This window comes from Phascolarctos cinereus, unplaced genomic scaffold, assembly GCF_003287225.1.
Source record: "Phascolarctos cinereus isolate Bilbo 61053 unplaced genomic scaffold, phaCin_HiC Scaffold_726;HRSCAF=1367, whole genome shotgun sequence".
In the NCBI taxonomy this organism is placed as follows: domain Eukaryota; kingdom Metazoa; phylum Chordata; class Mammalia; order Diprotodontia; family Phascolarctidae; genus Phascolarctos; species Phascolarctos cinereus.
The window spans coordinates 172269318-172557675 of NW_027556098.1; the positions used below are offsets into that span (position 1 = coordinate 172269318).

A 288358-nucleotide genomic window follows, 5' to 3' on the forward strand; every position below is an offset into this window, starting at 1 on the left:
AGAATACCCATAGGGAAAATGGGACTGGACCAGTCATCAGCAAAGGCAATCATGAGTGATGTTTGCATTGGCATTAGATAAGTGGCAGGTTTAATTCTAGTATTCGTGTCAGGTCAAGTCTTGCAATTTGTCTTATATACACCATAAATCACAGAGAAGTAGGATGCCTCATTAGAGTGACACATCAGATTGAAATGTGCTCTACAAAGGCATCCCGAACCATGAAATTCTGATTTCCTTCTGGCATTTTCTTCTTTCTAAGATTTACAAAGAAGACTCTAATAGAAATAACATAGACTGGCTTCCCACTTTCCCCCTGTGCTGGAAAGTTTGGTAAGCCCAGGCCGTATCCCTTTACTTCCCAGGGGTTCCTGAATTTTTCTTGATTGTAAGTTTTCTCTTATAAGTCTCAGGAACATTTCTCGTCTGTAGCCTCCTTCCAAAGTACCACCCTCCCTGTTTCTCAATGATATTTAGACTGTCTGCCATTCAAAGAAATGCACATGATGAAATATCCATCCTTTAGAATGGATAATTTAGTTGGCAATAGGACAGTAGTATATAGGCTCCCCCTAGCTAGTTAGGGGGTAAGCAAGGAGTTGAGGCAGCTAGGTGGCTCAGGGGATAGAGTGTCATTCCTGGAATCAGGAAGACTCATCTTTCCGAGTTCAAATCTAGCCTCAGACACAAGCTGTGTGACCCTGGGCAAGTCACTTAACCCTGTTTGTCTCAGTTTCTTTATCTGTAAAATGAGCTGAAGAAGGAAATGGCAAACCACTCCTGTATCTCTGTCAAGAAAATCCCAAATAGGGTCACAAAGAGTTGGACATGACTGAAAATGACTGAATAACAACAAAAGGAGTTGGAGAAGTGATGGGAGTGGATACCTGTGGGCTAGACTAGCATGAGATGACATTCTAGTCTTCCAACATCAATATCACACAGTGCTTAGGAGGTCATGACATAAAACACAAAAAGCCATCCAAAAGTATAACTATGTCACATTTTCCATTCTAGCTACTTTTAAATCTGTTAAAACATAAAAAATAGATTTTCTACCTTTGCAACACACACACACATGCCTTGCGTATTGTAGGCACATAATAATGTTCATTGAGTTGAGCTTTTTCCTGTTGTTGGAACCAAATTTGTTGCTGGAATCAATTTAATGCAATTAGGCAATAACCAAATATAAATGAGATAGGAAAATTTACCTCATTGCAAAAGACCTTGTGCATTAAAAGTATGGTATTCACTGAAAAAAAAATAAGGCTCTAATATAGTTTTGTTCTTTAAGGTACTTATGTCAATACCATTTTCAGATGTATTATGTTTGGCCAGGCTTATTCATGCTCATACAAAGAATAGTAGAGTCAGCTGGCATAATGAATTGAAAGTGGGTCTCAGAGTTAAGACACACACTGTCTGTTTGACCTTGGGCAACAGTGTTCTAGATAATTCTCTAAGACTGAAAGCTGCAGAGAAATTCCTGATTTGCATTGGTGGGAGGAATTTCTTTACCAGGAATTTTTTACACAGAGCAAATCAAAAGTCTATGTGTTCAAGTGTGACCTTAGATAAGTAGCCAGACCTTTAGATTGACCTCAGTTGCTTATCTGTAAAATGAGGAGTTTGGCCTCCTAGGAATCTTCCAGCTAGCTCATACCCAATTGACTTTCTCTTTCCTCTTTGAGCTTATTAAAAATTGTAACTTTCAGAGTTCCTCTGGTTTAAAAAAAATCCATGTTTTCTTACATTATGATCATAGGAGCGTCAATGAATGATCCATTCTTTGTAGGGAAGTAGGGGCCTCAGAGGTCATCTTGTTTCTTCCCCTCATTTTACAGATGAAGAGCCAGCTGGCTTGCTTCCTTCTCTGCTGGTTAGGCAGTCCTATGCCACTTATGCTACCCTGGGGTGAAAATGCCTTAGGAATAGAAGTGACTCCAATATAGAAGGTCTGAAGAGACCTGAGTTCTAGCTTTCACTCGTGTGATTAGCTAATTATGAGACATGGGAAAAGTTTCTCAAGCCCTCTGAGCAGCATTATAGGGCTAGTAACAATAACAACTGTCTCCTGCCTAACCTCTTAGCTCTGGTATGATGATTAATATGATCTCATAATAGTGCTTTAGACATTAGGTCAAATAAACATGCCACTCATACCACACACAAACACAGTCGATTAAGGAAAAAGGACTCAAAAAGCCACCAGCTCACTGGCCTACTTCAGGGCCTCCAGGTCACATGTGACCCTCTAGGTCCTCAAGTGCAACCAAACCAGTCCGAGGGCTGCACTTGAGGACCTAGAGGGCCACATGTGGTGCAGGTTCCCTTCCCCTAAGGATTTCTAGGAAGAGACATGCGCAATGGAGGATCAACGAATGCCGATTTTACAGATTTCTGACACATCAGGGTGTCAGCTTCCATAGGGCAGTATGAAAACCAGCATCTGTGCTTGTCTGTACACTGACCTGGTAAATATTGAACAAACTCGAGGGGAGAGGGAAGCGAATGTGCCTGTGACACATTTTTAGGACTTACTTTAATCTTCATGATTAACACTTTATCACTTTTTATAAGTTTAGACAATTAACAAAACAATAAAGCACACCCTGATCTGTAGGTTTGCTGATTTCCAAACTATAAATGCTCACACTGAAAATTCTCATGAGCCAATTTGAAGTGCCTCCAGCACACCCCTGTCTGCACCTGTTCTTGGAAAAGCAGTGTCCACGTCCCACCTTCCCTCTCAACCGTGCCTCCTTGTAGAACTGACTGAACTTGACACTGCACATGAAGGCTTCTGTTGCAATTTGCTGGATTGGCAACATTGCGACTCAAAGAAAGATCTTGAACACAGTTTGGTGACACAGTTTGGTACAGTGGAAAATGTTGGACTTGCAATCAGCAGATACCTGGTTTGAATCCCTGCTTTCTAACCCTTTACCACATAACTGTATAACTACTTAAATTCTTTGAGCCTCTGTTCCCTTTTCTGAAAAGTTATTTTGATATCTGAATGGATCTGGGAAATAATAATTATCATGGGGCAACTAGGTGGTGTACTGGATAGAATGCTGGGCCTAAAGTCAAGAAGACTCATCTTCTTGAGTTAAAATCTGGCCTCAGATACGTACGAGCAGTGTGACCTTGGGCAAGTCACTTCACCCTGTTTGCCTCAGTTTCCTCATTTGTAAAATGAGCTGAAGAAGGAAATGGCAAACCACGTCTCTGCCAAGAAAACCCCAAATGGGGCACAGGGTTGGACATGACTGGAACGACTGAATAATACCTGTTATACCTAACTCACTGGTTTTTTGTGAGGATCAAATGATGTCATGTAAGTAATAAACTTAGCAACTTTTAAAGTGCTGTGTAAATGTTCGATTTTTTTTTATCATTATGGTTTTTATTCATTAAATCAACAGGCATTTATTAAAATCCCTACTATATTCCAGGTACTGTGCTAAGTCTGGGGGTTATAAAAATAAAACAGTCCCTGCTGTCAGATAGCTCGTGTTCTATTTGGGGATGAGGGGTGGGGAACAACACACGTCCGGCAAAGTAAAATACAAAATATATACAAAGTAGAAATGATGTGATTTTGGGAGGATGGCGCTAGCAATGGGGCAGGGGGGTCCACAATAGGCTTCTTGTGGAAGGGAGCCCTTGAGCTTCACTCTGAAAGACACTAGAGAATCTAGAAGGCAGAGCCAAGGAGGAAGAGATTGTATTCCACATAGGAGGATAATATGCAAAGGCATGGATTTACACCAGAGTTTCCAGAGGACCACATCCAGGTTAGTGAAGGACTTTGACTCCACAACATTTGAGAATCAATTCAGAGAAGTGTACACGTCTGTCAAGGGACAATAATAGCTGTCTCCAAGAATTTGCAAAGCTGTTACATAGACGGAGGATTAATCGGTTCTGTTGGGCCCCACAGGGCACAACTAGGAGGAGTGGGAGCAAGTTGGACTTGAGGTTTACAGTGAGAGCTATCTCAAAGCCCAATGAGCCACCTCAAGAGGTGGTGAGTTCCCCTTCACTGGAGGACCTCAAGCAGAAGCTGGACTTGTCTGGCATGCTAGCGTGAGGATTTCTTTCATGTGTGCATTAGAATAGATGACTGCTGTGGCCCCTCCCCTCTCGCAAATTCTCTGTATGAAGGATGGAAGAAAGGCAAGCCCAGGGAACTTATTTGCCCAAGATTACACAGTCAAGAAAGCTGGCAGCAGAACTGAGGTCTCCCAGCTCTTTGTATGATTTATTTTTTTTTTAAGTATACTTTGCATCCTTGCTGGAATTCAAAGGGCAAATCTTGTTAGATCAAATGTTATTATCAAAATCACTACTTTTTTTTATTTTTAGGCAATTGGGGTTAAGTGACTTGCCCAGGGTCACACAGCTACTTAGTGTCAAGTGTTTGGTCTGAGGCCAGATTTTAACTGAGGTCCTCCTGACTTCAGGGCCGGTGCTCTCTCCACTGGGCCACCTAACTGCCCTCCCATCCATTTATTTCTAAAAGTGCTTGACAAAAGCAAATCAAGAACAAAATGTTACCATTCCCTGGAGTTCATTGAAAAGAAGTTTTGCCTATAAAGAGGGAAAACAGTAAGTGAAACCTCGAAATAGTTAGAATATCTTGTTGTAAATTGTATATAAGCAGAGAAGAGTTAAAATTTTCTTAAAGAATACTTTTTTTAAAAGAAAAAGAAAAATCCTTTAGTTCTCTGTTCCCTTTAAGAAAGAGTACCAATGGTTCTATCATCTTATCAGTCAATCAATAACCAATCAATTTTTCTACTATGTGCTAGGAATTAGGGGATAGAAAGACAAAATGTAAATAGTGCCTACCCTCAGAAGGAGTTTGTGTTGGGTGTATACAAGGGATATGTGTGTGTAAAGGTGACCATATATATATATATATATATATATATATATATATATATATATGTATAGACAAAATAAGTATAAAGGTAACCTTGGGGAAGAAGGTGGTGTGTATAACAAAAGCTTTATGGATAAAGTAATGCTTGATCTGACTCTTGAAGTAAACCAGGTAAATTCTAAGAAGTGGAGGTGAAGAGGGAGATCATTCTAAGCAGGAGGAACAGCCCAGTCAGTTAATAAACATTTATTGATAGACACACTATGCGTCAGGCACTATGCTAAGCACTGAGGAGACAAAGAAAGGCAAAAGCCAGTCTGGGCTTTCAAGGAGTTCACAGTCCAGTGGGGGAGACCTCATACAAACAACTATTTACAGACAAGCTATTTCCTGGATAAGTTAGAAATAATCAGTAGAAGGAAGGCACTAGAATTAAGGAAGATCAGAAAAGGCTTCTTGTAGAGGTGGGATTTTAGCCAGAGTAAAGGGCAGGGAGATGAAGATGGAGGAATACCAGGCAGACAAGTGGGTCTGGACCTTAGAGTGTGTGGAGGAGGTGGAAACGCAGGATGGGGGCAAGCCGTGAAGACCTTTGACTATCAAAAAGAGGAGCTTATATTTAATCTTGGAGGGAATAGGGAGCCACTGGAGTTTAATGAATAAGGAGATTGATGTGGTTAGACCTCCACCTTAGGAAAATGACTTTGGCAGCTGTGTGAAAGATAGATTGGAATGAGGAAAGACTGGAGGCACATAAACTATTACCCACTGGTTATCATTTTGTCTTGCTATATAATGGGTCCACTTCCTTTTCTGGTCATTCATCTGTTTGATGAGATCCTTGATGCTGCTTTTCCTGTGTACTTCTTCCATGAGAATAGCTTGCATCCTGCTCGCTCACATCCTCCATTAACCTTGTCATTGCCTTTTGGATGACTTGTAGTTTGAATTCTTCAGAGACTAAAATAGTGTTCTTTGATTAGAAGTCATGGAGTATTATTTGGAGAATATTACAGTTAAAGAGATGCAGAGCAATTTTAATACTAGCCTAAGCAAAACACAGTTAGGAAGGTAGATGCTTCCTTGAAATAAATCAATGTCATCAAATACATGCGATTTTGGGGGGGGGCAACCCACATGACTACTGCTATCCATTTGAGAGCAATAAAGGCACCTACAGGGAAGAATTGAATTAAAGGAATCAAAAGAAGATTTTGTAGCTTTACAGGCAGAGGACTAAGGCTGAATGAGTAAGGAGTAATAGTAACGAATAAAGTGATTTCCTAGAATTAATGAATTTACAAAATGTTCTGGTGAAGCAGATCACTGTTTTCTATGAGGCCCTCCTTCCCGCTGCCACCTGGGGCCTATGTTCACAAACTCAGTAGCTACTTGAAGAGGGAATCAGATCTGGGAGGAAAGGCCTAGATTTTAGATCGTGAGATGCTGCTCGACTTTTTTGTTGGAGAAAAAGAAAAATGAAGGAACATGCCCAACCAAGGTCATTTAGCAAATTAGAGAAATTGCTGGGAGGAGAACTTGTACAATCCTGACTGATCCTCAGTCCTATTTGGGTGGCATTCACACTTAGCAGGCTCCTCTATTGCTGCCAAGATCATAGGCAGCAGAAGGATTGCCCTGGCACAATCAGCCACAAAAGGGTAAGTAACAGAAACCAACAAACAGTAGAGATGGGCTGATTCTCTTTGAGTGATCCCCTAAGTGCCTGTTCCTCACTTTGCTTTATCAGCTCTTAGAAGTTTGCTATCTCTACTCCTTCCCCCTCCATTACAGTAATACTACAGCTCAATTCACTTCTCAGGACCAGAGCTCTCTTTCCCATCCACCATCCCAAGACCCGTCCAATGAAACAGCCAAGATGGAGCAAACTAGGCGATTTGGGGATAGTCCAGTCTCAACTGGCCACATAGCTCATATGCAGCACACACATTATGCAAAGACCTTGTATTAGGGAGACTGAGAATATTTGTAGGATTGTGAAAAGAGCAGAGGATCAAGATGATTGACTTTTACTTAATTCTATATCCTTGGACCAATCCCTAAATTTCTGTGTTATTGTTCAGTCATTTTAGTCATGTCCAACTCTTCATGATCCCATTCGGGGTTTTCTTGGTAGAAATATAACCAGTAAGTGTCTGAGACCAGATTTGAACTCAGGAAGTTGAGTCTTCCTGACTCTAGGCTAAACACTCTACCCACTGCAACACCTAGCTGCCCTTTAATTTCTCTGTCTTGTTTATTACTCTGTACGATGGGAGTAGAACTATTGAATGTTAAAGTTGAAATGTCCCTTAGTTCAACAATATCTTCTTATCTTACTTAAAAGTTTCTCATGAGGATTGAATGAATTGTTTGTGAAAGTGCACTGAAAAATTAAGCATGTTACTTGAATGTAAGGTATTATTCTGGTGACATAGTGGACTGGTCTGGCTATATTATTGATAGATAGCGTAGTATGTTGTAGGAGGGTGAGGAATACTAAGGAAAGATAAAATTCAGTCTTGTTGTTCAGTTATGTCAGACTTTCCTGATCCCATTTGGGATTTTCCTGGCAAAGATACTGGATTGATTTGCCATCTCCTTCTTCAGCTCATCTTACAGATGAGGAAACTGAGGCAAACAGGGTGAAGTGACTTGCTCAGGGTGACACAGTTAGTAAATGTCTGAGATCATATTTAAACTCAGGTCTTCCTAACTCTAGCACTCTACCCTCTGAGCCACTCAGCTGCCTCCTGAGCTTAAATCTAGGTTTTTGAATGCAGGTTTTGGGCACTTCAGTAAATGCCACTGGACTGGCAGAAGGAGCTGTGGTTTAATAGAAGAACTGGGAGTGAGCAAATCTAGATTACTCTGGAATTAACTACTTGTACCATGTTGGGCAAGCTGCTTCACCTCTCAGTTGATAGTTTCCTTTCCTACAAAATGAGGAGGCAGGATTTATTTAAGATGACAATAATTCCCATAACTTCCTTTAAAAAAAAAACCCAGAACAATTGGCCTATGATTTCTTTGGTAAATGGAACTCTGGGAAAATTCCTTCTACCAATGTAGTCACCTGGTCTGCAATTTCTAATCTTAAAGTGTTGTCCGGGACACTAAGAGGTGAAGGGACTTACCCAAGGTCACACAGCTAGTATGTGTCGGAGAAGAACTTGAATCCAAGTCTTTCTGATTCCTAGGCCATCTCACAGGCTGTTTTAAAAACATTATATATTAAATTTATATGATGCTTAAAAATTTACAAAGCACTGTATACATATCATGTAAGTACCTAATTGCGTCTTGTCTTCCCCTTAGAATATGATTTCCTCGGAGGCTGGGATCCTGTTTTTGCTTCTCTTTGTTTCCACAATTTAATTATATTCCTGGCATATAGTAAGCAATTAATAAATGATTGTTGACTGACTGGATGTGATCTAATTTTCTCCTCACAACAATCTTGTGAGATCCACAATGTAAGTATTAATGTCTTTACTTCACAGATGGAGAAAGTGAGACTCAGATTTCAGAGAGTGACCAAAGCACAGACCCAGAGCTAATCACTGCATAAAACCCACGTTGGGGCCTCTGTGACCAAGGATTCAACATTCCCGCCTCTCATAGTCTAAGATTCTGACCCTGTAAAGGCCCGGAAAAAGCACCAGGCTGAGGGATTTCATGCCTCTTGCTCCCCTAATGCCTACCGAAACGAAAAAACCTCAGGACTCAAAATGAAGACCTTTCCACTCGTTGTACAAAGCACAATGTCTCCGCCCCACTTCCCCTTCGCCAAACGGGAGCTCAAAGTTAGGAGCCAAGGCAGATAGATTCCCTTAGGGGAAGTTTGGGGTTTACCTGCCTCCTCCCTCTCTTCGCCTGCTCGTCTTCTCCCTTACCCTCCCTGGGCTCCCGGCCCAGCCCGCCCCAAGTGATGCAAGGTGCCCCCCAGCCCCGCCCCGCCTTGCCCTTCCCCTTCCCCTGCCTGGCCCGCCCCGCTCCGCTCTGCAGCCCAGACAGCGTCCTGTCCCGGGGCGCGCTGGGGAGCCCTGAGAGCTTGCGGAGAGCGGCCAGGAGGGGGACCGAGGAGCCGCTGCGAGGGGCGCAGGTGAGCGACTGGGGGAGCTAAAGGAGGTGGGGAGCTAGGCAAGGGGAAATGGGGTGGGAAAGCGAGGAAAAGCTCCCCGCCTTGCAGGGAAGGTCTCCCCAAAATTCTCGGTCAGTCTCGGATTCAATTTCCTTCTGCCCGGGCTGCCAGCAGCTCCGGCTCCGGCCCCACACTTCACCTTGCCCTTCCAGCTCTGGCTCAGTCCCAGACCTGCCCGGTCTGGAGCAGAAGAGATCAGACAGGAAAGGTTGGGGGTAGGGGTGCAGGGGCGGGGTAATGGGGTTCCCAGCGGCTGGGAGCCCGCTTGCCGAAGGTAGTGAAGGACTTTGGACGCTAGACCACTGGGGGAGGTGCGCGTGTTATTGGGGCTGAGGCTCGGGCTGCCCAGTTATGGTTGGGGGCCACAGCTAAAGCAGCTCTCGCTGGCCCTGGCAGGCTGTGAATGGGTGAATGCGCTTGGTATGCACCAGTCTTCATGCAGAATCGAACTTTTGGAAAGGGATGGGCACCCTGGGGGTGGGAAGAGGGATTCACTGGCTGCGCATCTGGAGAGTAGCTGGGAGTGGAGGGGTGAGGGGAGAGGGTACAGTAAGTTACAGTGAGAGTTTCTGGAGCTCTTGCAGTGCAGGCTGTGAAATGTAAATTTGACTCTCCATGGGGTTTCACTCTGGGTGGGTCATTCACTTGCTTCTCTGTCATTTTGTTGTAGATGAAGACGGTGGGGAAGTAATTGATTACTTTCAAAATTTTAAAAAATTAAATGTGCATTTATATTATAGAACTGAATTGCCGCTGAGATTGTCTGAAATCTTAGCGGGGAAAGAGCAATAGTTTCGGGGGGATACCAGCTTTCAAATCCTGACTCTGCCATTTGCTAACGACCTGGAAAACCCTGGGCAAATCAGTTAACCTCTCTGGGCCTCAGTTTCCTCATCTGTAAAATGAGGGAGTTGGATTAAATAATCTCCATTTCAACAAGTATTTATTAAGCACTCTGCTTCCTTCTCTCCTAGCCCCAGGCCCTGGGGATAAAAAGACCAACTCTAAATCAATGGTCCTTTGATCCTAAATTCTTTGCCTGAAAATTGAAGGACTTTTTTTTTTTTTTGAGCGATGAGGTATTCTGGCAGCACCATATTCGTCAATGATCCTCCATGACAATTTTACCATCCCCACCTGGCAATCCTCATTTTTCTCAGAAAGGAAAAACCAGGTGGGTGGGTGCACTTGGCAGCTACTTTAGGAGAATAGATTTTTTTTGGGTGGGTTTGAAGCCACTTTGTAAAGCTCTGGAAGGATATTAGTTTAGATCAAGAAGATAAGTCTTGAAATCTCTACTTTTCCCCCAAAGTCCTTGACTTTGTGACTCATAGGGAATACCAGGTCATAGTATGAACCTTGAAGATAGTCTGTTTCTTAGACAAAAATCCTCTTTGCCATCCCTTTCTTTGCTTCACAATGTCATGCAAAACAAAGAGGCACTTGATACCAAGGAGTTGTTTGAAGGGATTCCATATCTGAGTAATAATATCAGGATAGAGACTCAACCTACGATTTTGTTGGGGAAATGATCTCTTTTGCCATTGCAAGTTGGCATCTTTTTGCAATTTTTAGTCTTAGAGGTTTTTAATTTGATGTCTGTGAGCTTGTTTTGAAAAAATTGATAACAGTATTTCAATATAATTGGCTTTCTTTGTAATCCTACGCATTTTTTCCATTTAAATACATTATTCTGAGAAGCTGTCAATAAGATTCATTGGATTGCCAAAAGGGTCCATGACACAAAAAAAGTGAAGAACCGTTGGCTAAGACAGTTGCCTAAGACTTAAAGGTTAAGTGACTTGCCCAGGGTCGCATAGCCAGGCAGTGTCAGAGGCAGGACTTGAACCCATGTCTTCCTAACTTCAGGGCCAACACTCTAAGCACTACTTCTTTACGACTAATGCCTCTCATCAGTTCCTTAACAAGTGTTTATTTAAGGCTTATTATGTCCCATCTCTGCCAACACTAACATCCTCACTTGATGCTTCCTTGTGGCATGGAGGTTACTGACCTTGGATTTGCCCAGACTGTGTCAGCAGAAAGCAAGCTCTGGCTGGTCCTATGAAGCTGGAAAGGCCCAGTGGTGGACTGAATATCTCTCATCTGAGGACCAGGCTGGCTAGGTTTGGAGTGACTCATTACCAGAAGGTTAGCCATGGGGCAAAGGATTATTACCTATTACCACAGCAACTTGTGAAGACTGGCTTCTAAGACAGAGGGCTTATGATATGGAGAAAATGCCCATACTCACAAAATTACTGATCCTTTCAGTTGAAGAAGGAAGTACTGTATTATACTTGGTACTATGCTAGGAATGGGGGGGAAGGGTGGTAAATGCTTCACCCCCCCCAAAAAAAAAAAGCCTAACATGATTTATCTACAAAGAATCCATAAACTGGGTTATATTTCAAGACTATGTTTCTTTTATTTTTCAAATTCTTAGTTTTTCTCAACCTGACAAAGAACAGAAGGGTTAAATAACTTCAATTTAACTAGCATTTATTAAGCATTTATTATTTGCAGGCATTTCATTAGGTTCTGGGGATACAAAGACAAAAATGAAGTCATTTCTACCTTCAGAGAACTTGTATCTTTGGGGGGATATGGGGAAAAATATGTGTATGAAAGAATAAATATTACATGCAAACAGATACATATTCTCATTCTCTCTCTCCCCACTGTCCCTATCTTTTTCTCCCTCCACATGCGCACCCCATACCCATAAATAAAAAACAAAATAATTTTTGTAGGAGGTGGGTGGGGAAGACCATTACCAACCGAGGAGGATTGCCTAAGTTCTGGATTCATTTATCTCTTTGCAAATGATTCTCAGATTACTTTATCCATCCCTAACTTCTTGAATTCCAATCCCAAATCTCCAGTTGCCTCTTGGACATCTCAAACTGGGTATCCTGTAGACATCTGACACTCAGCATATCTGAAGCTAAAGTGATCTTTCTCCTTCAAGACCTTCTCCCTTACTGTTGAGCACATTACCATCCTTCCCCCTTACCAAGGCTTGAAATTTAGATGTCATCTACAATTTCTCTCTCTCTGTCTCTGTCTCCCCCTGTCCCAATATAATCAGTTGCCAAATCCTGTTGATTTTAGGCAGTTAGGTGTTGTAGTTGGATAGAGCACCAAGCCTGGAGTGAGGAAAACTCGTCTTTCTTGAGTTCAAATCTGGCATTAGTTACTTACTAACTGTGTAACCTTGGGCAAATCACTTATCCCTGTTTGCCTCAGTTACCTCATCTGTAAAATGAACTGAAAAAGGAAATGGCAAACCTCCCTAGTATCTCTGCCAAGAAAACCCCAAATGGAGTCACAAAGAGTTATACGCCACTCAACAACAGTTGATTCTACATTCTGGGCATCTTTTTGTATACACCTCCTTCTCTCCTCTGACACTATCACTATCCTGATGCAGGCCTTTATCACCTCGTACCTGGACTATTGCAATAGCCTTCTGGTTGGTCTCAGTGCCTAGGTCTCTCCCCATTCCAGTTCATCTTCCATTCAGTTGTCAGATCTTCCTAAAGCCCAGATCTGACCATGTGATCTCCCCACCCCCAATTTCAAACAACTCTTGTGACTCCCTATCCATTCAAGATCAAATTCAAAATCTTCTCTTTAGCTTTTAAAATCCTTCATAATCTGTCTCTTTTCTCAATTTTTGGTCTTTTTAAAAATACTTATTCTTCTCCATGTACCCTGTAACCCAAAGACACTGACTTCTTTGCTGTTCTTCAGACACAAGAATAACACTCCACCTCTGGAATCCAGCAATTTTCAATGGCTGTTCTCCATGTCTGGAATGCATTCCTATTTCATTTCTATTTCCTAGCTTCTGTGGATTCCCCATCTTCCTTCAAGTAAGTTCCAGCTAAAATCTCATCTCTTACAAGAAGTCTCTCCCAATCCCATTTAATTCTAGTGCCTTCCCTTTGTAATGATCTCTACGGGGCCTAGAATCAGGAAGATCTGAGTTCAAATCTGCCCTCAGATACGTCCTAGCTGTGTGACCCTGGGCAAGTCACTTAACCATGGTTTTTCCTCAGTTTCCCCAGCTGTAAAATGTGGATAATATGTTGTAGGGTATTGTAAGAATCAAGTGAGATAATATTTGTAAAAAAGCACTTAGTGCATTGCCTTGTACAAAATAGGCTCTATATAAATGCTTCTTTCGCTTCCCCTTCCCTTCCTCTTCTCCTTTCCCTTTCCCTTTTATCTGATATGTAACTTGTTTATTTATAGTCTCCCACATTAGACTGTAAGCTTCTTGTTTCTTGTCTTTCTTTGTATCCCCAGCAGTTGGCACAATGCCTGGTACATAGCAGTTTAATAAATACTGGCTGGTTGACTGCAGGATTGCAGGTGAGAAAGGAGTATACTCCACATGAGCACAAGCACCCCATCACATGCATGAGGGTGGAGAGATAGACTAATCAAACCCACAGAGGTGGGAGATGGAATGTTTTGTGTGACGAACAGTGAAAAAGCCACTTTGGTAGAAGTGTGGAGTCCAGGATAATGTTCAGGACTTGGAACCTGGTAGATCTGGGTATGATTCTCACCTCTGATATGTGGAACATGTACCCTTGTGGGGTTGTTGTAAGGCTCAAAAGAGATCATTGTTCAGTTGTGTCTGACTCTTGGTGACCCATTTGGGGTTTTCTTGGCAAGGATGCTAGAATGGTTTGCCATTTCCTTCTCCAGTGAACTAGGCTGATAGGTCTGTGAGTGGAGAAGCAGGGGCAGATAAAAGAAATATTGTGGAGGAAGAGTCAGCAGGATTTGGCAACTGACTGGGCATGTGGCTAGGGGATAGTGAAGAATCTAGTCTAAGATGACTCTGAGGTTCCCACCTGGGTGACAGGATGAATGGCAGTGCTCTTAAAAGAAATAGGGAGGTTAGATTTAAGGGCATGAGTCCACAAAGCATTCAGTGGGGGAAATCAAGAGAACTGATGCCTAGGCTGGGCCTTATATTAATAGTTTATGTTCAATTTAGTGACAATAACAAATATTTTAAAATTCTTTCTAGTTAGAAGGCTTTGTGCTTGAAGAGGACCAAAATTACATCATGATGTCAGGGTCAATGTGCAGTGTGTTGGGCACTGAAGATTCAGAGGCATAAACTAATGCAGATCCTTCTTTTGGGTGGTAATGTTCTATTGAGAATTAGGCAAAATTTATGCTGATAAAACTAGAGTAAGGAGTAATGAGGGCAAAACAGAGAGACAAAGGGAATGATGACTTAAAAATAGTGATGATGGCCATGAAAATTTGAGGAGAGAATACTTGCTCTCTGGAGGGATCAAGGAAGGCTTTAGGGAGGATGTGGTTTCTGAACTTGGTCTTGAAGGAAGAGAAAGCATTTGAAAGGCTCAGATATGAGGAAGTGTGTTCCCAGGCATAAACTATGGCTTGTGTGAACGTGTGAGGCTGGAGACAGAATGTTGAGTTTGGGGAACCAGCCAGCAGTCCATTTGGCTAGACAGTAGAGTGTATCAAAGGGAGTGATGTGAAATAAGGCCAGAAAGGTAGGTTTCAGCCCTTTCCAGACTTTGAAGCTGCATTTGGGAGGAGAAAAAATAATCACCAGCTCCTGGCATTAAATAGGTCGTACTAAAGAATGTCTTTTCTTTTAATGTGAACCTAGGATAGGGACTGGGCTCCTAGGTTCCCTCTACCAGTTCAGGTTGGCACTTTCTATGCCTCTTATAGTCTTAGAGAATTGCCTAACACCGAGGGATTACAGGTTGAGTGACTCCCCAGGATCACATAGCCAGTGGTTGTCAGAGATGGGACTTGCTATGCAGGGTAGGGGTCAGGGATAGAATCAGAAATAAATATGATGTATAGACTAAAAAGCATCAATTAAAAAAGAAGAATAGTGTTCAGAAAGTTTCTTTCATGTAATTTCTTTCCGCTCTTTGTGTTAGAATTGATTATATCTAGCAGTTTGGTTAGCAGTGGAAAATAATGCTCTAATTTTTTTAAGTGCCCAGAAGAGAAGAGAAGGAGATTCAGAAGAAAGAAACTGAGAAGTAGAATAACTTTGTAACTTACATGCTAAATTCATCATATACTTAAAAAAAATCACTGGATGTAATGAAGATTTGCAGTTTCATGTACAATCGCCTTTTATCTGTTAGGACGTGGAAATGCTAACTTTTAGGCATGGAAATGCCCACACTTTCAGGGAAGTTTAATAGAGTCAAATTTAGTACATTCTATATTTGTTGGTGTTTGTTAAGTTCAGAATAACAAAAATTTGAAAAAGAGAAAACGGTGTCAGCAGCTGGGATGATGGCTGCTTATCCAGGAAGTCAGAGAAAGACTGGCTTTCCAATGATCTCAAGTCTTGTTTTAGCCATTCTCATTCAATGAATACTTACTTGATCATTTTTTTTTCTTTTACTAATACAGAAAGGGCTGCTATGGATATTTTGGTGCATTGGGGACCTTTCCGTTTTTCTTTCTTTTTTTAACCTCCTTGGAGTATATGCCTAGTGAGAACTGAGTCAAAGAATATGTACCTCGTAGTCACTTTTACTATAATTCCAAATTGCTTTCTAGAACAGTATCATCCATCAAGAATATTAGCTTGCCTGCCTGATGATACTGGTATAATATATTGGTAGAGGAACAGGCAACTCTTCTTGCATTTGTCCTCACTTTCCTATCCATGATTCCTGTCCATGATTCTCATCTTTTGCATTTGTTCTTTTATATTTAATGGCCACTTCTTGAGCTCCATATGTAGCCAAGATAGGATCATTAATGGCTGTATTTGTCCATCCGAGAATTTTTAAGATATTATCTCTCTGAATTCCACCTAGAATTCTCTAGCTACAAGTCATGATATCTATCAGTAGGAATAATTGGGTCCCTGAGATCCAAGTGGAACTTTATGTTGAGAAGAAGAGATACAGAGAGGAAAAGGAAATGCAGTTGCCACTGTGGGCTCTGGAACAATCACTTCTGCCTGTTGAGCATTTGAGGGACACTGAAAATAGCCACTGACTTAACTGAGAGATGAGGCAGGCTTATCTGCTGGGAATAACACTGAACTGGAGCTAGAGACCTGGGTCTGAGTCCCAGCTCTTCCACTTAAGTAGCTGTGTGACTTTGGGCAATTTATCCCACCTCTCTGGACCTCAGTTTCCTCATCTGTAAAAATGGGTGGATTGAAATAGATGACCTTTAAGCTCCCCAACAGTTTGAAATCGTAAGAGACTTTTCCTTGTACCTTCCTTCCCATTGGGTTTTTAAGAAGCTCTCTGTGCAATATGTTGATCACAGAGAATCCAGAGGATGGGTATTAAGGATAATAGCAAAATGACTTTAAGTTCTAAGGAGAATTCTAATCCCAAGTAAAGGTGTAGGAAGAAGAAATATGTTGAGAGAGGAGGTTGGGGGTGGGACTATCATGAGGGAGAAAGAGATAAGGAAATCTCAAAGCATTTATATTTTATTTTGAAATAGACAGTATTAACTTAAAAAAACTTTAAGTATCTCTGGCTTGCAAATTATATATTCTTTTCTTAAAATGCATCTTTCCTTATGCCTTGTGCTCTTAAACATCTCTTTCAAGCTTCTGTATTAAGGGAAACATCTTAGGACAAGAAATAAAAATGTGCAGATGAAATATCTGGGGAAATTCAAGATTTTCTCTCTCTCTGTTTCTTCCTCTCCTCCTCTCCTCCCCTCTCTTTCTCTCTCTGTCTTTATGTTTCTGTCTGACACTCCCCTCTCCCTCCCAGCCTCTCTCTGTCTCTGTTTCTGTCTGTCTGTCTGTCTCAGTCTTTTTCTCCATGTTTCATTTTTAGAAAAGTTCAATAAGTTTACTGTCAAGGAGAGAGACAGACCCAGAACTTTGTTAGTGGCAACTATATTATCCAAGAGAGAAAGGAAAGGATTCCTGAGAAGGGAACAGATCAGTGATAACTTGACACAGAGTAGAAAAGGCTGATTTAACAAGAACAAGCAAACCTCTTCTGAGAGAGGCTGAGCTCTCAGAATCCAGCCACCAGCTTACAGGCAGTTATTATTACCTTAACCTCAGTGACACCCCATTAAGGGCTCAGTGCTCAAGTAGATCCAGGCAACTGTCAGCAAGCACATATGCAACAACCAGGTATCCCCTGCCAAGAAGGGGAAATGAGTAGGAATTACCAACAAGAGAGAACTGGGATTCCCTTGGTAAAAGTGCCCTTCCCTGAGGGAAGAAGGATGTTTACTATAAGATCCTTCCTCCCCACCCCTTTCTCAAGTGAGCAGGGGAAGCCCTACTCAGAAGGTTGAAGATGGTATCTCCCCATAGCTTTTTATGTTAAATTAATTGCTGAATTTATGGCCACCGAAAAAGAATCAGTTAAGAGGGGGTATGTGAAAATCATAAGATCACAGATTTAGAATGGGGAGGAATCTTAAGGCCATCAAATCCAACTCCTTCGTTTTATAGATGGAGAATTTGGCCTCAGGGAGGTTAAACAATATGCCCAAGGTCACATAGGAGGTACTTAAAATCAGAGTCTGAATTTGAATCCAGACCTTCTGATTCCAAATACAGGGATCTTCTCATTGTACTGAATGGATGACCTCTGAACCTCTGAAAGTCTTTCTTATCTGACATATCCATTATTATTAGGTAGTTAAGATTCTGCCAGGCAGCTAGGTGGCACAATGGATAAAGCACTGGGTCTAGAGTCAGGAAGACATGAGTTCAAATCTAATCTCAGATACTTACTAACTGTGTGACCCTGGACAAGTTACTTAACCCTATTTGCCTCAGTTTCCTCATCTATAAAATGAACTGGAAAAGGAAATGGCAAAGTGTTCCAGTATCTCTGCCAAGAAAATCCCAAATAGGGTCACAAAGGTTGGGAATGATTGAAATGACTCATCAACAAGAAGGTTCTGCCATTGAAGGCACAGTCTGCTGAACCTGATGTTAGACAGAATATTCAATTGGGATATCCAGTTGGGAATATCCTATTGGCCCCATTACCTTTTCACATTTATAGGGAAAGGTCTTAAAATCCCTTCTTGTAGCTTAGTAATCAAAGACTCATAGACTTTTAGACCTGGAAGGAACCCTAGTAATCATTTAGCCTAAACTTCTTATTTTATAGATCAAGTACTTGGGGCTCAGAGGCAGCCTGTGGTTCCCTCTCCCCCACCAATTGTGGCAGAGGGGGAGCTTGGTACCTAGAACTGCTAAGTTCTAGCTAAGTGTTCCTGCTTTTATTCCATATTGGCCAAAAAGCTGGCTCAAATAGATGTGCCAGGTTGCCCCAATTTTGGGGGAGTCCCTGTTAGATAGTAAATTGATAGCCACATCCTTCACTAACAAGTTCAGCAGGCAGAAAAACAGAAGCTAATGTTTTTCCTAAATCTAATCATTCATCATTAAATTCTCCCTCTTTCCAAACTCTGACCTGCTTTGTATCCACCAGAACTTGACTACATCTCAAACTTCCCCACCTTTCTCCTTTACAGTATCTCTTACATCAGGGAAAAAAATGGCCCCTGCAGGATTCCTTTTTTCCATTCTTTGTGTGTAGAACCCCCTCTGTACTTGTGCTTGGTCTGAAAATGTTGTTTACCCTTCTATGTAATGTCATTTTAGGAGACGCCAACATTTGATTGCAGGAAACTGGAAAGGATTTTACAAACAGCTTACTGTGCACAAATACAGTGGGTACTTTTCTATTTCCCCTTTAATTGAATTGGCTGCAATATCATATGCAGTAAACAGAGTTTAAAAAAAAAAACAACTCTCTCCTTATCTCACCGTCTCACACAAAAGGGAGAAATAGATTGTAATAAAAAAAAAACCAAAAAGGAAAATAGAACTTTGAATCTAAAAGTTAATTAAATTTGAGGGGCTTGCAGGGACAGTTCACTTTCCTGTAATAACATGTAAGATCATAAGGTTTGTTTTCCACTTTGCAAATAGAATAATAAAAAGTAACCTGATGTGATTTCTAATAACAATAAATAATGTGTAATAAAGCTGGCCTATACAAAGACCACACCAAGTAAAACACAGATTCAATTGAGTTGAATTATTTTTTAGATTAACATGGATATTTTAAAAAGAAGGTACATATTTGAATGCATTTATTATTCTTTTTTGTTACTAGTTTGAGCCTTTTCTGAAAAGATGGCTTTAAAATAAAATGACCCCAGTTCTATCCCACTTCATGTTGTGGAATTTTGACAGGTATGAAATTGACACAGTAGCTGCTTTGCAGAGAAAATTAAAAGTAAAATAAAACAACAGGACAGAAAGTATTCCCAGAGCCTTCTGGGTAACTTAGATTTGGAGTCAGACAACATTCCCTTCCCTGTCATGTCCATGTCATGAGGCATCTGTTTGGAGGACAATACCATGCAGTCTTTGCAGCTGAGGAGTAGTAGGAATTTTAGACAAGTCATATTCAAGATGAACATGAGGATGGGTGTTTCATTACCCAAAGCAGACACAACAGATAGAGCCAGAGAAAGGAATAAACCCTGAATGGTGTGCTGAGAGCATTACCTGGGGGGAAGGAAAGAACCCAAACTACAACCTAACATTAATATATTTCAGAACAGGAAGGGAAGATTGATGATGGATTAAGAGAGAAAATTTTCCATTCGTCAAATTAAGGAGTTGGAAGAAATGGTCTTTAAGGTCCCTTCCAACTCTGAAATTCTGTGATTTTAAACTCTAAAACATAGGAAGTTGAAAGAAGTGAGCAGCATTCCAATTGGTAGCCAAAGATTTTGGACCACTATATGTCCCTGGTTAGTACTTCTTTCTGATTGTTCTTCTTTTGCTCAAGAGCTAATATAACCAGTTCCTGCCTACATTGGCAACTGACCTCTGAGGTCAGAGAGTGAAAGCACTAGAATTAAGAGGGGATGGGAAAGGCTTCCTGTAGAAGACGGAATTTTAGTTGGGACTTGTAGCCAGGAAGCCAGTAGGCAGAGATAAGGAGGAAGAACATTCCAGGCATTGAGAAAAATGCCTGGAGCTGAGAGATGGAATGTCTTGTTCAAGGAACAGCTGGGAGGCTTGTGTTACTGAATGGAAGAGTATGCTGTGGGGAGTAAGATGTGAGAAGACTGAAAGGGTGGAGGCAGGGGCTAGGTTATGAAGGGCTTTGAATACAGAGAATTTTATATTTGCTCCTGGAGGCAGCAGGGAGACCTTGGAGTTTATTGAGTAGGGAGGTGACCTGCGCTTTAGGAAAATCACTTTAGTGGCTGAATGGAGAATGCATTGGAGTGGGAAGAGAGTTGAGGCAGGCAGATTCAGCATCAGGGTATTGCAATGGTCCATGTGTGAGGTGATCAGGGCCTCCACTAGAGTGGTAGCAGTGTCAAAGGACAGAAGGAGGCATATTAGAAAGAGATCATAAAGGTGAAATCAATGGGTATTGACAACAGATTGGATATGGGGGTGCGGTTAGTGAGAGATAGTAAAGAGCTGAGGATGATACTAGGTTGTGAGCCTGAGGGTCCTGAGGGAGTACAGTGTTGCCCTCTATAATAACGAAGGTAGGAGGTGGGGAGGATTTAGGGGGAAAGGTAGTGAGTTTGGTTTTGGACATGTTGAGTTTAAGATATTTACTGGACATGCAGTTTGAGATATCTGGTTGTTGTCTTTCTTTCTAGAAGAGGACCAAAATGACATCACTATGTCAAGGTACAGTGTGTCCAACTGTGGCTGATCAGACCAATCTGAGCTGGGAAGGCTTTACCACAGGTCAGGCACAATCAGTCCATATGAACATTTGGGGTGGACATGTCTCTAACTTTGCACATCTCACATTTCTTTTGAGCTACTGAAGCTCTGCTTTGCTCATAGAGCACATTACCTTCTTTGATGCGGGCATGCCATCCTGGGTGGTCCTTTGCCAGCAAAAGGCAGTTGGAGATTAGCAGATAGGTTAGGGCAGGATAGGTAGATATGAGAATCATCAGTATAGACATGGTAATTAAATCCATGGGAACTGATGAGATCATAAGTGAAGTAGTGCAGAGGGAAAAGAGAAGTGGGTCCAGGACAGTACCCCAAGAGACACTTAGGGCTTAAGGGCATGTACTGAATGAGGATCCAGCAAAGAAGACTGAGAAGGGATGGTTAGATAGGAGGGGGAATGAAGAGATAAATAGTGTCAAAGACTGCAGAGAGGTTGAGGAGGATGAGGTTTAAGAAAAGGCCTTTTGGGGCCACCAGGTGGAGAGGTGGATAGAGCGCCGGCCCTGAAGTCAGGATGACCTGAGTTCAAATCTGGCCTCAGACCGAACACTGGGCAAGTCACTTAACCCCAATTTGCCAACCCCTCAAAAAAAAAAGTCATTGGATTTGGCCTTAAGAGATCATTGGTAACTTTGGAGAGAGAAGTTTTGGTGGAGTGATGAGGTTGGAAGCCAAATTGTAAGGGATTAAGAAGAGAGTGAGAAAATGAAGGCCCCTATTAAAGAAGACATTTTCTAGGAGTTTAGCCACAAAGGGAAGAAGAGATGCAGGATGATATTGAAGATGGAAGGTCAAGTGAGGGTTTTTTCAGGATGTGGGAGACATGGGCATGTTTTTTAAGTACAGAGGCAACCAGTAGATAGAGGTTGAAAATAAATGATAGAGGGTGACTGCAGAGGAGTCAATCTGTTGGAGGAGGTGGGATGGAATGGGATTGCTTGAACAGGTAGAGGGCTTAGCCTTGGCAAAGAGGAAGGCCACTTCATTGGGTGAGACAGAAGGTATTTGAGTAATATGAGATGAGGAAGAGGAGAGGAGAGGGAACCCAACAAATGACACAACTTTTTATCTGTAAAATATAAGGTTCTCAGCTAAGAGAATGGGGGGAGGGAGAGCCACGGGAGGTTTGTGGAGGGATGAAAAGCTTTGTAAGAGCCTCTGTGGAGAGTGGCATAGTGAGTTGATGAGGGAGGGATAAGAGAACTTTCAAGCATCGGTGAGGGCCAAGTTGAGGTACTATTACATAAATTTGTCGTGGACTGTATCAGAACAGTTGTGTGATTTTATCCAACTTTGTTCAGCAGCACATATGTAGGAGATGATGGGAGGGATCCAAAGATGAGAGGTGGCAGGGAACAATCAGAAATATAAGGGGACTCAAGAGAAGAGGACTGTGTGGAGTTGAATTGGCTTACCAAGGGGTTAAGAGGAGGAAGAGAGGAGAAGGTGATTAGTGCAGGGGAGATGGCTTGGGAGAGAATTGAGGAATCACAGGGTTGGAGGTCGTGGTGCCAATGAAGAGTAGGGTTTTGTAAGGGAAGCAGGTTATGGTTGGATAAGGGAACTTCACAAATGTTGAACACAGAGGTGGTACATTTATGGGAGATGCAAGATCAAGGGCATTTTGTGTGTGGCTGAGGTGGAGTGGAGGAGCACCTCATGGGGAGTGAGTAAGCTGAGGAACTGAGTAGTCAGGGTGTTTGAGGGAGAGTCATATCTTGAAGTGTCCTAATATGAGGGTAAGAGTAGGGAAGGAGAGAAAAATTGTGAACCATGTACCAAATTCATCAAGGAAGGAAAGGGAATGACTTGGAAGTCCATAGACAACTGCAACTAGGATTTTGATTTGGTGGTAGATATGAATAGTGTGGACCTGAAAGGAGGAGAAGTTACTGAGTGATGAAGGTGAGTAGAGAATTTGGAAGTGACAGTGTGGACTGAGTATTCTGCTTCCCCAACCTTGACCAGTGAGTCAAGAGGAATGAGTGAAGGTGCAGCCAGTATTAGAAATGGTGACTTGTAAGGCTGTGTCTGTCATTCAGGGGAGCCAGGTTTCAATAATAACTAGAAGATGAAGGAGTGGGAGAGGAAAAGATTTAGGATGAAGGGAAACTTATTGTCTATGGAACAGACATTCCAGAGGGCACAGTGGAAGGTGTTGTTTGATTAGAACTTAGGGGTAGGAGGGTTGAGGAGAATAAGAATATGGAATTAGGTCTTGGAGGATGGGAAATGGGGTTTGCATGATGAAATTAAGAAAGAAATGAGACAAGTTTCTAATACATTCACAAACATATGCTTATTTCATCTTCCTCATTCACACTATAAAACTTTAAGTAATTCATAATAAAAGCAAGTTACCACTTAAGGTCACACAGGTGTTTAGATTTGAACTCAGCTCCTCTGTCTGAATCCAGTGCTCTTTCTATTATACTAGGCTACCTGTTAATTTATGGGTTGCCTGGTGATCCCTCTAGGCCTTCCTTCAGAATAAATGTTTTAAGATGCATAAAATAAAGTGCAAAGGAAACTGATTATATTGAAATGCAGTTATCGGATTAAAACAAAACAAAACAAAAAACCCGAGGTTAAGAACTCCTATTCTAGAGGAGGCTGTCTCAGTCTTTGCCTTCTGTGTGAGAAAACTAATACCAAAACAAATCCAGAAATAAACTTCTTGTAAAAATCTACCCCAACTGTGTGTCTTAGAAGAAAATCTCTTTTTTTTTTTTTTGCTTTTTGAAGTGGTTACTTTTAGAAACCACAATTCAAAGTCATCTCTGCAGGAACAGACATGCTAAAATCAGAATGGAGTTTTGCAGTTTTCTTAAGTCCAATATAGGGCTGGAGAATGATGAATTATAGTTATTCAAATGAGAAGGAAAATCATCAAGTTTCCTGCTTTAGGGTATACATTTATGGCCAAATCTGTTGATGTTACTCAACCAGGGAGGGAGAGTTAGAGGAAAGCTTATTGGGATGTTTTGCTCCCGCCAAGTGCCAGACCTTGGACTGAGTCACAACATAACAGCTGAAAAGGACCTAGGAGGTGGTCTAGTCCTACCCCCTCATATTACAGATTTATTTCATAATTTCATCAACGAGCATTTTTAAAAGTGCCATTCTTTAAAGTGCCTGTCCAACGCACAGTGTTAGGCACTGGGAATATACATGAAGACGTTCAAATGGTTGGTCCATTTTTGCATAAACCATCTGTGAAGGAACATCCTACTAGTTGCTAGGAGGCGGGAGGGACAACATGGAAAACAAAAGCAGTCCTAACCCCAAGAAGCTTGAGTCAAATGAGGGAAACAAAGCAAAGATGCAAAAAGAACTCATAGTGAAACTTAACAAGTACCAATTAATATACAAATATATAGGAAAACTATATGACATGTTTCTGTGACATCAGAAAGAGAAATCAATATGGTGAGAGTGCTAAATTTAAATTTTAGCTCAGTTAATAAGTTACAAATTATTGGACCCTATTCTCTACCCCCACCCCATTTTAAAGGCCAAGGAGTGAGGTGTAGTTGTCTAGGCAGTTGGCATAACACTGCCACCCAAGAAGTGATTCCCCCCTCCAAAAAAAACAATAAACATGAAGTTCAGATAATGGTTAGTGACTCAACTAACCCACATAACCCTACAATTAAATTCTCAAAGTTGTTTTTCTACACAGAGAGAACTGATTATTTACAGAAGTTAATACCTAACTAGCTAATGCCTGACTAAAGCAGAGATAGCTTAAGAGATTAAGGTTTAAGACTACAGTTTGGTGCCATAGAAAGAGAACTGGGACTGAGAGTTGAGACATAGATAGGGTTGGACACTCAGTTTGCAACTGATTGGCTTTATGACTGGGCAAATCACTTAACTTTTTTGAATCTCAGATTCCTCATCTGAAGTGGCTAAGTTGTGACTTGCCTAGATCATGCGTTGTTTGAGATTTTGTAGTATGGATGAGAAAGTTAACATATGTATGTATCTTCAAAACTTATGAGTCTCTTTTCTTTCTTAACCTAGATTTGGGTTTAGGCAACTAGGGGAAGCACTGAACAGAGTTCAGGGCTTGGAGTTCAAATCCGGCCTCAGACCTTACTAGCTATGTGACCTCGGGCAAGTCACTTATCCTTTTTCAGTTTCAGTTTCATCATCTGTGGAACAAAGGGATTGGACTTAATGGCCTCAGTATCCTTTCCAGCTCTAAATATGTAATCCCGTGATGTTGTACTTTCTTAGGGAAATGAGTGACTTAGAACTCCAGCATTGCTTAAAATTTTCTGGGTCACTTTAAATTTAGAAAGAGGAATCATGAATTTAAAATGAAGCCAACTGAAAGTGAGTTTTCTAGTAAATTTTCTTGTTTCTTTTGAAGATATGGAGGTGGAAAAGCCCATTTCATTGACTAGAATTGAATGATTTATAAGTTTTAAAAAACACTATAAAAGATACTGTTCTCGTCCGTTTTGTAGGTAGCATTTGGCATTAAAACCTGTTTGAACAAAAGAGGAAACATCACTCAGATCTTGGGCTTTTCAAAACTTGTCATCACGTATCTTTAAAGGGCTCCTCAGTAATATGGATGCATTCATTTCTATCTTTATGTGTATCTTTGTGGTACCCATTATTATAGGACTATGTTATGCTAGTTAGGCAAACATGTCATTTCATTATCTGGGTTTTTATAAGCGAAGGAAATGGAGCCTCTGTGAAGTAATATCCTTGGGGTCACACAGTAAGTTTGTGGCAGGTGAGCACTAGAGCCTGTAACTCCTGAATTCTTCCTGTTAATTAATTAGCCCTCTCATTCTATTGTGTCTGCCATCTGGGAATGGCCACATAGGGAGATAAGGGCAGAGACAGGGCTTGGCGACTGAGCTACTGGTGGGCATTCTCTAGCCCTTACCATAGTGGTTATGCAGCTTTGCTTCTTGTCAGAGCACTCACTCAAGCCAGTTCTTGGAGTCAGGTGAGGAGTGGCTCATTTTTAGGGCAGAAAGGAAGCCACCAGAGTGGATGGCATGTAGCCTCTGCCTGGTACACTGTGGTGGTTATATGAATGAGTCGTTCTTTGGTGGAGGCAGCCTCGTGGTGAGGGTGGAAGGCCATGTTTGCGTGTTGAGTTTACTTCTTCAGCTACCAGTTCATACCATGATGGAATCTAGGGCAAGAGAATATATGATCTTGTGTGAGCATGGCTACTTGAAGGCATTGGATGTTTTGTTTTGTTTTAAAGCTCCTTTAGCACTTTGCTGGTGCCTGAGTGCTTGTTAGGGGCAGTTAGGTGGCACAGTGGATAGAATGCTGGGGCTGGAGTAAAAAAAGCCTTATCTTCCTGAGTTCAATCTGGCCTCAGACACTTACTGTGTGACTCTGGACAAGTCACGTCACCCTGTTTGCCTCAGTTTCCTCATCTGTTAAATGAGCTGGAGAAAGGAATGGCAAACCACTCTAGTACCTTTGCCAAGAAAATCCCAAATGGATTTTTTTTCAGACACGACTGAAAAATGACTGAACTACAAGTGCTCGTTAAGGGTATAGAATGTGACGTTCCATTGGCTGAGGCAGTCCCAGGGTCACTTGCACAGAAAATTCAATGAACATTTATTAAAGTATCAACTCTGTGTAATATACTTTGTCATCCTCTTTTTGCCATTGCCAGACCCAGAATCCATCAGCCATATGGTAAAGTTGGGAATTTGATGGATTGATGTTACTGACAATTGCGACACGTGAAAATTATTTCTTGAGAAATTTGTATTTTGCATTAACCCATAAAGCACGGGTCTGACTTTCTCACTTCTTTGCTCAAGAAGATGCTTTGCCTACCTATTGCCCTTAGGATAAAACTGTTTGCATTCTGGCTTCTATCTTTTCAGCTTTGATGTACTCTAATTTATAGACAAACTGGGCTTCCTCTGTGACATTCCTTCTATTTCTGTGCCTCAACTTTGCCTTTTCAAAACCCTAGTTTTCCTCAAAGCTCAGCTCAAGTGCTGCCTTTTACAAGAGATCTGTTCTGATTTTTCTAATTGCTAATTCCGTCCTCTCAAATTATATTTATATACTTTGGACATATTTCATATTCACTTTTTTTTTTATTAAAGTGAGGCAATTGGGGTTAAGTGACTTGCCCAGAGTCACACAGCTAGCAAGTGTTATGTGTCTGAGACCAGATTTGAACTCAGGTCCTCCTGACTCCAGGGCCAGTGCTCTATCCACTGCGCCACCCAGCTGCCCCTATATTCGCTTTTCTTTATACATGTTGCTGCTCCCCACTAAAATATAAGGTAGTTAGAAGACAGGAACTATTTGATGTTTGTTTTTATTTCCCAAGTGCCTAGGACAATGCTTTAAACATAGTAAGTGTTTAATATAGGCTTGTTGAATGAATAGGCCACCCAGAAGCTGGAGGCATAGAGGGAACCACATTATTTACAGTGAAGGAATATGACCTGTAGGGACCCAAAGATGCCTCCTTTTGATGTTATTGCAAGATCAATACGTCATGGAGTTCTCATTGCTCCACCTTAAAGCTGGCCCCTATAATAGCCTATGCATCAGAGCCAAAAGTGGATTTAGGGATTATCTGATCCAATCCTTTTATTGAAGTGGATCTATAATCTCATTCATGTGAGTACTCCCTGGAGCAGTATGGATTACAACCTATCCATGCCTTCAATTCTATGTAATACCCAACTATGTCCTACTCCCATAAATCCTCCAGAAAGGATTCACCCAATGGGCTGGAGGCCTTTCTCTGGGTTTTTTTTTTTAACATTTTGTGGGTGCCAAGGTAGCATTTGGATTGCTGTTAACCATTACTCTCACTCCATGACAGGTCTGCCTTCCCTTCTGATCATACATTTCTTGTGTAAAATCACATTTATGCTACTTCTTCCTCAAGTTAGCTCATCATTACATATATCTTTTTTTGTTTGTTTTTTGCCTTTTTGGTGAGGCAATCGGGGTTAAGTGACTTACCCAGGGTCACACAGCTAGTAAGTATCTTGTATCTGAGGCCAGATTTGAACTCAGGTCCTCCTGACTTCAAGGCTGGAGCTCTATCCACTGCACCACCCAGCTGTGCCTTCACTACATATATCTTGAATGGACACTGCTAGTGACCTCTCTCTGTTGATTATCCCCATTTTTCCCTCTATATGCCTTGTTTGTACACAGTCATTTGCATGTTGTAACCTCCATTAGAATATGAACTCCTTGCTAGCAGGGACTGTTTCTTGTCTTCCTTTGTATCATCAACACTTAGAATAGTGCTTGGCACATAGTAGGTGCTTAATAAATACTTGTTCACTGACTGAAGATAGGTGATAAGCTAGGTCCAGATTTGAACTGGGAGAAAGTTGAGTAGGATGAATTTCATCAGGGAAATAGTGCAGAAAGTTCAATGATTCTAAGCTGCTTTCTGAAACAAAACCCCATTTTAAAAAAATCTAGATAATCCTAGTAAAGGTAGGTGACTGTACATCATGAAATATCATAATCTTCAAAGAATCAAAACTGAGTGTCCCAAGAGTAGAAGCTACGTCTAGGGTGGAGTGGTTAGGGCTTTGTCCTAGGGCACCCAAAACGACCATTGTTCTTTAGGAGAACAGAAACAACGTCAGCACCTACTTATCAAGAAGCGTTGGTTGAAAGAAAGCACGAGATGTTTGCTTCCTTTCCTTCATATCATCCATGGCCTCCATGACTTCAAAAATGGATTTGAATCATTTTGTCTCACTTGCCCTGAATATGGTTTGTGCCACGTTCCTCATGGGGAAGTATTTCATTAGAGCTCTGCCCAAAAGAAATGGAGAGATACGTGGCAAGCATAAATCAGCCACAGCATATTGCCAGTGACTAGTGACATAAAAAGGTATTAGTAAGCATTCAGCGGCTAAAGAAGAGCGAGTGAGCATCTTTGGATGTACAGTCAGCTTCCATGATAGAAGGAGGATGATTACTTAGGACTTCTAGAATGTTGGAGCTAGACAGGACCTCAGAAATCATCGCATTCACCTTCTTTCCCCTCTACTCCCATTTAACAGATGAGAGAACCAAGGCCTAGAGAGGTACGTTGGGGTTGTTCTTAGTTGGTGACAGATATGGCTTCCTGGTCATATGTGTTGTTTGGGAAGTGTTTCATTAAGAAAGATGCCTCTGGGAGATCCAGTCGTGCCTCCTCTGCAATTGTCTTTATAATTCAACTCCTTAATCTTCACTTTGATTCTTGGCCTTCCAAGGAAAGCCTTCTATTTATGTTGCTTCTTGTCTCTGGGTGGTTACTTACATTTTCTTGTATTTCAAGTAATTGGTTTTAGACCTATCTTTAATATTTTGCGTCTCAAACAATGTTAATTTGCCTCTAAAGTCAACATGCTTTATTTCCCTAAATTCATGAGCAGATTTGCCAGTGGATCATTTGTATGCATTTTACATTTGTATCTTTTCTAACCAGAAACTATATGGAGTTTTTAGAAGGTTTTTCTTTTTTTCAGGTACCTGATTACCTTCTTAGCTTTATTTCACTAGATGTATTTTGAGGACTTTGAGTAAAGAGATATTTAGTAAAGTCCAATTTAAGATTCCTCTCAGCTCCAAAATGTGCAGGAAAACCCTGATCAACTTTTTGAGAAGGAGAAGCATCAATTCACAGAAGTTTAGGGAAGGGGAAGGCTGTGAATGTTATTCATTGATCAGATTGCCCAATATTTTTCCATATGCCTGAAGGGGTCCAAGCTTTTCTATGATAGCTTCTCATCTTGCTTAATCATCTTGTATCATCATTTAAGGGACTGTCTCTGAAAGACTGCTGTATGTATAAAACAGATATCAGATAATTTGACTGAAATACTTATGTCCTGTAAACTTATGATGAAGAAGAATATACCACTCTTCTTCTTCTTCTTCCTCCTCCTCTTCCTCCTCCTCCTCCTCCTCTCCTCCTTCTTCTTCTTCTTCTTCTTCTTCTTCTTCTTCTTCTCTCCTCCTCCTCCTCCTCCTCCTTCTTCATCTTCTTCTTCTTCTTCTTCTTCTTCTTCTCTCCTCCTCCTCCTCCTCCTCCTGATGCACATACCTTTGATCAGTCCTCTTGATCCCCCTCTGGATGTTAATTCTGGACTTTTATCTGCTTTGGGAGAGATTCCTGGCTTTCAGTCTTTTTTTTTTTTATAACCTTGACAACTAGAATGCAGATCCTTGGTTTCTTGTGAACCTTCAGGACACTTTCTTGGCTTCCTACTTTCTTAGGGGCAGATTTTAGACCTCTTCTGCATGTTCTTAGCTTCCATTTGTTTTAGTGACAGATTCTTGGCTCCCCTGTCCATTCCTTAGCTGCCTTCTTGGCTTCCTGTCTGCATGAGGAAAATTCTCTTGACCTTTAGCCCTCCATGGAACAGTCTTCTTGGGACCCTTCAGTCAGCTCACTTGAGCCCTATTGCAACCACCATGTTTTAGCCTGGATGTATATTCAGTAGCTTATAGAGCAAAAACTTTATCTGATAAGATAAAAATAAGCAGGCTAAACAAGATGAGAGAAGGATATAGCTTAAGGGGGTTTTACAGCTTGGTGATAGCCTTGTTGGCAAGAAGGTAAAAGCCTAGAGTCCTGTCTGTGCCCACCTTCTGCCCACATGAACATTATTATTCTATATCATTATCAGTCTTATTCCCTAGCATCCTCTTCCCTCTGGAGTACTAACTGCCTGCTAGGTGACTCTGTTCCCAAAGGTTCTGCCTTTATTGACATTCCCTGGCAGAAACACACAGAGGAAGCAGGGCAAGGGTGGGGTCCACAAGTAAAGAAGTATTTCTTAAATCCCTACTATGTGCCAGGCACTGTGCTAAGCTCTGATGATACAAAGAAAGGCGAAAACAGCCCCAGTCCTCAAGAAGCTCATGATCTAAAAGGGGAAACAACATGCAAACAACTGTGTGTAAATAAGACATATACAGGGTGAACTGGAGATGATCGATAAAGGGAAGGGACTAGCATTGAGAAGGACTTCGAAAGGCTTCTTGAAGAAGATAGGATTTTGGCTGAGACTTGAAGAAAGGAGGAATTAAGGAAGAAAGCCAAGAGGCAGATAGGGATTACTTTGCTTAGTTCTTGTCATTTAGTAATAATTCTTGTCATTGACTTCTAGACTTCACCCAAATCTTCAGGCCCTAATAATTGTGCTAAGGTTTTGCCCTATTCTATGAACCCAGCCTCCCTACTCCACTTCCTCTGTCATCACCATTACCATCACCATTATCATCATCAATATCATCAATCATCAGCAGCATTATCATCATCCTTTTTGATGTCATTTTGTTCTTAGGAACACATTGGCTGGGTGTAAGATAATAGACCCAACTCATGATGCTTCTTCTATCTGCCATATCTTTGTTTTGGCCTAATCTATGGGAAACCAGCATTGTACATGCAGTGAAATATCTGTGGTTGTGGTCACAGTATCAGCTCAGAAGTACTTTGTCCAGAAAGTCATAGTTACAGAACATCAGTAATAGCAAGGACTTTGGAGATATCTAACCTAGCTAGGTGGAACAAGAAATAGAGCCCTGGGCCTGGAATAGTCAGGAAGACCTGAGCTCAAATCCAGCCTTAGACACTTATTTGGTATATGATCCTGGACAAATCATTTATCCTCTGCCTCAGTCTTCTCAATTGTAAAATGGTGATAAAAATGGCACCCATCTCCTAGGATTGTTGTGAAGCTCAAATGAGATAATATTTATAGAACACCACCACATGTTTATGAAAGATCTTTATTTTAGCATGGTGTGGAAACAAACAGTGCCGCTAGTATGACTGGCAGCTTGGGACACAAGAGTCTTGATCTGGTAAAATTCTTCTTCTTGGAGAACAGTTCCAGTATTCTCAAAGCTCAAACCTCAGGATGAAAACATCTTCCCTGCCACTACCCTGCTGTGTGGATCAAACTAGTTTTATGTCAGTCTAATGCAGGTGTTTGTGAATGTTGATCTAAGTGGCTTGTAATCTGGAAAAGTGCTTATGTGGTGTGGTGTAGGACTTTAAAGGGTTGGCAGATACCAGATAATAAAATCCCTGACATCCCTAAACCCTGTCATGCTCAAGATCTTGGATGATAACCTGTGCTTTAAGTTGAGAAACTAGTTAGGCAAGAATGGTGTATGAGGCATAATCTGAATTTGTGCATGACCGGTATGACATTTAAATTATTCACCTTTAATTAAAGTGTCCCTTTTTTTGTTGTTGTGATGTTTCTTTGGCAAATTATGTCATGCTGATCTCATATGGTGCACCAAGATGATACTGTAATGTGGTTTAACAATAATCCTCACTATTAAGTTGTAAATTGCACATGGTACAATGTGAGATTATCAGTGCAGATATTAATAGAGAAGTTTATACCATCAGCTTAAAACATTTTCATTTTTAGGAATATGGGATCTCAGTTTTTCCTATTTAAATTCCTTGTGTTGTCATGGAAGGTTTTTTTTTTTTGCGTGTGTATTGTTCTCTTGGAAGATGATTATATGAGTTCTTGGGAAATTAGCAGTCAAGCACTTCTGAGTAAACAAAAAGGGCAGAATGAAAGTTTCATTTGCTTCAGTGATGGGCAAAAATACTTTGAAGAGGAGTCCTTTTGTCTTTCAACCACTAGTTGCTTTTCCCCCTGAAACTGACATCACCATTCAATCTTTAGCAGTGGATACTAAACTGACTTTGTAGAGCATGCTTTGATTTTGAGAGGAATTGTTTGGCTGGCTTCATGGTCGGTAACTGTAGGAAATAAACTTTTGTCTGTAGCTTGTAGGAAGATGTACATTCAGAAAAACCAGTAAGTACCTCTTTCTGCACATTCCTACTATTTCATGTACTTCCCAGAAGCCAACAGGTGGTAACAGAGGCAGCTTGATTGATTTCTGGGAGGGCAGACTCTGAGCATATTTGACTTGATATAGGTAAATGGAATCTTTGGCACTGAAATTCCATTATCTTTTGTCCTAGGATAAGAGGTGTGTGACTTGCTTATCACTTAATCCCACAAATGGCGTTAGCTGCACAGATTTTGAAGGGAATCTGATAAGTTGGGTTGGTGTGTTGTTTTGTGAATATATATGATAAAGATGGGGGATTTAAATCCTCAACTTTGCAGAGTTGGCACTGGATTTTGCTGAGCCAATGTCAGTACCTAATTAACTGTGCAAACATTCGACCTGAGATAAGATTATAACTGTTGCCTCCGGAAAAATTCTTTGAGTCAATATTTGTTTTACCTTTTTTTTTTCTGGTATTATAAAAGTGCTGTTCAACTATAGCAGATCCTATTATGAATGTTCTATTTTAGGGATTTATTTTGTTTGAACAATAGGTCCACCCTGGAGAGAGAAAGGTTATGGTAATAGCTCTTCCAAGATGTGGTTAGTGAAGAGTGCTTCTTTTGATTTTCTTCATAAATTGGTTTTTAAAAGTTTAAATCCTTCTCCTTCCCTCTGTCAACAAGTTTGTGTTCATTACCTGCCTTGTGCTCAGCACTGTGCTAGATACTATAGGGGAAGCAAAAGATCTAGAAGGGATAGTTTTTGTCCTCAAATGAGTTACTGGGGATAGTTTAACTAGGATAACAATAGAGAGAAGACAGTGTATAATTGAGTATGCAACTGTATAATATAAACTGCTGTAGGAGTTCAGAGAGAGAAATAGAAAAGCATTTGTTAAGCACCAACAATGTGTGAGGCACTGTGTTTGATGCTAGAAATACCAAGACAAAAGTGAGACAGAATGGGCAGCTAGGAGGTGCAGTGGATAGAGCACCGGCCCTGAAGTCAGGAGGACCTGAGTTCAAATCTGGCCTCAGACACATAACACTTAACTACCTGTGTGACCCTGGGCAAGTCACTTAACCCCAATTGCCTAAAGAAAAAAAAAGTTAAAAAAAAGTGAGATAGCCCCTGTCTTCAAGGAACTTACATTAGAATGGAGGAGACAATACACACACACACACACACACACGCACACACACACACACACACATGTGGGAGTGGTGAGCAAGGAAAGGAATTTTTGTCTGGTAGACTCAAGAATAGTAAATAGATGGAGGAGACAATATGACAATATGCAAACACACAGGTACATATGGGAGTAGTGGACAAGGAAGGGAGATTTTGTCTGGTAGAGGCAAGAATGGTAAATAGAACCAGAGTGCAGTTCCTTGTCACCCTTTTTCTTGAAGTAATGGTAGAACTGATCTGATTATTGTGTGTAAAGGGGGCAGGTACATGGACAGCAGTGGCAAATTGTGTGTGTGTGTGTGTGTGTGTGTGTGTGTGTGTGTGTGTATACACACACACACACATATATATGTATATACAGAGAGAGAGAGAGAGAGAGAGAGAGAGAGAGAGAGAGAGTGAGCAAGTTGTCCCAAGGTTTCCAGGGTGTATGAATCATGATCTGATAGCAGTAAGATATTGTACTTTAGGTGAATTGCTACCCATTCACTATCCAAGCAAGCTCAGCCTCAGGGGGAGGCTTCAGGCTGAGTGGATTAACTCACCTAGAGATGGAGATGTGGTGTCTGGTCCAGACAGGGCTGTTCCAGGTTGGGGGAGAAGGTGTAGTGGCAAGGCAGATGGTAAAATAAGTGAGTCCTAGCTTCATCAGAGATGTCTTTATAGAAGTGACCTGTGTACTAAAGGATCGTAAAATTATAGGACTGCAGATTTGGAGCTGGAAATAATAACCCTTAGAGATGATCATGCTAATTTAGCCCTCTCATTTTACAGATGAAGACACAGGCCCAGAGAGGTGAAATGATTTGTCCATCATCACACAGGTGGCTAGTGACCAAAGTGGGATTTAAACCCAGGTCTTTTGACTCTAAATTCAGTGTTCTTTCTGCTATACCAAATTTTATCTGATAAACAGACTTGGGCAGAAGACAGAAATAAACATTTTAGGGGATAGGAAAAAAAAGTGAATAAATGCATTTGAACCTGAGTTCAGATCTGATTTCAGGCACTTGACTAGTTGTGTGACACTAAGTCACTTAATGTTTGATTGTCTCAGTTTCTCATTTGTAAATGAGGATAGTAATACTGCCTGCCTCCCAGGATTGTTGTGGGGATAAAATAAAATAATATTTTTAAAGTGCTTTGCAAACTTCAACATTCTACATAAATGTTAGTGATGATAATGATGATGATGATGGTGATGGAACATCTTGGTCTCTGAAGAGTCAAAATTACAAGTGACCCAAAAGGCAAGGCAGAGGCAAATGGTAGCTATAAATATTATGTTACCAATGATGACTTGTCCAGAAGAAGATTGCATAATATATGTTATCCAGAAAATACATGATTGGGGGGAAAAGACTAGGCAGCTACTAATAGTAATGGAAAGTATGAATACTATACGGATATCCATGAAATATTAAAAGATCTATACTGTCCACTTCATCCTCCCATGACCTGGAAGTAATATGTGAGCCCCTAGGAACAGCTTTTTCTATAATCCCCTGAGCCCTTCCTTTCCAATCTGGGTATGATGGTTTCCATAGAGACAGATGGAGAGAAAGTAAAGGTCTGTCATCACTAGAATAGTGACCAGGAAATATACTATCAACATTCACAAATGGATCCATGGAATGAGTTTCCAAAAGCATGCTTCCCAGGTTCTGAAGGAAATCTGTAAATTTGTCAAAAAAGAAATGAGAATTGTAGATGTACTCATTTACACCAGTCTTTAAAAAGCTGTTTGGACCAAAGGAAGAAAGGACCAAAGTGATGTCTCATGCCATATGTGAGTGAGTTTGTCCAAGAAACACAGTAAAGATGAAGATTCACCAAGCAAGGTATATACATTGGTTTCCTAATCCACTGCTCCTTTCAAAAACTCACAATCAAGGTAGATGAAAGCTAAATTAAACGTCATTTATAAAGAATCATAAAATGACTTAAAAATATATAGTGAGACCTAGTAAACATTGTAAAAAAATCCTCTGTGAAATGTTTATGGGAGGATTTGGACAAGAAGCGCACAAGTCCTGGGTTTATGGACATGTTGCCATCTGCTCCCTTTGAGAGAGTGCCTACGTTATTAAGATTGTGAATCCATCACAGTAATAATTACTCTGTTATATTGAGGATGGTTACAGAAGTGAGCAGCTTGTGTCTTATGAACAGCTTCTATCAGAAAAGAAAGGGATGCCACTGGGAATGATGAACACTGAATAGCAGAAAAAATAAAATCGTATCTCAATGAACAGAAAATGACTGTTGACTTGTGATATGTCTGAATTTTGTGTGTGTCCAGTCAGATTACTGGCTGGTTAAAGCAAAAAAAATTTTCTTCTACTAAATTAAAAGAAAGGATAAAGATGAGAAAATGATACAGCATGTAAGTGCAGCAACTACAACGTGACCTATTTAAAAAGTTGAGGACTCTGAGAAATGGAAAGTGGATAAAAGTAAAGACTTTATTATCATTTCTTAGACAAGTTTAACTGCTGTCAAACAGTCACTACAATGAGGAGTACAAAAGAGTCAAGAAAGCAACGTGCTTCTTGATGAACCAAGAGGCATACAAGGGCAAAATTAGTTTAGAACATATGTTTATTTGCAAAACATTTAAAAAGTGGATGAGGGAAGATTGAAAGGTATTGCTTCATAAAACAGTGAAAAGCAGTGCAATGGTGAAGGATTCTGGGCATGAGATCCACTAAGCCAGTTAATCTCAAGAAAATTTAAAGATGAAAATGAAAGGAGGGCAACAAATAGATGTGAAGCTGCAATTTAATAGCTTGACTTCAAGGAGCTCACTTTCTAATGGGGGAAAACAACACATGCCAAGGAAGGAAAATGAAGGCGGTCAACCTGAGTCTCTCCATCAGATGGAGGTTCCAGAGTGGGAGAAAGTAACAGAAGGATAGCAGAAGAATAATCCATGATAAATGAGTGGGTTTGTAGAGCTATTAGGTTGTTCCAGGCTGAGAAGGCCACAGGTGCTAAGGGACATTCCAGGATGAGCCAGAAGTAGAGTGATATGGTTTTGAGTCCAAAGGACCCTAAGATGACATTATTTGCCAAGAAAAGGCAAATGAGAAGCTATCAATAATTAATTACCCATATGTCTACTTTATCCTCTCTGTAAAGTTTTTTTTTTATCAAAATGACTCATTTCTGTATCAAATGTATCCTTAATGAAAATATTAGAAATGAATAAGCAGGTTTTAATAGATGATTTCCCATTGCAGACCACATCTTCACGGTCACATAGTTGACTAAGGTATCGAGAATACAAGATCCTGCTGGATTTAGTGTTTATTTGTTTTTAAAAAAAGTATTTGTCTCAGCAGAGCAGAGGTCAGTCTTTAAAAGATTCTGTTCAACAGTCTTTTCTCCCATGCATGTATCAAGATCATACAAAAGTTCCCGTTAGCCACAATTATGAGGCTAACTGCTTAATGGTCTTCTATTATTAATATGGGTTAAGCTATTGTAACTGACATGCTAACCACGGGTCATGGAGAATGGCCTGTGCAAAATCCAAATGGAAGAGGCATTCCTATTAGTTATGGAGGTTGTCCAGATAATGCCATTTCTGGATGATGTCATCAAGGTGGCACTGAGCCCCATAACACTCATAACACTGAGCTTCCTTGCTAAGGATCCAGTGAGATCCTTTGCCCTTCGGAAGAGATTTCCTAGTAATTCCTGTATGATCCTAGATTCAGATTCAGAGCCAGAAATAGCTTTAGAGGCCATTTAGCACAGCCTCTTAATTTTACATGTAAGCAGCACCAAATAAAGTTTAAGTGAATTGCCCAAGGTCACACAGGTAGTAAGGAAAAATCAAGTGAATGGTGGTCTGACTGTTGATTTAGAACATCAGTACATTTATTTTGAACTGGCAGGGAGATTGACAATGAACTGAGCCCAGATGTGAATGAGAAGAAATTAGGCTGTATTACATTGGAAAGTTGCCCAGCACTTTGAATTATCCTAAGTTTCTCCTTTCCTCTAAAGCCCTCTTTTTAATAGTAGTTTTCTCCCAGGGATTCTATGTGAATGCAGATCATGGACTGCAACAACTTCAAAAGAATCAAAATTGTACATGACTCAAAGAACAGTTGAAAGATGTATGGTCAGCTGAAGCATATTGCCAGTACTGACTTTTGAGCAAAAAGTGGCATAAAAGACATCATGAAGGACATATATGATTGGAAAAGAAGATGAGTTGGGTATGTAACCATAGTAAGCTATTAAGGAAGGTTATCCCTGGTGTTACACTTGTATTCACAAACTTTTACAAGATTCAGTGGTTGCCCCCTAGAACTCTGTGACATGTTTATAAAAAATGGACAAGAATTGAACAAATTTACTCTAGACCAGGCTTAAGCTAGGCCAGTCTAGTAACTCAGGCTTGGGGTTTTAAAAATAAAATAAGGCACTTGTGCATCATTAGATGCAATTAGAACTAACTTTACTGATAAGACCTTGAAATAGTAAAGCTGCTCAAATTAAAAGGATATAAAACTACTCCCTTATTCTTTCTGCACAGCAACGGCTCAAAATAAATGAGGAAGATGTTTCCCACAAGCAAATGGTGTTCCAGTGAAACCTCTGACAAACATTCCTCCTATGCTGAACGTTTTGATACTTTAAGGAGCTTAAGTAACCAAATTCCTTTCAAAAACTAGCCTAGCCTACATGCTACTGAAGCAACTTCCTAGTTTTAAAATCTCAGGGTAGGAGATCAAGGATAGAGGGGAAGGGAAAACAAGGAGGCAAGTGTATAAGGAAAAGGAGGAAGCTAGGCCAACAGACCTTAAATTGGTACTGGGTAACAATCCCACTGGTTGCCAGGTTGCTCTTTCTCAGCAGCCCCCAGCACCCCACTCAATGTGCTAACAAAGTCAGTTTATCTCCTATCCCAAGGACATGGCTAGGTACAGTCAGTGAATCATAGAATAAGAGAACCTCAAAGTTGGAAGCTATCTCAATTAGAAAGTGTCTAGTACAACTCTTATATGAATAACAATCCCAGAGCATCATTAAAGTCATGGAGCCATCATATTATTTTTATTTTATTTTATTTTTTGAACCATCATATTATTTAAGTAAGTACTGAAGGTGGGTCTGCAATTGTTCTGAGTAGTCAGAAAACTAGTTTCAAGGTGAGAGATTACTAGCAGTAGGATTTGATACTAATTGGAGGGCCCATTTCATGCTGTTGATTGGTGGCAGAGAGACTGAAAACAAGGAAGAAAAAAGTAACTGGGGCATGGTGTGTACATAGGCGGTTGGGAGATGATGGTCCTTGGCAATGTGGAAGCAAGATTTGTTTCCAGATTGGATACAAGGCCTAGAAAATAGAAAAGAGTCAGAGGTGATCATTGTTAGTTAGGTAGCATAAGCCTCCCAAGTAACTAGAGGATTAATTATGGTGATTTTTGTTATCAAAATGGATCAGTGAACTCTTCAACAGTGCCATGTCAGAAATGAAATATGATGCTAGGAGGAAAAAACATTTTTTCCTAGACAGGAGTGAGAAAACCTGTTAGGCAAGGTTATGGTTTATGATCATCCCAATACATGCATTGCATCTTTAATTTGTAGTCAGGATAATCTGTGCCCCCAGCTGTAGCCAAATTGTCCTACCACCGTAATGCCTTTCCATGGCCGACTTAGTGACCAGTGTCCTGTAAAATGCCATGGAACATCCTAGCCACTCATTTTATGTCTTCAAAAACTAGTTAGCAACTTTGAAGAGATGTGGTTGGAGTTAAATGAGTTATACATCTATGCTGTAAGCAGGCAGGAGTAATTTCTTTGAAAGAAACTCAAGAGTTTAGGAAAAGATGATTTCTTATGTTTCCAGAATCCTTCTGATGTGATGCCTTCAGGTTCTGACTTGGTTAAAGAACCCATCTTCTGGAAATAAAGCTAAACCTGAAAATAGGGGCTCTTGTGTGTTTAAAACTTATTTTCACAGGAACTAAATTTAGCACATGACAGTTGAAAGCAGAGTAGCCCATAGCAGAACACATTATTAAAGTCTACTAAGTTTCACTAGGACTCTTTGCTTGTGTAATTCTTCAAATAGTTAGTTTAAGAGTGCTTTTTAATGTTGTTTGAAGTTCATGACTTTAAAGGGTTTTTCCCTCCCAACTCCCTGTGTTGCCAGGTAGGTTTTTTCCCCCCTTCCAATTGGTGGGTAAAGCCGATCCATGTGAAGACAGATTAGTAACTCCACTCTCGAAGACTAACTTAGCCAAAGTTAAAAATCAGCCCATTAACCTTGTATCTGCTTGTATTCAAATTCTCAATCCTGTGTGGTCCAGCATCCATCTTAATTCATTCTAATATGGGAGTTTTAACTGACAAGTTCAAAATTAATGAATTCAAACAATTCAGGTTAGTCGCACTGGTGTCTACATGGGTTTTGAGTTGTTCATCTCATCCTCATCAGACATCACTGAGAACAAAGGCAAATGCAGAATATCATGCTGTAGTTACAGAGTAACGTTGGGAAATCAGATTGCTTTAAAGACATACGTTTATGTGCTTCAGGAAAGACAAGAGGCTATTTCTGAAGGCTTAGGCAGAGACATAGAAGGGGGGAATATTGGGAGGCACGCTTCCATCAGAGTAATCTCCCCTGCTTATAGTATCTTGTGGTTTACCTAGGGACAGAAGGTTGGCAGAAATTCCCATAATGCCAGCTTCTATAGCGAAGAGTTTCTAGGGATTAATGAGGTCCTTTGTTGAATGTAGGGGAAGGACTTCACAGCAACTAATTGTTCTGTTCCTCTTTCATATGTGTGTAGACCACATGTGTGTAGTCTGCTTCTTAGACCATCACTTATCTGACTGGCTTCTGGGGCTAATCAGACCCCAGCTAGTGTTCATTTGGCCTTAAGTGTCCTTTCATGTTCTTTGATTAGAGGATGTCATGCCTAGATCCCAGGAAACACTCAGAATGTTGTAGATATTCTGTATGTATATTTATGTTTGTACATATTTGTTTGCTCATTGTCTCCTCCACCACCACCACTTATTAGATTGTGAGATCCTTGAGGGCAGGGACTGCCTTTTGCTTCTTTTTGTCTCTAGCACTTAGCATGGTACCTGGCACCTAGCAGGCTCTTCATAAATGCTTATTAACTGATTGACTAGAGGGCACCCCCTCTGATTTACTTTCCTGACTTCTGCTTGCATTGGCCTATTGGATTCCTGCAGGATAGCTGGCTGTTTCTTACATTAGATTTCTAGGGGGAACCATGAGAGGTTAGAGATAATTGTCTAGTACACAGGTAATGTTCCCCATTGATTATCCAGTTGATTACTACTGGCCAGCTAGAGTTATTAATTAGCTCTTAGTTAGAGATATGTTTTAAGGTGGGATCATAGGAAGAATTAGCACAAAACATTCCACCTAAAAGGCTGGGAACACAAATATGTAGAAAGCCCAAGGAAAAGTGGGCTGAAGCTTAAGGACCACATGTAGCAAAGGATTAACACATAGTTCCTAGTTAAAAGGAAATCCTTTCTTTCCTTTGAGGAGTCCTCATGATGTTCCCCTTAGAAAGTGTGGGAGAAAAGAGCTATTAAACTAACTACCAAACTGAAGGTCTATGGAGCCATTGTGCTGACCTCATTGCAGTATGTCTGTGAAACCTGGACAGTATACCAGCGCCAACCCAGGAAACTGAATCACTTCCACTTGAATTGTCTTAGGAAGATTCTGAAGGTCACCTGGCAAAGTAAGATGCCAGACACTGAGGTCTTTTTCTTGAGCTAAACTGCCAAGCATTCAAACTCTATTGCAAGAGCACAACTCTGATGGACTGACCATGTTGTTTGCATGCCAAATGTGTGTTTGCTTAAAAGACTATTTTATGGACAACTCACACAAGGCAAGCACTCACATGGAGGTCAGAAAAAAAACGATACAAGGATGCTCTTGAGGTCTCTTTTTAAGGACTTTGGAATCGATTGTGTGACATGGGAGACACTGGCACAGGACTGCCTAGGATGGCATGCCTGCAATTAAAGAGGGTGCTGTGTTCTATGAGCAAAGCAAATTTCAGTATGTGCACATTTAAAGACATCTCCACTCCAAATGTTCATGTGGACTACTTGTGCCTGACCTGTGGTAGAGTTGTCTAAGCTTGTATGGGTCTGATCAGCCACAGTTGGACACACTGTATCTTGATGCCAACATCGTGATGTCATTTTGGCCTTCTTCAAGAATAAAGAATAACAGCCAATTAACCAACCGACAGCTCTCTATGTGGTTATCGTTCAGTCATTTTCAGTCATGTCAACTCTTCACGACCCCATTTGGGGTTTCCTTGGCAAAGGTACTGGAGTGGTTTGCAATTTTCTTCTCTAGCTCATTTTACAGATGAGGAAACTGAGGCAAACAGGATTAAGTGACTTGCCCAGGTCCACACAGCTAGTAAGTGTCTAAGACCAAATTTGAACTCAGGTCTTCCTGTGCCACTTAGCTGCCTATGCAGCTCTCTGCTGAGCTCTAAAGGATGGGTCCTTGTAGAGTCCTAGAGCTGCTTCACATGCTCTGAAGCTTCCTTCCTTGTGGGGTGCATTGATGATAGAGTGCCAGAGAGTGTATCATTAGCTACTTCTTCTCCCCTTTTTGCTACGCTCTGGTACAGGCACAAGGAATCTGTTTGACTCCAATTTCTGTATCTCCTTATCACACACAGGCCCTGATTGTTTCAGCCAATCCCAATACATCCTGTCGTCTGGTTTCGTCCAATGGATCTTTCCCAACTTGATTAATTAGCTGGTTAGCACCCACTTTATACCTTTCAATGGCTGATGCTGTAGAGGTTTCTGGGAACTATACTTGTTTTATACTTTTTATGAATTGATTCAGTAATTCAGTTATGAAGGTATAAGTAGACCATTTTCTCAGTTACGTTAACTAGAATTGGGGGTGGGATTTATAACCTCTCTTATGCTTATTACCTGAAATGTCTTAAATATTTAAGTGTCTACAATGTACTAGGCAATATGGAGCATATAACAAGGTCCATCTTCTTCTAAACTTATACTTTAATCATAAAACAGTGTTCTTCATGTGTGAGTCATTAAATCTTAGAATTTAAGGGACCTCAGAGCTCATCTAAACTATGTCCAAACAATGAATCCCATCTACAAACACTACTGATAACCAAGTGGCCACCCCACTTCAATTTGTAGATTCCCAGTGATAGGTGGTGCAGGGGGTAGAGCGCCAGGCCTGGAATCAGGAAGACCTGAGTTCAAATGTGGCCTCAGACACTTAGTAGCTATGTGACCCTGAGCAAGTCACTTAACTTTTTTGCCTCAGTTTCCTCATTCAAGATGAGCTGGAAAAGGAAATGGCAAACCTCTCTAGCAATCTCTGCTAAGAAAACCCCAAATGGGGTCACAAAGAGTTGGATACAACTGAAAAATGACTGAAAGTGATAGGAGACATCCTGCCTGCCCCCCAAGGTAGTGCATTCCAATTTTTGAAAACTCTAATTTGTCAAGAAGGTTTTCCGTGTAATTTTCACCCAATACTTGGTGCTAGTCTTGCCCTCCAGGGCTAAGTAGAACAAATCTAATCCCTCTTTCACATAATAACCTTTCAGACATTTGAAAAGATCTGTCATGTCTCTCTCTAATCTCTCTTCTATAGGCTAAACAGCTCTAATTTCTCAACTGATCCCCATGTGGCAGGGCTGTGAGTGTCCTTGCCATCCTGGTCCCCCTCCCTTGAATGTGCCTCAATTAATCAATGCATTTTCTAAAATGTGGAGAGCGAAATTGGATACTGTAATTCCAATGTCTCTCACTGGGGCAGAATGTGATGTAATACTGCTATTCTACTTTACAAAATTTTTATTTATTTTATTTTTAATTTATGGAATCAAACAAGCATTTCCATAACAGAGTATAATAAAAAAGGGTGTTTGCATGTAAAACTGCATATCTATTATGCACAAGCTATTCCTTTTAAATATATAATAAAATTATCATGTACATCTTTTTTTTCCCCCTCTCCATCCTTCCTGCCTAGAAATGGCTACCATTAAACACAAATATGTGTATATGTAAAATAATTCTATACATACTTTTATTTGTCAGTTCTTTCTCTGGTTGCAAGTAGCATGTTCTTTCATATGTCCTTTGCATTTAATTTGGGTATTTAAATTATTCAAAATGACTCATTTGCTTCTAAAATTTTTATTTATTTTTATTTTTAATTTATTTTAATTAATTTATTTATTTTATATAATTTATTATATTTTTATTTGATGATATTTATAAAATTTAATTTAATTTATTTATTCTTATTCACTTATTCATAGGGCATAGGTTTCCTCCTCTCCTGTCCACTATTGTTGGGGTCTTAGGCTGACACACAATCTCATTCATTCCCTCAGTTTATGGAACAGTTGACCAGGATTAGGGGTGAAGTCTGTAGCTGTGAAGCTAACTGGCCCAAATGTAGGACTGAACTAGTAACTACGGTATCGCTAACATGATTAACTGAGCAGACTCAGTAATTGTCTAAAGTGAAATATACCTCAACCATACAGTACATGCCTTGGTGCACAATGGTGTTCATGCCGCTGATAGGAGGAGGCCATCAGTCAGTGGGTAGCATATGTGCAGTATAGGGAAAACAAATTGACCCTGATCCCTGAGACATAGCAGTTATTGATGATAGTGTTTGAGATGTGGGGGCACTCTTCAGGATAGAGGAAATAGGCATAAGCTATAAGAATCAGCTAAGATCCAGGGCTGAATAGCTGTCCTTACTGCCCTTAGTACATTATTTTAGAGCCTTGCTGCCCTGAGAGTATTGAATACAATTCAATAAATTTGTATTATGTATATTTATATAGTGCCAAGCACTATGCTTGATGCTGGGGAATCCAAAGATGAAAAAAAAAAGAAACATTTTACTGGGGAATGGGGACCATGTAGGCAGATAAAAAATATAATAAATATACAAATTAATTTTAGGGAGGGGGTAAAGAACACTAGCAACTGGGGGGGAGGGGATCCAGAGATCATGATCTCCCAAAGATGACTGAGAAGAAATAGTCAGATAGGAGAAGCAGGAGAGAGCAGAGTCACAAAAACCCAGAGAATCTAGGATAAGAGTAGAATCAACAGTGACAAATCCTGCAGAGAGGTCAGTAAGGTGGAGGTCTGAGAAAAGGCCATTGAATTGAGCAAGTGAGAGATGGTTGGTATCCTTGGAAAAAGCAGCTTCAGCTGAATGGTGGAATTGGAAGCAAGGGTGCAAGTGGTTGAAAAGTGAGTGGTCTCTAAAGCAAAGAGTGTAGACAGCTTTTTCTGAGTTTCAAGCAGAGAGCTGGAAGTAAATGACTGAGTAAAGTGAAGAAGGTTTTTTTTTGTTTGTTTTGTTTCTTAAGGACGAGGGGACAGACACCTGGTTGTATTTGTTGGTGGTAGGGTACCAGTCAGTAAAGAAATATTGACCATTGGGGTTGGGGTAAGGAGCAAATTCCTGGAGGAGAAGTGAGGGGGATGGGATCAAAAATACAAATAGAGGGATTGGTCTTGGCAAGGAGAAAAGCCAATTATTTCTCTAAGACTGGGGCACAAGAGAGAATGAGGTTGAAGTGATTTGAAGTGATGAATTGAAGAAGAAACTCAGGATAGGTGTTCAATTTTCTCAGTAAAATAGGAGATAAAGTCTCTTGCTGAGGGGCAGGGGAAGGTGGGTAGAGATGGTTTGAGGAGAAAACAAATTTGTAACAGATGCTAGAGGAATTACAATAGGATTAGTTGGGGAAGAATAAAAAGGAGATCTTACAGCCATGAGAACTCATATGAGGTGAGGTAATGTACATTTGTAGCTTGTAGCATGGTTGTGCAACATTCTCTGTTGACATTTAGCAGCATCTGAGTAGGAGCGAGTACAAATGGAGACTAGCCAATCGTGGTAATAATCCAGGTTTAGGATATAGAAAGGTATAAGGGTCTACAGGTTAAACGGGCAAGGGTTTAAAGAACAGAGAATAGCATAATTGAATTGGTTAACTGCAGGGTCAATATTACAAAGGGAGAAAAATGAATCAGGTACAGGGGTGATAGACTGTGAAAACAGAAGGAGTGGTGGAGTGACTGGAGGTTGGGGTGAGACACAAGGAAAGATGGAAAGACAGGAGAATTGTAGACTCGGATTGCGGAGGTAGACCCTTTGTGGGTGATTATAAGATCAAGGGTGTGACTTTTTGCGTGTGTGACTGATGTGGAGGCGTAGCCATGGCTGTTGAGGAGGTTGGGGAACTGCAAGGCCAGGGTATTTGAGGGGCCATCAGCTTGTATATTGAGGTCCTCAGGTGTAGGTTGAGATGGAGAGAAATAGAGTTAGGCAGCTATTGAGCTCCTTGGAAAAGGAGAAGGCATGACCTGGGGGCTGGTATGTAACTCCAAGATAAGCATAGGGTAGTATAGCTGGACAGAATGAAGAAAGTGATGAATGATCAGTACAGGGTCTGGAAGTGGCAATAAGGAGCAAGGAGCATGCCTGCTTCTTCTCTTGACCTTGTGCCTGAGTGTGGGAGTTGGGGTGGGAGAAGAGAGAAATTTCTAGTACTGGAAAATGTAAAGGATATGGAGTCCTCTGGGGGGTGGGGAGAGAGCACCAGATTTCCATAATTGCAAAAACACAGAAAGTATGTGAAATAATACGAAGGAAAGTTTATTAGCAATAAAGTGGAGTTCCAGAAGGCACAATGGAAAGGGATGGGACGGTGGGATAAGAACTGTGGGAGGGATGGAGCTGAAGTGAATGGAAATGATGGAGTTGGGAATGATAGCCAAGTATTAAAGTTTTCCTGTATTCAGCCTTTGACTGTGAATCACAGGGATTCAGAGAGGAAGAGGAGAATGTTTGCTAGCCATAGGACCACTAGACTGTTCCAGCCTTCCATTTCCAGTAGAGGAGGTTGCTTTGTCCCAGATGCTAGTTCAGATACTGCTTTATCGCCCCTGAGAGGGGCAGGAGCTAACTCTTATGGTCTGTGGCCTGGGTGGTCAGGTGGCATGGGCCTGATGAGCAGATGGTTTTATTCACCCTCCCATGTCACCAAAGGCAGCCCTATTCCATGACTTTCTGGAATGTTGACCAAGAGTAGATTATTGTAGTATTCAGTTCTTGAGTACCTCGCTCCACATAGCACCTGGTGTTTCCTTCGGTGTTGTGACTCAAGGAATGAATAATGTCCTTTGTAAACCTTAAAATGTTATATAAATGTGAATTATTATCATGATTGTTGTTTTTATATTTGGAAGAACTATAAATATCTCACATGAAACCAGCATTTACAAATGAGAAAAAAGGGCTTAGCAAGAAAAAGTGACATGTATCAATGTCACACAACCCGTGAGTGAGAAAGCTTGGATTTGAATCCACTGTCTTCTCCTTCCAATAGAGTGATGGGCCTGGAGTCAGGAAGACCTGAGTTCAAATCCGGCCTTAGACACTAGCTTTGTGACCCTGGGCAAGTCACTTAACCTTGTTTGCCTCAGTTTCCTCATCTGTAAAATGAGCTGGAGAAGGAAATGGCAAACCACTCCAGTGTCTTTGCCAAGGAAACCCCAAATGGGGTCATGAAGAGTTGGGGATGACTGAAAAACGGCTGAACAACAACAACAACCACAACCACAACCACAACAACAACAACCACAACAACTCCTCTTCAGAGTTATTTCTTATGGTCACTGAAGCTGTCCTGTGAAGAAAGTTGATTTATAAGCAAGTCACTTTTAAGAGCTCAGATTATACTCTTATCTTTCAGTAGAGGAAAGTCATGCTAGTGTATCCTCAGTGCATTCACTGTATACAGTTTCTTAGTAGATTCAAGACCTTGAATCCAGTGATTTGATGGGAATTTTTATTATTAATTGGTGGTATTATTAATTATGCAGTTTTTGCTGTTCTAGAAGCACAGGACTGGAAGAGACTTAAGGAGTTAAATTAACTCCTTAAGTTCAGCCTTCAGGCTCTAATCCTTTCAGAAAGGTTCACATCATCCAGAGAAAGAAAAACCATAATCTCTTCTACTTTACTATGATTAATCTCTCTACAATTTTCCCAACATTTTTTTTCACAATTTCCTGATTTTTTTTTCTTTTTAGACCAGTGGAACACGAATCAGGAGCTCTATATTCCAGTCCCAGTTCTCTTGTTAACTATCTATTGAGATTCTTGATTAGACAATATTTCTGGGGCTCAGTTTCCTCATTTGTAAAATGGTCATCATAATACCTCTTTTCCTGTGTCAAATGATGTACTTTTAAATAATAAGACAGTGAAATGGAATTAGGTCATACTGCTTCTTTATGTATTTTCAGGTTTGATTTTTGCCCTTTGGAAAATTACAGTGAGAGAGAGACCTGGAAGATTTGTTTAGAGGTCAGGCTCATTTCAAGAGTTTTGGTTTGGTTTTAAACAGCCTCAAGTTTAACTCACAGAAAACTTTGTTCAGGCCCTGGAGTCATTTATCTCTCAGCATATAGCATAAAGATTTCTGTTTTCTTTTATGATCATGGTCATGTGAGTAACAATCATCAACCTATCTAAGAGTATTCAGTCAATAAATGGATTCAGGGTACTTCTTAAAGGAGTGAGGAGGAATGTTTAAAAGATATTTTGAGAGTGAGGTAAAAGTTGACTTCAACAATAGCAACAACAAATAATAAAGCTCACAATTATAAAGTACTTTGCTTATATTAGCTCATTTGATTATCCCAAAAACCCTGTGAGGGAGGTAAGTCAAGTATAAGATGGTGATTACGATAATGACAATAGAGATAGGGACTGGAGCTGTGATTTCATTCAATAGGAAATGCCCAAATGAGGAAACTGCCTTTACCAATGTAGGTCAGGACCTTTTCTAAAATTTATTACCTCCAGCAGGGAGAGGTTAGGTGATTTGCCCATGGTCACATAGCCATCAATGACAATGGAAATATAATATAGATATAATAAATCACTTTTCATGTATATATATATATATATATATATATATATATATATATATATATGACACACATGCATACCTACACATATAGAATCTTAATTCAAGACTTGGAGTATATGGCATTCCTGAGAGATCTCATTTGATTCTCACAACAGTCTTGTGAGGTAGGAAGGACAAGTTAGAATTAGTAAATTCTAGTAAATTAGTAAATTTACTAGAATTACAGAATTAGTAAAATGCTTCATTAATAAAGAATAGCAGATTTCTATGTGTAGCTATCCTAAATTCTGGGGTCACTTTCATAAATCTCTACCATGCTTATAAATTAATGTATTCAAGTTGTAATTCAACTGGGATCTCCCAGGGCATTGCCTGCCTGCCTAAGTTGTTATTCTCATTTTATCCATGGGGAAACTGAGGCTCAAAAAATTAAGTGATTTGCTCATTGTCCTGCAGAGATTCAGTGTATGTTCTTTTGCTGTTGTTTAGTAATTCAGTCCTGTCTGATTCTTCATGACCCCATTTGGAGTTTTCTTGGCAAAGATACTAGAGTGGTTTGTTATTTATAGATGAAGAAACTGAGGCAAACAGGTTTAAGTGACTTGCCCAGGGTCACACAGCTAGTAAGTGTCTGAGGCCAGATTTGAACTTAGGTCTTCCTGACACCAGGCCTGGGGCTCTATCCACTGTGCTACCTCAATGTATGTTGAGAGCTTCCAAAAAAAAATTACTTTATTTCCAATTTGCTTCTATATTTATTTATAAAGGCTGTCTATTTTTATTTTAAAGGTCTTCTAACTTCATGTTACATATGGTGCTTTCAACGTTGTTGACATTCAAACGGTAGCCACTAATTGCCTTGAGATCTTCATATACTCTGAGCAGAATGTTTAATATTTAACACCATTTCTGAGGTTGCATGAAAAAGAAAAAGTTGTGGGCCTCTTGGTGCAGAATTAGTAAAATGCTTCATTAATAAAGAATAGCAGCTATCTGTGTGTAGCTATCCTAAATTCTGGGGTCACTTTCATAAATCTTTGCCATGCTTATAAATTAATGTATTCAAGTTGTAATTCAACTGGGATCTCTCAAAGCATTGCCTGCCTGCCTAACTTGTTTAATTTATGAATGTCTTTTCTCCCTTTATGCCAGCCCCATGGGTTTTTTGGAGGCCTAAGTTTTTTTTTTCCTTAATAATTCTCTATAATAACTTTGAAGAGGGGAAGCATCTGGTTCTGTCTTTTGAATTTTCCAAAGTTTGTGTGTTAAAAGAGAAAATGTGAGTGATGAAAAAATAGTAGATAAAGAATGCCCTAGGAGTAACAACTGGCCAGATCTACACATCATTTCTTCTATTCTTTTGATTACTGTTTTAGACAGAGTCAGTGTCAGAAAGCAAGCTGTGATCTTGATTGTAGATACATTCCTTAATGTGATAAGTGCTAGGAATGTCTATCTGAGATAGGCTTGGGGGGTTACTTAGGACTAATAGCTTTTGGACTGGCTTATAAGTGGCTTAAAACACGAGTGTTATCTCTGCTGTACTTTGAAAATATTAACTTTAGCAGCTGCTACATGTAAATAAGATTACAAGAAATAATGAACTTTGACCTTTGCCTATAATAAACGTTATCATCTATGTATCTATATGTGTGTGTGGGTACACTTGTATGTATGTAATATATACACACAAGTGTATATACGTATGCACATGTGTGCACACACACATATATTGCTTGAAGGTTTATAGAGCACTATGTAAATATTATCTCATTTTAGCCTCACTACAATCCTGTGAGCTAGATGTTATTATTATTCTCATTTTACAGATTAATGTTTAGTGCCTAGATAAACATTTCAAAACATAAAGATTGGGCATTTTTAGAAAATGAAATGGCTTCAAACTCAAGAGAACTGAGGACACTTTCAGTGGTACCAAGGGAAAAGAATGAAACCTCTCTCCTTCCAGTGAAGACAGACCAAACTGGCAAATTCTTCCCAAGGTAGTTAATAATCACCATGTAATCAGCTCACCAGAAAACCTTGTCACATGAGTCAGGCTGGATGTGGCCATAATTCAGCCCTGACTTTCTACCTCGTTGCCCATAGGAAATAAAAGATTCAGTGTGTGGAAATGTCTCGTACCTAACTGCTTGACTGCACTTAGAGGTGCCTCTGTGCAGGAATTGTTTTGTTGGTGTGCAGAACAGATGCTACCAGGTGCTAAGAAGACAGCTCTCATGGTCCAGGAGGCAGCCCGAACCTCACTTTAAAAAGACTCAGCCTTTAAAGGAATAGTGAAATCTACCTTCTGTTTGTACAGAGCTTTATAGTTATAAGGTGATTTAGAATCATAGATTTAAAGCTAGAAGACCTTACAGGGTATGAAGTGAGACCTGGAGGTTAAGTGACTTGCCCAGGGTCATACAACTAGGAAGTGTCCGAGGCAGGATTTGAACCATGGTCTTCCTGACACCAAGTCCAGCACTTTTGACCTTCACAATGACCCTATGGAGTAGGTATGGTAGATGGTAGTTTTCCTAATTTACAGAGGGGGCAGAAATAGGATAGAAATAGATGTTCAAGATATTTTGCATCTAAGTCTAGTGTGAGTCCCACCATACTATGTTTTCTTTTTTCCCCAAGTACATATAAAAACAAATTTTTAACATTCACTTAAAATTTTTTTGAGTTCCAAATTCTCTTTCTTCTTCCTTCACCCTTCCCTGCAATAGTAAGCAATTTAATACAGGCTATACATGTGCAGTCATGCAAAACATATTTCCATATTCGTCATGTTGTGAAAGAAAACACAGACCCCCCTCTTGCCCCCCAAGAAACAACAAAAAACAAACCATGAAAAAAATAAAGTGAAAAATAGTATGCTTTGATCTGCATTCAGACTCCATCAGTTCTTTCTCTGGATATGGATAGCATTTTCCATCATGGGTCCTTTGAAATCATCTTAGATCATTGTATTGCTGAGAATAGCTACGTTATTCACAGCTGATCATCACACATTATTGCTATGACTGTGTGCAATGTTCTCCCGAGTTCTATTCATTTCACTTTGCATCAGTTCATGTAAGTTTTTCTGAAATCATCCCGTTCATCATCATCTTATAGTACAATAGTATTCCATTACAATCATATACCACAACTTGTTCAGCAGTTCCCCAATTGATAAGCGTCCTCTCAATTTCCAAATCCTTGCCACCACAAAGAGAGCTTCTATAAATAATTTTTGTACAAATAGGTTCTTTTCTCTGTTTTTGGCTCTCTTTGGGATACCAACCTGGTAGTGGTATTATTGGATGAAAGAATATGCACAGTTTTCTAGCGCTTTGGATATAGCTCCAAAGTGCTCTCCAGAATATTTGGATCAGTTCATAACTCCACCAACAGTGCATTAGTATTCCAATTTCCCCCTCCAACATTAATAATTTTCCTTTTCTCCAACATCCCTTCCAACATTTATCATTTTCCTTTTCTATCAATCTGATAGGTGTGAAGTAGCTCCTCAGAGTTGTTTTAATTTGCATTTCTCTAATCAGTAGTTATTTAAAGCATTTTTTCTTGACTTTAGATGGTTTTGAATGGGCAATGACTTCTGTTCTTATAAATTTGACTCAGTTCTCTACATACTTGAGAAATGAGGTCTTTATCAGAGATACTTGCTATAAAATTTTTCACCAGTTTTCTGCTTTTCTTCTAATCTTGGTTGCATTAGTTTTGTTTGCATACAACCTTTTAAATTTGATATAATCAAAATTATCTATTTTATATCTCATAACGTTCTCTATTGTTTGGTCATAAATTCTTCCTTATACATAGATTTTTAAAAACGTTTTTTAGGCAATTAGGGTTAAGTGACTTGCCCAGAGTGACACAGCTAGTAGGTGTCAAGTGTTTGGTCTTACAGGTAAACTGTTCCACGCTCCCCTAATTTGCTCATGGTATCATCCTTTATGTCTAAATCATGCACCCATTTTGACTTTATATTGGTATACAGTCTAAGATGTCAGTCTATTATACTATGTTTTAAAAAAAACAGAAAATAAGAAAGTTTTGGTCACTGGGGTAGCCTTAAATTTGGGTGGTGTTTTTTCAAGTTTGAACCTGTAAGAGAAATGTTCAGATTCACTAAAACTTCCCACTTTCATTCAGTGTTAACATATTTCTACCTCCTTTATTTCATCCATACTTTGATTCCCTCTCCCCACAACCTTCCCTATTGTCTGTTTATGCTTATTTTTGTTTTGTTTCATCTTCCAGAGACCCTCTTGGAATTATTGAATCTACAAACCATTTCCCTGACACTTAATTAGTTACATCGCCTTTGGAGAACAATATCTACAGAGAGGTAAGGGATCCAAAATTAGAGATTATACATAAACCAGGAAAGAAGGAACCAACTTATCTGTCCTACTAGGCCTTTCTCTTGTGGTTCCCTAACTGTTTTGGGGTTTTGGCACATAATTTGCCATATCTGTCTTGTAATTGACTCTTTTAGGGATTGGTGATAATTTTTCATTGGGTAGATTGTTTACAGCAACTGAATTAAAGTTCACTTGTTCTGTTTCCTTAAGAAATGGGAAGAGGGAAGGAAGGAAGGGGGAGAGAGAGAGAGCACATAGAAATCAGGAATGATAATGGGAGGAATCTGAGTCAGCTAACTGTTTACATTTGCTGAATCTGATTATCAACAAGCTTGAGTAGGTTAATCATCAAAATATTGGCAGGTGTCTGGTAGGCGATAGTGTGGTTGCTTCTAACGATGAAACCATGACAACAGTTGGTTTTTACAACTGTGCTGTATGGGTATGTGTGTGTGTATACATACATATGTATACACACACACATTTAAAGTGGGTCAAGGTGGAGAAAAAATGGTTGTCCTCCTTTAAGAAAGAGGTTATATGCTGAGCATATTTCGTTTTTAATTAACATTTATTTTAACACTCATCCCCTACCAACTTAAAAGGAAAAAACAACAACAAAAGCCTTGTAACAAATTTGCATAGTTCAGTAAAGCAAAATCCTACATCAGTCTTGTCGAAAAATATATGCTCAGTCTGTATATTTCAGTTCATTACCTCTCTATCAAGAGGTGAATTGCATAATACCTCATTATTTCTCTGGAATGTGGGTTGGTCATTGTACTGATCAGTTCTTTAGTCTTTCAAAGTTGTCTTATCTTTACAATGTCGTTATTGTATAAATTGGTTTTCTGGTTCTACCCACTTCATTTTGGTTCGGTTCATATAAGTCCTCCTATATTTCTCTGAGCTTGTCCCCCCTCATCATTACATACAATAATATTCCATTCCATTTATATGTTATAATTGTTCAGATATTCTGCAATTCATAGGCACCTCTTAGTTTCCATTTTTTTGCTACTACAAACTAGAAATACTTTTGTACATGTGAGTCTTTTTCCTTTTTCTTTGATCTTTTTGGGGTATAATCTAGTAGAGGTGATGATGGATCAAATGATATGTACGGTTTAGTGATATTTTGAGCATAGCTCCAAATTGCTTTCCAAAATGGTTAGATCAGTTCACAACTCTACTAACGGTACACTAACGTGCCTGTTTTCTTGAAGGCCCTCCGGCCATTCTCATTTTTGCCTTTTTGTTGTCTTTGCCAATTGATAGATATGAGGTGGAACTTCATAGTTGCTTTAACTTTCATTTCTTTAGTGATGAATGATTTAGAGCATTTTTTTCATATGGTTGCTGATAGCTGGGATGCTTTCCTTTGAGAACCAACTGTCTGCTTGTATCTTTTATTGATTTATTAATTGGAAATGGCTCTTATTTTTTGTAAGTATAAATCATTACCTTATATATTATGCAAATGAGACTCTTATCAGAGAAATTTGCTGGAAGTTCTTTTTTCCGCAGTTAATTCCTTCCCCTTCTAACTTTAGCTGCATGTTTGTATGATCTTCTCATGCAGAGTTAGCAAGTTCCATTCCATTCTTCATCCTTTCTAATAGCTCAGTTCTTTCAGTCTCTCTTCTGTTTCCTCTCATCAAACTCTCAGAACGGAACCAATCTACTCCCAGATCCTCAGATTTTCTTATCTAACTTCATCAGTACCCTTTGATTACTTGGAGGTTGTAAAGAGATTTGTTTCTTCTTCCCCATTAGAATGTTAGCACTACATAATCATAAGTTTATCTTTCTAGGTTCTTCCTGGCTCTTGTGTTTCCATTTCAAAGTTCCTACTCAGTTCTGTTCTTTTCATCGGAAATGTTTGGAAGTCCTCTGTTCTACTAAAAGTCTACTTTTTTCTCCTCTGGGGAATTATAACTCAACTTGTCAGGGTGTAAGTTATTCTTGATTGTAAACTTACACCTTTTACCTTTTGGAATATTGTATTGAATCTCAACTAGAAGCTGCTAGTTCTCATGTGATCCTGATTGTAGGTTGTTAGTACTTAATGTGTTCTGGGGTTTTGCAATATATTTTTTCTTTTACTTGTGAGCTCTGGATTTCAGCTGGAACATTTCTGGCACTTACTCTTTTGGGATTTCTTTTAGCAAGTGACTGGCAGATTTTTATATCTTTATTTTGCTCTCTGCTTCTAATATATCTGGAAGGTTTTCATTTGTGAGTTCTTTTTGTTTTTAATTTTGGTTTTCAGAGAGTTATGTTTCTTAAATTATTGCTCCTTGACCTGTTTTCCAGTTCAATTATCTTTGATATCTGATATCTTAGATTTTCTTAAATTTTCTTTTTTTGTACGTGATTTTGTTGTAATATTTTTGGAGCTTTACAGAGTTGTTGATTTCTGTGTGGTCTATTATGGTTTTCAGGGAGTTCATTACTTAGTTAAGGTTTTTCTTTTTCTTACAAGGTACTTATCCTTACAGTTCTTTCCTCCAGAGATTTTCTTTCATTTTTTCAATCTCTCATTTTATTTCTCCTAAGTAGTTATGTAACATTTATGGAAAATTAGTCTTTTCCCCCTTAAACCACTGCCTCATTGTTACAGAATTACTCCTTTTTTTTTTACAAGTCTCTAGATCTATAATAATTTTTTTTTATACTGGATGATGGTTTCTTGGATTAACTCATATCTCCAACTTTAATTCCTGAATTGGGGCTTTGTATCAGATTTAGGCTCTGCCCCCTACTACACTTCTTGGTGAGGTAAGCCCTGTTTGGTCTCACTAAGGGTGCCTCCAGTCTTCTAGGTTCCTTGGCTGCCACATGGGGCGAGGGGATAAGATTATTGAGTCATCCATGATAGCAGTGCTTCTGCATAGCCTCAACACAATTCTTTTGGGAGAATGAAAATGAAGACTCCTGTGGAAAATATTCCTAACTACATATAGTCTGTGCTTAACGTGCATTGTTTTAAACCCTGTTAGTTAGTATGGTATTGTGACAGTGGGTGGGGTGGCATAGGAAAATATTTATTAACATAATCAAACTTCCCTTGTCCAACTTAGGCTTTCTGACATCTTTAATCTCTCCATCTAGTTAACCACTTAGTGTTTTACCGTCTTGGCTTGGTTAACACTGCCCAGGATAATTACCGAGAGCAGCGTAGCAGCCAAGTATAAAATCCAAGTGATGCAAACAACACCCTCGCTCCGTCTTGTGATGGCTCCTGCTCCCATCTAAGCAATGTGGGAAGACTAACCCTGGCCTGTGACTGACAGTACACAAATGACATCCCTACTAAGTATTTGTCTTCTTGTGTGATGGAGCCTGAGTGAAGTGATTTCCCTAAGCAGACTGCCAGTTCTGAATATTATACGTAATAGCATATTATACCACTTAATTTGAACTTTGGAGGTTTAGTAATGATCTCTTGAATAATGAAGGTATTAAGCAACAACTAACCAAAATGCTATAGGGTTGTTAAGGAAAGGAATTCCCAGGCTTTGGGTTTTCTCGCAGATTTCCCCAAGTATTCACAAGCTACCAGTTTTCATCTTAAGAGCCTTGTACCTTCTTGTTCAGTCGTTTCAATTGTTTTCTACTCCCCGTGACCCCATTTGGGGCTTTCTTGGCAGAGACAGTGGAGTGGTTTGCCATTTCCTTCTCCAGCTCATTGTGCAAATGGGGAAACTAAGCAAACAGGGTTAAGTGACTTGTCCAGGGTCACACAGCTGGTAAGTGTCCGAGGCCAGATTTGAACTCAGGAAGATGTGTCTTCCTGACTCCAGGCCCAGCACTCTCTCCACTGTGCCACCTAGCTTCTCCCTTGTGCATTCTAGACATTTAATAAATTTAATTGGAGATAAAAAATAATTGGGTAAAGGGAATTCCCAAAACATGAATTAAAAATGTTGGATTTTGGGAAATAAAATGACTAATATGAGGTGACATTTCTATTCCTCATTTCTATAGCCTTTTGTTTATTTTGGGTGGATTGCTAGGATGATCCCTGTGGAGTTGTGGATCCCAGTGAAGAGATCCCATAGTGTTATAGGAGGTGATGCAGTCAACAAAATGTTGCCTGCCAAAAGGGGCATCAGAAAAACCTCAACATATGTAGGGAGTCCTTCTTCCATTTGGACTTTGCACGGGACAGCCTCTGTGATAGCGGCAAACTCTGGCAAGTATATGTCAGTTTTATACCTCATCTCATATTGTTTCCAGAGGATCACTGAATGGTGTTATCTCTATGTTGTAGGAGATGTATAACATCTTAGTGTGTGCATGATGGGCAGAGTGTTTAAACTGGAGTTTTCATATATGAAGTCAACAAACAAACATGGTGGAATCTTGTGTTCTCAGCACCTTTTAGTTATAACTTAGCTCTTAGCTCTTCTTTGTCATGTGTAAGTTTCATTTCTTTTCTTTGTGAAATGATGATGAGAGTGAGGGTAACTTAGCTGGGGACCTTTTCATCTTGAGTGATTTGGATGGTGGTGGGACTTTGGTTTCTAGCAGTAGGTTCCTAAGTATTTCTACCACACTCAAATGGCCTGGGCTTTTAGCTAAAAATTGGTAAAACATAGGTTCTTTGTTTTAGTTAGTTTGGTTTTTGAGCCTGGGTCTCCCCACCTCACATAGACTGGAAGTGCAGCAGCCCACTCATGGGACTGACCCCACTGCTATTTGGTACAGAATCTTTGACCCATTTTTTCCAACCTTGGCCAATTCACCCCTTCTTAGGCAGCCAGTGACCCCCTTGCCTCTGGGGCTCACCATATTGGTACCACAATTAGTACAGACAAACAAAAAGCCTTAAGCCAGGGGTGGGAAGCCTGTGGCCTTCTAGGCCCTCAAGTGCAGCCCTTTAACTGAATCCAACTTCACAGATTTGTTCGGTAAAACTTGGGACTCAGGCAAAAGACGGCACCCAAGGACCTAGAAGGCCACATGTGGTCTTGAGGCCTCAGGTTCCCCACTCCTGCCTTAACCCTATTGCAGTTCAGAACCCTGGAGCCCAAATGAGCCAACAGTCTCAGCCTCCTCACAGTAGCAGGATAGTTGAAATAACCCACTGAAGGAAAGAAGTATGTTTTGAATGTGTTACTGAGCACAGAGTAGTCTCTAAGGTGTTAGGGTTGAAATTTGGCAAAAGAACAGTATTTGTTAGGACAATTTGGGCAGTCTCCAAATGATCAATGGGCCTCCATGAAACACGCAGGACTGAATGAAGTCAGTGTATGGTCACCTGATTTTCCTTGTTTTCTCTATTAAGGGGAATGTTCTTGAGTTTGGAAAGAACAGAGCAAAAGTGGTTGACAGAGTTAAAACCCAGTATTTGGGCTCACCTCCCCTCATTTCACACTAAAAGATTGGATCTCCTGGAAGATAACTGACTCCCTCTGATTCTAGATACTCTGTGGCTCCATAGTCTAAAAACCAGTTCACAAGCCCTCACTGATGTGGCTACCTTTCAGTAGTCAGGCGGATATAGTCCGCAGCAAACTTATTTGCTGGGAGAGCACAGTGATAGAATATCATCTCCTAAAACTTAGGGTGCAATGGAAAGAGTGCTGAGCCTAGAGGCAGTAAGACCTGAGTTCATATCCAACCTTAGTAGGTGTGTGATCCTGGCATGCCACTTTTTTGTTTGCCTCAGTTTCCTCAACTGCAAAATGGAGATAATAAAGCACCTACCTTGAAGGACTGTTGTGAGGACCAAATGAAATAGTATCTGTAAAGTGCTTAGCACAGTCCTGGCCTGTAGTAGGTGATATATAAAGTATTTATTCCTTTCCCTTCCCTTTCCTCTCCCACAAGTACACATAGCACGATGTGGGGAAGTGGTTACGAGTAGAGACATGCAGGAACAAGTAGGGAATATGTATGGCCATTCTCTACCATTGAACACTGGCAGGTGCTTGCCAATTGATACTGCCATTGCTGATGTGAGTGGAGGAAAGAAAATCCCTCCCCCTTTCATTACCCTCTGCCTGAAGTATCCCTAATATTTGATGACTAGCTCCGCTCTCTGTGAAGCTCTACTACTAGTAGGGTTGGCTCCTCCACTTTTAAATGTAGCAGGAAACTCTCCTTCCCATCCACACATGTTGGTGAGTAGGTAGAGAAAAGGATCCTGGGGCAGTCTGGTAGGAGCAACATCTGTTAGGGCCTGTGGCATTAGGCTGGACTAGTGTTTTTCTCAAAAGGCCTGGGCATCTGTCCCTGAGACTTGATTAGTTAATGAAATGAAAGATGGAGCCCTTGAACTGTCCTGGTCCTCTAGGGAGAAAGAAAGGAGAGGAAGGAAGGAAAAGAAAGGAAGACCAGTTCACAAAAAGCCATTGCCCCTTAGACTTGATAAATATCACCCATTGCCTTACTAGTCAACATACTGTTCTAATCAGAGGCATTTTTGAATGGAAATGAAAGGGGCTGCTTCTATCTGAATCTGTCTTATATTCTTGCTAAATAACTATTTCATGATACTGTTAAGTAGCTTCTTTTTATGTCAAATTTTGTTCCATCTCAAACCTGAATCAATAGCCTCGTTGGACCTAATCCAAGATTGCCTTTGCTGATCTGGAACAGAAATTCTTGACCTATTCATATGAGAATGGGCCACTCAAAATATCCTGCATCAACATTTGTCACTGTTACTAGATCCCTTCATATCTTTTAATTTCATCAAGTGGATTGGGGAATCTCAATCAGGGGACTTCTGCTGACTGTTACTGCCTTCTTGGTATCAAGATAACTGAGGAAATGGTAACAGTCACCAGGCTGAGATGAACCAAATTCCCAAGGTTCTGGGTTGCCATCAGTGATGTTGGAGAAATTGTGGAGAAGCAGAGATGTTCTGAAAGAATGCAAAGGGGTTGCAGTTTAAAAAAAAAAGAGAGATGGTAGAATATTCAAACTATAGGCCAGTGAACTTGATTTGGATTCCTGGAAAATTCTAGAATGCATTTTTTTTTGGTTTTGTGTTTTTGGCTAGGCAATGGGGTTAAGTGACTTGCCCAGGGTCACACAGCTAGTAAGTGTTATGTGTGTGAGGCCAGATTTGAACTCAGGTCCTCCTGAATCCAAGGCCAGTGCACTATCCACTGTGCTACTTAGCTGCCCCTAGAATGCATTTTAAAGGGCTGGTTAGTGAATATTGAAAAAGGCAAGTGATGGTTACTTAGAATCAGTGTGGCTTCATCAAAAATTGCTTGATGTTAGGGTAAAAAAAGCCCCCCAAACCTTTTTTATATTCTAACAATTTGAGCTGTTTTAAAGCTGTTCTAAAGTTAAATGGGCTGCCTCAGGGTAGTGGGTTTCCTCTCTGGAAGTCTTCAAGCAGAGACTGAATGGCTACTTTGGGGCAATTTGGAGGAAATGATTCCTATTCAAGGGTACAGATTGGAACAGAGAACCTTCCAAGTTCCCTTCTAGGTCTGGGAAATTGTAATCATTAAACCAAATTGACTAGAATAATCTTTTCAGAGTCTTCTAAAAGAAGATTGTGCAAGCTGCTTATTAATTGTAGAAGAATATCCTATTTCTTAATAGTGGATTTCTTAAAGGGGCCAGGGGATGTCTATAGTAAAATATTAATATCATATCTTAAGTATTTTTAAAAATGTAGCAGAAATAAAGAGAGTAACCTTAAAAATACAGGCATATAGTGTGACTGGGAATCAGAAGATCCAGGTTCCTATGCCAGATCTAACAATGGTTACTTTGTGACATTGGACAAGTGACTTCACCTCTCCACATTGCAGTTTTCTCATCTCTAAAGTGAGGGATTTAGGGCAGGTAGCTGATGCAGTAGATAGAATGTCAGGCCTGGAGTTGGGAAGTCTTATCTTCATGAGTTCAAATCCGGCCTCAGACACTGTGTGTTCCTGGGCAAGTCACTTAACCCTATTTGCATCTGTTTCTTCATCTATAAAATGAACCAGAAAAGGAAATGGCAAACTACTTCAGTTGCCAAGAAAACCCAAATGGGGTCACGAAGAATTGGATATGGATGACTGAAAAACAACTGAACAGCAACAGCAGAGTGAGGGTTAGACTAAATGATGTCTGTGGTCCGTCCCAGTCCTATGACTCATCCCCATCTGAGGTAGAAGTAGAGAATCTTCAGTTTTGCGTTTTGGGCAGTGATGTCCAGGTAGTAGTTTTCTTAATGGGTTATAAAATAAAAAAGAGTTGGAAAGGAAGAATAGAAGACTGAGGATGCCAAGTCTAAAGTGGGTTGAGGTTGGGGAATGAGTTGGATGGTGGAGGGGGTAGTGATGATGGGCAAAGCCTAAGATAAGGGACCATCCAGGATACTTCACTAAAGAGTATGTGCTCTAGGCCAGAGGAAGCTCCATCCAACTGCACAGCATTCCGGAGTGAGAAGGGACAATCCATTCCTGATTCGATGCGTCACATCTCACCAAAGCGGTTATCCAGCCTCCACTCGAAGAGAAACGAGTGGTAACCACCGCCTCTGGAGGCAGCCCAATCCACTTTTATTTGGATCTAATGAGCAGCATAATGCTGGAGTACTCTGTAAGACTAACGCTAGTCCTTGAGTGTCAGGCAGACAGTTATCTGCACAGTGCTTTTGGGGAGGGTGGCTCTTTCTGTGGGGGAAAAGGAGTAGGGTGGATGAAAATATTTTGAAGGCATACACCACCATGCAATTTCCTCATTCTTCGGGTATACATGCAAGAATGCATAGCATAGAGAGAACATGCTACATATATGTCACAGTTTTAAAAGGGAAAGTCGAGGATACCAAGCCCTCAAAATGTCACTGTCGGGTTCAGTAAGATTTTTAATAATGTTTTTTTTCCCCAAATGGAGAAATGGAAATAAAAAGAAATTAGTTGGTGATAAGAGAAAACCTCATTTCTTCAGGAATCAGAAAAGAGATGAAAAGATGGTAGCACAGCCTAAGACTGGAAGGTAAAAATAGAATTAACTAGCCAGAAGGGCTATATCTCTAGAGGCCAGGGCCTGATGCAGACTGGAGGTAAGGTTCATTTGGAATTTTACAACCTGTGGAATTGGATGCTTTAGGCTCAAGTTAAATTAATTCAGTGATGTGGAACTATGTATGTACTGTGCCTCAAATGTATCTGGTTTGTGCCTCAAAAGTTCCAGACGCTAAAGTGTTTAGCTATGTCAGCTGTTTGTGTGGCCTGGACTACTTAAGAAAAGGTTCTGTAGGGGTAGCTAGGTGGCACAGTGGATAGAGCACCGGCCCTGAAGTCAGGAGGACCAGAGTTCAAATCCAGCTCCAGAGCAAACACTTGACACCGACTAGCTGTGTGACCCTGGGCAAGTCACTTAACCCCAATTGCCTAAAAAGAAAAAGAAAAGGTTCTGTCGCAGGGTAGGGGAAGACTGAGACAACAGAGGGACAGCCTTCAATGGGAGAAAATTATGGCAGCATTTAAGGAGCAGGGAACATTGGAGAATGAGACAGGGACCCACACCCGATTTATTTTTATAGTCCATTATAATGCCTTAAGATTATTACTTAAACCCAAATGACCTTCTTCATGCATAAGTTTAAATGCCTATTGCCTCTGCTTTCATCTTTGTTGGAAATGAAGAATTACTTGCCAGCTTCTGTATAATTGGACAATGACAAATCTGTGATTTCACTGCTCTGAGTAAGGCCTTCATAGGTTATCGTGACTCCCCTCCCCACCAAAATAATCACATTCATAGCCAAATTTCTTATGATGTGCTTCTCAAAAGTAGGTAGGTCCTCAGGCCACAGAGACATAATCTATTACCAGGCCCATATTCAAAGAGGATCTGCACAATTTATATTTTTTTGGTCTAGCTTTTGAGAATCCATGGTCATCCCTAAATCACCCTGAGAATCACAGGAATAAGGCTTTGGTGGGATGTCTATATAATAGTCCAGCATACACTCTAAGACTTTCATTAAATGACCTTTAAAATGTATGTTCTATAGGCAGATTAATCTCAGGTCCTATAACTTTTTTTTTTTAATGTAGGGAAAATACAACCCTGGAAACTCTTCCAAATTCATTGTCACCCATTGACTCTTGGAGTCTTGAGCAACCAATAAATAATAATTCACAATTCGGTAATCTTTAAGGTTTACTTAAAAGTACTTTTCTTCCAACAGCCTTGTGAGGTAGGATTGTTAGTCTAAATATTATTGCTGTTATGAAGCTCAGTGAGGTTAAATAACTTATACAAGGTCACACAGTTCTGGTTTGAACCCAAGTCTTTCCTGAGGCCAAGGCCTATATGAACTTTCTACTATACCATGATGTATCACACAGATATAGCAGGAAGGGAGAAAGATTCATAGTCAGGTGTGAGAATGAAGCTATTCTTTTGACCATTTTCTATTTCATCTTTCTATTTATGCTTTTGGGTGCCATCCCTTCTTCTTTCATAACTCTTAACAACTTGTGGTCCACTATGGCACTTTGGGTCTTTTTTTTCCCCCGTGGGAGATCTTTGCGTATCTTGTGATCCTGTAGTTTATTTTTCATTTCCATGGATACCTACTTACATTGGGCTTTGTTGAACTCAATTGTTTCCTCCTTTCCACTTCTCCACTTTAGGAAGGTCACTTTGAATTCTAAGGTCGTCTCCATTCAATCAGCATCCCTTTGGTTGGTGTCATTTTACTAAACTGGCTCCCTTACCCTTCAGTGGATTCTACCACATTGAGGACTGATTGAATGCTTGTACTGTAGCAGCACCTTCATCACCCCATTTACTAAAAGAACCAGTTTTTTTTTTATTATCCTTTTGTTACTCGTGTGTTTAAATGGAGAATCAATTTGCTTCATCAGCCCAAGTGATATTTCACAAACCATTGTCAAATGATACAAAGGTGTGCAATTCAAAAGACTTCATATCTACAGAAAATATGAAAATAATTATCTGCTTAATTTAATAGTGACTTTTTTTTTTGCCCTTGAAATGTGCATATGAATGAGTAGACATAATGAATGTCGCAAAGAGCAAAGTGTGTTTTACTGCCTAACAAGGATCGGAGTGCCAGCCAGCATGTAATTTCAATACAGTAAAGCTGGGTTTTGATACAGGGAGTGAACAGGCTGTATTGTCCATAAGAAGAAATTGAATAGAGCTTTGTCACTGGACCCCAAGAATGCCAGAGAAATTATGTCATCCTTGAGAAATGTTTGCCTGTAAAGATTATAGATCCTAAATTCCCAGAGTGCTGACTGCAAAAGACTGGAGAGAGGACCAGCTTGCTAGGGTAGGATGCTCTCTTTCCCTGTGGTTAACCACTTGGGGATTATGTGCTGAGTGTGGGGCTATTACAGCCAGTGAACAATGAGTACATTTCACAATCAGGTTTAATTCTCATGAAATTGATATTTTTTGTGACTGTTCCTAGCTTTCAAAGGGATCCTTAAGAGACAGAGGGATTGTATTAACCAAATATTCCAACGTAACTTATTGGAACAGGAATGTGGTTGCTTAATCTTCTCTTCTTTTTCTGGTTTATCCTGTGGGTTTTTCTTTTTAAATATCTAAGTATTATTAGTTTCAGAGGGTCCTGGCACAGAGATCTCAGCCAGTGTAACAACAAAAAAAAAAAAAGGAAAGAAAAAAAAAAGCACTTACCTTACTTTTTAAATCATAGCAGGCAAGTGTGACCGAGTGGGTTGAGGTACATTTACCTGGCTGGAGAGATTGACATTCTGTTCACTGTGAACCAGGCATGACACTCGGTGTTCTGGCCTGGCTGGGCCTACTTCCCTAGAGGAGTGTTTACTTAAAGCACATAGTAGTTATCAGTGGTGATTTGTACAGATTTGGGTGGTCTTAATGCAAACTATTTACTCAGCCAGCTAATTATTGTTCCACGGTAAGTGGAATTTGGACTGGTTGGACTGCACTTGCATGTTCAGTGGGGGTGGGGGAGTGAAGGAACACAAAGAGATCTAGGCTTTTTTGTGACCCCTCAGGTAACCACCAGATTTTCTTCTTGTTAAGTGTACCATGCCACATTTGAAATTTTATCAGCTATTGGTTAATGACTGGGAAAATCATTTGAGATATAGAGAGCAAATTTAGCCCCTTGGGTTAAATATTGCCTTGTTTCTAATTCAGGTTATGATTTTGGATCCCGAGCTAGAGTCCTGAGCTGCAGTAATCATTACTTAATATTAATATGGAAATGAGTTTGCCCTGTTACAAGTCCCAGAATCAATCAGTAAGTAATTATGTTAATCAGTCCTAAAGATGCTATGAAAGTATGGGACTTTCTAGGTGGTAATTATACTTCCCAGAATCCCTGGGTGGTTGATTTGGAGGCAGGAGGTTGGGATGGTGAATGTTTCCTCCTTCCGTCTTGCAGGTGGCAAAACACAAACAGCAAATCACTGACAAGGATTCTTTGGTAAAAGTAGAAATGGAACCCAGAGGATCAAGTTTCTATTCTGAAGCAGGGAAAAGGATGAGCCAAGGTGAATATCTTTAAGGAGAGGATGTCAAAAAGGAAAAAGTAGCTCAATGGCTCCTCTCTTTCATTCCTTATAAGAGTAATATGTTTCCTGTGAATTTTAACAGGCCCCAAAGCCCAAAGTGTGATGGAGTAAAACTCAGGAGACCTGGCCTTTAAATCCTGAGTTTGAAACATAATAGTTATTTGGCCTTTGAAAGTCATCGAGCCTTAAAATTCTCATCTGTAAAATGGGCATAATAATATGTGTAGTGCCTAGCCTATAATTTTGTGTGAGGAAAGCACTTTGTAAATTTTAACATTTTGTATAAACGTAAGCTATCATTAACCTTTCACAGGTGTCATGGCTAAACTGGAAACAACCATAGCTATGTACCAGTTTCCATGGTGCTAGTCTTTTTCGGGGCATTCCCAGAGAGAGTTAGTTGTATGGTATTAGAGAGTTAGTAGCCCTCTAAGATAATAAGCCCATTGCTTCAACTTTTTGTGCTTTTTTTCTCAGAAAAAAGTGCCATTCAGGTATTTAGGGTCAGAATACAGGGAACCCTTTCAAGACGGAAATTATTTAAACATGAGATCCTGGAGTACGTGGCCTGTGGAGTTTAATATACTTGGTGGAATTGAAGGCATCTCTTTGACCATAGCATTGACAATTACTCCATGATTCCCAACAGGGTCATAGGTTTACATTCCAGATCTTTAAATATATATTTTTTCTTCTGGAAAAGGGGTTCCTTTTTCTAATATATATCTGGAAATATACTTGTCATACATCACTTTGTCTAACTTTTCAATTAACTATTTTGGTCTTTTGTCACTGGAATCAGTCATTCTTCACTTTATACTTGAATCATCCATCTTGCCTACTTCTTTGAGGGGTCCCCACCCCCACCCACCCCCAGCTCTGACTTAAGCCATTATCAATTAGTACTGCCATTACTTTTGGCAGATATTCTTCTTTGGCTCCACTCACCATCTCTGTGACTTTCCTAACCAAAATTCAATTGCATATGTATGTTGTCTTTCCCTTTAAAATATGTGTTCCTTGAGGGCAAGACCTATCCCACTTTTATATTTATATCACCATCAGTTAGCACATACTTAACTATGTAGTGAGGACTTAAATACTGTTGCATTCATTCGTTCATTGAGAAGAAAATCTCTTATAATAATTTTCTAAGGATCAATTTCCTTTTGGGTGGGTGGGAAGCCAGTTAATTCAAAGTAAAAGGAGTAATATCATTCAATAGAATAATTCAGCCATTCAATTTGATGATTTTTTTTTAAAGCACTGACTACATGCAAAAGCATTATAATAGGTATTGGGGAGAAGAAAAAAATGACTCATAGTCTCTGCCTTCAAAGAGTTCTCTTCTACTAAGTGGATACTGTATGTACACAGAGAGGGTAGCTAGGTGGTGTAGTGGATAAAATGCCAGACCTGGAATCAGGAAGACCTAGGTTTAAGTGTGACCTTAGCACTTAGTGGCTATGTGACCCTGGGCAAGTCACTTAACCCTGTTTGCCTCAGTTTCCTCATCTGTAAAATGAACTGGAGAAGGAATGGCAAACCATACCAGTATCTCTGCCAAGAAAACTCCAGATGGGTTCTCAAGAGATGGACACAGCTGAAAAATGACTGAAAAAATATGCACAGATAATACAAGATAAGAAGTCATAAGGTCAGAGGAGGGATCAGACAAAATGCTCAAGTAATTATTTGAGGAGGAGAGAGTACTAATATCTCAGGGACTTGGGGAAGATTTGTTTTTCAGGAGCTGGCATTTGATAGGCCTTCAAGGAAGATAATAGAAGAAAGCATAGTGCCTGGCACATAGTAGGTGTTTAATAAATGTTTGCTGATTGCCCCATTAAAAACTGAGGATGAGGATGTAACAATTCAGGCATAGAGGATAGCCAGTGCATAGATAGGAGGTGGAATGTTGTGTGTAAGGAAAAGCAAGATGGCCAGTGGGTTTGGAATGTGGAGTGGACTGTGGAGTGGAATCTGGGCCCTGGGAATGAATCCAAGAATTCCAGCATGGTTGACATTTCGGTTGGGGATATGTTGTGTTTGAACTTCCAACACAGCATCCTGCTTCTCGACTGTCTTGTTAACAGCTAGAAATGTAGATCTGGAGCTCAGAAGAGATGTCAGAGCTAGCAAAAAAGATTTTGGAGTCATCTGTAGCAAAAGAGTCATGTAATTCAATTTAGCAAATTCAATCCAATATAAGAAACAGTTCTTAAGCACCTACTGTATGCAAGGGCAGGCACAGTGGATAGAGCACTGGGTTGGGAATCAGGAAGACATCTTCCTGAGTTCAAATCTGGCCTCAGACACTAGCTGTGTGACCCAGTGCAAGTCACTTAACCTTGTTTGCCTTGGTTTCCTCATTTGTAAAATGAGCTGGAGAAGGAAATGGCAAACCACTCTAGTATCTTTGCCAAGAAAACTCCAAATGGGGTCATAAAGAGTCAGACACAACTGGAAAAAAAGAAGAAGAATGATTGTCTTCAAGAGCAGTGTGTTAGCCCCCAGGGATGAAAAATACAAAAAAAAATGCAGCAGTGTCAGTCTTGAAAGAGCTTACATTCTGTCAGGTGGGTATAGCATTTACACAGATGAGCAATTACATAATGATTTTTGGAGAGGAAGCCAGGACCATCAGGGAATGCTTTGGGAAGATGGAACAGCTGAACTGAAAGGAAGGATTCTGGAAAAATGAGATACTTAATGTCCCATGTGTCATGAGAGTACCCTTCACCTAGAGAGCACTACAATTGCTTGTGACCAGGTACCCTTCCTGAGGGAACTCCAAAGAGGTCATTGCAGGAGTAGGCTTTTTATAGTTTCAGAACACATGAGTCAACACAAAATCACATATCTTATGCTAACCAGTTTAAGGCAGGTCCCAGTGGGAATCAAGCATTGAAATGTGGCCAGTCTTGAGTAAGCATTAGTGTTTGACCAGTCACACCAGAGCAAACATGTGATGTGGGTAGAGAGACCAGCCTTGGTCAGAAGTGTGGGTTCCTCATCTGTGAGTGAAGGAAAGCAAGCAAGAGAGTTTTAGAAGGTATTGATGCAGAGACATGTTGAGAAATGGAAGAGGGCATAGTTGAGGGGAGTCCATGTAGATTGGCCAGCATCTTCTCAGTGATGTAGAAGGCTCAGAGAGTGGGGAGGGGGGAGAAGAAAAAGAATAATCATATAATGGTCACTATGGAGAATGAAATTAACAGGTTGATAGGAAGTTCCCCTTTTCCCTTTTTCTCATCTCAGTCTCCTTTCTCCTCCTCTTTCCATACTTCTCTGTAGTCATCAGGGTCATTGTTTCTCACAACACAGTCATATTCCATATTCATATACCACAATTTTTGGTACTAAAAGAATGACAAGTAGTTGAATTCTGATTTTTGGTTTTAAGAGTTTGCCTTTGTAGACTTTTTATTTAATTGTTAAATGTGATAAACTTTCCCCTCCTTACCATATCACAGATCTGAGAGATTTGCCCCACTTACTATACCCTGTAGCAAGTAAAATAATCAAACTCTGTTTCCTGCAGTTTTTTGTAGTTTTTATAGCACTAAAAATAATAATAATAATAATTAAGAGCCCAATGATCTATAGCTCCCTTCTCCCTTAAATACACTCTTGTCGATATTTTAATCTTGAGCAGGTCAGAGCTGTGTCCTCTGACAGTCAAAGCCCGTTTAGTTAAACAATAGACCCTCTTGTGGTCAGCTCTGCTGCAGCTAATAATTTACCTTGGCCTGATGTTCATTAGTAGCCGCCTTTGGCAGAGGCATATCTCTAGTGTGGTTAATTATCCAGTGGGTCAATAACAAGGTGGCATAAAGTCACCCTGTCATTCAAGGAAAGGTTTGCTTCTCCTGCAGAACCAACTCTTGATTATCCCTGGTGGAGGTGGAGCGAACAGGAAATGAATGGATAAGCAAAATCAGCTGATTATCACTAAACCTCTGGGGAACCATTAACACCTTCAATCCCTCTAACCCCTCACCTGACCCACCCAAAGGGAGGCACTAAATGGAGTAATGAAATAACTAAAAGCCCAGGAAATGGAGGAAACTGGAGGAGCAACATCGAATGACCTGGATTATCCAAAAGCCAAGTTATCCCTCCTTCATGAATTCCTAATTTCATCATTGTAGGTATCCTTCCTGCAGGTGCAGATCAAAATACACTCATAGTTTTTTGTTGTATGTGTCTATGTAACTTAGTAAATCCCCTTAGAGGTTTGACCTAATATGTTGGAGTCTTTACTTTTTTGGGGTGGGGGGGGCAGCAATAGGGGTTAAGTGACTTACCAAGGGTCACACAACTAGTAAGTGTCTGAGGTTGCATTTGAACTCAGTTCCTCCTAACTTCGAGGCTGGTGCTCTTTCTACTATGCCACCTAGCTGCCCTTCTTCTTTCACTTTTTAGGGTATGCTGGTATCTCACTGGGTCCTTCACATTCACAGAGGATCTTTAGCAGATTTTGCCTTCAATGATAGACATTGCATTAGTCTACCTTTGCTTTCTGTACTACTTTGCCCTTATCACCAACTCCTTTTATTCTGATTTGGAATGTAGCCTGTAGATGAGCATTTTTGATATGCTCTATTCATGCTCAGGCTTAGCTATTGTAGAAGACACTTTAAGTGAACCTTGTGTTTGGCGTTAGTCTGAGAGTTGATACTGCCTTGACGTAGTATGGAGTAAAGAACAGAGGAGTTGAAACAGTGGGTTATGATGAGGAATTAAGTCAAGTTTCCAGGCTGTCAGCATAACTTCATTATTTACTTAAAGATGATATTCCCAAAATGTCAACAGAGTTCAGATGCAAATGCAATAGCAGACACCTTTCCACAGTTAAAGATACATCATACATCATACGTGTTACTGCTTTTGCTCTGCGGCGCAAATATGAAGCATGCATTGACAACATTCAGGTCCAGTTTTTATGGGATTATAGTTCCATCTGTGATTCCACCATCTCAGTGTGAGCCCCTATAGCTCAAGACATGTGTGGGAGGTGACACAAAAGGTTTATGCCTTCTCCTTCTCATGAGAGAATAGAGTGAAGAAGGCTGGAGGGGAAAGAGCTACAAAGATTTGAAGGAGGATCATACTGAGAATTCTCATCTCTACCATGAAGGCCATATACAAAAGGGACTTCAGCTACCTTGGAAAGGTTTCGGTTCAAATACCCATACATGTATATTGGAGGGCGTGTGAAACTCAGTCAACATTATCGTGAGAAACAAATGAGATAATATTTGTAAAACACTTACCAGTGTCTGCTGCATAGTAGGCTTAATAAATGCTTGTTTCCTTCTCCTTATTGCCCCATGTGAAAAAGTTGATGTCCTTTTCTTTATGCTGCCCTGTGACTTCTAACAGGTGCTTTCTGATGTGGCTCTAGAGGGAATATAGGAATATATTTAGTGCCTTTTCTTTCCTATAGGCTGAAAATAAGCTGGAAGGACCCAAATGAAGAAAACATCTGTCTCTTACTAACAGCTAGTATTTATACAGTGCTTACAAAGTGTTTTACAAATAATATCTCATTGGATCCTCACAACAACTTTGACAGGTAGGAGATATCATTATCCCCATTTTACAGATGGGGAAACCGAGGCAGACAGTGGTTAAGTGTCTTGCCCAGGGCCACACAACTAGTAAGTGCAGAAGCTGGATCTGAATTCAAGTTTTCCTAACTCAAGGTCCAGTCCCCTATCCACTGGGCTACCTCACTGCCTGTTTCTTAACCCTTCACTCTCCATCTGGTCCCTTTCACCCTCTTTATTCTCTTGGTGTGTGACATATGCACGTAAGTTGTCCTAACGATTTAATTTAAAGCTATGTAGTAACTTTTTCTCCCTTCCTATAATGAGATTATAGAATTTAGAGCTAAAATGGAACCTTTTAGTGTAATTTGGTAATTAATTGTAATTCAATGTAATCTATAACTTTACAGATAAGGATACTGGTCCAGAAGAGGTTTGTTTGGGATTATATAGTTAGTAAGTAATATTTAGGATTTGAACCCCGCATCTCTGATTTCAAGTCCAGTGATCTTTCCACTTTATTGGCACATTGTAGAGACAAGAAGCTGTTATGTGCTGGATGATAATGAGATTATTTTCAGATTTTCTTATGCAAAAGGGTGCCAGATGCCATTCAGGTCCCCTATTGGCGTGGTTCTAGTTGAGAGTACAGCAGTAAAAACAGCAACGCTACCTAATGTTTATACAAAGAAAATGGTGTCATCTGATATGATCTCAGAAATCTGCTGTCACGGGCCTTTGAAGCGATTAGACCATTTCACAGAGCATTAAGCTGAACAATGTCAGTCTGTTCCTAGGTGTTCTTCAAAGTGTATTTCTACAGTGAGGCCAAAATTTAAGTTGGAGAGAAGACATACTCATTTTTCACTTGGAAGATTAGAAAGAGAACACTCTGGCTTTTCCTGGACGCCTCCTGCCCAGTTCTAGTGCCTTCCCTCTGAAATTTCCTCTCCTTTATCCTGTCTGTATCATGTCTGTTCATAGTTGTTTGTCCATTGTCTTCCCCATTAGAATGTGAGCTCCTTGAGGACAAAGATCATGTTTTTTTATTCATGTCCCCAGCAGTTAGCACAGTATCTGTAACATAGTAAGCACTTAATTGATGCTTTTTTGACTTGATTTTGAGTTTTCCTCTCCTATTGCTAATGTTGATCTTCACTTAGAAGATTCCAGATAGATTTTATATCAATTTCACTTCATACAGAACTGAAATATCAAGTTTATGAGGGTCAAAAATAAACAGAAAACAGCATGTCTTTGCTTAGGGATGCTAGGAAATACTTGTTTGTTTTGGAAGGTTTTGTAAGAAGACTCATGGAATAGGAAAGAAAGTTGAAGGCATTTGTTTTCTACTCCCAATTTTGTCATATAGCATAAATGTATAAGCTTAACTGTTTCTATGACCCTGCTTCCTTGGACTGTATAATAAGAGTATAAATTTTCTAGGAATTGACTGAAGAATAAAACCTGATCTGAACTCTAAAATTCCCTTCTCTGGTCAGAATATCTGATTTTTCTCAAGGAAATTCTTTTACATCTCATCTTTCATTCCTACTTACAGCTTGTCTTACAGGGATATGGTCCCTTGACCTCTCCTTATATTTCCAGTCTATTACTTCTCTTCTGGCTTATCTTGCCTCTCTGCCCATCCTGGACCTTATGCTTAGCCACTAATGATGTACTTGATACCAACCCCTCCCTCCACCCCCTTTATTCCTTACTCACTTGACTCTCCACCATTCCTACCTCCTTAATCCTCAGCCCTGGTAGATTGGATGATTTTTCTCGCTGTCTGCTTTCTGCTGTATCTCTACTATTGTGCTAATAAAGTTGGAGAAAGTCACAAAACCATTTTATCCTATGCTGTTTAACTTGGGTCTTTATTGCTTCTCAGAAATCCTTTTGTTAATTTCTTGTCAATTCACCCACAGCTTCAGTTCCAAACCTTTTGGACCCTCCTAAAGCTCCCTGTCCCCCCACAACTCTACCCACATCAGATAAGGACCTCCCATCTTACTTTATTGAGAAAACTGAGTCCATTAAATATAAGCTTTCCTACCTCCCTTCTCTAATTTTACATTTCTCTGACTTTACTATTTTCCCTCATTCTCTTGTGTCTTAGATGGAAGCCATCTTCTTTTCCAAAAAGGAACTCCTCTACCTTTTGACTTTGGTCCTATTTCCTCCTACCTGTTCGCAGACCTTGCTCCATGGGTACACCTTCTGTCACATTCTCAGACATACTGAGCCAGGAGGAGGATTCGTTATAGTCCTTGCCCATCACTGCCACTTGTAGAAACTTCCTCTGATACTATCATATCTCAATTTCTCCTCCTTTGTGGTTTACCCCATCTGTCTTTATTGCTCTACCATAGGGGTTCTTGACCTTCAGGAGGTCTGTGGACTTGGATGGGAAAAATATTATTTTCACTAACCACTAACTGAATTAAAAAATAGTAATTCTTAAGAGTCCATAGGCTTCACTAGACTGCCAAAGGAGTCCATGACACAAAAGAGATTAAGAATCCCTGCCCTATAGAAATCTTTCTTGCTGTTACCTGCTACCCTTCCTCTTCCATAATTTTTCTTTCTTTCTCAAGGAGTTCAGTACCTGGACCATAGTCTTCTCCAACCCAGCACTTACCCTCATACTTGAGGTCTTCATGATGTCCCCTTAACGTTTTAGTTCATCGATCTCAACCCCCATGATGTATACTTTTATTCTATGTAGAGACAGTCTCAGGTATTGTCATCTTCTCATAGCCTATAACTCTTTTATCTTTATGATCCTGAAATCTCTTCTTCTGATTACAGTTTCTTATCTTTCTATCTTTCCTTCTGTCTCATCTCTTAGATACATTCTATCTTTAGCCCGGGCTTCCAGGCATTCTGCCTGTACTTGCTGTCCTAGTGTATCAACCTTGCTTTGGCTCCACTTTGCTTCCTTGGCAATCTTGACCCTATGGTTAACCAGTAACTGGCTTCCAAGGCTTCCTTCAAGTGTCAGCACAAACCCCACCTTCTTCAAGAAGACTTTTCTGATTTCCCTTAATGCTAATGCCTTCCCTCTAAGATTATCTATATATCTTGTTTGTACAAGGTTATTTATATGTTGTCTCTTCCATTAGATTGTGAACTTCTTGAGGGCGGGGGTTGTTTTTGCCTTTCTTTTTATTGCAAGCCTGGCATATAGTAGACATTTGATAAATACTTATTGTCTTAGCTTGATTTTGCTCTGTGGTCTTTGAAGAAGTGATAGCAGTTCTTTTTGCCAAAGCCAATAATCCCTCTACTTGTGTTCTGGATGACATTTCCTCTCTTCTCCTCTAGGAACTTGATCTTTCATTTATCACCTCTAATCTTTCTCATGTACAATGAGAAGCCTTCCTTGTCTTTGGACTTATTCCCTGTTGCCTAAAATACGCTCTGTTCTCCCCCATCATAGAAAAGTCTCCATCTGACCCTGCCACTTCCTCAACTTATTGTCCTAGATTTCTTTTCCCTTCAAACCCTGGTGTGATTATGGCCTCCGTTTCCTCAACTTCCACTAATTTCTCCAATCCGTGCAACCCAAGACTGAAACTGCTATGCTCAATGCAAAATTATTAATTATCTCTTTCTTTATTTATACCTTTTGAGGCAGCTAGCAGATTGAAATGGATAGAGCATTGGACTTGGAATCACGAAGACCTGAGTTCATATCTGGCCTCAGGCACTTATTAGTTGTGTGACCCCAGACGAATCACTTAATTTTTGTCTGCCTCAGTTTCCTTAACTGTAAAATGGGGATAATAATAGCACCAACAACAGGGTTGTGAACATCAAATGAGATAATAAATGTAAGACATAGTAAGAGCTATGTAAGTGTTAGCTATTATTATTAAAATTGTAGTAGCCCTGGTCTTTCTGACTCTCATTTTTCTTTCTCCTACCTATCCTCGGTGCAGCTCTCAAAATTATCTTCCCAAAGGCGTTGAGGTCTGATCATGTCACTCTCCTGCTCGTGCATTTTCAGTGATTCCCTATTGGTTATGAGAAAAAAAGCAACCTCCTCAGATGATCATTTTAAGCTCTTCACAATTTGGCTCCTTTACTTTTCTAGAGTATACTTTCCACTCTATACTTTTCAGACATATTGGATTACTTGCTGTCCCATGAACTCTGCCTTGTATCTATTAGCCCTTTGTATACACTCTTTCCTATATCTGCGATGTGCTCCCTTCTCACTTCCCCACCTCTTGGTGTCCTTAGTTTCCATCGAGGCTTAGCTCAGGCTGCAAAACAGAAAGCCTTTACTAATCCCCCTAATTGGCAGAGTTCTCTTTCTTCTCAAAATGTCCTGTATAGTATTTACTTATATGGGCATGCGTTATATTCTCCTCTCCTGCTCCAGTAAATTATAAGATTTTTTGAAGGCAAGTTCTGTTCTTGGTTTTGCTGTTGTACCACAGTGCTTAATATGATGCCTTGTCTACAAGCCATGAAACATTAATGTTTGTTGAATTGAATTGAAATGGACTCTTCAGTCTTTCGGTATGATGTCAAAAGTATCAGCCTCTACAAGTCATTCCGCAATTGATAAATGGTCAAATGGTATGAACAGGCAGTTTTCAGATGGAGAAATTAAATCTATAGTCATATGAAAAAATGCTCTAAATCACTATTGATTAGAGAAATGCAAATCAAAACAACTCTACCATATCACACCTATCCGACTGACTAACATGACATAACAGGAAAATTGTAAATGCTGGAGAAGATGTAGGAAAATTGGAACACTAATGCATTGTTGGTGCAGTTGTGAACTGATCCAACCATTTTGGAAAGCAATTTGGAACTATGCTCAAAGGGCTATAAAAATATGCATACCCTTTGACCCAGCAATAGCACTTCTAGGACTGTATCCCAAAGAGATCATAAAATGGGAAAAGTACCTACATGTATACAGATATTTATAGCAGCTCTTTCTGTGGTGGTAAAGAATTGGAAATTAAGGGGTTGCCCATCAATTGGGTAATGGCTGAACAAGTTGTGGCATATGAATGTAATGGAATATGATTGTGCTATAAGAAATATTGAGCAAGCAGACTTCAGAAAAACCTAGAAAGACTTGTCTGGACTGATGCTGAGTGAAGGAGAACACTGTCTACAGTAATAGCCACATTGTGCAATGACTAACTTTGATAGACTTAGCTCTTCTCAGCAATGCAAGGATCTGAGACATCTCTAAAAGACTCATGATGTCAAATGCTAGCCACATCCAGAGAAAAAAACTATGGAGTCTGAATGCAGATTGAAGCATACTATTTGCTCTTTTTTTTCTTCTGTTTTGTTCTTTCTTCTTTCTTATGGTTCTTCCTATTGATTCTAATTCTTCTTTACAACATGACTAATGTGAAAATATGTTTAATAGGAATATATGTGTATAGCCTATATCTGATTGCGTGCCATCTTGGGGAGGGAGGAGGAAAAGGAGGGGGAGAAATTTTAAAACTCAAAAGCTTATGGAAGTAAATGTTGAAAACTAAAAATAAATAAATTAATTTTAAAAAAGAAAAAGAAAGTATCAGACTGTTCCTGAGTGTTTTTATTTTGTCTTTTAATTGTATCACTTTATTTAAAAAATCTCTTTATAATGAGTACTTGAACAGCATTTCTTAGATCTAAGACTTTATGGAAAAAAGTATAGGAGAAAGACTAATTTACAAAGTCAGTTCAGTTGGGTTCACTTAGAGTGACCCACATGTTCACTACCGGAATGATATGGTATGCTCACTACACAACATGTCATCACTACATAAGGAATATAGTAGGACTACCTGAACTTTTCGGTGCATATTTTTGTGCCATTGTGGGAGTGGTAGCTTCATGTTTGTTTCGCTTGCAGGATTTAAGAAGGAATGTGAGCCATCCATCTGGGCAGTCATAATTCCATCACTTTCTCTGAGGCAGTCAGATGAAGCAGAGACGAAAAAGCAGTAAATTGGAAATGGTTTAAGGCCTTTGAGGATTATACCTGAGATTAGTTTAGATCCCCAACTAGTATTAGTGATTTATAAATTAAGTCTGAAGAGAAAATTGGAGCATACAGCTAATTATTTTTTCCACCTCATGTTGCTGCCTCATGAATTCTTTAGAGGAAAACCTTGTCATTTTAAATAATGCTTTCTTCTTAAAGCCAAATGAAATTTCGTTTTGGTTTGGGTATTTTGTGCTTTGGCTTAGAATCCTTAAAAAAATGGCTTGAATTGGTTTATACGATTGTATTCAGTTATTGCTAAAAAGAGAAAAGCCTCTGGTGCAGTTTTTCTCTCATGTTTGGAAACTAAATCTCCACCCCATTGTAACTGAAAGGAGGACATTGTGCTGGGAGGCTTAACACTGAACTCATAAATGCTGCCCTTATGTTAATATGGTGCTGTCAGCAGCCTGCAAATTAGAGCTTTGGATAATGTTGAAAGCTTAAACTCTACCTTTGACACCAGAGCAGTCCATAGATTATTGTTCTGAGGGCTAATCTTTAGTGACAGATGTGGAGGGAGAACAGTTTCCTAATGTTAGTAGCAAACTCCAACCACTCTGTTGTGAGCTTCAGAGGGTTTTTTGCTTTTAGGTGTCAGACTTGTAATCATGCTAGGAGTGCCATCAGAGATGGCTGATTTGAGCCACTTCTAAAGGGTTCTTTCTGTGGACAATTTATTGAGTGAGTCATAGGGTATTTACACAGTGATGGGCAAATACACAATTACCAAAACTCAGTCTTGGAAGGGAACTCTGAGGTTGTCTTGTTAAACCTGTAGCTGACCAAGATTCCTCACACCCAACAAATGGTCATCCAGGCTCTCCTTGAAGACTTCCAGTGGGGAGGGGACCCACCACTTGTTTAGACATCCCATTTTACTTTTAAACGGCTGTAAATGGAAGAAAGTTTTTCCTTTATGAGTCTATATCTGCCCCTCCTACTTCCACCCACTGCTTCCTCTAGGGTCAAGCAAAACAAGTCTAATCTGTGTTTTGCAGATACTCCTTTATGTTATAAGACTTTGAGAATTCTTTCCTCCATGCAAAACGTTTATATTCATTCATCAGATCTTCCCCCTTATTCTTCTCTCAAGGTCTTCACGTATAGCTTGAATAGCCACTGATCAGTAATGTTGTGGAAGGGAATCTTGGTCAGGTATAGGTTGGACTGGTAAACCTCTGTGGTCCCTTCTAACTCTGAGAGTGTAGGAACCTTGGGACACAGGGATCAGTGGCATTTTTTAAATCATCTGATGCCAAGATGATTTTGTAGAAGGAGCATAAAATTGGGAGTCAGTTATGTGGTTCAGTAAATAAAGCCCTGGATTTGACTTCAGAAGACCTGAATTAGAATTTTGACTCAGCCACTTATTACCTATATAACTTTGGGAAAGTTGCTTCACTCCTATGGGACTCATTTTCCTTACCTGTAAAATAAAGGTAGATAGACTAGAAAAAGAAGTGGTATAGGTCAGACAGTAATTACATATGGAACTGGTTGAAAGGCAAGATTTTAAGGAAGTAATTTTCTTTTTTTAAAATAGATTTTATTATTATATATCATATTATTGTATTATATTATTTTGTTTTTATCATCACTTAGATTTCCCTATTTTACTCCTCTCATCCCTCTGAGAATTGTTTCTTTTACTGAAGAATTTTTTTAAGAAGAAAAAGAAGGGAGAAAATCAGCAAAAATGACCAATATTTTTGAGGAAAAAAAATGTGTTACATGTACCATTTCACATCTATTGGTCCCCACTTCCCTCACTTCTGCAGAGGAGTGAAGGGAAGTTTTTTTCCCCCCTCACTTCTCTTCTTTTGGACTAAGCTTGTTTGTATAATTTTGGAACATTTGTTTTTGTTTTTTCTTGTTGTCATTTATTTTCCCCATGTAAGTTGCTATAGTTGTACATATTGTCTTCTTGGCTCTGCTTACTTCTCTTTGCATCAGTTCACTTAATTATTCCAGGCTTCTCAGTAGTCACCATCTTCATTATTTCTTGCAACACAGTAATAGTCCATTATATTAACATACCACAATTTGTTTAACCATTTCCCAGTAAATGGGCAACAACCTTTTTCCAATTTCTTTGCTTCCACAAAAAGTGATGCTTATAAGTATTTTGGTGTGTATGGAGCCTCTCTTTCTGTCAATTACCTTTTTGGAATATTGGTCTAGCAATAGGATCCCTGGATCAAATGGTATGGATGTTTTAGTCACTTTATTTTCATAATTTCAAGTTGCTTTCCAGAATAATTGCACTAATTCATAACTCCAACAACTATACATTAACATGCCTGTCTTTGTACCACCCTTCCAACATTGCTTCTTCCTAACTTTTGTCATTTTGCCAATGTCGTGGGTGTGAGATGAAACCCTAGGGTTGTTTTGATTTTCATTTTCTTATTATTAGTGATGTAGAACATCTTTCATCTGACTGTTAATAGTTTACAGTTTTCTTTTGAGAACTATTTGTTTATATCACTCATCTGTTGGGGAATGGATTTTGGTATTACATATTTCTGTTAATTGTCTATCTTTCTTGGATACCCAAACCCTTAGCAGAGATATTTCAAATAAAGAATGTTTTTTTTTTCTAGGCATCTACCAGCTTCCCTTTCTATTCTAGATGCATTAATTTTGTTTGTGCAAAAGCTTTTCAATTTCTTATAATAAAAGTAACCTCTTTTTCCCCCCTTATCATCATTATCCCCTGTTTGGTAAAGAATTGATCTCCTACCTGTAGGTTTATAAAGTATATGATCTGTTTTTCTTCTAATTTTTAAATGGTGAGATCTTTAATATTCAGGCTGAGTATGCATTTTGAATTTCTAGTAGAGTATGGTTTAAGATGTTAGTCTAAGCCTAAATTCAGTTCTTATCAAATAGGAAGTTCTTTTCTAATTAATTTATGTTTTAGGGGTTTATTGAACTCTAGGTTTTTGAGCTCCATTATTTCTAATTCTTCCTTGCCCATTAATCTACTTTTCTTTCTTTTTTAACCAATACAAAATGGTTTTAGTAATGGCTGCTTTATAAATGCTATTTATCCTTCATTTTTACCTTTTCACTATTTCCTTTAATATTTTGTTCCTTCAAATGAATTCTGTTACTGTCTTATCTAGCTCTGTAAAATACCCCTTTGGTAGTTTGATTAGAATAGCATTAAATATATAAGTTGCCTTTGGTAGTATTGTCGTTTTTATTTTATTGGTATGGCCCAGCCATGGCCACTGAATATTCCTAAGGAGTAGTCATTTTCAATATCATCTAAGAAGGAAGTTTCTAATAGAGTGACCAGCTGATTTGAGCTTGAGCTAATGCCATTTAGCATTTTTATAAATTACTTAGATAAATGTATAGATGTCATGCTTATTGGATTTATGGATGACACAAAGCTAGGGGAAATAGCTAATACATTTGGAGGAAAGAGATATAGCTCAAGCACCAGCATCTGATTCCCCCAATGCCTTTCCTCCCAAACGACTTTGTACTTAACTACTTTGTATACATTTCTTTTTACTCATTTTATTTTTATGCTGTATATATGTATACATGTATTATGTTGTCACCTCCCCCTCCTTGAGAATTTATGCTTAATTTGAGTAGAGATTATTTTAATTGTTGTCAGTTGTTATGCCTAAGGATATGTGGGAGCCCTTTTGGGTTTCCTTGTTGTAGAGATTGATTTATGTCAGTTAAAGTTTTTTTTTTCTTTGTCTCAAGGGCTCACTAGAACCAGTGGCAAGTGAAGGCATCAATAAAACTTTAAAAAAGAAATAAAAAGGTATAGGATTGTAAATTGAGATCTGGAAGGGACCTCAGTAAATGGTCCTCTCATTTTATAGATAAGGACAATGAAAGCTATAGGGCTTAAGTGATTTGGCCGGAACCACGGGATTGGAGTTGTCTAAGGCACAGTTTGATCCTAGGTCTTCCTAACACCAAATCCAATACACGATACTGTGTAAATAACTCCATCCATCCCGTTCACTCATCAGGACAAAATATCAGGGAGGGATTCTTCCCCCTTTCTACTTGCTCTGTCACATCCCTGTAGAAGCAGAAAGGGGCCCACACTGGACTAACGGTAATTTTCTGTTTTTTATATTGTTTCATGGATTACCAGAGTCAAAGCATTCATCACCCATTGACCAACCTCATAGCAGTGATCCTCTTCACACTTAGCTTGATTGATCCTTGGAAAGCAGGAGGATTGTACTCAAAGGCTTTCACAGATGTTAGAACCTGTGTTCCATTGGCCTAGAGACTTCGAGAACTTAGGGTTATGTCTGTGCCACAAGGTGGCATCAGGATAAGACTTGAAGGAACCAGGTATGAAAGTAATATCTGTGTCCAAATTTAGAAGGATAGATACTATCATGGAGAGGCAGTCCAATGTAGTGAAGAGGCATCAAACTTGGCTGCAAATGGGAAATGTTTAACAAAATAAATACAAATATGGTACAACACAGAGAATGTTAATTTGTGATTTTCTAAGTCAATATGTGGTCTGCAGGGATCCCTTTCTATTTGGATCACTGGTATAGTTTATAGAGAGCTGACCTCAAAGATATGAAGGAACTGGGTTCAAGTCTCACTTCTAGTATCTACTGACCATGTGACGCTAGGCAAATTACTTACCCTTTCAATACATAAGGCAACTCTCTAAAACCCTTGAGTTGCCAACCTACATTGTGAACCTACATTGAGTATACCTGTGAAATCCCAGGTCCAGTCTCCTTCATTATATGTTGGTATTGTACACAGACAAATAAAAATGAATCATGGGCAGGAGGCCAAATTCCATCATTTTTCCTTCAGTAGCAGTCGTGAGGTGGTAGTATGAGGGGATGATCACAGTGAATCAGTCAGACTGAATCATAGATAAAAAGTTGAAGGGACCTTAGAAATAATCTTGTCATAATGTCACAAGGATCCTATGACTCCAAATCTGTAAGATTTAGAGCTGGAAGTACCTTATAGATGATTGAATCCAACCCCTTCATTTTACAGATGAGGAAACTGAGGCCCAGAGAGGTTAAGTGACTTGCCCAGAGTCACATAGCTAGTAAATATCTGAAGCAAGATTTGAATATGGGTCTTTCCAACTCTCAAGTCCAGCACTCTGTTCACTGCCATGCTGCTTCCATCTCATTTTATAATTATGGAAGTTGAGGCCCAGAGTTATTATATTACTTTTCCGAGGTCATACAGCTTCTAAACATTGAACCAAAATTTGAACCCTTGGTCCTGTGAAGACAGTGTTCTCATCTATTCTGCCTTTCAGAACATTTGATCATTAACTCAAACTGTCTTTTAAAAATTGTAATATATGTGTGTGTGTGTGTGTGTGTGTGTGTGTGTGTGTGTTCTACTATATCCAGTAATATATTCGAATTAATACACTATTAAAGAAAATTATCACCCACTTTGCTATAGAATGGGATTAGCAATATTTCAAGATAATAGAGATTCTGGACCAGTTGATGATTTAGATCAGGAAACTTTGCTGAAATGAATAATTTAGCAAGACATCAAGTCATCAGTTTAATTTTCAAGGATGAAAAAGTGTTTTCCCTCAAAAGGTTTTTTTGGTTTTCGCGTTGAAGTGGTGTCATACTTGTCAGCAAAACCAGGATAGAACTTCCCTTGGCAAATACAGCTTAAAGAAAACCAGAAAAACCTTACATGGGTGGAGAAACCATATTTTCCCTTGGATTTTGCCCCCTACCATTGTAACACACATTTTGTTTGCAGAGTTAACACATTAAGGATGAACCAGAATGATGGTCTTGAGGTTGAAGGATGATAAGTAGACCTCATTACATTGCTTGGCGTACAGCCCATAGAAGCGAGCAGTAACAGCCTTGATTTCATTTTAAAAGGAGTTAGAAGAATGTGAAGAAGGTCATCGCCATCAATCTGTTATTGCCCTGCTAGATAGCATCTCTTTAAGGAGACATAGGAAATGCTTTTTTTTTAATCAAATAAAAGCCCGAATGAGGGTGTTCATCTTAACAGCTTTTTAATGAAAGTGTTAGGTTTCCATAATGGAGTTCATAAGCCCTTGGATGTAAAAACTGTTTAAGAAAACGCTTTTAGCATCATTATGTTCAGCTCTGCTGGTACAGGTGATACTTTTGCCTTGTATTTCCTTCTGAAAAAGTAAGAAAGCATAAAAATAGTTGGCAATAATACTTTGTTATCACAAAACCTTCGAAATAACCACTTTACACAATATTGCTGTGATAGCAGTTCCATAGTGAGCCCATTTCATAGGTAAAGAAATGGAGACTGAGTCTGGATAGCTTGCTTGCACCTGCATATTGATTAGAGGACAAAAGTGGGGAATGTATATCTGGTATTTATATAGAGCTTTAATGTTTACAAAGCTTTGTAGATATTCTATTATGTGCTCATTGGAGAGCCTTCTTCCTAGATCTATGGCTCTGTAGTGATGTGTGCATGTGTGTGAGTGTGTATGTGTGTGTGTGCGTGCACATGTGTGTCCTCTATTTAAGTCCTATTCTGATGCCTTTTCATACAGAGGCTTCCTGAAGACTCTCCCCACAGAACACACCCCTGGCAGGTCTAAAGGTTTGGGGTGATGAATTGTACCCCTGATTAGAGGACCAGCCTAGCTAAGTTCAGGAAGGCATTTCACTTTGGTGGGAAGAGGTAGAGTAAACCACCCATAAAATCATCTCCTGAGTCATGGTGGAGATGTAGCCAGTCTGTGAAGGGGAATGCTCATACCAACAACATCATAAGCCAGAGAAGCACATGTGCATATCCACGTGCATGGATGTATTATTGTCACTCACCGTGGACACACGTATATTATTGTCAATTACAACATGACCATATGCAGGCATGCATTCTTGTTAGTTACAAAAATCGATCTTCTCTTTTACTTCTCTGTTATTGGAATTCCTAATCTATGCTCAGAGAGCCCTGAGTGGCCACTGCCTTTCTCTCTCATGAATGTTCTCTGTGATGATTACCTTCTGGACGAAGGCAAAGCCCACTTGACTGTGCTGTATGCAAGAAGAGCAGAGCAAACCCTGACCTTTGAATCAAAAGACCTGCTTTTTATTAGGTGTGTGACCATGAGCAAGTCCTGCTGAGCCCTAGTTTCTGCATCCATCAAATGGGAATACTTGAACTATATACATCATAGGTATGGTATGCTGTTTTGAGACCCACATGAGATAATGTATAGGAAAACACTTTTTAATTAATGAAATCCTGTTTAAATGAGTTTTCTCAAACTTCACTCATTATAGCTCTTAATTTTCTAGTATCTATGACCAATGTCTGACTTCATTGGATTCTATTTTCCAAGACAGGGGTCCTTCACCTGGGGTTCAAGGACCCTATAGGGTCTGTAGATAGATTTCAGGGGGTCTGGAAAAAAAGGATCAGCAAAAATTACATCTTTATTTTCACTAATATTTGGTTTTCTTTGTAATCTTACAAAGATTTATTTTATGCATTGAAAAGCATTATTTTGAAAGGGTCCATAGGATTCAGACCGCCAAAGGGGCTCATGATACAAAAAAAAGCTAAGAACCCCTTTTAAGAGATGCTGATGCCAAATAACTGACCTGTATTGAGCGCTTTAATATTTTCCAGTTACTTTATACAATTGCCTCCTTGTACTTTCATAAGTAGCTTCTTCCCCTTCTGTGCTATGAAAACAGATACATTTAGAGGGCCAGGGGACTCAGAATCTAGCAGGAACATTTTCCAGGACTGAGACCTTTTTTTTTTCCCCTAGACATGTGATTTGATAAGTGTAAGGGATTTTCCTCAGCAAGGAATTTCCTTCTGCAAATGCAGATCAGCAGCTGTTTTACAACCTGTAGTCTTCGGGAGATGAGTGACACATCAAGAGGTTAAGTGACTTACCCAGAATTAGCCAGCATGTGTCAGAATTGGAAACCCAGTTTTCCCTGATTCTGAAGATTCTCAGTGCTAAGACTGAATGCCACCAAAAGGGTTTTGGTCCCAAAGTGAGTCACCATTGTCCTCACATCTCATGTAACTAGACTGTAAGCCCCTTGAGGGTAGGGATCAATTAATTTCATATAGGACCCTGCAGATGTAGGGGAACGTTTGTGAAACTGAAGTGAATTCCTGGGCTCTGATGAAGCACTACTAAAAAGGGATTCTTGATAGTTCCCCCCAAAAAAGTAGTGCTCATAAATGGAACCTGGAAATGAAATCTGAAAAGGCTAAAAGACACTGGAGGAGCAGATGTCATCACTCCTGCTAATGAGAGAGTGCAGTCTTGGTAGACAAGGGAGGGTGAGATTGTGCCTGCTGCTAACCAAAGCATTAAGATTTGTTCTCCTAAGAGACACCCAAGAACTTGGGTTTGCTTGCAGCCCTCAGAGAATACTGTGTGGCTGTGCTCTATCCCATCATTCAGATGAGTATCACATGAACAGACCTTTGTAAAGCAAAATAGAAATTTAGGGAGTAATGGTGCACATAGATCAGAGCTATAAACTTTGAACAAACATGTAATTTGAGTGTGATTCCCCTGATCTGAGGAACTAAGGAGCTTTTGAATTCTAATCACTGGGCTGGAATGGGCTTCCCCAGAGACTGGGTGACTTTGATTTCTCTGCCTGTAAAGTAAGGATATGGTGAGAGGAAGGTCTTGGGGTCACTTGACTTGGGAGGTCTGCAAGGTAAACCATGCTTATGCAACCAAGGTTTCTCTGACAAGTATGGAAAGAAGTGAGGATGGGCTTGGTGGGAGGTAAAGGCACATGGTGGTCTGCTGGCCTAGAAATTTTCTGTGTCTCCCCGTTAGGTCCCATTGCTGTGCTTAGAAAGTGAAGCTGCTAGTGGGAATCAGCCTGGGGGGACTTCACTGTCCCCCTTCAAACTTCAGGAGGAAATCACCATGAAGTGGTGGTTTAGATCAACTTTTGGTCTCTTATGATATCCTCTTTGGATGTTTCTTCAATACTGGAGCAGTGACTCTCAATTCTTGAAGGCAGCTGGGTGGTAGAGTGAGTGGAGCTCCGGATTTGGACTTAAGAAGCCCTGAATTCGAATCCTGACTCAGACATTACTAGCTGTATGAACCGGGGCAGATCACTTACTTTCTCTCAGCCTGTTTTCTCTGTCTAACTCATAGGATTGCTGTGACAATCAAAAGAGATAACACATGTAAACATATGTAACACAGGTGAAGTGCTTTGCAGACCTTATGATGTTTGCTGTTATTAAATTTTTATAATGGAAGTGCCCACACCAATGACATCACGTATTTTTGAAGTACTGAATTATATGTACCCAGGAAATTTGTGAAGCAGGGCATACCTGAGAGGAAGGGATCAAAACTGGTGTCTCTAATTATTTAAAAACCTGTATTTAGTAGATAAGCAGATGTGGAAGCAGAATTGAACTAACTTTTGGGAAAGGTAATAATTGGCTGTGTGTATAGCTATGTGTATAGCTGGAGGACCGTTTCCTATAAGAAATCACTCCCCTATTTATGTCATCGCCTAGTAACATGAGCTCTACCTGAGTTATTGCTTTTTCCCCTTTTTCTTTTTCCTGGACCTGTGATTTATTTCATCAGTGTAAGGAGCTCCCAGTGAGGAACTTTATCTTACTAATGTAGAGCTGGACACTCTCTTACTTACAGTCTTAGAGAGATGCCTGAGTCACTGAGAAGTGACTTGCTTTGGATCTCACAAAAAAAGCCTGTGTCAGGAGTGAAATTTGAAGTCGAATTTTCCAGTTTCTGCACACAGCATTCCATCTACTATACCACATTGATACTCTTATTTAACTTAAATAAATATTTAATAGATATATGTGTTCTTGCAAACTGGCAAGAATGTGTCTTTTGCCTTCTCCCATGCAAAAAATGTGGATTCTTAACATAACACATTCTTGGGTGATACTAAGCCTTAGGCCTTATCAAATGTCATGACTGGAGAAAACTACTCTATGATCGCCAATGACACTTCAAAAAGCCTTGCACATACCATTAAACATTAGATCAATTCCTATGTCAACCATATGCAGGTGAGAAAGCCAGGGAGTGAAATAGTTAGAATTGGATGTGATGCAATTTTTCCTCCAGCAGGTGTTATAAAACCAGGTTATGAAAGCATTGGGATCACATGGTACCAGGAAAAGGCGTTTGTGTATGAATTCAGTCTCTCACTTAGGTAACATTTTATCCTTGGCAACCCTTAGGAAGACAATCCCTCATATCACCTGGAGTAGCTAAGGGTTAAACTGGACCACTACAGAATAGCAGCTTTTATTCTATGGAATCAATTTGATGCTAATGGAGGTGAGCCAATGTGTAGATAATCTCAAATGGGAGATAATGTGGAAATAATTTAGAATGGGATTGGTAAATTTTATGTAAGTGTTATGTAATTTCTTTTTCCTCTTCAGAGTTACCTTTATAATTCTCTTTGGCTTAGGGTTACATTTTAATGAGTTTGTCCTCCAGGAGTCTAGCTGCAAAGCTGTTCTTTACCTCCTTTCTCCCTGTCACTCAGATGATTGACATGAAGAAGTAACAGAAAGAAGTTCTGAGTTCCACTACATTTTACTTGATGGCAGAAAGCATGGTACTCAGATCCATATTTATAGTCACAAAGCACAGCTTCCAAGGGCACCAGGAGAAAGGTACTTGGTGATTTCTTCTAAGAAATAAGAGATAGGAGAAATAATAGACATCCAGTAAAAGGATGTATCATGGGGAGATTGTTTGTCCTGCTGACTCTTGTTTTGATGTTTTAGACACTGTGGTGGAGAAGTGAATATGTATTATGTGCTTTCTTTGAAAATCATCACTCAGTTCTTTGTATTGGAATCTTACCTGGCTCTTCCTTAATTGTAAATTACAGCTACAAAAGGAAAGTGGATGAAAGTTGCTAAACCCAACAATAGTGAAGTAAATGTTAGCTGATCTTAGGAAGTATAAATCTTTTTCCATGAAAAATTAATTTATGACTGGATGAAATAGAGTCTTTGGCTTGTTTTGATTTGGGTAAAGGGCAAATGGCATGCCTTTGTGGGCAAGCAGATTTCCACTTGAAATTGTTTAATCAGAGGAAATCTCTCAAACACAAATTAGAAATCTGTGTCGTGGGAAGAAGTTTGGTTCTTTGGAAAGCAAAAATAGCATAAATATAGAGGTTTGGGGAAAAGGTCTAAAAAAATCTAATAAATTCTCATCTCAAGTCACAGAGCAAGAGAGATGAGCTGTACCTGAGGTAAAATGCTTATGATATACAACATTTAAAATTATATCTTTTTGTTTTTGTTTTTACATCACCTGCATTCCCAGTACAGCCTTCCCCTAAGATCCACTCCATCCTTATAAGAGGGCTTCTGGACTTTTGTTGTGTCCTGGACCCTTTGGCAGTCTGGTGAAGCCTATGGATCTCATCTCAGAATAATGGTTTTAAATGAATAAAAGACTTAGGATTATGATAAAGAAAACACTGTTAAAGTAGTTATCAAAATATTTTTTTAAAAAGTTCACAGGCCCAAGTTAAAAGAACTCCTGCTCTATGACAAAGAGTGAAAAAGAGAAAAGGAGAACATTGGAACAAAATTAAGGAAATGGCAAGTCATTTCAGTATCTTTGCCAAGAAAACCCCAGGTGAGGTCACAAAGAGTCAGCCCGGACTGAAGCTACTGAGGACAAAGCAACACTTCAAAACAGGCTGACACTTTTTGTAACATTCCTCACTCACTGTCCTGCCATCTCTGCAAAGAAGGGAGGGAGGTGCCGTCTCCCTCTCCTCGTTGGGGAAGAACCTGGCCAAAAAAACAGTCTTTTTTAATGGTTTTGTTGTTCTTTCCATTTACATTGTGGTAATCGTTGTGGCTATTGGTTTCTTGATTCTGCTCGCTCCACATCTTATTGCTCCCTTTGCCTTTTTATGCCTCCCTGTGTTCATCACATTAAATTGGTTTTTTTTTAGGCAAGTAGGGTTAAGTGACTTGCCCAAGGTCACATGGCTAGTAAGTGTCAAGTGTTTGATCTGAGGCTGGATTTGAACTCAGGTCCTCCTGACTTCAGGGCCAGTGCTCTATCCACTGCACCACCTAGCTGTCCCCATCATATTAATTTCTTACAGTTAATCAGCAAGCGTTTACTAAGTTGTTACTGTGTTCTAGCTATTGTGCTAAGATCTGGGAATAGAAAGACAGGCAAATAAAGTCTCTTTTTATATGTTATATAACAGCTCATGTTATAACAAGGGAGGCAACATGTAAATACTTAGTCATATATAAAATATATAAAATATACATGAGGAACTTTCTAGAAAACTCAGCAAAAAGTGGAGGGTAGCAGCAAGCTCCTTGCACAAGAACTCATTCCCCACAATCGCCTCTTTCTTCTACTGCCCCCCCCAAATTCTAACAGGCTCCTAGTTGGTCCGCGTTAGTGTCTCTCCCAACCCCCAGACATGGGCATTCCAATGCTAGGCATTTCTCCTGAGCTTTAGAAAATGGTGAAGGAAATGACTTGCATTTTTTTGGGTAAAACACAATGCCTCCCAGAACTAAAAAAAGACATATAGAAAAATATCCTTGAAATATCACCCAGAGAAGAATCTAAATGAAGGAGAAAAGTTCAAATAGATTTCTCAAGCTTATGAAGTGCTTTCTGTGATGCAAAGAAGAGGCATTTATGACAAAGGGGAGAATAAGCCGTCAAAGAGGACAGCTTTGGTTCACCAGTGGATATCTTCACTGTTTTTTGGATGAGGTGGAAGAATGCAAAGGGAATGGAGAGGTAAAAATATTCATCAGTTGTCTGTGACCTTAGAAGATTTATACAAAGAAAACTGGCTTTGCAGAAGAATCTAATTTGTGATTTATGAAGGTTTGGGTAGTAAGAAAAGAACTGTAGAATACTGTTTCAATTGCAGAAGTACTGAAATGCAAATAAAAATTCATCAGATAGGACCATCTGTGCAAAGAGGGGAGGGGAGGTGCCTTCTCACCCTCCTCTTTGGAGATGAACATGGTCAGCAAATTCTATCAGTTTGCATGGAATGTCAATGGCATAGGAGATTGAATCAGCCCTAAAGATAGATGTAAAAGCTGCAATGGAAGGAAAGTTGTTCAAGAGTATATATTTATAAGAGTAGGAAAGAAAGATAGTCAGAAGATAACATTCCATGGTGAAGGTGACAACATCCCATGGTGAAGGTAATGGGGAGCCAGGACATGAGCAAGGAGATAATCATTGTTTATAAGAAGGATAGTGCTATATTTACACAACAGTGAAGGACCTTTTCATGGTTGAAGCATTGTGTTGCTTCCAGAACTATAGTCATTGTCATCCTGGTCAGATTGTTAAACATGGAAATATCAAATATGTGCAATGACTTTCTTTCATCAGATAAGTTATCTTTGTAGAGGAGACTGAAGAAATGGATCTTGTAGAATTGGTGAACTTTGACCTATTTCAAGAAAGAAGCTGCCATTACATTGGAGAAGCTTCTGAGGACCATGAGCATGGTATTCAGTATCAGTGGTGGTATTCAGTGTTAAACCTCTTAAAGGGGGCCAGTGAATACTCTTCACTGTGATGCTGGCTTTTTTATGCAATAGTGAATGAGTGAAGGACTACAATCATCTTAACACAAGTATGAGCTATTGTTTGTGTTGTAATATTCAACTATAGTTGTGCTTTTAAATGCTGGCTTTGCAATTTGTGATGTTCAGTTTGCAAGATAGTTTAATGTTGTTAATTATTTCCTTATGGTAAAGAAATCCCTGAGCACTTTTTTTCCCCATAACTTCTACTTGTTTTGATGTGCATATGCAGTGGCTCAGACTGAGGTTTGATTCTTGATTGACTAAATGCACACAAGCATTTATAATTGTTAAGTTCTGAAATTAAAATTTTAATTTTGCTGAATTTACCATGAGAACTTTAAAAAAAAAAGTACATGGAAAATAATTTCCATCTACTAGCACTAGCTGCTGGGAGGACTGAGAAAGGCTTCTTTGAAAACATGAGTTTAAAGCCTAGCCTTGAATGGAACCGGGGAAGCTGAGGAGGTAAGGAAGGCATGGGGGATGGTCACTGCAAAGGCAATGAGATGGAGTCCAGAGATGAGAGATGCAGGGCTAAGTGAGAAGAACACCAAGAAGGTCAATGAAGCTGGATTCATGTCAATGAACAGTAGTAAAGGGCTGGGTTATAAAGGTATCTGGTAGGATGGGGTTATCCTCAGCAGTAATAGGAAAGTTAGGAAGAGAGGAAAATTTGGGAGAAAAGATCATGAGTTTTGGACATGTTGAATTTAAAATGTCTGCAGGACATCCAGTTTGAAATGTGCAATAGGCAGCTGGAGAGGTCAGACTGAAGGTCAGGAGAGAGGTGAGGGTTGGACAGGTAGATTTATGAATCATCAAGATAGAGATGATAATTGAATTCAAATAAATAAAATGAAAGTGAATGCTTTGTCTAGGGTTGGGGATCTTAACCCTTATTTGTGTCATTTGTCTCCTCTTGGTTCAGTGCTGTTTCTACCAAATGGCATAGCTTCCCCCAGTCCCTTCCGCTGAAGTGGCCTTGGCACAGCCTGGGCACCCTGTGCCTGGTAAGCTGAGATAAGTGGACTGCTCACTTTCCCAGGTGGCCCTTGTCTCTCTTGGCCTTTATTTAAAAATATTTTGAAAGGTTCAAGAGACACAGTTTTTGGGTAATTTAATCATTTTATTAATAAGGTCAGCAGGTTATTAATAAAAGGATGGTCATTTGACCATCTCTCTTAGACAATCATGGGAGTGGACTCAAGTTTATATACCCTTCCAACAGAGGTTGATGTCAGCCCCTAGACAGAGAAAATATCTCCATACCAGACAAAAGGATCTGTTTCCACCCAAGTTTGAACAGAACACATGTGGCTTCCCCACCTTACATTAAAATTCTTAAAAGATTGGGTGGAGTCTGATCAAGATCAAGAAGAGTCAATGCAATCTCATTATGTGTAATGTCCTTCTGAAGAAAAACTAGACTTTTAAAATGAGGAATTTAGAAGGGGAGAGCCTCTGAATCTCCCCAAGATATTAGTTATTAATAATCATTTCTCACATTCCACCATTTGATTCTTGGGAAGCATGGCCTCCTCAATGAATCACTAGCTAATGTGACAAAAATTTCAAGGATTTCTAAGAGGGAAGACAATGTGAGCGGAAAAAGGGCAAAGATGGGTGGGGTGCTTTAATAAAATCAAAGAGGGGGCAGTCCCCTTTGATAACATTTTGACAAAATCTAAAAAGGTAATCCCCTTGGATAAGTAGACTTACAGATAACAAGTGTAAAGGGAAAAAGAAAACCACAAAATAACATTCATAAATGGGTCTCCCTCAAGCTCCTCTGAAAAGATCTGATGCAGTACTGTGGTGTGGTCTCAGAGCAGCTCTTCTCCAGCTCAGGTCACTTGTAGAAATTCTCTTCTTTGCTAAAAATTTCCTACAAAATTGATCTTAACACAAATTCTGAACTTACTCTGTCAATAACCAGTGCAGATAATGAAAGTTAACTCAAATCATGTCTATTACTAGAAAATCAAATTTGGAACATTTTAGACCAGGGAATTTGCACTTTTATGTCGGTCAATTGTCATGTTGATATATATAGGAAACTGGGGTACAAACAGAAAATTAGAACCCAATTTTTATACTTTACATTATTCATTCCTACTTTGCATTATTCATCCTCCCCCCATTAGGAGGATGAGATTTCACTAAGGTATGAATAACAGGACACTTTTTATAAGAAGACAGACTCTTAATATAAAAATGAATTCACTTAAAAGTTGCCAGATCAACTTCAATTATAACAAAAGGTTCAGGGATTATATATATATATAAATATATTAAGTAATCAATTTTTAAAAGGCATATCAAGTAAGTTATTATAATAAAACCATTTTCAACTTCTAGCAATGTTCAAATAACCCCTAACAAAAGTGGATGTCTCTTTAATAGTTCAATTTTTACACCTGGCATCTTATTATAGTAACTCAGATATTCTCCAATATTAGCCTATAAGATAAAGATTTAATATTGTGTTCATATCATCTGATATGGCTATAGAAATTTTCCATAAAAGAACAGGGACATCAAGGAAAGTGTTCCCTTATTTTGATGTCAATTCGAGGCAAATGTTGTGTAGATGGACAATTGCATTGAGCCAGGTAGGATATTTTCCATTCAAGAAATGTCATGTTGGGGAAATTGAGTCAGGAGTATACTACCTCAGCCCATGGCAATAGTTGTTCTCCCATCCTTTCTCATGAGAATTAATTCCACCAGCAGTTTACGCACATAAAACTCAAAGGGTTGGCTGGCATCATGGATCATTGGCTAAGTAGCATTTCTTGATGATCTTACCTGGAGTCAGACTCAGAATAATATCAGTTAATGGTCCCATAAGATCTTAAACAGCAAATTCCAATAATCAGAGCTTCAGGTGGGTTCAGTTCTCAAGGATCACATTATTATTGATTTATAATCTCACATTAGTAACAGTAAGAAATTCATCACAGAAAAGTCACATCTTGATTTAACTAGTACTTTGTTAAGTAGATGTTTTTTCATCCCTAAATTCAACATTATACAAATAATTTTGCTTTAAGATGCTTAATAAAAAGCAACAAACTTGGGATGAGATGTATAAATATAATTATATATAAATAATTATATATATAATATAATTTATATATATATAATTTATAACATAAATAAATATAATAATCCCAAATTGTGTACAGATTAGACAATTAGAAAATGTTTCATATAATAGTATATAGTAAAACATATTTAGTCATTAACCATGCTCAAGTGGACATAAACACAGGCTACTGCTCAGAGAATCCCTTTAAATAATGTAATTTTCATGCATTTCTACACATGTTCTAATTCCATATTACATAATAAACATAAGTAAAATCAGATTTCCCATTAGGGTGCCACAATATAGCTCATAAATTACTACTCTTCAGTAACATAACTGTCAGTGCTGAAATTCTGTAGCTAAAAACAAAAACAAAAGAGGCTCCTGACTTCAATCTCACAACTTAATAGATTTACATCTTTGTTTCACAAGCTTGTTTACCTTTGTCTAATCATACTCATATCATTCTAAAAGAATGAGATACTTAAGGAATTGAATCTTATACATATGACAAGTTCAAGCACTAATTTAACTCTTGCTTAGGCTGTGGAATGACAACAAATTCAGATCAAAACAGTCAAATCTTTCCCACTTACAGCTTATTACAGTAATTTAAATCCCTTAGCATTAATCTAATACCTAATATATTCAGTAGTGCAATGGCTAACTTCTACTTTGTCTACCCTGATAATAGAAATTTGCTGTGAGAGTTATAAGTAGGGACATAGTTATAACAGCATCAAAACTGGTCCTCAAGGACTACACCACTATGTGTAGCCTACAGCATACAGAATGAGATGGACTATTTCCTTGTATGGGAAAATGAATTAAGAAAAGTCCATCTTAGCCTTGTCAAGGGAATCTTCCTACTTATTTCCAGGGACAGATATGGACAGATATTTTCACTAGCCTTAGATCTCAGATGTTGCTTCCAATGAGCTGCTGACTACTGACTTCTCTGAAAGTACCCATATAAGGATGGTCCAAGGACACAGCAAACCCAAGAATGAAATTCTAAGAATACTCAGGGTCCCCCCCCCAAAAAAAAGCTATAAAGCCTCACTAATCACAGCAGATCTGGACACAATTGTTATTAATGCCATAAAATTAAAAACAACTAGCTTACAAAATAAAATTAGGCTTTCTAAAAATCACACAGTTTTTTTTTACAATTTTTTTTTGCTTAGACATTTTTTTCCTAAAAGTATTTTCCTTTTTTAAAAATAGCTTAAAATTTATCCTGATGTTAAAAGGAATAATCACTAAACTTTCATGAAGTAAATTAGTTGAAAACCTCTGAAATGACAGAAATCTCTCTTATTCAATCTTAAATCAAAGATAAATCTTTAAAATTGGAGTTTTTCAAGACGAAGTTGGTATAAATTGTCTTTAAGTATAATATATTCCCAAAGTACCATAAAACCAAAATTCTTAATCATCACGAATTCCTAAGTTCCACTGTCCTGTAGTCAAAGAAGTGTTTACAATGGGGAGTTTTTATAAGCCAAAAAGAAAAATATGCTCAATTAAATTATCCTTATCACTATAACAAGGTTTACCAGGCCTTTAAAAATTTACTCAATTTATTTTCATCCCTTAAAATATATCACTAGAAATTAAAGAAAATAGTTGCATTCTGTAATCCCACATAGATAGTGAATATGTGAGAGTTCACTTAAACCCCTAGAAAAAACATAACTCCAAATTAACTTTTATACATATACCCTTATCTAAAGGTATTTTGTATTCACCCCTTAAAGCAAAATTAATCTTTAAGAGTGGAGTTTGTTAACACTAAGTTGCTCCAAGATTTCTGTTAACACCCACAAGTATAAATAACCTTAGATGAAACTCACCCTACATTACAAGTAGGCTCCAAAATGTCACTCCCATTTTGTGCAAGGATTCCCATTTACTCAGCAGAAATTCCACAACACAGAAAACTTTTGTATAGGGTTGATAAGAATTTGTGACTAGATAGTTCCAGGAATCATCTCTAGGTTTACAAAGGAGATTTTACGAAGTCTTTTCTTTGTACAATTATTAATTTTCCTTCTTAAAATATCTGTGTTAATACTTGATTAAAACAATAATTCCAAATAATTTAGTTAACTCTCTCATAATTTTCATAATAGCCCAATAATTTTAGGTGAACTTCCTTTTAATATAGGCAAAACTTGGAAGTTTATAATTTCTTAAATTACAATACTTTAGAAAATTACAGCACATGTTCAGCAGGGCTGATACAATGATCTAACAGCTTCCTGACCCATTCTTTTTTTTTTGACAGTACAATTCTTAACCTAACAACATCTAGATTATAAGAGAAATTGCTTTTCTAACAACATAGCTGATAGAATTGTTTACCAAATTTCACAATATGAGAAAATTTAGAAGCATAACAGTACCATAAACAATATTATATATTTAAAACTTGAAACAAACCCATTACCAATCAGGTGACCTTAATTTAGTTGAATGTGCTTTCAAATTACCTTACACAGAAAATCATTCATCTCATCAACATTGGCATTATATACTGATCTCATCTAAAAATCCATATAAAGTTATCAAGTATGAAGCAATGACATCCAATTAAAGAGACAACAAAAACAATTATTTCATTCCTATAGATATTTGCCCTATGCCAAGCACTTTACAATCATATGATCCTCACAACAACCCTTGCAGGTGGGTTCTATTATTATCCCCTTACAAAACAGTAAACTGAACTTTCTTTGGGCCATACAACTAATAAATTTCTTAGTGCCAAATAACAAATATCTTTTCTTATTAGGTTGTAATTTACCATAATACTGAGAAGGAGAGAACTTTCAGACTCTATTCTATTTCCTTCTGGTCATTTTGGATTAAATCAAATCAAATCTGAATTTATACTCACTAATGGTAAGGTTTTGATTTCCAAGGCCTAATACTCTCAGTACTTTAAAAGAAAAAGATTATCCATACATTCATATATCCCCCTCCCCTTTTTAAGGGGACAGTTTCTAGCTCTGAACAACTTTTTCCTCTTCTTCCTTAAAAGAGCTAGGATTAAAAAAAAAGAAAGAGCTAGGATCCCCTGCTTCTACCTTTAAGACTTATCAAATAAAGAGCTGCACAGATAAAGAGCATTCCAAGCTCCCCATTGCAACCCTCCTGAGAATTTCAAGCTGCATAGGAAACACCAGGAAATACATATCAAGTTTTACAAACAGTTTAAATTCACACCTGTTTTTATCAGGTTAGCTTAAAATGTGCTGGGCTAAAATATCCAAAGACTCTAAGTTGGCCTGCTGCTTTTGGCCTTGGCCAAGAGACCTAAGGAATTTGATTTAATGCTGGCGGGGCGTGGCCAGTTATCCCAGGCAGAAACCTTAAGAGCTTTCAGAGTTTCTTAAGTAACTGAACAGTACAAGGGAACATTTAAGATTTTATATAATAATCACAAATCACAATAACCAATATCCATTACCATATCCAATATTTATGTAGTGTTAGATTTTAATAGGACCTTCCTACAGATTTATCCTGAAAGGTAGATACACACGATTACTCTTAGGCTATAGCTGGTTACAGACTGATTTCTAAAAACCTTTTCTGCAATTTCTAGTTCTTAATTAAAGTCAGATCACTGCATTTTAACCACCAAAGAGTTGAGGTTAGATCCTGAAATCTTAAAATACTGGCATCCTAACTCAGTCACTAATCTGCTACATATTATTTTTTTTTTGCATCAGTCTTAACAATTTAAATCCATAACCCAAAAGAATTAAAGGATTCACATTTCTAACAATCTTTCTAATAAAATAAATCAGAGATTCTCAAACTTAGTCGGCCAACTGCCCCCTTTAAAAAAAAAACAACAAAAAACTCAGTGCTCCCTTGGAAATCTAAACATTTAACTTTTTTTTAAACCTTTCACTTTTGAAAAAATTTGTGTCATTTAAAAAAATATGAATTTTAATAATTTGTCATAAATTTGTGGGGTTTTTTCCTGCGTTGAAATTTTGACGACATAATATTGCATCATGTAACCTTAAACAAGTCAAACAATCATTACACATACATATTCCTGCTAATGCATGATGGATTTCCCCACAATGCGTGACTGGCTCACCTTCCAACACTTGCTTGTTAAGACCTGTAGGCAGACTTGACCACTGATTGATTATACTTGTATTTTGTTTGTTTATTTGGAATATAAGGTAATCACTACAACTTTAACTCTATTACGCAGCAGATGAAACATGTGCAAATGGTTTTTCAAAATTTTCTTATCTTTTCTTCTTTCCTTATGCTTCCACAGCTCCTTTATTTTTATTCAATGATCCCCACTTGTACCTAAGGCTACTATTGCCTTCCTGGATCTTTCTAGCAGCCCCCCCCCCGGGTAGTATTGCCCAATTAGGGAACCTCTGTGAATAATTATCAAGTTAATGTTAGGCATTATCTTTATGTATATTACAAACCACATAACTAGGGTAACTTGGCTTAAAACCACATAGCTAATAAGTTTCCTGATGTCTGATAATAAATAATAAATCTCACTTAAAATGAGATCAGAATAAATTCAGTCACACTTGTCTGTTTTCCAAATGTTATCATAAGGACCTTAATTTATAATTTCAATTATTTAGTATTATATTTTACACAAGGGCTATTTATTCCAAGCATTTCATATAATGGGATTCACCATTTCCAGCTAATCTACTACCAACAGATTTTAAAGTGACAATATATAACAAGAGGGGCTTGAAACACGTTTTTGATTCCTCCTACCCCTCTATAACTTTGTTTATTGATTTTCAAATCAAGCTACAAAATTTTCATTCTTAATCTTTCTACTTAAAAGAGTCAAACTTCCTTATACCCTCTCAACATGCTTAAACTGGCTGAAGCTAGCACTAGGGCACCCACAGCAACTCTTTAGGGAGATAAGAGGCGTGGAGCACATGGGCTTGCTGCTGCCCCCTTGCTCTGTGCAGGATTATATCCCCCATTTGTCCCCAAACCATCTTATCTACCTTCCAGATATTCTTCTCAAGCCTTTATTTCTCTTTCCTAATCTTTCATACCTATTACTCAGGCTACCCCCACTTTCCTTTACATTTCAGCCATATCACAGACTGCACATACTGTTGTAAAACCAATGTCTTAGAACAACCCTATTTTTCCAAGCTTTGGAGTTAATATCAACCCAGGAGTTTCTCTTCATTAATCTGCATGTCACAAAATTCTGGTGTACTCTAGGAGATCAAAGAGCTCCAGATCTCTCTTTCTGCCCAAAGGAGACAGAAACCTATATTGTCTATTCCTAGTCTCAATAAAGGAAGAAGTTTGTGGGACAAATCCTTAGATGTTTTAGTGATTACAAAAACTTTTAGGAGATATGATTGGCTTGTGTTCCTGTTGAAACACAAGAATGGGGTTCTGGGTATTCCCAAACCCCATTAACAGATTACAAAAGACTTGACTGCCTAATTAACAGTTTTGCAAATTAAAAATCATACTTTCTGTCTCTTTTTCTCTTGATTTTCTTCACCTTTTAGAATCTGGAGAGATTTAATACTTAATAATTTACAAATCAAGAGAGCTGTATTTCTCTCACACCCTTCACCAACATTACTTATTAAAAAAAGCTTTTACAATGTTAATATACATTTTAAACAAATCATTGAAATCCTACAGTGATTGCATTTAAGTTTATGATATTAAAGTGATCATAGTGTCTTAAAAGACAAACTTATTTTTGCAGTTTTAAACATATTGCCTTGATGTCAGATATATGGGGGGGGCGACAGTCAAAGACAGTTCTCTAGATTTAATTTGAACATAATCTACAAACTTTAGCTTTGGGATTTAATTAAACCTAAACTCCTCCAACTTTTTGGAGTAACAAAAACTCACTTAGTTTTCCCTCATAGCTCTTACCATCTCCTGGCTGCTTGGCCTATATCTTTATCAGTATAAAGCTGCTGCTAGAGCTTCATCAAAAACAAAACAAAACAAAACAAAACTTGGTGTTTTTACTCAGAGAGAAAGATCCCTTCTCTGATTCCACCTCCCAAACTAACTCCTGGGAGAGTCTCACCCTGCTTTTTCAATTTCCACACTTAACAAGCTAACCTTAGAAAACCTTACACAAATAGACACAGAGACAAACAGAACAGAATCTTAGACCCAGAAAGTGAAAAGTTGAGATTAAAACAACTTTCTTTTCTTGCTTTATTATCTCCCTTAGTTTACTCGCTTTTTTTTTGCTTTTAGGCAATTGGGGTTAAGTGACCTGCCCAAGGTCACACAGCTAGGAAATGTCAAGTGTTTGGTCTGAGGCTGGTCCTCCTGACTTCAGGGCCGGTGCTCTATCCACTGTGCCACCTAGCTGTCCCTAGTTTACTCACTTTTACTGGACAGCAAGAATCCTTTTATCACACCTCTGCCTGAAAATGCTAAGAATAGGGCCTCTCAAGTCTTAATTTATATGTAACCCCAAAAGCTTGAAAGCAAGGATGGTAGCTTTAGAGATTCTCTCACAGAGTATTGGCTTGCTGCGTCTCCCTTTTTGAAACTCTAGTCCTGTAAGACATTCAGAATATATTGCTGGTATTTGGGGGGCTTACCAAGCAATTGGTTTCATAAGCTGAATATCTGTAATCCCCTGAATTTCCCAGGTGGCCCTTTACTGTCTACACAGGTTTGCTCTCTCTTATCCCCATATAGATTACTTCAAGGATCTTTTTCAAGGAGATACATCTACCTGACCATTGCCTCCCCGTGAGAGCTAAACTTAGAAAAAAGCTGCAGCACAAACACTAAAAACAGACATATGGACACATATATGTTTACCCAGATAAAATTTATTTGCTGTTAAAAGGGAGAATTAGATCACAGCCAGAGTCCTAACAGAGAACTCTTCTTGTGGAGAAACTCTGCACGTGGGCCCAGTGGAGGAGTGCTCCTTGTGGAGAATCTAGAGTGAAAGATTCTGATGCCTTCATGGTTAGCCATAACTCTGATGTTTAAAAAGGTTCAAGAAACATAGTTTCTGGGTAATTTGATAATTTTAGTAATAAGGCCAGCAGGTTATTAATAGAAGAATAGTCATTTGGCCATCTCTCTTAGACCAAAGACAATCATGGCAGGGGCTCACATTATATATATCCTTCCTCTAGGGGTTGATGTCACCCCTGGGTAGAGAAAAGATCTCTATACCAGACCTCTCCCAGCCTTGGACTCTCTAGACAAAAGGATCCACCTCCAACCAAGCTTGAGCAAAACAGTGGCCTTCCCCACCTTAGATTACATTCTTACAAGGTTGGGTGGAGCCTGACCAAGATCAAGGAGAGTCAATGCAATCTCATTATCAGTAATGTCCTTCTGAAGAAAATGAAGAATTTAGAAAGGGAGAGCCTCACATCTCCTCAAGATAGTGGTTATTAATAATCATTTCTCACATCTGGGTTCCTTGAAACTTAAGAGAGGTCTGTGCCTTAAGGAACCAAGAAGCCCTTATGGCTCACCTTGGTACAAAACTCTCCTTTCCCTTTTGCCCTGATCAGGAGGTCACCAGAAGAAGCAACATCCTGACAAGAATCTTGGTCCAGAAGACTTGATGCCATTCTTTTGTCTCTTTCACATTCGTCTTGCACCTCTACAGAAGTGGCAAATTTCCAGATATCGTAGGAGTGCATTGTTCTTCAACAAAGCTTTGACGTACATTTTGAAGGCAAGGAGAAGGAGGAAGGGGCTTTTGCTGGCTTTCATTTATGTCAGTGGGGTGGCTTCTGTGCTATAGTCTTGTAGCAGTATTGTAATAAGTCTTTATTTAGGCAAATGTCCATGGAATAATTAATCAACTAGAGAAGAACATTGGTCATCTATCTTAAGCATGCTGGCAGACTCCATTTTGTATGAAAAGTGTCTTGTTAGCTTCAGATCACAAAATTCTAGGGGCTTGTTCAAAAATCAATTGCTCTTGAACTCCACCTTCTCTTCCTACTCAGTTAAAAAACAAGTCAGGAGGTGAGAAGGAAGGGGTTAGGTTTTGCCTTCTTGATTTGGATTGGGAATCTGATTCAAGTGATTACAAATGTCAGAGAGAGGGAAACTGCCCAAAGCTGCTGTACAGTTTCCTTTAACTCCATCCATACTCACTGCCTGGCTCATTGCTATCCTGTTGATCATCTCCAGAGGCTGAAAGAACCCAAACAGCTGTAGATACCTGGAGAGAGCATTTATTCTAGAAGTCAGGACTTCTGGGTTCTGGTCCTGGACTTTGCCACTAAATAGTTGTGTGATGTTTTCTCACATTTTTGTTTCTCATCTTCCCCATCCATTCAATAAATTAGTTGGGCTATGTTACCTTGCAGATTCTTTCTCTCTCTAAAGTTCTGTGATTCTAAATATATCTATTCATTTGCCTTCTTAGTGAACCTAACAGAACAAGAGAAGCCAAATATAGTTTCATTTTTTTATGTCAGTGAGCAAACATTTATTAAGCATCTACCTGCCTTTTGTTGTTGTTTAGTTGCTTTCAGTCGTGTCTCACTGTACGTGATCCCATTTTGATGGGGGGGGTTTTGGCAGAGATACTGGAGTGGTTTGCCATTTCTTTCTCTAGCTCATTTTATAGATGAGGAAACTGAGGCAAACAAGTTTAAGTGACTTCCCCAGGGTCACACAGCTAGTAAGTGTCTGAGGCCAGATTTGGATTCAGGAAGATGAGTCTTCCTGACTTCAGGCCCGGCTCTGGCACTCTGTCTACTGCACCACCTAACTAGACACTGTGCTGTTGTTGTTTGTCCTTCATTCTCAAAGAGGACCCTGATATCAGGAAGGTGAGGCCATGACTTGCAAGTGACTTGGATTTAAGTGAGGGAGGGCTGTGCAAAGTCATCAGCCTCACTTTCTCCTCTGGAGCCATCTGGGTCCAGTGGCAAGATATAGATCTGGATGACTGGAGATGGCCCCCAGGCACTGTGCTAACTGCTGGGGATCTGCTAAATAATTTCTCTTTAGGGTCATTTTTAAAATTCTGGGTCAGTACCAATTTTAAGGCTTCAGCGGAGACATCTGCCAATCATGGGACCATAAATTTAAAGCTGGAAGGGACCTTAGAGGCCATTGAATCCAACCCTCTCATTTTACAGATGAGGAAAATGAAGATAAGGAAAGGCTAAGTGATTTACTTGCCCAGGGTCACACAACTACTAAGTATTTGAGGCGGGATTTGAACTCTGGTCTTCTAGATTCTAAGCTCAATGGCCTTCTGTACTATTAGAATGAATAAATACATGGTGGGGCATGAATACACACACACACACACACACACACACACACACACACACACATAATGAATAATCCTAGGCATAATGGTGTCATAGTATGAAGAGGTTGCTTCTTTACCTGTCACATGATACAGAAGTAGGGTAGGGTCAGATTATCAGCTTTAGTCCCAAGTCCCATACCTAAGAAACCCACTTAAAAATTCAATTATGCAATTAGCTTTTTTTTTTTCTTGTAGATTCCATTTTCAGCCTATGGTGACATAAAAGTCAGAGCCCTAGATTTAGATCAAGAGGGTTTGTATTCAAATTCCATTCCTGGTATTAAACTTGTGTGACTTTTTTTTGGGGGGGTGTCAGTTTATATATCTCTGGGTTTTTGTTTCTTTATTGGTTAGAAAAAATAAGGGGCCTATACTCAACTCAGTGTCCTGAAAAGATGAGAAAAGTGAATCTTATTCCCAGCTTGTCTCAGTATCTCAGTATAATAATGCTGAGAGTTGTGTCCCCAAAACTTGTGATGCAGTTTGGAGTGAGTTTTTATGATGTGATGGGCCAGTTCTTTCTCTCTAGTTCCCTAGCACTCAACCTAGATAGTTTTTCCTTTTCTTGATTTCTTAATTTGGGGATTGAAAACTTCTAGGTGCTCAGAGTAGTTTATGACTTAAAACTACATTTCAAATAAGGCCAATATATTTACTAGCTCATTAATTTTTGTTTACATCAGTCTATTTTCCAACTCCATTACAAAGATTACATAGGAAGTAAAAATAAAAGCATAGTTTAACATAGTTCTGGAGTATATGTGGGGGGAGAGAACCTTTATAGGGAAAGATCAACATTTTCAGTGTTTATAACAAGAAGAAGAACTGCATGGAAATAACTCTTTGGTTGGAAAGAAGATAGGAGTCCCTTAAAAAAAATACGTATTCAGGGATCTTAAATGTAGTATAGGATAGTGGAAGCATGAAAGTTGGAGCTAGGAAGTGTGGATTTTTGTCTTTGGTCCATCATTCATTAAGTACATGACCTGGAACTAGCACATGAGTCTCTCTGCACCTCAATTTCTTTAAGTTTAAAATGATGGGATTGGATTAGAACAGGAATTCATAATGTGTGTGGTGTGTGTGTGTGTGTGTGTGTGTGTGTGTGTGTGTGTGTGTGTGTGTATGTCCTGGACCCCTTTGGCAGTATGGTGAAGACTATGAATCCTTTCCCAGAATAATGTTTTTAACTGTATAAAGTAAAATATATAAGATTACAATAAAACTAATTATACTGAAAAACAGCTATCAAAATATTAAACAAACACATTCATTCCCACCCCAGACCCCTCTGCAGGTTAAGAATTCCTGGATTAGACAATCTCCAAGGTTGCTTTCAGCTTTAACTCAGATGATAACCATTCCAATAGGAATTCAATCACTGGTTGGCCATGTGAACAAAAAGTTCAGGGATTGACTCCAGGAATTTTCCCAGGAGCATCTCTTCCTTGCTAGGAGGAGAGTAGTCCATGCAAAGGGTTACTTGTGACCATAGTGTATCTTTTCTTTGGCTTGTGAAGAGCTACTCCAGACCTGCCCAGACAGAAAATCTTTCACTTATCCTGAAGCCTTCCATCCTCAAAATCTACTGTGTCTGTTTTAATGATATGTTGCCATGTTGATTTGTTTAGATATGCCACACTTCTGTCTGTCTTTGGCAACCATCCTGGACCAGCTTGCTTTTGTTAATCACATGGATGTAAGGTATTATGTTCCCAAGTGGATGTAGAAAAGATATTTTGATTGAAGTGCAAATCCCCAACCACATGAGCTACTTAGGTTTAACAAAGTATATTAGATCATTGCAATCCACAGTGTCATAAATCATAGGGATCATTCTGCTTGTTCCTTTTTTAAATCCTCTAGTCCCTAGCTTTTCCTAGTGGGTTGACGTTTATCAACATCTCTTTCTTGGGCTGTGACCTCAAATTGTGATCCTGAACTTGTGCCTTCTTACATTCCTTTATTTCTTCATGTTGTTGAAATTGAACATGTTTCCACTTCTGTGGGGGCTGGCTGTGTCTGTGGTGGCTGGCAGGACTGATAGACAGAAATCCTAAGCTTAGAGGTTTTGCTCTCTACAGACAGTGCTAACATAGCAGAAGATAGTCATTATCATCATCATAAGAATTAACAACAACACCAACAAATCATATTTATATAGTACTTCAAGATTAAAAAAAACCATTCCTCACAAAAGCTCTGTAAAATAGATAGGGCAGGTACTATTATTCTTATTACATGGATGAGGAAACTAAAGCTCAAAAAAGAGAAGAATTTGCCCAAAGACACACAGCTAAGAGATGTGAGAGCTGGATCTTGAACCCAGGTTTTCTGATTCAAAGACCAGTGCTGTTTCCACTATACCTAGTTCTTCTCAGAATTGTATAACCTTAGAATTGCAAAGAATCTTAGAAGTTATCTAATCTTATACCTTTTCTGATCCATGAATCTCTTCTTATGATGTCCCTGGCAAGTGATCTTCCAGCATCTGCCTAGACATATATAATGATAGAGAAATCTCTACTTAATGGAGTGGCCCATTTCCTTTTCAATTAACTCTAATTTTTAGGAAATTCTTCATCATATTGAATGGATATTTATTTCTGTATAATGTTTATCCGTTGGTTCTACCCTATAGACCCACAGAGTATAAATCTAGTCCAGTTGTTTCCAAACCTTCTTAATTTGCATAGTCCCATAACTAAAACATTTTAATAACATATTCCCCACATATATGTGGGGGGCTACATATGTTTATGTACATACATATTTGTATATGTACACAGGCATACACATATCTACATACATATATGTGCACATACATATAAACACAGGCATATGTGTACATACACAGGTATGTGCACACACATATATGTAGTACATGTATGTATGCACATACATGTGTATGTGTATAAGTGCACACACAGGTATGGCTATATACACACATTTTTGACATGTGTGTATATGTACATATATAAGTATGTTTATATGTATATGTATGCACACATATACATACATACAATGGGGATAGGGCCTAGATGTCTGATTTATAGGTATAGGGGACTCTCATTTGAGGAAATTCCCTATCAATGCATGTTAGAATCTTCTTTGAAATGTATCAGCCTTAGAAAGTTGCCTAGAGCACTGGAAGGTTAAATGACTTGTCCAGAGTCATACAGCCAATACGTATCAGAGACTGCATTTGAGTCTAAGTCTTCCTACCTTTAAGGTCATCCATCCCTTCTCTGCCAACACTGTTACTGTCACTTCTTCTCCCTCCTCTGTTAGCTTCAGTTTCCTCCTCTATAAAATGGAGATGATAATGCCTCACAGGATCATTGTGAGGATCTAATGAAATAATATTTGCAAAGCAGTTTGCAAATCCTAAAGTACTATATAAATATTAGCTATCCTTATTACTTCTATATCCCACCCATGTGCTATCATACTAATACTTACGTACATTGTAAAACTTACACAAAAAATAGAAATTAAAAGAGGAGCTAATGATAAAGTTTGGAAAATCATATTTTATTAATGATGCAGAACCTCTTTGCCTTGCTATTATTTTTAAGCATATTTTAGTGAGAGCAACATGATCTAATATACTTCCTTAGTTTTGAAAATATTGCTTCAATACTTTGGGACACAGCAATTCAAAGGTCTGGTTCTAAGTTCACTTTATTTTGATTCTTGATTTTAATGGTTGTCAAAACTGAAAAATATTCCTTACAAAGATACATAAATCCAGATGGAAGAAGTGCAGCATTAGCTGCACTTACTAAATCATGACACTAATTTTTCGATCCCATCCACCCGTTATTGTGCTGAGCCTTCCTTGTGAGCAAGCCTCAGCTAATTCTGGGATTTAGTATTCCTGACACTCTTTTTTACAGCCCCATGCCATGATTTTACATTCTCTCTGGTCTCTGCCTTTGCTTCCATATTTTGTGTATATCTTTATTAAATCTAAGTTGCTTGATGAGTTCTTTTACACTGGCATTGGCTTCTTCAGACAATTCTTCTTTTCCTCCTATTCTTTGGAATTATTTTTCTTTGCGTTTCCTGAATTTCATTTTGGAGAGCTTCACATCTCTCCTGTGTTAACTTATCCCTGTGGAAGAAAAAGTCAATACTCTGTACAAGTGGGTCAGAAACAGATTTGTTAATTATCTAAATTCAGCATCTCTGCTTAGAGGGAGAGAAATCCAAGTGGACACAGCTCCATCCTGCTTTTGAAAATGTCCTGACCTAAACCACTTCCTCCTGATAATTCATAGAGTTCAAGAACAAAACCCAGATTTTACAGAAAGATTAAACAAGGGTACAAAGTTGAGGCAGTAGTTTTGGATTCGTCAAACAGAACAATAAGTAACATTACTTGGAGAGAAAAGGAGTACTGCTTTTAATTGGATTAATCAAAGGGCCTCCTGCCTTTTGTCTAGTCACCATCCTAATTCTATCATCATAGAATTATGATTTTAGGCACTGGTTAGGCCTTTGTTAAGAGGATTTCAGACTAGGACCTTGATTAAGGCCTGATAAGGCTTATTTTATTCTGTTCGGCACAGAAGGACTTGAGACTGAAATAATTTTATTTCTAAATATTTTCCTAACAGAGGGGACTAGAGGATATAGGGGAAATAGCCGGCTTCCAAATACCCCTCTTTTCTGCCAAGGACAAATTAATCACAAACGTAATCTATGATCATTAATTACAAAATGACATTTAAAAAGAATCTTGTCCTTTAGGCTACATATGATCAGTAACTAGATATAATACTGTAGGTGGGTCATTGTAAATATGGAGCTTGCTGCATTTTGCTTTAAGACAGAAGGTGCAGAAGAACAATACGATGAAGACAAACATTATTGCAGGTTATATAACAATATACTAAATGGCATCATAGAGTTAGGGCGTTGCCTTGAATGTCACAGATTATATTGTTTGGGAAATAAAAAGCCATGCAGTAGGTAGAGACAAAAGTCCAGTGTTAAAAACCGCTTGAGTCCTTTAGTTTCTAGCCTCTCTTCTTCCCTCCTTCCCACTACCTTTCCCTTTCCCTTTCTCTCCCCTCCCCCCTCTCCCCCTCCCTCCCTGTCTCCTTCCCCCTTTCTCCCCCCTCTTCTCTCCCCATTCTCTTTCCCCCCTCCTCTCTCTCTCTCTCTCTCTCTCTCTCTCTCTCTCTCTCTCTCACCTGGATAGTTGTAAAGACCAGAAAGATCTGGAGCACTTATGAACATATTAGGCTCTTTTAGGGTCTTCAACTCCTACACATCATGGAATCCCACAGTCCCTGTGTCAAGACTCAGGCTCCCTTATCCTCAACAAGAGAAGCTCCAGCCAAAACTCTGTGACCATAGGTAACAAAGAATGCCTCATTCTTTTGGTAAACTCTCAGCACAATATCAATGAGTGAGGTCATAGCTGGTCATCAAATGGATCCTGAATTTTTGGATGTTTGGACTGTTTCAGTCTGTTGGAATATCTCATTTTCATTAATGAGTGTGGTTTTCATTTGGTCATGTAGTGCCAAAATGATATGAATCTAATCCATTGGATCCGACCTCTTTTAAAATCTGTAGTCTTTTAAAATCTGTAGTAGAAATTGAAGCCATCTATAGTCATGAAAAAATGCTCAAACTATTGATTACAGAAATCCAAATCAAAACAACTCTGAGGTACCACATCATACCTGTCAGATTGGCCAACATGACAAAACAGGAAAATGATAAATGTTGCAGTAGATGTGGGAAAATTGGAACACTAATGCATTGTTAGTGGAGTTGCGAACTGATCCAACCATTTTGGAGAGGAATTTGGATCTATGCCCAAAGGGCTATAAAGATGTACCTTTGACCCAGCAATAGAACTTCTAGGGCTGTATCCCAAAAAGATCATACAAATGGGGAAAAGGACCCACATGTGCAAAAATATTTATAGCAGCTCTTTTTGTGGTGGCAAAGAATTGGAAATTGAGAGGATGCCCATCAACTGGGGAATGGCTGAACAAGTTGTGGTATATGAATGTAAAGCAATACTATTGTGCTATAAGAAATGATGAGCAAGGAGACTTCAGAAAAACCTGGAAAGACTTGTATGAACTGATGCTGGGTGAAGTGAGCAGAACCAGGAGAACGCTGTACACAGTAACAGCCACATTGTGCGATGACTAATAATGATAGACTTAACCTTTCTCAGCAATGCAAGGATCTAAGACATCTCTAAAGGCCGCATGATGGAAAATACTATCCACATCCAAAGAAAAAACTGCGGAGTTTGAATGCAGATTGAAGCATACTATTTGCTATTTTTTTCTTCTGTTATGTTTTGTTTCCTCTTTCTGGTGGTCCCTATTGGTTCTAATTCTTACTTACAACATCACTAACATGAAAATATGTTTAATAGGAATGTATATGTATAGTGTATATCAGATTGTGTGCCATCTTGGGGAGGGAGGTGAGGAGGGAGGGGTAGAAAAATTCAAAACTCAAAAGCTTATGGAAGGGATTGTTGATAAATCAAAATAAATTAATTTTAAAAATTTGTAGTCTCAAAATCTGGAATACATGTCAGAGTATGCCTGGTTTTCCTCTCATCTACTACAAATTTTAGGAGGGCATAGTCACTTAGTCTCAAAGTTCCCATCATCTCAACTCCAACAATTTTCTAACTATTTGTGAAACTCAGATTCAGAATACAGTTCCTCCTTATTGGTTCCTCTGCCCTTTGAAGAATGAAACTGTCAGGTAGGCAAGTCAAGAAGTTACTAGCTCTCTGCATTGGGGAGAGAGCTCATGGAGATGTCCAAATAATTGATTTTTTTCCAAAACTGTTGACTGTCTTCCCTAAAGATACAGCTCTGGTACTGTATTGTACATAAAGCCTTTCCTGATCTTCAAACACTAATGCCTTCCCTTCCAAACTAACTTGTATTTAATTACTTTGAACATATTTGTATTTATTAATATTATATTTATGTTGTATTTATTTTTGTGTATATTTGTTATTTCCTCCATTAGAATGTAAGCTCATTGAAATTAGGAATGGTTTCATTCTTTGCATTTGTATCCCCAGCACTTAACACAGTTCCTGATACATAGTATGTGCTTAATAAATACTTGTTGGTTGATTGATTGATCATGGCTCTGCGCCAGGCTTACTGGATCGATCAGTTTCTTGAACTCTTTGTTTATTGCTTCTTCCTGTTTAGGTGGTCCATGGTGTTCTCTGATGACAAAATTGCCTCTGATTGCCTCATCATTGATCTTAGCTCACATGTTCCTGTGTATTATCCATGAGTGTATCTTCTTAATGTACAATAAATGTTATTCTATCTCTACTTTTGTTTTTGCCTATTCTGATTGAATTGGGTAAGGCATACCCTTCCAAAGCTTATCTTTATGTCCCTCCTTCCAAGTCTCAGCAATACCTATGATACAAGTTAGCCTTCTTGTTTTCAAACCTGCGGTTCATGTTGCTTGTTGGCTAGATTTTGAACATTTGTGTATAAGCATTTGAAGTTATCGGTTTTACCTGATTTTATCTCTTGTCTATGTCTGTGGTTTTGTCATACTGTTGTTCTTCCCACTTTCTAACTACTCTTTGTGTTATGTATCTTGATAGGTGTATACATAGACTGTTTTCTCCCTCCACCGTCCTTTCAAATTGAAGGCACTTTTGATTAGATTTATGAGTCAGCAGGCAAATATTCTTAACGGCGTATCTTAGGGGCATGATGTCCCTGACTAGCAATCTGTCATTTATAGATAGCATGATCTGGACCAGTGAAATTTGTGTTATTGAGGCTTCTGGGAGATGGCTTTATTCCACAGTTTGGGTACTTGATGCTTGAGGGAATCTGACCTCAGTGTCACTGAAGCCACTGTGGGCCTGCTAAAGGCGTCCCTAAGCCCTACCCTGAAAAGAAAAGATCTATTTTCTTAGGGGATCCTTGATATGCCCAATTATAGAGGACTGAACCAAACCCTGGGCAGCTAAGAGGGAGCCCTGGGCCAGCTTGAGACTGGATTCTAAGGACTGATCACTGCAGTGCCATGAGTCAGACCACTGGGCTTTCAACCAGTTTTTAAGGAGTAGTGTAGCTTAGAGCCATTATGTGAGTTGATAATCAGTTAGGTGCTTGAAAGCCTTTACATTTCTTTTCGTAAGAGAAGAGATTACATGTGGATACCATGATCTAAATTGTTTGAAAATAAGTGTTTAAATTCCGAAGGACTCATGAAGAAAAATGCTATCTACCTCCAGAGAGAGCACTCTGAGTGCAGATTGAAGCCTACTTTTTCACTTAATTTTTCTTGCTTTTTTTTTTTTTTGCAACATGGCTAATATGGAAATATGTTTTGCATTACTGTACTTGTATTGCTTGTCTTCTCAATGAGTAGAGGACAGTCTAAAGGGAGAGAGAGTATTAGGAGCTCAAAAAATTTTTAAATCAATGATAAATAAGGTATAATTTTTAAAAAGTCTACCTTTGCTATTGGGATTTCTAGATTTCTAGAGGCAGTTGATGATACAGTGAATAGAGAGTACTGGGCCTAGAGACAAAGACCTGAGTTCAAATCTGGCCTTGGATACTTCCTAGCTGTGTGACCTTCATAAGTCACTTAACCTCTGTTTGCCTCAGTTTCCTCTACTGTGGAGGAATGGAGATAATAATAGCACCTACCTCACAGAGTAGCTGGGAGGATCGATTGAGGTAATATTTATAAAATATTTGCTTAGCACAGCGCCTGGCACACAGTAGGTGCTATGTAAATGCTTATTTCCTTCCCTCCCCCTCCCCCCATCTCCAGGGGTGCTGAAAATAGAACAGTTCCTTGCAGCCTCCCTTTTGTAGATGTATGCATATGGAATGGCTTGACTTGTTAGTGTCAGGCTTGGAAGCTGAGAACAGAAAGTGCTCTTAGACTCCTTTAGAGCTCCTTAGAGGGGAGACTTACTGCTAATGATTCAGGACAATTTATTTTCCTCTTACAGATGTGCAGCTTGTTAACTGCACTTGGCCTTGCCCCATTAAATTAGCCTTCCATTCTCCCCAGCTTGTTGAGAGAATTGCCAGTGCTCAGCTTCATTGCTCCTTGCCAGGCTGTTTAGTAAAGAGTGCTGTGGCAGTGAACTCCAAGACAGAATGCCAGTGCTTGTAATTAAGGTCTGCCAGCAGCTTATCTGATCCTGTGTACCAAAGCTGCTGCTTTTTCATTTAGGGTAACAATACCCTTAAACCAATAGCAGTTATACATCTGAAAGCCTGCTGGGTTGGGTTTTTTTTTTTTAATTTACATTCTACACATCTCTTTCTGTGCTGAGTTGGCCAGCCAATAAAGTAACAGATCCTGCTAATGTAGGTTTCAAGGTACATATGCCTAGAAAGGAAATTTGAGATCATTTTGTCCTAAGATCATAAGAGTATTTAGAGCTAGAAGGCACCTCTATCTCATCTCTAGTCCAATCTCCTCTCATTTTACAGAAAAGGAAATAATGGCCCATACAGGCTAAGTGATTTGCCCAAGTAATAATCATCAGTTACAATTTGAACCCAGTCCTCTGGAAACCGAGGTCTACATGGGATTAAATGACGTGTAAAATCACACATCCAGTTAATGGCACATTGGGGACGAGGTCCCATGTTTTCTGAATGCAAGCTAGTGCTATTTCCAATGTATATGGACTTTTATACTGAGGGTCTTTTGATCTCATACATAAAGGTACATTTTTGGATAATTATAGTGAAATGCAAAGTATGATCAATTGGAATTCTTCAATGAGTGTATAAGTTGTTTTTTTTTTTTTTTACAGAATCCACATCATGGAATTCTACTCGTCTTTCCAGTTGTGGAGAAGTTAGCTCTGGAGCTTCCTCTCCCAGGAATCTAGAATAGTTGTAAATTGATAGAAAGTGTAGGGTAAAACTGATGTGGTTAGTTATGTTTATTTTTTTTTTTTATTTTAAGGCCATTGAAACCATACAGAGAGTTTAAAATAGACTCTCACTAACATTGTGTAGTAGTAAATGAGCCATTCCTGTAAAGGTCCTTGTGGATAGACTTCTCCCCCTCAATATCATTTAGGATAAAAATATCCTTTGTTGTAAGGGTGAACAAAATTCTATAGAGAAGTTTTTATAGTACAAGATACTATAGCTGCAGATGCTTTGTCTTAAAAAAGATATAGTATCTGAGTCTGTGGGTACAAGTTAACTGTTGAAGATTAATTACCACTACTAAAGCAGATAGCCTGGATTTATGTTGATTGGGACTGAAATGCAGTCCCTACTTGCTCTGGGGAAAGTAGTACGGCAGAGAAGGGAATTTGGTAAGGAGAGTATTCATACCAGCATGTTGTGATAAGTGATAAAACCTGGATTGAGGTTGTGGAAAGACTTCAGTGTTGAGTTAGTAGATGATGGTGACCAGTTATTTAATGAGCTGAGAAAACTGAGTTGGCTATCTCCCTCTAGTTCTTCTTTTAGAAATGCATGGTCTTTTAATTTTTTTTCTATCTTTATTCCATTGAATACTGACATTTTTAAAAAGAAAAAAAGGCACCAATTATCAGTACCCAGATTTTCTTATGCATTTATAATCATAAGAGACTATTCAGCAGGGGAAAGCAGACTAGTATTTTACCTAGAATTCTCAATCATTGGATAGTGTTCTTTTGAAATAAAACCTGTTGGAGATAGATTTGAAACAGTAGTATCTCTTGAGATTTTCCCCATCCCTTCACCTCCTGAAATATTTAGAATATGTATGGGATGGCCATGGGTTTGTGGGTAGTGTTTGCACTGACATCAGCCAGTTCTGGAAGTGGGCTCTATTATATGTGTGCCCCTTTGCTTTGCTCCCATAGTCAGCTTATTTATGGAGCCCCATTTTGGGTTCTTCTCCAGAGATCAAATTTCTTATACTTCTGAATTGAGTAACAGTATATCAGAAGGTTGTTTCCCTCCCCACCACCCCACCCCACTCCTTAATTCTAGCCCTCACTCTATGGATTATTTCCAGCATATCCTATATATATCTTAATTGTACATAGTCATCTTCATATTGTTGCCCCCATTAGACTATGAGCTCCTTGAATCAGGAACTGTCTTTTACCTTTCTCTGTATCTCCAGTCCCTAGTGCCTAGGGGGCAATTAAAAAATGTTTTTATAGAATGATTATTGAGTAGAATAGTTTTACCAGCATAATTTTCTTGAGGAAACAGGCTTTCTTATTTTGGGCTTTAGAGCCTGATTGTCTAGCATATAGTATACTTAATAAGTGTTTATTAACTTCAGTTGGTCATTCATTCACATCTTGTCATTTGAGCATACTGATCAGGTAAAAGGTGCACTTACATCTTAATTTCTTTAATTTCTTTAAACCTAAATTCTACTGACATGGTTTTTGTTGGCATTCAAGATGGGGAAATTACATGACAAAGATGGACCTTATAATAATGACATTTATCTAGTACTTTAAAATTTGCAATTTACTTTACATATGTGATCTCATTTTGGCCTCACAACAGCATAGTGAGGTATGTTTGAAAGGCATGATCATCTCTTTTTTGCAAATCAGCACAGAAGGGACAGCCAGGTGATTCAGTGGATAGAGCACTGGCCCTGAAGTCAGGAGGACCTGAGTTCAAATCCAGCCTCAGACCAAACACTTGACACTTACCAGCTATGTGACCCTGGGCAAGTCACTTAACCCCAATTGCCTTAAAAAAAAAAAGCAAATTAGCACAGAGGTCTAGAGTTCTGGCTGTGGTCACATAGTTGGTAAGTGTCAGATTTGGGATTTGAACCCTAGTCTTCCTGACCTGATGGGGCACCTAAATGGTGCAGTGGATAGAGGCTGGGCTTGGATTTAGGAAGACTCATCATTCTGAGTTCAAATGTGGCCTCAGACGCTTGTTAGCTGTGGGACCCCGGGCAAGTTGCTTAACCCTGTTTACCTTAGTTTCCTCATCAATAAAATGAGCTAGAGAAGGAAATGGCAAACCTCTCCAGTATCTCTGCCAAGAAAACCCCAAAAGAGGGTCACAAAGAGTTGGACACAACTTAAAATGACTCAACAACTTCCTGACTTGTAGTCCAACACTCTATCCATGACTGTGCCATAATGCATTTCTGACTTCACCAATGAGACAAATCAGCTGAACTCTCCATTTGTAAATCAAACACACTTATGAGCTAGATTGACTCTTAAATGCCACTAGGTTGCTGTATAATAAGTTACTGCTGTACTTGCCTGATAGAGTTAATGTAGCTTCTGGAGCTGCTTTAACTTACAGCTGGAGAGAATCTTAAGCATGGAGAGATTCTGGGGCATTAATGGTTTATTTGCTGATTAACTTTTGGAACATCACTTTCCCAGATGAGCTATCCCATTTTATGCTACTGGGCTTTATTTTCATTATTGCTGCTATCTAATAGATATTTTAATGAAAGATTTTATTGTGTTTGCAGGCCAGAACATTAAGTGAAGACTGAGTTAGGAGGAAAAAATCTGGTAGAAAACAAACACTGAGAAAGTAACAGTAAATTCTGAAACTGTTGCATGCCCAATCTGTTTTTTTTGTTTTGTTTTATTTTGTTTTGTTTGTTTGTTTTTAGCTGAGTTCACTCTGGATTCTGTAAAACAAATTTTCCCCGACAGGCTTGAGAGCTTGATGAGAAAAACTTTGTTAACAGGAATTGGAAATAAGACTGAGATAAAAATGACTGAAAGTGAATTGAGAGAGATCTCTTTATCCAGCTCCTCCTGGTCCAAAACAGAGCAACTCCAGTTATATGTGGACTGTCTCCCCCATTTGAATACGTGAGTTCTCTGACAGTAAGGGCTATTTGACTTAGTTTTTTTTTTAAAGTTTTATTGATTTTTTTTTTGTACATTGCAAACAAGTACAGATTATTCCCACTGTGAGAATTCTCTGGTAACAAAGTAAAACAACTAAGTAAAACTAATAATACAGCAACTTCACCTGAAAGTGCATAAAACATCTTACATCTGCAGTAACCCACAAACTCCCTATTTAAAAGAAATTACAGAAATCTGTTTTTCTCCCTCCTACTGACATTCTATTTTTTTTTTAAATCAAGAAAGGAAAAATAGATTTCTTATGACAAATACACATAGTCAGGGAAAACAGATTCCCTCAGTGGCCACATACAATAACATATGTTTCAATCTGCACTCTGAATCCATCCCCTCCCTGTAATGAATAGCTTGTTTCATCATTGACCTTCTGGAATCATGAACTGTATTGATCATAGTTTTTATAGCTTTCTATGTTTTTTGTTTTTGTTTTGTTTTGGTTTACAGTGTTGTTACATAAATTGCTCTCCCGATTCTGCTCATTTCATTCTTAATCAGTTTATCAAAGTACTCAAAATTGTTAATTTTTAGAATATTTTTATTTTATTCTGAATTGTTGTTCTGATTCAGCTGAGTTCACTCTGCATCAGTTGATTTAAGTCTTTCCAAGTCTTTTTGAAATCATCTATTTTCTCATTTCTTGATTCACAGTAGTTCTCCATCACATCCGTATACCACAACTTATTCAACCATTCCTCAATTCCTAGACTTCCTATTAGTTTCCAGCTGCTGTTTTTTGTCATCACAGAAAGAGCTACTCTAAATGTTTTTTGTGCCCCAAGTGCTTAGAGCAGTGCCTAGCACATACTAAGCGCTTAAGCTTTTTGATTTGATTTGATGTGAATTGGTCTTAGTCTATTGTTTTGTTCCTGTGGAAGAGTAAATCTTTTAAGTTATCAAGAATGATTATAAAATGATGGCTACTCATCTCTGAAGGAAACAGATCCACCTCATATTTTAAACCATTGAAGATAAGCAGTGGATGGTCAAGTTTTCTGACTCCTAGGGTCAGCATAAGGGAATGGAAAGAACATGGAACTGACATGGGATCAAGAGGCTTGGATTTCTAAGCCCAGGTCTATGACTTTCTGCTGTTTCTCTTTGGGCAAGTCAGTTATCCTCCTTGACTCTGTTGCCTCATCTCTAGGATCAAAATGTGGTTACTATACAATGCTTTCTCTGCCTACCCTGAGACAATCAAACAAGATTATGTGCATGAAAGCCAATCAGAGGTTAAAGAACACTTCATTTTTTCTTTTCCTTTTTTTAACATTAAATAGTATTTTTTTCTCAAATTACAGGTAAAGATAGTTTTCAACATTCATTTTTGTAAGATTTTGAGTTTCAAATTTTTCTCCCTCCCTCTTTTCTCTCCCCCCTCCTCAAGACAGCAAGCAGTCTGATATAGGTTATACATGTACAAGCATATTAAATATATTTCCACATTAGTCATATTGTGAAAAAAGAATCAGGACAACAGGGAAAAATCATGAGAAAGAAAAAACAAAAAACAACAAAAAAAGTGAAAATAGTACGTTCTATCTGCATTCAGACTCCAGTTCTCTCTCTCTGGATGTGGTCAGCATTTTCCATCATGAGTCTTTTGGAATCATCTCGGATCATTTTATTACTGAGAAGAGCTAGGTTGATCATCACACAATGTTACTGTTATTGTGTACAACGTTCTCCTGATTTTCTCACTTCACTCAGCATCAGTTCATTAAGTCTTTCCAGGTTTTTCTGAAATCCACTTGCTCATTATTTCTTACGGAACAATAGTATTCCATTACATTCATATACCACAACTTGTTCAGCCATTCCCCAAATGATGTGAATTCCCCTCAATTTCCAATTCTTGGCCACCACAAAAAGTGTTGTTATAAATATTTTTGTACATGTGGGTCCTTTCTTCTTTTTTGTGCTTTGTTTGCGATACAGACCTAATAGTGGTCTTGCTTGATCAAAGGGTATGCACAGTTTTATAGCCCTTTTGGGCATAGTTCCAAATTGCTCTCCAGAATGGCTGGATAAGTTCACAACTCCATCAACAATGCACAGTGTAAATAACACTATAAATTAGGGGGTTTTAATATTTGCTTGCACCATAGACTCCTTTGCTACTCTGGTTAAATGCATAAAATAAAATGCATGTGATCACTAAGAAATCAATTATATTGAAATACAGTTATCAAGACATTATACACACACACACATATGTATTTATGTTCACGGACCCCAGATTAAGAACCTCTTCTATAAATACATAGTGATGATGATGTTTCCTCTAAATCTGGGTAGATCATTCCTTCAGAGGGTAGGCTTTGTTTTTTTCTATTTGTAACTATTATTGGGAATATAATATGTAGGCAGCTAGGTGGGTTAGTGGATAGAATACTGGACCTGGAGTCAATAAGTCCTGAATTCCAATCTAGGCTTAGACACTAGCTAGCTTGTATATCCAGGGCAAGTCACTTGACCTAGGTCTGTCTCAGTTTCCATATCTGTAAAATGGAGATAATAATAGCACCTACCTTCTAGGGTTGTTGTGACGATAAAATTAGATAATATTTGTAAAGTGCTTTTAAACTTTAAAGTGCTATATAAATGCTAGCTGTTTTTATGTAATGATCCAGAGGCAGGTATTTGTATGCATCATGTATACTTAATTTCTGATTATATAGGATTATATAATCATCCACAGAACTTTTAAAAAAATTCTTATTCATGACTATATTTTTTGTAGTATAATTATTTCTCTTTATATCCTTGCTTTTCTCCAACCCACAGCCCCAGATACTCATTTGTAACAAAGAAAAAGCCTAGCAAAAATGACCAACTAAATACCATAAGTATTTCCATGTCTCTGCTCATCTGATTTAGAAATACAGTGGTCACTGCATTTATTCTGAATTCCAATGCCTTTTTGCGTTGTTTTTATTTACATTCTTATATCCGTTGTTGCATATGCTTCTTCTAATTCTGTTTACTACGTATCAATTCCCACAAATCTTCACGTTTCCTGTCTTGTACTAGGCTGTGATGAATGTTTCCCTCCCATCCACTTTATATTTGCATTCCTGATTTGTCATTCTGTTACATTCATATACTACAATTTGTTCAACCATTCCACGATCAAAGAGTGCCCACTTGATTCTGGTGTTTTTTACTACCCTAAAATTGCTTCTATGAATATTTTTATGCATATGAGAACTTTCTTTTTGCATTCCATTTCCTTGGGGTGAGATGAGGTCAAAAGGGATGAACCGCTCAGTAACTTTTGTCATACAATTCCAGAATGGTTGGGCCAATTCCCAGCTCTCCTAACATTGTATTAGTGATATTGGCTTCCAGCAGCCCCTTCGACGTTGACCATTTGCCTTTTTTATTATCTTTTCCCACTTCTGTATGAAGTGAAAACTCAGAGTTGTTTTACTTTACTTTTATTATTATTGATGAGTAAAATTTTTCTTATGGTGACTTACAGTTTGTATTTCTTTTGGAAATTTTGTTCATATTCTTTATGGCATTTGGACGTTTGATTTTAATTAATTAATCAAAAAGCATTTAGAGTTAGGGTTAGTACCTACAGTGTCCCAGGAACTGTGCTGGAAAACCAAAGACAAAAATGAAATATTCTCTGCCTTTAGGGAGCTTATATTCTATACAAGCAAACCACGTATATACAGAGCAAATTTCTGGTGATGAGTGGGCACTGATAGCTCAGGGAGGGCTGAGGCAGAGGCAAAAGTGAGGCGGGAATGTGCTCCAGGCATGGGAAACAGTCTCTTCAAAGGCGTGGAGCTGGGAAATGCAGTGTCATATGAGGAAAGTCTAATTGCCTGGACTGAAGAATGCATGAAAAAGAGTAATATAAAATAAAACTGGAAGTGAGGATTGGAATAAGGTTGTCAAGGACTTCACATACCAAACAGAGGCATTTATATTTGATTCTAGGGATAATAGGCAACCGCTGACATCAAGCAGGAGAGTAACACAGTCAGATCTGTGCTTTGAGCATATCATTTTGGTGGTGTCTAAATGCAGGGTTAGGATGGTTTGGAATACTGGAGTCCCAAACAAAGAAACAGAGAGCGCACGACAAGACTCCAAAGCAAGGCAGCTTTATTGATTTGGTCAGTAAATGTTTGTGAAGTGACTACTGTGTGCTAGGTGCTAGGGATACAAAAAAGGCAAAAGACAGTCCTTGTCCTCAGGGAGTTTTAAATCAAATAAAGGAGACAATAAGCAAACAAATATGCACAAACAAACTAAATATAGGATAAATAAGAATTAATTAAGAGAGAGAAGGCACTAGAATTAAGAGGGGTTGGGAAAGGCTTCCTGTAAAAGATGAAGCTTTAGCTGGGACTTAAAGGAAGCCAAGGAATCCAGTAGGTGGGGTGGGACAGCATTCCAGTCATGGGGATAATCAGAGAAAATGCTCAGAGCTGAGACATGGAGCATCTTGTTTGTGGAGTAGCATGGAGACCAGAATCACTGGACTGAAGAGTACATGGAAAGGAGTAAAGTGTAAGAAGACGAACTTGAGGGGACCAACCTAGGACATGTTGGACATTCAGGACAGATGATGGAAATCGATCTGGTCCATTGGAGCCCTGGAAAGAATGGGGCACTCTCCTCAAACCAGTAAAGTCTGGTGGTTTTATAGGGTTCTTACGTGGATCTAGGTGGACTTAGCATTGGGAGAAAGAATGAGGAGCACTCATAAGAGGTGGCCACTGGTGTTGATTCATGCTAGTGGAGGGGAGGGAAGACTCTTGGGCAGTTGGAGGGTAGTTGACATTTAAACTCCCTGCTAGAAGGAAAAGTGGCTTTGGGATATTGCCTGCTTTACTTAACACAAGGAGTTTTGAGCTTGCACAGGGTTTCTTCTTTTAGTAGATTGGGGAGGCTGCTACTGTAGTCCTTACAGTCAGTTAGATGGAGGACGGCTTGAAGAGGAGAGAGATTTGAAGCAGGGAGGCCAATTAGGTTGATTTTGCAAATCTAAGTGAAATGCGATGTGGGCCTGAACTTGTATGATGGATGAATTCAGGAGATGCTGTGGAGGTGGGATCAATAAAACTTAGCAGCAACTGATTGGATATGTGGAGTGAGAGAAGATGAAGAGACAGCAATGACTAGAAGGCTGATGACATCCTCAATGAAAAATGGGGAGTGTAGAAGAGGGGTGGCTTTGGAGGGAAGATAATGAGTTCAGTTTTTGTTGTTTTGTTAAAAGTGACTATAAGACATTTGATTTGGAATGTCTAGTAGGTAGTAACTGATGTGGGACAGTTACTTGGCAGGAAGAATAGGGATATAAAGATCTGGGAATCATTTGTATAGCATGGTAATTGAACCTATGAGAGCTGATGAAATCACCAAGAAAATATAAATTAGAAGGGGAAGGGAACCCAAGCCAGAGCCTTGGGATACACCCACAGCTCTTTCCACTCTGCCATTATATACAGGCTGAAAATTGTAAAAATGACAAACCCCAGAACTAGTCAAAGTTGGAGGAGCTGTGAGAAGATAGGCACACGAATACGTGATTGACGGAGCTGTGAATTGGTTTAACTGGCTGTGTGCTCAGGGAAAATAACAATATTTTAGCATTAGTTCAAACCAAAAATGTTTAGGATGGTGAGCTTGTTGGAGAATTTATGGAATGCTTTCCAAAGCCAAACAGGAATGATCTGGGGATTCTCTGCCCTTTGAGATAGTCTGTCCTCCTCTTTGCTCGTTGTTGTTGTTGTGTTTGTCCTTCATTCTCGAAGAAGACCATGACGTCAGGGAGGTGATGACATGACTTGCAACTGACTTTGATTTAAGTGAGGAAGAGCTGTGCAAGGTCACCAGCCTTACTTTCTCCTCCAGAGCCTTCTGGGTCCAGTGGCCAGATATTCATCAAGATGACTGGAGGTGGCCCAAGATGATAGTTGATGTGAATGATTGAAGCCTGACTCTAGCTTCATGCTTGCTTTCCTATAGAGAATGCTCTTACTGGTGATTGCTTTCTTTATCTGTAGGGGTGAATGGAAAGACTAATGTATGACCAAATGCCCTTCGTCTGGTATCTCCATAAGGAATGTTGGCTGCTTAATTTGTGCTTGTGAATTCTTCAACATCCTCTGCTGAAAGGCCTTCCAGAAGCACAAGTATTTGCCATCTTGTAAAGCTATATTATCTGGTAAGTGGACCTGAGCCCTCAGTGAAGAGAGAGAGAGAGAGAGAGAGAGAGAGAGAGAGAGAGAGAGAGAGAGAGAGAGAGAGAGAGAAATGGCAGCTTAGTAGCCCTGCTGATATGCTCTCCCTTCTTTTGGATGATTGCCACTGGGAGTTAAGAGCCAGGCTTTTCCCATGGAATGTAACTAGCCTTATTCCTGTGGGTTTTCTCTTGGGCTTATTAGCACTAGAAAGGAAGCAGCTCTCTTTCAGTCAGGTGCACACAAAGGCTGTTGTTGTCTGAGGGCAAAGCAAGGAAGGGTGACTCTGTGCTTCTGGGCTATACTAATTTTCAGACGGAGACCATCAGATGTAATCTTCTGCCTCATTAAGGTGACCCAGGGCCTACCTCTCCCTGTAACAAGAGCACTTAACAGACTCGGTGACTGCTATAAGCAGGGTAGCTGAGGAGATCAGGGGTAAGTGGGGACAAATGCCATAAAAAGTGTGTGTGAGTGTGTGTGTGTGCACGTGCACACGCGCGTGCGTGCGCATGTGCTCTTGCCCTGTTCTGTTCGAAATATAGCAGGTGGAAGAGGCAGTAATCATTTGGCAAGGTGAAACAGCAGAGATACAGATCTCCCCACAATGGAATTGCTTTTATTTCTGACTTGAACTTCAGCTACATCTTTTGAGATTATGTGGGAAATGAAATAAATCGGGTAGAATGGCACATAGATTGAAAGAACTGGGTTTATGAAGTGAGATCTCAAGACTTCAGAGATATTCCACATGAATGATGGTGAGCCCCTGTTGTTTGCTTCCAAAGAGACCAGGAAAAGATGAAATGAGCTAAGGTTGCAGCAGAAGGAATTTAGTGGACATCAAGAGGACTGCCTGCCTGTAAGTAGCCAGATATTAGAAAGAGGATCTCTGACAAAGTTGTTAACATTGTCAAATCTAGTGGGAAGAGGAGTTTGTTTGTTTAAATAGTCACTAAGCTTTTATTAAAGTATGTGAAAGGCGTGGGGCTAAGTGCTTGGGAAATACAAAGATAAAAATTAATAACCCCTGCCCTCAAAGAACTTGCATTCTGTTAGGAGAGGTAGTATTTACACATGTAAGTAAATATAAAATAGAAATCTTTTAATAGAAAACCTAAGTCACTTTCCAGCTTTAAACCTATGGCCTTATCTTCTTTTTTAAAAAGTTTTCTTGTTACCTTTGTTTCCATATTAGAGTCATTACTGGAAATATTCCTAATTCTCCCTGCAGAATGATCCCTCCTTCATAACAGTTAAGCAAACATATTCCCTACAGTGAGCACATCTGACAAACGTAGGACCCACCACATTGTACTTTACAGTAGTCTTTCTCTTTTTTGCCACCAGGAGGGAGGTGTATTTTATCATCTGATCTCTGGGAGCATTTTTTTTCCAGTTATTCAGCATTTTGTTCTTTTTGGAGTGATCTTTTTGTTTACATTGTAGTAGTCATGCATTATTTTTTGTTCCTGCTTATCTTTGCAAAAATCCATAAAAATCTCTCATATTGCTCAGAATTCCTTATAGTCATATTTTCTTATTGCAGAATATTATTCCATTAAATTCCATGACCATAGTTATCTCAGCCTTTTTCCAAATGATAGTCACTCACTTTGTTTCCAATTTTTTGCTATCATAAGGAGCACTGCTATGTATATTTTGATATTATCTATTGGGCCTTTGTTTCTTGGTGTTATGTGTAATGGGACTGATGAGTCAAAGGGTATGAATAATTTATGAATTTATGAATAATTTTCTTGTATAATTCTAAATTGACATTGAAGAGTTGGGCTGCTTCACAGCTCTAACAATGTGTTAATGTGCCTATATTGCCACAGCCCCTCCAACATTGACTGTTTGCTTTTTTTTATTATCTTTGACAGTTTTCAGGATATAAGTACTGCTGCTAATGCCTTAACTAAAAAAATCTCTTGTATTTATTTTGTATATATTTCATATATGCTTATATGGACTAGTTTCTTCCAATAGAGTACGAGCTACTTGAGGGCATAGACTATTTGGTTTTTGTCTTTATATCTCCAATGCTTAGCTTACAGTAAGCACTTAATAAAAGTTTGTTGATTGATTGATTTTGAGTTGAAATCTCAATTGCTAGAAATTGCATAGGGCAGTTAGGTGGTGCAATAGATAGAGTGCCAGGCCTGGAATCAGGAAGACTCATCTGCCTGAATTCAAGTCTGGTCTTAGACACTTTACTAGCTGTGTGACCCTGGGCAAGTCACTTAACCCTGTTGCCTCAGTTTCCTCATCTATAAAATGAGCTGGAGAAGGAAATGGCAAGCCCCTCTGGGATCTTTGCAAAGAAAGTCTCAAATGGGGTCACAAGGAGTTGGACAGGAATGAAAAATGATTGAACAACATAATTTGCATGTCATATACTATTTAAGATTTGGATTTATGTTTTTATGTGATCTTTTGCAATTTGCAATTCTTCCTTTGAAAACTTCTTCTATCCCTTTACCGTTTGTACATTGGGGAATGGTTCTGTGTCTTATATATTTCTGTCTGCTTCCTATAGATCCCTATCGATATCAGTATTTTATCAGGGATATTTGATTCAAGTATTTTTTCCCACTAGACTTTTTCTGTTCATCGCCATTGATTTTGTTTATGCAAATATGATTTTATTATATGTAATCAAAATTATTTATTTGTGTTTTATAATGACGTCTGTCCCTTGAGTAGGAATTTTTCCTGTAACCATACTTGTGAGGATAACTGACTAAGAGGGGGTGGGGGTAGTGTGTGTAGTGGTTTCAAAGCCGGGTGGGCCTGGACTTAGTTCTTCCCTCTTGCCCTTTTTGCTTAAGTGCTTGTCCTCCAGGATCTTACATATTAATGAAGGGGACAGCATGTAAATAAAAAGGTGCTGGGTGAGTACAAGATAAGTTTTATGTAGAGGTAGAAGAAAGGTAACTTTAAGGTCAGCTTAAAGAGTAAGACTCAAATAGATGAGGAGACCAGGAGAGGCCACTTGCAGTAAGTGGCACAGGGTATAAGTTACTGCACATGTGATCTGGAAGATTTGAATTCAAATCTTTACATACTTAGTACTGTGTGACCTTGGACAAGTCACTCAACCTTTTCTGGCCTCATTTCCTCATCTGAAAAATGGAGATAATGAAGAACATTCCTAACAGGGTTGTAAGAATCAAATGAGATAACCTATATAAAGCTCTTTGCAAATCTTAAAGTATTTTACAGATGATAGCTATTATTATTTTTAGAAAAATATTATCTCATTTTTGTCTCATTATGTCTATGTTGCCTCATATGATAGGATTTTGTCTAATGTTATAGACTGAGACACCAAGGGAGCAAATTATTTTTTTGAGGTCAATCATAATAAATTAGTGGTGGGACAAGAATGAAACCTAGGACTCTCTTTTCTCTAACTAAAAATCTGTTTTTTTCTCCAGAAAGAACTCTTCTCCATCTGTCCCCATCTAGGATCATTAGCCATGCATGAAGGGCTATTTTAAAGTGCAGGGATTTTGTCTTAAAAAAAAAATTCTACAGTAGATCGCTGCTTAGCCAAAATGAAAGAATAGCCATAGTCGAGGCCTCATTTTGGTGAAAGAAGCTTGACGCTGGTTTGCAGTGTAAGTGGAGAAAGCTTCCACTTGGGTCTGTTTTTAGTGACCCTGCTGCTTGTTTCCTAGCAGCTATGACATGCAGCCAGATAACTAGCCTCTTGAAAACCTTGTTGAACATTTCTGTTCATTTCACTGTGCAAATCTGTCAGCCATCGTGCTTGGTAAATAAAGGAATGTAAAGAGAGCAAGGAAAGGAATTTAGAATTTCTGCAGTTTATCAGGCCTGGGTAGATCAAGGTGGCCCAGCTAGCCATTCAGCTTTCCCGCTTGGTGTCATCAAACAGAGGTGTCAGACATGCTGCCCCAGAGACCACACCCTCATTGACTACAGTTGAACCAGATTAAAATGTAATTGGGAAATTTTTTAAAAAATACAACAAAATGTTTAATGAGCAAATTCATCTTTAGCAAATATGAAACTACCAGGGGGAGAGGGAGGGGGAAAGACAGGGAAGGAGTGGAGAGAAACATTTCTACTACATTCTAGGAAGGGGGGGTAAGGGTCCCAGGAATAGGGGAAGGGTGGGAAGAAGGGTTTTATGGGCCTGGGTGGGTGGGGACGAGGGTCAGGAGAACAAGATTGAAAAAAAAAATTTGGCCATAAAATAAAAACACATGATGTTTCTAGTAATTGGGAAATAATTAACAAAATAAAAAATACAATAAAACATACAAAACATTACTTTTCAAAATTGTCAGTGTGTGGTTCAGGGGTCCTTATGCATGGATTCATGACCTATGCTTTTATTTGAGTTTGACACCACTGTAGTGAAAGACAATTCAGAGTTAATGAATTACCAAGCATTTCTTAAGTCCTTTTCATGCACTAGGCACTGTGGTAAGCATTGGGAATACAAAGAAATGCAAAAACATAAAACCAATTCTTACCCTTAAGGATCTTACATATGAGTGGGGGTGACAGAGTGTAAATACATAGATACATATAGCATGCATGCAGAATAGAAGGGGGGTAATTTTAGGTGGGAAGGCTCCAGTAGATGGGGAGAGGGGCCAGGAAAGGCCTCTTGCAGCAGGTGGTAGTGGAGCTAAGTCTTGAAGGATGTTGAGGCAGAGGTGAGGAAGGCCAGGATTCAAGCCATGGGGGCAGCCATTCCTAAGACATTGCTACATGCAAGGCAGTAAACCATGGTCATTGGATTGTAGAATATATGGAGGAGAAAAAAAAATTTAAGAAGATTGGGAAGGTAGGAACAGGCACGGACATGAAGACCTTTAAGTGACAAATAGGATTTCACATTTGATCATAAAATTCACGGCGATTTGCTAGAGTTTATTAAGCAGGAAGGGGACATGGTTGGACCTGTACTTTAGGATATCACTTTGGCAGAAATCACTTTTGGAGGGTAGGTTGTAGTGGGAAGAGACTTGAGGTAGGGTGACCAATTAGAAGGGTATTGCAACTGTCCAGAAGAGAGGTGATGAGGGCATGAACTAGTGTGATGGCTGCGTGCATGTAGAGAGAGGGGGACACTTGGAGAGAGATTGTTAAGTTGGAAACATTGGAAAGGGCAAGATTGGACCAGTGATTAAATTGGTAGGAGGGTTTGGTAGGGGGCAAAGAGTCAAGGATTATACCAAGACTATGGACTGTCAAGACAGTGAACCCAAGCAACTAAAAGGATGATGGTACCCTCAATTATAATAGGGAAGTTTGGAGGGGGGGGCTGAAGAAAGATGATGAATTTTAGTTATGAGAATTTTGAGATTCATATGGGGCTTCCTATTAGAAATGTCCCATAGGCAGTTAGAGATGACAGATTAAAGCCCAGAAGAAGAACTAGGTCTGTATGTGTAGATCAGGGAATCATTGGCATAGAAATGATAACCTGAAAATACTAGATTTCATTAGTCAGTATTTTACTGGAAGAGTTGAAAATACCCCCTCCTCCATACCCCTTCATCCCAATAAAGAACATCCACAATGAATAAATGAAGAAGTAACCCTCCAATCATAACTTCCAGTGACCCTGCATTGCATAATTTGTGCTTCCAAACAGAAAGGTACCTCCTAAATGGATCACCAATCCTCTGTTCTTACTTCTGGTCTTCACGATCTTTATACCCAATGCTAGGACCCTGTGTTTCTTACTCTCTCCAAAGATCTAATTGTGGTTTTGTCTTTTGTGTAATAATGATCTCAATATATTCTCGCTTCCCTTTCCCCTTTCTTGTCCCCAAATAACTGCTTTCCTTTCCCAAGATAAATTGCACCCTCCAAAAAAGCATAGTTCTTTCAACGCTAATAACTGTTTCGCTTCTTCCATGGACATCTTTAAGTCCCAGGAAAGCAACAGCAACAAATTGTGTTAGTTCCATTATAATGTTCTTATATTAAGGATTGAGCAGATGCTTGAAGATGACTGCTACCATGACCTATGTTCAGTCCTTATTTTAAAATAGTTTGTGTATTGAAACACTGGTGTGTAAATGGGCCTACAAGAGGAATCAAGACCCAGAACTGAATAGGAAGACAAAATGCTAAAGTGTACTTTAGAAATGGTAGAGCTTTTAAGGTCCAAGTTGCTTAGCACAGAGAAGCATCTTTTCATTACAAATATTCTCCTGATGGTGCTAGAGGATTGAAAAACATCGAGCTTCACAATCACCAAGGAACTGAAGTTTCTGTAGTTCAAAGGGAGCTACATAGTGGGTAAAAGTAGGCTGGAGCACAGTTCAAATGATTGTGTAAAGGATATAACAATAAATGACAATAATAATAGTAAGAGTGCTTTAAAATAAATAATGCTTTAAGATTTGTAAACTGCTTTGGATATGTTATGTTATTTGATCTTTCCAACAACTTTCTAACAACTCAGGAAAGATGGATAGAGCACCGGGCTGGGAATCATCTTCTTGATTTCAAATCTGCCCTTGGACTCTTACTAGCTGTGTGACCCTGAGCAAGTCACTTAATCTGGTTTCCTCATCTGTAAAATGAGCTTGAGAAGGAAATGGCAAACCATTCCTCCAAGAAAACCCCAAATGGGGCCATGAAGAGTTGAGCATGACTGAACATGACTGAAATTATTATCCCTAGGAAACTGAGTCAAAGAGAGGTTAAATGACTTTCCCAGGTCACATAGTTAGTAAGTCTCAGAGGCGGTATTTGAACTCAGGTCCTCTTGACTCAAAGCCCAATACTATGCATTGCACTACCCCGCTCCCCCATTAAGGAAATGAATGGCCGGAAAGGGAAGTGTGTGAGCATGTCATAGAATACATGGACAGCAGAGTTCTCTGGACCCACAGTGTCACTAACTCGATAGCAGTGCGTCTAGTGCATTGGGTAACGATCCTCTGTGGAGCATCTATGAAAGAACATGGACAAAAAACAAACAGGATAAGGCTTGGTGATCTATATTGAGTGGGAATATTCCCATTGATGAGATCATAAATCATAGATCTATTGGAAAGCTCACAGGATCATGGATTTAGAACAGGAAGGCTGTAAGCTCCTTGACTGAAGGAACTGTTTACTGTTTGGCTACTAGTCTTATTCTTTCATTTTACAGATAAGGAAACCGAGGCACAACAGAGACATTGTGACTTGTCCTAGTTTATCCAGGTAGCATGTGGCAGGGATGGGTTTTGAACCAAGGACCCAGTCTGATTCCAAACTGAATTGGTTTGTTTTCTTTTCTAGCACTTAGATAGAAGAAGGAATCTAATATTAGTAAATGGAGGCGTTTGTTTTTGAATTGATTGGAGATAGTATTTCTTGTAATGCCCTTTGATGGAAAACCACAGTGTACTTCTGGCTGCTTTTGTGTGAAAACCTTAGAACCTGGAAACCAGTAGCTGATTTTCCAAAAATCAACCACATGAAACAATTCATTTGGTAGATCTGCAGATAAAAAGGTGAAAAATGGGCACTGTAATAGCCAAGTCTTTCCCATGTTGAGCTCCTTCCCAAGTCCCATTTGTTTCATGTGGTCTTTGAGACCTAACATCAGAGAGAATATCCTTTCTCTTAGAGAATCAACTTGTTCTCTCAGGCATTAGCCAGTCAAACGTGAAATGCCCTTTAATAATAAATGGTCCAGAAGCTGTTGTACCCAGAACCTACCAGGCCATCTGTCTGCTTCCTGCATGTTTAGCTTCTTAACTGCTGAGCCAAAGTACTTTCTTCATTTTGGCTCTTTACATTTAGGGTTTTCTTCTCATCAGTGAAATAGCAGCTATTTATAGTCACCTAATACCTGAAACTTCCTCACGGGTCTCAGCTTCTTCCCCACGCTCACGGCAATAAATTCTGCACAAGGATTGCCTTGTCCATTTTCCTAAAACAGTGCTTTTATACATTCACACTCCCTATGGCAGCACCTTCCAAGGTTCCACACTGGCTACAGGATAAAGCCTGATCTTCTGATCTTTCATTCAAATCCCTCCTCCCACCAATCTGTCCTGAATAAATCCTCCATTCTAATCACATACCTTTTGCTCACAGTATCTTCCCTTCCCCAGAATACTTCCTGTCCACTTAGCTTACTCCCATCCATTTTTAGGTCCAACTCAGTTCAATTCAACAAACATTTATTAGGCACCTGTTATGTCCCAGGTACTATATATACTAAGACTCCCCCAAAGAGAAAAGAAATAGTTCCCAAAATAAAGGAGCTTGAATTCTACAGTATCTTAAAGGAAGCCCTGCTTGATCACTCCTGCCTGTTGTAATTTCTACCTCCTCTGACTTTCAAAGTTGACACTTACTGGTCTTATTTCACCTGGGGGTGAGGGACAGGATTGGAGACAGTATAGGGACAGAGCCATGGGAAGAAACCAAAACTTTTATAAGGCTTTTGTGAATGTTGGGCCTCCAGGTGAAAGGTTGAGGAGTGAAATCAAAGAAGTAAGATAGTGGGTCATTAAGCTACCTAGTAAACAAAGTTTAGAATTGAAAAGACTCAGGCTGGGCTGGTGCCTATCCCTAAGGTGGATAACAATAGGTAGTAGTAGTAATAGGTTGTAAACTGAGTCTGCTATGTGAAGGAAGTTTATAAAGACAAGCTCCGTCTGGGAAACCAGGAGTACTAACCAAATGGAAGATCAAAGTGGGGATTTCTAGGGTAAGATAAATAAATAAGGTTTGACCAGAGGATGGCTAGCCTTCTTCATCTAGGGAGTGAGGGGTTCCCCATTGTCCCAAATACTTGTTAACTATGTTGTCTCATTAATCTCCTACATTGTGGACTTATTCCATTCAATTTGATGATTATCACATAAGACTTTTGGCCTTATAATTAGTTGTTTAATTATTGTTCTTATTTCCTAGGCTAGCTTTCAAGCATTTTGAAGGGAAAGACTGTATTTTCCTTATCTCTTTTCTTGGCATATAGTAGGGTTTCACACAGGTTTGTAGAGTGAATGTTGAAAATATTTAGTTAGTTAACTTTTCATATACCTTATCTCCCAAACTGGATTGTGAACACCTTGAAGACTTTTTAAGTCCTCGTATCTCCTCATAGCACCTACTGATACTTTGAACATTTTAGGTGCTAAATAAGTAATCTTTGATTGAAGCATATTTGATTGTGATATGAACAGAAGCAGGTTGTAAGAATGAAAAGAGCTTGAACAGGGCAGCACAACTATAAAATTATGGGGAAAATATATTAGTCCTTTAAAATACATTTCCATTTCCACGAGCTGGAATAAGAGTACCATGAAATTTGTGGTTTGGATGGGTACATTCTTTATACTTATTGTCCTTATAAGTCTCAAGGGAGATGTACCTAATTTTTTTTAAGGTTTTATTCATACTTTTTGATTTTAATAATTATTTTTCCTCATAGAGCCTTACCTACCCAATGAACTCTCCTTTGCAATAACAAAAAACGTTAAGTAAAATAAATGAACATAACAACCATATCTGATAGCATCTACAATATTCTGGATCCCTTAGTTACCCACCTCTTTACAGAGAGGAGGAGGGTTGTGTATTCTCATCATCTATTCTCCTGGACCAAGAATTATCATTATAATTAATCAGAGTTGAGCTGATTTTCAGCTTTCATTTACATTACTGTAGTGATTGCTTATATTGTTCTGAGTCTGATTACTCTTCACCAGTTCATACCATTTTTTCTCTGCTTCTCTGCATTCCTCATATTTGCCATTTCTTATAGTGCCTTATCACATTTGTATGCTATGCTTTGTTTAACCATTCCCTAATTGATGGCCACTCACTTTTTTCCAAATTTATTTATTTTTTGTAGCTAAAAAAAAAATCATCCCTGGATATTAATAATAGCTATTATTTATACAGTGCCTGCTATATGCCAGGCACTGTGCTAAATACTTGACAAATATTATCTTATTAGATCTTCACAACAACCCTGTGAAGTAGATGCCATTATTATCCCTATTTTACAGCTAAGGAAACTGAGGCAAACCAAGATGAGCTGATTTGCCCAGGGTCACACAGGTCTTCCTGACTCCAAAGCCCAATGCTTTATCCAGTGCACCACCTGGATCCCCTAGTGTATATGGGACCTGTCTTTTTGTTTTTGACTTCCTTGGGGCATTTGCCCAGTAGTGAGATTAAAAGGTGACATATAAATCCAATTTTTTCCCCCAGAATTTTGGATCAATCCACAGTACATCAAAACACTTTTCTTCTTATTATTCCCTCCAACATTAACTACTTTGGTCTTTGGTCATCTTTGCCAATTTGATAAGTGAGGTTGTTATGACAGAGTTGTATTAATTTTTCTTTCTCTTATTAGTGATTTTTTTCAGTTCATATCCTTTTTATGCTAAAGACATAAAATAACTTTGATATGTTCCCACATAACCAATTTAGGGGCGTAGATTTTGAGAACCTTAGGGAAACACTTCTAGAAATGTAAAAATGTGTTTTCCAAAATTATTCAAAGGAAAATTATAGAAAAGAATAAGGCAACTTCTTCACCCCCACCTTAGCATTTTGTAGACACAAAAGCCCAGTAATACCTCTCTCTGACATTTTTATTTTGATGCATGAGAGTCCAGAATGTTCATGAGATCCACTAAATGCCACCCACAGAGTTTAATTGGTTTTTAAAATTGCAATTATTCTTAATGACATTAAATGCAAAGAAATGAACAGCTGCACAAGAATTTTTAATACAGTTTTTGAAGTCACCCCCAATTCTGTTATTACTATAAATTTTCATGAGATAGCAATTTTATAGTATCTATTATTTTGCCTTCTGTAGTGGAGATCTTAAACACTAACTTGGTAAATTCTTAAATTAAAGTAGTCCTTAGGCTCTCCCATTATTGGACCAAGACTGAAAGTGCCCCAGATCTGTCTCTTAGGTTAGCACCATATGACCTAGGGCAAATTACTTTCTGAGCCTCAGTTTCCTCATTTGTATGATGTACAAATAGTATGAATTATCACTCATGTTACATACTTACTGGATGACATTGTTATGCAGATCACAGGAAATGATAGATACAAAATATTTTGGAGCCCTAAAGCTCAATATACAAATAAGTAAGACTCACACTTATTTAGCAGTTTGAAGTTCAAGAACGTTTCCCTCACAACAATCCTGTGAGATAGATGATGTCAATATTATTATCTCCCCATTACAGATGAGGAAACAGAAGCTATGAGAGGTCAAATGATTTTCCCAGCATCATCCGACAGAGAATTTCTTAGACAGGATTTGAATTCCTGGCTTCACATCTAGAGTTCTGTTTACTGTTCCATGTTTCTTCTTACAATGTAAAAGTAATTTGTTAGTGTTATTGGTTGGTCAAAAACATGCGAAGTTCAGTAGCTTTTTAGATGTAGTTCTTAAATGCTTTCTTGAATAGCTGTTCCAATTCATGGCTCCATCAGCAAATGCATTAATGTGCTTGCTTTCCTATAGTGCCTCCGTTTTGTCAATTTCTTTTTTCTTTTCTTTTTGGTCAACTTTGCCAATTTGAAAAGTATGAAGTAAAACCTCAGAGTTGCTTAAATTTTAATGATTTGGAACATTTTTTCCCCTATAGTTATTGAGAGCTTGGCTTTCTTCCTTTGAAATTGACTATTTGTATCCTTTGATCATTTATCATTTTGAGAATGGTTCTTATTCTTATACATTTGAATCTGGTCCCTATATATTTTAGAAATACTCAAAAGATGTCAAAGAAGGAGGAAAAAGAGATATATGTATATACGTGCACACATGTATATTTATACATACGCGTGTCCATACATAGACACATGCATGTATACATATGCACTTATATGTTTGTATATATGTCTATAAATTTCTATGGCTCTATATCGTTATAGAGCTGTTTTGTTTAGTCATTTTCAGTTGTGTCTGACTCTTCATGACTCAATTTGGGATTTTTTTTGACAGAACTACTGGAGTGGTTTGCCATTTTCTTCTCTAGCTCAGAAACCGAAGCAAATAGAGTTAAGTGACTTGTCCTAAGATCACACAGCTTGAGACCAGATTTGAATTCAGAAAGATGAGTCTTCCTGACTCCAGGTCTGGTACTCTATCCACTATACCATGTACCTACCACACACACACACACACACACACACACACACACGTGTATGTATAAAATATGGCAGCTCTCTTTTTGTAGTGACAAAGAACTGGAAACAGAAGGGGCGTCCATCAGTTGGGGAATGGTTGAATAACTTATGGTATATGAATATAATGGAATACTATTGTGTCATAAGAAATGATGAAAGTAACAGTTTCAGAGAAAGCTGGTGTGCTGAAATTTTATCTTGTCATGGTTCCCACGACCACCGCTACTAGTTAATATGGTAAATAAGTATGTAAGCAGCCAGTGTAAGGTAACAATAAATTAAAAAAAAGAACTAAGAGTGTAAAGAGGAACATAAAAGCCACTTGTCAAAACTGCCTCCTAAATTAATTAAGGCCACATATGCAGACTATGTACTAAGTTAAGAGAAGCTAGCTAGATCCCAGTAAAGGTCTTCTGTCTGCAATCTACAGATAAGCACCAGACATGAGTGGTAAAATTAGGGAAATATTATGTTAATGAGGCAACCCTAAGGTGGCATTGATAACTTTGAGATGACATTGATATGCTAATGAATGACTCTTAAGGTGGTACAAATAAGACTCAGGCCATTTCCCTCCTCACTAGAACTGTATAAAAATGGGACCCCCAAACCCTGCCCCTTGAGCACTTTTCCACTGCTACAGGTCCATGCTGCCTGAATGCTCCTAGCTCCAATCCACAGTTATATAAGTGATTCTCTGTTCCTTTCCCTCCTCCTCTTTTTCCCTGCTGTCCTTCTTCAACCCCCATTCCCTTGCCATCCCCACACAGTCTGCCTCTGAACTCTCTGTACCTTATGAAAGTGTGATTGATGAATTATTACCCACTTGCTTCCAGTTTGATCTTTTCTGGTGCATGTGCAAAGATCTGCGTTTGTTCACCCTGACCCAACTGGGACTCCATTATGGCCTTTTCTTTTAAGGCATAAGCTGGATATCCAGGCTTGGTAGGCATGGTGCTGAGTAGAAAGCAAGGGCTGATAAAGGAACTGGCCCTACTTTGGATAGAGACCTCCTCTGAGGTTGGGGTTAAAAGAATACCTGAGGAGATTTGGATGAGCTGCTTCTGAGAGGAAAAAAAAGTCTAATTCCTCTTCCATTTGATAAACTTTTGAAGGCAGTGTCTCCTAAGTTTACCTCCGTAGGCTAAACATCTCCTTTCAAGAAACCCTTATAGGGTATGATTTTTAAAATTCCCTCATCAGTTTACCCTCCTTTACATAATCATAGACTCTATAGAAGGAAGTTAGATTAGAGTTCATCTAGTCTAACTTTCTCATTTTACAGATGAAGAAACTGAGGCTCAGAGAGGTTAAACAAGTTGCCCAAGTTTACAGAGATAAGAGCTATCAAGGCTGAAACTCAAACCCAAGCGCTATGTTGAAGTCTTACCCTACAGAATATAGCAAGACTATGTCCCCAGAACTCAGAGCTTCTCATTAAACAACTACACAGAAAGCTATCGAATCAGAATAACTGCCCAGAATGTGCCCTTTTGGATACTAGGGCCCTCTGCTAAAAACCTGAGTCTCCTCCATCTCCTGGTCACTAATAAAGTTAATTAGCAGACATTTGTTGAGTTCCTGCTGTATCCGAGATACTATACAAGGCTGGTTCTTGCCTTGAAGAAACTTACCATCTTTTCAAAGTTCAATATAATTGAACCATATTCAGCACTGGTGATAGATAGACAGGTGAGAAAACTGAAACATAGAGTTTAAATAATTTGCCCACAGGCACACAACCATTATGTCTGAGAGAGGGTTTGAACCCAGGTCTTTCTGACTCCAAGTCTCATACTCTATCCACTGTACTACCTAGCTGTCTCTAGGAAATAGAAGAAACAGGATTTGCATTCTGGTCTTTTGGATCCCAAATCCAATGCCCTTTTATCTAAGAGAGAGACCTCTATCTATAGATATATGTATATCTGTGATATCTGATGCTATATGCATGTTATAATATGCTATTAATGCATTACTTTATTTAATATATAATATATAGATATATTTTATACAAGGCTGGTTTCTACTTACAGGCATTTCTAGTCTTGTACTATAATTCAACCCTGTTAGGCACTAATGACATAGACAGAGACAAATGTTTAACATGTGGTGCTGGTGGGATATTCAAATGTAGATCTCTAGAGAGCAATTGAAATATGAGATTAAAATTCTTCAGGAGAGTTGGGAGTAATAATAGGTATTTGAGAATCGTCTACATATTGGTCATTGCATTCATGAAAATGGACAAGCTTGCCGTTGAAAAGAATGTTAGAGAAGAGAGGAGGGCCACGTCCAGAACTTTGGAAGATACCCATATTTAAGGGTCAGGGAAAGATGAGAAATCCCAAAAGGAGTAGTCAGAGAGAGAGGAAGTGAACTGTGAGAGTGAAAAGTCTGAGAAGCCAAGGGAGCAGAGAGGGAATCAAGAAGGAAGAAGGAGTTCCAGTTATCAGATGCAGCTTGGGAGTCTAGGGAGATGAAGATTTAAGAAACGTTATTAGATTTAGTGTGGGGCGGGGGAGAGGAACTCTTTAGTGATTTTAGAAAGAGTGCTTTAGAAAAGGCGTTAGTACCTAAGCAAGGGTTTGAGCAAGTACCTGGTGAGAAGTAGAAATAGCAAGTACAGAGTACTGGTATTTGACTTATAGAGTCTCAGATTTGGAAGGAGCCTCAGAGGTCACCTAGTCTAACCCAGACCTGAATAAGAACCTGCTCGACAACATATCCCAAAACTGGTTATCCAGCTTTCTCTTGAAGGCCTCCAATGAGGGGGAACCACTACCTCCCAATGTCGTCAATTCCAGTTTTGGATAGTGCTAATTGTTAGGAAAGTTTTGCTTACATTGAGCTGATTGATATCTGCCTCTCTGCAAGCTCCATCCATCGCTCCTGGTTCTGATCTCTGGAGCCAAGGAGAACAAATCTCTACCCACTTACGTGGGACAAATATTTGAAGACAGCTCTCATTGCCTTCAAAGCCTGCTTTTTTCAAGCTCAACATTCCCCTTTCCATCAGTGTTCATTGTATGGCATGAACTTAGGGGCATTGACATATTGGTTGCTTTCCTTTGGACAGTCTATATCATATTGATGCCTTTCTTAAAATCCAGATCTGGACACAGCACTTATAAAATGATCTGACCAGGTCAGACCAAAAAGTGTGTGAGTGAGTGAGAAGAAGAGAGGGGGGAAGTGTGTGTGTGTGTGTGTGTGTGTGTGTGTGTGTGTGTGTGTGTGTGTGTAAGAGAGACAGAGATAGAGACAGAGACACACAGATACAGAAGAGAATCTATATTCTTCCTAAGGCACAAATCCAAGGTGTTAGAGAAATTCCTGAGATTCATCAAACTAGGTGACTACTAGTTTTTCTTATGATTCATGTGGACACAAATTGCACTATTAGAAGGAATACAGAAAGTATTGTTAGATAAAGTCTTGGGTGAGAAACTAGAGCACTGGGGCATAGGTGGTGCTTTCATTGCTGCTGACAATTAAAGGTAAAGGGTTCAAAATAGAAAGGCTGACTTGGAAAGTGAAGGGCCGATTAAGAAGACAATACCTAAGAATAAGATGTGGATTTTTGGATCATAGCTTAACACATAGGAATAACAGGTTCCTGGCAATCTATATAGTACCTCTAACAAGAGCTGATCAGAATGGAGCCTGTTGTTTGTTGACGTTTAGTCGCTCAGTTGTGTCCAACTCTGTGACCCCATGCATCACAGCATGCTAGGCCCTTCTCTCAAAGTCTGTGTAAGTCCCTCTTCATTTTTTCCATGAAACTCTCTATCCATCTCATCTTTTGCCATCCCCTTCTCCTTTTGCCTTCAATCTTTCCCTATATCAGGTTTTCCAGTGGGTCATGTTTTCTCATTATGTGATTAAAGCTTCAGTCAGCTTCAGTATTTGACCTTCCAGTGAATGGCCTGAATTAATTTATTTAAACATTGACCAATTTGATCTCCTTGCTGCCCAAGGGATTCTCAAAAGTCTTCTCCAGCACCACGATTTGAAAGTGTCAATTGTACAGGACTCAGCTTTCCTTAATAGTCCAACTCTTACAGTCATACACTGTTACTGGAAAAACCATAGCTTTGAGTATTCGAACTTTGCTGGCAAGGTGATGTCCCTGCTTTTTAGTAGGTTGTCCAGATTTGCCATAGCTTTCCTTCCAAGGAGCAAGCGTCTTTTATTTTCATGGCTGCAGTCACCATTTGCAGTGATTTCTGAGCCCAAGAATATAAAATCTGACACTGCTTCCATTTCTTTTCCCTCGATTTGCCAGGAAGTGATGGGACCAGTTGTGAAGATCTTTTTTTTTTCTGTAAGCTTCAAGCCAACTTTGATACTATCTGCTTTGACCCTCACCAAGAGGCTTCTTAATTCTTCTTCACTTTCTGCCACCAGAGTGGTATTATCTATATACTTGAAATTGTGGATATTTCTCCTGGCAACTTTAATTCCAGCTTTTGGTTCATCTACGTTGTTGGCATTTCGCATGATGCACTCTGCATATAAGCTAGTTGTAGTTGTCCTCCACTTTTCCCAGTAGCATATTGGACACTTTTCATTTTCCATTGTTATCTCTTTTATCATTTTAGTACTGTACACAGGGTTTTCTTGGCAAAGATATTGGAGTGGATTGCCATTTCCTTCTTAGGTGGGTCACCTTTTATTAGCACTCTCTACTAAGACCTGTCCATATTGGGTAACACTGAACATCATAGCTCATAGCTTCATTGAGCTATGCAAGTCCCTCCACCACAACAAGGTGGTGAATGTAGCCTAGAATCCTGCAAATTTAATCAGAAGGTCTTTACACTGAAAGGAAAAGGGAAAGGAGAAAACTGATTATATAGAGCCAGCCAGCAAACTACATAGCATAGTGGGTAGCTACAATAAAGGAAGAGTGGCAGTTGAAGCCTGCAGAAGATTGCAGGAGACAAAATCTAAGAAAGAAGCTAAGAGATGTGGTGCTGGAAATCTATATATAAGCATATAATGTTTGGATAGTGAGCAAGATAAACTAAAGATCCTAATGCATACATTCAAATTTGACCTCACAGGTACTACTGAGACAGTGCAATGAGTCATATGACTGGAATCTGGCTTTGGAAATAAAGATCTTTATTCAAAAGAATCAGGGTAGGTAACAGGGCTCAGAGGTAGTAGAAGTATAGCATTTTATACTATTATGTACTTGTATGGAGAAATTGAATAATAAGGAGGGAGGGGCATTTAAATAAAGATCATTGCAGTCAGAAAGATAAGGGTTTTTTTTTTGTTTGTTTTCAGTCTGTACTTTAGACCAACTGGACAGAAAGGAGATAGAAGAGGAGTTTGGGAAACAGATCACAAACCTGGTTCAGAGGTATGATACAGTAATCATGGAAGCTTCGTGGGGGCAGGGACGGTTTCACTTTTGTCTTTGTATTAGCAGTGTTTAGCATAGTGCCAGGCATGTGGTAGGCTCTTAATAAATGTTGCTTTTTACAGATGAAGAAATTGAGGTCTGCAGATGTTAAATATGCATGCTCAAGGTCTTAAGGTGTCAGAGGTACAGTTGAAACTCTGGTCCCTCATGGCAACACAGAATATTCAAAACAATGGACCTATTAGAAACTATTAATGAGACATTCAGGCTTTGAGAATCTTAACTTGAATCTTTGGAAAGGTAACAAGTAAGGCAAAGGAATAAAAGTAGTTTGGAGTAGTCAGAGAGGAAGATTTGGAAGAACCTTAGGAAATTCTCTGAGTTTGGGTAGGGCATGTTTGGCACTTGAGTATTTATGCATATGGACCAACCATGTACAATTAAGTCAGGTTAGGTCTTGTTTAGCCAGGGAGTCTAAGGTGCTAGAGATGATTGGCTGTTCACACTTTGCCTTGTCTGCAGGGTGTTTCAATATGGTCACGGAGGCGAATATCAAGGACCCACTGTGTTTTGTTTCCCTTAACTACAATCCATAAGAGAAGTTTGAGTGAATATCTGTTTGACAAGCAGCTGCATGTGAAGAATGAATTAATTCTATTCTCCCTTAAGCATTCCTTTTAAGGGTTTTCAAGTATCCCAAATCTTTTAATAATACTAACTGGTGTCAAATCTTATGGCGGAAGAGAGATGAGAACTTTTCTTTTTTTAGCTTTGGACAAATTAGAAGAATTTAGAGAAGAACCATAAAGATGATAAAGGGCCGGAGGGCTTGACTGAGAGATTTAAGCCGTTAGTTAGGCTTCAGTTGTAGGAGGGGTAAAGGGCAAAACTTTGAAAAGATTATCAACAGTGTGGAGAAGGGAAGAGGAGCTGTTTCAAAATTATCCAGAGAAGGAGGGCTAGGAACATGGGAAAGATGTTTAATGATTTTTTTTAATATTGCCTGATATATCTAAAGATATTCAGACATCTAGGTCTGTGGAGGAAAGATTGGAAGGAGTCAGTTGGAAGGGCTTGAAGGAAACTGTATTAATCTTCATGCAAATCCTATGCAACCTAGCACTAAGTGCTAGTATTGACCTATATAATTATCAAGTAATTCTAATGGGTGTGTGGGGGTGGGAGAGTGTGTGGGTGTGTATAGTGGAAGATTATTTCATTTTCTTCTATGATACATACCTAGTTCTGACAGTATACCTGCCCTCTTCCTCAGTAATACTGTAACAATATTTAGCATCTTAGATCTGAGAGGGGAACCTTATAGATAATCTAATCAAAGGCTGCTAGGTGATGCAGTGGGTAGAACATATGGCCTGGAATCAGGAAGACTCATCTTCCTGAGTTCAAATCTGATCTGAGACACTTACTAGCTATGTGACCCTAGGCAAGTCACTTAATCCTATTTGCCTCAGTTCCTCATCTGTAAAATGAGCTGGAAAAGGAAATGGCAGACCACTTTAGTATCTTTGCCAAGAAAACCCCCAAAAGAGTAGGACAGGACTGAAAAAACAACAACTGAATAATAAAATCTTACCAATTCCCTCATTTTATGCTGTAGATGATGTAACAGGTGACAGGTAACATGTTTTAGAAGATAGGCTAGCCAGGAAGACCTAGGTTCAAGTCTTATTTCTGACATCTTGGTTTTGTGACCCTGATCTGATCATGTCACCCTCTTAATGCTTCAAGTTAACTCTTTTAAGACTATAAATTGCAGAGCAGATGTTTTCCTGGATTGGTAAAGAAAGCTTCTTCCCTAGGACTCCCTAAAACCAATGACACAGGTCTGGTCAGGAAAAAAAAATGAAATCAAAGGTGTCCTTTAGTTTTCAAAGGAAAAGGAACCGGAGGGTCTTGCTTGGTTCTTTTGCTCCTTGAGAAGAAGGCCTGATGAGTCAGTGTGCCTAACCCCCATGGGAGACTAGAGTGAGATTGTAAGAAGCACTTACTGCCCTTTGAATGCTTACAGTCTATTTATAGTAATCCTATGGAGCAGTTAGACAAAATGGTACGTTATGAAGGCCTGAGTGCTTTAGTGTCCATTAAACAGAGTCTGGTTTGTCCATTTTGTTTTATTTTAGAAAACTAGAACTTTGAGAACCAGAAACTCTCCCACTTTGAGACTCAGAAACTCTCGTGTGTAAACTCTGGGTATATGTGGGGAAAGTAGGTTTCAGTGATTTTCTTCCTTTGATTCTCATTAAGATCAAATTACATTTTGGCTTGAGGCAAACATTCACTGGAAAATATGACTTTAACAACAGAGCCCACTGATTTAGTGGTATAGCACTGCAATTTCTAGCTTAAAAAATCATCCATTCCTTTCTTTCTTGCTTAGAAAACACTTTGTGCCTACCAAATCAGCAGGGGATGGAAGCTCATTCTGCCCTCTGGTAATGGGAATTGAATAAATTCAAGTACTATCTTATCTAAATGGTTTGACAAGTTCCCATTTGCCAGGCTAATTACATCAGTCTGTTCTCTCTCTCTCTGAGCTCCCTCCACCTCCCAACATTGGGGACTTGGCAGGTGTTAGCATTCCTATGCTGCTGTAATACACAGTTGAACTATGAAGTCTATTACTGTAGCCTGGGCGAAGCCAAGAGAGGGACTTATTTGCTGACCTAGGGGGTCCTCAGAGCTGTGTTGCTTCTAATAAAATAAGAGAAGTTTCCACATTTATTTCTAAGTAAATTCCTGCTAAGGAGTAACAAGGCTAGTGCAATTTTATCAAGGGAGATCCAAATAAGAGCTTGCAGCTAGAAGTGTTGGGAATTGGAGAGGAGTTTCTTCCATTATCTTTGCATGTCTCCTGTTAGATGCCCTCTCTTTTCAGCACACTACTTCAGTATTTCCACTCTCCAAATATAGAGACACCCTTTATAAACTTGGTTATCAAGGGGACTTTAATCCTTGCATATCTGAATACTTGCAATACTGAGGTAAGTAAGCATAAGAGTCTCAAGAATTGATGTATCTAAAGATACTGAGACATCTGAGTCTGTGGAGGAAATGTTGGAAGGAGTCAACTGGAGGGGTTGGAAGGAAACTGTATCAATCCTCTTGCAAAACCTCTACAACCTAGCACTTGGCTATATGTATTGACATAGAATTTGCAAGTATTCTTGAGTGAGTGAGTGTGTGTGTGTGTGTGTGTGTATGTGTGTGTGTAGTGGTGGATTGTTTAACTTTGTTCTATCATACATACCTAATTCTGACAGTATACCAGTCCTCTACCCCAGTAATACTACAACAGAGTTTATTTAGCATCTCAGATTAGAGAGATGAACTTTAGAGATCATCTAATCTAATTAAGTTTTAAGTAAAGGGAAATGAAAAAAAAAGTAACCATCTTTTTGAGAATGACTGTCTTGAAGCATCAGAGAAAATCCTGAAATGACAAACCACTTTCCACACAGTTTGTTTACCTGAACAGCAAATGTAATGTTGGGGAGGGGAGGGAAGAGGTAGGGTTAAAAACATTAAAGTGTTTGAGCCCCTGTTGGTAATGACAGTGATGAGGAAGAGAATGCAGGCATCTGACTGTGATTCATGTATCCCTATGCCTCCAGGATCAAATACAAAATCCCATGTTTGGCTTTTACAGCTCACAAAGTGGCCCCTTCTTATCTTTCTAGTCTTCTTATGTTTTACTTCTCCTCACATACTCTACAATCCAATGACCCTGGCCTTCTTGGTCCTTGCCCAAGACTCGCCCATCGGCCCTTTAACTGTACCCCATGCCTGAAATGCTGTCCCTCCTCACTTCTGTGTCCTGGCTACCCTGGCTTCCTTCAAAATGGCTCAGATCCCATTTTCTGCAGGAACTTCAAATCCATGATTAAAGAAAGGCCAGTATTTTGGAAACAGCATGGTGAAAGGGCACAGAATGGAACACTCAATTTAGAATGAGAGAATCTGGGTTCAAACACCACCTCTGCCACTTATTACCTGTGTAGCCTTGGGCAGCTCCCCTACCTTCACTAGGCTTCATTTTCCTCATCTGTAAAGATGGAGACGTTGGCCTAGATGATGTATCTGTCATCATCCCATGTGGATAAGCTGGTCTCAAGTTATTTGTTATTGTTGTTCTCCTCCTCCTTATGCTCTTTTTCCTGTTTCTCCTTTCCTTTTGTGGATTCTCAGTATAGTTTACCCAGACCAAAATTAATACTTTTTGGTGCTCTTTTTTTTTTCTTTTCCTCAACATTTTTATTTACCATTTTGAGTTCCAAATTCTATCTTTCCCTCCCTTTCCTCTTTCCCTGAGACAGTAAGCAATCAGATATAGGTTATACATGTGCAATTATGTAAAACATTTCCATATTGGTCATTTTGTACAAGAAGATTCAAATAAAAGAAAAAAATGAAAGAAGAAAAATAACATGCTTCAGTCTTTATTCAATCAATATCAGTTCTTTCTCTGGAGGCAACTAGTATACTTTATCATTAATCCTTTGGGATTGTCTTGGGTCATTGTATCACTGAGAATAGTTAATTCTTCGCTGAACAATATTGCTGTTACTGTGTGCAATGTTCTCCTGGATCTATTCACTTCACTATGCATCAGTTCATGAAAGTCTTTCCAGGTTTTTCTGAAATCATCCTACTTGTCATTTCTTATAGCATAATAATAATCCATTGCAATCATTGATGTGGTACTCTCTTTAGAGTGTAGTTTAAGATCTGAAAACTTTAAAAAATCTGAGTGATGCCTAAATCTTCTCTCTCCAGATTGGGAAGAATTCCTTCTTGTCTTTGTAAGGGAAATTTATATTATTCCTGTCCTGTTAGAGAACTAGCCACAGATTCTGGTAATGCCATACCTTTCTGGCACAGAATTATTTAAGTAATAAAGTAACTTTGGAAAGTGGAGAAGTGCCATATGATGGAAGCTTCCTCTAGTTAATAGCTAATGAGATCTTGTGGAAGTCATTAGCATCAGAACCTTGGAGCATGAGAATGAAAGCATAGTGAGTTTGACTCTACTCGAATAACCTTATTTGTATCAGTTCCCAAGAATGGTTAACTAAATTTTATCAGCCAAAGTGCTAGGAAGTTATGGTGATAATAAGTGCTCCCCAGAAGGAAATTTGCATTCAACAAAATTTTTGGAATCCTTGTGACATTTGTTTGTTGTGTCCTTGCCAGTTTGCAAACTTTCCCCGTAACAATTCCAAGAGGTAAGTTAATACATATAAATGGTTAATTCAGGTGTTACAGTACCCTTTCCTCCTGCACCAGATGTTCCAATAAAGACAGAGGTTAGAGAATAGTGAGAGGGCTGTCATACTTTAATCCTAGAAACCTCATCCTAGCCATCCTCTAGGAGCTGTGTTCTCCCATGGATGGTTATTTACATGCAGTATAGATGAAAAGTGGTAACCAGCATGCAGGTGAGTGGAATAAGTGTCTTTTGAACATTATAAATTATCTGTAAGCTGGAAAAAAAAATCAATGTCCTCCAATGGAATGATCCTTCTGCTCTCTTAATATCAATTGCAACTCTCATGGAACCCAATTATTATTGGTGGCAGGGGACAAGGACAGAAGCTTTCAATGTTCAAATGAGAGGGGCACTCAGTATTCCTTAGTGTAGGATTTGAGCCATGATCCAAGTAAAGCTGAGAAATTTTCCATCAGTGTCTACCATTTATAGTGGGGAAGCATTTAACCTAACAATTTTAGATACAAAGAGTACTCCCTTAGGTTTACTTTTCCTAAAAGCGTAGGGTAAATAATCTCAGGATCCCAGAATCGTAATAATTGGCCAGAGACCAAAAATATGTCAAAGATTTACATAATAGGCCCATCCCTTCCTGAATTGCTGCTGCCTTTTACTTAGGATTCTTGATTTTTCTTCCCTGGTCTTTGTCCCCAAGCATGGGCTATATCACAATATTTTTGACCCTCAAATCTGTATGTTAGTCTGGAATGTAATCATAAGTCCCTAGAATTGTTGAAGTCTCTTGAATATGCTGTATACGGTTTTCCTAAATCTTAATAATTATAATTGCTTCTAAAAATATGAATATTGTAGAAATATTGTAGTGAATAATAATATGGTGTAGTAGCTTTTTTCCCCTTTTATCAGGTAAGTTAATATTAAAATGGGGAGCTGTGACATTCATAATATCTGTAGGAAGTTGATTTGAATTATCAGTAGTTTGAGGCATTTACCAACTGGCTTATATACATTCTGTTCTGGTCACTTAGTAGTTGTTTGACTTTGGACAAGTCACTTAAGACTCTGTGAGCTTTAGTTTCTTCTGTGAAATGGGAATGCTATTTTTGGCTACTGTACAGGTTTGTCATGAGGATGAAATGAGATGTAAAATACTTTTCAAATCTTAAAACACTATAGAAAGGTAAATTATTATTAAGGATAGCAATTGTGTCTGTTGTCCTAGCATCTTTCTTCCATATATCTTATGGCAATTAGTACCACACTGAGCACATTAGGAGGGCTGAGTAAATATAAATACTCACTGATTGATTTGAAATTGACTCCAGTGCTAAAAACTGGAAAACTTTAGAAATGTAAGAGATAACAAAATGGGAATGCCTATTTCCTTGCTCTTGAGCATAGACATCTTCTCCTTTTAGCTCCAGATCTTAGTACTTGGTGCTTCTCATCCTGGGCTTCAACCCTAGCAGTTGGACAGATGCAGGAGAATGTTGCAATTTCCACCCAACTACCCACCCAGTTTCGAGGCTCATGTTGCAATCCAAGTCTGGTTTTTATACTTTTTGGCTGGTGTTGTTTCCAGATGTCAGGTGGAAGAGATGTACAATGTATTAAAGTTATTATTCTGCCAGGATGCCTGGTATATGTTAGTGTTATAGAAAGTTCCACCAGCAGCTTGGCATATGAAAGTCTTTGTTCCTCCTGGAAATTCACCCAAAACTTGAGGTGGAGCATCAAGACATGGAGGATGAGAACATATATGTATGCATCATGTAATACCATTCCCAACTATAGTAAACCCAGGTGTGTGTTAATAAAAGTCTTATTTATTAACTCACTGTTTCTTGGCTTCTAATATTAATGTTTCCATTGTGACTGGTTCCAGGGTTTCCATCTATTTTATGGTGTTAAATCAATTACCTTGTCCCTGTTTTATTTTTATACCAAAAGCCTTGGAACCTTCCAGTTACCTGCCTTTTGTTCTAAGGCATTTAAGTGGTTCAAGGTATGTAATTTATCTGGTTCTTACTTATCTTTCTTTAATCTTTGGTAGACTGGTTGCTTTGTTTGTGAACAAACTTCTTCACTTTCCTTGGGAGTAAGCTAACAGCTGCTCATTCTGAAGTATTGACCTGCTACTCAGAAAACACATGTTTCTTAATTGGGGTTGAGTTTTCTTGGGTAAGATTGCCAACTATCCAGTACCGACCTAGACAGATTCAACATGTCACAATAACAAAAGATTTAATGAAGCCTACTGTATGCAAGCCACTGGATATGTAAAGATAAAAAATGATATGTTCATAGCATTTATACAAATATGCAAGGAATGAGGCGGGGTGTTAAGAGTGCAAAGGAGAGAGCAAAGTATTCAAGGGGTATTTGAGAAATGAGAGAACACTTTCAGTTGGCTAGATTAGGGAAAGCCTCTGGTAGGAGACAGAAACTCAGTTGCCTTGAAGGAAAGAGAAGGATTTTAACAGGCCAGGATGGGAAAGGAACACATTTCTGGCATGAAGGATGAACTACACAGGTACATACATAAAACTAGGAGGATGTTTGTTGATCTCGGGGAACAGTAGCCCTTTTTGGCAGAAACAGAATGTCAACTCGAGAAGCATTTACTTGACTTGAACGCGTAAAGGGAAATGATATAAACTAAGTCTGACAAGGTGGCTTGAAGCCGAATCATGGAAAGGCCTTACATGACAGCCTAATCGTTTTGTATATATAAGCAAACAGGAATCAATGAATGTTTTTAAGCAAGAGAGGGGCATAGCCAGGTCTGTGTATCAGAACCTTCCAAAAATTTTGGAATGCAATGTTAGCTTCCATATTGATTTATAAAGCATTTATTAAGTATCTACTGCTTGCCAGGCACTATACTAGGTGATGGAGATACAAAAATCAAAATATTTTTTCATGAGACAGTTCCTGCTTTGAAAGAGCTTCCATTCAACTAGGAGTGGGGTTGTGGCAAGTACATAGTTAAGTAAATACAAGACATATAGAAAAGAAATATACAGTAGTTTAGCAGGGGCACTAATAACTAAGGAAATGAGGTTCTACCTGAGCTGTACCTTGAAAGAAGCCAGGGCTTCAAAAGGCAGAGGTGAAAGGAAGAGCATTTTGGAATGGGGAGCTAGACAGCATGCACAGAGTCATGGTGGACATGTACACAAATATTTATAGCAGCTCTTTCTGTGATGGCAAAGAACTGGAAATGGAGGGCATGCCTATCAACTGGGGAATTGCTGAACAAGTTGTGGGATGTGATTGTAATGGAATACTATTGTGCTGTAAGAAATGATGAGCAGGGGGACTTCAGAAAAACCTGGAAAGACTTGTATGGACTGATGCTGAATAAAGTGAGCAGAACCAGGAGAACGTTGTACACAATAACAGCCACGTTGTGGGATAACTGACTTTGATAGACTTAGCTCTTCTTAGCAATGCAAGGACTTAAGACATCTCCAAAAGTCTCATGATGGAAAATGTTATCCATATCCAGAGGAAAAACACTATGGAGTTTGACTGCAGATCAAAGCACACTATTTACTCTTTTTTTCCCTTCTGTTTTGTTTTGTTTCTTCTTTCTTGTGGTTCCTCCTATTGGTTCTAATTCTTCTTTACAACATGACTAATGTGAAAATATATTTAAAAGGAATGTATATGAAGAGCCGCTGTCAGATCGCATGCCACCATCTTGGGGAGGGAAATGTGGAGGGAGGGGGAAAAATGATAAACTCAAAAGCTTATGGAAGTGAATGTTGAAAACTAAAAATAAATTAACTAAAAGAAAAAGACAATGTCATGGTGGAGGGACATGGAGTATTGTGTACAGAGAATAGCAAGTAAGTCAGTTTGCCTTGAGTGACTGAGTCATTTTGAGTACTATAAATACCCAAATTAAAAATAGAGGACTTATGAAGAAACAATCTGCATCCAGAGAAAGAATGGATAAATAGAAGTATGCATAGAATAATTTTACATATATATGTAAACATGTATACATATACATATATATTTGTGTCTAATGGTAGTCATCTCTAGGTGGGGGAAAGAAAAAAAGGGAAAAAATTTACACAATAATTTTATTATATATTTAAAAGGAATAGCAAGTTGTATGTAATGGATTTGCTGTTTCATCTTTTTTTGTTGTACTATGTTATGGAAATGCTTGTTTTATTCCATAAATTAAAAATAAAATACATTTTAAAAATGTCATTTTGGTCAGAACATAGAGTGTGGGGGAAGTAGTAATGTGTAATCGGCCTAGAAGAGTAGACTGGAACCATTCTTTAAAGGTTTTAAATGACAGAGGAGGTTATGTTTTAGCCTAGATGTTCTAGGTTCTAAAGCAGGGGAGTGACATTATGTAGGGTATGAAGAGGTGAGAGGCACCATTTAGGAGCCTGATGTTAGCCCAGCTAACCCACATGAGCAGCTGCTCTGCCAGTGGTGATATACTTTGTCTAGAAGTTCAAGCAAAAATTAGAATATGCTAGAAGTTCTCAGAAGGCCAATGAATTTGTCTTTCTGTTAACTACTAAAAAGTGTTTAATGATGAAGTAAAATGTTAGTTTAGTCAACTGAAATATTTTCAGAATAAATAGGATGTCTACTTTAAAACGAAATTGTTGACCTTCAATGACAGGAGAAGGGAAAACATCAAGTGAGGTGCAGTTGCTAACTATATTTAGTTTGCATATGTGTTCATTATTCTGTATTTATAATGATAGGTCATATAAATTTGCAGTTTAAACTGAAAACTATTTGGTGAATCAGAATGGTGATAGACTAAGTATTTGTGAATCCCTTGAGGGTAGTGACTGTTTTATTTATTTTTGGCCTGGCCCATAGAAGGTGCGTAATGAATTCTTGTTTTAATTGAATAAATTTTTTAAAAGCTGATCCCACTCAACTGCATTCAGAGAGCATTAAATTAAAAAAGAAGATATTCATTTCTTGCACGCTGACTTCCCTTAACTGAAATGACCCTCTCCAAGGTTAGCAGTGATTTAAGTTCCAGTTCCCATGTCCTTTTGTTAGGTCTTTATCCTCCTTGGCCTCTCTGAAGGAGTTGATGCTATTGTTCATCTTCTGTCCCAGGGGACTCTTTTAATTTTAGTGAAACCTCTCTTCTGGGCAGCTAGGTGGTACAGTGGAAAGAGCATTGGCTCTGGAATCAGGAGGATCTGAGCTCCAATCTGGCCTCAGACACTTACTAGCTGCCTGACACTGGGTAAGTCAAAAACAACAAACTTCTCTTCCCTAGTTTTGATGTGACCCCTCTCCTCCTCTCATTCTCTGTCCCCTCCCCCCCACCTATCTGGCTGATCTTTAGTTTCCTTTTCTGCATAATCATTCATATCCCAATTCCTATCTCTGGGTATACACCAAGGTTCTATCCTTGGCTTTCTTTTCGCTCAGTCTCTATGTGCAATCTCATCAACTACTATGTGTTCAATTTTTGTCTCCATGCATCTGACTTCCAAGATCTAAATATCCAGCTGTAATCTTTCCTTTTAGCTCTAGTCTTATTCCGTTAATTAGACATTTTGATTATGAGACATATCCAACTTTATGTCCTGTAGATATCTCAAACTCAACATGTCTAAAATAGAATTTGTCCCCAGCTGCCTATTGGATATCTTGAACTGGATATCCCATAGATATCTTAAACTCATTATATCTTAAAATGAACTAATTCTCTTTCTCCTTAAGCCTTCTTCTCTTCCTAACTTCTCTGTTACTATCGAGGGAATCACCATGTTCTCAGTCACCCAGGCCTGCAACCTAGGTAGGTGTCACCCTGGAGGCTCCACTCTCTCACTCCCATATTCAATCTGTTACTGAGTCCTATCATTGTTACCTTTGAAACATCTCTTTTATAGTCCTTCGCTCTTCTGACACTGCTAGCACCCTGATTCTAGCCCTCCTCACTGATGCCTGTATGGTTACAATAACCTTCTATTTGGTCTTCCAGACTGAAGTTTCTCTTCTTTCCAGCCCATCCTCCACTCAGATCTTTAGAAAGATCAAAGTGATCTTTCTAAAGAGCAGGCCTGACCATGTTTCCCTACCCCCACTCCCCTATTCTATAAGCTCCAGTGGTCACCATTACATTCAGGATAAGCTATAAAATCCTATAGCATTTAAAGCCTTTTATAACCTGGCCCTTTATTACCTTTCCAGTCTTTTCAGACATTACTACTTCCATGTACTGTATCATCTAATGATACTGGCCTCCATCTCACAACTCCATGCACTTTTATCTGGTTGTCCTGCATGCCTGGAATTCTTTCTGCCTTTATCTCTTCCTCCTGCTTTCCCTGGTGTCCTTCAAGTCCCCTTCTGCAAGAAACTTTTCCTGATCCTCCTTAATGCCAGTGCCTTTTCTCTGAGATTCTTCAGTTTTGTTGTTCTTCCAATTAGACCAGGAGCTCCTAGAGGAGGAAGTATTTTTGGTTTGGTTTTGCCTTTCTTTGTGTCCTCAGCTCTTAGCATACTGCCTGGTACACAGCAGATGTTTAATAAATCTTTTTGACTTCACTTATGAGTTCACTTCCTCCCTCCCTTCTTTCTCCCCACCCCATCTCCTCTCCTTCCTAACTTCTTCTTTTCTGTCAAGAATACCACCATCCTTCCATTCAGAGTTGTCTTCAACTTCTCATGCTTTCACTAATAATAGTACTTATAATAATAATAACCATGATCATGATTTTATATAGCACTTTAAGTTCTGCAAAGTGCTGCAACAATAACAATAAAAACAGCAACCTCTGCTTTTTAAAATCTTTAGCTTCCTTCATAGGTTAGATCAAGTGCTGCCATCTAAAGGAGGTCTTGTTTGTTTTATTTCATAAATTTAAAAAAAAATTTTTTAAAGGTCCTCCCTTTAGCTGCTGTCTTCCCTGAATTTACTTTTTATTTACTTTGTATATATTTATTTTATATTTACTTAGATGCATATATGTTGTTTCCCCCAATAGAATGCAAGCTCACATCCAGAAAGGGCAGAGACTGTCTTTGTATCCCCAACACCTAGCACTATGCCTGGTACATAGTAATTGTATACTAAATATTTGTTGAATGATTGATTGGAAACCAAAATGGAGACATGGAGATACATAAAATGCTGTGTTATCAGTGAATGTTTTTGTTTCCACTTATTTTGCCAATTTGCTTTTTAAGAGATTGCAGACTGCTCATATTTGTCCATATTAGATTAGTTAGCAGTGTCTCCATTTTTTAGGTGAGGAAAATAAGTCGCAGAGGATTGGTTTTTCTGTAGTTAGGCTCTAGGTCAGTGGTTCTTAACCTTTATGTATGTGTTATGGCCCCCTTTGCTGGTTTGGTGACTTAGACTCCTCGGAGTTCTTTTAAAAATTCATAATGGAAGGAAATGCTAAATTTCAGTTAGAGGTTTGTGAAATAAAGGTATAATTTTTTTCCCATCTGTTTACAGACCCTCTGAAATCTATCCACAGACCTCTAAAGAGGATCCTAGGTTAAGAAACCCTGTGCACTTAGAAAATAGAACTTGTTGACTTTGATATGAGAATCTGATAACTCTGAGTTTATGGTTTTCCGTAAGGCAGCAGAATCATTCCACATTTTGATTATACCTTTCTGCCCTGCCCTCTGGCCCTTTGCCTTATAAGTAGACCTCCCACTTCGAATTTGAGGGACCAGGAAAGAAATACCAAGAGCAAATTATCTAATTGTGAATTGCTTAGGTAGGACCATGTCTGAGTTCCCATTCTTATTGAGCAGAGTAAATTTTTGGCACTCAAATATTTGTTAACGATAATTATCTGTCTCTAGTGCATTACAGAATTCATTAGAGTGTCTGCTCAGCTACTCTTCTCTCCCATTTAATACTGCCCTGCTGCAGACTTATTAAAAGGACTAGATCTCCTGCTCTGATTAGGCCTGAGTGCATGGAGCAGCCGATTGGGATCTCTTTATTATCAGCAGGTTTTTCCTTATGACTTGTGCCTGGATAATGGTGTCTTAACCTTAAGAGTCCTGCTTGTTAGGGGTATATTCCACCTGAAATGAGGTTTTCTTAATAAGCAAAGAGTGTGAAGATCTGGGCAATGATTCTCAAAAGAACCTTTGAGAATTTTAGGTTGTTTTCAGAAGCAAAGAGATTTCATTTCTTTTTAGCCACAATGTGATGCCTACGATGAATAAAAAATTGATATTATTCATTAGAGTTTGACTCAACCTGTGCTTTCGTTCTTCCCCTCTCCAACTGTTTCCACTACTTATCTCCCTTCCTCCCCACTCTTTTATCATCACGTAGAGTTGAACATCATCTCTTATGTACTGGAGCATTGTTTCCTAGATTCTTATAGCCAGTGTGGTAAGATGACTTAAAGTCAGCATCATAGGAAACCATGTTCTGTGAGTAGATATCCTATGGCAGTGGTAGGACCCTCTGAAATCCATCCATGATTTGCTCATTCATTTAACAAAAAATTTTAAAAACCTGCTATGTGCCAGGAATGGCTAGCAATACAAAGACAAAAATGAAACCATATAGAATATTGTTTCTTAAAAGGCAAGGACTATTTCATTTTATTTAGTAAAAGCTTTTTGATTGATTGAAAAAAATGCATGTGCATATAAGTGAGTACTAAATAATTGGGCCCAGGAGAGCAGGTACTAGCATCTGGGAAGGTTAGAAAAAGTCTTATTTTGTAAGTGATGCTCATGGGGAGCTAGGTGGTACAGTGGATAGAGTACCGGTCTGCAGTTGGAAGGACCTAAGTTCAAATCTGGCCACAGACACTTGAAACTGTGTGGCCCTGGGCAAGTCACTTAACCCCATTGCCTATTGAAAAAAGAAGGAAGTGATGTTTAAGCCAAACTCTGAAGGAAGCTTAAGGATTGTAGGAAGCAGAGATGAAGAAGAATTATATTTTAGGAATGGAGGGAGTGTAGTGGAGATGAAAGGTCAGGGACGGGGAACATATTAAGTACTTCATGGAGAGCTGTGTGTTATATGCTCAGGGCAGTAGGCTAGAATTAGATTTGGAATTATGCCCCTAAAGTCACTAACCTGTACATACCTTTTGACCCAATGATATGATTGCTACACTTATTCCCCAAAGAGATTTAAGAAAGAGAAAAAGGACCAATAAATCCAAAAACATTTATAGGAGCTCCTTTAGTAGTGGCAAAGAACTGGAAACTGGGGGTACCCATCAACTGAGGAATGACTGAACAAATGATGGTATATGAAGGTAAGAAAATGCCATTTTGATGTAAGAAATAATGAAGGGAATTTTTTTTTCAAATAATTTCATTACACATCCCTCAGAGACATTTCAGGGAATTCTTTTCAATAATGGATAAGACATTCAAACCCTCATCCAACATGAATTATGTTTAATAGTGGGGAAAGAACATCTGAGCTCCACCTGATCCTTCTCTTCCTGCCACGATAGGAATTAGTCCATATTTTACTGTGCTTTGTTTGGGGGCAAATCTTTGTAAGTTTTCCAACATTTTAATGCTTGATGCAATCAAATGATGCAAACAAAGTTTACACCAGTATAAAACAAAAACCCCTCACTATATTATTCATTTAACAAAAGTGTATTAAAAAAGTTGTATTTCCCCCCTCTACTTCTCTAGTAGTCTGAAAGTAGGGAAGGTAGAAAATGTTTTATAATACGGCATCTTATCAGTTAAAAAAACTGAAGAAGTGGTGAAAGTTTCAGAGAAACCTGAGAAGATTTATTTGAACTTGTGCAGAATGAAGTGAGCACAATCAGAAGAACAATTTATACAATGACAACAATATTGTAAAGACAAATGATTTTGAAACACTGAAGATCATCAGTGTGAAGGCCAACCACAACTCAGAGGACAGATGATGAACCACACTAACTACCCACCTCCTGAAATAGAGGTGATAGACTCAAAATGCAGAAATAAATACATATTTTTGAATGTAAAAATGTGGGAATTTGTTTTGCTTGACTGTATTTTGTTTTCTCTTTCCTTTTTTTTTTAAACAGAGGAGGTATGGGCAGTAGAGAAAATGAATTTTTGTTAATTAAAACAAAATTTTAAAAAAACAGGCTGGAAACAGATTGTGAAGGGCTTTAAATGTCAAACAGAGGATTTTGTATTTTATCCTTGAGGCAACAGGGAGTCATTAGAGTTTTTTGAGCTGAGGAGTGATATAGTCAGACAAGTGTTTTAGACATATCAATTTGGTATTTATTTGGACCATGAATTGGAGAAGGGGTAAGACATTAGGCAGAGAGACCAACAGGAGAATATTTAAATAATCCATATGAAAAGTGTAGAGGCCTCGTACTACAGCGGTGACTATGTGATTGGGGAGAAGAGGATGGTTTTTTTTTTTAGGTAATTGGGGTTAAGTGACTTGCCCAGGGTCACACAGCTAATAAGTGCCAAGTGTTTGATCTGAGGTCAGGTTTGAACTCAGGTCCTCCTGACTTCAGGGCCGGTGCTCTATCCACTGCACCACCCACCTGCCCCAAGAGGATGGTTTTAAGAGATACTATAGGTATAGAGTTAAGACTGCAAACTTGAGGGGCAAGAAGAATGATGGTACTCTTGGCAGAAATATGGAAGTTAGGAACAAGGGTGAGTTGGGGGAAAGACAATAAATTCTGTTTAGGCGTCTTGAGTTTAAGGTAACTTTAGGTTATCCAGTTGAAAGTGTCATATGCACAGTTTGTGATAGGAGAGAGAAAACAACTGGATTTATAGATATGAAAGTCATCTGCATAGAAATCATTGAACCTATGGAAGCTAATGAGATCATCAATAAAGAAGGTATTAAAAAAAAGAAGAGAAGAATGCCCAGGACAGCACTTTAGAAGATACCATGGTTAGGGAATGGAACATGGTTAATGATAGAAAATGTTAATGTAGTATAGCTGACCCAGATCAGAAGTTCTTCAGGACAGTTTTTGTGTCCACTTTAGCTTATATTATTGGGCCTTTTTAGCCTCTATTCCATTCATTTATTTCTAAACAGGACATCTATTTACTTGGAAAGACTATATTATCAGAAATCAATGCTAGTGTTCTCTAAAAATTACTTTATATTTTCTTATCTGCATATTGTTGTTCAGTTGTGTCTGACTCTTTGTAACCCCATTTGGGATTTTCTTGGCAAAGATACTGGAGTGGTTTACCATTTCCTTCTCCAGCTCATCTTGCAGATGAGGAAACTGAGGCAGACAGGGTTATGTGATTTGCCCAGAGTCACACAGCTAGTATGTGTCAGAGGCTAGATTCAAACTCAGGACTTATCTTCCTTACTCTAGGCACAGCATTCTATCCACTGTGCTGCCTAACAACATACATTTTATTTATTCTTCCTTATTCCCTCCAAGAACTTATCTTCCTTGGGAAAAGATTCTGTTTTTGTTTTTATTTTTGTAATAAATCCTTGGCATAGTGCCAGGAATATAGCATCAAGTGAAAGAATATATTTAAATTGTTTTGCAAAATGTAAAATGCTATCGAAGAGAAATATTAGCTAGTAATAGTATTAGTGGTAGTAGTCATAGTTGTAGTGGTAGTAGTATGTTGGCTTAATAAAGACTTGTTGAATGAATAAATCAGAACACATTGAAGGCTTCCTCCACATTCAAATTCAGGCGGTGCAGATAGATAATGCCTTCTGATTTTGCATCAATGCATAAAATTTTCACTTTATATACTATATGAATAGATCAGCAAGCTCAGTGAAGTTGGGGATTACATCTTATTTATCTTTTTATCCTTTACAGTGTCTTCCACAGAGTAAGCCAAAAAAAAAAAAAGGGTTGACTGATCGACTGAATGCTTTTCAGCCTTCTTTAGGTGTAACTGAACCTCTTCCTCTCCACAATCCATCCAACCTTTTAGAAACAAATAGTTAAGATTGTTTATCTGTACAGACTCCTGGTTTCCTTTATGGGGAAGCAGGATGTGCTGTGTTGCAACAGATTTTGGTAGTGTGTTTCAGGTTGCTTTCCCTACAATGTAGCATCTATCAAAGCTTGTAGATTAAACAACTTTGAGGTGTTAAGTGATTTTCCCAAAGCAAGGTGGATTGGCCTCAGATTTGCACTCTGTGAGTCAATGGAAAGAATACTACCAAGTCTGAGGATCAAGGTTTAAGAACCAGTTCTGGCATCCCCGAGCTGGATTTGGCCTGTGATGGCTGGGTATTTAACTACTCTCACCCAGTGCTACCTACTTCCCTAGGGGATTCATAAACAATAAGACTAATATTATTCCTCAGGCCTATCTCCTAACTTGTGGAGCTACTTTGTGAGGCCTCACGTTGCCCAGATTGAAAAGGCACAGTAATGATATTTTTGGTCTCCCAAGCCACTTTGTCCAATTGTGAGCAGACTCCTGATGTTTTCTCCTAGATTCTGATCTCCCACATGGTACTGTCCTGAAATAACATAGTGTATGGCCCACTGCCACATCTGCGGGGATTGATGATTGCCCAACTGGGGAGATGATGCCTGGCGCCATGAGGTCAGGCAGCTCCAGTTGAGCGTGACTCTACTTATTCCTGGCTGACTATCCCCTCTGTAGGCCAGAATGAATAAAGTGGTGGATGGTATTTTGTTTTCAACTCCCTCCTCACCCCCACCCCCACCTCCAAGACCTCACATGGTGCAAATCTCTCAGTTCTCAGCAACAGGAAATTGGTTAGGGTGACCGTATTTTTGCCCTTTCCTAAGTAGAGAGATGACTACAGTGCCCTCGTTGGCCTCAGCAATGTGGCAGTAGAGCTTGGCACTATTTCTGTGGCGTTTGGTTAGTCTTTAGCATTGAGCCAGGTCTCTGAGTTTAAAAAGCTATATTACAAAATTCATTTCAATTCAATAAAGCTTTTTTAAGGGACTACTTTGTGTGCAGCTTGTTCTTGGTGTTGTGAATACAAAGACAAACCTCCCTCCCAACCCCGTGGGGAAAAAACAAAAGCCACAACTCCCAATAAAATAATAAAGCAATAAAAATGAAGGAATAAAACAGCAATAAAAAGGAACAAAACTTTACAAGTACACAGAAAAAAGAAGAGGGGGGCAGAGAAGAGACAGGGAAAGTCAGTTAAAATTGCTACTTGTTTGTCCAAGTTTATTTATTTTTTCTTTTCTCACAGTTTGAATGATATAATTTTATTTGGGATTCCAGTTTTCATTTAGGTTTATTTGTTTCCAGGTTTTTTTGAGATTGTCATGAAGTTTATGCTAAAAATTATTTTTTAAAAAGCACATTTGTTTAAAAGCTAGTAATCTTGTACTTATTTGACACTCTTAATTTTCCAAGTGCTTTAATATTTATTATTTCATTTAATCCTTAGAACAACCCTGTAGAATAGATGGAACAAAGGTTATCAACATTTAATAGATGAGGAAACAAGTGGGTGTGCATTGGTTTAGGTCGCATAGGAACATTAAGGTCACATAGGTAATTTATGAAAGAAGCGGAACCAGAACCCAAGTCTCCTTGTTTCCCCAGCCAGGCCTGTTTCCATAAGATCACTCACTGTTGCTATAGTTAAAGAGAGATTTTCACTGTGTAGGTGACTCCAATGATACATGTTTCTGAAAATCCTATGGGCAGTGAATGATCTGTTGGAAAGGGTCACTATAATAATACCAATACTAATTATAAGTGACATAATGATTTAAGGTTTGGAAAACATTTTACACACATAATCATGTTTGATCCTCACAACAGCTGTTCCAGGTGTGTCCCAAGGATGTTATCCTTATCATACAGATGAAGAGACTGAGGCATAATTTAAGTGAATTGCCCATGGTCATACTTATTACCACCATTTTACATCTAAGAGAAGGGGAAGTGAGATCTAGGTCTCTTTTGACTCCAAGACACCCCCATCCCCTTCCATTCCTCCTGCCCCTCAGTTCAGGATCAAGTTATCATCTGTGGGGCCTTGAGGACCCTATGGGAGATTCTCATTCAACTTTGGAAGACAACAGAGAAGTTCACAGCCAAACCCTACTGGTTGAGTTAGGCTTCTTTTCCTTTGCTTAGTGAGAGGAAGGGTTTACCCTGTCAGGGGTGAAGAACGAAAATAATAATGTTCTAGTCAGCCTTTCAGATAGCCACTCATTCCTGACTTCAGGCAAGCAGACAACTGGTGTCAACCCAAGAGGAAAAAATGTTGATTTTATGTGGTTAATTGTCTATAAACTGCCCCTGGGCCAGGGTGGGTTGCCAACCTTTTTTTTTTTTATACCTTGTCTCAGTTCAGGACAATGTACATGTATTGCTCAACTCATCAAAGAAACATGCTGTATCTCACTGACATTCATGATCATGACAGCAGCTGTGAATGAAGTAGCTCGTAGCATCATTTGTACTTCCCTGATGGGCCATGAGTTTGGAAATCAGGCCAAATGGAATGAGTGTCCAGAAGCAAATCTGCTTATATCCTAGTAGTATGATGTTGGGCTGGTTTTAGAGTCTGAAAGTCTGGGTTTGAGGACTGGTGTCTACATCTACTAGCTGTGTAACCCTGTCTTTTAATCTGAAACAGCTAAGTGGACCCCTCAATTCAGGAAAAGGTGAGTTTAAATCCAGCCTCAGACACTTACTAGCTATGTTAACCTGGACAAGTCACCCAACCTCTGCCTGTGTCAGTTTCTTCATCTATAAAATGGAGACTTTATCCTCACAAGTGTTATGAGAATAAAATGAGAAAAATATTTGTAAGTGGTTTGCAAAGTACAATGTTAATTTCTCTGAGCCTTATTCTCTGTATCTGTACAATGGAAATGTTACTTTAGGCATCATTCTTAAACAGTTGTTGTAAAGAAAATTAATTTCTCAAGATTTAAAGGGCCATATAGAGATAGAGACAACCAGTCAGTAAACATTCATTGAGCTCCAACTATAATTTCATTGGTATAGGGAAATCCCTGCTGGAGAAACTCCCTTTACCAGTACAGGTTGGCACCTGTTTTTGCAACTAGAGCACCCAGAAGTAATTTGCTCAGTGTCTCAGGTGGGACTTGAACCCAGATATTCTTGGCTTTGAGACTGGTTCTTTTATCAACTCTGCCACACTGTATCTAAAACATTGCATAAATGTGATAAATGAATGCTGCCTTATCCTCATTAGGTAGTTTGGGGTAGGGTTAGACTATTGGCAGATTGATGTTGAAAAACCTGGAGCATATTTTGGTCTCAAGGTAGAAGCATCTTCTCTACTCAAACTTTTTTTTTTTTTAACACAGATCTATGACTTCATCAAGTTAGGAAGCTCCAGGTAAAGACCAATATAGATGGACAAATTCTCTGTAGCTTAGAACCCAGAGAGCTGCCTGGGACAGTGAGAGATTAAATACATTGCCCAGGGTTACACAACCTGTGTGTAGCAGAGGTGAGACCAGCTTTCTAACCCTTATACCACACTGCCTCTTCTACAGTTGGGAAGTAAGGGATTGTGGGACGGGATTTGACTTCTGTTCAGATGCCATCTGGGAATCAATCATCCTGTTTTGTCTTTTTCTTTTCTTCTTCAAACTCAATGCTGGGTTTGATTTCCTTCACCCTAAAACTACAGTCATGCCTCTTTTCCCCGTTGCCTTTTGCCTTTCCTTTTGTCCACATACCATGGCTGCTGCTTCCCTGTTAAGGAGGCCTGCTTATGCTGCAGGCACTGAGTTGCCTGAAAACTCCTTACATAGCCTTATCTCTCCATCACCAGCAGCCCCTTGCTGGAGCCTGAGCTGGAAAACAATTAGGACTACTACGAGTAGGAAGAGGCATGTTGGCTAGAAGACCAAGACTGAGTTAAGTCTGTGACTGCCACTGAACTACTGTTACTTAATTCAGCTTCCATAACTAATGGCTTCGGGTTAAGCATAGGGGTTCATGAACTTAGAAGATTTTTTTATAATTATATTACAATATAATTGGTTTCCTTGTTATTCTATTTTTTAAAAAATTATATATTAAAAACATTATTCTGAAAAAGGATCTGTAGGCTTCACCAGACAGCCAAAGGGATCCATGTTACAACAAAGGTCAGGAACCTCTGAAATAAAGGGTATTTACCTAGTGGACAGGTTTCTGATTGCTTGGAGTGAAAGCCTATTTCCCCAGATCTGTGGACAGACTGCCTCACTCTACACCAAGGAAACCCACTTAACTACCGAAATTTGTACATTCTAGCCAGGTTCAAGGCTGTGTAAGTCCTGCCCTCCTCTCTAAGCCTCTTCATGTGTATAGATTTTCTTTTCTTTTCTTTCTCTCAATTGAGACAGCCATCTATCCCCCAGCAATAGAAATTCAAACCTGACCGGCAAGTCTGAGGAGAGAGAACCAATGTTATCTCTGGTTTGAACAGGGCTTTTACTGTTCCATTGTTGCAAATGAATCATTCCCCCTTCTTTATGACAGAATAACCGAGACCCAAGAGGAGGCAGGGAGGCTTTCTTTTATTTCAGATGGCCTTTGGGTTCTTCTTTTCCTGTTATAAACTTAATTGCTTCCTATGTGTTTGTCTGGCAAATAGGGCCTTGTTACCTCCTACCTGCTTCCAGCCAAGGCCACTTCAACTTAGCTTTACAGACAGCAGGAAGATTTTGATTGATATAAAGCATTTTTGCTTTTTATCTCTGGCTTCATTAGAATCAAGTAGGTACTGAGCATGAAACTACCTGGGAGGCAGTGTGTGAAGAAGGAAGGGAGGATTGTGAGTTAAAGCTGGGCCTTTTAGGGGACTGAGGTACAACTGAACGTGCTTGGAAGTTTTCATTCATTAAATGCTGACTGGTAATAGAAAGTTATCACACCGCCCAAAAGGGTAGTGCAGATTAATGGCCTCATCCCTAGGATGGAAAATATAGGCCCATTGTCTTTGTAACCTTTTCACATTTTTAAAGGAACCAGCTCATCCTGGGCTTGTGCTTTGCATTGTGTTCCTTTTTCATGTTGATTTTATAACCAAGGCTTCAGGAAGGTAGTAATTGAGAGTTTATGAAAACCCCTCCCTGTTTTCAGACTATTGCTTAATGAAGACTAGGGTACTTTGCTCCAGGCTGTCTCTTGGCAAAGGGGATCTGAACCTGGGAATGTTTTTTAAATAATTAAAATACATATTTACTCTTAGCATTTGTTAGCATTTGATCCATTGATGTGTGGCAACTTCAGAAACTTTGTGGTCTTGAGTATCTTTGTTATTTAGGTTGCTTTTCAAATGTCTTAAAAAGAGTCATTTTTCTATAAGCTTACTAGCATCTGTAAAGAGTGGCTTCTAAAACCCCACCTCAGTCAATCAACAGCTATTCAAGTGCCTACTTCGTATTGGGGCATTGTTTTATGCACTGAGAATGCAGACAAAAACTAAAATTGTCCCTGCTTTCAAGAAGCTTACATTTGATTGGGAGCTAGAACGCATGTATATAAGAATATACAAGTTATATGAAGAGGGATAGGGACTGAACCTCTGATTTCATTAGTATAGGGAACTCCCAGAAGAAGGAAATCACTGTGTCAGTGCAGATCTGCATCTTCTCTGAAATTTAAGTATTAGAGTCACCTAGAGTACTGATAGATTAGTTAAATGACTTGCCTAAGGTCATATAAATGGTATGTGTCAAAGGTAGACTTGGGCATAGGTATTTCTGAGTGTAATTCTCTCTCTCTCTCTCTCTCTCTCTCTCTCTCTCTCTCTCTCTCACACACACACACACACACACACACACACACACACACACACACACACTGCTGAGGCAATTAGGAAAAAAATTATATTGAAGGTGATGCTTGGGATGAATTTTGAAAGAAGCTACAGATTCTAAAAGACAGAGGTATAGAGGGAGTGCATTCCAGGCATGGGGGACATCTAGTGCAAATGCATGGAGATGGGAGATATAAAGCATCACGTGAGAAGAACAGCAAGAAGGTTATTCAAGCTGGACCAGAAGTGTCAAAGTCAAGGGCAGGAACCAGATTAAAATGTAGTTGGGAAATATTTAACAAAATAAATAAAAATATAACACAACATTGATAATGTTAATTTGTGATTTTTTCAGTCAATTTGCTGCTTCCAAGGATCATTTCTATTTAAGTTTAATACCACTGAGATGGACCGTACTCCATATGAAATGGAGTAATTTCTAATAAGGCTGGCAAAGTAGGTTAGAGCTAGATTGTGAAGGGCTTTCAAACAGAGAAATTTCTGTTTGATCCTAGAGGTAATAGTTAGCCACTGGATTTTATTGAGAGGGGAGTGGCATTGTCAGATGTGGTTTGGGGAAGAGGGCAGAAATCCTCCATAGGAAGCCTTCATTGAAAGCCTAAGGTTGAAAACCTTCCCCTACAATCTAAATATGAAATTTCTCACGAGTTTCTCACTATTGTCAGTGATGCATCTAATCTTATCTATTTATCTATTAAAACATATGTTTGTCCATTCACAATTGTCACATGGCAAAGAGCAGTAGGTTTGGAGTCAAAATCTCAGCTGGATAAAATTCTCAGTCTGATGTTTACCCCCTTTGTAATCTCTCTGGGCCTTGGTCTCCTCGATTGTAAAATAAGTGACTTGAACTAGGTAATCCTAAGGTTCCTGTGTTCTTTCCATGTTCCTTTTATCATTGTCACTCTGTATAGTTGGTAGCTCCTGGAGGGTCTGGGATATTGAAAAGAATAGCAGCCATCCTGGGGAGATATTTAACATGTGAATTTTGGTGATAGTCATGTTAACTGCAACATGAATATGACTCATGGCTTTCTCTGCTTCTGTGGATGTTTGGTCCCATCAGCGTGGCTATTTCCTTCCACAGTCTCCATCCATGCCTTCTCATTCTGTGTGACTCTTTTCTGTGTCCTCCCATTAATTCTCCACAGAAAAGTCTATTGTGTAGGCTAGGACTTTTCTTCTAGGTTTTTAAATATATCCTGGCTACCACTGCAACATGAGGGCTCTTCCTCGGTTGTCCTTCACTCTTGCCCTGGTGACTGGTCAATTTCCTTTCTCATAACACATCTCTTAGACAATACCTTTCATGTTATTTCTTACACATCAGTTGCAAGTAATAATAATAATAGCATGGATTTGTATACTTTTTTGTAATTACATACTGCTTCTTATGTATTTTTCTCACTTGATCCTTATAGAGGATGTTCTGTGAGGTGGGTAGTGCAAATATAATTATCCCCATTTTTCAGATGAGACAACCGAGGCTCAGAAAGGTTAAATGATTTGTCCAGTGTCCTATAGCGAGTGAGGATTAGCGTTGGGATCTGAACCAGCTTCTTCTGATTCCTAGTCCTAGCCTCTTTCTTCCTTTGATATAGGAAAAAACTGTGCTGCATTTGAATTTCAAATGTGCGTTGCACAACTCTGTGGTCAGATACTTTCATTTAAGCTTCCTTTGTTGGCACAACAGCAACATCTCCAAACCCTGTATTTAAAGTTGTATTCAAGCCTGATGCCAACATAGTGTGTACCTTGCTTGCTAAGCCTTCCCTATAAGGCCTGTGCCTATAACAGTGTGTGTGTGTGTGGGTGTGGGTGTGTAGTATGTATAGAGGAGGGGGGGTTGTTTGACTTTTCCCAAGTGGAAAATATCAGTGAGAGTTAATGGCTTATCTGCTAAGCATGGCGGAGGGGTGGGAGTGAGGGGTGCATAGATTTGTCCAGAAAGACATTTGGTAGATCAGATAGATACTTGCCCAGCAGTGCAGGACTTGAGGTGATAGTTACCTGACTCTGAAGGAGGTCCTAAGAATGGTTCATTTTAATGCATTTAATTTAGCTAGTCTGTTAACACTTTAATTTGAGAACTTTTGGCAACACCCAGACTCCTATGATTTGTGAGATAATGAGGTGGGGTTTTTTTGTTCTCACCTACTTCCAGTATTTGCTCAGTCAGTCAGCAAGCATTTATTAAGCGCTCATAATGTGCCAGGGACTGTGCTAAGTACTGGCAATACAATGAAAAGCAAAGAGAGGCATTTTCCTGGTTGGCTACAGGGTTTAGAGCCCTTGAACAGAGGTGGATTGACATAATTTCAGAACTGTTGTTGAATTTCGAAATAGGCATTTGCTCTAGGAAGCCTGAGTTTCAGTGGCCCCAAAGTTCCATTCTGCATTGTAAGTTCTATTGTTATGCCTTCTCATTGAAGGGTACCCATTGTTACTGTGATATTTCAGGGCCATATCTGGTCTTATTCTGCCCTAGAATTTGAAGTTACAGTGGTTGACTTACACCAAGGCCCTGCCACCCGGAAGTTTAGTCTAGACATCAGACAAGGGAAATACAGATTGTTAGAAAGTCATAGTAAAATTCTGCTATAGCAGAAATTTCCATATAAATATCCAAACATTTCTTTTCAGGGACCATTTGGCTAAAGCAATATTTGACTAATAACTGAAGTACAAGGAAATAATTTGGATGGTTGCAATGGATTTTTGATGGCATTTTATTCACTAATAAAGAAGTTTAATAGGATGGGTATGTTCAATACAACAAACATTTATTAAGTGCAAGGCACTGGGCATTTATAGAAAGATGTGACAGGCCCTGCCCTCAGTAAGTTTACAAGAGAGAAATCTCATTTACATAAACAGCAATTCCAGGGAAGGTATGGTCAGGGTAGGGGAAAGTCTAGATAAAGTACAAAGAGAAATTTGAGAATAGGAGAGTCAATTTCATTTGCATGAAAAGACTTCTTGTCAGAGGTGGCACCTTGGACCTAATGGAAGGGGAAAGATTTCAGTAGATGGAGCCCAGAGGAGGAGCCCATTTCAGGCACAGATCCATTTATGTCAAAGATGAGATTAGAGTGTTAGATATGGAGAATGAAAAGAGATTACTCAGCAAAGACATCCTTAAAAAATGGATTTTGAAGTGAAAAAATCTGTGAAACAGAAATCTTTTTTACTTCTAACCTTGGTATTGATTCAGATGAAGAATGAATGATCTCAGTTCCTGTGGCCTTAACATATACCACTGTCTTTCACAATTATTATCCACACTAGTCAATAATATTTATTTACCTCATTGGGTCTAAGATACTGGATTACATAACTGACACCCAAAGTAAGTAAAAAAACAGATCAAAATTGAAAGAAGAGAACATCTTTATTCAATATTTATTGAACTCCTATGCGGCACAATACAACCTCTTGAATCAAATAGTTCTACTGTAAAATTTTCTTCTTAACTTACAAAAGTATTTGGTAGCTGGGTGGTGCGGTCAATGGTAATCTTTGGCACCTAGGTGGAGATTTGGTAGCTAGATAGAGCACCGGGCCTCGGACACTTACTAGCTATCGGACCCGAGCCAAGTCCATTAGCTTTTGCCTGTCTCCATTTCCTCATCTGTAAAATAGACATAATAATAATGGTGCTTACCTCTCATTGTCGTGAGGATAAATGAGACAATATTTATAAAGCACTTTGTAGACCTTAAAGCCCTACATAAAATGCTAGCTAATATTATTATTATTTTTAATATTCTCTCTTTTTTGTATACTTAACCTCAGACTATCTCTTTTATCACTCCATCCAAAATGTACAGCTATCTCTATCTCTTCTTTCAATTCAAAATTTCAATATAACTTTAAATATGGGGTTTGGGGATGTTAAGCTGGAAAGTAACATTGATTTATTTGTTTTTTCTTTCTGCTAGCCTGAGAAACCTGTTTCATCAGGTAATGAACAACTGTTCTCCTCCCAACCAGTAACTTCCAGAGAGAGATTACTCATCCTATCATTAAAATTCCTCCAAATCATCTCTTCCTCTTCACATTGGATTAAAGTTTATGTCTTTGACCAGTAGATAGCTACTAAAAGTCAGGATTTTGGTTTGGACATTTTTCTGTGAATATACTTTCGAAATTGCAAGTTTGCCTTCCCAGTGTAGAGGAATGTGTTATTCTGGGGACATTCCTGCTTTAAGAAGTTCAATTTCTATATGTTAAATGAGGGGATTAGGTGAGACAATCTCTAAGGTCCTTCCAGCTCTAAGCTATATATGGTCCTAATGAATAAATTTTCACCTGATATCTTTCTACATGGTATATGGATAAAAGTAAGTGAAATTGGTGAAAGAACTTCTGAATAATTAGTGTGGCATGCTGTATGGCAAAGAATACTTCCTATACTGACTGGTATTGCATTATAGGGTATAGCCATAGCTATTAAAATATATTGGGGCAGCTAAGTGATGCAGTGGATAGAAAGCTGGGCCTGGAGTTAGGAAAACTCACCTTCGTGATTTCAAATCCAGCCCCAGACACTTACTAGCTGTATGACCCTGGGCAAGTTACTTAACCGTGCTTGCCTCAGTTTCCTTATCTTATAAAATGAGCTGGAGAAGGAAATGAAAAACCACTCCAGGATCTTTGCCAAGAAAATCCTAAATAGGGTCATGAAAACTCAGACATGATTGAAAAATGACTCAATAACAACAAAAATTAAAATATATTACTGTGTCAGTGGCCCTTTACTTTTGTGTGTGGTAGATCGATCACTTAGAGCTTAAAGAAATGGTGGAGGATCTCAGGTTCAATTTGTTATGTTGCTCGTGTGGGTAAAGAACAGAGCTCATTGTATCAGATGATCACTTTGTATATGTTGTTAGGCAGAGATCCCTGACCCTTCTTGAACATCTCAATTTGTGGATTTATTGAAAGGGAGAGATGGGCTAGAGGTCAATTACTTGGTCAACAAACATTTATTAAGCGCTACTATGCGTCAGACATTGGGGCAGCTATATGGATCAGTGGAGGGAGCATGGGCTTAAAGTTAGGAAGACCTGAGTTCAAATCTGGCCTCAGACACTAGTTGTGTGAACCTGGGCAAGTCACTTAACCTGTTTGCCTTAATCCACTGGAGAATGAATTGGCAAACCACTCCAGTATCTTTGTTAAGAAAACCCCAAATGGGGTCACGAAGAGTCAGACTCGACTGAACAATTGAATGACAAATGTGCCAGACATTGTGCTAAATCCTCAGGATATAAAGAAAGGCAAAAAAAATGTAATGGGGGAGATAACATGAAATAACTAAGCACATATAAAATATACATACATATGTGTGTGCATATAGAAATGTATGTATATGCTTTTATATATTAGTATGTGTATACATACGTACATAAAGTATTTGTATACTTTTGTACTTAGTATACATACTTATTTAATGTATATATAAGTACATATAAATTATATATGTATATATATACAAATAAGTATATATGAGTATACAATTTACCAAGTATATATTCATGGATATATACTAAGTATACTTATACATACACATATATATACATAATACACACACATACATCAGAGAGAGAGAGAGAGAGAGAGAGAGAGAGAGAGAGAGAGAGAGAGAGAGAGAGAGAGAAGGTAATTTCAGAGGGGAAGGTACTAGTAGTCTGGGGGAGGGCATTTAGGGTGGGGAGCAGAGTTCAGGGTGGGGATCATGGACCAGGAACAATTTCCTCACAAAACTAGCTTCGAATTGAATCTTGAAGGAAGCCAGAGAAACCAGGAGGTAGAGGTGGATATGATAAAGATTACAGGCATGAGGGATAGCCATTGAAAAGAAATGGCTAGATAGGAGATGGAATATCATGTAAGAAATACAAGTAGGCCAGTGTGCTGGATCCTAGAGTGTGTAGAGAACTGAAAAGCTAGGAAGGCACCAGGTTATGAGGAGCTTTAAAAGTCAAAAATAGGAGTTTATGAATATAGAAATTTTCTGATATTACAGTTGCTGCTTTTCATCTTGTACTATCATAACTGGGTAAGATGTTGTGATGGCAAGTTCGGGGCTGAATTGGATATACCACTGGGCAGAACAGACATCCAAATATGTAATCATTCTGAAGGGTATCATATATTTCATCAAATGGCAAGAGATACTTAGGCTTGAGTTGAATATTTGAGAAGTTTTAATTCTAGAAAACAAGAGGAACACTTGTTGTTCTTGTTTAATTGTTCAGTTGTGTCTGACTCTTCATGATCCCATGGACCATAGCACTATCCTCTATGGTTACCATAGCATATCTATCCTCCACTGTCTCTTGAAGTCTATCCAAGTTCATGTTCATTGTTTCCGTGACACTATCTATCCATCTCATCCTCTGCCGTCCCTTTTCCTTTTGCCTTCCATCTTTTGCTACATCAGGGTCTTTTCCAATGAGTCCTGTCTTCTCATTATATGGTCAAAGTGTTTAAGCTTCAGCTTTTATCTATTTTATCTTCCGCTGAATAGCTTGAATTAATTTCTTTAAGTATTGACTAATTCGATCTCCTTGCTGTCCAAGGGGACTCTCAAAAATCTTCTCCATTACCACAATTCAAAAACATCAATTCTATAGCGCTCAGCTTTCATCATAGTCCAACTCTCACAGCCATACATTGCTACTGGAAAAACCATAGCTCTGACTATATGAACCTTTGTCAGCAAGGTGATGTCTCTGCCTTTTAGTAGGCTATTCAGATTTGCCATCTGTAGTCACCATCTGCAGTGATCTTTGAGCCCAAGATTATAAAATCTGATACTGCTTCTATTTCTTGTCCCTCTCTTTGCCAGGCAATGATGGGACCAGTTGTTAAGATCTTAGTTTTGGTTTTTTTTTTTAATGTTAAACTTCAAGCCAGCTTTTTATACTCTCCTCTTTCACCCTTATTATTTTTTCTTCACTTTCTGCCATCAGAGTGGTATCATCTGCATATCTGAAAACATTGATATTACTCCCAGCATCATTAATTCCAGCTTTTGATTCATCCACCTAGCATTTTGCATGATGCACTCTGCATATAAGTAAATAAATAAGGTGATAATATATATCCTTGTCATACTTCTTTCTTAATCTTAAACCAATCAGTTGTTCCATGTTTGATTCTAACTGTTGCTTCTTGATCCTCTTACAAGCTTACTCAGTAAGATAATCTGGTACTCCCATCTCTTTGAGGATTTGCCTCATTTTGTTGTGATCCACACAGTCAAAGGCTTTAGTGTAGTCAATGAAGCAGAAGTAGATGTTTTTCTCGAACTCTCTTGCTTTCTCCGTGATCCAGCGGATGTTGGCAATTTGGTCTCTAGTTCCTCTGCCTCTTCAAAAATCAGCTTGCACTTCTACTAATTCTTAGTTCACATATTGCTAAAACTTAGGTGGCAGAATCTTAGGCAGAGCCTTACAGGCAGTGAAATGAATGCAATTGTTCAGCAATTTGAACATTCCTTGGCATTACCCTTCTTTAGGATTGGGATGAAACTGATCTTTTCCAATCCTGTGGCCACCGTTGAGTTTTACAGATTTACTGGTATATTGAGGGCAGCACTTTAAACACATCATCTTTTAGGATTTTAAATAGCTCATCTGGAATTCCATCATCTCCACTAACCTTATTGTTAGCAATGCTTCCTAAGGCCCACTTGATTTCATTCTCCCTGATTCATAGATCAGGAATCATACCATCATGGTTATTGGTGATATTAAGATATTTCGAGTATAGTTCTTCTGCATATTCTTGTCTCTTTTTCTTAATCTATTCCACTTCTCTTATGTCTTTACCATTTTTGCCTTTTATCATGCCCATTTTTATATGAAACATTCCCTTGATATCTTTAATTTTCTCATTCTATTGTTTTCTTCTATTTCTTTGCATTGCTCAGTGAAGAAAACCTTATCTCCTTGCTATTCTCTGGAATTCTGCATTCAGGTGGGTATATTTTTCCTTTTCTCCTTTGCCTTTTACTTTCCTTCTTTCCTCAGCTATTTGTAAAGCCTCATCAGATAGCCATTTTGCTTTCTTGCTCTTCTTTTTCTTTGGAATGTTTTCTATTGCTGCCTCCTGTACAATATTACAAACCTTTATCCATAGTTCTTCAGCACTCTTATCAACCAGCTCTAATCTCTTAAATCTATTCATCCCTTACACTTCATATTCATAAACATATAACTTCTCATAAAACTTGTCACATTTGAGAAGTTTTAATTTCAGAAAGCAAGAGGAACACATAAGCCAAAATAATATAATAATGAAGTCCCTTAGTCAACTCTGTCTCTACAATGCATCCTTAACTTTCTCATTTCTGATAATCTGGTATCTTCAGTGGAAGGTTTTGGCTTAGATACAATTGTAGCACACCTTCTGAGCTATTTCTCCAACTTGGCAATAACAGTTTTGGAGGTTGGTTTCCCACAGGAGTTACTATTCTCATAGCTTCCATGGTTTCCCTGTGAGTCGACTAGCCCCCATTGGTGAGCTTACCTTTAATAATGAGTTAGTGAATATAACTGGCTCATAGGAAAGGCATTTGCTAAAATGGATATAGCAAGAACATTGTCTATAAAACATCTTTCCCTCCACCCCTACCTCTCACCTCCACTCCACCATCCTAACTGCCACATCCAGCCTGGGGCATACTCTTCCACAAATATGCACAACATTCATGGGAAGAATGAGCGCAAACTTCAGAGTACACTACTAGTGAGGCAGACATATAAAGGACATAGGGCGCTACAGCAATTCACACTGTCAGCCCCTATGCCCTTTCTTCTCTCATGGTGCTCCCATGCTGCTTTCCCCTGGGTGCAGCAGCTCTGCTGGAGCAGATTGTTTAATTGCGTTCCCTGGCTTTCCTCCTCTCTGTAACTCAGGCCTCAACTGCTAGAGCTGGTTGTCCCTTGAATTCTTACTCTGCTCTTTTCTCTGTGACCATAGATCACACTCTTGGAAGCTGCTTCTTGTGTCCGTCTTCTGGTTCTGCTGTCTTCTGCTAGGTGAGTAACTCCATTGCAAAATTCATATAACCTAGAAGGGAGGAAAGCGAGGGAAGAGAAGAGCACGCACCTCTGGTAAAGGCTCAGGGGCAACATTGAATTCTTGTGCTGAATGTTCTTTTGAACTGTCAGGCTCAGTTCTCATAAAGGCCATTGGAGAATGGCCAGTCTTTTTGCTAGCCAGTGGCCAATAGCCCTTCTAATTCTGTTGACAGAACTTCATTTTTCACAAAGGGATAACAAAGCAAGCCATTGTACCTCATGCTAATATATTGTCATCTGACTGTTAGAATTTTTAGTGTGTACATTTGTACCTCAGGAATTAGCAAATGCTATAAATCAGGGCTTGATATATTTTGTTTTTATTATCCAGATTTAAAAAAAGTGATGAAGAAAATGGGAATATTGCAGATTAAACTTAAAAAGATATCTTGTAATTTTCAGAGAGCCAGTTGTTAAATGTTAACCTAGTGCCTTTTGTTATCTATTGCCTAGTACCTATTGTTATCTGTTATTTTCTGTGATTACATCAACTGAGAGGAAGGAGAGAAGGGGATAGACCAGTTCCCCTCCACTGCACAATCATCAATATCTACTGTCTGCTTCCCTTTCTTTACACATAGGAAGATTTTTTAGGGGGTGGCTTTTTTAAAAAAATATGTTATCTGTTAAGCTGTATGTATAAAAGGGTTAGTTTTATAAGTGAGGACATGCACAAGAAATGAATAGATTTAGAAGTCCCTAGTTCTGGGTGGCCTATGTGGCAGGTTCTCTGACTAATGACAGGATCCTTCCCATGGGGAAAGGGAGTAGTCTTAGAAGACTAGATTAGTTGTGCAACAATGGTGGGAGCCTATGACCCAAATTGCTACTGAGTGCTTTGCTGTTAGTGTTGGTGGCTCTTTGTTGTGGACACAAACACGCAAGACATACTGGGGAACACTTAGTTTGTTCCCTGAGTGGAGAGAACAAGAGAACAGGAGAAAGACATAGGAGGAAAAGTTCTTGTGGAGTTCAATCCATGACGTCTTCTCTGTCTCACCATGGAAAAAGTTTTCTCCTTCTTCTTACTCATTTGTTCTGTGTTAGCAGAATTAATGTGAAGAACACCAAGAAAATCCCATCATTGCTCAGGGCTGAAGTACAATTGATTGGAAACCTCCATGTCCATGTCCTTCCAGGCCCTGTGCCTCCCACTCCTGAGACTCAGCTCTGCCGTTTTTTTTCTGAACTGATAACCATGTCCCAAAGGCAGATTTTTAGATTGCAAACTTCTCCAGGGCAAGGGGCATTTGTTCTGAGCTGCCCTGATCCAAGGGAAGGTAGTGCTATACACAGAGCGCCTGAAGAGATGCCCTTTGACTGACTTTATTTTTATGAGGTCCATGATTTCTGGATTGAAATATATGGGCAGCATGATAACAAATGCAAGGGAAACACACCAGGTCTTTAATCCTGGTCATGGCCGAGCCCACTAAGAAAGATGGTGCCTTCAACCTTAAGGCATTCTGATAGTATTTTCTCTGATTTATTTTCTTTTCACAACCAAGAAGCAAATAAAATATTTTATCACCTTTTGGGTAGACTTGGTGTCTTTTTCTTCATTTCATTGCATTCTGGGTCTATAAAAACCCCTTCCCTTTCTGTTTTCAATAATTTAAGCATAGGCATCTGCTGGCTCTTTCACATTTAAACTCAGAACTCTTTCTCATGCAAGGTATTTCAAGCTTCAGGAAAAACAGACCTTTTTTGTGTGCCGAAAATATGAACATGTCTGGGATGACATACATCAGACAGGGAGAGGCTTTGAATAATAACTATAAAAACATGTCTTTGAATGTCATCTTTGGTGAAGCAGATATTTAAGAAGATGCCAGGCATTTAGGGATTGGGGAAGAAAAGGAGAGTTACTTTTATGTATTGGTTTAAGGTGTGGGGGGGAAGGACTATTATAATAATAGCTCACATTTATATAGTCCTTTAAAATTCAGAAAGGGCTTTCCCACAACAACGCCGTGAGATAGTGCAGGTAATAATTATCCTCATTTTACAAATGAAGAAACTAAGGCCAAGAGAGGGGGGATAACAGCACAGCATCCCGTCAGTGTCAGAGCCAGAGTCCCAGGACAGACGATCTTTCCAGTTTCACGAAAATGTGCAATATGATTGCTAACAATCTATCATGAAAACAAGTTGTCTGTTGTGAGGATTCTATTTAGAAATTAATTAGAAATCCCAGTCTATGAGTTACTTGACTAATGAAGGATTCTAAGAGATGAAGGTGAGGAGTGGATCCATCTCAGTGCATGCTAGGTTCTTTTTTTTAACAGCTGGCTATAACTTGGGAGCATAACTTCACCCGTTGTTTTTGGTAGTCCTGCTTGTATAGTAAGTTATCAGTAACAATATGTTCTCGGGCTAGTCATCTTGATTGCAGCAATGACTACTTTATTGCAGATGTTAATAATAGTATAATATAGATAATAATATTAGTGATATAGGTAATAGTCAAGTTCCATTCAGAGTACTCTAGGGACATTTGAGGAAAGGGAGTGTTCTTCTACCTGGGAGAGCCACAGAAGAGTGAACCAGGAGACAGTCACACCTGATCTTCAGTCCTAAAGTGGGGGAAAGGAAATAAACATTCATGTAGTGGTTCAACAACCTTGCAAGGTAGGTGCTATTATTACCCCCATCTTAAGGTTGAGGAAACTGAGATAAATTAAGAGGTTAAATGACTTGCCCAGGGTTACAAAGCTAGTAAGTATCTGAGGTTGGATTTGAATTCAGGTCTTTGTGATTCTAAGTCCAGCACTCTATCCAGTGCTCTACCTAGTTGCTTAGCAAAATAAGGATTCTTTTCCTTAGGTAGAGATGAGTAAGGCATTCGTTTGAGATATGAGGGGAAGCCTGCGCAAATAAAAAAGAGGAAGGAGATGGCACCTAGGGTTCAAGCCAGGTCTAGTCCAGTTTGACTGAAACATAGGCAGGCAGGCAGACAACAAGCATTTATTAAACACTTGCTGCATGCCAGGCTCTGGGACATAAATACAAGCAAAAAAGAAAAACAAATGTGAAATAAAGTTGAGCAAAGTAGGTTAGAGTCAGATTGTGGAGGCCCTGAAAAGCCAAGGCTATGGTGTGTCTTTTCCTATGTGCACCAAAGGTTTTTGAGAAAGGGTCAAGTATGGTCATATTAACACATAAGGAAAATGACTTTGGTAGCTAGGAGAAAGATGGATTAAAGAAGCATGGGACCAATTTGGGGCTAATTATAATGATATAGGAGAGAAGTGACGAGGATTTGTACCAATATGGCAGCATTGTTGGTGGAGAGAAGTTCACTGTTTTTATAATAATACTATGTTCACAACTGGTCATAGCACTTCAGACTTTCTCTGACCAGACCTGATTATAGTGTGACTACTAAATCCCCCGGTCTGAATGCTACACTTTCATTAATCATTCTAGCCTAAGATGGCATGGATTTTTTTTAGTAGACACACCACTCCTTTGGTTCATATTCATTTTGTGATCAAATAATATACCCAGAGTATTTTCACCAGCTGGGTCATAGAGTCAGAACCTTATAGCTAAAAGAGATCCTAGGTGTCTTCTAATTCAACCCCCTCTTTTTATAGATGAGAAATCTCAGGCCAAGAGAAGTTAGGTGATGTGCCCGAGGTCACACGGGTAGTAAATGGAAATGTCAGGTTTTGATGCAGGTTCTCCAATTTCAAATATAGTGCTCTTTCTGTTGTTCCCCTCAGTGCAGTTGATTTGGGAGAATCAGAATGTATGACTTTAAGTCTTTGTTAAATTTAAATTTAATGGTTTTGGTCCTTTTTCCCCCAACTTACTGAGATAGCCTTAAAGATCTCTTAATCCATTTCTATCATATAGCTTTATTTCTCAAGTGACATTTGAATTTTTGGAAAAGTATACCATCTTTCTCTTTATACTAAAAAAAAAATTAGATGGGACAGGGCTAAGAGCAGATTAGTATGGTATGCCACTACAGACTTTTCTCCAGCAACATACTTTGCATATGATGGCCAACTAGCTGGAAATCCATTTTTATATACTGTCTTCCAGTCCACATTTCTCTGTTCTATCCACAAGGATTTCATGAGAAACTTAGTGAAATGCCATGCTAAAATTGGGATGTATCTTTCACATTTCTCTTATCTATCGGACTATAGGAATAGGAACTAAACCTGTGATTTCATTGCTCTAGGGAACTCCCAGATAAAGAAACTCCCTCTACCATGGCTGAGAAGTGAAATGACTTGGCCAGGGTCACATAGCCATTAGAGATAGAACTTCAAATAAGGTCTTCTTGACTTTAAGGCCAGCTCTCCAACCATTACACAATACTGTCTCATGTCAGACCATAACCCTATTTTATTATTTTTTTTCATGACCGTATTTTAAAAGTAAATGAGATTCACTGGGTATGGCTCTTTCGTATTCAACTCATCTTGACTCTTCATGAACAACTCTCAAATGCTCACAAGCCATCTATTTAGTCATCTATTCCAGAATATTTCTGGGCTTTAGTTTTCAGAATCTATTTTCGCTCCTGTTTTGAACACTGCCATTTGCCTCACCTTGAGGTGTCATGATTTCTCAGAGATGACCAGCCATAATTCTTCCATTGTGTCAGCAAGTTCTTTCAGTAGCTGGGCTATGATTCATGGCAGCCTGGAATCTGGAGCTCATTTGAAGCAGAGAGATAGGTGTTCTATTATTAACTCCTTGACTGTCTTGGGCTTCGATTAATGATGCGTCTTCTGTTTTTTTTCAGTTTGACGCCTTTTGCTCCTTCAGATTTCACTTTCCAGTCCAAGTTGCACTTTCCCTGTGCTTCCTTGAGCAATTGGGAGTAGTTATTTTCACCTGGTATCCCTCAATTCCTGCTGGTTCAGTCTGACTGGTCAGCTTCCACTGAGTGAAATCTTCTCATTCTGCCTTCTGCCTCATAGCAGGATTTTGTTTCTACACTTGGTAGTTGCTGTTTGAATGGGGGAATCACAGCACTTTCATTTCTTTTAGGAGATGCTAGAATAGGGATTCTCAGTCTGGGATCCCCAGACACCCAGGGGTTCATGGATTTCAAAGAGTACATGAACTTGAATGGGAAAAAAATACATGTTTTCATTAAATTCTGACTGAAACTGAGCATTTTTGAAAATTATGAATGTAGGCAACAAACCAGAGTAAGTGTTGGTAGTACTTGTATGACTTTGTTACCATTAGACGTCATAGATATTTTCAGATTACATTACAGTTGTTACAGATATCTTGAAGTATCATTCACGTTCATCATGATTTTGAAATTACTGTAGTTATTAGGGAGACCTGCCGCTAGATAGATATATATGTGTGTTTATCACAAATTTATTTCTAAAATGTTTTGATAACTATTTCAATATACTTTTTAATAATCTTATCTATTTCATTTTATGCATTTTAAAACATTCTTAAAAAAACAAAAAAGCAAAAAAAATTCTAAGAAGGGACCCATAGGCTTCACCAGACTTTTGAAGGGAGTCTATGACATAAAAAAGATTAAGAACTCTAACTCGAGATATTTCTTGTTAACCTGGTTGTCTTAACAGTTAACTATATAGCATTTTAAGAAAATCCCTATAAGTGGTTCTCTCACTTCTATCCCAAGAGAACAGAGTGTACTTGTATTCACAACTCGCTTAGTCAGTTACCTCTTACACCCTAATAATCCAGATGGGAGACAACATTCATAGCCTTACCAAAGGAATATCTCATACAAACATATATGTGTGTGTGTGTGTATATATATGTGTGCGTGTGTGTGTGCGTGTGTGTGTGTGTGTGTGTGTGTATAGTAGAAACCTTCCTCCCTCCCATAATACATTGATTATACCTGTCTGTTGCTGATACATTAGAGGTTAGATGATACTTTGTTAAATCTCTGGCTAAAAACTGCACCCTTCTCTTTATCCTTGCTACCTTCCTCCCTCAATCCCCCCCCCAAAAAAAAAAACCCTCCACAAAAAGCACAAAACACTTTGGGTTGAAACGTCTCATCTGTTTTCATCCTCAGTAGAATTATTTTTGAAGTTCTGAAGTGAATCAGTTCAGCTGTGTTTGTATTTTCTGGAGCATGAAAAATGGTGTTTCATTTATTAGTTGGGGAAGAGATGGGAACCAGATGCACAGCTTGGCTTTTCATATTGCAGGTGGAGTTGGCAGCACTGGCAGTTAGAGAAATGATCCCCAAGCTTGTGAGCTGAGTAAATTGGATCAGCATAACAGAGAGGGAGCAAACTTGGAATATGGCGGCACCATCTTTATGGTTACATTTCTAATTGTACTACATTTGTTGGGAAATGGCTTTTATTTTTCCATTGTTGGACTTTTTCTCTTCACTTCTTTCTTTCAAGTTCTCTGCCAGTTGGCTGATATGGGCAGGAACTCTCTAAACTGGTAGGGGTTCTGCCTTTAGTTTCATGGCAGGCAAGAGATATATTTATGACATTTAGTCACCTTGGTTTTGCATTCTTCCATCTGGCTATTTCCTGCTGTCTCCTATTCCCCTTCATTTTGTTTCTTTGAGAGCCAGAGGTGTCATTTTTTTTTTGGCCAGGAAAATACATGTAAATTATTTTTAAGTGGCAGTGAAACAACACATGAATTGCTTTTTGGCTTGAGGATGGGAGAGCTTTCAAAGTTAGCAGTAGGACACTTTCCTATGTGATGTCTAAGGGATTGGAATTGCTAATAGCTGTGAACAAATTTTGTGCCTTTTGGGTATATCATTATCCATTTGCTGCATTGAACTGCATGAGCAGGCATATTTGCAAAGCCATGTTTACAGAATTCATAGAATTTTATCCAGACCTACCATCTAAAGTAAAACTGGGTACTTCTAGTGTTCTACTCTGTCTCCCTATAGTGTGGTTATCTTTTCACAATAAAAGATAAAATTTACTTTCCAGTTAAACTCAGTAGATACTAATATCATAGGATCATACATTTAGGACCCAAAGGGACTTTAGGAGTTTAGTACAATCCCTTCATTTTATAAATGAGTAAACGGAGACCTGGAAATATGAAGTGATTTGCCCAAAGGTATTCAGGAAGTAAGTTGCAGGGATGTGAATTGAGCCCAGATTCTCTGCCCTCAAATCCAACTGTCTTTCTACTGTACTGCATTGCCTCTCCAATTACTGTCCCCATTATTACAGATGGGCAAACTGAGGCTCTTAGAAATTAATTGCCTATGGCTGTAAAGCCAACAAACATCAGAGGTGGGATTCAAACCTTGATCTTCCTGATGCCAAATCCAGGAATGTTAAATCTGTTCACTATATCACACTGTCTTACTAGGTTTCCAAGATTATGTGTCCAAAATTATTTTTTGGTCATAGCCTATCATGGGATAAACAGCTAAAGACTCAGGAACAATAAGAAATATTTTTTGGCCCCAATATAACCTGTACATTTTTAAAAAGGTTTATTGAAGCCTTTTAAATAGGTTTAATAGGAATGTATATGTATAACCTACATCAGATTGTGCACCATCTTGGGGAGGGAGATTGGGAAGGAGGGGGAGAAAAATTTAAAACTCAAATGCCTATGGAAGTGATTGTTGATAAATTAAAATAGATTAATAAAAAAAAAACACTCCATTAACTTTCTTATATGTACCACCCTATCCCCCATAGAATCAAAAATTTCAGTACTCTTCATATTCTGGAAACAAAACTTGTTTTTTTTTTTTTTTGGCAAAGCAATTGGGGGTAAGTGACTTGCCCAAGGTCACACAGCTAGTACGTGGCAAGTGTCTGAGGCCATGTTTGAACTCAAGACCTCCTGACTCCAGGGCTGGTGTTCAATCCACTGCACCACCTAACTACCCCTAAATATAATTTATTTCAAAAGTGACTTCTTATTTATCAATCTGCCATTTAATTACTTTAAAACACTCTCTTTTACTGGTCCTATCCAAAAGGTTCAAAACACTGTATTCTCTTTGTATCTCACAATTAATCAAAAGACAAATCAGTGGCACAAAGTTTGCAGGATGTAATTTAGTTGGTCTGAAAGAACAAAGGCTTAGGGTTGATTTGCATCCCATGACGTGCACAACCAGCAGTAGGTCACTTTACTCAAAAAAAAAATTTTATAACTTGGACACTTTCCTGCTTGTGCAAAGATACTGCAGAGAGGATCTTTGAAACCAGAAGAATGTTTTATGAGGTACTAGGAACCAGCGTATCTTCTTTTTCAACCTAGCAAATATTGCTTTCCTTAATACTGTTACTAGTGTGCCCTGTCAAGAAATTCATCCGTTGATAGACTTGCCTTCCTTAAATGTGCTTTTAACCTTCAGAAACAGGATGAAACCTATCTCTTTGAAAGCTTTATGCAATGGGAATTACTTTTTAACTAGTTTATATATAAGACAGTACATCCTCTCAACTTTCAAATCCTGACCTACCACAGTGACGAGGGGAGCAACATTTCTCATCATTTTTTTTTCATGATCCTGTCTCCTTTTAGTGCCCCTCTCCTCCTGCAATTATTTTCCATTCCCTCAAGCTATGATTCTATGAAGTATTTTGAAGGATTGCTTTCCTCTCAGTTTTTGTTTTCTTCTCTCACCTCCAAGTGCTGGTCTTTCAGGAAGTGGAGAAAGGAAAGCTTATGCATCAGATTACAAGAAAGGATTAGAGGAAGTCTCAATTTCTGGGAGCGTAATTATGGGTCTTCACTGGGGATTAGTATGTTCTGCAATTATGCAGATGACTTTCCACAGCAATACAACATACTTCACTTCTCAAGTGAAACCCCACGGATACCTTCGATATGGAATTGTCTGACAATGTTATTATGATTGCCCAAATTTGGAACTTTGGTCTGTGAATAAAAGATAAAAATGGCTTGTTATGAGGGCATATTAGATTGAAATAGGGCTATGCTATTGCTCAGTTTAGCTAATATAATATAATCATAATTTATTTCCCCATATCTATGTCTGGCACATACTTGATTAGAAGGTTAATGAATACTTACAAGTCATTCTCCTCATCCCCTCCCCCACAAAATTATGGATTTCTAGGAGTTCATCACGAAAACATGGATAATAGAGAGTTACCAGAAAGTCTTAGTCTCCATAGAAGAAAAACTGTATGATGGCAGTAAATAAGATGTGACATATTGCCATTGGTTGGGAGATGGAAGAGGAGGAGTCAATTAGGGCACCACTGATCAATTGATTTTCCTCCCAGCCCAGTTTCTGATATCATAGAAGGTAAGGGGCAGGTAACCAACACACCAAGATATTGAGGTCTTATATCAGAGATTCCCAACTTTTTTGTGTCAAGGACTTCTATATTAGTTTAGTGAAGCCTAGTTAGTGAATCCTATAATAACGGCTTATTACCCACATTCATAATTGAGGGAAATGCTAAATTTCAGTTAATAAAAATAAACATGTAACTTTTTGCCCATCCAAATGCTCCCTTTAAAACCTATCCATCAATGCAGGTTAAGAACCCTTCTTTGATGACATGCAAAGATGTTCCTGCTCTTTAATAAGTGTGAAGAAGTCTTTATTCAAGCTTGATAGAATTAGAGGACATTTGTCTCTGAAGTATCAGCCGTACTGTTGGTGACCCTTTATAAAGCAGGACACACTAGCTGGGGAATCCTGGTCAGTGAATCAGCTGGGGCAGTTACAAGGGATGAGACAAAGCTCTGTCAACAACAACAACAAAAAAGAGAATCAAAGATGGAAGATCCCTGCCCTTGAGAGGAGTTAATTCCTATGATTGTAGATGAGGCTTCCTTTCCCCCATCCACCATACCTCGAACCTGGCACTAGCTGCCCCCCTTGCTATACCAATTCCATCTTGAGCACAAAAGAGCAGCATAAAATATCATCTAAGACATATATGGCTAAGAAAAAAGGTTGACTGCCTTAAAGTCAGAAGCCTTTCATTAAGTTCAATTCCCAACGATGTCATTCTTATGTGACTTAGAGCAAGTTGTTACTTCATCTCCTCCCTAGACCTCAGTTTATTCATCTGTAAAAAGATTGAACTAAATTATTTTTGTCATTCTTTCTAGTCCCAGCGTTCTGTGGTTCTAAAATTCTGGGGACAATTTAGGCAAAATGCACAAAAAGCCAAACAGTTGGACATAGCACTTAACTGGTTGCAAAAGTTAATAAAGCATACTTTTATTGCAGTTCATGTCTCCAGTCCAACTAATCTGTACATTAACTAGATGCTAATGTTAACTCCTGAAAGAATAGCCAGAAATCAGCACTATGGTTGTCACTAAGTTGGAATGTTCAGAGAATAATGTTCTTTCCCTTTTCAAATTTCTCATTGCATTTTTCCTTTTTCCCTTAGTATCGTCATTATTTGTGTACCCACTTCTCTCCCTCCATTAAATTGCTAGCTCTCTGAAGAAGGATCTCTGTTCCACTTGTCTGTTGTATGCACTAGCATCTGAACCTATATATAGGTAGGCATTTTGAATATATTTGTTGAATTGAAGTAGAGACAAATTAGTAACAGTACTTGTGAAGAGCCAGATCCCCTTCTCTTGCTTTCATGAAACGCTGGTTGTGACAAACAAGCCAGGATGAATAGCCCAGTTTTGTACTCAGGTTTTCTATTTCACTGCTGTTTTTCCACTTGGCCAAAAGGTCCATCAAAAAGGTTTGGATATTCCAGCAAAAGAAGTCTGGCCTTGGAGTCAGAAATACTTGAGTTCAAATCCCATCTCAGAAACTAGCTGTGTTCACCTTGTGAAATCAATCACTGAGTTCTTCCAAACCTCAGTTTGCTTATATGTATAATGGAGATAATAATAACACGTAATTCACAATGCTGTTGAAAATCTCAAATTAGACAGTATACGTAAAGAGCTTTGCAAACCTTAAAGGAATACATGAATGTCAGTTATTATATCAAGCAAGCTAATTCAGATGTCTAAGGAAAAACTTCAATTTTAGGTAACTGGCAATGAAGAAGTTTCTTTGAGAGCATATACCTATAAGACATCACACTTTTATTAATGACAGTGAGAAAAGGAACTTTGTTGTTTAGAATTATAGGAACCTGGAGTTTGGGAATACCGTCCCTTTTGTAACTTGCAAGTGGGTGGATTTTGAGTTGCCTTACTTTGCTTTTGGAAGATTTAATCAGCATTTCTGTCAAACAAGAGAAATGTCCTAGCTTCTGAGAAGACACCTTGTCAGTCTTGATAAATACAGTTAAGGTGATGTTAGGCCCCATGTGAAGAAGTGAGGCGAATACTTTTTTTGATTGGAATACAAAAAGACAGATTTACTCCACGCTTTGCAAGCTGTTTTCCCTCCATGATTCAGCAGGTATCGTGGTTGTAGATACAGGGTTATGTGCAGGTACACAGGGGAAACCAGCCTGATTTAATGCGTCTTTGCTCTGGGATGTAATTCATCTGAAACAGTCAGACTTACTGTTTTAAGGATGGGGAAAGTACAAACTTAAAGCCCTCCCTGTTTCCTTCTCTCCTAATATTCATCTGTCCTTTCTCCTTTAGATTTTGATCTTGCCTGAAAAAATATAAAACAAAATTGTTTTTAGATTATCTCCTGGCTAATCAAAGTTTGGGGAGAGGGGGATAGTGTCTACTTGATCTAACCCCAAGGAATTCCAAATCTGGAGGCAGAAAGGCAGCTAGAATACAAAAAAGTATAGTTGGGAGAGTTTTGAGATACAGATGAGTCAGAGGTAAATATTAACCAAAACTTGTGGTTGTTAAGAAACTCCTTTTTTTTTCTTCTCTTAGAACAAAGGTCAAAATCATATTCAGCCAGCACAGTTTTTTTCAACTTACTTTATTTTTAATTTATGGAATAAAACAAACATTTTCATGACATAATATAATAAAAAAAAGATGATTGCACATGAAACTGTAAATCTTTTATGTACAACTTGCTATTCCTTTTAAATATGTCATCCAGTTATCATGTAAATTTCTTTTTTCCCCGTTTTTTCCCTCCCCAAGCTAGAGATGGTTACCATTAGGCACAGATATGTGTATATGTAAAATTATTCTATGCATATTCTATTTATCAATTCTTTCTCTAGATGCAGATATGTCTTTTGTAGTTAATTTGGGTATTTATAATAGTCAAAATGACTTGGTCCCTCAAAGTCATTCTTAAAACAATATCGCTGCTACTATATACAATATTCTCTTGGTTCTACTCATTCTGTTCTTCATTATTTTGTGCAAGTCTTTCCATGCTTTTCTAAGATTATTGAGCTCATCATTTCTTATAGCACAGTAGTATTCCATTGCAGTTATTTACCACAACTTGTTTAGCGATTCCTCAATTGATGGGCATTCTTATTCTTTGCCACTGCAAAGAGAGCTGCTAGAATTATTTTAGAACATATAGGTTCTTTTCCTTTTTCCCTAATCATCTTTGGAAATACACCTACTAATGTTATTGCTCAGCTAACTAGACTGCAGATGTATAGGCCAAGCATCCTGGGATGATTCTGGCTGTTCTACAGGAACAATTCTGTAACACTTAACTGAGAAGACATTCAGCCAAGGTTGTGTCTAGAGTATTCCCCCTAGCCCCATCCCACCTTTGTTAACTGGCTCCTGAAAGCAAGGCCAGGTTAAGATTGTGACGAGTGTGGCCACTGTTTTGAGCTAAGGATTGCTAACCCTAGAATTTGGGGCCATCAGGTGCTTATGCATATCTCTTCTGAGTTCACTGTTGCTCAGTTTCGTGCAGGTTCCTCCATTTCTTCCTCAAGAGTAACCTACGTCTTGAGAGTAACAGTCTTTGTTTTGTTTTGTTTTGTTTTGGGGGGGGGGTTTGTGAGGCAATCAGGGTTAAGTGACTTGCCCAGGATCACACAGCTAGTGTCTTGTGTCTGAGGCCGGATTTGAACTCAGGTCCTCTGACTCCAAGACTGGAGCTCTATCTACTTCACCACCTAACTGCCCCTAGAGAGTAAGACAGTCTTAGAGACCAAGGAAACATAGATTAAAAACTAATTGGACATTAAGCAACCTAATCTTAAAGAATAAGTGAGTTAAAGAACAAATCATAGAAACAATAATTTCATTAAAGAGAATGATAATAATGAGACAACGTATCAAAACCTATGGAATATAGCAAAGGCAGTGATTAGAGGAAAAAGTCTCTCTCTAAATGCTTACATCAGGAAATTAGAGAAAGATCAGACTAATGAATTAGGTATGCAATTAAAAAAACTAGAAAAAGCACAAATTAAAAATCTTCAATTAGACACTAAATTGGAAATCCAAAAAAATTAAAGGTGAGATTATTAAAATTGAGAATAAAAAAAATTGACAGTCTTAGTAAGTTCTTAGGGTAGGGATTGAGAAAGATCTCAAGAATACAGCAGTCCTTCCAGAGGCTCAGAAGGTCCTATGGTGGCCAAATGTCTGAAGACTAAATGGAGAAACACTGGTGTTTAAAAGGAGCCAAAAATGGAGGAATATTCTTTTACAGTGCCTGGCCTCTAAGTTGGCAGTAAAGATAGGGCTTGAGATGACCATATGCCAGAATCTGGCACTTGTCTGGAGCTCCAGCTGTCCAGTCTCAGAAATACTCTAGAACTAAAAGGTCTCTCCCCAAATCAGGCATGCTCCTGCATGTTAGCTGGCAGACACCAGACATCAGCAGAGGCTGATCTGTCTGGAACTACATCTAAGAACCTATTGAAGATTTAATGTCACCAGTTAAAAATTCTGGAAGATTTCCTTCCTATCTTCATTCATTCAGCAAACTTTTATTAAATACCCAGGATTTGCAGTGCATTATACTAGAAAGTAAGGAGGATTCAAGAGTTGAATAAGATAGACTGACAAAAGAACTTACACTCTAGGAAGGATGGTGAAACAAGTATATTTAACTATAATATAATGAAATAATGTAATACTTGTGTGAATTACAAGGGTAGCCGATTCAAAGTCCATGACTACTATATAGTCTGTTATAACATGTGATAAAGGGAACCCCAAAAGCTTCTTATGAAATAAATGAAAGACAGCTTTGTTTCACTTGGATCTTGCAAAAAGATTTTAAGTAACTAATAGAATTTGAGTTCTGCTTTCTCTATTTTCATTTCCCCTTCATTGTTTGTTACAATTGGCTGTCTTCTTGTGTTTATTTTGCACTAGAGCTTTGATGAATAAACATCAATTGTGATGATGATTGTTTGAAGGGTGCCACTGACAGTGCCCTAGTCCAGACATTTATCACCCCTCACTTGAATCATTTCAATAATTTCCTAACTGCTTTTGACTCCAGTCTTACCCTACCCCCCTTATGCCATTTCCAGTTTAGTCTTTTTTTAAAAAATTCCTTTTGTTTTATTTTCAATTCCAAATTCTCCCCCACCCCCTTTCTCTCCCCCACTCATTGAAAAAAACGAGAAAAACAAAACATATTATAAATATGTACAGTCGAACAAAATAAAGTCCTATATTAGCCATGTCAGAAGGAGGAAGGAAGGAAGGAAGGAAGGAAGGAAGGAAGGAAGGAAGGAAGGAAGGAAGGAAGGAAGGAAGGAAGGAAGGAAGGAGAAGGAAGGAAGAAGGAAGGAAGAAGGGGAAAAAGGAAGGAAAAAAGAGACAGAAAAGAAAAGAAAGCAGGCTTTAATCTGCATTCTGAGTTCATCATCCCTCTCTCAGAAGGCAGATCCATATTTCATCTTGAATTCTTTGGAATTGTGGTTGGTCATTCCGTTGATCAGAGTTCCTAAGTCTTTCAGAGTTGTTTATCTTTACAATATTGTTATTACTGTATAAATTGTTCTTGTTCTGTTCACTTTGCTTTGTATCAGTTCTTGCAAGTCTTCCCAGGTTTCTCTGAATCTAGCCTCTTCAGCATTTCAGACAGCATAATAATATTTTTTCACATTCATATACCATAATTGTTCAGCCATTCCCAAATAATGGGCACCTCCTCAATTTCCAGTTCTTTGTCATCACAAAAAGAACATGTTATATATATTTTTATACATATAGGTCCTTTCCCTCTTTCTCTGATCTATCTGGGATATAGAACTAGTAACAGGTCACTGAGTCAAAAGGGTATTATAGTTTAAAGATTTTTGGGGGCAAAGTTCCAAATTGCTTTCTGGAATGGATGCACCAATTCACAGCTCTACCAACAGTGCATTAATGTACCTATTTTCCCAAAGCATTTGTCATTTTCCTTTTTTTGTCAACTTTGCTAACCTGGTGGGTATGAGCTGGTACTTACGAGTTATTTTTAATTTGCATCTTTCTAATTATTAGTGATTTAGAGCATTTTTTCCCCATATGGCTATTGCTAGCTTGGGATTTCTTCCTCTGAAAGCTGCCCTTATAGCGTTTGACTATTTATCAAGTGGGGAATGATTCTTATTCATATAAAATTGACTCAGTTTACTATATTTTAGAAACAAGACCTTTATCAGACAAATGTTACGAATAATTTTTCCTCAATTTTCTGTTTCTCTTCCCATTTTGGCTGTATAAGTTTTGTTTGTGCAAAATCTTTTTAAAAATTCTATGTAATCAATTCCATCCTTATTACCTCATGTGGACCTCTTTATCTCTTGTTTGGTCATAAACTCTTCCACTATCCATGGACCTGACAGGTAATATCTTCCCTTCTCTGCTAATTTGTTTGTAAAAAGAACATAAAAGGATGTTACTTTTTATGTCTAATACATGTACTCATTTGGAGCTTGTCGATATATAGTATGAAATGTTGGTTTATAGCTAGTTTCTGCCAGACTGCTTTCCATTTTTCCCAATAGGTTTTTGTCAAATAATGACCTAGTGCCGAATTATTTGGATAATTATGGCTTTGTAATATACTTTGAGATCAGATACTGCTAAACTCCCTTTCTTCCCACTTAAAAAAATTAATTCCCTTGATAGTCTTGCCGTTGCGTTCCTCTAGATGAATCTTGTTATTATTTTTTTCCAGCTCGCTGAAGTAATGCTTTGATGGTTTGATTGATTATGGCACTGAATAGGTAAATTAATTTAGTAGTATTATCATTTATCTTATATTGGCTTGGCATATCCATGAGAAATTAATATTTCTCCAATTATTTGCATTTGTCTTTATGTGTATAAAGGTTTTTTTGTAATTGTGCTTATATAATTCCTGAGTGTGTTTTGGCAGATAGACTCCAAAGTATTTTTTGTACTCTCTAGTTATTTTAAATCACATTTCTTTTTTTTCTTCTATCTCTTCCTGTTGGATTTAACTGGAAATACACAGAAATGCTGATGATATGTGTGGGTTAATTTTACATCTTGCAACTTTGCTTAGGTTTTTTTTATTCTTTCAATTAGCTTTTTAGTTGACTTTCTCTATTTTTAGAGTCTTCTTAAGTAACCCATCATATCATGTACAAAAAAAGAGATCACTTTGTTTTTTGTCTGTGGTTATTCCTTTAATGTCTTTTTCTTGTTGTATTGCTCTAGCCAGCATTTCTAACAGCATATTGAATAGCAATGATGATAATATACATCCTTGCTTTACCTCAATCTTACTGGAAACGCCTTTAGCTTATCCTCATTATAGATAAATGCTGCCTCTTGCTTTTAGGTAGATACTACTTATCATTTTAAGGAAAGCTCCATTTATTCCTATGCTTTTTGGTATTTGTAACAAAAATGAGTTTGGTATCATATCAAAAGTTTTTTCTGCATCTATTGGTATAATTTTTGTTTTATTTGTTATGAATATGTTCACTTATATTTATATTTTTCCTAATATTGAATCAACCCTGCATTCCTAGTATAAATACAGCCTGGCCAAAGTATATGATCTTTGTGATATATTGTTTCCTAGCTAATATTTTATTTAGAATTTCTGCATCACTATTCATTAGAAATATTGCACTATAGTTTTTTTTATCTCTTTTGATTTTCCCTGGTTTAGGTATGAAAATATTTGTGCCATAGAGTAACTTTGTAGGACCCCTTTTTTCCTGTTTTATTTTCAAACAGTTTATATAGTATTGGAATTAATTGTTCTTTAAATGTTTAGTTCCTCTAAAGGGCTGGAGGGAAAAAAACAGATTTCTGATGATTAAAAAAATAGACCTCAGTACTACAGTTGCATGAACTTTCAGATGAGGTCACTGTATTATTAATTTAATGGAAATATTTTACTTTCTTGCAAGAACTTTCTCATTAAGAGGTATTAATCTATAAATGTTTTCAATGTTAAAATAAAAGATCAATAAAACTCAGTGCAAAACATTAAAAAGAAAAAAAGAAAGAAACTGAAAACTAGAGAAGGTTGGTAATCTACTTAACCTAACTATTTAAGCTAGCTGGTTATAGAGATAGGGGGAAAAAAATCTAGGTCTATGGACTCCAATGGTAAAATTTTCACAATGCCATGTGGAGTGACAATACCTGGATTGACACATATACTTGCAATCTGCTGCACAAATTATAACAATGGACAATTTGACCTGCCCATTCCAAAAAGCATTCATATTCCATGGATAACATAATATCGTGTACCTGAAATTCTACCTTCTCCATGAACCTTTCCTTACCTCTCTCTTCTCCCTTTGTTTTTTTTTTTTTTGGGGGGGGGTTAGGCAATGGGGTTAAGTGATTTACCCAGGGTCACACAGCTAGTGAGTATTGTTTTAAAATTATATTTACACATCTCATACCCCTACTGCATTGTAAGCTTCATGAGGACTGCCTTATCCAAACTTTGTATCTTCTTTATCATCTAGCACAAAGTTCTTTACACACAGTAGGTGCTTAATACATGTTTGGTCTGTTGAATCAAACTGAATAATCATCTCTAGCCCTTTTCTTTTCCTGCTGTTGCCCCTTGCCCCAGGAATATTTCCCTCCTCTTCTTCACCTACCCAATGCCTATTTATCCTTTAGTCCTTGATTTTTCCTAATCTATAAGCTCTATGACAACAGGAAGTCTATCTTAACACTCATTGCATTTTAGCACAATGATGTAACATAGTAGGCATTTAATAAGCAATTGTCAAATGAATGAATTTTGTGTCTCTTCCTCCGTGAAGCTTTTCTGATCAATTTAGCATACTGGTTTCATTTTTTTCTGAATTCTTTATACTCTAGACCAGCAATTCTCAAATTTATTGATCTCGGGACCCAGATACACTATTAAGGATTATTGGGGACCCCTAAGAGAGCTTTTGTGGGTAATATCTATCGCCATTTACCATATTAAAAATGAATATGTTTTTGTATGACCATTAAAATAGCTTTGACTTCATAGACCCCCAGAATGGATCTCAGGGACCTCCAGAAGTTTCTGGCCCAAACTCTGAGAACTGCCTCCCTAGATCACCTGTTTTGTTGCTTAATGATATACTGAGTTGCTCTGTTCTCTAAGTGTTTTACATGTCTGGCTCTTGTATCCTCAGTGAGTTTAGGGAGCTCTGTGAGGTTGGACACTGTGACCTGTTTTGTAGTCTCCACAGTGCCTAGCAGTGTGCTAGCCCAATTATAGATCTTCAGTAAGTACTTCGATCCCTGATACCCTCTAAATGGCCCACTGTAATGGTATGCCAAAAACAGAGAGAGTTTAATTATCAGGAGACAATTCTAAATTCTGGCTCCCTACCAAAAGGAGATTAAAATTCTAGCTATTTCAAATGGATGTGGAACACCTTTGGAGACAAGGCAAATAAGTTCTTAGTTGTAGTGCTCTTTTCCTAATGAATTCAAGGTCGAATTTGCTTCCAGGACCAATTAGGCACAGTCTAGAAATCAATCTACAGAACTAAAGCTAGGGGGAATGCACAGAGCAACCGAGTAAGTCAGGGTTAAAGTTCATTCAAAGAGACGAAAAAAGATAGAAACGTCTTGTAAGACACTTGCAGTTGCTGTAGAAAGTGAGTCTACAATCATGAGGACTGTTGCTTCAAGTCACAAAATGCCCTTCAATGCCAGGGATGAAGTATTTTAGCAGTCCTTATGACTTTTCTGTTCATTTACTGATGTGCCAAGTGTGAGCAAAACAGCTTAGAAGCTCTATGCAGTGGATTCATTTAGTAAATATAGCTAGCATTTATGTATCACTTTATGGTTTGCAAAACACGTATTTTCTCATTTGATCCTCACAACAACTCTATGAGGCGAGTGCTATTATTATCCTGATTTTACATATAAGGAAACTGAGACACAGAGGAGTTTAAGTGACTATCTGAGGCGAGATTTGAACTTGGGTCTTCCAGACTCCAAGCCTTACATTATAAACACTGACTCCTGTTGACCTAAGTTAAATAAAAGTAAATGCATAGATTTTTTAAAAAATGTATGTTCCAAAATAGATTTCATTTTTACTATAGAGAAAGGAGAAGTATCTTTACACATAAGAATACTGCCAAGTAAACAATATGGACGCATTTTGGATCTGTTCTCATTCTTTCAGGACTTGAGGTGTTTCTTATGTCAGTATAACCTGATCTATTTATGGGTATAGTAATCAGCTGGAAGAGGTGCAGAGTGAACTGGCCTAGGAGTCTGGAAAACAGGGGTTCAAGTCTTACTTCAGACATATGTCAGGTTAGGGATCATGATTTATCAGGCAACTCTCAGATACGGTAGGTTGTAGACCTCTGTGATTGCCTAGGTAGAAGGAGTTTCTATTCCAGAAGTTTCTCAGGCTAAAGAAATCACAGGTTTGGACAAAAAAGAAAAATCGCCTGGAAAAGTGACTGTGACCTTGAAGAATCTTTGACATATCTGAAGGTCAAGGTTATACTTTGCTCCCTTCTTAGAAAGGCAAGGTGAAAATTTTAAACCAAGTAAAGGCGTACAATATAATAAAATATGCTGAAAGCCATTGAAATGAGAGTTTTCGCAGCTCCTGATTTCAGATGTTTTCCATATGTCTTGCCGGTACAGGAGATACATTCATGAACATTTCTCTCCACAATTCCCCTTACCTAATACCCTGGAAATTCTCTTTTGATTTTAGCTAGGGGCCCTTCTAGGCACTAATCCCTTGTTAACACCTCTTAGCCTGGTCTCTAATTGAGGTTGTTTTTCTACCTACCACAAGTACGTCCATTACTCACAGCTTAACTGTTCACTGTGATTTCTAGAAACCATGCTACTACTTTTATTATCATCTTTCTTTTGGGATTTTGTTGCCATTCAGTCCTTTCAGTTGTGCCCGACTCATCATGACCCCATTTGAAGTTTTCTTGGTAGAGATACTAGAGTGGTTTGCCATTTCCTTGTCCAACTCATTTGACAGATGAAGAAATAGATGCAAACATGGTTAAGTGACTTGGCCAGGGTCACACAACCAGTAGATGTCTGAGGACAGATTTGAACTCAGATGAGTCTTCCTGATTCCAGGTGAGGCACTGTGCCCCCTAGCTGCCCACTTGTCACATAGTAGGTGCTTAATAAATATTTCCTTATTTTGTTTTCAGCTTTATTTTGGTCAAAGGTATGGATTACTTTGAAGCTGTATTCATTAGACAGTGGGAGCCTCCTGGTGAACGGTATCATGCCCCATGTATAATGAACCCAAAGAACTTCAACATAAATAACACTTTCCCACAGTACCCTTCTGTTCACCTAGAGCAGGTTATTCATATGAATTCTTAGCAATTTTGGAAACAGTCAGTATAAAGGTTTTTTAAGGTGTGCATCATAATAAATTTTCATTTTCACGGGATATTTTGATTAATGCTTCCCCAGCTATGAAAAGCTCCAGAGATAAATTTGGTTAGATACTGCCAAAGCATGACACTTCTAATCTAATGCTAGATGTAATTACCTAGACTAAAGGAAGCCAAAAACACGGAATACATTTATAAAAGTGGAAGCGGGCTGCTGCTTATCGCAAAATTTGGCCAAGTTTCCTCAATTCTGTCCTTTCTCCAAGGTCCCACTGAATCCTAACTGTTCTGTAAGTAGTTCAACTGATACACATTTCACAAGAGTAGCTCATGAAAATTAACCTTGGAGGAGTGATTAAGCAGGGAAGTTTCTTCTCAAAGCTTGACTGACAGATCTTATCGCATCCTTTCCAACAAAGCTGAGTGGGCCCTAGCCTATCTGCACACACAACCTCTTGGTATTCAGCAGTACGAAACTGAGACAGATAAGACTGGTTCAGAGAAGAAGTAGAACAAGTCTTGTGCTTCTTTTAGAAGAGAGAAGCAGGTGAAGTCAAGATGGTACTAGAATGTCTCAGGATATTCCCTCTCCTGCTTCATTGTCTGTCCCTTATATGTGCATATGGGGCCGCTAGGTGGCGCCATAGTGCACAAGGCACTGGCTCTGGAGTCAGGAAGACTCATCTCCCTGAGTTCAAATCTGGCCTCAGACACTTACCCGCTGTGTGACCCTGAGCAAGTTAGTTAATGCTGTTTGCCTCAGTTTCCTCATCTGCAAAATGAGATGGAGAGGGAAATGACAAAGCCACTCTAGTATCTTTGCTAAGAAAACCTCAAGTGGGGTCACAGAGAGTCAGGCGTGATTGAAAAACAACTGAACAACAGCAACTGTACATGGTCCCTTCCCTCCTGTAGAGATCAATTATTTAGTAACTCATTTGTCACATTCTAAACTCTTCTGAAGAAACAAAGAAGTGAGAAAAGCAAGAAAGGAAAAGAAAAAGAGGGTTGTAGTTACTTTTAATAAAAAGCACAAGAAATTGTGTTCTCTTGGGGGCTAAGATCTGGTAGTATTGGTAATAGCTCATATTTATGCTTTACAACTTAAAAAGTGCTATACGTGAAACTACGCTGTGAGATAGTTGGTGCAAGTATTATTATCGTCATTTTACTGATAAAGCCACTGAGGCTGAATACTCAAGGGATTTGACCAAGATCAAACAGCTGGGAAGGGGCAGAATCAGAACTCAGGTCTTGTAACTCTGTACATATTGTTTCTTCTACTTAGTACTACTTTACTAGAATTTCTACTGAATCTGGATGGCTTATGTTTTGAGTTGGTCAGTTTAGAAGAGAAGAAATAAACTGTTGGGCCTTTTCCCCCAGCTGGGAGACACCTTTCCCACTTTGCTCAACAGTGTGTCTTTCACAGAATAGACCCAAATTCACTTCTCCAAGATTTTTCCTTATGTAACCCAACCCCACTCTGCTCTCTCCTAACAAACAACTCCATGTTCTTTTAGTTCTTACATATTCTCTTTTTGTTAATTAGATGTTCTTGTAACATGAAGCATTCTCACATTTGATATAAGGAGGATTTTTTTGTAGAAATTCTTTGAGTAAGGGTATTCATTGAAAGTATCAGAAGTCACCCATGATAAGCCTATTTTACCTATAAGTATGGTACTTTGGCTAAGACTCCAAGGATAGAATTATAGTGAGATTTTATGTGCATTAATATGTATTTTGTTCACATTTCTTTGAAACTGTTCTTTTCTTTTTCTAGGGTGGATGCTATGTAATCATAGAATCAAAGGAATTTACAACTGGCAAGGACTTTATCTAGATTTCACAGTCTTTGCTAATAGCAATTATAGCTTCTATTTTTTTTGCCTCCATCCTTTCTTCCCAATTGCTAATATTTATACACTCAGAGACTCTTTGCTTATATAATATTCTAAAATAATTCTCAATCTCACTTTCTTTCCTTGGGTCTCTAAGCTTAGTTTTGATTTACTCATCTCCTGGAATAGACCTCCTTTATCAGCATCTAATAGCCCTGTAGCATATGGCTTTGAGTGCCCAAAAGAAATTTTCATAACCCAATTGTCCTTGTTGGGATGGTTTTTCTGGTACAAGGTGAACCCACAATAAAGCTATGATTATCCTATTCATTCTTGTTCTCCCATGTTTCCTCTTTCTCTGCTTTCTGTGTCTCTTTAGCTCTTCTCATCTACACAGATGTATTTCCATCTTTCCAGTTTTGGATGCTGGGGATACAGGGGCAAGCTAAAGGAGGGACAAAGACCCTGCTTCTAAGAGACTTACATTTTAATATCTAAGATACAGATAGAATGAAGTAAGTACAGAGTATTGGTTGGGGTAAAGTGCTGTGATGAGAATGAAAGAGAAAGGCTGTTTTCACTTAGGGGTGGAGGGAGAGTCAGAGAGGTCTTTATGAAGGATATCAAACCGGGGTTGGACCTTGAGAGAGGGGAATAACTTCAAAAAAATAGAGATTGACTAGGGCAGGGGTGGGGAACCTGCATCCTTGAAGCCACATTTGGCCCCTAGGTCCTCAATGCTGCCCTTTGACTGAATCCAAAGTTCACAGAACAAATCCTTTTATTAAGGATTTATTTATTAATTAGCTGCTAGGGAGTCAATTCTAGATGTATAACTGAGGTTTGTTTGTGTGCTTTTAAAAATAGCTCCAAAGGAAAGAAAGCTATGAGGGTACTTTGTGGAGTTTGGGGGGAGGGAGGAGCTGAGGTTTTACCTATTGTTTCTTCTTCCATACATACTGTATTTTTTTTTCTGGGAATAATGGACAGAAATATTTGGCAAGATAATTCTGCTGTGTGCCTCCTAGGTCTTACGCCTGAGGAATGTTGACCCTTACACTCTTTGAAGTGGTGTCCAGTGAGCCTTGCCTTTGTGAGTTTGAGGACTAGAGCCAAAGCTTCTGTCAGTGAACTAATGGAGGAATAATCTAGGAGAGTCATTTGAGGTTGTAGCTTGAACTCTGAAAAATTTTCACCTTTACAATCTCATATTGACCTGGTTTAAAAAAAAAAGTGATTGTTGTCTCCAAAAAGTTCAATGCAGGAACAAGCCCAGAGTGTGTTTGGTATGAAGCATTGGCCAGCCTCCCCTGCCTTCTGGAAGTAAGAATGAAACTTGTCCATGGGGTCATAGCAATTAGAAGCAGGCTCTCTGAGCCGGTTTATAAATTGCTTAATCACTCTCACTGAGCTGAACTGAACCTCCGTTTTCGAGTCAGGACATTTTATAAGGGAGCTGAGTGTAGGAAGAAAGGCGAGGAACAGATTAGGTAAAGGGACTCAAATTGATTTCTCTTATTCCAGTAAAAACCGACACAGCTTCTGGCTGGATGGAAAGAAGGCTGATGAGAGCAGTGACCAGGTGTAAAGAAAAGGAGGTGGGTGCAAAGATTTATTCTTTGTGTTCTGGTTGGAAGGGGAATTTTTCAGGTGACAAAAGGAAGGAACTGGTAAGTTCTGGAAATCTGTGATTTATGGCCAGGACTTGAATAATGCAATTCAAAGGGAGTGTGGTTAAGCACATTTAAAAGATAATGTTCATGAGATAGCAGCCGAGCTTCACTTCCTAACTTGATATTCTATTGCTTGTGACTTGGTAGAATATACCATGTTGGGGGTTAACTTCAGAAAGTAGGTTTGGTTTTTTGTTTTGTGTTTTTATTGTGTTATCTAAATTCATGTGTTAATATTTTCTTGCAGACAGAGGCAGATAAGGGTTGTCCTCCATTCATTTCATCATGGAAGGCTCTGTTTAAATGTGAAGCTAGTCCAACTAGCTTTTTTTTTTCCATGCCACAAGTTAGTTGAGTTTATGTTAGGTGTTAAAACATAATTATGCTATTAAGTTCATTAAAATAAGAATTGTAGAGAAAGAAGTGAAGAGTCCTGACTTTTATAGTAAGTAAACTTTACTTTTCACACTCATTAAGAGGAAAGACTTTTTCCTTATTTTCCATTAGGGAGGCACACATTGAACTAACTACATTGTTTTTCATTTGTTTGATTGTTTTCAATATGTAGACATATAATCAGCTAACTACCCCCCTCTTTTCACTAGCGGAAGTGTAGTGCACAGCAGGCTGCTTTCTCCCAGGGTGAAACATTCCTGTTGTATCTTCTGCTCTCATTTGGATGGAGTAGAGAAGAGACTTTGTGTGAACAGAAAGACAAGGCTGTAAATTTTTAAGCTGCTGATTGTGAAACAATGTTTCTTTGAAGGTGGCTTCTGTCACCTTTACTTCTAGAGCTGACAGTTTAATGTCCTTTTGTGATGGAAAAACGATAACTCCAGAGGTGATAAAATTGGAGACTTATTAGATAGCTGCTTTGCCTTTTGCATGTTCCCAATCTCTGTCTGCACCCTAGCTCTCCTATTTCTTATCCAGCAAGGGACACAGTGTTGTGTGTGTGTGTGTGTGTGTGTGTGTGTGTGTGTGTGTGTGTGTGTGAGTGTGTGTGTGTATTCATGCAAGCAAGAGACAGAAAGGCCAAAAGAGATGGCATAGAGAATAACAGAGACACTGATACTTGGAGAGACTGTGAGAGATGGGTAGAGACAAAAAGCATGAAGTGGGACAAGGAGAGGAAGAAGAGGAGGGGGGAAAAGAAATAGTAGTAGTAGTAATTGGGGAAGAAGATTGGGTATCCTCTCCAACGCCTAGAAATTGTAGAAGATTAAAGCTCAAAGGAACTTTAGAGATTGTTTTACAGATGAGGAAATTAAGACTTTGAGACATGAAATAAATAGGCCACCTAGCTAATTAATAGTAGATTTAGGACGGAACCAGTTCTCATCCTCCCAGGCCAGTGGTCTTTCCATTACACCCCAACTTCAATCACCATGGTCCACTAGGCTGGAATCATTACTTAGACAAGAGGGAAAGGCTTTTCTTAGGTGAGATGAATAAATATTGGCTTTGATAGAAGAAGCACACATTTCACATCCAGTTAAGTGGAGTGGAAATGTGTGGGACATGGAAAAGGAATGCAGTCTTAGGACTTTCTGGGACCTCCGTGGCTCCATCAATATGCAAATCATTCAACAGTAGTAAAGTTGAAATTACTAGAGTAAGTAATTTCCATTTCCATAGCTACTAATTAGTGTAAGGAAAGTTGGTGAGGGAAGATGATTCTGTAACTACTTATGAATTAGTCCTGAGAGGTGGATCCCTGAGAAGGTTAAAAACTTAATCAAAGAATGCCAAATCTGGAAGCAAGCTTAGCAATTATCTTTTCTAATCAATTACTCTTTTTTTTTTTTTGGAACAAGTCAGGAAACCAACGCCTACAGAAGCAAAGTGATATGCTCACAGTCACATAAGTCACTTAGTTTGTTAAGCTAACAGATTTCTTTTATACACATAAATATGTGAGAAAAAAACACATTTTGTCCAAGTGTGTTTATGTACATGTTTGTATATGTGTATATATGTACACATATATACATATACATGTACATATATATATGCATGCATGCATGCATATATTATATATGCATATTATAATGTGTATGCACACATATATCTCCCCAGTGATGATGAGTAATGTATGGAATATCAGCATCCTTCCCTCTGCTACCCAGGTATGCTTTGGGGCCTAAGGTCTGAATAGGAAGGGAATTGGCTTATGTGGAATCCTCCCAGCTTCTTGTCGTGATCTGTGGAGCAACCTGGGTAGTAATGATGTCAGCATGAAACGCATAACATGTTTGTCAGCATAATGACTATTTCTGAGAAAGGCTTTCACTTTGACTCAGTCTGAGGCTGCCTATGAGTACTGTATTCACAAAGTTCTAACAGAACTTTAATATTGTCATTAGCAAAATATAATTAGATTGGGATAGTGGTTTACCCCTCTCTCTCACTCTACCTCCCCCAAATTATTTCAAAGCCAAATGGAAATGATTTTTTGCATTTTCCATTGTTTTAGATCCTACACACCACTGGTTCATTAGTAAAAATAATCAAATGTTGGCTCTTTATAAGTTATTAGACCTTAGTTAATGTGTATATTATAACATATGGATGGAATGAAACCTGGTCACCTAATCCAACTTGCTATGTGTAAAAATATGTATTTTAGAGGAGTACAGGAACATAGAATATGTGCATGTGAAACAGTTATTTATGCCATTTTTTGGTGACAGAAAATTAATATTTGAGAATCATCAACATAATGATGATAGTTGAAACTGAAAGTAGATATCAGTGAGGGTGAGTTGAGACAAAAGGCTAAAGACCTTGGGCCATACCTATTCAGGAGGAGGAAAGAAAAGCAGAAAAGGTGGAGAAAGAAAACTAAGGCAAGTATATTCTCATGTAAGCCAAGATAGGATAAAATTTTAAGAGGGGTGGAGTTGGGGCGTGGAACAGTAGGATTAAGGATTTAGGAAGAATAGAACAGGTTTGGAATTGCTGCTGTGAGGCATGCACTTGGGGAACCAACAAGAAATGAATAAAAGGATTGCCAAGCAGCAGTTGACATGTTTCATAGCGGAAATTCAGAGAGAACCATCATTGCTGCCCAGGGCACCGTGCACGCTCAGACAGGCACCTTCACACTGACTTGTTCTACTGAGGGCACAAGAGGGGAATTCTATGTGCTTCACCTTCATTGGGAGATGGATAAAGAAGAAGACAGTGGGAAGAATCATCTGAGCAACTTTTTTTTTTTTAATGAACAAAGTCTGGGTGAGGTAACCAAGGACTGAGAATTACTGTGGGAAAAAAGTCTGAAGTGTTTGTAAGTGGCAAATGGCAATCCTTTCAGTTCTCACTCTAATGTGGACTGAATAGTGTTTTTATCTTCTTGTGCTGGCACAGATGGTGGGAAAATAGTATGGTCAAGGTGTGGTAAAATGGTCTGAACCAAGAAATGGGCATTGCAACAGCTTTTGTGTTTTAATTTCACCTCTCATACGGATCTCCTTAATAGTCTTTGGCATGGCTTGTAACCTCTTTGTCTCCAGTTTCCTCCTCCATAAATTGGAGATGATCATTGTGATTATAGCGGAAATATGATGAAGATTATTTAAGTCCCAGAAAGCACTTTGAAGATGAAAAGTATGGTATAAGTGGTAAGTGGACTAATTAGTCACCTTATAACCTAAGGTTGAGAGGGTCTTCACATTCATAAACCCAGTTCTCTCTCTGAGGTGAATAGAAATAGAAATTGCCCTTGCTCAGGGCTAGGGCAGTGTTGCTGCCATATTGTTTTAATAAAGGTGACTTTTGCTTTTCTTGATGGTTTATAGCACAGAATTGTAAATCCAAGTCACAAATCTGTAATAACAACAGGAAGGAAAGAAATAGATAAAGGAAGAGAAAAAAGGAAGGAAGAAAAGAGGGAAGCATTTATTAAGCACCTGCTATATGACAGTGACTATCCTAAGTGCTTTACAAATATCCTTACAACAACCCTGGGAGACAGGTGCTATATTATCCCCATTTTACATTTGAGGAAACTGAGGCATAAAAAGATTAAGTGACTTTTTCCAGGTAGCAAATGTCTGAGGCAGATTTGAACTTGAGTCTTTCTAAGACCAAGCCTCATACTCTATCCACTGTGTAGCAAAAAATTGCTGGACAGAAGCTTCAGTTGTCTACAAATTAGTCTGGCAACTGCAAGTTATTCAATGTTTCTCTTTGTTTTCTGCCTAATGCTTCCCGTGAAAGGGAGAGCTTGGTTAATCATTGTTCATAGGTGATTTTTCCTATATTTGTCTAACATGCATATTTTGACTTAAAGCATGCACTTGACTTAAAGATGGAGTGGTAAGGTTTCATTCCTTTCCACCTACCGTAATAGACACATCTGTTAAGGCCTGATATCTCATACAGTCAATACAAGATTATTTTCACTCATGAGCCAATGTTGTATAGAATCTAAAATAGAGGAAAATGCAAGGGAATAATGAAGTCATATAGCTGGAAATACTTATGTGATTTATGAGAAGTTTCATGTTAGAAAACATTGTTCTAATGGTTAGAATCTAATGGTTAGAAGCCATATGGGAAGGACAGCTAGGTGGTGTAGTGGAAATAGTGCCAGATCTGGGGTCAGGAAGACTCAACTTCCTGAGTTCAAATCCAGCCTCAGATACTTACTAGCTGTGTGACCCTGGGCAAATCACTTAACCCTGTTTGGCTCAGTTTTCTCATCTATAAAGTGAGCTGGAGAAAGCAATGGCAAACCACTCCAGTATCTCTGCCAAGAAAACCTCACATGGGATCATGGAGAGTCAGACACAACTGACTCACAACTGAAATGACTGAACAGCGACAACACGAATCATATGGGTGAAATACATCCTAAACAGATAAAAGAAAGAGGAAAAAAGATCCATATTGTAGAAAAGTTTTTATAGAAGCACTTTGGGTTAAAGGACATGGAAACTGAAAAGGTGCTAATTGGTTGGGAAGACTGGCTCTGCAAATTATAGAAAATGAATGGAATGGAATATAATTAAGAAATGATCAAAGTGACAGATTCAACAGATCATTTTTAAAGTTCTTACTATGTGCCAGTCATTGTGCTAAGTGCTGAGGATATAGATACAAACAAAATAGTCCCTACCCTCAAATATTTTACATTCTAATGAAGAGGGAGAGACGAGTCACAGAGGGTAGCTACAAGTGTGGGAGGAAGGGTCCTTATGTTGGGGAAGGGTGACTGGCAAAGTTGTGGTGGAGCCCAGAGAGTGACTTGAATGGGGAGTAAAGAGAAGCATGACTGGGGTGCCTCTGGAAATAGTAGGGCCATGGAGGGAATCACCAATCAGAAGCGGACCCCTAAGGTAGAAGTGTCCCAAACCTAGAGACTTCTACGGAGGGAAAGGCAGCTAGCTGGTGAGGAGACAAAGAAGTCCAAGGCAACATATGTGATCCAATACAGAAGAAAATGGACAGAACCAGAAAAATAGCTCATATGATGACAGTAGCAGTGTAAAGGAAAATGATTTTAAAAGCTTTAAGAATGCTAATCAATGTGATTATCGGCACTGACTCCAGATGAAACATTTTTCCCACTTGGCATAGAGGTGCAGAATGAGACATATTTTCAGATGAGACCAATATAGGGATCTTCCTTCCTTCCTTCCTTCCTTCCTTCCTTCCTTCCTTCCTTCCTTCCTTCCTTCCTTCCTTCCTTCTTTCCTCCCTCTCCCCCTTTCTTTTCTTCCTTCCTTCCTTTCTTCTTTTTTTTTTTTGCTTGAGTAAATTTATTTATTACAAGGGAGGTTTTATTAAAAATTGAGGAGAAATGGTTAGGCGAAATAGTGATAATGTTGCAAAAAAAAGAATGACAGAGGAGAATGTCAATGTAGCATTTTTAAAAATGCACAAAAGAACAGAAGGAGGTTAAGAAGGAAATACAAACATGCGGATAGTTGGAATGAATGTGTTAAATTTGTGTATATAAAATAAAACAAACTATATTATAATGGAGATTCATATGCAATCCTCATATTCTGTTTTTTGTAAAAGAAAATATTCATATTGGTTTATCCAGTTCAGAATGACAAAACATATATTAAACAAACAAACAAACAAATAGGGCAAGGTGCCTGGTTTGTTTCAAGCCCCAGCCCTTTGAAAAGAATGTTCTACCAGCATTTTATGTATATATAAAAACTTCCCTCAGAAGATTTTGTAGTCTTGAAAACTAATACAAAATAGTCAACAGCAAGCTTTTATTGACCATCAACTGAAGTATTTAGACAATAGGTGGATGAGATTTATATGTGCCCTTGCCTGATTTTTCTTAGGTTTCTTCTTCCTTTCAGGTGTCCTTGAGTGGGAGAGGGGGCCCGAGTGCCAGAATCATGGCAAGTGAGGGGGATAGGGGGGAGTGTTGACAGCTGCTGAGATGAAAGGCTAAACAGCAAATAAGGCTGCCTGGAACATTTTCCCAGAGTGAAGATTTAAGGACTGAGTGATAAGGTTAAGAGAGTGCTAGGTAGATCTTTATAAACATAAAACAGAAGTGTGGTACGATGGAAGGAGCCCTCACTCTGGAGTCCTAAGCCCTGTGTTCAGATCCCATCTCTGATGCTCATTGCATGTGTATGTAGCCAAGGGCAAATTCCTAGGCCTCAGTTTCCTCATTGGTAAAAAGAATGAGAGGGCCTTGTGGGCCCCTCTACCTCCAGGTCTCTGATTCCATGATTCACTCTTGGACACGGATGCATAGAAGGTAACAGCAGTTTTTCTCAAAGAAGTGATAGAGAAGGTTGATCTACTTTTCATTGTAATTCCTTGCCCTCTGTATCCCACAGGTGTCTTGTGAAGACAAATGAAATATGAAAGCACTTAGAAGGCTCTAATGAGCAAGTATTTATTAAATACCTATCTAGGCAGAATTATGCTAGGCATAGTGGAAGATATAGGAAAATATAAAACATGGTTGCTGCCCTTAAAGGAATTTACAGTCTAGTTGGGAGATAGGAAGGGAAGGGAATAAGCATTTATTAATCTATTATAGATTTATTAATCTATCATGTGCCAGGCACTGTGCTAAGTGATCTTACAAATATCTTATTTGATCCTCACAACAACCCTGAGAGGTAGGTGCTATCATTATCCCCATTTTACAGTCGAAGAAACTGAGGCAGGCAGAGGTTAGGTTACTTGCCCAGGATCACACAGCTAGGAAGTATCTTAGACTGTTTGTACTCTGGTCTTCCTGATTACAGCCCCAGCCCTATATCCACTACCAGGGCTTCTTAAACTTTTTCCACTTGTGACCCCTTTTCAAGCAGCAGCACTGTGTGTTCTGAGGGCATGTACAGTGCAAAGTGTGCGTGCTTTGTGTTCAGAACCAAAACTGCAGTGAAGTTGCACAATGCAACATGGGCAGTACTGTCAGAAACACCTCAGATTCATTATGCATTTGATTTTAACTAATTTTTGGTTGTTGTGCATTCAAAAACATTTTATGGTTGCCAAATTTTTCATGACCCCATATGGGATTGTGATGCATAGTTCAAGAAGCACTGTTCTATACCACCAGTTGCCTTGAGTGCCTTAGGATGTATAAGTATGAAATAGCCCCTTACAATTCAAGAATATTTACAGATAGGCTTGAAGATCATCTACCAGAAACCACTCCAAGTTCAAGAAACTCTGTGAATCAACACATACTCAAAACCATAGCTCAGGAGTCTCCACTAATATGTTTACTTTTTTAAAGTCAACCAGAAAGGATAAGGAGTACTTTGGTGTAAAAGAAAGAATCCCAAGGTCACAAACCAGACAGCAGAGAGTTAAGAAGAGAGAGGAAAGGAAGTGGAGGCACTGAATGTAGATGGTCTCTTCAAGAGGGAAGAGACAGATAACTGAGGATAGACAAATCAAGTGAGGGTTTTTAAAGGATGGGGGAGGCAAGGGTATGTTTGTAGGCAATAGGGAAGCAACAAGTAGAAAGGGAGAAACTGAAGATTTCTGAGAGACTAGAGATGATATAAGTGACATTCTGTTGGAGAAGATAAGATGGAATGGGATCACTTTGGATATAGAGGGGTTTGCCTTGGCCAGAGAAGGACCATCTCTTCATGTAAGATAGGATGAAGGAGGAGACAGTAGCAGAAAGATTCAAAAGAAGAGAGAAGAGGTAGTTCTTGGTGAATGACCTCAATTTTGTCTGTGAAATGTGAATTAAGGTTTTTAGTTGGTAGGGTTGAGAGGAAGAGGAGTCATGAGAAGTTTGAGAAAGAATAAAAAGGTATAGAAAAGTCATTATAGTGAGTGGAATGTTGAATTAAGAAGATATTAAAGGATTGCCTTTTTGCAGTGAGGATCCAGTTGAGATTATGTAATACAAATTTGTAGTGGATCCAGTCAGTGTAGTGAAGACATCAGAAAAGATGTTAGATATAAGCCAAACCATAAAAGATGAGGTAAATTGTAAGGGTGCAAAAGGACATTCTAGGTTAAGTAGGGTACTGTGTGTGAAGGGAGACAGGTGGGAACATGGCAACTTTAAGATATGAATACTGTATTTCTTGGTATTTTTACTCCTTTTTTTGTTTTGTTTTGCCCCATCCACCCCAAGGAAAAATACTACAATGAGGCTCAATTTTTATTCTCTCACATACCTTTGGTATGCTTTGCAAAGATTTAAAATTCTTCAGAATAGGACCTATCCTTCCTTTGTTATCTGTAAAGAGTTTCAAATACGGCTACACTCAGAAACACACTTGAGCGTCATGAAAATTAATGAAGGTTGGCCAGTTCATGTAACCCAGGAGGAATGAAATGATAAACAGCTAGTTTTAAACTTTTAAATTGGTTTTTGGAATTGAACTCTGCACCTGCATTTTTCCTTTACTTTGTGGGAAATCAACTCAAACAACTATTTAAAAAGTAGAGTTTCATGCTGCAATTAAAATACTATTTAATGTATATAATTTTTCAACTCCCTGTGGGAGTATCAAGCTGTCGTTGTGTGCATATCTTTCTTTATATATGTGGACTTCCTTCTGCTATAAGAGGTAATAGTTGTGATTTGTAGACCAAATAATTGTGCTGTGATTTTGTTATCCATGCAGAATGCTGGAATTTTTTATTAGGGACTGACTTTTACAAGGTTATCAAATTCCAGAGCTTGAACTATCTGCTTCTGGTTGTTTGGCTTTGCAAAAATGTAGTTAGCATAGTAATCCTTTGTAGGAGAATGACATTCATACTAAACTTCTACATCTCTGAGTAGAGTGGCTCAAATCTGCTTCAAATGATAAGACATTTCCTTATTTTATCTGATCTTAATTTTCTGCTGTTTTTTTTTAATTGAAAAAACCAGGGCTCCAGAAACAAGGGGAATTGACTATGTGAGATTGCTAGAGAGGATAAAGAAAGCAGACAGGAAAATGAGCACTAACAATTCTATGTCTTTAAGTAAAAATGGACGCCATTTCTTCTAAAGTAAAACTAGATATGTTCTCCTTGAAGCAGCTGAAGTGGCAATCTGATTGCTAGTTAGGCCCAGAGTTAGTTTTCTAGGTCAGTCCAGTGTTAGAAGCATCTTGTTTTAACACAATTTTTGTGTTGGTCCCAAATTAATTTATTTCCTGAAAACTTTTGATTGTATATAGAACCCCTGTGTCAAAGCAATAAAGAATCATGGAGGAAGTGTTTCAGTGCCCAGAAGATTACTGGTTACAGAAAGGTTTGCTTTGGGGTCAGTTTGAAGTATCAAAGATGTGGCACCATTGCCTTTATTTCAGCACTGATCATATAAATACATACATATATACACACACACACACACACACACACATATATATGTATGTATGTATATATATATATATAAGATATACATATACACACATATATACATGTGTTTGTTTTTAGCATTCATTTTTTTAAAAATTGAGTTCCAAATTCTCTTCCATCTACCTCTCTCCTCCCCATTGAGAAGGCAAGCAATACATCAGTTATACATGGGAAATTATGCAAAACATATTTCCATGTTAGTCATGTTGTAAAAATAAAAAGAAAGTAAAAAAAGTATATTTCAATCTTCATTGAGAATTCATCAGTTCTCTCTCTGGAGGTGGATAACATTTTTCATCATGGGCCCTTTGGAATTGTTTCGTCATGTTGATCAGAGTGGCTAAGTTTTTCACAGTTGATCATGTTTACAATATTGCTGTTACAATACAATGTTCTGGTTCTGCTCACTTCACTTTACATCAGTTCATATAAGTCTTCCCAGGTCATTCTGAAACCATTCTGCTTATAATTTCTTATAGTATCCCATCACAATCACATACCACACCTTATTTAGCCATTCTGGACAGGGGATTCCATTTCTATCCAGACCATCCCCTCAATTTCCAATTTTTTGCCACCCCAAAAAGAGCTATTCTGAATGTTTTTATACCTCTAGGTCCTTTTCCCTTTTCTTGGTCTCTTTGGGATATAGACTTAGTAGTGGCATTGCTAGGTCAAAGTGTATGCACAATTCTGTAGGCCCTTGGCATAGTTCCAGATTGTTCTCCAAAATGGTAGGACCAGTTCACAACTCCAACAACAAGCACTGTCATATTCAAAAGACCCCAAATACTGTATATTAAAATGCTCTTTTTAACCTTGATATTTCTTTTTTTTGTTTGTTTGTGTAGGCAATTGGGGTTCAGTGACTTGCCCAGGGTCACACAGCTAGTAAGTGTCATGTGTTTGGTCTGAGGCCAGATTTGAACTCAGGTCCTCCTGACTTCAGGGCTGGTGCTATATCCACCGCGCCACCTAGCTGCCCCCTAACCTTGATATTTCTAAAAGAAAAAAGAGGAAAGGAAATTCATTTCTTTTCTGTCTCAGGGACTGGCATAATGAACCACAGAAGTATGGATTAGTAGGCCCTTAACCAGCGGTGGCTACATTTCAACCTCAGAAATTAGTCATATTTGTGCTTTGATCGGTTATTAAAAGTAATAAACTTGAAGAAGTTAAGCAAGGATGGTGAACAGTACACTGAGCAGCATCAGAGGCTAGACACGAAAGAAATTGGGTTTGTCAAGTCAGTGGTAGTGAAGTGTATTATTTATTAGCAGCATGGTGCCAAGTACACCATAAATACTTGTTGAGGATTGATCTTTGTATACTCAAGTGTTTACACCAACAACATTTATCAAGCAAATCCATATTTTTGGTTGGGGCTTAATTCACTTTCAAAAGCCTCAGACTGTTTTTTCCCCTAGCAGAGAAGTGAACTTCTTTGATTCTTATTTGCTTGTGAGATGATTGGCTTCCCTTTTCCTCTGGAGTTGTTAGAAATCACTTTCTGCTCCAAAAGGTCCAAGTCTTTGACCAGTAGATAGCTGGAAAGAGATTCATGGGACTGTGTTCTAATACTTCCTGATTTAATTCAATAAAAGCATGTTAAGCACCTGCTATTTGTCATCACAGAAGGGAGGATCAGCTGAATATAGGGACCAAACCTGTGAATTCATTGGTATAGGGAACCTCCCAGATTCCCTTTAAAAATTCAGATCAGCACCTTCTCTGCAATCTTGACAAATTTTAGAGAGTTGCCTAGAACATTGAGTACTTAAGTGACTTGCCCTGAGGTTACACTACCCACATGTGTCAGAGGGAGGAGTTAAAACCAGGTCTGCTTGGCTTCAACATCAGTACTCTACACAGTGCACCATGTTGCTCTTAAAGCAAGAAGACATTTAAAATTAGTCTTATGATTTTTTTCCCCCATATATGATGATAAAATAAAGCTATTATGACAAAAAGAATAGCAGTTCGTCCTAATGGATTAGTGGCTGATTTGGGGGTCAAGAAGACTTAGAGTTCTGCCTGTGACACATTGGTTGTAGGGTCATGGGGAGATCACTTAAGCTCTTAGTTCTCTGCCCCCAGCTCTTTGAAATTGCCTATCTGTATCACTGGAAGGAGTTTCCACACCAAAGAGCTCCCCACATAGGTAAAATCATAGATAGGGTATGGATTGGAGGAGTGCAGCTTAAAGTATAGTCCAGAATCAAGGTTTTGTGTAGAACAAGAAACCCTTGCCATTGAGTCTATTGTTGAGGCCAGGCTACGACATGTAAAGAGTGAGAGAAATTGTTATTTTACTTTTATATTAATAACCACTTATTAAACTGGGATCTAGGCTTTCCCCCTCAGTTTCCTCATTAAATCCCAGCTCTTGTTAAAGTCAGTCTCAGAAGGACGTGACTGTTTGAGCAGATTTCTTCTAGCCCTCAAGGAACATGCTCTTTAATCTTGGACTGGACTCCATTCAACTAGGAGACCTAACTTCTGTTTAGAGTATAAACAGAAACCAGTCTGGTTGAGACTTTCCCTGGGGGAAGGAGCCCCTATCCTGGTACCTCTCCATTAGAGTTTAGACTGAGTGACCTAGCTCATGAAGGAGAAAATCAATCAGGGTGGTCTGGATGGAGATGGATTCCCTCGTCCAAGTTGCTGGAGTCTACTGAATCTTATGATCAAGCCACATTTTCAGTAGGAGAAGCTGAAGTCTTTAACACACTTCCTCATTAAATGTCTACCAATAAAGGTTGAGTTTCACTGGTCAGGGGAGTTCCCTGTCAGAAGGTACACACCCAATTTAAGGTGTTTCAGGGCCTCCCTTGGTGTCTTTCATTACTGAGAGAAACCACTGACCATCAATTTATTGATTGCTAGCTAGCCTAATTAATAAATTGATTATTAATTACCCAGAAACTATGTCTTTCAGGGTTTTTCATTCACTTCAAAAGTGGAGAGTGATATTAAGGTAAATGCAGGTATGTTGTAAGGTTGGTTTGAAAATGCCATCAGATGCTTGGCACCATCACCTACATGTCAATTCCTTTAAGGCCATTCTTTTTTTTTTTTTTTTTGGTTAGGCAATGAGGTTAAGTGACTTGCCCAGGGTCACACAGCTAGTAAGTGTCAAGTGTTTGGTCTGAGGCTGGATATGAACTCAGGTCCTCCTGACTTCAAGGCCAGTGCTCTATCCACTGCGCCACCTAGCTGCCCCCATGTCAATTCCTTTAAAAGAGATTTTTATATCACTTGTAATTTGAGTACAGAACCATGCCAAAATCATTTTATAAAGCCAATCAAGATAGTTACACGTTCTGTTATAAAGTTTGTAACCTCTAAAGCTATGGAGTAGCGCAGTGTAAGATTATGAGGGCATTTGTGGCTTTTGTGTCCAAGGACTTCTTTCCTTTCTTCCCCAGTCTCCTTAAGTCTCTTCTTTTATGGATAATCATGGAGTTTTTGAGTTGGAAACACCAGCACAAAGGGTCTTCTAGCAGTTCCCTGAACTTGACATTCTAACCCTGGCTGCCCTGCCTTCCAGCAAATGAGCTCCCAATTCACTTTGTCCTCTTAGAATCCCTGTTTCTTTCAGGGCCATTGCAAATGTTGCTTCCTCTGCAAGGCTTTTCTTGGTCCCCAGCCCCTAACAGTTAGTAGTAGCTCCCTCCTGAAATGATCTTGTATCTACTTATCTGAGTAACTGTGAAAGGGGTTGTTTTGTTTTTTATCTTTGTGTCCACAATGCTCAGCATAATAAAAGCTCAATGAATGTATGTTAAATTAAATAGAAAGGTTCTTAGAAGCCAAAGCAGTCTTTTTTTTTTCCAATTACAGAAATCTCTTGCATATTATCACTCCTAATAATGTGGCACTCCCAAACTGAAGGCATGACTTTCTTTTTTTTATTTAGTATTTTATTTTTCCCCAATTACATGTAAAAACAATTTTTAACATTCATTTTGTAGATTTTGAATTCCAAATTCTCTCCCTGCTTCCCCATCTCCCTCACTGAGAAGGCAAGCAATTTGATTTAGGTTATCATGTGGAGTCATGCAAAACATATTTCCATATTAGTCATGTTATAAAAGAAAACACAGACCAAAAAACCCCCCAAATCAAGAAAGTAAAAAAAAAATGTTTCGCTCTGTATTCAGACTCCCATCAGTTCTTTCTCTGAGAATGGATAGCATTTTTCATCATAAGTCCTTCAGAGTTGTCTTGGATCTTTGTATTGCTGAAAAGAGCTGTGTTCACAGTTGATCATTTTACAATAATGCTGTTATGACATTTTCCTGGTTCTACTCATTGCACTTTGCATCAATTCGTGTAAGTTTTTCCAGGATTTTCTGAAAGTGTCTTGCTCATCGTTTCTTAAGGTACAGTATTTCATCATAATTATCTACTACAACTTCATTCCCCAATTGTTGGGCATCTCCTCAATTTCCAATTCTTTGCCACCAGAAAAGAACTGAAGGCATGACTTTAGACGTTGTCTTAGCACAATGTCTGGCACCTAGTAGGAACTTAATAAATGTATCTTGATAGATTTTTTTTTTATTATCTGATCAGTATGGAGTAAGGTAGGGTCTTTTATTGCACTTGGATACTGTGTTGTTAATAATAGTAACAATAATAAGTGGCATTTGTATAGTACTTTATAAAGTCTGGACAACAGTCTCTCATTTGAGCCTCAAAACCATCCTTTGAGTTTCACAGATTGGACAACTGAGGCCGAGATACGTTGCCTACGGTTACACAACTCATAGAAGGCAGAGCCATGTCTTTCTGATTCCATGCCAGCTGTCTATCTGTTATTGATACAGCCGAAGGTGACTACATTTGCTTACAATGTAGTTTCTAATATAGCCTACACTTCCATAGTGCTTTATAGCTTACAAAATACTTTCTTCATACCAACTCTGTGAGATAGGTGTACAAGTATTACTATCATCCTATTTTGTAGATGAGGAAAATGAAACTCTGTGATGTGAAGTAATTTGGCTAAGGTCCTGCAGCTTGTAAATGTCAGGTCTGAGATTCCAAACCAAGTCTTCTGACTCCCAAGCCGTGGCCTTTCCCACTGTGTTATATACCAGGAACTCTGTAAAAACTGATCAGGTGAGGAAATTATTCCTATTTTAAGAAGGACATATCTTGGGTGGACACTTTTAGAAATTTAGCAGTTGACACTGGTGTTAAAACAGATTTTAAAGGTCCTTTAGGTCATCCTCATGCCTTCATGGAGATGTACTCTAAAGCATCCTAGATCTAGTTTACTTTAAAGACTTGCTGAAAAGTGTATCCATGATATCCCTTGGAAACCTTTTCAAGTGTTTAACAGCCCCTCACTGTTAAAATTCATTCCATGAAACCAACTGAAACCTTCATGCTGCGGTCTTCCTTAAAAAAACAAACAAACAAACGAACAAAAACCTCATAGCACAGAACAAGAACAGAGAGAGTCACTGGTCTCAGTATGAAAATAATACAATCAATGCTTGTTAAATCACTTTTAGCCTTCTTTTTTTAAGGCTAAATAGCCTAATTTCCTTTCACCTTTCCTCATAGATCTAATTTCCAAATCCTTTCTCTTTAAAGCCTCCTATTGATTGCTGAAATCCAGAACTAGCACAATGCCTACTTAGGGGCTGATTATTCTGGGTAGGATGAGAGGATTCCTTCTCAGTTCCTGTATATGTGACCTTATAGAAAATACATATACATGATATATGTGTGTGTATGTGTATGTATGTGTATATATATCTACATTTACATGTGTATACACCTATGTGTATAGTATATCTGAACTATAGAATATATTCATGTACTCTGTGTGTGTGTGTGTGTGTATTATATATATATATATATATATATATATATATATATATATATATATATATATATATATGGAGAGAAAGAGAGAGTTGAAATCCTACACTTGACACCTAAGAGGTCGTGCTCTGGACCAAACTGCTAAATCTCTTGGTTCTCCCATGGAAGTCTCAGAACAGTTGCTGAGATGTATTTGGTATTCCTCAGCAAGAGATCCCCACATCTGTGAAGTCACAGGTCTGGCAGAAAGTTATTCTACAGCTCCTGGTTTCAAACATTCTAGTCATGGGATCTGCTTGATGAAATACTTTTATCATCATGGTAAATGACATCTTAGTGGCTTGATTTCATCTACTTGGACAGGGTGAGTAGCTCAGTCTTTATCATAAGTAACATCTTAACCCCACTAATACAGACATCATAGATAATATACAACTATTTGGCAAACCATGACAATGTGTGGTTTCATAAGCCCATGGAATATCCTTATTCATATTTCTTAGTGACTTGGATGGAGAGTTTTAGAAAGGTAATAATTTCTCCCCTGGCAGTACTATTTTGGGACTTCTCTCACTGACTTCTCTCTCATGCCCCAGGAAGCTCATTATTGGGAAAACTTCCCATAAGATCCCATCAGCCTTGGTACTCTTCCTCACTACCCTCTGCCCCTCTGTTTAGAAGGTGGGGCCATGAACTTCAAAACTTCTGTTTAAGGAGGGAGCTCAGTTCAGACATTTCATTTCTCCCCTGGCTATACTCATTTGGGATTTCTCTGACAGATTTTTCCACCAGGCCCCAACATCAGGTACTTTCCTTTGCTTTTCAGTTTCTTTTTGTATGTTGTCTTTTCCTATTAGATTATAACCTTCTTGAGGGTAGGAAGTAAAATGAGAGGTTTTGACTAGCTAGCATTCAGGTGGATAGCTATAGCCCTGAGCTTGGAGACAGAAAGACTTGAGTTCAAATCCAGCCTTAGATACTTACTAACTCTGTGACCCTGGGCAAGTCACTTAACCTCTGTTTGCCTCAGTTTCTTCAAAACTATAAAATGGAGATAATAACAGCACCTACCTCAAAGGCTTGTTGTGAGGATTACATAAATGAGATCATATTTGTAAAGTGCTTAGCACAGAGCCTGGCACTATCTTTCCCCAGATGGCCTTCAATCTCCAGATTTATGATCCTATGAAATTCAAACCATCACATTTGCTTATTGATTTAACTTTTCAAATTTGGTGAAGGATTTAGAGTGTACGTCAAACATTTACTAACCTAGCAACTTTAAAGTGATGTATTGACACTTTCTTTTTAATTGCTTCCATTTACTTGAAGCTGCAGAGAGGCAGATTTGAGCTTGATGTAAAAGAAAATTTATAATTGTCCAAAAATAGAATGGCCTGAGATATGGATGCTATTTGATGTGTCAATGCTGGGATTTTGAACCCAGGACTTTTGACTTCAACTCCTAAGAAGTCACTTTTAGCCTCTCAAGGGTGTTCAAGTTGGCCAATAGTAGTCTCGGCACTAGGAACTGTCTCTTATCCAAATCTAACATCATATACATTCTCTTCACCCAGAGCTTCTTCACTCCCATTTCTTTCTACAAGGTATTATCCAGGAGACTGATTAATTCTCGTGTGCAGTGAGGCCTGGACTTCCTTACAGTCAACTTAGAGGTGTGTCAGCCTAGGCACTCCAGAGCAAGTTAATGGAGAGGAAGGAGCTATGGTCTCTCTTTTCCTTTGGACCCTGCTTTCAGTAGGGAGGAGGCTGAGGGTAGGGAGAGAGGGTGGTTTGGAATTTCCTTGAGACCTCTCTGAGGACGTTAAGCTTTTCCCTCCTGGTCTTTGGGACAAGGTTAGCCCTTAGAAAAAATTGTGAAATAACTTGACATTTTTCTTTGCTGCTCTACTACTTCCATTTTAGCCCCTTCTTCAACTGTTGACACTAACTCTCACATTTCCATCTCTCTTTTTTTTTTTAAAGCTTTTATTTGCAAGGCAATGGGGTGAAATGATTCGCCCAGGGTCACACAGCTAGTAAGTGTCAAGTGTCCAATGCCAGATTTGAACTCAGGTCTTCCCGAATCCAGGGCTGGTGCTCTATCCACTGTGCCATCTAGCTGCCCCAACACTTCCATCTCTTAAGTCTCACTCAGACTACCCTCTCCCAACTATGGTTCAGCTTTCCTCCTCCCATAATGCCTCCTTCTTTATTGACAATTTATATTAATCAACCAACAAGTATATATTAAGCATCTACTATGTGTCAGATGCTAGGGAGTGTTGTTGTTTTGTTGTTATTGTTGTTGACTCGTTTCAGTTGTATCTGACTCTTTGCGACCCTATTTGGTTTTCTTGGCAAAGATACTGGAGTAGTTTGCTGTTTCCTTCTCCAGCTTATTTTACAAATGAGGAAATAAGGCAAATAGGTTAAGTGACTTACCCAGGGTCACACAGCTGGGAAGTGTCTGAGGCTGAATTTGAAGACAAAAACAAAACATCACTTGTCCCCAGGGAACTTATAGTCTAGAAGACATTTATAAGTATAGGTAGGCATAAAATAGATTCAGTATGATTTTGAGGGGAAGGCACTAGCAGCTGAGGAGACCAGGAAGGGCTTAGGATTATGTTCCACCTAATGGGTGAGTTTCTCAGTAATTAAGCATGATGTCCTTGGTCAGTTGCAGCTATGTGGTATTTTCATGCATGTACCTACTGGCTTTCCTTTATGAATAAAAGAACCCATTGTGTACCCTGCAGAAACCAAGAGTTTAGTCTAGTGTCTGAGCCTGACCAGTAGAAGGCAGTACCTGCTTAACTTTCCTTGGATCAGGATGGATCCCAGTATATTCCCAGGTTTTAGCCAGAAAAAAACATTTGCTACCTTTGAATAAATGGGCCATAAAACAGACACTCAATGTTTCTCTTTTGTGTTCTCCATGTGACATGACTCTTTTTCCTTTCTAGGTTTATGAAGCTGGGACTTTTCAGTGCATCAAGGCAACATGTTGCCCCTCGGTCCTGGATTAGCTGTAGCTTGTCTTCAGATCTTCATCTTCTCTGAAAACTGGGCTTTGGCCAAGAACATCAACTTCTACAGTGTGAGACCCCCTCTTGATCGTAAGTAGCTGGTTGCCGCCCAGGTATATCTGCCTTGGCAGCAATCCGCTTTGACACTTGTTTCAGCAGTTCACAACTCTGCCTTCATCTAGGTATGTTTGGGTCCTGCATAGACTAATGCAGGCATTCATCATTGTCTGTGGTTTAGCAACTGCCAGGACCAAGACATTGTCTTAATTTCTTAGCACCTTGGAGGGCTTTGGCTATCTCGGGGTCATCCTCCTTGTTAATTTTCAAGTATATTTAAGCATTGCTCCTTTAACTCATCCTTTGATTCTCCTATTTCTCCATGGTTTAGGTGAGAAAAATTGCAGGGCTCTTATTGACCTCTGCATTGCAGAAGTGTCTTACATAGAGGTTCATAAAGTATAGGGAGAAAAAAAATCCTAGCTTGCAGAAGTTTCTGCATAATTGATACCATACTAATTTCCCCAAATGGCCAGATTAGCATTTTTGAAAATGAATAACTACTTGGGAATTTTGGAGGGTTATATTTTCTACATCTGCATTAATATTGCAGCAAATCATCACCGGCAATAGATACAGAGAGCACCATTAATATTCAGCTTCCAAATAAGTAAATGGCAACTCGTTATGGAGTTCGTTCTGGGGGAAATAGTGGTTTATTTGTATGTGTGTGTGTGTGTGTGTGTGTGTGTGTGTGTGTGTGTGCGCATATGTGCATGTGCAGGCCTGTGTGTATTTTTCCTTGGCCGCTCATAAGCACTTTGTCTAAATGTGGCTCGGCAAACAGAATGCTTTCTTTTGGCCTCTTTAAAAGCCAAAGTCTGATCATAGCTATGAACTTGGGTTCTATTGGAGAAGACAGAACTCTAATGGATCCAGGGAGCAATTTGGTCTTCAAATGCTTATTGGTGATGTATTTATTGAAAAAGAGAATTCTAAACAACCACTCCATCACATGGGCCCAATGAGAGCTGCCTGATCTCCTGTCCTAATGCTTTGTAGCCTTTTGCTTTATCCTAACTTGAATTTCCTTTCCTTAAGGACATGTGAGACAGCAAGTTCACATCTCTACTGCATAAACTCAAGAGTGTTATTAATGGCCAATTTAAAATGTGATAACTCCAGTGTCCTGGGAGCTTAATTACATAAGGCAATGTTAAAGTAAAGGTTTTGCCCTAAAGGCTCATTCTAGGATGGAAAAGCCTAGATGCTAAAACGGTAAAAGTACAGGTTCTCACAATACTTAGATCTTTGGCAAATTCAGCTGGATACTTTTAAAAATCTAAGCAAAGCTAAAAATGTATTTATCTATGGTGCTTTATTTTTTGCCCTCTGGACTTTGACCTTCAACATTTAGTCATGGTTTTTTACCTAGAGAACCATCATCTTTTATGAAAGAAGGAGTTGTATAGTGAAAAGAGCACGGCCTCTGGAATCAGAGAACCAGGGTTCAAATCTCACCTCTGACATTTGCTATGTGTATGATCTTAGACAAATTGTTACCTCCCTGGATTTTAGTTTCCTCATCTGTAAAATGAAGGGATTGGGTTAGATGACCTCTGAGATTCTTTCTAGCTCTACAGCTGTGATCCAGGGATCTAGGTTTGGGTTGGGTTTTTTTTTCCAGTTGTTATCTCATGCCTGTTCTTTATGCTGGATCTGGAGTCAGGAAGACGTGATTTCAAATCTGCTCATAGATACTTCCTAGCTGTGTGACCTTGGACAAGTCACTTAACCTCAATTTGCCTCAATTTTCTTATCTATAAAATTGTGGTAATGATAATAACACCTGCCTTCCATGGTTGTTGTGAAGATCAAAGGAGATAATATTTATAAAGCACTTTGTGAATCTTAAAGCACTACATAAATTCTGGCTTATTATTATTACTGTTATTTAAGACAGGGTGGGAACATACTTAAATCTCTCATTTCTTCAGTTTCCAAAAGGAGGCAATGGGTGTTTAATCCAGTATGTTACATACTGGCATTAGTTTCCTCAAGCATGGAAGCCATCAGGATAGAATTTCTGGCCTCTGACCTTTGGGCTCTTGACCAGCCATTCTGATTCAGGTCCCTCCTGACTCTGGGTACAAGGGTTTGTTTTTTTTTTTAAATTGTTGTTGTTTTTAATATCTGATCAAGAAATTAAAAAAAACCAACTTCTAGGATTCAGCCTGGCATAGAAATGTTAGAGCATCACTGTACCACATTATATTCTCCCCTTAATGTGTGAAACCACCTCCAATGGAGGAAAAGATCAGCCTGAGATTATAGATGTAGAGAGTTATCTAGCACACGGAAAAATTAAGTAAATGGCCCACGGGCACACAGCCTGCCACATAGTCCGTAGTAATCATTTAATAAATACTTATTGACTTCTTGATATATGTCAGAGATGGACTTGAACCCAAGTGTTTCTGACCACAAGATTTGTGCTCTATTTACTCTTCCATGCTGGCTCTCTCTTAGATAGTGCTGCCTATAAAATTCCTAGCCAAAGGGTAATACCATCATCATAAGCATGAACAAATAAAATCACTTTATTTTAAATGAATATATAAGAGCAGCAAGGTTGGAATCTTGCTGGGTTATGGCTCACAAAATATACAGATGTGGTCAAATAGTGTATTACCAAGCTTAACAACTACATAGTATTATTATAATTATAAAACAATAACCTGATTTCTGTAGGCGGCTTGAGGCACTAGTCACTTTACTTCGTAGTCACAAGTACGAAAAATAGGCCTCATAGTTCACAGCAAGAGTTTAATCTTGTTCCTTCAGGTGCATTTGTGATTCAACTATGGATATATCTGACTCTCATTTGAGCTAAAGAAACCTCCTGTATTGTCTGATGCTTGAGATATTTTCTTTTTGTCAGCCTGTTCTAACTTTTCAAATTTCTTTAAAGCCACACCGTTTCCAAACAGCTTCAAATGTTTTACCTGTGAAAATGCCGGGGATAATTATAACTGTAACAGATGGGCAGAAGATAAATGGTGTCCACAAAGTAAGTGTGCTGGAGTTTAGAAGGCACTCTTTGATGATCTGATATCACTTAGATTTTTCTTGACTCACCCGTGGCACAGACTTTGGGCTTAATGGGATTAGCATACCAACAGGCTGATGTCCTGTAGGTATGCAGTGCAGGAACAGTGTATCCTGTGATCTTGCAAACTGGCTTAGGCCCCATTTCCAGCTAGTCTTTAATGAAGATATTTACTAAAGGGTACTTGTTAGAATAAACACATACAAAACTGACAGTAACTTCAAAAAGGTTTGATGCTCACTCTACCATATCAGACAAACCTACTACTTAAATAAATTATAGGGGTTTCTCTACTTTTTAGGAGGGGCAGCTAGGTGGCACAGTGCATAGAATGTCAGGCTTGGAGTCAGGAAGACCTAAGTTCAAATCCAGCCTCAGACACTTAGTAGCTGTGTGACCCTGGGCAAGTCTCTTAAGCCTGTTTGCCTCAGTTTCTTCATCTCTAAAGTGACCTGGAAAAAGAAATGGCAAACCACTCCAGTATCTCTGCCAAGAAAACACCAAATGGGGTCAGGAAGAGTCAGATATGACTGAAAAAAAGACTGAACAACAATAACAGAAGTATGAGATAAGCCTGGAAAGGGAGGCTGAAGCCGAATACACCAGAGGAGTTTCTGTTTTATCCTAGAGGCAATAAGGAGCCTTCTTGAGCAGGGGAGGAGCATGGTCCTAATATCTTAGGAAGAGAATCTTATGACTAGAAATGTAAGGAAATTAGGAAATGTATAGAATGCAGGATTAATTAATTGTCCTTAGGCTTCCAAAACTAGGGAGAGGGGCAAAATGTATTTGAAGAATTAGGAAAAGAGTATTTTTCCTTTATTGGCATCAGCCAACACAATTTTTTCTGGTTTCACGGATGGTATTTCCACGTAACAAAAGTTATACTTACAAAAGGAAGTTTACTTAGCTCTATCATGGGCAAGCTATTCAGAGGAAGGAAGGTATATTGAGCAAGCAGACTTCATTGGTTCTGTTGGTCACAGCTTCCCTGCCTCTGTGTTGTCTATAATGGCTGGCTGTCAGAAGCCTAGGGGAAGAGCCAGGTGACTCCATGTATGTTGACTTTCTGGTATCCAGCCCATCAGGAAGCTGTATCAGCAGCCTGAGCTTTCCCTGCAGGGAATTAGGCTTTAGGAAAAGCTAGTCCAGCCTGTGTGGCAGGGCCCTGGGAAATACTGTTTCTATCACAGATTGTTACTCAAGTACCAGTGAAATTGAAAAAAAAAGTTGTTAATGTCTAACAATACTTTATCATGAATCAGTTTAAAAGTTCTATATAGATTTATTATGATATTTTAAGCCAGTGTCCCCATTTTTCATTGTTGTTCATCCTTTGTTCTCAAAGAGGACCAGTGACATCAGGAGGGTGGTGTCTTGACTTGCAAGTGAATTGGATTTAAGTGAGGCAGAGCTGTGCAAAGCCATCAGTCATCTGGGTCCAGTTGGCAAGGCATAAGTCAGGACGACTGGCAGTGGCCCAGGACGCAGTGGCAGACCTTGGCCTTTTTAAGCTAAGGTCTTTCCCAGGTCTCACTTTGTCTGAGGCAACACCCATTCAGTAGTTAAAGGCTAAGTAAGAATTGAGGTATAAGATAGCCTACTTTCATAGCCTCTAATCTCTTTAAGGTTTTGTTTATATTCCAGCCAACTTTGAAACTAAGATTTCCACTGCTGTTTGATTCTTATCCTTTCTGATTCATGCCATGGATGGATGTCATCTTTTGAGGAATACATTTTAGATTTCCCCTCTTAACCTTGAACATGTTTTAGGAAAGTGGGGACATCAATGTCTATCCTCATATTCACTTTCCTCATTGACTTTTTTTTTTCACCTTTTGGAGTTGATCCAGGACTTGCTTCTTGCTTGGTCTGTGAATTTTGTATCCATTTTGTCATATGTTAAGCGAAGCCGTTTTTAACTGGGACATTCTTTGCTATTTCTAAATTTTAAAGTGGCATCCCACATTCAACATGCTCTCCCCTTGTGTTATCAAAAGGGAAACTGTGGCTTTCATTTTGGTTGTTGATGCTAGTGTTATGAAACTTTTATGTTTATGGGATTGAGGTGGATAGAAAAATTGAGTGACTGCATACTCACCAGGGCTCCAATGATGCTAATAATTTGGATTTATTACTAATGATACAACTTCTTGCCTTTCGTTTACATTTAGCAAAAATTGTTCCTTAGCTATTATACTTTGTTATTACTGTATCTTATACAATAATTAGTCTCTTTTTAGCAGTTACACTGCTTTAGTCTGTGTACTTTATTAATGATGGGATTGGATATCACAGAATATAATTCGAATGATATTTATTGTTTCATTTAAGTGAACATTGACCATGAATTTTTTAGCTTGCTTCAGCGTGTACGTCATTTTGTATAAGCATGCATTGTTACCAGTTTTCAATCATTTTTCTTCTTGCTTATGAGGAAATATTTAGTTGTTACATTAGGCTGATCTCCCTTTGGAAATAGTGATTAAAAATATCTTAGATATGTTTGAACTTTTTTTAGATCTCTTCAAAACAAGGGGTAGTCTAGACTTGTTGCAGTGATATTCATCCACTGGCTCTATCTCTGCCCTCTTAATATCTCTACCCAAGGGAAGCATCTTGGAGTGCCCTAGAGAATGCTTTAAGAGAGAGTCTCTGAAAGGTGAAGGGTCACATGTGAAAGGAGGATGCTGGGTAGAAAAAGTTCAAAGCAAAGTAAATAAATATGGGAAGAAAAGCAGGGAGAGAGAAATGAAGCTGACTGAGAGGAAGAAAAAGAAAAATCCGTTGAAGAGGAATAATCAAAGCAAAATGGAGGGATTATACATGCAGGAAAATTAGAATAAACACTTGATGAATGGACTAGTCAAATAATGGTATTATATTGGTACACAATTTGAAATGATTGCATTTTTGTCCTGCTGACAAGAAGCCAAGCTGTTGTTTTGTTTTAGCCAAAATGTTAGTCAGTCTAAACCCAGTTAATTCAAATTATTTATTGGATGTCTTTCCATTCAAGTGCTCTCTCTCTCTTTCTCTCTCTCTCTCTCCCTCCCTCCTTCTTTCCCTCTCTCTCTCTCTCTCTTTCTCTTTCTCCTCTCCATCTTCTCTCTCCCTCTGTCTCCTTCTTTCCCTCTTTCCTCCCTTCCTTCTTCTTTCATGTATCTGTTTCTCTTCTCACTCTGTCTCTGTCTGTCTCCTTCTCCTCAGTCCCTTATGAACTTGTCTTGATCTTTCTACTTAGATACACAGTACTGTTTAACAGTTCATCACTTCACCAGCCGTGGAAGGAGTACATCTGTCACCAAAAAATGTGCTTCAAAGAGTGAATGTCATTTTGTTGGCTGTCACCACCACCGAGATGGAGGACAAACAGTAAGAAGTGTGTGTGTGTGTGTGTGTGTGTGTGTGTGTGTGTGTGTGTGTGTGTGTGTGTGTGTGTGTGTGTGTGTGTGTGTGTCTGTGTGTGTCTCTGGGGGACATAGGAACAAAAGTTACTATACTGCTAAATTCAGCTCAGGCCATTCAGGTCTTTCTTTACAAAGAGGGTACTTGACCTAGCAGATTGAGTTGCTGGATTTGGTATCAGGAAGACCTGAGTTCAAATGCTGCCTCAGATACTTACTAGCTCTGTGACCAAGGACTACTTAATTAACCTCCCTTAAGTTCAATTTTTTCATCTATAAAATTAGTAATAATAGCACTTACTACACAAGATTTTTGTGAGGATCAAGTGGGATGTTTATGAAGTGCTTTCTAAATCTTAAAGCACTATATAAATGGTAGCTATTATTATAATTTATAGTAGACATTTGTGCAATGTCTGTCCAGTAGGAAGAAATTTGCAAGCAGGTGATATGTTTGAATACATTTGTAATTTGGGAGAAAATGCCTTTGACATACTTGAATGAAAGTGATGAAATATTGATGAAATAAAACTTCACTTTCACATTGATGGAGAAAATGACAATTTCCACAATTTGTTTTTACCTGGGACCCAAAAGCTGCAGGAGAATTGCTGGAGATCTACCCTTGTAGTCTAACAGTGATGCTCAAGCCATCAATTGAGAGAATTGTATTACAAATTCCAGCTCTGGGACTCTATTCTTGTCCAACAGTTGTTCAATGAACTGGTTTGGAAAACAGGAGTAGAGAGGGCAGAGATGTCTGTTATGATTTGTTTTTTAGTTGTTTTTTTTTTTTTGCCAGAAGAAACTTTGTTTTGCTTGGCTCTGAGAGAGCTTAATAAAAAAGATCTTGAAAGGAGTTCGTAAATCTGAAGTAGGTCATTACAGGTATCTTATAGATGTGCCTATATGACTGACCCATTTTTTCTTTACAGGATATTTGTTTGTTAGAGGTAAACTTATACCTTTCTCATCCTTACTTCATTCATTCATTCATTCATTCTTTTTTCGAAGCAATTGGGATTAAATGACTTGCCTAGGGTCACACAGCTAGTGAGTGTCAAGTGTCTGGTCTGAGACTGGATTTGAACTCAGGTCCTCCTGACTCCAGGGCCGATGCTCTACCCACTGTGCCACCTAGCTGCCCCTCATCCTGGCTTTTTAGAAAAGGTACCATGATGTTGTAAAACCCAGAACAACAAGCTACTCATTTTGGAATCAGGAAATCTGGGGTCTAGTTCTGGTTTTGCCATTAATTAGCTCTAACCTTGGAAAATCTTTTGACCTTGCTGGGTCCTAGTTTTGTTTTGTTTTGTTTTGTTTTTTCCTCTGTAAAAATGAGGAAATTAATTTCTCAGGTTCTTTAAGTACACTAACATTCTGGGACCAGTGTTCTATATATACAGAGAAATAGAAGGATAAGTGTAACCAATAAGCTTGGGGAAAATTTGAAAAGGTATTTGGCATTTTCTTGATTCTTCACACTTTAAATGTAAAGACAATGGAAAAGAGCACTAGTCTTATAGATAGCATGCTTGGTTTTAGGAACACTCATATCTAATCAATCCTTCTCAGTTTTATCTTTTTAAAGTTTATCTTTTATACCAGTGTCCTATTAAATGTCAGCTTAGTAGATTCAGCCCACTATTCTAACTTGTTGAACTTTTTTGAAATGCTGACTTATCCATCCATTGTGTTAGGTATGCCTATGTATAGTCAGAAGACAGGAAGTTGTGTTAGAGAACCTGAACTAGAAGGGATATGAGAGGCCTTCTTGTCCAACCCTTACTTGACCAAGAGTCCATGACAAGTACTCTTCTAGCTTTCTCTTGAAGACCCCTATTAAGGAGAGAATCCCAAGCAGACCATTTTACTTTGAGATAGTTCTAATTGTTAGGAATTTTTTTCTTTACATTGAGACAAAATCTATCGTTCCAACTTCCATCCATTGCTTCTGGGCAATGGTACAAACCAGTCGAGCCCCTCTTCCATAAGGTGGTGATACAGTTCCTTAAAAATAGTTGTCATGACACCCCCAAGTCTTCTCTTCTACAGAATTAGCACCCTAAGTTCCTTTACCTCCTTGTCATAGGGCATGATCTCAGGGCTTTTCACTCTTCTGGTCTTGCTTCTCTGGTTGCTCTCCAGCTTTCCAATGTCCTTCCTAAAATGTTGCCAGAGGGAATGGGACACAACATGTGACCTGCCTAAGGAAGAGGACAGCAGGACTATTGCCTCTCTCACTCTGGTCATTATGACTCCTTAATGTAGCCCAAGATCACATTTACTTTTTGGCTACAGTATCACACTGTTAACTTAACATTGAACTTGTAGTCTCCTAAAGCCCCCACATCTTTTTCAGAATAACATCCTGGGGCCACAAAGACCAATTCCTGTCCCTCATCCATACAACCGCCCTGCTTTTACTTGAAGACACTTCACACCACTCACCTAAGTCTTCTTAATTCCAGGCAGCCTCTCCAGTTCTTTCAACTGATCTGCTCTGTGAATTATCTCAGGATGTCGAGAAGGGGCTTCTGGGGCAGGTAGGGGTTGGACTGGATACCCTCCAAGGTCCTTTCCAACTCATATCTAATCAATCCTTCTCAGTTTTATCTTTTTAAAGTTTATCTTTTATACCAGTGTCCTATTAAATGTCAGCTTAGTAGATTCAGCCCACTATTCTAACTTGTTGAACTTTTTTGAAATGCTGACTTATCCATCCATTGTGTTAGGTATGCCTACAAGCTTTGTAGTTTGTAAGCATGAATCCCTTAACTACACCAGGCAGTGAAAAGAGTGCTTGTATTGGAATTAGGAGCCTGGGGTTCTAATCCTGGACTTTGCTACAAGTTATGTTACCTTAGGCAAGTCAGTTAGCTTTTCTGAGTCTTGGTTTCCTTCTCTGCAATGAGTTCAATTCCAGCCTCAGACATTTACCAGCTGTGTGACCCTGGGCAAGTCACTTAGCCCTGTGTGTCTTAGCTCCTCATCTATAAAATGAGCTCGAGAAGGAAATGGCAAACCACTCTAGTATCTTTGCCAAGACAACCCCAAATGGAATCACCAGGAATGGAACACAACTGAAACAACTCAACAAAAAATGAAGGAGTCAGATTAGATTTCATATTCCCATCCCCACATCTATGACCATAATAAATCATCTAAACTATAGTGCTAACTTACAAGAGTCTGTAAGTGACAATAATTCTTATCTTTGCGAACAAGTATAATCTCAGCAAATCAACAGGTAATACAAAAGCCCCTTCCTCTCATTGTTTTCAAGGCCTTATCTTGCCAAACATATAAGATTGTGAACTCACTTGAATGTAAGGGTGCTTGTTTCCTTGTTGATCCCTTTCCATCCTTTCTCTAGCTCAGGCTCCTGTCAGGTGCTGATAAATCAGGGATATAATACAAAATAATGACAGTAAGAAAATAGGACTTGAGTGGTTAATAGCCTAGATAATCAGCTTTATGGGGTTTTTTTTGGGGGGGGGAATCACCTAATTACTGCCTTCTTTGATTTACTTTTGTTTTTCTCTTTTCCCTTTCTTATTGCTCCCTGTTTGTTTGTTTGTTTGGTATTTGTTGGCCCTTTCCTTGATACTTCCTTTTCCTCTCTCTGAATCTTCCTTCACAGGAATGCAGATCATGCTGTGAAGGGATGATTTGCAATGTGGAAGTCCCCACGAATCACACAAATGCAGTATTTGCCATAATACAGGCTCGGCGGTCCTCAGGCACCGTCCCTTGGACATTCAGTTTACCAGTGCTCGCTTGTGTTTTCACAGTTCAATTGCTATGATGCCATTGTTGCCAAGAGAATCAGAGACAGTCAGTCCCTCCAAGCTCAAGCTTGAAACTGTGAGCAATAAACTTTCTGGTTGGAGTGAACTTTGCACATCATGAAGAATTCGATAAGCACATGTTAGACCACAACACAGAGGTGTGTGGTGTATGGAGCCAAGTGTTTGCTAAGCTAAAGTGCCCCATGAACGGGCCTGCAGTATTGAGAAGCCAGGATGGAGGCAAGGATGGAGAACCCAGAGGCAAGACTTGGAGGGGAATAATCTAGCATTTTCCTTACCACTGCTGGCTTCCTTGTTCAGTACTGAAGAATTCTAATGGGTTCCTTTAGTATTTTTAAATTGTAATAGGAGCAGAGGCAGAAGAAAAAACCTTACCAAGAAGACCATCTGTTCTTCCTTCACCACAAGGAGGTTGCTGAGTCACACCCTCTCAACCATTCTGACTTGCTAAAAATTCAATTCGTAAAAGTATTCCATTTCCTCAGTGATGTTCTCATCAAAGGGGAACAGCAAAGAAAAAGAAATTCAGCTTTAAGAAAGTGTTCCAGTTTAACCATTCTGAAGTCTGGCCACTAAATGTGGGAAAAAATAAAAGCTTTTAAATTATGGATTTTTGGTGTATGTGTATTTTATGTCATTTATGTGATGTTATATTCCAAAGTCTAGAAGTTATGTTGCATTGGTAGCTACAGTAAAAAGGAATTTCTTGCTGTTGATAGATTTTCATATCAAGTATACAGTTTTTTTGACATAGTGATTTTTTAAAAGTCCCCACCCAAGACTGGGGGTTTTAGGGTGTGGGTACTTAAAAAATTCTAATTTAGACGTAAATCTGTTTTGGAGTCCTAAGGGACTGGCCTTGGGAAGACTCTTGACAAAGATACACCCTTAGAAAAAGAAGCTTAAGGAATCCCCAAGATACCACCAACAGAGTAAGATGAGAAGTTCCTTCTCCTTCCTAAGGAGTATGCCGCAGAATCAAAAGAGCTTCCTCCAAATGAACCCTATTAGAATGTTTTTCTCAATTCTTTGTCAACTCCCCACAACAGTCCATTCTCAGAACTCTTAAGTGAGCATCTTCTCTCTATCAGAAGAGAGAAAAGAGAAGAGGCCCCAGTATAGAGCATGGTGTGGCATGGATTATGAATCATAAAAGGGAACTGAAGAATTACTAGACAGGTAGGAGGAGAACCAAGAGACAGCAAGAATATGAAAACTTAGAGAAGAAAGTATCCAAGAGAAGATGATTGATGGTATTAGAAGTTGTACAGAAGTCTAGAAGAAGAATTGAGGAAAAGCCCATTAGATTTGACAATTAAAAAATCATTGGTGACTATGGAAAGAGCAATTTTAGTAATGAAGGCAGAAGCCAGATTGCAGAGAAGTCCCTAATGGAATTGTTTCTGCTGCTCAGTAACTTAATTCTGGTATGATAAGATTGACTTCTCTGTATTTGTGGTTAAAAATTTGTGATAAAAGATTTCAGTTCTTAAAGTGATTTACCCAAATTCAGAAGGTAATAAGTGATAGAGTGGGATTTGAACCCATATCCTCTCCACAGATTTCAGCACTCTGGCTCCTCACTATATAAGACCATACATTAAAGCCAGAAGGAACTTTAAAGACCATCTATTGCAGTTCTTTCCATTGTACGGATAAGAAAACTGAAGCAAAGAGAAGGGAAGGGGCTTTGAAATGGTGAGTTTGAGATGCCTGCAGGACAGCAGATGGAAACATCTAGTAAACAGTTCATGACATGAGACTGGAATGCAAAAGACTAGAGAGAGTAGGAAGTGCTCATGGGTGGTAAGAGATGGAGTTGAGATTTGAACCTAAGCCCTCTCACTCCAAATACAAATTGCAGTTCTTCTAAATGAGTTGCTGTGGTTGAGGAAGTTAACTTCCTGGTGGCCAACCTTTGGTGATGAACCTTTAAAAATTTAGCTTGGATGACAGGTCCACCATCTGTCCTATACTCACAGCCTTTCCTTCTCATTAAGACCAGTCAAAATTTGTGTTCTTCTGGGACAGCCTTTAAGAACCCATTTGTAACATCCATACTGTGACAAGGCATCTGAGGAGGATTTTTGTGAACAGAGGAAAATGGCAACTGATAGGCTGTCTTGCCCATTAGCACACTTATTTTCTTGGTCCTGATGGTTTATGCCCTGAAGCCCATTCAGTATTTTAAACATTATGGGCTAGTTTCAGGAGCTGATGACAGCTATGACACAAGTCTATATTTATGCTGTATTTCTTTTTAAATGTTCTGAGTGCTTCACACCCTAATCCTCCCAACCTCCCTATAAAACTGGGAGGAGGGAGGCATCATCATCCCCAAGTCTCACCAACCCAGCCTAGGGAGCATCAGTTTGGAAGTATGAGGCAGATTTATCCCACCTTTCACTCATCAGCTTGAAGTGTCTGAGTTTTCAAAGCTCATACTTGTTTGAAATTAATTACATATGGTTTTGTTTGGAAACACTTTAATAGCATCTTTGATTTCTTTTTATTCCCTAGGGTTTCTTTTGTGTACTAAATGTGTAAATTGTGTAGTAAAAAACGATTAATAGCTGATGATTTTTTTCCCCTTGGTTCTGTCTCCATGGTCTAGGTCAGGGGTGGGGAACCTGTGACCTCAAGGCCACATGTGGCCTTCTAATCCTCAAGTGCTGCCCTTTGACTGAATCCAAACTTCACAGAACAAATCCCCTTTCTAAAAGGATTTGTTCTGTAAAACTTGGACTCAGTCAAAAGGCCACACCCAAGGACCTAGAAGGCCACATGTGGCCTTGGAGGCCACAGGTTCCCCCTCCCCTGGTCTAGGTTAATGGATATTCTCATGTTTCCCCCACCCTGGAAAATTAATCTTACCTCAAACAGGTATTGAATGGGTATTTTCTCCCATCCACCACAAATGTTTGAGGTTTTCCCTATTTGATAAACATATATAACCAAGCAACTCCTTTTAAGCACAAGACAAGGAATTCCATCTTGCTGTGTCTGGCTTGGCAAATGTGTATTATGCAGTCCATCATTGACTGTACCGGGAGCAGATTAGACAGGGTTCTTGCTTTTTCTGTTGGCCATCTTTGGACCATTTTACTGTCACTTCAAATAGCAGACACTGGTCCTAGATTGGGGGGCTGGTCTAGAAAGAGATACAGGCAGAGCATCAGGGGCATAGCTTCATAATTCTAGGCCATTTATATAAGCATTTAGAGTAAACCTACATTGCAACACCAAGTGACTAATAATTCATCATCGTAATTGAAATTGTGATGCTTTTTGTTCTTTGTTGCTCATTGCAGAATGAGTAGAGTGTTGGACCTGGAATCAGGAAGACTAGGGTTCAAATCTCACCTGTGACAATTGTTAGCCTGATGACCTCAGGCAACTTATTTAACTTATTTAACTTTATTTAACCTTTTTAAGCCTCAGACAACTCCCTAAGTCTTAGACACCAAGTTATGAAAAGGTTTCCATCTGCATGGTGGAGTTGCCACATTGACATATCTTTAGCATATTGATAGTGCCCATTATACGAGAAGCATCGGAGTGTCTGTTCTGGTAGCAAAATTGCTTCATCTAGTTCTGGTAAGCAATAAAAGAGAAAACCCAGGCCAATCAATTTTGCTACATGTTAATATTTCTGGTGAGAGATTTGCAAAGAGGAGACGTGGAGAATACAAAAGAGTGAATCTGTTGATGAAATGTAAGGCCCATAAATTATGCAATTAACACACTTATTAAAGCATGGTAGTAGACACTGAGGAAGATACAAAGGTCAGACTCATGGAGCTGACAATTTAGAAGGAGAAATAAGCTATGCATACAAATGACTCATTCAAAATAAACAATGATACAAATGGAATTCATGCTATGCTTGTCTTCCATTATTAGGATTGTCTTAAAAATGGTTGTCATAGACTCTCATCATGTATTTTAGATAAATCTACTTCCTAGAATAGCTGTTTCTGTGTTTTTATTACATGTTCGATCAAAATGAAGTAAGTCATTTCTTAGAAGAGAAAGCATGTGTTTATACTTTTTAGGGTCAGATGGGAACTAATAAAACTAATTAAACTAACTTTAATTAGTTTTATTAAACTAATAAAATAAACTAATAAAAACATTCAGAAAGCTGAAAGAAGAATTTAGAGAGTCAGGAAAAGTTGGCAACTTGTCCGCTTTCCACAAAGTCTGAACACTGTCAAGTCACCTACTTAGAGCAAAACGTAATCTGCCTTTATGATTAGCTGCTGACTCTTACTTTGACCTTTAACAAAATATGGAGCCTGCCAACTTTTAAAAATCTTTACTTTGACTTTTGGACCTTCTACATCCCATTTGTCATCTTGTTCTATGACCTCAGATGCTTTGATTTCTGTGTGATTAGCTACCCTATTCACTCCTGCAATTTAAGAGTGAGGGGAAACCCCCCCCCCAAAACATTGCCCAGATGGAAATTGTTGGCATGTTGGTCACTGACATAGCTTTCAATCATTTATTTAGACATGTTTCCTGCCACATTATGGCGAGGACAAATGTCCAAGGTGAAGGTGGTTGAAAGTTGACTAGTTGAACTTGCTTTGTGTTTCTAATCACCTATGGAGCCTATTACCCTCATTCCTATTGCTCCTTTCTTCACCAACTTCATTCAGGGAGAAAAAAAAACAATTGAAAATAATGTGCTTTTATCAAACTTCTTTTAATGTCAAAAAAATTTTTTTATGTACTTTATTCTTATTTATAATAAAGGGGTTTTTTTGGCATGTGTGTACCCATTTTGTCGTATTAGACTAATTTAGATTTAGTTTCAGACTCCTTTTGGGCAGAGTAATTCAGTGTGCATTGTGGAAAGAACACTGGCTCTGGAATAAAATTTTACCTTTGACCCTGCATATTAGCTCCTTTTGGCCTCAGTTTCCTCATTTGTAAACTGAGATTGGATGAAATAGTATCTAAAACCCCTTCCAACATTACATCTATGATTTTATGATCCTAAGTATAACAGAATAAACTGGCACCTGAACAAGAAAGTCATCTACAACCTACCTGACAACCTAGCCTTTCTGGCTTTGGCTTAAAAACCTCCTTCTACTGTGGGTAGCTTTTATTTATTTGTCTATTTATTTACTTATTTACTTATTTATTTGTTTGTTTATTTATTCATTCATTCATTTATCTATCTATCCATCCATCTACTCATTCATTCATTCATTCATTCATTCATTCATTCATTCATTTAGCAAGGCAATGGGGTTTAGTGACTTGCCCAGGGTCACCCAACTAGTAAGTGTCAAATGTCTGAGGCCAGATTTGAACTTGGATCCTCCTGACTCCAGAGCTGATGCTTTAGCCATTGTGCCATCTAGGTGGCCCGGGTAGCTTTTATTATTAGGAAATTCTTCCTGATATCAAACTGACGCTTGCTTCATCACATCTTTCTTCCATTCATCCTATTTCTGCTGTCCGAAATCAAGCAAGACAAGTCTATTCTCTTGTCCATGTGGCATCCTTTTAAAGGATCCTTTTGGAGATGGCCATCACTTTCCTGAGTCTTCTCTAGACCCAGCATCCCCCCAGTTCCATCAATTCATCTCCCCATAACCTCAAGTTCCGTCATTATCCTAACTCTGTTAAAGAGCTTTCCAGCTTCGAAGCATCCTCTCTAAAAGGCAGCACCCCAACTGGACACTTCATATAAGGTCTGACAAGGAAAGTAGTATGACAGGCCCATTGCTTCTGAAGTTCTGATCACTATGCCCCTAAGATTGCATTACATTTCTTGGCCATCACACTGTTAAACCTTATGACCTGCAGTTCACTGACATCCCAAGACCTTTTTCATATGGTTGCCTAGCCAAATTTCCCTCATCTTGTACTGAAGTTGGTTTTTTTAAACCCAAGTATAAAACTGTATATTCATTCCTGTTACACTTCATCTTATTGGATGTGACCCAAGATTCTGACCTGTCAAGATCTTTTTGAATCTTGTCGGTGTCATCCAGTGTGTTATCTACCCCTGTTAACGTGAAACTTTCTCCACTTCTCTGTGTCATCTGCAAATCTGATATTCGTGCCAGATCTGCTTTCTATCTAAGTCCTTGATTTAAAAAAAAAATTAAACAAAGAAAATACAGATTCCTGGAGTACTCGCCTTCCAAGTTGGATGGATGGAATAAGTACTTATGAAACATCTACTGTGTGTCAGGCACTGCACTCATCACTTTATAAATATTTCATTTGATCCTGACAAAAAAATGGAGAGGTAGGTGCTTATTCAATTATCTCCATTTTACACTTGACAAACCAAGACAGAGTTGAAGTGCCCAGAGTCACACAGCTAGTAAGTGTCTGGGGTCAAATTTTAACTCAGGTCTTCTGACTACAGGCCCAGTGATAGAATCCATTGTACCTCCCAGCTCCCTAGGTTATCCCAAACCATCAATGAATGAGTATTCTTTCTCTCAACCAGTTCCATATCAAACTAGCTAAGCTTTCATCTTTTAAACAAAATAGCATTAGAGATATTTTCAAATGAATAGACCACTGCCTCCTTCATCTTTTATTCCAAACACCTACTGTGCCTTGCACATGCATCAAGTTAATTGAATTACATTCTACTCCCACCTTCCTTACCTCAAAAAGGAAGTTTTTCCAGTATCATTTATCAGGGTTCATGTGGTGTAGCTCATACTCCCAAAGAGTACATCTCCCTGGTCCTAAAACCCCATGGGAATATGGCAAATCTTCAAAGAAATTTCTTAGAGGCAGCTGGTAGCACAGTGGATAGAGTGCTGGGACTAGAGTCAGGAATTCCTGAATTCAAATGCAGCTTCAGACATTTATTAGCTCTGTGACTATAAAATGGGGACAATAATAGCACGTACCTTCCAGGGTTGTTGTGAAGATCAAATGAGATATTTGTAAAAGGCACTGAGCATAGTGCCTGACACAGAGTAGGTACTGTATAGATGTTAATTCCCTTCCTCTCTTTTATGAGGAAACTAAGGACTACAGATATGAAGTGACTTGTCTAGTCATTTCATAGATAGTTAAATAGCATCAGAAGCTAGGTCTCCTAAATCCCTCCACTGTTCTTTCCATAATACAAGGAAATTGTATTACTGCCTCTCATAATACAAGGAATTGATTATTCCTGAAGATCCAGCTCTCATATGCAGCTTCCCTTCAGAGCAAATGAGCACTGAATGCAAAATATTTTGGTTAAAGGCTTAAGATAAGAATTCTACACTGCAGAGCATTTTAAATGGGAATCAATAGAATTTGATACATATATGTTATGTGTGTGTGCGCCTACATGGATATGTAAATGTGTATATAGACATATACACTGCATACACACGCTATACACATACATAGACACATTTATTTCAGAGATTTTTTTTTAATCTCAAGGAAAACCTTTGTACTCAATTTTATTTAGGAAAATGTGGTTTTGGTCAAATAGAGTTTTAATTTTTAAATGTATGTTAAACATGTTTAATAAGTTTATGTTAAATTTTATTTTAAAAAGAGACTTCTACATTTTCTAAGATACTGAGACTTCTTCAACAAGTTTGATGTGGCAAGTTGTTTTCTCAGTAGTTTTCAGAGATTTAATTTTTATATGATTAACCCCCACTCCCAAAATGAAGGAATTTAGAAACAGACAAGTGAGAGATTTTGATCAAAGTTCCAAACAATGCTTGGTCTCCAACCATCTGGAGGCAAAGAGCAATTATGTGATTGATATAATAGATTAGTAAAATCATTCTACATGACATCTGCATTTTTCTTTTAAATGCAGGGTTTCAGTTTGAGAAGCAAGTTTAATTAAGTGGAAAGATAATCCATGATTAAATGAGATAATGAAGTGCATGTTGGAAACAGGGTAGCAATTTGGCTAAAAATAAAATAACATAGTTACAGCTTAGGTTTAATGGTGATGGAGAGATCAGTCAAAAAGTAAAGTCAAAACTTTTCCTTTTCTGGATAATGAAAAAAAAAGCAGCAACATGAGAGCTAGTCCACTCTTTGTAAAAAACGAGGGGAAATCTAGGTTTACCCGCATTTCATTTTCGGCTTCTCCAGAGTTGCAGTTACCTGAGATATTTTGATGTCCGCTGTCAGATTTAGATTAAGCATTTATACTGACAGGGCAAGCTAGCACTAAGGCATGTGGGATGTAGGTTTCTCTGTAACTGTACCCACAGAATCCTAATGAATACAGATCTCATGTTGGCATAAATTTGTAGTACCTTGAGGGAGTATTGTAATCTGAGGTTTACACAGAAGGAGAGAGAAAACCACACTTACCTGATAGGCCTCTTAGAATTATCTTCTTTTTTTAAAATTGTTCAGACATTTCAGTCATTTCAGATGTGTCTGAGTCTTCATGACCCCAACTGGGGTTTTCTTGGCAAGGATATTGGTGTGGTTTGTCATTTCTTTCTCCAACTCCTTGTACAGATGAGGAAACTGAGGCAAACAGGATTAAGCAATTTGCCCAGGGTCATACAGACTAGTAAGTGTCTGAGGCCAGATTTGAACTCCCAAAGATGAAGGAGCTCTATTCACTGTGCCACCTAAATGCCCTAAAGTTTTCTGTAGGATTCTGCAATTACCTTACCAATTGGCATCAAGGTCACACTTTAGGGCTACATATGAGAGTGGCTCTATTCTCATATGTTGACTTTAGACATAGCTATGGGTCAGAACTGTAGCTTAGAGAGATTGCTTTGATAGCTACATGAAAAAATGACTGAAGGGAAAGGAATTTTAGCAGTTTTGCATTGTAAGAAACCACTCCAGACTATAGAAGAAAGCAATATTCTTAATGAAACTGAGAACATCTTTCAGGATAAAACCAATGTGACTATCCTAAGTGCTCCAATGCATCTATGATTTCATTGATTTAGTTATTTCCTCAGAAATGCAGAATACGACTTACCTATGCCTACCCACACTGTGCTACAAGTGTATGTTTTTTTAAAAGTTCACTGCATGGGGTCCACCCCATGCCAAAGGCATTTCTCAAACTCTCTTGACATTTCAAAGAAACCAGCAGAGCTTGTAGGCTTTCATTGTTTATTGCTTGCTCCTTCTATGGAACCCAGCCCATCTTTTTTTGATTATTAATTTATTTGATGCCATCTTTTACATAACTCTTCCATTGTAATTCTTAAAATATACTACAGCTTGCTTCTGCCTAACATTTGTCTTTCCATTGACCTTGGGGTCTTCCTCAATTGTGTAGTTCCGAGACTAGAGGTCACACACCACCAGATAAGCCAACACTCTAACAAATTGTAACAAATTTTAATTATCCACAATGATGATGAACATGTATGTGCAAAAAGCCATAGATAATATCAAAGCAAAAAAAAATTACTTTTTTTGTTTTTCACTTCCAAATAAATCCTTCTGCCTCCCCTCTGCAGCATACCATCCTTCCCCCCCACCCACCTCAGTGAATTAAAAAGAAAGAGGGAGGTGATGAAGTTTAGCAAGCCCAAACAAAACATCATCTGAATCTGACAGTAGAGGCAAGGTTGCCTGCTTTTTCCCATGTCACTTCACCCTCACCTCTATAAAGAGAGAAGGTACATTTTCTCACCATTTAAGAGGGGCTAGAAGGTAACTACATTGATAGGTCTGAGATATACTGTATTATAGTTTTTAATCTCATCATCTCTTAGAAGTAACGATAATTATTTTTATCGTCTCCTCAGTTTTCTTTTAATGGGATTAAGATAGAAATGATCCTGGAACAAGTCACTATTCTGTATTATTTTATATTTGATGTTCTGTGGACTACTGCAGAGGGGGATGAAATAATTGCTTTTTTGTAGTTAAATAACTGTTAAGATACAGGTTCATCCTCTGTAGGCTCACTGAAAGTCTTCTCAGTTCAATTTCAGTTGTAGACAGAATCACTAGGATGATGTGCACTTTATCCTATTCTCACAAGATTTTGATTTCCTCTGGTAAGTCTCTATATGTCCAAAGCTTTTTTTGTTTCACACATATGGACACTGAGTATTTGGTATGGCACAATCCATTAAAAAAACATTGTTTTTTTAAAAAGTTTTTATGGGTGAATACTATGTCTAGGTAATTGTGGGCGATAGCTCAGTCAAATAATTGTCCAGTTCCACTAGTCTTTTGGTTGAATTAATCTGGATATTTTCAGATTTGCATTTATAGTATGGTGATTTGTCCCCTATCTGTACATAAAACAAGATATTGAACTTCTGGTATTAGGTATTATTAGGTATTCAGTTGGTGCTAAACTTTTACAGCCTTCAGTAATATGTCACAAAGTTTCTACCTGTTCCTTACCTATCCATCTCTGTGGTTTACTAAAGTCCTTAAGGACAACTTTCTGTCATTTCTGGTGGCAATGACCTTGTCCTGAATCACCCTTTTCAAATCTCTGTTTCCACGAACAGAGCAACTTGACACAAATATTTGTTCAATGTTTCTCTGTTGACATATTTTTGGCCAAGTTGACCTATTGAATTCATGGAGATGTTATTTAGGGAGAAGCCTTTTCACTCCATCCTTGGATCTTAGTTGTGTCACATATTCTATCCCAAGGCAAAGCATTTTCAATTACATTTGACAAATCCAGTATATACATGTCACCAGTCTTTCACAGTGAAGTAACGTCTGCTTATTCCAAATGTATTTCTGGAGGTTGTTGTCTCTTTCTCTTCCTTCAACTCCTCTTCTCTTCTTCCTTCCTTCTCCTTTCTTTTTCCTCTTCATAATAATTAATGATAATAATAATAATAATAATAATAATAATAATAATAATGATACCTAAAAGGAGAATGAGGAACATGAGGGGAACATGGAGTTTACATAGTACTCATGTAGATAATCATCATTTGATTAGTTGGGTGCTGTTGAGAGATCTCAGTAGAGATGTCGGTCTAAGTAAAGAATTGGCAGCAGCAGGACTAGGCAACTATCATGAATTGTCTCTTAATCACAGAAAATTCATAGCTTTTCTAGAATGTCAGAGATAGAAGAAATTCTAGGGATGTCTAGTCCAACCCCTGGCACCATGCTGAGTGAGAGAAGTGAATTAAATTTCTCAAGGTCACACAGGTGAGCAGTGACAGAATTGGTGGTAGAACTAGATGCCCTAATTCTCAGGCCATTGTGCTTTCCACAACCAGTGTTGAAGATTGTCTTTTCTCTCTCTATGAACCACAAACAACTCTGTTTTGTTCCTGGGTGGAGTGCATCAGCTTACTTCCCAATGACCCCCCCTCACCATCTTTGTAACTTTTAGGACCAAAGTGCTCCTCCCTGGCTATCACTCCCCTTTGTGTGTAGACTTTCTCCATTAGAATGAAAGCTATTTGAAGGGAGAAAATGTCTTTGCTTATGCGTTTTTATCCCTGGTATCTAGTAAAGTGCTTGGCACATACTAAAATCTTAACAAATAATATTTTTTTCATTCACTTATTTATTCTCTTGAGCCTTTACCTTTCTAAGGATATCTTCTCTGCTAAACATCCTAGGTATCATTTATTGTTAGAAACAGTTAAAACTAAGTTCATAATGCAAGGTAGTTATTTGGGTTATTATTGTTGATATATGATAACTCATCTAATTATCTGTGGCCCAATTTTCTCCAATATAACCCAAGACATATTTTAATACTTTGTAGCTAATAAATCTATATTTCTATTTTTTTACTTAATTTAAAAATATGTTTTATTGATGTTTTTTGTCTTTATATCAGTCATTTCTGGAGGGCAAAAACCCTACTCTCTCTTGGGATTAAAACTACTTTTGTAACAAAGAAAATATATGATCAAAAACATCTGCTATAATGGCTAACTCTAACAATATGAACAGCATTCTGCCTTGCTTCTCTGCTATAAAAAGATAGTAAATTTATTTTTTTGTTCTCTAGGACCTTTTTAAAAAAGTCTTTTTAATGCCTTTTGCTTTTATATAACATTTGTTTCCAAATGTACTCCTTCCTCTGCAATCTAGTTAGCCTTCTCTTATAACAAAGATCATTATTTTTTAAAAGATTAAAAAGTAACTGTAAGGAGAGAGATGTGGTCCCAACCCTTTCTCTCTCAGTGTAGAATGTAATCACAGATGACGAGGCGTTAAAACCCAGTCAACATTTTTCTCTGAGGAATTAAATTAAAACCTGGCCATTGGATAAGAAAAAAAAATGGCTGCACCCTTAGGGCTTTAACTAGCTAAGGCAGGAAACTATCAAAAGTCATCATTTGGAATTAGGCTGGCCCAGGAGTAGCTTGTGGAGGAGATCCCTGCAGGAAGAGGAGGGAATTTCTCCTCACTGGCCTTCTCTTCAGCCACTCTGTGTAGCAGTATAGCTGCTTTCCCAGAAGGAAGATTGTAGTTTGCAGAGTCAGTATGAGAAAATTCAAGGCATGGTTATAGGAACATTGACTCATACTTCAGATAGATATGGACACAGAGAAGCAAGGTCAGAATGTAGTTTCTAGAACTCAAGGACAGAAGTTGTTTCTAGTATCAGGACCTGTAATTACAAAGGAGAGAACCAGGTATGGACTCAGAAAAAAAACTTCATGAATAAAGATAGCAAAGCCCTAAATTTCTGGAGTTGTGAGTTACCTTGACCATGGATATTCTCCTATGTGTACGCTTCCCTACCATGATACTTTAAATTTAAACACATTCTTTCCAATGTTGGGGAAAATATTTTTGTGAGAGAGTTTGTGGCAGAAATGTTGTAATTTTAATGTTTCGTCTTAGTCAGTGTCTTTGTTAAGAGCTAATTATGTCTACTGGCTAATTCCAAATAGGAAGCACACTGGTGGGGGCTCTTGAGCTATAGTTTTGGAAGGGTGGCCCCAGAGAGCATACTTGTGAATTTCAATATAGTATCTGCTCTCTGAGGAGTATCCTAAAGGGAGTGCTATGCAGCCAACACGTCTACCTGTCTGACAGTACATACATTCCATAGCCATAATCCTTTACCTCTGTAAAGAAAGGAGGGAGGTACAGTTTTTCATCTCTTCTTCAGGGCTAAGCTTTGTCATTATAAATGATAAAACATTCCATTTTGTTTTGTTATTCTTTCTGTTTACATTGTTGTTGTCATTGTGTTTTTGGTTCTGCTTACTTCACTCTGCATCAGTTCATATGACTTCTCATGCTTCTCTGAATTCCTCATGTTCACTATTTCTTACCACACTAACATTTTCAAAGAAAGACTTATATGTTACTCTGACTCATCTGTCAAGACACACTATTGCCAAAGCCAAAAAATTCCAAGTTCAGGAGATTTAGGATATGTGTAAAAGGAACTTAGGTCCATTGTGAAAAGCCTTACCAACAAAGTGTTCTACATGAATTATTTAACTTTGCTGCTATTTCCTTCCTTAAAGTGGAAATATTGATACATGGAGAGATAATTAGATATATAGAGAATACCCTTGACTTGAAATTAAGTATTTTCCTGGCTGTGTGACCTTGGGGCAAGTTTCATCACCTAACAGTTTCCTCATTTGTAAAATGGGTATGATAATGCTGGTACTGTGGTTTTATCATTATGAAGGATTTCTAGCACATCCTCTGTAACTTGTCTTAAAGAGTGGCCACAGCAATGTTGTCAAACTCAAACAGAAATGGTGACACTAAACCATACCAAAGGAGCCCTGCTGGTCCCTATTGACTTAGAAAAACCACATATTATGATCATCTATGCTTTATCAAATTTTTATTTATTTTGTTAAATATTTACCAGTTATATTTTAATCTGGTTCCAGAATCAGTGGGTTCTGTGCTGGGCCTCATGTGGCATGTTTGCAACCCCTGACCTAGGGCATTGGGAAGTTAAATGACTTATCCACAGTTACTTACACCCATATTTTCTTGATTCTTAGACCAATCTTCACCAAACTGGCTTTCTTAGGTTTGACCTAATACTTTTGCACTAGCTGTGCCCACCAGGTTGTTGTAAGAAAAGCATGTGCCCAGTCTTCAAGTACTATAGAAATGGGTTATTAGCCATTACTCATCTATCTCAAAGAAGGAATACAAGAGGATGAATTAATAATTGTTTTTAAGTAGCAGGCGGGCAGCAATTACTGCAAACCTACATAGTTGAAACTTGAGCTGATAACCTATGCTATCCCCTCGATTTTTAAAATGAGTTTCTCCTTTCCCCATCCCCCATTTGGCTATATTTTAGTGGCAAATGTACAGATTCTTGTAGAGTTTGCATGAACAGGTTTGACTTCTGCAACTGGGAAGGCTTCATTTTCTAGGTAGTAAGCATAGCCCTTCTCTCCTTTACATGCAGTATGCTTACATTTAATGAGTTGCTGGGTTAATTTCCATTTAAGTAAACAAATTAATTTGCATGAACTATTAATACCAATTATTAATGCTTTTCATTTTGCTTGTTTCAGCAGTCTCTGCATGACACCCCAACTGAATGAAAATTGATTTTGCCAGGTCTGGCAACACTGCAGCATTTTGTAACCTTTGTAAGGAGACTTATTGGGAAGACTGTGTTTAATTATGCTTCCTTGCTTTCATCCCTATACACTGATTGGTGACAGATATATTGCAATTGACAGTTTGATGTATATTAATCTCCTGGTCTCCAATGCTGCCCTTGATGTTTGTCATTTAAGGAGACCTTAATAGATCTCTTGCAATACATTGGTGCCTACTCTATAATTTTCAAAATTTGCATACTTAGGGCTAGAAGAAATGTAAAGCAAAGCCATCACTAGAGAGTGTTGTATGGGACTTTGTCTCAGGATGCCATTATGTAGAATCTTGTTGGGTTGTTTCAAGTCATTTCTGAGTTTTCATGACCCCATTTGGGATTTTCTTGGCACATATGCTAGAGTGGTTTGCCATCCCTTTCTCCAGCTTTTCTTGTAGATGAGTAACTGATGCAAACAGGATGAAGTGACTTGCCCAGAGTCACACAGCTAGTAACTGTCTGAGGCCAGATGTGAACTCAGGAAGATGAGTCTTCCTGACTCCAGGCCCAGCACTAGTTGACCTATGCAGAATGTGCTGGAAATTAAAATAGTTACTTTAAAAGATTGTATGTGTTTAAAATTTGCTACATTTAGATGCTATTTAAAATGCTTTAACACTAGAAACTAGTTAACAAAAATAATTAGTTCAACAAGGAAGTTACCAGATGGTACGCTTCTTGCATTACTCTTCTTCTCTGGTCAAACGAGCTCCTCTTAGGACTAGCCCCAACTTGTTTTGTTTTGTTTTGTTTTTTCCTTGGGTAGCTGCCCCACCAGAAGATATCTCAAAGTACCCTCAGCTCTCTGTCTCCTTCTCCTGGGGCCATGTCTGATGTCTCTCTGCATTGCTTTGTGGCAGTGTTCCAACAGGGAGCTGGTGGTGAGGATTTATTTGAGGGTTTTTTTTAGTGACATTTACCCATAGTATCTTACATATATACATTTTTGAGCCAAAATTGCTGGCTCTGAAACATATACAGAGAACCAATATAACTCTCCCAAAATGACACAGTGAATTTGTCCAAAGTTCACACAATGAGTTTGCAATAGATCCTGGAATAAAACCCAGGTGTTCTGATTTCCCAATTCAGTGGTCTTTTTATTATTCTATAATGACAATTAAAGGTCTGGAGACTCAGAGTATTCTTGTAATGTGACTATCCAAACTAGATTAAAATATGTTTTGGGAAATTCTAACTGACTTCAAGTCTATTATTTTTTACCACTTGGCTAGGACTATTTACCTTTGCTATGTAAAACCAATTAATAGCATTAATAAATCCTCTTTCTATTTAAGCCAGTGCCTCACAATGAAGGGTATCTGTGAATATCCACTTCAGTTTCTCTTAAAAGCTGTAGATAAGGGTGGTACAGTGGATAGAGCACCGGCCCTGGAGTCAGGGGGACTTGAGTTCAAATACGAATCAGACACATGATACTAGCTGTGTGACTCTGGACAAGTGACTTAACCATGATTGCCTCAGGAAAAAAAAAAAGCTATAGATAACACTTCTCCGTAGAGGTGGGGGATTACAGGTCTGCAACATGACATAGAAGGTAAGCTTTTAAAAATATGTTGGTTAATTTTGCAGAACTTTTTCCCCCCTCTCTTTTCTTTTCCTTCCTTCATTCCTTTCTTTCTTTCTTTCTTTCTTTCTTTCTTTCTTTCTTCTTTCTTTCTTTCTTTCTTTCTTTCTTTCTTTCTCTCTTCCTTTCCCTCTCTCTCTTTCTTTCTTTCTTTCTTTCTTTCTTTCTTTCTTTCTTTCTCTCTTCCTTTCCCTCTCTCTGTTTCTTTCTTTCTTTTCTTTCTTCTTTCTTTCTTTCTTTCTTTCTTTCTTTTTCTTTCTTCTTTCTTTCTTTCTTTCTTTCTTTCTTTCCCTCTCTCTGTTTCTTTCTTTCTTTCTCTCTTTCTTTCTTTCTTTCTTTCTTTCTTTCTTTCTTTCTTTCTTTCTTTCTTTCTTTCTTTCTTTCTTTCTTTCTTTCTCTCTCTCTCTTTCTCTCTCTTCTCTCTCTCTTTCTCTTTCTTTCTTTCTTTCTTTCTTTCTTTCTTTCTTTCTTTCTTTCTTTCTTTCTTTCTTTCTTTTTTCTCCCTAGGAGAGGGAGGAAAGAGTGGAGTTGGAAATGCAGATGAATGAAAGCAAAAGATAATTTTTTTTAAATTAAAAAAAATTTAAAACTATAGATGGCAATGGCTATGTTAGAGAGCAGTAGTCTGTGTAGTATTTTTTTCTAATTACATCAGTTTTATCCTGTCAGCATTTGAGTTTCCACTAACAAAGTGATGACTTGGCACAATTCCTCCTTTCACTGGCATAGGAAATATTTTGTGTTTTAGCATTTTTTTTTTACCGTGGAATATTTTTGTGTGAAAACAAAGTGAACAGACAGAAAGAAAGAGGTTAGAGAGGTGGAAGTGCAGCATGCCTTTGTTTTTCCTCTGGTTTGGGGCCTTTACTGCACTTGGTTTTCAAATCATTACCTAATAATATGCAGTTCTAAATGGAACTTTTGGCTCAGGTATGGAAATAGAAACATCTGTGATTAAAAATGTTTATGCATATGTTATTGAATCAAATCTTGTGGGACCAAAATCTTCCTTCCATGGTAAAGGATGATAAAATTCATTGCTGGCACAGCTGTGGAAAAACAGCCACTCTAACTCACAGCTGTTAGAACTGCAATATGTTTAGTCATTTTCAAAAGCGATACCTATTGATTGAGCGATTCCATTCCTGGATTTATACCCTAAGGAAGTCATATGGGGATGGGGAGGGGGAGAGGCAGAGAAAGTAATTTGTATACACAAACATATCCCTAAAAGCACTGTTTATATTAACAAAAATTGGAAATGAACCCAGCTCCTTCCTACCTTTCCAGTCTTCGTGCAACTTACTCTGCAACACATATTCTTTAATCCAGTGACATTGGCCTCTTGGCTCTTTTACAAACAAAATACTCCGTCTCCCAGCTCCAAACATTTTCTTTAGCTGTCCCCCATACCAAGAATGTTCTTCCTCCCATTGACTTCCCTTGGCTCCCTTTTTAACTCCCATCATTTTCTGCAGGAAGCTTTTCCCAACCCCTTCTTAATTCTAGTACCTTTCCTCTGCTTGTTATTTCTTATTTATTCTGTATGCAGATTGCTTTGTACTTATTTGCTGGCTTGTTGTGTCCCCCATTAGACCGTGAGCTCCTTGAGGGCAGGTGTTGTCTTTTGCCTCTTTGTACCCACAGTGCTTAGCATATAGTAGACTCTTAATGTTTATTGTTGGATTGATTGGTGTCCATTTATTGAGAAATAACTAAAAATTATGTGAACATAAAATACTGTTGTGTAGTAAAAAATTTAATTCATAAAAATACAGAAAAACCTATGTAAACTTTTGTACAATGAAGCTGGTAGGACCAAAAGAATACTGTACATAATGATTACAACTATGTAAATACATATAATAATACGAGTAGCAAAATCCAGTTAAGTACACAAAGAAATTGAGGTGACACACAAATAAGCAGGATGACTTTGTTATTTCACAAAATTATTGTGCCTGTCTTTTGCTTTGTTGGGGTGTTTTTTACACTGGAATTTACAAATTACTTACAAATTATTTACAAGTAAGAATTATCTCTGTGTATAAGTACTCTTTTGCTTTATTTTGTTTTTCTTTGTTGTTTTTATTTTTGAATACTTCTACTTATCTGCATTCACTAAAATAAAATATATTTGGAGGAGAAAAAAAGTCCTCCTTCAATTCCTCATCATGGTATGGAATCTGAGTTCTTGTAGGCTATGTCAGTAGGATACAAGCCTGGTAACGTCTACTAAGCTAGAAAGGCTGAGTTTGTGATAGTGTCTGTCATCTGAGGACCAGCCTACTTATCTTTGGAGACCATCATCACCAGAAGATTGTCTCCAGGTAGTGGGTGCTTCCGGGGGGAGGACAGGGCAGGAAGGGATGGCCACAGTAACTCAAGATCTTCTGCTAAAGCATGGAGTGTGATATGTGTCTGTGGAAGGAATATTGTCCATCAAGCAAGTCATAGATCCTTGAAATATATATAAGATGCTGAAGGCAGAACCCATCCAAGCCATACTTATTAAGTATTTATTATTTTTATTTAAGGCAGCATTCAAGGATCATCCAAGACTGAATGGACCTGAGAGCCCAACAGTTGTGGTCTCTGCCCAAGAAGCTTAACACCTATCTATATTTTTTTTTAGGCAATTGTGGTTAAGTGACTTGCCCAGGGTCACACAGCTAGTAAGTGTCAAGTGTTTGGTCTGAAGCCGGATTTGATCTCAAGTCCTCCTGACTTCAGGGCTGGTGCTCTATTCACTGTGCCACCTAGCTGCACCATATCTATACACTCTCATGAGGTAGCTCTAACTTAATCCTGATCTTCCTGAAAGGTTTTCCTGATCTGAAGGAGATGCAATTTCTTTTTTCTAAGTTTTAGAAAGAATATTAAAGTAAGAAATAAACAGCATAGCTTTTATCTGGTAAATATTCAATTAGTTTTTTCCCCTTGAGCTTTCTTATTGTGCAGCTACATAGGCATTTTTTTATTGTGTTCAGATAGGATTTATTTTCCCTGGGGACAAGTCTCATCACAATCTTTGACACTCAATAACAATAAAATTAAAAAAAAAGAGCAAAAGTGCTTAACAGAATGATAGAGATGATGGAAACCAAAAGTTGATTTAAAACTCAAAAATTTTTCAAGAGTCCATTTAGTTCTTATAGTTTAAGACTTAGTATGGTTTTAAAGATATTTCATGGTAAAGTCCTAAGGGCAAGACAATTAATAGTCTTCAAAGCATGGGCTAGAAATCCAAATGGTGCTTCTAGTTTATGGGGTATCTTCTATTTTGTAATCTTACTATCTTGTGGTTAATAAGCTTGAATTTTTCTGAGCAGTGCAGGGTTCTTTATATGTTTGGCTGGACTCCAAATCTCCTCCTTCCATGCAGTGAGATAACTTGTCTGCCCTTTTCTAGACTGAAATGGATGTTGGCCCTCTCAGCGCTGAGGTTTCAGGTCATGGTTATGTGGGAGGTAGCAGTTCAATTGGAGGTCCCATGTAAGACCAGTTTTTCAGTGACTTATTTACCACTTGATTTATTGAAATGCGTAAAGTGCCAAGGCCTTTGGGCTCTCATCCAATCAAACAGCTTATGTTTCCATAAATAATATCAACTCTCTCTTAAGTAAATTAGGCCATGGTCTGAATAAAGTGCCCTGTACCCTGAAGGTCAGTAGATTTGAGCAGTCTTGGTATTTTATTTTACATGAAACATTAATGCCTCCAAAGTGAAATTCAATAAATATTTATTAAGGGCCTACTATGTGCAAATCTCCAGTTCAAATCTGGAGTTCAGAATTCCCAGAGTTATAGATTGAGCACTTATTTTTCATTGAACATAGAGGAAAGTCCTCCATTGGCTGATGTGAAAGATTTAATATCCATCTTTTAAACATTTAACTATGGTATAATGCTCCCCTGTGTATATTATCTGTGTGTTTTATGTGAAAGACCAAAAGATTAGTGTTCCCAGCACGGAAGAACAATTAGCAAATTTATGATAAAAGGATCTGGAATGTGAGAACTGAGACGTTCAAATACTTTATCATTTAGTTGAGGACACCAATGACTAATTGGAAACACATTTTTTTTTTAAACAAAGGAGTATAGCGGGAAAAGGAGCCAGTCTTAGAGTCTAACGCATCATGATTCAAGTCCTGCCCCTCGCACATACTAGCTGTGTGACCAGTCAAATAACTCAGCTTTCCATTGCCCCAGGCAACTCTCTAAGACTAGAAATTGCCAATCTGCATCAGTGGAGGGACCTTCTAGGCTGGGAGTTCCCTATACTCATGAAATCACAGGTCAACATTTTTTGAAAAAAAGTTTAATTTTTGATAAAAGTCAGATTCAGAGCAACATGCAGGTTATTAGTTTGCTATTTTTCCATATACTACAATTGGGGACATATGTGTATGTAAAAGGCTAATGTGTATGTAATATATATATGTTTATGTTTTTATAAATATGTAATATATTTAAATATATAAATGTTTATGGAGCAACTAGGTAGCACAGTGGATAGAGTGCTGGGCCTGGAGTCAAGAAGACTCAACTTCCTGAGTTCAAATCTGGCCTCAGACACTTACTAGCTGTGTGACCCTGGGCAAGTCATTTAACCCTATTTGCCTCAGTTCCTTCACCTGTAAAATGAGATGGAGAAGGAAATGGCAAACCACTCTACTATCTTTGCCAAGAAACCCCAAATGGGATCATGGAGAGTCAGAGATGACTGAAGACGACTGAACAAAAAATAAATATTGTGTATCTATAAATATATTTACATATACAAATACATGAAAGACAAATGTATATATAAAATGATAACTAATAATACCAGTCAGTAAATGGTAAGTGCTAAATTGGTGGTTTAGACAATTTGTACTATAAAAATTCTGCCTGTAGCTCAGGGAAGATCATCATAGAGGATACAAGAGTAGAGGGAGGCTAGGTTTTAAAGGCAATAGGGTATCTTGGGTCAGATATCTGTAGCTACACACACACACACACACACACACACACACACACACACACACACACACACACATATACACACACATTTCCTGAATAGGTATCAGGCAGTTGTAAGCCAGAGAACCTGCTTTACTGCTCAGGAAAATATCTTTGCATTTGTAATATTGTGGGCATTCAAACAATCAGTGATTTCACATAAAACAGAGTTGTCAAACACATGGTCCATGTGGCCTGTAAAACTCCTGAGTGTTCCTTGCCTGAAACAGATTAAAATGTAATTGGAAAATATTTAACAATAAATAAAGATACGATAAACACAGATAGCATTACATTTTAAAACTAAGTCAATACAAGGCCTTCAGAGATCTTTATGGTGGCTTGGTTTCTATTTGATTCCATGTATGTAGAGAGCTGTAATGTGAATGCAACCCTTCTCTAACTTAATAGGTCAGTTTCAGGGGAACTATGAGACGCCCTTAGAGTGACTTGCCCAAGGTCACACATTTAGTTAGCATTAGAGACCTGATTTAAATAGAGGATCTTTCTGACTCCAAGCCCAGCAGTCTATTCACTAGGCAACACTGTCTCTGTAATAGGAGGTGCTTAATGAATATTTTATTGATCATAGAGCTACATCTGGAAGGCACCTCAAAGTCTATTTAGCCCAGCCTCTTAATTTTACAGATGAGGAAACTGAGTCATAGGTAAAGTGACTGACTGTCCAGGGTCACACAGGTACTATGCATCAGAGGTAGGTTTTGAACTGAGGTCCTGTGACTGTTCAGTAAGTGCCTTTCCCACAATACCATGCTGCATAACACTTCACAGAATTCCTATCACAATGTGTAATTTATGATCTTCATCAAGAATATCTGTTGGCAATGCAAGTATCTAAGAAACTCCAAAAGACTTATGATAGAAAATGCTATCCACATCCAGAGAAAGAACTATGGAGTCTGAATGTAGATGGAGGTATGCTATTTGCTCTCCTTTTCTTTTATTGTTTAGTTTTGTTACTTCTTTCTCATGGTTCCTCTCATTAGTTCTAATTCTTCTTTACATCATGACTAATGTGAAAATACGTTTAATATGATTGTGTAAGTAGACCCTATGTCAGACTACATGCCATCTTAGGGAGGAGGGAAAAAAGGGAGGGGGAGAAAATTTAAAACTCAAAATCTCATAGAAGTGAATGTTGTAAACAAAAAATAAATACATTAATTATTTAAAAAGGAATATCTGTTGGGTGCTTGGCCAATGGCACAACCCCCTCGAGACTTTTCTGCGTGGGTTTCATAAAACATCAGCTGCTTCCAAGCCTGCTCAGGTAGGCAGCAGTTTCCCAGATGTGGCTCTGCTTCCCCTCGGTACTTTCCATCCTGGGAGTAGTGGAGGATGTGGGCAAAGACATGAATCAGGTTTGGGGGCTGTCGTCTTCCAACAGTGGGCTTCAGTTATCTCTGCAGACAGGGTGCTGCTTCCCCAGTTACCTGAGTGGGCCCTTGAGCTGCCAGGTTGTGAAATGTTGAAACACTCTCCCGAAATTTAAAATAGCTTGTGTTTCGCCTGCCCTGAGCAAGCTTGGTTTTGTTGTTTTTTCAGCCCGAAACAGGCACTTGCCTGGCCTGAGCTGTTCTGTTTTCCTTCACATCCCGCATAGTTTCAGTGGGGCCTCTTTGGGTACATTGTGGATGAGTAATGCTACTCCTTCCTCAATGAACCCTTGGTATGCCTAGACTGTGAGGTTATTGTTACTGCTCATTATGCTTTTAAGCCAAATGGAATCTTGTTTAAAAAAGAAAAAGCAATTGCTACTTTCCATGTCTACTGAGACACCTCTATTCTCTTGACCTGCCAAATGATGAAGCTCAAAATTAGATAGTTCAATAGCCTTGAAAACCTTGTGGGTATCATGCCATGTACATAATGAGAAGACCCAAGAAATACTGACTGAAAGGGTGATGCCAGCACTATTGGACTACGGACCTTTAGAAGCCTGAAGTGAGGGAATACCAAAAACACACGTGTATGTGTGTATAAAATGATAATTTCTAAAGGTTAAAGACTGAATGTTCTCTATTCATGAATGCTTAAAACATCTGTGATTTAGGAATACAGGGCTGAGGGTGTGAAATCATCTCTACCAGTAAGATTGAACCTGTGTGACTTAGTAGGTGAGTCCTAGGTTAATGTCTTGGGTCCCTGGTAGAGTGTAAGCTCCTTGAGGGCAGGAATTGCTTCCTTTGTCTTTGTGTTTCTACCACCTGGCACAGTGTCTGGCTATAGCAGATCCTTATGAAATGTTTGTTGAATTGAATTGAATAACTTTATATCGCCCCGGAAGACCAAAAGGAGAGCTGGAGATAAACCCTCAGTAACTGGCTCTTTGCCATGGTCCCATGGCGTCATGTGGCAGAAATAAATAAGTTGGATTGTCATCATGAGAGCTGCTTCCAGTAAGACTCAGATTGACTCTGCCTAGGGAGCCAGGAAGGCAAGAGTGGAGACAACCTCTTGTAGAAACTTGTGAGACAAATAGTCTGGGAATCCCAACATACATCTACAAATCATGATTGAAATCCTACTATATACAAAGCAGGTAGCTAGGTAGTGCAGTAGATAGAGTGCAGAGCCTGAAGTTAGGAAGACCTGAGTTCAAATTCAGCTTCAGAAACTGACTAGTTGTGTGACCCAAGGCACATCACTTAACGCTGTTGGCCTCAGTTTCTTCATCTGTCAAATGAGCTGGAGAAGGAAATGGGAAGCCATTCCAATATCTTTGCCAAGAAAACCCTGAATGGGGTCATGAAGAGTTGGACACAACTGAAAAATGACTGAACAAACCATATGTGTGTATATGTATGCATGTATTATGTAGGTATGCGTGTGTATATATAAGTTACATCCTCTCAATTCTCCTAGATTATACGTTCCTTGAATTGGTAGAAGTCATTTCTGTACCTGGGAGTTACCTATACCAATGAAATCACAGGCCCAATCCCTATCCCTGAAGACATACACATATGTATGTATATGTGTATACACACATGCAAGCTGTCCTACCATATGTCTCTTTATTATTCTACTGTATGTCAGGTACAGACTTTCACAGAACCTTCTCCCCAGGCAAAAGGACAGGAACTGGCCCCAACACAGGGGACTTAACAAGGAAGAAGAGAGGTGTTCTGTATTTATGGAGCTTACGATTTTTTGGGAGAGATAATGGGATAGGAAATGGATAGTTGGAGCTGATGAAATGGCATGTCAGGTCAAGGGAACTGAGTGAACAGACATGGAAGCAGGGAACCTCAGGCTGTGTTTGGGTAACAACAAATATTCCAGCTTGGCTAGAACATGGCGTGCTTCAAGGGGAGTCACCAGAGATAGGGTAGGTTGGGAATAAGTGATTGAAGACCTTATTTACAAGTTTGGAATATATGGCAGTTCGTAAAATATGCCAGAGGTAATGGATAGTCAATGAAGGTTTTTGAATAAAGGGTTTACATAACCTCAGCTATACTTTAGGAAGATTAATCTGGCAGCTGTGTGAGACTTATTGGAGGGGGAAGAGAATGGATGTTGAGGACTCTTGATATATGATTTAAGCCACGTGAGAGGTAAGAAGGGCACAAAATTGAAGTGGACTTTTCTCTGTACCCCTGCCCCTCATTCCTTATTCCATACTAAGCCATTTAGAAAATACCTTCAATATATTGACTATACTCCCTTATGGATATGTGATGATTAAATAGGTTTGAGAGACATAGTTTCTGGGTAATTTAATAATTTTATTAGTCAGGCCAGCAGATTATTAATAAAAGGATGGTCATTTGGCCACCTCTCTCAGACCACAGACTCCTAATGGTGATGGAGTCACAGTTCATATGCCCTTTGAAGAGGAGATATTCCTGAGGGATGCCTAATCACCTCTGATTGATTAACATAATGGAAGGTGGTCTCTCCTGAGCAAGATGACTTAGGTCACTCAAATCCTAGTCAAAGAGATATCAATTTCCATATCACCTGCCTTGGTAATAGGGAGAATCAACATTTTCCCAGGCCTGTCTGAGCAAACATAGGCCTCAAGGCCACACGTGGTCCTCTAGGTCCTCAAGTCAAAAGGCTGAATCCAAACTTCACAGAACAAATCCCCTTAATAAAAGGATTTGTTCTATGAAATTTGGACTCAGTGAAGAGCCCACACACAAGGACCTAGAGGGCCACATGTGGCCTTAAGGCTGCAGGTTCCTTATCCCTGGCCGGGTAAATCTTTCAGAGAGATTTCCCACACTGATTGGTTTCTGGATGAGGAAGTAGAAAGGGGGAAAAATCTTGGTCCTAATATAATAATTAGTTATTAAATATAAAGGACAAATATTCATTTGTCACAGATAACAAGGCAGTCTTCTATTGGTGGCAGGTAGCTCTTTGTCTTGAACTCTATACATGTGCAAACACTAGGGGCCCTGGGCCTTTGACCAGATTATGAAAGCCTTTGCAGGGTTCCACATGCAGAAGTCACATCTGGTGACATGGGCAAACTCCAATCATTTCCAAAGTGAACCAGTGAAAACTGGCTTAACTGTACAGTTTCAGCCCTGCAGGATGCATGGAGGCTCTGTGCTGCTCTTGGCAGGGGGGCAGGAGTCATGGGGCACACTCAGTGGGACTGTTCCCCATTGGCATTCCTCTCTGTTCCCTGTTCTCCTCCTCTCCTTGTGAGTAGTAATAAAGGTTTGTTAACTGCTATCCTTCTGTCATTCTGCTATTCTTCCTTGGAGCTCTCTTAGCTACATTCAACATGAACAATATATTAAATTGCTCTCAGTTTTTCTATTTTAAGAATATACTGTAAGAAGTGGCATATGGGATAAGACCAATATTCTGCCTCTAACGACAGAATCAAAGGGCTTTTGGCAGAAGATTCTTCTCCTACTTTGTATATTTTTGCTACCTCCTGTACCCTTTTTCAAAATAACCATCTTCCTCTCTTTCATACCAGTTCATGCAGTCATGTGCTTTTCAACCAGTATACCTTTTTGTGGATGAGAATACTGAAGCCTAAGGACAGGTAGGTGGCACAGCGAATAGAGCACTGGGCTTGGAATTAGGAAGACTCGTCTTCATGAGTTCACATCCAACCTCAGACATTTATGTGCTGTGTGACCTTGGGCAAGTCACTTAACCCTGTTTGCTTCAGTTTCCTCAACTGTACAATAAGTTGGAGAAGAAAATGGCAAACCACTCCAGTATCTTTGCCAAGAAAATCCCAAATGGGATCATGAAGAGTCTGACATAACTGAACAACAAACTGAAACCTATGGAGTTGAAGTAACTTATCCAAGGTTACACAGCTGGGACTAGACCCCAGATCTGACTCTTCAGCCTTGGTCATGATGGAAAGATTATAATTTCTACATTTGGCCGAAAGGGATTATTGGCATGTGCTCATTGGCAGCATGGTGCTGTGAAAAGCAGGATGAATTTGGAGTCAGGGGCCGAGGTGTGAACCGTGGTGTGGCTGCTCAGAATCTGTGTGATGTTGGTTAAGTCATTTAACTCCTCTGGGTCTCAGTTTCCTCGTATTTAAAACAAGGAGACCCAACTAGATGACCTTTAAGGTCCCTTCCAGTCCTAAATCTATGGCCCTATGTGGTCAGTGTTAGTACTGTTTTTTTTTTTCAGGAAAAATTTAGAGAGTTTCTAGATGGAGAATGCTTTGCCAAGAAGAATCTCATCTTCAAGCTGATGAGGCTACAAATCTGGGGTTTGATGGCCCTATTGCTCTGGTTTTTGACCCATAAATTAGCACCTGGAATGTGAGAGCCAGAAAGAACCTTAGAGATTAGTTCTCTTGTTTTATAGATGAGGAAGCTAGCCCACACAAGTGAAGTGATTTGTCCAAAATCTATTGAGAAACCCATCCTACATCCCTAAAAAGGCCAGAAGAAAAAGAAAGAGAAGTCTTGAACTTGATTAGTTCATATTATAATGGAAGAAGCAGGGCTCATACTTTGAAAGGTTATACTTTTTATAAAGGAAACACATAAGCAAATGCAAAGTAAAGCAGCTCCATGGAGCTATGTAAATGAGAGCTGGGGGCAGGGAGCATGCTGGAGTGATTGGAGTAATTAGAGGTGCTGGTTGTGTAGAGAAGGCATTACTCTTTCTGATGCATTGTTGGCAGCTTCCATCAATTTCGGTGCTTAAATCAAATTCTTTACTTTAGTGAAAATCTCCCTGTGGTGATCTCCAATAGATATGTTAACCAATACAGGATATGTGTATGTATACACACACACACACACACACACACACACATACACACACATACACACATATATACATATATAGACACATGTAAACACATGCACTATATCTATACATAATTATATTAAACTGTATTTTAATGTGATTTTCCTCTTCTCCTTACAAAAAAATGACATCTCATAATATTGAAAGATGTTAAAGTAGGGATTTATAACACATGTATATATGACACATTGGCAATATATAATATAATAACATATGATCTATTTATTTTCTACATAGTTTGTGTATGATACATTTGATATATATGCATGTGTGTACATATACATATACAATATACATATGTATATATACGTGTGCATGCACGTATTTGTGTGTGTGTGTGTGTGTGTGTGTGTGTGTGTGTGTGTGTAGAGCATTCCATTAATTTTACCAGCTTCTTGGCTTGTCCTTCACAATCAATATTGACTAGTCACATCCATGTCAGATAAGTGTAAAATTGGAGCTGCATTTCCTTTGCAAGTTACAGAGTTGCAAAAGACAGTTGCCTTCTTCACTTGTGCATTCAAAGGAATGAGTTAGTTCCCAAATACCTAGGATTCATGACAGGTTCTTCTATATTACACACACAGTGTAGCTATATGTATATACACACATAACATACATGTATATACATATGTACTTACAGACACATACACATATACATATATTTATGCAATATAGCCACTACAGAAGACAAAAAACCAATTCCCAGTGAGGAAGAGTAAGACAAGTATCGGTGATATTATCAATAAAACTAGAAACTCACAAATAAAAATAGAGATGCCAGTCTGGTATAGTACACAAGTTATATTCAGTTTAATACCAATAACAGCAAAGCAATAAATGTAGACAATGAGATGTTTTTAGGATGAAAACATAAGATAGCTTAAAAAACACATGCATAGTTCTTGAGTTCAGTAACTACTTGGCCTATTTTGGTGACTTGATGAAACTCTATTCTTTTTTTCTTGGCCCAAAGCATTATAGACTATCTGTCAATACACTGCCATGCTGAATTCAGCTTAGAGTTTGGCCCTGGAGTTCTTTTGGTCCTCCATTTTCTTCCGATATTAAACAGGGTTCTGGCTCAGCCTAACAACATCCTATAGATTGTATTTGAGAGGTCATTCCTGTAGTTCTTTGTCTTCATTCAACAGGCTCTGCCTGTGGTCTCAAGTCTCCTTTCTCTTATTTGTGAGACTATAGGCACACTGATGTTGTTTCACAGCATCACTGATGATACAGTATATTACCCAACCCCACCACTTTGTCATGAAGCCTCCTTGCTGGAACATCATTTAGCCAATTGCTCGTTTTTAATGTTCCTATGGAAATGCCATGCCTTTATAATAATGCTTTGTCTAATGTTCTGCTTTCAAGATGATTCCCAATGATGGATGTGGGGTAGATTGAATATCCTAGGCTTTTTTTTTCATTCTCCCCAGCATGATATAAAGTATTTGAGTAACAATATGGTTTGATGTACTCTTGAAGAAGTAGTATCCCAGGTGGCAGTTGGGAAGGAGGAAGAGAAATCACCTTCATGGAAATATGTACCCATGATGCTATTAAATCTAACCTCTTTAGTCTACCACCTTTCAGTCTGCACGGTCTTGCTTGTTGAAGGATGGCAGCATAATGGGTTGGGCTGCTGGCTGATGAAGCTGTGTTTGACATGTATAATTCAAGTTCTAACACAGATGTTCTTCTGCAAAATGACTTCATTTAGACTAAAAGTATGAAGAGTCCAGAAAGCTGCTCCCAAGTCTGTCATCCACACTGGAGGGTGATAATCCCATTCCAAAAGAGCCTCTAGGTAAATGCTGCTGCTTTGTTTATAGGCAAACTGATGAATATGGAATAATAAAAATCAGTTCCAAGAGCTAGATTTAATTTATCCCTTCATATTGAAAAAACATACAGACAATGTTGGTTACTCTTGATATTTACCACAATTATAAAATGTTTCTTTCTTTCTTTCTTAACTTCCAGATCTAGTGGTAGCCAGGGATCCTATATGCTACAATGAGATTCACAGTAAATATGCTGGTGAAATGTCAGACACTGTTTTTGAGGTGATGACCGATCTACATAAGACTGCCATGACAGTGACCTTCTGAAGCTGTGCTAATAGCTTTCTTAAATTTTATTTGTCAGAATTCTTTTAGCCCCTCAAAATTTTCAGTTGGCAGAATTCACATTTAATATCATGCCCTCACAATCCTGGCTACAGGATTCCTTTCCTGTTGGCAGGGCCACCAATAATTTGTCTTTATTTATTTATACTTATTAATGACTTAGAAGATCAGAGTGTCTGAGAGGTCTATGCCAAGCCTCAGGATCCCATACTCAGAGCTGATGGTTAGAGGATCTTGAATGCTTGGAAATTACAAATTACTGATCCCAGGCCTACCATGAAAGAAAGTCCCATCTTTTCAGTATAAACATTTTGCCCATGATGCTATATGGCAATAAAATATAGAATACCATTGCCTCAAAGTACTCAAGATGATAGTCACACAGAGGGTAATGGAGAAGCCCCTGATGGGTGTGAGCAGGCTGTAATACATGGCCAGTAAAGAATCTCAAGGAAGGACAGGAGTAAAAGAAGTCTACAAGGAATTGTATAGGAGGAAGAGAAGATGCATTGTTCATGCAGCAGGAGATAGAAGTAATAGATAGATGGCCAGAATTCTCCACTGGTATCCTAGAAATGTTGGGGAAAAGCAAGAAAAGACTCCAGCATATTGGCTGGATTCCCCTGTGGTGAATTTTTAGAAAAAAATGGGCAAGAATCTTAAGATGGGCAGGCATGGATTACAATCTGCATCTTTGGAAGAAACTCCTCAATTAATGAGATCATGGATCTGATTAAGTATTTGAGTGATGTCTTATAGACAAGGAAGCCAAGCCAGTGACCCCAGAGTCCCACAAGAACCAGGAGTTGATTGGTGGATGACAAAATGGTAAGTAACCTATTAGTATTCAAAGATCTTTCACTAAAGACCTATTTGTCTATTTCATCCTTAAATGAAAGTGACCCTTGGTTGTCAAAAGTTAGTAGCTCTGCAAAGGTCTTCCAAGACAGAAAGTCTTTGAGTAGGGGTTCAGTAATTGGCTTTATGTCTATGGTCTGAGGAGCAGCCCAGCTAAGTATGGAAAGGCTCATCACCATGTTGACCTCATGATGATGAAAATTTAGACCATGACAATCTGAATACCATTTACTAAGTTATAAAAGGTATGTGATCAGGATAAGCAAAATGAATGTCCACACAGATGAAGTTAATAGAACCTTAATGTATGGACACATACAAGTATAGGTAACATTTTGAGACAAGTGAAGGAAATTTTCTCTTGAGAGATAGTGACAGGACAATTTGCAATTTGAAACAAAATCAAGAAATTCTGAAGAAGGGAAGATGTAGTGAGAGTTCAGAGGTAAAGCAGGATTCAGAGCATAGGAGCAAGATTTAAATTTAGAAGATTCAGATGTGTGATTGTGTTAAAGGGAATTCATTTTTCAAGATAATTAAAGTCCTTTTCTGAAACTTGCTAAGTAATTCAAGGATTGGGAGATGGCATCTCTATGCAAACAGTTGATGGAGCTGAGTTAGTTTGGGGAATAAATAATTAATAGATAACTTGGTCTTTGAGTATATGAAAAGTTACCATCTGGAGTATAGATCTTTACTATTCTACGTTTCCACTGAGAATAGAAAAAAAAGAAGTTAAATTACTGGCAGAGAGAGAGACAGAGAGACACACACAGAGAGAGAGAGATCCAGTTTCACTTAACTGTCCAATAGCTAGTATTGGCCATCATTTTTTAGAAATGTCTTGTTTTGTTTCTAGGTTTGGGTGCTTGCAATCCAATCTAATCTAACTCATAAGCACTAAGTCCTGACTTATTATGTACACAGCACTGTATTAGGCACTTAAGGATCCTACTAAGATAAAACAAAAAAGAGTGCCTACTTTAAACTAGTTTATGTTGGAAAAAAGGACAAGGAAGAAATACCACATGTACACAGATGAATGTATATATGATTATTTGAGGAGAGAAAGAGCACTGACAGCTGGGGAAATCAGATGGATTTCCATGAGAGGTGATATATAAACTGAACTTTAAAGCAAGCCAGGGATCCCAAGAGATGGAGGTGAGGAGGCAGTCCATTGCAAATTTCGGTGACAGCAAGTAAGCCAGTCTGACTGGTGCACAGAGTTTATGAAGAGAAATCATGTGAAAAGAGCCAGGAAAGGGAGAACAGAAATTCCTCTGCCATCCAAATTCAAGTGAAAAATAACATAATGAAAGTAAACAGCCGAGATATGAGTGTTAGAGGACTAGTTTCAGAAGATGAAAAAGCCAGAACCTTTGCCTCTTAGAAGGTAATATAAAAATATGGATTAAAAGCTATTTCCCTTTTTAGGGTAATCAATCAATAATAATTTATTAAACACCTACTATGTGTCAGGCACTGTTCTGAGAAACTAAAGAAACAATGACCTTTAAAGAAGTCTTAGCCCACAAAGACCCTACACTCTGTCAGAGGAAAGAAACAACATGTGTACTCCCATTCTAAGTAATTTCAGATGGAGGAAGTAACTGCAGTTGGTAAGAGCAGGAAAAGGGCCTCAAGTAGGAGGTGACATGAGACGAGCTTTGAAAGAAACTAAGAATTCTGAGAGTTGGAGTGGAGGAAGCATTCCATTTCAGACATGGAGGACATGATGTGCAAAGGCCATGGAGCTTGGAAGACGAATTATCAAGGACAAGAAATAACAAATAAACAAATTTGGTTTGACCATAGAATGTATGAGATAGTAATGTGTGATGTGTCTATAAAGGTAGGCTGGAACCAGCCTGTAAAGGACTATTTATCTCGCTGTATCAGTCTGGCATCTATCTATTTTTAGTACTTTGGAGGCATTGGTATACTACATTTTATCGCCATAAAGCGAATGTCAGATAGACACAGATACAGAATGCCAAATAGAGAAGTTTGTTTTTGATCCTTGAGTCAATAAGGAGGCATCAGAGCTTTTTGAGGAGGGGATCAGACTTTGCTTTAAGATGCAATCCATCAGACACACACAGAGTTAAAATAAAGGACTGGAGTAAAATCAAATATGCTTCAGCTGACGTGAAAAAGGCAAGGGTAGCAATCTTGATCTCAGACAAAGCAAAATCAAAGATAGACCTGATTAGAAGAGATAGTTGGGGAACCTATGTTTTATTAAAAGGTACCATAAACAATGAAGTAATATCAAACAATTTTCCAGCGATTTTCTCTGAAAAGAACTCATTTCTCTAATGTATATTGAGTATAGAACTAAGTCAAATTTATAAAAATGAAAGACATTCTCCAATTGATAAATGGCCTTGATAAATGGCCAGGGGATATAAACAGGCAGTTTTCAGAAGAAGAAATCAAACCTATCTATAGTCAAAAAATGCTCTAAATGGCTATTGATTAGAGAAATGAAAATGAAAATAACTCTTAGGTGCCACCTCACACTTCTCAGAAATGACAAATGCTGGAGGGAGTAAAGGGAAAATAGATGTTTGACTCTATACTTTGGTAGCTGTCTAAAGGATGTATTAGAGAGGAGAGACTTGAGGGAAAGAAGACAATTAGGAGGCTATTGAAATTCGTATAGAAAGGCATTTGTATAGAAAGATTGTTTGGGGGTTTTTTTCTTCTTTTTTTCTTTTAATAGAGTTTAGCTGAAAGAAGAAAGAAAGAAAAACATCAAACAACTTAAGCTCTTAGTTCCTCAAGTTATTTGTTTCCCATGACCTACTCCTCCACCTCAGCTACATACAGAGGTGGTCATACCCTTGATCTTCCCATCACTCACAAATGTACCACTTCTATGTTCATGAACTCTGAAATTCCTTTATCTGATCACAATATTGAAATTCCACTTCTCTCTCTCTCTTGCTCTGTCTCTCATTCTTTTTCTCTTCTCTCTCTCTCTCTTCCTTGCAACCCCCAAACCAGTTCTTCATCCTCACCATGACCTCTAGCCCCTCTGTCACTCAATCCTTCCTAGGTCTTCACCCCTGCATTAGCTACACTCTCCTCTCTTCCCTCTAGATGAGAGGTGTCAAACACAGGGAGTGCAGCCCAAACCAAATTATGGTATAATTGGGGGAACATTTAACAAAATAGATAAAAATACAAGAAAACATAGATAATAGTAATTTGTGGTTTTCTAAGTCAACATGTATCCTGGGATCCTTTTACATGACTCAGTACCCTGTCCCTATTTGAGTTTTACACCCCTATCTAGTCTAGTTCCCTGTTTTTAAACTGAAGATCTTGCCTTGCCTAGCCTCAGACTTCAATTACTCCCACCATCCTGTGCCTTCTTTCCTATTAAAGCACTGTTGAAAATCCCCATAAATTTGTGTTCCATAAGCTCAATTGACCCCTTACTGCCTTAAGGTAGTGCTTTTGCCCCTATGTAAAAGACTCACTATCCCAATCACCATAACAGCTTTTCCAAACTTTTTCTTCCTCCCCCAAAAAAAATTTCCCATGGCTCCGCCTCCCCCAGCCTTCTCAGCTGAGAACCCTGCCTTATATTTCATTAAAATATTTCATTAAAAAAACCCTGCCTATATATTTCATTTCATTTTTTAAAAAAAACCCGAGATCATTTACCATGAGCTCTTTCTTCTCCCCTCTTCTTAATCTCGGATCACTCAGATTTCTTCCACTACTTTTTCCTCCTTAACGCCTGTCACATGAGAGAAGGCAGCTCTTCTCCTTGCCGAGACAAACTGCTCCACATGGACAAGTGACCTATTCTTCTCATCTTCTCCAAGAGATTCTCCTCTCTATCATTATCATTTACTTATCTTTGATTTCTCCCGGTCCACTGGCTACTTCCTTAATGCCTATAAACATGCCTAGGTCTCCTCTACCTTCAAAACCCCTCATGATCCATCCATCCATCCCTGCTAGTTCTCATTCTGTATCTCTTCTCCTTTTTGTGGCTAAATACCTTGAGGAGGCTATTTACAATTGATACCTCCATTTTCTTTTGTGTCCTCTTTTTAACTCTTCAGTCTGGCTTCTGGTCTCATCGTTCAACTGACGCTACTCTCTCCAAAGTTACTATCTCTTAATTGATAAATTGGATGATCTTTCTGAAATCTTCACCCATCTTGACTTCATAGCAGCCTTTGACCCTGTCAATCACCCTCTTCTCGATATTCTCTTCTCTCTAGGTTTTCATGACACTGCTCTCCCGCGATTCTTTTCCTGGTTGAATGTTCCTTTTCAGTCTCCTTTGCTGAATCTTCATCCAGGTCACATGTGTGTCTCACAGGGCTTGTGGGTTTCCTGGGCCTTCTTTTCTTCTCCTATACTCTCTCATTTTGTGATCTCATTTGCTCCCAAATATTCAACTAATATCTCTAAGCAGATGATTCTTAGATTTTTTTTTGTCCAGTCCTAACCTGTTTTGTGACCTGTAGTCTCTAATCTCCAGTTGTCTATTAGACGTCTTGAATTAGATGTCTCATAGACATCCTAAACTTAACATGCCCCAAACTGACCTCATTATCTTCTCCCCAAAACCTTCCCTTCTTCCCTTCTTCCCTTCTTCCCTATTGCTGTGAGGGCATCACCATCCTCCTCATCCCGCAGGCTTGGTATTAGTCATCCTCAACTTTTCACTCCCACTCCCCCCTCTACCTCCCCATATTCAATCAGTTACCAAGTCTCATCAATTCCACTTCCTAAAAATCTTTTGAATATATCCTCTTCTCTCTTTGGGCACTGCCACCACTGATCCCTGAGGGTAGGAGCTATCTTTTGCCTCTTTTGTGACCCCAGAACAGTGCCTGGCACATCTTAAACACTTAATAAATGTTCATTGATTGATAGATTGGTACAGGCCCTCTTTGACTCATGCCTGGACCATATCAATAGTTTTAGTCCATACTCTCCTCAGCTGCCACACTGATCTTCCTATAGTGCAAGTCCAATCATATAACCTCCAATTACAATAATTCTAGTGGCTCCCTATGACCTTCAGGATCAAATAGAAAATCCTCTGTTTGGCTTTTAAAGCCCTTCATAACTTGAACCTTCCCTCCCTTTCTACTCTTCTACCTTAGACTCTACCACATACTCTATAATCCAGTGATGATTTCTTTGTTCTTTCTCACACAAGACATTCCGTCTCTCAACTGTTAGCATTTTTACTGGTTGTGCCCCCAGCCTGGAACTCTCTCCTTCCTCATCTCTGCCTCTTGGCTTCCTTCGACTTTCAGCTAAAATGTAATCTTTTATAAGAAGGCATTCTCTATCTTCCATTATCTTCATGCCTTCTTCCATCTTACCTTGTAAATATCCTGTTTATACGTAGCTGTTTACATGTTGTCTATCTCCCCTTCCCCCATAACCCCTTATGCTGTGAGCTCCTTGAGAGTAGGGGACTGATTTTTGCCTTTTTTTTGTAAACCTAGTGCTTAGCACAGTTTCTGGCACATAGTGGGTGCTTAATAAATTCTAGTTGACTGAGAGACTGAGATATAGATGATGGTACAAAAAGATTGTTAAAGTCTATTGAGGGTATTTTAGAGATGGGGAGACCTATGTTTGTAGGCAGGAAGGAAAAAGCCTGCAGAAATGAGACCAGGTGATTGTGGGGATAGTATGCCAGAGGAGATTTGAGGAATTGGCTTTGATGTGGAGAAGGGCAATCTCTTCATCAACAACTGGAGTAAATGAGGAGATAATGATGGATGATGTTAAAAAGTTTTGAGATACAGAGGGGAAAAGAGGGAGCCCACAACAGGTAGGTTTTTTTTTTTCCTAAGAGATCCTCTGCTGAAATGGAGAAGCTAGTGTGGAAGACTTGAGGAGAGAAATGAAAGCTTGCAAGAGTTGTCATGGGATGATGGAAAATGCTATCCACATCCAGCGAAAGAACTATGGAGTCTGAATGAAAACGGAAGCATACTATTTTCTCTCTCTCTTTTTTTCTTTCTCATAGTTTTTCTTTTGTTCTGATTTTTCTTTCACAACATGACTAATATGGAAATATGTTTTTATAAAGAGTTGTCATTTGATGGAGTAAATTAGGGAAAAGTTACTTCCTTGAGAGGGCAGCTAGGTGGCACAATGGGTAGAGTGCTAGGCCTAGAGTGAGGAAGACTCGTTTTCTTGAGTTCAAATCCAGCCTCAGACATTTGCTAGCTGTGTGATCTCGGGCAAGTCACTTAATCCTGTTTGCCTCCATTTCCTCATCTGTAAAATGAGCTGGAGAAGGAAATGGCAAACCACTCTAGCATCTCTGCCAAGAAAACCCCAAATGGGGTCACAAAGAGTCAGGCATGACCGAAACAACTGAACAAAAACAACACCACTTCTTTGAGGGTCTAGATGAGAGTAGAGATCATAAATTAGTAGTATACCCAGTGAATTCTGGCTTTGTGACTTCCTCTAACACCATTCAGTATCATGTACATAAGAATGGAGGCAGTAAATGATGGGGGTAATTTGGAACTGGGGTTTGGCAAAGAATGACTGTGAATAGGGAAAGGGTTGCAAGTAAAAGGACAGAGTATATTCGAACTACTTAACTATACAGTCAAGATTGGGAAAGGACGGGGCAGCTAGGTTGCACAGTAGATAGAGTACTGGCCCTAAAATCAGGAGGACCTGAGTTCAAATCCAACCTCAGACCAAACACTTGACACTAGCTGTGTGACCCTGGGCAAGTCACTTAACCCCAATTGCCTAAAAACAACAACAACAACAACAACAACAACAAAACAAAGATTGGGAAAGGAGGAAAGTGATGCCAGAACTGGGGTAAAAATGGCCTGGAAGAACACTGGTGACATGGCCAGAGATCATGATAAGGGAGGATAATTGAGCTAGGCATATGGTGAGATGAAATGGTTGAATAGAAGAATCTCAGAGTTCTCAGTCATGAAAGTAGAACCCTTGTGGGCGATCGTGAGATCAAGTGCATGACCATTCCTGTGTGTGGCTGGAATGTATTGAAAGTGAACATCATGGGGGTTGAGATTAACAGACTTGGGGCTAGGACCTCTAAGGATGGATGCTGAAGTGCACTAGTATAAGGGCAGACTTAGGGGATAGACTTGCAGCGGTTTTTAACCTGAGATCCATTAACTAGTTTTTTTTAATTGATAACTGCATTTCAAGATAATTTGTTTCCTTTGCAATCCTATGTATTTAATTTTATACATTTAAAAACACTGTTCTGTGAAGGAGCACATAGGCTTTGCCAGACTTCCAAGGGGGCACATGACACAAAAAAGGTTAAGAACTATATTGGGAGAGAAAAAGATGAACTAGCACTGAATCCTTTTTTAAAAGGAGGGAAAATAATGTAGGGACCAGTAGAGAATTACTATGAGTCTAGCTTTTCCTCCTCCTAGCCTGGTTCATAGGGAAAGGTGCTTCCAGTACTAGAAAGGATGATCAGGGCTGTGATGTCTTCTGGAGGATGAGGAGTCTGTGAGTGCCAGAGGTTGGAAGGAGCACAAGAAGGTAGAAGAATTGGCATGTAACATCTGTAGAAGGAGATGCCGGTGGAGAAATGGGAAGTCTGCTAAAGAGGAAATTTGACTTTTACATAGTAGTATGTGCTCAGCCTGGATCCTTGGAGGGAGAATACCTTAGAGACTAATACATAAATTTTAGAATCTGCTGAATGAAAGTGATGTAGTCTGGCAAGTGCTGAGATGCCCATCTTATATTTCACATTGGCATTAGGTTGTTTATTTTTTAAAAAAAAAAGGCTATTCCCAGAAAGCATTTTTGTAATGAGCATTTCCCACTGTAACATCAATTTTTATTATTATATGAAAAATGATCCATAGATGTAGTCATTGAAAGGTAGCTTTGCATGTGCCTTATATATATGAAAAAAAGTCCTCCAAAAAGGTGACTCATTTGTTAACAGTTGGTTCAAATATCTATGGTTCCTAGTAATACTTTAATAGCTCTCTCTCCCCCTCTTCTCTCATCCCCATCTCCCCTTTGCCTTTCTTTTCTCTCTCTCTCTTTTCCTTTCTTCTCTCTCCCTCTCCTCCCCTTCTCTTCTCTTTCCTTTCCTTCTCATTTTCCCCTCTTCCCCTTTTCCCCTTCTTTCTCATCTCTCCCTCCTTCCTCCTATGTCACATCCACTCCACTCTTCCATCTCATTTTGTTTGATATCACAAATAGATAGAGAGCTAGACCTGAAGTAAGGTAAACCTGAGTTCAAATCACTTATACTCTAGAGAGGCAGCAGGGTATAATGAATAGAGAGCTGGACTGAGTCAGGAAGACCTGAGTTCAAGTCCCACTTCCGACCCATACCGGCAACTCTCTAAGACTTTAAGCTGCAGAGCCAGCATGAATCTGCCTTGGTAGAGGAAAATGTCCTCAACAGAAATTCTTCAAATTTACGTAATCACATCTAGTCCAGAAGGAAAAAAAGAACCTACCTCACAGAGTGCCTCAGCTGAGATCATTTGTATTTTCTAACCTTGCTGCAAACCCTAAAGCCTATATAAATGTAAGATATGACTTATCTTGTGGGCAAAAGTTTCAAGGGACTCTTTGTGTATTCAGGAAAGGATAGGTATAGGAATAGGATCAGGGATTTCAATGACAAAGAAAACTACTGGATAAAGAAACTTCTTCCACTGGTGCAAGTTGATACTTTCTCCAAAACTTGGAGCCTTATTCTCTAGGGCACTAGGCACTAGGTGCCCTAGAATTCTATAGGGCACTAAGCTCTCGACTTGCCCAGAGTCAATAGCTTGTATACTTCAGAGGTGAATCTTGACTTCAGGTTTTCCTGGTTCTAAGGGCAACTTTTCATGGACTACATCATGATGCCTTCAGGAAAATTACTAAAAGCTGTTAAATGTTAAAAACAAACAAACAAACTTTTAAAAGCTGAATAATATATCACTTGGTTTAGAATAATGGACCTATCTGTAGCTGATAAACTGAGACTTTAGGATAATTTTCAGGCTTCCGTAACTCTCTTTACTGAGAGGTTTCCAAATGGCTGATAGCAAATGGTCCATCCATCTTCAAGCTTTGTGTACCAGGAATCTCCACACTTGCCAGTAGCTTTTCCTAAAGGATTTTGGGGAGTCCTAGTGAGGAAAGGCACATAGTAGGCAGTGGCAAAGAAAAAATAGATGACTTGATGAATTCCTCCTGCTCTAAAAGGAATAATAACTTTCTGTTAGCAATAGACTCTTGAAACCCAATCCTATCACTGTATCATTAAAGACTACAGGTTTAAAAAAACCCAAACTAATACTTTTTAATAGGAAAAAGTTTAGAGCCCCTTTCTCTTCATTGACAATAATTTCAGTTAGTTAGTAATGGAAATTTAGCAATGGATAGATAAATTATGTTTTGGTTTGTTTCTAATATCACATTAGTATGAATATAATAATAGTTTATATCATATTATATTAATATAATATATGATCATAATAGCTGGCATTTATATAACACTTTAAAGTTTGCAAAGTTATTTACATGTTACCATTTGAATATTAAGCAAATTAAAATAATTTAATTATAAATTAAAAAATAACTTGGTCGGTATTTGCTTCCTTTTTTTTTTTTTCTGCAAGGCAATTGGGGTTAAGTGACTTGCCCAAAGTAAAAGTTATATGTTTGATGCCGGATTTGAACTCAGGTCCTCCTGACTCCAGGGCCAGTGCTCTATCCACTGCATCACCTAGCAGCCCCTTTGCTTCCTTTTAAAAGGCTCTCTTTTCCCTCTTTACAATATATTGTAAACATTGCTTGGAGTTTCATCCTACAATGAAATTGACCTAATGAAGTTTCCCCATCTTTTTAGCCATTATTTCCAATAAGACTTTTAAAAGCATATTGCAGGGCTATTTCTTTCTACTTTAAGAAAACTACCAATTTTAAAATGGCATGCTAATTCCTTGTAGATTGGTACTTAAATAGATTTTATGATGCTTATGAGGCCATCAGTGAAGAGTAGTGAGTCAGATTTTACCTACTCATCTATTTGACTGCATGCCAGTCCTCAAAACTATCTCTGATAAGTCATATCAAATGATTATTGTTATTATTATTATTATTATTATTATTATTAAATGAAGAAATTGGGAACCCTAAAAGAAGAGATTTTTATTGTTATATCTTTCAGATTGAAATTGGAATGAGACATTCTGGGCAGTTAGGTAGTGCAGTGGATAGAGTGTTGGCCCTGAAGTCAGGAAGACTAATTTTCTTGAAATCAAATCTGTTCTCAGATACTTGCTTAGCTGTGTGACCCTGGGCACATCACTTAACCCTGTCTGCCTCAGTTTCTTCATCTGTAAAATGAGCTGGAAAAGGAAATGGCAAACTATTCTAATATTTTTGCCAAGAAAACCCCAAATGGGGTCTTGAAGAGTCGGACACAACTCAATAACAACAACTAAGACATTTCTTCTGAAATCTTTTACTTTAGGGAAATAAACATAATTCAGCATAGGCCAGCTTGTCTTTGACTACCATGTAAAACTGTATATGCATGTGTTCCTGTGTAGCTGGATTAGGCCATTTGCACATCACATTCATTCTTATTAAGTACCTACTATATACAGGGCACTATAGGAATACAAAATTGCATGTGGCACAGGAAGGAAGGAGCATTCCAGGTGGAGAATTTATTAGTTATCATTGTCTAGTCCTGAGATTTCTAGGTGAGCATGCAATGAGCTCTTTGTACCCACCTATATCTTTTCCCCTTAGTAATCCCAGGTCTCAATTCATTGGTCCCCTCTTTTCGATTTCCTGCCCTCATATTCATACCTTATTGTGATTTTTGTGATAACTGTGAAGTTACTTGAGATTGAGCAACCCTCTGAGCTTAGGAGGAAATGGTAAGCCTTGGCCTTGGCCAGGGAAGGAGTGGTGATTTCCTTCTGTTGTGGAATGATTAAAGACCTTTCCCCCATATCATCCCATAGCAATGTGGTGGGGATGGACTGACCCATGAAGGACATCTTTAAAGCATGCACAGATAATCTCTATAGGCTTCCAATCCAATAATCAGAACAGAGGCTTTGGTGAGTGTACTGCTGGTCATGAGTGACAGAGGAGCTCATGCTGTATAGTGATAAAATCTTTTGGTTGGCTAAAGATCCAGATGGAAGTCCAAGCTTTGTTGAGAATACATTGTGCATACAATAGAAGCAACCTGCCCAGCTATCAGGTTATTTGTTTTATCAGCTATGAGGTGTAGCCTCAGACAAACTGAGACCTGGGAAAGACCTTAAGCTTAAAAAGGTTCAGGTCTCCCACTGCATCTGGGGCCATCCCCAGTCATCCTGACTATGTCTTGCCACTGAATCCAGATGGCTCTGAGGGAGAAAGTGAGGCTGGTGACTCAGCACAGCCCTGCCTCACTTAAATCCAATTCGATTACAAGTCATGGCATCACCTTCCTGATGTCATTGGTCCTCTGCGAGAATGAAGGACAAACAACAATGATCTATGAGGAAGCAGGACTGTATTAAGCTGATCTTGAGTCAGGTGGAAGAGGAGAAGCAGGCCAGTGGCCCACCTAGCCATGATGTCCAGGAGCACATGGCTGCTTCTGTCTCCTGCTTGTTTTTTCCTGATCTTAGTTTCATATCCCAGTCTCCTCTTAGCTGAACTATTACGATAATTTCCTATTTTGTCTCTCTGCTTCCAGTCCCTACTCTCTCTAATTTGTCTTCTACACTGCTGACAAAGTAATCTCCCTAAAGCCTAGTCTAACCATACAATTTTTCTGTTCACGAAACAAACAAACACACCTTTCAGTGCCTCAATGTTGTTTCTGGGATCAATAGAAAATCTTTGGACTTATATTTAAGGCCTGCACAATCTGGCATTTACTTTCCTGTTCAAACTTATTTTATATTCTACTACTTCATGCACTCTATATTCTAACAAAAGTGGACTGTTACTTATTAGATGGAGTGGGTTTCAAGAAAATTATTTCTTGCTCAAAATAATGATCATAACTCAAAAAAAAAAAAGGATCACAGAAATTAGTCAATGGGAAAGGGAAAAATTGGAAACCGGGAAGATTGAAGAAGATAGAACAGGAATAGTGATCCCTACTAAAATACTTCTGACAACACTCACCCACCTAAACCTTGGTGTGGATTCTGTGAAGAGGCTGTGGTCACATTTACATGCAAGGATCAGCACTACCAGGTTGTACCCTGAGAACAGTTCAGGAAGGGATGGGTAGAAGAGTCCTTCCAACTTCCTGAGGAGGTTTGTTGGGAGTAGGAGTGGCTGGAAAGGGGTAATCTCTTGAGATTTTTGTTGTTGTTCAGTCATGTCAACTCTTTGTGATCTTACTTGGGTTTTCTTGGCAAAGATACTGGAGTGGTTTACCATTACCTTCTTCAGCTCATTTTACAGATGAGGAACTGAGGCAAACTGGGTTAAGTGACTTGCCCTGGGTCACATGCCTGGTAAGTGTCTAAGGCCGTATTTGAACTCACAGATATGAGTCTTCCTGGCTCCAAACCCAGCACTCTATCTATTGCATCACCTACTTGCTCTTGAGAGCTATAGCTTGGCAATTCTTCTCTCCAATGGAATAACTTGGAACTCATGCTTTTCTCCACTGGTGTCCCCAGACTTAATTCCTCTCTTTCTACCCCTGCCTTAGTGAGTCACTAATCTCTCCTTTTATTTTTTCCTTCATGTCAGACCTTATATCCTCCCTAGTCCCAGGGACTTTCCACTACATGAACCCCAATCCCTCACCAGCTGTGTTAGATTGGGCTGATTCAACTAACTAGATGTTTAGTTAGGCTTCACCTTTTGATCATGATCATTATGGCCTCAGAGTCTTTCTCTTTCCAGAGCTGGGAACACATTTGAGTTCTGGTAATGGATTACCCAAATTTGGATGAGATAAGAAGAGGCCCACAAACCTGCACTAGAACCCTAAGAGAGGAAGGGACCACATTTGGTTTTTCCTCTGGAACCTATAGGATGGATCCCACAGAATGAAAAATATTTCTAAAACTTTTTGTTGTTTAAAACCATTAATCACAATTTGCAGCAATAATCACAGGATAAAGTTGATTGAGCTAAGGTAGTGAGAGGTCTGGTCTACCAGGAAAATATCCAATGGTCTTGAACCTATGCCTGCTTGGCCCTGAGGACACTATTCAACCTTGGTGAAAATGACTTATATGTGAAAATGAACCAATGCCTTTGAGGCCCTGTCAGCACCCTTTCCTTTATTTGTTACTCAGTTCCCAAAGTAATTGAGGTTTGCCTGAAAGTATTATATGACCTCAGTGCTTTTTCATTAACATGCTCAGCTAATGAGCTTTTCCCTATGCTGTGTTTATTGGCTTATCTCCATTTTTGAATAGATGCGTAATTAATTTTCAAGAATTTTACTTGATTTAGTCATAGAGCTAATGATGCTGAGGATAAAAATATTTCTTCTAAAATGAGTTCTCTGCCAGTTGAGTTCTCTCTGGCACTTCCTGAGTGTGGGGTGACTATCTGCAGCTCAGTTAAAGCAGAGCCTTTTAAAATCATGTTGTGCTCCATTGAGTACATTTTTTAGGCATCTACAAACTAGTCTATTTCATCACGGTATTTATTTTTCCTTCCTCTTTGGGTCAAAGGCCGCAATTCAGCCTAATAAATTGCTTCTTCTTCCTCCTGTGTATTTACATATTTATGTGTGTACACCTATAACAAAGTGTGTGTTTCTGACATACATATAACTGTTTGGGTATGTTTCATATAACAGTTTATTGAGATGGTAAGACTACTGGGCCTATAACTGTGCATCTGCAGAACTCTACAAATCAAACATAGGTACTGGAGATAGAAGTAACTTTAGAAATAGAAATATTGGCCTCTGTATATCCCACCTGGCCCTCAAAACCTACTATGCTCTTACCCATTGGGATGGTGTTAAGTGAAAGTACTAAGGTGAAGGATGCATGGATAAACATCAGACCTTCCTGACAAGAGGTTTCCTTAGTAACAATATCTTTATTGGAGTAGGCTTTCTTAGCCCACCCACCTACTTGTTGGTCAAACCTTGGCCTTTAGATGCCAATAAGAGAAGGGATTTGTCTCCTTTCTTTCCCATGTTTACTCCAGAGTTCAGGTTTTTCTGCAATCAATACTTTAATTCAATTAATAACTCTGGATAGCTAGGGCTAATGGATGGGAGCAGCATCTGTGTTCATTGAGGACAGCAGCTAATTGAAAAAATAATCTGTTTTTAGCTTCGACATGTGGTTTGGTACTTATATTTGAAAATGGGTGTGTCTGGTGTCCTAGAGATTCATAACACTTCAAAAAGAATAGTGAATCTAATATATTTCTTTGAAGAATTTAAATAAAAATGTGAATATGTGGCAAACAGTATAAATAATTAGAATTTCTAAAGGCCTTAGACAAGGTTTTTATACCAAAGGCTATTAAATCATAAAATGGAGATAAATATTTGCCAGGTATGCAAGACTGGTATAATGACAGGAAACAGCATGTAGACATAAGTGCATATTCCTACAAATGGAAAGTTCACTGAGGAATCTAGGAGGAAACAACAGAATCACAGAATCATTAAATGTTAGAATTGGAAGAGACCTTGAAGTTACCTATCCTAATCCCCAAACTGATCCATTCATTCATTCAAATAACACTTACTGAGTATATACTGTGTAGTGGAGATACAAAATTTAGGTAATATCTGGTTCCTATCATCATGGAGTTTATAATCTTGTAGGGAGGATAAGAAACAAATATATAACACACATTATTGGCCAGCTAGGTGGTGCCATAGTACATAAAGCACCAGGCCTGGAGTCAGGAAGACTCATCTTCTTGAGTTCAAATCTGACCTCAGACACTTGCTTAGCTGTTTGACCTTGGGCAAACTGTTTGCCTCAGTTTCGCCATCTGTAAAATGATCTGGAGAAGGAAATGGCAAACCACTTTAGTATCTCTGCCAAGAAAACCCCAAACTGGGTCACAAAGAGTCAGACAAGACTAAAAATGACTGAATAACCATACCCCCTCCTTGCTCCAGTCTATCATTTATATTTTCATCTTTAATTCAAGACTAACTTTTCACATGGATGAAAACTAGTTACATCTCACTTCTGCTCACAAATCTTCAAAGACTTGTTCTTGAGTAGGTTATTATGCAGTACATTAGATTGTGTCTGAGGCCAGATTTGAACTCAGGAAAATGAATCTGCCTGATTCCAGACCTAACACTCTATCTACTGTGCTACCTAGCTGTCATAAACTTGTTAAGAGACCACTGAATTGGTCCAAATAGTTCATAACAAGGACTTGTATTAAGGGTAATGGCAATGGAAATAGAGTAGAGGAGATAGATGGGCAAGATGTGCCAGTGGAATTGACCAGGTTTGATAACTAACTGGATCTGATAGGTGACGGAGACATGAGTCAAAAGATAATCACAAGATTTCAAACATGGGTGATGTGAAATTGAAAATTGATTTTAATTTTATTTTTAAGGCTTAGTCAAAGTAGATTTAATATTCCTTTTCTCAATTCCTTTCCCTTGTAAACTTCACCCACTACCCAAGTCCAGGAGAAACTTGTCTAAAGGTCAAGCTTTTGACTTGAAATTAAGGCTACCTTCGTTACCCTACCCATGAACTATTTTCCAGAGAAACTTGATTAACCTAAAAGGTCAAATCTCATCAATTTCAACTCCTGTCTCCTTTAAACCTTTGTCTTGTGACTCAATTACAGGTCTTAGCTGTGATTTAGGGGGTTTCAGAAGGGGAGGTCCAAATGATGTAATCTCAGTTCTATGTCATCAATAGCCAATCCGAAGAAGATACCTATGTTGTTCAAGATTTTGCTCTGTTATCTTGCTAATTGTTAAGAGAGACTCCGTCAGCCTTCATTCAGCGTCTTTGGTCATTGAAAGAGGCCACTGCTAGCCTAACTATATTAGAGGATCATGCTCCATTAATTAATCGTGCTCAGAAACTCATCTCTCAGTTTATCTTAATTTCAATTGCAACGGTGACAGTATGAATAGTGGTGCTTACAGACAGCTAGAGTGAACTCAAAATGGGGAACAGATTTAGGGGTAAAGATAATAAACTCAATTTTGAATATGCTGAATATGAGATACATGAAACCTTTCTACAACCCACAGACATCGGTCCCAGTTTTTTCCTGTGGGGCCAAACAGAGCAAGCCTAATACCTCTCTGACATGACAGCCCTTCATATATTTGAAGACAAGTGTGACATTTCCTTGTCTTCCCTTCTTGAAGCTAAACATCTCCAGTTTCTTCAGTGAATGCTATCATGACATGTTTTGGAGCCCCCTCACCATCCTGGCCCCACTCCTCTGGATACACTTTAAGTGGTTCATGTCCCTCCCAAAGTGGGGACTGAAGAACTGGTCATAACATTCTAGGTGTGGTCTAATCAGTACAAGGAACAATTTGATAATTACCACCATTTTTTCAGACATCATATTTTTATTAATGTAACCTAAGGTCATATTAGGGTTTTTTTGACAACTGTATCACATTATTGACTTATATTGGACTTGCATTTTACTAAAAACACCAAAGTCTTTGCCACATGAACTGCCAGCCAGCCATGTCCCACCTAACCTGTACCTGTCAAGATGATTTTTTGAACATAAGTAGAGAATTTTCCATTTTACCTTTCATTTTATTCAACCAATTTGTTCAGACATTTGAGGTATTCTTGGATCTCAATGATTACTATTGTTTAAAGCAATAATAATAATTCACACGCAGACACAGACATAATTAATTTCAAGGTTTAAGAAGTACTTTCTGTCATACAGTGCATTAGTTATCATCCAATATGTTAGCTATTTCTTCTCAGTTTTGTATCACTTGCAAGTTTCATCTTCCATCATGCCATCTCTATCTTTATTCCAGTTATTGATAAAATGATAAACAGAGCAGAATCATGGATAGAGCACTGTAGCATATAACTAGAGGCTTTTCATCAATTTGAAATTGACATTCCAGCAATAGACATCTAGGTGCATGTCATTAGCTTGTACCCAAAGCATTCCTAGCTTAGTAGAATCTGTCAGAGCTTTGGCTCTGCTGGCATAGTTCCCAAGAGCCCAGGATCACTTCTTTAATATAATGAGGAATCAGAATAGAACTTTAGGGGAAGATTATTATCCTAACTTTGCTCAAAACCATGAGTGAGGATTGGCTATTGCTAGGCCCTAACTCACAGAAATGATTTTATGTTTGACCACTGATTGTCCTACCTATGTACCTAGAAGTTCCTATATACTCAATAAATGGTTTAGTTGTATTTATTTAGGAAAGGAATCCTAATTAGTTTTTCTACTGCATGTATGTAAGGTCAGCAAACTTTCCTAATCACAATGCCCTTGCTATTAATAGGGTGTGTGTGTGTGTGTGTGTGTGTGTGTGACAATTTGAATTACCCACTGATTGACTCTCCTTAAGATTCCCCCTCTCATTGAATCCCTGTGGGTCTGCCCAGCAAGAGCAATTAGAGATAAGGGCAGAGATCCATAGTTCTGGCCTCTCTTTTGAAGCATCCCACCATCATCCATACTGCTGCCTGTGTTTGTCTTTGGAATTGAAGGTCTGGGGAGCCATCAGTTTACATGCCTGTAAGTAATAAACCACTTGACTTGAGATCCTTTTCAGCAGGACCTGCTAAGAAAAATGGAAGGCAGTTTGGCAGAAAGTAAGTTTAAATGAGCATGGTATATAATATATATTACAATATCCTTCAAATAAATACTCAACCTCAATGTAAAAGGTCAGACCATTTAAAAAAAGAATGGAAAAAATGTAAATTGCAGCTATGGGTAAGAGGAGAGAATTCTGAGCCAAACAAGGCATAGAGGGGATCATAAATTATGAAAGAGGTAATTGTGATTATATAAAATTTCAAAGCTGTATAAACTAAATCAATGCAGTTGGAAAAAGAAGACAAGCTGGAGTGTGATTTTTTTTTTAATATCAAACAGTTCTTACAAAAATTTGATTTCTATGACTTATAGGGAATTAACACAAATATTCATGACCAGGAGCTATTTACCACTAGATAAGTGGGAAAAATATATAAACAGTTTCAAAAGAACAAAATGAAACTATCTGAAACTTGGCATGCTTCAATACAATAGGAGGTATAAACCATGCTTCAATATAGTAAGAGGTACAAAAACTTAAACAACTCTGAGTTTTTGCCTCATTCAATTTGGCAAAGAAGGAAACAGTCAAATGTTGAATGGCTCTCAGTGAAGGCTGAATCAAATGAGACAATATGTAAAGTGCTTTACAAAACTTAAAATGCTGCAATAAATGCTAGCTATTAATTGGTCCAATGTAAGGCAGGAAGAAAAGAATCAAGCATTTGTTAAGCACTTACTATGTGCCAGGCTCTAAGTGCTATACAAATATTATCTTACAATAACCCTGGGAGGTAGGTGCTTTTATTCTTATTTTAGCATTGAGGAAACTGAAGCAGAGGTTAAGTGGTTAAGTCGTTAAGAGGTTAAGTGACTTGCCCAGGATCATACAGCTTATAAGTATCTGAGGCTAGACTCCAGGCCCAGTATTGTATCTGCTGGGTCACTTAAAAAAAATTTTAAGGGGCAGCTAGGTAGTGTAGTGGCTAGAGCTCTGGCCTTGGAGTCAGGAGGACCTGAGTTCAAATCCAGCCTCAGACACGTAACACTTACTAGCTGTATGACCCTGGGCAAGTCACTTAACCCTGATTGTCTCACCAAAAAAAAAATTAAAAAATTTGAATTTATAAGAGAAAAGTTACTAAGCTCTTTATCCTCTATATCCCAGCAATTCCAGTTTTAGGCACATATTCCAGGGAAGTCAAAGCCAAAAATAATGTTCCATATATATATGTAGTGTTCGTAGAAGTACTTTATGTAGTAGCAAAAAAAGCTGAAAACACAGTGGGTTTCCCCCATCAGTTGAGGAAATGATTGAATATATAGTAGCATAGGAAAATGGAATATTGTACTAAAAGAGATAATGAATATGAGGAAACATAGGAAGATATATGAACTTATACAGTGTGAAGTAAGCAGAATTAGAATACATAAATAATGTAAATGAAAATTATACAAAAATGCAACCGAGTAAAAGCAGAGACTAAAATTAAATGTAGAGATCAGATGAACACTGTCTATATTGGTCTTACTTGACTATTTATCAAAAGAAAAGGTTCTAGGGGAGAGAGGAAAGGTATATAGGGAAGTACATGAAGTCATAAATAAAAATTAACCAAAAAATGGTTAATTACATTCAAGGATGTTATTAAAGAAACTGGTGAAGTTGTTTAATCAGTACTAAAATTTTAAATAAATTTATTAAAGGCAAGTGGAAAGATCACTGTCTCTGGGGTCGAAGTCCCTGGGTTCAAATCCCACCTGTGAAACTTAACTACCTTTGCGATCTTGGCCAGTTCACCAAACCTCCCTGGACCTCAGTTTTCTCATCTATAAAACCAGAGAGTTGAGGATTGGGTGGGGTCAATGTGGCAGAGTAGCCTAGAGAAGTACAGTGCCCAATTCCTCCAGACAGATCTAGAAAACCAAATCCTATTTGGGAAATCCAAGAAAAAAACATCTTTTTTTTTTTAACATGGTTATTTTCATACTGTCTTCCCCATTGTAATGTAATGTTTTTGCCTTTCTTTGTATCCCTAGTCATTAGCATACTGCCTGGCACATAGTAAGTTCTTAGTAAAGACTAACTGCTCTGTGCTGTCATGGAACTCATTTGATGAACTGAATTAAATCTAAGATCTCTTTTTGGCTATGGCAATCTATGATATTACTTATAGAATGCTTTATATAAAGTTTTTAGTCTTTGGATGCCAAAAGGGCTTCTTTGAGACTCTCTGGTGACAAATTTGATAACCCTACTCTACATTTTTCACTCCTTCAACTGTGATCAGGCTAGTCATGCTCCTTGTTTAATAACTTAGCAGTATGTCATTCTCTCTTTCTTAGAAGCTGTCGTTTCTCACATTCATCATTCATTACGTGTCTCCCCTGTGTGATTGCTTCTAAAGTCCCCCACCCAGAAATGCTGAAGCAGTCTAACTACCAGCCCCATCAAGTACCATTCTGTCACATGCATAACTGAGATCTCCAGCATACAGGTGCGTTCTTGAGTCTTTGGTTTTAAGGACAGGATCAATTGGAATACGGTATAGAAATGGCAGGAGATAGTGAAGCAATATTCATAAAGGTGAATTTTTTGCATTGATACAGAAAGTATTAATAAATGCCCAATTTCTCATATTCTACCCAGTGTATAGAGGTCCTAGCAGAAGATATACAAGAAGGCGGCTACCTTATACTTCATCTAGCCAACTCTCTGTTCCACGTCACATAGAATATGTGGAAATTGCAACAAAGCCAGATCTGTCTAGCCCTACTTGTCCAAGTAAAATAAATACAATTACATATTTTATTTAAATATTTATTAAGCACCTACTTTGTGTCAGGCACTATCCTGGGTGCTAAGGACACAAAGATAAAATGAACATAATGTCCTGTCCTCTAAGAGATTTCATTCTTCTGGGAGGAAGTAGCGTATATACAGATGAATAAATGGAAATTTGTGGGGAGAGAAGTGATGACTAACTATAGCAATGGTTCTCAAGCTTTTTTCTTTTTTTTTTCACGAAAAGAAATTGAGGTTCACTGAACACTGAAATTGGCCACAGAGAAGGGGTTCTCTGGTGGTCTGACTTTCAAACCCATTTCCTGGCTCTTGGGATTCTGTCTCTTCTCTTGTCTCTGCCCTCTGATTTCTTCTTTCATCTAAAAGACTCCCAGCGGAGGAAACAGCTTTTGGCCTCCTCTGACAACTGGGATTGTGAGCTTCCCAATGGCCCCATTGAAGACAGCAGGCAAGAAACCAAAGCTGAGGGAAGGAAGCTGAGGAATATGGAAAGTCTCCTAACACACTTAGCTGAAACTTGGCTCTGCTGGTATATAGAGCATAGGTTTTAAGAACCACATAACTAGAAGAATCCAAAAGGGCTTCTTGTAGAAGTTGGATGGTAATGGACCTAAGCCTTGAATGAAGGGAATGCTCCTGGTGTGTGGGAAATACTGTTGGTGTTGTTGTCTGTCCTTTATTCTTGAAGGTATATCTGCACATAGGAATCCTTCCTCCTGTACTAACTCTTATGAGATCTTTAAACCACGTTATTGGAATGCAAGCACTGGGAGGTGCTGTGCTACTCAGTAGGAAATCAATTAATCAATGTTTCTAAAGTGACAATTACGTACCAGGCATTGTGCAGGGAGCTAGGGGAAATGATCCAAGTACAGGCCTAGTGTTGGAATGTGTCTGACTAAGGACCAGCCCAGCTAAGTTGAGAGACTCATTCCCCAAAAGTTGACTCTCAGGTGATGAATTGTTCTGGTCACAGAAACCTTTTGTTGACTGATTGATTGATTGACTGCTTAATAAGGCATAGGAAGATTGCAAACTGCTTCAGTGGAATAAGTACTACACTAATGAAATCATGGATCTCGTCAAGGCATATGAAAATCCATACATAATAAATGAAAGAGAAAACTAACCTTCATTCCTATTCAGCTCATGAGAACATTTTTTCCATAACTACCACTTGCAGAATTCATTTCAAAAATGCAACTGACAGAGGATGCACTGCCCTTGAGTATCTATTCCACACAAAGATGTCCATCTTATTCCCATGAGCCACCATGCGGCATTGTTCAGCAGCGGTTCTGAATAATGGATACCATCTGATTGTGCGCTCCTCCCTTAACTCATGTTCTGGATCTCTGGTCTAAGTCTCCAGATTCTGGACTCATCCTAAGAATGACAAGCAATATTATTTTTCCAGCTGATAACAACCTGCTCCAAAACAGACCCATCAGCATCTTTAGAAGTCAACTGCCAAACCCAGAAGAGGAAATGAATAACAATAGCCACCATTACCCCAGAGGAAGAAAGCAGAGCAGGTTTTGCTTGTCTTACAACTAGCATAGCTGTTGCAAGCCTACCCAGGAGCAGGCACCTCTTGCAGAATCCCTCCATTACTCTGCAACTCAGTCTCTTCTGTAATACTGTAGTGGAGGTCAGGCTACTGCAGGAACCTCAGACCAAACTTTCCTCTCTTGGCAGAAAGACAAGAGAAAGTCCAGGACTCATGACAGGAGATGTATGTTCTGGTCCAGGTCTGGAGCAGGCTGAGTCCTTTCAGACTGTATGTAACCTTAGCCTCTTGGAGCACACAATCAGTTGGGACACAATTAAGTCAACTCCAAAGTCAAGATTTTTTTTTTATGGTCCTAAAAGAAGTGCTGGGGTAGTTATTTGGTTGATAAATCCATAACCTTGCTGGCGTGGACAACGTGCCATCTCATCTTGTCTAATTTTTATCCACATCCTTCTCTAAAATCCTCAATAGTGAACCTGTCTGACTCTTGGTTATCTTGTCTGTAGAACATAGAATATAGTCTATGTGATCATCCACATTTCTTCTGGCTTTAACATTCTCTCTCTGTGTATATGTAGTGCTGCATTTGGCTCCCTATCCCAAACTTTCACTTTTACTGGCAGGTTGGGTCCCCAAGAGGGAAGGTGACTGCATCTCCCCTTAGAATCTAGGGATTATCTCAAAGGGTTCGGTATATGATAGAAGTTACAAAAATATTCCCCTCACTGGGGGCACATTCTTTCCTCCAAAGATACTTGAAACCTGGGGAGAGTGGGCTCAAACAGAGCCCAAAGGTAATGCTATCCACATGTGGGGAATGTGTTGGACAGAGACATCTCTGAACTATTTGCCCTAGGATTCTGTTTATCCCCCACCAAATTTACTTTGTAGTATTGTGTTAGTGATGTGCTAGTTGCTCCCTTGCTCAGGTGGGTTGGTTCCTTTCTGTGTGAAGTGTCTTGTTTGACAGGTCAGTCCACTGCAGGGTAGGGTTAATTATTTTTTTTTTCTTGGCAGCTGAATTGGCTTCTCACCAGATTTGTCAGCTTCTACTGGTTCTGGTGGTCTCTATTACCAACTCTTAGGGCTGAGGGGACCCCTAGTGATTTTTCTGATTTTTTTTGAAGCTTACAAAATTATAATTTTGTCAGTTCAATCTCTGGATACCCATTCACCTAAGCTCGGAAAAGAGTAAACACAAAAGACACAAAATAAAGAGGCCCCATGGACACGTGGTAATTAGACAGGAAAAACAGTTCCTCCCCAATCTAGCAGTTCATATCAATTTTTCTTGTTTGAAAGCTTCCAGGGAAAAGTACTAAAAAGGCCAAGGTAAGGACGTATTGATCTTTTTGTATACAGATTCAGTTCTGGGCTTTTGAGTCATTAGTTTTTCCATCTCCAAAGCCAGTCATAAGGCTTTTCATCACCACACAGTACTGGCCACCCCAGTCATTCTCAGCCAAAAATAGGTTCACCAAGTCTCCACATGTTAGATTGGAAGCAGGCAGGGAATATCACACACTATACAATAAAGCAGTAATCATTAAAATGGTTTAGTGCTGATTACATCTCTAGATTCTGGCATTTTTTACTGGCTGCCTCACATGCCTGAAACTGTCTCCCTTCTCTCTCTGTCTTCTGACTTCCCTCAAGTCGAATCCTAAATCTTACCTCTTCAAGAAGTCTTTGCTGGTCCTAGTACTTTCCTTCTGATATTATTTCCAATTTATCCTGTATATATCTCGATTACACATAATTGTTTGCATGTTGTCTCCTCCTTTAAAACGTGGGCTGTTTGGAAGCAGGGACTATCTTTTGACTTTCTTTATATTTTCAACAGTTAGTGCAGTGCCTAGTATATAGTGAGTAATTAACAAATGCTTTATGACTTGACTTTGCTAAAAAAAAAAAAGTGAGGTTGATCCCTGTAACTGATTAAGTATATAACATGCAGAGACAAGAGAATACATATTTATTTGGAAATCACATTGCAGGACTAATCTGTATAAGTCACTGACTGGCACATAGATACAGATGACCTGCCTCTAAGTTTAACAAAAATACAAAGCTTTCAGTTTGTGCGCAGAATGCATCCATAGTGATGAGACATTGAATACATCCTGAAGACATTTAATACATCGAGAAGAGAACACATTCCCAGCAGAGTGTTGAATAAACCCAAAGACCACAATTCATGGAGTAAGGAATCATTACTTGACAAAAGTCACTGGGAAAACTGGAAAATAGTTTGGCAGAAATTATGTATAGACCAATATATCACACCATATACCAAGATAAAGTCCAATTAGAAACATGACTTAGACAGAAAAAGTAATATCATATGCAAATTAGAAGAACAAAGAAGAAATTCCCTTTCAGATCTATGGATAGGAGAAGAGTTCATGATTGAATGAGATATAAAAAGGATCACACAAGCTAAAATGAATAATTTTGATTATATAAAATTTAAAAAGGCTTTGTGCAAACAAAACATATGCAGATAATATTAGAAAGGTAACCAGTACCTGGGAAAATCTTTGTAGCAAGTTTCCCTGCTAAGAGTCTTATATCTAAGATATGTAAGGTAATGATTAAAATTTATTAGATTAAGAGCCATTTTCCAATAGGTAAATTGCCAAAAGATATGGACAGGCAATCTTTGAAGGAAGAAATCCAAGCTATCAATAGCCATATGAATGATGTTACAAATGACTAGTAATTAGAGAAATGTAAATTAAAGCAACACTAGAAATTCTACCTTGTACCCATTTTCTACCAGCTGCACTGTTTTGACCTTCCCCATCATGCCTTCTTGCTCCAGGAAATCCCTTCATCCTGCAAGAATGAATCAATCTTGATACTCACATCTCATCAATACCCTCTGCCCCTCTAATTGGATCCTCTGACTGGAGGGCAGGGCCATGAACTCCAAAACCTCTATTTAAGGAGGGTTCCCAAGTACAATCTTCTCCCCATTTCTTGTAAACTGCACTGCTTTGGGACTTCATTATGTCTCTCCCTGAGATCCTTCTTTCCTTTTCCCTTTTAGCTTCATTTTGTGTGTGTGTGTGTGTGTGTGTGTGTGTGTGTGTGTGTGTTGAATTCCCCCATTAGATTGGAAACTCCCTGAGGGCAAGACTTGTCTTTCTTTTTATTTGTATTTGTATCTCCAGCAGGTAGCACAGGACCTAATACATAATAAATCTTTTTTGATGGACTGATTGATGAAAGAGGAAAATGACAAATGCTGAAGGGACTCTAGGGAAAAGGGCACACTATGAACCAATCCAACCATTCTGGAAATAAATTTGAAACTATACCCCCAAAGTTACTAATCTGGGCATACCCTTTTGACCTAGCTATATTACTACCAGGCCTATACCCCAAAGGGATCAAAGAAAGAAGAAGAAAAGAGAGAGATAGAGAGACAGGGAGACAGAGAGACAGAGACAGAGAGAGAGACAGAGAGAGAGAGAATGTATATATATACACACATATACATACACATACATACATGCATTTATGTATATGGATGGATTGTTTGGTTGTTGGTGGTAAGAGAGATAAATATAGATATAGAGCCCTTCTTTTCATAGTGCAATATCTAAAAACTGGAGAAGTGCCCGCTTGGAGAATGGTTAAATAAATTGTGGTATATGAATGTAATGGGCCATTATTGTACCATAAGTTATGATGAAATGTACAGTTTGGGAGGAAACTGGGAAGATCTCTATGAAGTAATGCAGAGAGAAGTGAACAGAACCAGGAGAGCTATTTCTACAGTGAAAACATAGAGAAAAACAACTTCAAAAAACTTTAGAATTCTGAATAATGCAATGATAAACCATAAGCCTAGAAGAAGAAACTGAAACACTCTTCCTACCTCCTGACTGTGAGGCAATGAACTTAAAATGAAAAATAAGATACATATTTTTGGATGTGAATGTGGGAATCTTTTGCTGAGCTAGGTGTATTTGTTAAGAGGGTTTTGTTTTTCTTTTTAATTGTTCATAGGGAGAGGGCAGTGGGACAGAGATAAGTAATGCATATAAAATAAATAAATGTCATTTAAAAGAAAAAAAGAGAAGCAAAAGAAAACAATGTTAAAAGAACAAAAACTTTATATAAGTCAAAAGGCTTGACATCAAAACTGGATACACAGAGACAACTTAAGGATCATAGGTCATTCAGGCATAATGGGTTATAGTATCACAATTTAAATCTTTCTCAATTTGCACTTATGAGCCTTTTTATGTATTAAATATCTTTTATGTGGAGGAAATAAATAGCTGTCCTATAGTCAATCTATGTTGTACACCAAATACTTTTTATTTACTTTTGGGGAGATCCTAGGCTTCAGCTAAACATAATCTTTCCTTAATATCTCTAGGATGAGGAACTATATAGCCAAATACAAAATGAAAAGGAACTTGACCCCTCCCTTTATAAGCCAGGCTCTCTAAAGATTGAACTTGGTTTGTACTTGAAGGTAGAGCTGAATCCCCTTAGTAGAAGAGGGTATTTTAGCCCAGAAATTTTGTTTTATTGTTACAAATATATAGTTACTAGCTTGATCCCTTCCCATCTCAGGCCAAAGAATCTTTCCTTTTATAGCCTTAAGGGTTTTAGGCTAAGAGCATAGGAACTTCTTCATCTCTTCTGCTCTGGAGCACAGATATATACACCTACATGGGAGAGGATCAAAAGTAGGATGTGGGCATTTTTACAATACTCAAAAAAGCATTAACTAGGAGATAGGGAAGGGCATAAGAGTTCAAACCATTTTGCTTTTCACAATGAGTCATTTTTTAGAGACTGAAATCTTAAAGTATACATTTAAAGTGTTAAAAAATTTCACAAATCTGTTTTGCATTTTGGCAATATTGTATTTATTTTCCAGTGGATGCATAATCAAAAGATAAAAAAAGACAGTTCTAAGAAGAATTGCAAACTATTAACCACTACATGAACAATTGCTCTAATACTCTAATAATAAGAGAAATGCAAACCAAAACAACTTTAAGGTTTTACTGCTTACTCAGCCAATGACAAAAGACGCACTATGAAAAGAAGGGCTCCATATCTATATCTATCTCTCTTACCTCCAACATCCAAACAATCCATCCATATACATAAATGCTTGTACGTATTTTTATATCTGTATATTCTCTCTCTGTTTGTCTCTGTGTCTCTGTCTCTCTCCCTTTTTCTTTTTTCTTTGATATATGTTGGAGAAGCTACAAAGATAGGCACACTAATACACTGTTGGTGGAACTGTGCATTCATTCAGTTCTTCTGGAAAGAAGTTTGGAATTAGACTAATAAAGTGACTACAACGTCTTACAGCATGATCCAGAAATCATACTACTAGGTGTCTACTCCAAGGAGGTCAAAGACAAAATGAAAGGTTCCATATGAGAAAATGTTAATGGCAGTGTTTTTGTTGTTGTTGTTTGTTTGTTTTTGTGCTAGTAAAAACCTGAAAACAAAAATAGACACTCATCATTTGGGGAATAGGTAAACTAATTATGGTATATGAAAATAATATGTGAAAATGATTTCTTACGGTACTATAGTACCGTAAGAAATGATGGCTATGAAGAATTCAGAAAAGCATGGGAATACTTATTTGAATTGATGCAGAATGTAACTGATTGATTGATGAAAACCAAGGTTTGTCCTGGAGAAGAAATGAGAAAATACATTTCCTTCTCTTCTTTGCAGAAATGGGGTATTATCGATATGGAACACCACGTAGACTTGCCTGTGATGTTAGAAAGTTTTGATGAAAAATATATTCAGTAATTAAAGTAAGGCAAAACCAAAGTATAGCAATAAATATTTAAAATAATTCACCAACATAATAGAATAACAAATATGTTTTGCATTTTAAAATATTTTTCTTTAAAAAGTTATTCAACATGATGTCATAAAAATGTCTCACCCTGAACATTTTTTTTTTTGGTTAAGCTTCTCCAGAATTCAATTGGATATATTGTTTTAAAGTTGTTTGGAGGGGAATGTTAGGAGAGCTTGGCTAAGTTGCTGCCTTTACACTCTTTGCCCTCTTGGCTCTGTTCCCTTGTGAAGACCATGGATTTGTTTTTTGTTTATATTCCTATACCTGCATTTGAAATATAATTGATTTCCTTTGTAATCCTATGTATTTTATTTTATGCATTTAAGAACATTTCTCTGAGAAGGAATCCAGAAGCTTCACCAGATGACCAAAGGGGTCCAAGATACCAAAAAGATAAAGAATTCTACCTTAGAGTGATCTTACTAAAGTTTCAGTAATCCCTTCAACTGTTGCTACTTGGGGGGAAAAGTATAGTGGGGATGAAAAGGACTGGTGTAACAAGGGAATGGAGGGCACAATGCTCTTTGCTGCCTCCAGTCTTTCCCCTCTCCAATCTATTTTCCACGTGGCTGCCCAGGTCTGATCATGTCACTACTCAATGAAGGACCTTTTATGCTTCCTTTCCTGCTTCTAGGATAAATTGAAACACCTCAGATTGGCATTGAAAGCTTTTTATAAGCTGTTTCCAGTCATCTTTCCAGAGTTATTACACATTACTCCCTTCATGCACTTTCCATTCCAATGAAACTGGCCTCCTTGCTGCTCCCCAAGTTTGACATTCAATTTCTGTCGTCTGGGCTTTTAGAAGCTCATAATTGGGATAAGCTCAACATCTGGTAAGATTTCCCTTTCCTCTCTTCTCCTTTCCTCTCTCCTCCTCTCCTCTCCTCTTCTTTCTCTCTTTCCTCTCTTCTCCTCTTTTCTTCTCTCCTCTCCTCCCCCTCTTCTGCTCCTCCTCTCCCTCTTCTTTCACTCTTCCCTCTCCCTCCCCTCCCCTCCCCTTCTTCCTCTCCCTTGGTCCACATGGAGTATCATACCCTTACCTGGGGAAGGTGTAAACTGTGAAATGGAGATTTCTTGGCTTCATATTTAATCCTCTTTTTGTGGTTGTACTGTGTACATAGAAATTTTTTTTTGTCTTTTTGTATTTAAATTTAAAATGAATAAAAAAAATTTTAAAAAAAAGAGCTGAGACCTAGAAGAAATGTTTAAATTGTAGAAAACAAAGAAAGCCATATGGAGTAACAGTAAAAGCTTTGGTTCCTAAATTATACAAGTGAGTTCTAAGATAAGTATATTTGGGGGATTCTGACTCTGCCTGAATTTACCTCAAAGGCGCTCCTACCCCCCATTGAGATGGCATCTGAGGTTTGCCCTCTAGATCAGAGAGCAAGCTGGTTTAGGTTAGGGTTTCAGAGCACCAGCTTTTTATTGCATTTCAATGATCAGAGCCTTATTTTTATTCCCAGGGCTCAAGCTGAGGTCCCTGGAAGTTACTAACATAAGGTAGTGTTTTCAAACTTGGCTAAGCTATGAGGAATGGACTTCTTTTAAAGTTTTTATTGTCAACATAAACCACAGATACTCATATCTATGCATATTGTATGGTCCCTGTTCAATGAATCCCAATGTTTTCTTGTTTGTTTGTTTGGACCACACCTGTAATTTCATGGTACAGGAAACTCCAGTGAGGAAACCATGCAAATCAGCCACTGTGCTGTAATTTATTTTCTCAAATAATTGTCTGGAGCATTGAGAAGCTAAGTCATTGGTCCAGAGTCATACTAGCATATGTGTCAGAGGCAGGACTTGAAATCAAGTCTTTCTGTTTCAGAGGCCAGATCGCCATCCACTATTCCCGGATGGGTTTTAACAGCTGGTCAGCGTGGGATCAGCATTCACACATGATTTCCTAGCAACTGTAATCATTTCCTTTTGTTTTTAAAACATTGACAATTCAAGGCAAACATGCAGTATGGTATAGTTGAATGAGTGCTGGATGTGGAACCAAGGAGACCAGGGTCCTGTTCTGACATGACTAGTTGTATGGCTATGGGTAAGACCTGCCCTGAGGTTCAGTTAGACCATCTGTAAAAGATGGATAGTAATACGTGTGGTCCCTAGCTCACTGGTTTCTTCTGAGGAAAGCGCCATATAAACATGAATAATTTCTATTCTCAGCAAGAAAGGTATATGTGTATGTGTGTGTGTGTGTGTGTGTGTGTGTGTAAATTGCTAGAGCATTTTCTTCACATCAGCTTGTATTTTCAAACTTTTATATCCTACTATAAGCCATATGTCTTAATTTGTAAGTGTTAAAACAGAAGTTGACTCCATTTGAAATACTAGAAATGTCTTTGGTAAGCTTCCTCTCATTTCTGAAAAACTGGATTTGATTATGTTATGCCAAACAGTTTCTAAGGACAGTGTGGAGAAGGTTGAGTGGGGTTCAGATTCATTTTACAGGAGAAAATGCAGAAGAATTTAATTTCCTCTTAACCCTGCTGCTAGAAGCAGGTAATGACAGGGGGCGATTAACTTTTATGTTTTCTGAAGTATTTTCACATGAAAGTCATTTTCAAAGAAACAGCAAGTAATCCTGGTAATTTAGAGTTTGTTTGAGAGTGTGTTTGAGATGTTTTTAAAGTAGCCTCAGTATTCTTTGAGAGATTAGGACAACACCCAAGGGGGTGGAGCTGGGATGTATAATTGGTATCCAACTGGGAGAGATTTAGCTGTAAATCCACCTTGAATCCTTCGGCCAACAGACCAAATCCCAAAGTGTGGCCAGTCTTGACTTCCTTTCCCTTTCCCTTTTGGCAAGTTGTATTTGAAGATCAAAAGGGACACCCCTGAAAAGAGAGAGACACTGGTCATTGGTGGGGCTCTGGGTCATTTGACATCTGTGTGTTAACATTCAATTCTCTATGGTCCACCATAATCATGCACCTACAGTGCCTTTTTCTTAGTAGGACATCAATAAACATTTGTTGAATAGATAAGAAAAGTCAGTCTTTGGCATCCTAAACAGAAAATAAACCCATATCTATTTTTTTCTTAGGAATGCATTATATGATTTTTATAAATTTGTCTTCTTAATTCAATAAAACACACATTCTTAATTGTTTTGCTCAGACACACATTAAAATCAGTTGATATTTTTTGCTGCACTCACCAAGTAGGTGGAGGACCAGAAGAGTGCTGTAGGGCAAGGAGAGGCTAGATTTCAATTAAAAAATTTGTTCATAGTGACCCACAAAGTAGAAAATCTTCTTATAATTAATCAAAACATGATTGCTATTTGTATGTTCCTGCTACCTAGAATGGAAGCTTCAAGACAGAAGGAAAAATGTCATGAGGCTTCTTACCATATTACCCAGTCTGTTGAATACTGAGCTATAACAACAGCAATGTTGCCTGAAAAAGATTTGAATTCCAAATGTGATCAGACTTTGTTGAAAGAATGGAGGAGGAGGTTAGAGAATTGTTGAGAGTCCTGAAGGCTGTGCATGTGTGAATCATGTGTGAGTCATACGTAACTACTTGGCAGGATCACACAATCAAGGCAGAGCATAATGCTCTATGGAGTCCATGGACAGGGCCATCATGCCATTCTGTGCAGAAACTAATGACGTTGGGGATGGCATCAGTGATAGCATCAGTGATACTAAGCCCAAGTTTATATTAATGATAAACAGATGTAGCTTTGGGTAGCTGGGTGGTACAGTAGATAGAGTGCTGAGTCTATAGTCAAGAGACTCATCTTCCTGAGTTCAAATCTGGCCTCAGACACTATCTGTGTGACTGTGGGCAAGTCACTTAATCCTGTTTGCTTCAGTTTCTCATCTGTAAAACGAGCTAAAGAAGGAAATGGCAAATCACTCCAGTACTTTGTCAAGATGACCCCAAATGGGATCAGGAAGAGTTCAACATGGCTGAAATGACTGAACAACAACAAAAGATGTAGCTTTATTTTTGTTATCATTATCACAGAAGTAGAGCAGTTGATCTATGGGATGCCATTAAAAGGGTCAAAAAGCCAATCAATCAATCAACTCCATCATATAATATGACTTTACAAAGAACCTACTCCATGGAAAGTACTATGTCAGGTACTAAGAATAGGGGAGCAAAAAAGCAATGGTCTTGGCCCAAAAGGAGGTCTCATTCTAATGGGAAAGGTAACAGATATGTATATATATGTTATACACACATATATACATATATACACACTGTATACACACACATATATGCACACACACACATGCACACACATATATATACAGATATAGTATATATGTATATGTATGTGTATGTGTGTATGTATATATGTGAGTATGTGTGTGTGTGTGTGTGTATGTGTGTAATAGATAAAAAGGTGGCCTGAGGTGTGACACTAGCAAGTAGAGGGACCCAGAAAGGCCTCTGGAAGTAGATGGGGGTTAGGTAGGTCTTGAAGGAAGCCAGGATTCCCAAGAGACAGAGGTGAGGAAGAAATGCATTCTCTGCATGTGTCATGTGTGGAGAAACAGTAAAAAGGCCAATTTGGTCAGACCATAGAGTATATGGGGCAGGGACAAATTAATATGAAATAAGGCTAGAAAGGTAAGATGGGGCCAGGTTGCAAATGCTTAATGAGAACATCAGTGTCTCCTCCACTAATAGGCTTTCTTTGGGCAACAGATAAAATCAGGGAGAGCCTATGACTCTGTACTGCTGTTCTTAAACTGGTCTTTCTGCTGTAGCTATAGAGCTAAGTGTGTTTGAAGGAAGGGGAGCAGGAGGAAATCATTAGGCCCTCCTCATGGTTTAGCAGTAT

At 38.6% G+C, this 288358-nt stretch overlaps 1 protein-coding gene and 1 pseudogene across 14 annotated transcripts; both read left to right on the forward strand.

Moving 5' to 3' along the window:
• The first annotated feature begins 8872 nt into the window (after window positions 1-8872).
• Window positions 8873-225837, forward strand: LYPD6B (LY6/PLAUR domain containing 6B). Of its 14 annotated transcripts, none has more exons than XM_078146842.1 (13): window positions 8873-8999; window positions 53100-53187; window positions 122253-122413; window positions 122745-122867; window positions 139896-139971; window positions 171957-172015; window positions 194920-195055; window positions 196065-196138; window positions 214840-214992; window positions 217871-217969; window positions 221253-221383; window positions 223887-223961; window positions 225059-225837. In XM_078146842.1, exons 9-13 carry the CDS (start codon window positions 214878-214880, stop codon window positions 225221-225223), a joined length of 585 nt encoding a protein of 194 aa, XP_078002968.1. In that variant the 5' UTR covers window positions 8873-8999; window positions 53100-53187; window positions 122253-122413; window positions 122745-122867; window positions 139896-139971; window positions 171957-172015; window positions 194920-195055; window positions 196065-196138; window positions 214840-214877; the 3' UTR covers window positions 225224-225837. The 14 variants fall into 14 exon arrangements, with proteins under 14 accessions (XP_078002968.1, XP_078002967.1, XP_020840407.1 ...); XM_078146841.1 differs by lacking the exon at window positions 122745-122867 and adding an exon at window positions 139667-139745; XM_020984748.2 differs by lacking the exon at window positions 122745-122867.
• Window positions 87346-90511, forward strand: LOC110207098 (dnaJ homolog subfamily A member 1 pseudogene; annotated as a pseudogene).
• Window positions 225838-288358: the final 62521 nt, after the last annotated feature.

Excerpts from the sequence above, each read along its gene's own strand:
- LYPD6B (XM_078146842.1), top strand. The coding sequence starts at position 214,878 with ATGTTGCCCCTCGGTCCTGGATTAGCTGTAGCTTGTCTTCAGATCTTC. Across the intron at positions 217,970-221,252 it reads AGATAAATGGTGTCCACAAA|ATACACAGTACTGTTTAACA; the intron begins GTAAGTGTGCTG and ends CTTTCTACTTAG. Across the intron at positions 223,962-225,058 it reads AGAAGGGGCTTCTGGGGCAG|GAATGCAGATCATGCTGTGA; the intron begins GTAGGGGTTGGA and ends CTTCCTTCACAG.